Raw genomic sequence first — 265,205 nt, 5'->3', positions numbered from 1 at the left:
TGGTTGGCTCCATAGCTAGAGGAATAACAAGCAGGAAGAGGGAGATTGTGATCCCGCTGTATAGAGCGCTGGTGAGACCACATTTGGAATACTGTGTTCAGTTCTGGAGACCTCACTTACAAAAAGATATTGATAAAATTGAACGGGTCCAAAAATGGGCTACAAGAATGGTGGAAGGTCTTAAGCATAAAACTTATTGGAAAAGACTTAATGATCTCAATCTGTATAGTCTGGAGGACAGAAGGGAAATATGTTAAAGGGTTAAATAAGGTTCAGGAGGGAAGTATTTTTAATAGGAAAGTGAACACAAGAACAAGGGGGCACAATTTGAGGTTAGTTGAGGGAAAGATCAGAAGCAACATGAGAAAATATTATTTTACTGAAAGTGTAGTAGATGCTTGGAACAGACTTCCAGCAGATGTGGTTGGTAAATCCACAGTAACTGAATTTAAACCTGCCTGGGATAAACCTATATCCATCCTAAGATAAAATACAGGAAATAGTATAAGGGCAATCTTCTATGTTTCTATGTTTCTCAGATAATTTTCTGGATTTATTGGAAACAAGATTGGATCGTGACCTTTAGTTAGATCCATCATTTGAGTCAGCTCGATATTGTGTTGCTTGTTACATTAGTCCATAACAATAGATTTAAAATTCAATTTTCTTTTCTGCATTTCTGCCACAATTGATTTAAAAGAAACCCATTTATGGTAATAGCACCCATCTAACACACGCTACATTTCTTCACATAATGTTGAGAACAGCAGATTACAACTGATTATTTCGATAAAGAAAAAGGTAAGCACAGTGATGTTTTTTAAATCCCATCACTACTGGTTCATAGGCACGCTCATGTGCACTCATGTGACGCTTCTGCGCATGCGTAGAAGCATCCTGGGTGGATGGGCAGAGCCTCCAGCTTCCACTACTGCTGGTTTGTAGAACCATACTATATGGTATCAACCCACCAATGGGTGAGCACCAACTCTAAGATCCTTTTTGCTGACATTCTGTTATTTGTAATGGCTATGTGTAGAATGCTTAAGATAAAATAATGGGGAAAACACATGGTCTAGATGCCAGACAATTTAGAATAAGGCATCTTTTACATTCATATACTATTATTCTGTGATTTTTAAGAATGACACATTCCTTTTTTAGGACCTCAAATATGAAAAAGCTATAAACGTACTATGGCATATTGTCAATAATGTGTTGTTTATTTGAATAAAGAAAAGCTTTAAAATTAACCTCAAGGAAAAATTCTTATTGAGAATGCTTGTCTTTGGAATTCTGAATTGAAGCAGTAAATCCAGAACAAATTGCAAGAGTAGAAGAATATGGAAGCTTCTATACAAGTAGTCCTCATTTAAAGATATTCATGTTGAAACCATGTAATGATCTTTATTATTTTTACAAATAACTGAAGGTAGTGATCATATCCAACACATGTTTCTCCTCTTATTTTTCTCACAACACACTGTGAGATAATTTGGGCTGAGAGAATGACTGGCCAAAGATAACTCACATGGTTTTCATGACTAAGGCAAGACTTGAACTCATGATTGGCAGCTTTCTAGCCTACTTCCTTAAGAATTAGACCCAACATGGCATTTATAATGTTTGAGGTTATGACAAATGCACGGTCAGCCGAATTAATGGCAGGCCGAAAATTGCGTTGGGGCCAGGAGAACACGGCTTTGGTGCTTCTGCCGATCTGGGTATCGGCGATCTTGCAGGATATTACGAGATTGCCGTTTCTGTCTTCATGCCTCTACATGTAGCCTTTTGGGGCCATGCCTCAGGCATTCCTCTTTTTGCCCCTGGCTTCCGAAGAAGTGGACCCTCTCCATCTTACAGTGTGCCTTGAAGGGGTCGTCCATGGGGGCTGAATAGGAATTTTTTGCAGTTTCAACACTTTAGTTGTGACCGTTTTTTCGCCTATTCCACCCTGGGGAGTGAGGATGGACTGGTTAGGGTGTGTGTCACATTTAGTCACAATTTGATATTTAGCTTTCCTTTTAGTCACTCGGGTTGGTAGGTTAGGGGCAGAAATGGGCAGTGATAGCAACTGTGTGTTGTCTTTTAGGGCATCTTTTGAAAGATGGTGGGCAGCCTCTCACTAGGAGCTTAAGATATTGCACAACCTGGGCAATTAGAGAGGGGGTGCCCTTGGGACTCACCTAACCCAATAAGTAGAAGGGGATTGGAGGGTGAGCCTCCCCCCCACACACACACCAAGGCATGGTCAGGAACCAGGTGAAGGCATTGTACCTTCACCTTGCTCAGCAAGGAGCTATGCCCATAGTTGCCCAGGAAGTTTATTCGTGAATTATTTCCACCCCAAATTTTCTAGTTGCCTCTGCAGGTCCTGGTTATTGGTTGATAATTAGTTAAAGTTCATTTAACTTTAATAAAGTGACCCATTTAAACCCAGCTCTTGCTGTCCATGTTCTTATTCCGCATCCGTATTATTACCATGGTATCCTTGGTGGTCTCTTAGTTTTGTTGCTAGCACTGATGAAGTTACCTAATCAGGTAATGAAAGATTTGCAAGAAAACAACCAAGCTTAGACAACACCAAGGACCCTACAGCTCAGTGATGGGTTCTAAATAATTTTGCTACCGATTAGCGGTGCACTCATGTATGCTCACTACATTTCTGCACATGCGCAGAAGCATCCCAGGCAGGTAGTCAGAGCCTCCCGATGCCAATGCAACTGGTTTTAAAAACCAGTCCAAACCGGAAGCAACCCACAACTACTACAGTTAAGATACACATATTTTCTTCTAAATGTACTATTACCATATTCTATAGAGTTGAAGCTATAAATTCCAGGCATTTAAAATAGGCATTATATTACTCATATCATTACCTACTCTTGGGATATTTTCAATTGTTCAAGTTTTCCTTTGTCATTCAGTCAGCAGCTCATCTGTGTAATATTGTAGATTGATTGGTGTTATCTAAAAAGAGGTTCCTAATCTTGGTTAAATCTGTTTTCCCTTCCATAGAAGTAAAGCCTGATTTACTCCCTGAGAGCCTGAGCATTTAATTGTCTTTTCACTCCTACTATAGCATTTATTTTATCTCAACTTGTTGAAATTTTGTTCATCATTTTTGACAGCATTGATCTTTTGAGAGTTTTAATTCATGGCACAAGTTTGGGTATCAGTAAAGTTCAAAACAGACTTACATGATTGAAAATGGTCTTAGCTAATTGAATAGATACAGAGCCTAATTTGTGATGAGACCAGAATATACATTATTCCTGAAAGTTCAGTCAGGAGGTTGATGAGGACTTCAAAGCATTTTATCGTGGGTGGAGGATTTTGCTCTAAAATACCTTTATCAACTTTGTGTGTAGGATTACAACTGCAGTTATTCCAATCAGCATCATCTAATGCCTAATAATATCTTGAAAGCACCGAGATGAAGAATGCTGCTATGAGTTGACTCAGAGCTCTCTTTACAAATTTGTTATGCATAATGTAACCTGAGTAATATATAATGAATGTGATATTTATTTACACTCTTTGTGGATGAAAAATTGGTCAGTCAATTTAACAGGTCACCTCCAGAATTGCACTCCTCTATTATCTCTAGACTAACAGAGCCAGGGTGGCTCAGCAGGTAGAGTGCTGAACTGCAGGCCACTGAAGCTGACTGTAGATCTGTAGGTCAGCAGTTCAAATATCATCACCAGCTCAAGGTTGACTCAGCCTTCCATCCTTCCAAGGTGGGTAAAATGAGAACCTGGATTGTGGGGGCAATATGTTGGCTCTGTTAAAAAGTGCTATTGCTAACATGTTGTAAGCCGCCCTGAGTCTAAGGAGAAGGGCGGCATAAAAATTGAATGAATGAATGAATGAATAAATAAATAAATAAATTGCAGAGCCAGGTCTTTAGCTCTTATGGGAAGATAGGAAGTTGGTAGCAGATCTTACTCTTATTATTATTAGATTTGAACGGGACCTTACAGGTCATCAAGTCCAACCCCCTGCTTACGCAGGAAATCCTACAACACCCCAGCCAAATGGCAGTCCAATCTCCTCTTGGAGATGTCCAAAGTTGGAGAGTTCACAACCTCCGCTGGCAGGCCGTTCCACTGGTTGATCGCTCTCACCGTCAGGAAGTTCTTCCTTATCTCCAGGTTGAATCTTTCCTTGGTCAGCTTCCAACCGTTGTTCCTCGTCCGGCCCTCTGGTGCTCTGGAAAATAGTGTGACCCCCTCCTCTCTGTGGCAACCCCTTAAGTACCTGTATACAGTTATCATGCCCCCCCAGCCCTTCTTTTTACTAGACTATCCATGCCCAGTTCCAGCAACCTCTCATCGTATGGCCTGGTCTCTAATCCCCTTATCATTTTAGTTGCTCCTTTCTGCACCCTTTCCATAATCTCTATATCTCTGCAGTAAGCCTTCTCTTCCAGCCCAAGTAGGAGGAGCTAGTTCTAACGGGAAGTGATGATTCATTAGGTAACCTGGATTTATGCCATTAAGAGTTTTAAAAGTCATAACCAAAACTTTGAATTGCACTTAGAGGTAGACTGGTAACCAGTATAGTTTTTGGAACAGGAGCATAATATGAATCATCTCAAGAGTTCCAAAGATTGCTCTAGCTGCTGCACTATTCATGAATTACCTTAGCAATCCAGTAAAAACTCTCTCAGCAGTTACCCTTCATAGGAGTTGGGTTCCTCTCCCCATCTAAGAAATTTAATTTATTACAAGGAGGTATTTGTGGACTTCTGGCACCTGGTGGAATAGCAAGAAGAAGCTATAATGAAATGAGCTTTTGCCCAACTTCATCTCGATGTCCTATGACAATTGCTGACATCTGATCATAGACTACTGTCATGCACTAAACACACCTTTGTAGATAATCTATAAGATGAAGCTTGGGCCTATTGTGGGCTGAATCCAGCCTTTAGACCATGTGTTTGACATGTCTGTTATAGAGTATCTTACCTCCAAAGTACAGGGAACTTTGTCATTGTTCGCAAGTTAAAGACGTAGTGTTTCAATCAAGTATGGCCCATGGGTTGTTGTTGTTGTTGTTCTGAAAAACCATCAGTGTTAATTAAGTGCTATAGTATTGTTTATATTACTTTTAAAAAATTTGTTTTATTTTGAATGATAGCTTGCCATCCAGAATTGTATTGAGATGGCTTATGAATATTGTTAAATAAATCAATAAAGTATAATCTTCCTAAACAAGCAGAAACATCCACATCATCACAAAATCATGGCTGAATGCTAAACATGTTGAAGAATAATTGCCAAATGTAGTCTGAACCAGATAAGGTTGTACATGCTTTGACTGAGGGATTTAATGAGAAACAGTTTAACATTAAATGTAATAGCTGTGATTGGACTTTGGGGAACTATTTGCCAAAGGCTAGGATTTTGCAATAGCTTACTAGCTTTGGGCTCTGAATAGGAAGAACTAATGAGAAACAGCCTGGTAGAAAAGATAAGAGAAGTGTTCAGCAGTTCTGGATGAAGAACAAAAGCTCAAAATAATTCAAAATAGCTGGTAGAGCTTTGAATTATGACAGTTGAGAAAACAGGATCTGTGAGAGAAATATTCAGCAAATTAACAAACACAGCTACCCAGGTTTATGCTTCTAAATGGGAAAATGTCATACTCTACAAGTTGTTCCTTCACATGGCTGATGATAATGCAGTCAAGCTAATTATGTATGCATTATTGAACAGGATGCATAGTAAGAATTCTGAAACAGCAATCACTATACTAGTGTGAAAATCTTTTTAATGGATAACAGTCCCCCCTCCCCCCCAAAAAAAGCTTTCTCCAAGGTACAGGGTGTCAGAAATGTAATTTCCAGTTGTTTCAGATCTGCAAAATGTATTTATTCATGCTATAATGTATGGAGAAGATGCTTCAATATAACATTCAGAAAATCAACTGCTTTTCATTGAGTGTTCCAATAGATTAACCATCTGCAGAGTATTATTAGTGTTTAAGATATGACCTAGTTTTTACAGCTGACTTTGTTGCCCTTCTTAAATTTGTTTTTGACTTTCAGAAACCCACATTTTAAAATGTTTTTTTCCAATAAATGTATGACTTCTTGGTTTTAGAGAAAACAGATAGTTGGCCCAACTGCATACATGGATTTAAATTACTAATTTAATTTAAATTACTAATTTATTTATTTATTTTATTTATTTTTTGAATGTATATGTCACCCTTCTCCTAGTGTACTCAAAGCAGCTTACAGCAATAAAATAAAATAAAAAAATAAAGCAGCTTACAGCAATAAAATTTATATCAGTGGTTAATTCTCTAAATGTGATAAAGTATGGGTCCCTAAGAGCTATGGTAGTGCAGTGATTAGAATGCAGCGTTGCAGCTTAATTCTACTAATTGCCAGCAGTTCGAATCTCACCAGCTCAATGTTGACTGAGACTTTCATCCTTCTAAGGTTGGTAAATGGTGAGCCAGATTATTGGGGGCAATATGCTGATTCTGTAAACCACTAAGAGAAGGCTGTAAAGCATATGAAGCAGTATATTAGTCCAAATGCTATTACCATTGCTTGTCAATATACACTAAAAGGAACCTAAAATAATCATTCTGTTAAATATATGTCAAATACCTCCAATTGCAAGGAGAAGGACTCTAAGCATTGTCTATCTCTTGATTTTAATGGTAGAAATTTATTTATTTTTCAATGAAATCTGAAAATCCATCATTATCCAAAGGTGATTAATTTTAACAGGGATATCACTCTATTGGCAACTTTGGATTCAGTGGGATTTGAAAGTTTGCATTAGAAAGAAACTGGAGAGAAGATCTTTCAACAGAGGCTCCACTGATGCATTTACATAGTTTAATCTTTAAATTTCAGGAACCATCTCTTCCATTTAGAACAGTCCCCCCTTCTTTTTCTGTGAATACACAAGATGTATAGACATTGAACATTGTGCAGTGATGCCCTTGAGCTATGCTGCTCTTTGCCCATAATGGTAAAAAAGTATTTCTCAAAATCCATGTACTCTAAAGTGACAATTTAAAATGCAAGTATAGCCAAGCGAGCTACCTTTAAACATAATATGAGTGGATATTTCCGCATTCAAATTATAGTAATCCCTGGGGGCAGGGGAAAAGTGGGTAGCCTTTTCAGCAGCTGATGTAGAATCTCAGTCAAGTAATATTTCATTCTCCAGAACAGTAATTCCCAAATGTTGGTGCAGAGAGGAGGAGGGAAGGTTGTTGATTACATAGTGCCGGCTTCTTATTTCCACTTGTTAAACTGCATTAAAATAAATCACTAGATTATTTTTAAAAAGCTAGTGCAAGTTAATATTGCACTTACTGAATATTGTTAATGGCTTTACAAGATACATGCTATTGGATGACTAATACACAGAGCTGTGGAATAGATAAGTTATATATAGGCAGAGAAGAGTATAAAACATTGCTTCCCAAGAGATGACCAATGTGTGGACCACACATGCCCAGATACACATAAACAAAGAATGCATATCCACCTTTCCCAAGTAATAAGAATATCCCCTGATTCATGTATTTCAGTTTCAAGGATCCACGTTTTATAATATGGCCATTCTGCTGGAAAAACAAAGGACAGAGCTTGGGGTAGCCTTGAAAAGAAAATTACTCTGGCGAAGAAGCTATTAAAAGAGCACATTCTTCAGCCACTTGCAGGTTGAGTGCTGCTGTTCAAGAAACCCATTCAACATTTATAAAAACTGAAGAAGCATCTTGTGATGGGATATATATCTTACATTTTGTCCTCATAGATCTTACTGTATTGCGAATGTTCTTTTGCTCATATTGATATGTAATGCAGATAATAATTAAGCTTGCAGAAGGATTGTGAACATGAATTAATTGGCAAATACTCTGCACAGCTTTATACTATAAAATATATCATCTGTTTTCAAGTCCTGTGTGTGTGTGTGTGTGTGTGTGTGTGTGTCTACTTACATAAAGTAGTCCTTAACTTTCAATAGTTCATTTAGGCACTGAAAAAAAATGACATGACAATTTTTCACGGTTACAACCTTTGCAGCATCCCCATGATCATGTGATCAACATTTGGATGCTTGGCAACTGGTTCATAATTATGACAATTGCAGTGTCCCTAGATCATGTGATCCCCTTTTTGACTTCTGACAAGCAAAGTCAGATTCACTTAACAACTGTGGCAAGAAATGTCATAAATAGGACAAAGTCACTTAATGAATTGTCACTTTACAACATAAATGTTACCGTCAATTGTAGTCATAAGTCAAGGACTACCTGTATTACATGCAAGATATGTATATTTCTTCTTTTTCTGTTTTTAACTGCTTCTTCCCCAGAGTAATTTTCTTTTCTTTTCAAGGCTACTCCAAGCTTGACTCCTTTTGTTTTCTCATGCTTAACTAGAGTTCATGCTGTAGTGTTAGCTTCTTCGATGGAAGGGGTGATGATGCCAATCTTGCATCTAATAGTCTTTAATGATAATATAAAGTCCTTCATGGCATAGGACCAGATTATCTACGAGACCGCCTTCTGCTGCACGAATCCCAGCGACCGGTGAGGTCGCACCGAGTTGGCCTCCTTAGGATCCCGTCAAACAAACAATGTCAGCTGGTGGGACCTAAGGGAAGAGACTTCTCTGTGGGAGCCCTGACCCTCTGGAATCAACTCCCCCCAGAGATTCGCACTGCCCCCACCCTCCTTGCCTTCCGAAAGAGCTTAAAAACGCATCTTTGCTGCCAGGCTTGGGACTCTTAGATCTTCCCCCTGACCAATGAATGTTTCAAGTATGAGTGTTGAATGATTGGTTTGATAGGTTTTTACCTTCTTTTAATAGAATGTAATGGTTGTTTTTAATGTAGTATTAATTGGATTTATATTATTGTTCTGTTTTTTGTATATGCTGTGAGCCGCCCGGAGTCCTTGGAGAGGGGCGGCATAAAAATCCAAACAAACCAATCAATCAATCAATCAATCAATCAAAGCTATATTAGGAGCCCTGGCGATGCAGTGGTTAGAATGCAGTATTGTGAGATAATTCTGCCCACAGCTATGAATTCAATCCTTTCTGGAAGGTTATCCCTGCCTTCCATCCTTCCAAGGTTGGTAAAATGAGGACTCAAACTGTTGGTTGGAGGCAATATGTTGACATTTGTAAACTACTCAAAGGTGCTGTAAAGCACTATGGAGTGACATCTAATTCTGAGTGTTATTGCTATAATCATTGATCATTTTGGAACCTTGCCCTTTTGAGGAAGGTTGTGGAGAAGGTGATTGATCTGCAGCTGATGAGAAGTCTGGAGAAAATAGAAAATTAACTTGTTTCAATTAGGTTTCAAACTGGAACTTAGTACTGATATAACTGTAAGAGATGTCGGTTACGCACCCATCCTTGTGTTTCCTGATCTCTTGATACTTTCAACCATGGCCAATAAAGTTCATCAATAGATCCAGCATGTCTAGCAGAGTGACACTTTTCTAATTCAAGTCTTAGATGATGTGAGAGACCTGTGTAGTTTCTCTTCCCTGCCCAAGATAGGATGTTAAATGAAAAGGATCTACATAAGGTATTTCTTCCAAAATTGATACTGTATTGCTGCAATTGACAGGTAGTAACCAATTCATAGAAAATCAAACAAAGATAGAAGTATACTGATAGAAATGTCAACATCCTAGAAATTTAAAAAAATATTGTCATGTGTCAAGTATCTATAATACCAAAAAATGAAGTTATTCAGCTCTCAGGTTATTACAAGACTAATAATTACAGTGATACCTTGTCTTACAAACTTAATTGGTTCCGGGAGGAAGTTCGTAAGGTGAAAAGTTCGTAAGATGAAACAATGTCTCCCATAGGAATCAGTGGAAAACCGATTAATGTGTGCAAGCCGAAAATTTACCCCTTTTTCAAGCTAAAGCTCCCGTTTTTGCGCTGGTGGCATTCCCCTGAAGCTCCCCTCCATGGGAAACCACAGCTCTGGACTTCTGCGTTTTTGCGATGCTGTGGGGAAATCCCAGGAGGGGAATCCCAGGATCGCAAAAACGGGCACTCCACTGGCAACGGAAGTCTGGAGGTGGGGTTTCCCAGTGAGGGAAGCCTCAGCGAAATTGCACCATCGCAAAAACACAGAAGTCCGGAGATGCTGTTTCGAGGACTTCCATGTTTTTGCGATGGTGCGATTTCGCTGAGGCTTCCCTCGCTGGAAAACCCCACCTCTGGACTTCCGTTGCCAGCGGAGCACCCGTTTTTGTGATCCTGGGATTCCCTTGAGGCTCCCCTGCATGGGAAACCCCAGCTCCTGACTTCCATGTTTTTGCTGTAGGGAAATCCCAGAATCGCCAAAACGGGCACTCTGCTGGCAACGGACGTCCGGAGGTGGGGCATCCCAGCGGTGGCGGCGGGTTCATAAGGCGAAAAAAGTTTGTAAGAAGAGGCAAAAAAAAATCTGAACCCCGGCTTCGTATCTCAAAAAGTTCATATGACGAGGGGTTCATATGACAAGGTACCACTGTATTTGAAATGTGGCAATCAACAGAGGAAGAATCAGTAAAGGCTATGTCGGAAAATCTGGAGCATGACACAGATTGGTAAATCTGTATATTTACCAAAGAAGCTTTAAAAGTTTGTGCACGTTATTATACAATATCCTTAATTCCACATGCTACAAAGGAAAGAGAGATGCCAAATATTTTAGAATAGACTGTTCTCCCTTGATTATGGAAAAATTGTGATTGTGGCACCCATATCAAGTTATGGAATGCATTTAGGGAAAATAGAAACCCTACAATGTCTCATTGTCTTCATGCAAAACTGGTAAATAGTGACAAAGCAAAGAAACACGTTCACATAATTAACTGGTGTAACTGCAGTGACTGTTCCTGAGGTAATCAGATTTGACAAAAAAATCTATACATTAGTTGTATACTGTAATGTAACACACTGCATGAGGAACTGTCCTTGAAAAGAAGCCAGAAGAACAGAACAGAAGAACAGAAGATCTATTGTTGCTTCCCCCAACCCCAAAATCTTCAACCTTACATTATCTACAATTGACCTCTCAGACTAAGAGGTCTGTAAGGGGTGTGCATAAGTGCATTTATGTGCCTAATGTCCCTGTCCTACTGTCTTATTATCCTTTCTATTACTACATTCTACTTATGTTATCTTATGTTATGTTAATATGTACTATAATACTATACTTGTTTGACAAACAAACAAACAAACAAACAAACAAACAAACAAATAAATAAATAAATAAATAAATAATAATAAGGTGGCTGATCCAAAATTTGAAAATTACTGTGTTAAATGTTAGAAGCATCATAATATCATAGCTTTATTGAAAGTTCTATGCTGATTGCCAGTTCCTTACTGTGCACACTTTTAAGGCATTGGTGTAGAATTTAATGTTCTAAATAACTTAACAGTTTGAGGATCAAAGGAACTGTTTCTTCACACTCTGCACTGTTAAAACCTGGAGGACTGTCCATTTTGAGTAAAGTCACATTTTTCTAGTATAATATAGATTATGGAATTCACTCCTTTGGGAGTTGGATTTAGTCCATACTGTCTCAGTAAAAATCCATAATGATGTATATATTTTCTGGCTTTTAAATCCATAATTGGTTTTAGTATTAATTTTAGTTCATTCTTTCACATTCTCTCTTTAACAATGCAATTCACTTTGCTTATAATGAACCTACTGTAGATAGCCTGCTACAGTCATTTATGTTTGATCTCTCAATTAAAGTTCTCCAGAGGTAGGAAGAAGGCTTCACACAATCATTGTGTCCCAGGAGAATGCTATCTTTCACTGTTAAGCTCCTTAAAGGATCATTAATTAATGGGGTACATGTAGATAGAAACATTTATAATGACTTCTTTAAAGGCACTATGAAAAAACTCAACAGCTACTCCATTTATTAAGTCAGTTCTAAGATACCTTGGTCCCCACCCCATCCGACCCTCCCAAAATGGCTACCAGTATATATTTTACATTTATATATTTTTTACATTCTGAAAATTTATTTGAAATCTTTTATGAATCACATTTTTCTAGATGGTGTATCCTCAGCCTCCTTCTCTCCAATCTGGACTTGGATTACTTACATTTCTGAAAATAATTAGGGATGGATTTATCATTCTTAAATAGTGCAATACAAGAAAGTGATTGTGTTTATTGGGCCACTAGGGAACCAAGATTCAGGGTTATATCCCTTTAGGATATAATCCAGCATCACATTTCTTCCCAAAATCATGTTCTTTAGATTTTAGAATGTTTCCTGTATAAGTCAAGACAGCATGGAGAGAAAACTTACTTTCAAGTGTCAGAGACACAATACTGTTACTGTTGCTTGGTAATGTGGAAGTGCTATTATGGTGATAGTGTGCTCCTGGCCTTCCAGTGATCTTTCAGATCCAGCACAATGTCTTTTTCAGTCTGTGCCATATTCCTATGAGTTACCCACAGTTCCTTTGTGCTTGAATTGAATTGCCATATCTTGAATGAATTGTCTAATATGCATTTTACAGTAATTGCAACATCATTACAATCTTGCCTAATAAGTAGCAATTATAAAATAATAATAATAAATATTGATCTGTAATGCTTACTTGTGCATATGTGCAAATGCATTTTTAATCTCTTTAATTTCCAAGCTCTGTGCTGCTAAGCTAGAAAAGCATAGGGTTTATTGGAATGCCAAGTTCTGATTGTCAAATCAATCCAAGTGGGACAATTCAGGTAATTTTTACATTCTAGTTGAGAAAGATTAGAGTTCTTAAGCAACCCTTGAAGTAATGAGTTGAAAATCTTTTTGGAAATATAAAAATATGTGCGGTGTAATGATTTACTAGAAGAATAAATATTTAGGCATTCATTTGGAAAGACAATATCAGTATGGGATGCTGGATGTACCTTGTCTCTTGGCACCTGTCTCGTTGTAGTGCCATCATCTAATTAGTAGTAATGGTTGTGCTTGGTCTTTAATAAAACAACTTTGTTATACTTTGAGTGAGTGCAATATTAAATCACGTCCCCTGCTTCTCAGTGCCTTAGTTCTTCATGCCTTGATGAATTGATTCTGCTCTCTGAAGCTGCAGGGTTTCAGCCTCAGCAGACACTGCAAATGCTTAAGAAGCTAATGGCAGGTTTTTAGATACTTGCTTAGTTTTTGCCCCTTCCCTTTTACTAATAAACCTGGTAACTTGCTGACATAGAGAGGGAAAGACAGAGAGAGTGGGCCTAGAGAGTTAATATTTTATCTGGCCTGAAGGGAAGAAATGTCTTAGAGACATTCAGTGTCATTTAGTGGAATTTTTACCACAGAGCAGGAATTTATCCAGAGGGCATGAGAAACGGTATGCCTGTTCATGCAGTATTAATATAGACTGTTGACAACATAGAAACATTCTTCCAATAGTGGGGCAAAAACAACAGCAACAATGCATCCATTTGACAATCTAAGAGGAATCTGATATTTCAAGCTTCTTTCTATTTGAGTGATACAATTTGTATTGATCATAAATATAAGGTATGGAATGATTCAGTTGGTATGATTGGTCATGTTCATGTTGGGTGTGTTATTGGAAAATGATCAATAACTTCTGTACTTAGTTTAATATTCTCACATAGATTTAGAGGCAGTAGGTTTTCAAAATTTACTGTCCTAATGTCCCTGTCCTAATGTTTCCTTGTTATTCGTATGAGGTGCTGCAAAGTCCCTGAGGGCAACAAGGTCTTCAGAGGGACTTAGAGCAACCCAGCCGTGTGGGGTCACTCACGAACGCGAATCCTAGAAAGAAAACTTGGACACATTTCTCTCTGGGTGAAATGACACAGTATTGAGCTGTGCACCTCCTTTTATTGGGGGAATATGCAAATTGGGGATAATTATATGTACATGTCAAGTGATATACAAACATCCAATAACGTAACTCTAAGATATGACACAACTTCCGAGTCCTTCCTATCTACATATGGCACAGAACTAGTTTCTACTGAACAAATGTCTCTCATGGCCAATTTCCTGGGCCCCTTTGTTGTTAATACGGCTATCTCCTGTTTACCACAAAGCAAGGTCTTTTATCGCAGTTTTCGTCCTGTTTACCCCAGGGAATGTAAATTGCGTCTTTTGATCACACAGTTCTTTTCCTGTTGACACATTCTTGTTATTCAAGAAGAGCCACTGAATCGTTTTATGGCCAATCACTTCCTAAGCAGATTTCACCAGAAATGCAGACTCACTTTTGTGCAGTCCTGTTCCTGGCTAATGGAATTGGAGTGTATAAGGCATTTGTTGTTAGAAGTCCAGATATCAAATCCTATCCTAACATTATGCTATGGCAGCTACATTAGTATCCATCTCATGTATATAGACAACATTATATCTATGTATACTACCAATACATACTTGACAAATAAATAAAATAAATAAACTATGAATGATATAAACCTTTTAAAAAATTAAAGCTTTTGAAATGTGGAAAGGCAATATTGAAGTAGCTGAGCGCTTATCTGAAGCTTGTCAATGTTCTTTTTCTCTTTCTGCCTTTTCTTATTTGAGTTGATTAATTGGTTGACTTCATAGAAACTTGCAAAGGGTTTCTAAAAAAGACAAAGGACAACTGCAAGTTCCAAAACTCATTTTCTTTTCTTTTGCTGTTTCTTAAACTAAATGACTATAATGCATTTTAAATTTAGCACTTCTTTGACTTCTGTTAATGCAGTTTTCATTTGTGTAATGGTGACCCCACTAACTACTTTTGAGATGATGAATAACAGATAAAAATAATTGATTCTATCATCACATAAATATTTCAACCATTTTCTGTCTCAATGAAACATTTACAAGAAAACAACCAAACTCAGAGAGCACCAAAGACTCTTCATTTCAACCCTGAGCTACAAATATTCACCTTTATTAGTAATAGATATTGTCTGTCAAGTGTCAACTCTATGACAAACAGTTGATCTGTAAACAGATTGCACAGAAAATGAATAACAGTACTTCATGGAGTTCCGGGATCTTACAAATCTAGTTGGGTTTGACCTTCCCTCCTTCCTACACTCAGGTGGTCTGGAAGGAAGCCATCTTGAATATCTCCCTTACACTATTCCCTTTCCCAGAGCTTAAGAAAGGCTTCTGCTCTTGTTATTTCTGTAAGGACTTCTGAATGTCCAATTCAAGAGTATCTCCATTACTCTTCTCCTTTTAAAAAAGAATGGGGGAAAAGAAGGAGGAGAAAAGCAGGAAGGAGAAGAGATGAAGGGATGACCAGGTAGAGAATTTTTAAAATATGAAAGTAACCTATTTATATATTTCACAGAAGAATATATTCAGCAGGCAATTAGTCCCACTAAAAAGCAATCAATTGTGAGATAATTCTTTTTTATTTGTTTGTTTGTTTGTTTGTTTGTTTGTTTGTTTGTTTGTTTGTTTGTTGGTTGGTTGGTTGGTTGGTTGGTTGGTTGGTTGGTTGGTTGGTTGGTTGGTTCATTCATTCATTCATTCATTTCACTCATTCACTCATTTAATTTTTTTTATGCCGCCCTTCTCCTTAGACTCAGGGTAGCTTACAACATATCTACCATTGATACCAAAATGTCTGTAATCATGTACCTTTCCTATCCACTTCTAATCATTTCCTTTCATGGAGTTTGGGGGGGATAAAATCATTTTATTAGACTAGAATTCACTTACATATTTAGTATTTTACTAAATATGTCAGTTGCCAGTGATTACCTAAAGAAAAATTACAATTTATAATAACTTCCTTATAGTGACTCTTGCATCTTTTTTTTTAAATTGAAAGCAAAAATTGGAGCCCCTCTGTTCCTTGTAAATGTATTGCAGTTCTCATTGCCTTAATTCTTTTATTGCACACATGCACAAAATATATTGATGCTTAAAACCAGGTGATTAGAAATGCCTTTTTACTTAACAGCAATAAACTCTACACAGGCAGGATTCTCCAAGCCAATAGGTAAAGGGTGAAAGGGAGAAATTTATCTATTGTAGCAATCCATTAAGCAGACTTGTATGCCAGACCTGTGTACATAAGCTATTTTTGTAATTTCAACACATTCCATCCAAGCTTTTATTCCATTAACCTAATTTAACAAGAAAGAAATCCAATAACAATAGCTAACATTGAAGAATTATTTCCCCAGAGAACGTTAACGATACTTTAACATCAAATAAGAATGTGTAAAGAATGGATTATGCCTTTCTATAAAGGAAGCAAGGAGGAAAAAGTCATATGTCATATACAAGCAGTTCAAAACTTACTCTGTTTTATAACAAAAGATGGAGTGTTAGTGGTTCTTATGGTAGTCTGTGTAATGTGAATATTCATTATTTGTTAAGGTTAAACATTTAAGAACATTGATTTGGGGGTTTGAGGATTAGATTGGATTGGATTAGAGAAATATTTAGCCTTATAAATATAAGGTTATTCACAATGGACAATTTATTATATATATATTTTTTATTTACAACTTTATAATTTCTTGCTTCGAATGAGGTTGGGGATAATGGAATGGTGCTGACCCTTTACTAATCAGATGCCCTTCCTGATGCCTATATAGAGTTTTCAGCAGATATATTTTTCTTTGTGCCCTGATAAATATCTGTTATTGACTAGGATTGAACTCTGTCTTTCATTATCATTGCTACACAGCATGTAGAAAGATGCTACGGCAGTGATGGCTAACCTATGGCACGGGTGCCATAGGTGGCATGCGGAGTCATATCTGCTGGCACGCGAGCCATTGCCCTAGCTCAGCTCCAACGTGCATGTGTGTGCCGGCCAGCTTATTTTTGGCTCTCACAGAGGCTCTGAGAGGGCATTTTTGGCTTCCAGAGAGCCTTCTGGGGCATGGGGGAGGGCATTTTTACCCTCCCCTGCCTCCAGGGAAGCCTTTGGAGCCTGGGTAGGGTGAAACACAAGCCAAATGGGCCCACCAGAAGTTGGGAAACAGACTATTTCTGGCCTCCCAGGCTGCAAAGGCTTCCCTGGGTGGAAAAAGCTATTTTCACCCTTCCCAGGAATTGAATTATGGGTGTGGGCACTCGCTCATACACCATAGCATATGTGCATGCTATTTTGGCACCCGAGGGAAAAAAGGTTTGCCATTGCTGTGCTAGGATTTCTGTAAAGCCATTGATTCTGAAGGTGTGATCTCTAGAATTGTATTAGAATTTAAGATGGTAAGTCAATACTCATAAAAATCACACACACACACACGACATTTTATATTGTTGTTGTTTTTAATCATTTAATAAAGATTATTTATTTTAAAAAAATCACATCCTATTTAAGGTAATACAGTAGTACCCCTAGATACGAGCATAATTCGTTCCATAAGGGAGCTTGTATGTCGAGGCAACTCGTATCTGGAACAAATAACTTTTTTCCCCTCTGAGATAACCAAAAGCAAGGATTCTTGCGCCACCTAGTGGCCGCTCGGCTCGTATCCCGAATTTGAGCTCGGGACTAGAACAGAAATGTCTCTCCCCTCGTGGCTCGTATCTTGAAATACTCGCATGTAGAGCAGCTCGTATCTAGAGGTACTACTGTAAATGATTTATTGTTTACTATTAGGTTTTTAGTAATTCATTATTATACGTTACAACCTATACCAAATGGGTGTTTTTCAACTCCTTTAACCTATCATTTTTTAACTATAGTTGGTATTGCTTACTTTTATTTTTAATAATTTTTAAAAGTACAATAGTCAAGAAAAGACATTGCAATCACGTTTTGTTTATTCTTTGCCAACAAGATCATTTGGAAATTTTACCATTGGGGTTCAGAAGATACATAGTTTCTACTGAAAAACATCTATAGCTTATTGTTTTTCTACTTCTAGACCAGTGTGTGCTGAAAGCATTATACTGTACGTCTGTACCCATAATGAAATATGCACCCCCATGTATGGTGCCCCCCACATGTGTGCATGACCCCCAGTGCATGCACACACACAACCCCTCACTCCCCCACCCCCTCACAAATTTTTGGCTTTTAGGTTGTTGCAGTAGACCTTGCAGGCCATCCTGTTTTGGGCCTGGAAAGCCTCCTGTCCCAGCCTGGAAGCCAATATAGGTACCATGTGAGCCCCAAAATGCAATATGAGTGTCCCCTGTGCATGCTTCTCTCCCCTGCACATGAGCAGAGACATCCCCTACATGCATCCCTGCATAGATACGCAGCAGATACCCAAAGATCAGCTGGCCAGCAGGAGGTGCACACATATGTGTGGTGGAGCTGGCTAGGCATGCACGCAGCGGCTGGCATGCCTGTTGAGAGGGCTTTGCATGCCACTTGTGGCACACTTGCCATAGGTTTGCCATCATGGTTCTAGATAATGTGGTTCTCTGCTTCTATATTGGGACAACAATCTATGCTGTGAGGTCACAAGACATGGCAGTTTTTCCTTCCATAGTCTCAAATGCAGACAAAAATAATCTTTTATTTAGCATTTGTTCCTTCATGATTCACTTTGTCTTCTTGGGCAATTTTAGGAATTGATTTGTGAAATTTTTGATTCTGGTCATGTCTCTCTTTTGATGCATATGATGTCTTTTTTTGTCTTTTAAAATACTTTGGAAAACTAATATTCTATGATTTCTGTAATTTCTAAAACCGCATTACTCTTTCAATGTTTCTTGGTGACAAAATTAATAAATCGCTGCTTGACTCTCAAGTCAAATCAAGCAGAAAACATTTTAGATAAAGACTATAGTGAGAGCCAATTTCATGTCGCAGTTAAGGTAATGGGATTAGAAACCAGGAAACAGAATTACAGTCCTTCCAAGGGCATATAGCTAGTTGGGTGACCTTGTGCCTGTCACTTTGTCTCAGCCCTAGTAAGGAGATAGAGGAAAATCACTTCTGAAAATACTCTGCAATAAATCTTCAGAGATTTGTCCTGGCAGTCACCTGGAGTCAACACTGACTTGAAAGCATCACCATTACTACCATCAACAACAAATGTTACTATATTTAAAATTTAAGTACTATTTTGGAGTATAAGACGCACCCCAGTTTTGGGAGAGGAAATTAGGGGGGTGGGGAGAATCTACCTGCCAGATATTCATGTGGCTAGCATCCTTAGTCTGGTCAGCTTCAGCACAGTATTTTATCCCCAATAAAAACAATATTTTTCACAGGGGGTAGCAATGAAAACAAGTCTGCAAAGGGATGGAAAAAACTTCTATGGAGTAGCAATGAAAAATCTACAAGCCAGGAAGAGCCAGGAAGATTGTTAGCACCACATTAGGGCTGGGAAGAAAAGCTTTGAAAATGCTACCTTCAGAGTATTAGACTCACCAAAATTTTCAGCCATTTTTAGGGGGAGAAAAGTGCATCTTATACTCTGAAAAATATGGTAGCGTAGTATAATTTTCCTAATCTATATAATGAACATTCTAATAGATCAGTGATGGGCAACCTTTTGAGCTTGGTGTGTCAAAATTCGCCAAAAAACCGAACATAACTCGGGTGGTGTGTCACCTTGAGAAAAAAACCATAATTTTGTGATATTTCTAACACAGTCAAAGCTTCACTTATTTACTGAATAGTTTCCTACTTTCAAAACCCCAAACAAGTGATCCACCAGGACACACACATGATTTACTCTGTCTGGCACACAAAGTAATATAATAATTAAGGGAACATGGGCAGGAAGTCATATATCCTATGGATGCTTCTATCTTAATTTATTGCAAGTAATGTTGATATTGAACCTAGATCCAAAATAATTAGGGTGCGAAAGGAAAAGAAATTCGAAGTCACGGAAACTTTGTCAGCTTTTTCAAGTTTTTGTTGCCTTCTAAATGTATTAGACTACAACTCCTATGAACATATCATTTTGGGATTATAGGAAAAGTAGCCCGATATTTCAAGAGTCCTCCGGGAGTTGTGTGGCATATTAAATTAAATTAAATTTTAAAATACAAAAAAAAAACTTTAGAAAGAGATTATTGTTCTATGTATCATGTACAGTGGTACCTCAAGATATGAACCCCTCGTCTTACGAACAACTCATGATACGAACCCGGGGTTCAGAAAAATTTTGCCTCTTCTTACGAACTTTTTTCAAGTTACGAACCGGCGTTCGGGAGGCTGCTGGGAAGCCCCCCCGGCTGTTTTAAAAGGTGACAGCTGGGCGGCGGGGCTTCCCAGCAGCCTCCCGAATGCCGGTTCGTAACTCGAAAAAAGTTCGTTAGAAGAGGCAAAATTTTTCTGAACCCTAGGTTCGGTTCGGGAGGCTGCTGGGAAGCCCCCCAGCCCGGCTGCGACCTTTTAAAACAGCCGGGCGGCTTCCCAGCAGTCGCCGAACGCCAAACACGGAAGTTCGGGTTTGGCGTTCGGCTTCGGGAAGCTGCTGGGAAGCCGCCCGGCTGTTTTAAAAGGTCGCAGCCGGGCTGGGGGGCTTCCCAGCAACCTCCCGAACCCCGAACTTTTGCCGAACCTCCGGGTTCGGGGTTCGGGAGGTTGCTGGGAAGCCCCCCAGCCCAGCTGTCACCTTTTAAAACAGCCGGGGGGCTTCCCAGCAGTCTCCGAACGCCGAACGCGGTTCGGGTTTGGCATTCGGCTTTGGGAAGCTGCTGGGAAGCCGCTGTTTTAAAAGGTCGCAGCCGGGCTGGGGGGCTTCCCAGCAACCTCCCGAACCCCGAACCCGGAAGTTCGGCAAAAGTTCGGGGTTCGGGAGGTTGGGGGGGAGGGTGTCCTTGCAATCCCCCTGCTCTTCCACAAACCTGGCAAGGGAGACCGGACAGGAAAACTAACCCCACCGTGGGCTGGTGCCTCTCATCACCTTCCAAGGCAGAGCTGTCAGCCCCCAGCCGAGTAGGCGCCGGGGTGGAAGCCAAGGGATAGACCTGAGCATGGCGCCTTCCTTACCCCACTCCCCCCGCCTCACAATGACAAAAGACAGGAGGGAGGAAACCCCCCCGGGGGGGGCTGAGAGAAGAGAGGAAGGAGCCCCCCTTCCAGGCTTCGTCCCCTCAACGAGCCGAACTTACAATGGTCTCCGCCATAGTCTTGCCGCCGTTCCGACCCTTGTCCTGCCCTGGCTCCGGCAGCTCCACCCCTTATTACCCGCCCTCTTCGCTGCTCATGCGCCGCCAATACTGCCGAGTCACCGTTCCCGCCCGGTAGCGCAGGAGAAGCAACAAGGTTCTGGGTAGAAAAGGTTCCCGCCCTGAAGAAGACGCAGCTTTTGCCTGCCTCTCTCGCCTGTTCTCACTCCCGTTCTCTGGCTCCGTCTAGTCAGTTTCTCCAGTGGCCGCGTGTCACTGAAAATGGCTACGCGTGTCAGTGCTGACACGCGTGTCATAGGTTTGCCATCACTGTAATAGATACTACATTTATTAAAGTTTAATAAATCTATTAAAAAATTAAGAAGATCTGCATGAGAAGACCATGAAAAAGCATTAAGGTTTTGCAAAAGTTGCATTATGAGACAGTTACCAAATAACCTTTATAGTTTTATTTAAATGTGTTTGGGGGAAAATGTATAAAAATAAATCTTTGCAGCTACGGTGCCAGGTATAATGTGAAACCTAATATACAATAAAATATAATGTATCTGAATCCATAAATTATTATTTTTTGTTTCCTTTAAGGTTTTGGATATGTACCCACTACAGATGGGCTGTTTTTTATAAACTCTGCCAAGGGCGCCCAAAAAGCTTATTGTAAGAAGAAGTATAATATCGAACTTTCAATCAAAGGCACATGTGAAGCAAGAACTATGATATTACAGCAAGTCATACTGCTGGCATTATTCTGGGTATGCCTGCTTCACCCCTGCTTGGCAACAATGGTGTTTACTAGGACTACAGAACACCAAGCCCCAACTTTAAGAACTCCTGGAATTGGAAGTGATGGGAAAATTCTGCACCGTCAGAAACGAGGCTGGATGTGGAACCAGTTTTTCTTATTGGAGGAATATACTGGATCTGATAACCAATATGTAGGCAAGGTAGGTGTCATGCACTCTTTCTTCTATAACTCCAACATACTGCATTGAATGAAATGGCATGAAATTATCCTTGACACACTTTGTTTCGTTAAAAATAAAAAGCACCAGAGATTGGCAAATAGGAACAGCAGGTTGATAGAACAATGTTTTTCTGCGACCAATTAATAATGTCATTGCATGGCATACTGATGATATTAATTTTCTTTAGGATTTGAATTTAGAATGATGCTGTCCATTAACAGATTCAGAGCTCCATCTTTCAAATGAGACGCATCCTACCGATTTCTCTAAATGCAAATATTCCCCCCTTCCAATAGCACCTCTTTCTTTGAAAAGAAAGTAATTCTCACCAGCAAGCCTGATGTAAAAAATGATATATGAAGCAATACACGAACTAGTTATTAGGAAAAATGTTTTAAATTCTCTTAAAAAGTAGGTAAGATAGGACAAAATCTGTACGAATTTACCCCTGGCTTCAATATCTTGAATGTAGAAGTAAAATAAATTTTAAAACTTCATAGATGTTTAGCCTATATTTTATTTAATATAAAATCTGGCTGTAATAAGTAATGATTTATTGATTAATCACTTCCCCAGAAAATTTACATATGACCTAGCTTAAGTCAAGAGATTTTAAGAAAAGAGGCAATAATTTAATGCAACAAAGGCTACATTTGTGCCTTTGTCTGTTTTAAACCACCTTTCTGGATTCAAACTTTAAGCCTGAATAGCTATATTACACATATACAAACCTAGTTTGGTGATTACATTAGTTACAGCCATGGTAAAATAAATATGAACCATATCATAAAACAGCAAACCCAATATCCCTTAAATAGTAAGTGTACTCTCAGATTTGTCCACTAGACTGTAAAATATAGGATCACTATGCTGGAATTTTGGAATAATATTTAAGATAGTGTATCAAACATGCAGAAGTTTCTTGGAAGCAGGGGGGGGGGTGTTAATGAAAAGGATTTTTGGACAGCATAATATTTGATACCCATTACCTACATATTTTTAGCAAATATTATTTCCTGCCCCAGAAATTGTTGTCTCTTTCCTGTAGAATAATCCATAACTTCAAAAGATGCTTGAAAATATCCAGTACTGTATTAATCTGTGCATACATATTAGTGACTACCTATGAATATATTTATAACTTCCTGATTTGTATCAAATTATTTTATTACTTCATTGGGGAGAACTATAAAACAGAATTTCAAATATTATATTTGCATGTGCTATAAGTCATATTTGAAATCACAGTGATACATATGATCTCTTCGACTACTTTTTTATTGTGTGGTATTGTATAAATATATTGTTATAATCATGGGTAATGCATAGAACATGAAAGACACATAAATTTTCTGCAATTGTCTGAATTCGTTCTGTATTTGCAATAACAAACCAGAGTCTAGTGCTGCAGCCATATGCAGAGAATATTCACATTCTTATTATAAATATTCAGAGGCAACATTATCCATATTGCCAAAAAGTTATTTCACCATGTATGCATTTTTGCTTTTGTTAAAAAAGTAAATCTACCACATTTTTGCAATCCAAATCAGGCCTTTTTCCAGGGTTCCTATCTGAAGAAAATAAATGGTTAGTTTTTTAAAGGTATTATTTATGAAATGGAAGGTGTGTTCCATCATTATTCCTGCCACTCCTGATCTTAAACGAAAGGTTTACAAAAAACGGTAATTCTATTCAGCTGAAAAATTGCTGTACTTTCCTGTGACCTTTCAAGAAAGGACAGTTAGAAATGGAGGTAATAGATCCTGAAGTGTGATTGCTAGTCTCTCATCCTTTTCTTTAAAATCCCAAGAGATATTTTTTCTCATTTTAACGTATATATTTTTTTCCTGGAGACTAACCTTCCTTAAGGGGGATATCAGAATTAGATGCTCTAGTTACTATGGGTGCTTAATTAAACGTGAGTGAGGAGAAGTACTTATGTGGGGAAATATATTTGGAGAAAAGCTATAAATATATACGCTCTTTTGTACTGAACAAGTGCTAGTGTTCCACATACAGTAAATGCATGCAATGCTAACCAATTAAATTGTTAGCATTTAACTCAGTAGAAATGAATCATATAAATCAGCAAAAAATAATATCAATAATTTACGCTTGTCTGAGGTCCTTGGGAAGAACTCAGTAAGTGGATAAAATGCCATATCCAGTCTGAACATCTTGCTGACTAGGCATCCAGCCATAATAATATGTTACTTGTTGTGCTATTGCAAACCCAATGTCTAAATAAATAAATAATAATTTTAAAACCTACGTGCCGTCACAAACCCAATGTCTAATGGCAAATGTGCCATGCTGGGACAGTCATAGTTTCAGGAATAATCTCATCAAAAATTCCCGCTGCAGAATTTATTTATTTATTTTTTAATAAATGCATAAACTAGAATGGATGACTAGTACATATGCTTCAGTGCACATTACATATACCACACATTCTGAAAGCTTCCTTTGTGCAATTCCCATAATTTGCCATTGACACACAAAAAGTGTCAGTCAGGCATATTTTGTGGCTTATCACTTCAAGCAAGCAGCACAGAGTTCTCTCATAGGTAGCATAAATTGCTGTGAAATCATCTATGTCAGCAGACCTTAATTTATGATTGGAAGAGGAGACAAAGTTAGTCAAGCTGCTTATGTTGATTTCACTACCATAATCTATCCTTGTCTCTCATCTTTGTCTACCATTAGAATATATTGTTTCTTTAAATTAACTCTTCTCGTTTTACCCCACACACTTCTTAAATACCTCACTAATCAACGTTTTTCCTCTCTCCCAACTTGCATTTCCATATAACAAAGCACACTCTTGTACAAACCATTTATGCTTCTTTTAACAATCATTTCTTACAACAGAGAAATAGCCTACCAACTGACTTTATAACAAAATTTGTACATCTTTTTTTTTCTTTCCTAGAGTTTCTAATCTTTAGTAAACCAGTTTTAAGATTACTTGAGGCTAAAATATTCTATTTACGTTCTACATAGAACCCAGATAGGATATAATATGAAGGAAAAAATCGTATACATAAATTCTGCAAGATACATATTTTCAAATCTAAAGAATGGTTCCCCAATGCAGTACTTTGCTCAGGTTTGAGACAAATATGCTCAGAATAGAGTTAAGGGTAATGGAAGCTTCACATGTTGGTTAAAGATTACTTTGTGCCCAAAAGGCCTGCAACTATTAATTCTGACAAATGACTGTTCTTCATCATGTTACTGGCAGTTAATCAGGGCTGTCTAGATTTGCCATATACAGTATTTACTAACCCCCTTCCTAGGATAGCAAAACCTCTGGAGCTAAAAATATTTGGCAATCTGTAAGTTGCTCACACCAACCTTTCTCAGAGTGAAGAACTTCTCCAGGGCCTGAGATAATGTGCTATCATTGCCATTATTACAGGCCATATTTATCAAAATCCCACTAACAGAACCTGTCTGCCCATCTGTCTCTGGGGAAACAGAAATTGTCCAACACGTGTAGCTTCACTGCAATTTTAATAACGATCTGAACAAGGATTATATATTATCCTGGCTGCAGTGCCTCCCAGGAAGGAGAGTAGATTATTGTGCCAATTTTCTTTTCTCAGACTTCAGCCATGTTAGTTACAACACAGTAGCTAAATTTAGAGTGGCAGCAATTAGAACAAAAATGATATATTTTTTGGCTGGGGCCTACTTTATTAATTTTACCCTTTTATTCTCATTGGTGTTCCTGTTATGTGATTATAATAAAAATAAGATAATCTTTACTACGGTAAGTATTGTAAGGTGCACAATATTTTGGATTGCTCTATGGGTATGTACGTATGTGTGCCTATGTATGTATGTGTTTATTTATTTATTTGTTTAAATTGTTAACTTGATTTTCCTTCTCAGATCTTTATTCTTTAGTTTCATGCTCCTTATTATATCTCAAATATGTTTATCAATACCTATCAATATTTTGAATTTTCAGCCAACAATATGGTATCATTTGCAAATAATACTGCATACCAGGGGTGGGTTCCTCTCAATTTGGACCTGTTTGCCTGAGCCGGTAGTGACCCGCTGGTGACATGATGATGATCTGATTGACAGGGAAGGTTTTAGGCCACATAGTGTATTTTTCAACATTGTCTTCAGTAAAGTCTATTTGTGTTAAATCGTTGTGAGTATTTGTGGTTGTAATTAGGGAATTTTGGCATGAGCTGTTGCTGTTTACAAAGACTGAGCCAAAGAATGTGTTGAATATATATATGTTTAATGATGCCAATCTTTAAATATCTTTAGCTTGGCAAGATTTCTGGCTATAAATGTGAAATAATAAAGGAAACTCACATGTCTTTCTTAGGGTCTGAAGCTGATATCATTACATATTTAGTATTCATTCATAATGGCAAGGACAACAGTGGTCACTTTGGCTGATATGTTAAAGCATAGTAAAAGCCCATCTTTATTCCAAGGTTCTATAGAATTTAAGATTTGTAATAACTAAGAGGGACATATGTTGAACTAATAGCCATTCAAGATATATCATCATAAAATAGCTACCTGAAATCCCTTCTGTCTTCTGTTTTGATTTTCAATATCATATTGCTATTGGCTCCTTAGAAATCCTCACTGGAATAGCAGTGTTTGAATCAGCATTGCTAGCATAGAACCCTGGTAGTTTTCCTGAATTTCAGCAGAGGTACAGATGGGCAGGATATATAAAAAGAAAAATAAGAGAAGGAATTCAAAAGTGCTGTTGATTAGCTCTGACTCATTTTGAAAACTGAGATGGTATGCTACTTTTATAAGGAGAAAGAAGAATCAGTTTCTGCTTATATATTACTAATTAAGACACAAATTCCAGAAATCTACTTAATCAATTCAAATTTGGCATGCAGTGTTTTCTTGTCCCTACCAGTCATGGCAAAATATGCATTTTTTTTACAAAAGAAAGAATCCTACATTAAGTCTTTCATCCTAAGTATGTCACTATACTCTGTAAAAAGATTCCTTTTTTAATACTAGATAAAATCCTGAAGGTTAATATGGCATGGCAAATCAGTTTTGATTCAGTTTTGTAAAGAGTTTAGTGCAAGTCAACTTGATTTGAACCACTTGGATATTTGGGCCACTCTGATATTTGGTAAAAGAAATTATCCATTAGATAATGGGGGGCAGGTTAAAGGGTCTGCAGCTAGTGTGAGGTGGGGGAGGCACAGAGTGGAAAGGAAATAAAATTGATTGACATGACTAGTTGGAAAATGCAACCACCTCAAATTTCAGCCTACTAATTTTTTTAGTTTTGATAAGTGTGTGTGTGTGTGTTTGAGACCACTTGGAAGGCACCTTTGGTTGGATGCCAGGCTGGGCAATGCAAAATGATAAAATTTAGCCAGAGAAAGAATTTGGCATCAGAAAATGGAAGTGTGCATTCTTTATATAGCATAGTGAAGTTATGCATTGTATATTGTCTGCAACAATCTCAAAGAAACATAAAATGTGCATTGACTCTTTCTGCAAAGCTCTTTGCAGCTCCCTTATTTAATTTGTAGCATTAAAATGGTTCTGCTTTGATATGCAGTTTGGCTTGGTTGGGATGACTCATTCAAATCTTCACTTAATCAAAGCATCCTTTTGAAGTTTTGCATAGTTCTCATTTTGATAGCCTTTTCTTTAGTTCACCCTGTTAAAGTCTAGATTTTTCACAGCATAAGCAAAATCCAAGTCAGTAGTCAGTTCTCTTAATGGAATGTTGTGGTTTGATTCAGGGGTCTTTGAATTGATGAATGTTAATTTCAACATAAGAAGTAATGTTGTGAAATTGTTAAAAGGTATGCAATTTTTGTAAGAATATAAGAGAAAATGAACTGATACGGAAGGAAAGAGCAACTTTCTCATTCATTAACACCCAAGGAACATGACACAGGGTAGTGGTAAAATTGTCAAAGACTACAGTTGTTTATTTGTAAGTGAAATTCAGTGTTATAATCAACAATTTTGATCAACACTTTCAAGGTGAGAATTATAGTGACTCATTCTTGTCAACGTATCAATCTCAGCTTCTTCAAAATTTCTTTATGTTAATTTTTTACATGAAAATAGTGACAATGAGGAAAAACAGTTTTTTTAAAGTCTCAATTGCTTTGTTTGATAATATCTATCTTTTTTTCTTTTGTCAGAAATTTTTCACAACCGTCCTATTCACTGGGTTTTAACCTATTTCTTAAGTGGAACACTAAAGATACATACTTTGTTATTTTTTAAAAAAAAATCAATTCCAGTGTTGGTGAAAGCTACTATGCTTCCTCACTCAGTTACTTTTTTCAAATGTGATCTTCTGTTTCCATTTCTACTGTTGTAAGGAACATTCTTTTGGGTTCTGTTCCAGCCCTACATGGCATCGGACCAGAATACCTCCGAGACCATCTTCTGCCGCACGAATCCCAGTGGCCGATAAGGTCCCACAGAATCAGCCTTCTCTGGGTCCCGATGACTAAGCAATGTCATCTGGCAGGCCCCAGGGGAAGAGCCTTCTCTGTGGTGGCCCCGGCCCTCTGGAATCAACTCCCCCCAGAGATTAGAACTGCCCCCACCCTCATTGTCTTTCGTAAATTGCTTAAGACCCACCTATATCGCCAGGCATGGGGGAATTGAGACATCTCCCCCAGGCTTATATAGTTTTATGTATTGTATGCTTGTGTTGTATGTTTTTTAAATACAGTAGTACCTCTAGATACGAGCTGCTCCACATGTGAGTATTCCAAGTTACGAGCCGCGACACGAGCAAAATTTCTGTTCGACACCTGAGCTCAAATTCGGGATACGAGCCGAGCTTCTGCTAGGTGGCGCAAGAATCTCCTTGCTTCCAGTTATCTCGGCGCAAAAAACAAACTCTAAAGGCATTCGTTCGAGATGCGAGTTGATAGACTTACGAGCTCGGGTCTGGAACAAATTAAACTCATATGTCGAGGTACCACTGTAATGGGTTTTTAGATATTTTCTTTTAAATATTAGATTTGTTCATTGTACACTGTTTTATTATTGTTTTGAGCCGCCCTGAGTCTAAGGAGAGGAAATAAATAAGTGGGACACTGGATTCATGGAAGTTGCCTTGGAAAGAAGTTTTAATAGAGTACAGGAGCATATGGCGTGAGCTCCTAAATAGAAAAGATGGATCACATGCTTCCAGATGTTGGGTGAAGAGAAAAAAGGGCTGAGATGCTGAGAGTTCCTTGTTTTATGCCCTCTCTTAGGGCTCGCCTCACGGGCCTCCTGCTCCGATGCAAGAAATGCACTCTGATTGGCTGTCAGACTCCCATGAGACATGCAGGGGAAACTCTGTAGGCTGTGTTTTGAGTTCAATTTGGCAGAACCTTGCTGGGTGATGGTGTAATAAAAGCACTTTGGGTGATTCTTAATAGGCTGTCTAAAGGAGGTAGATCTTTGTTAAGTAGAATAGACTGGTCCAGGCTATTAACAAAGGTGGGGGGGGGGTGAGTGAGCTGGGCCATTCCTTGATGGCATATTGACAAAGGTGGGGGCTATTAAGAATGAATCTTTTTTCTGTCTAAAAAGCATGTTTCTGGGGATATTCTATATAATATTCTGCCTTTTAAATATTTTCTAATGCCATCCAGGAGAGGAGTGGGAGCTAACTTCTTTTACTACTTAAGATTTATTTACAAGTTTTAATGGTTGCAGACAATTATGAGAATATGTTCCACTTCTCAATATACATGTACAAAATTTTAATTGTAACAATCCATTAAAAAAGAACATGTATAAAGTAATACAGTTCCATAAAAATCTTTTTTTTTTGTGTTATCATGCATAAATTGAAGAAATTATAAGTTCATCCATCACTATATGCATATATATTTGTTTTATTTTTGAGGCCCATTAATTTTAATGTTAACATGCTCATCAGTAATTTGGAACAGACTTGCCTTTTAGGTTATTAGGCAAAAAGGAATCTTGATTATTTTTACAGATATTTTAATTAATGACTTTTACAATATATCAAAATATAAAAGTAATGTATTAAGCAATACAAAATGTGTAAGATTATAAGATAATTTTAAAATAGATAGTGCTGGAATTAATGTTAGGAATTATTTAAATTAAGCTTGATGGATGGCAAAAAAAATTAACTAACCTAGACAACCATAACAAAATGGAAGTGAAGCCTTCTATTGTTCCTTAGCTTATTATTATTTATTAGATTTGTATGCCGCCCCTCTCCGTAGATTCGGCGTGGCCTTTTAAGATTATATCTAAATAGCCATTTTTGTAAATTAATAAAAGAGGAAGAGAGGACAGAAAATATGTAACAAATCAGTGTGGAAACAGACTGTCCTGCACTTAACAGATACATTCAAGTATGTGCAAAATAACTTGAGCTGCCTTCTTGAACCTAGGCTTTATCCAGAAGATATGTCGTACAGATGGTTAATTAGCAATTCTGTAGAGTCTCCAGATAACCTTTTTCTGAAGTAAGCAGGTCATGTTTTATTTCCCTTTTCTGTCTTTTATCTCAATAGGAATAAACAGAGAAACCAGAAACACCACATGCTGAAACATGTGGGATGATTGCGTGGACTTAAGCTATTAGGTAAAGGTAAATGTTCCCCTGCACATGTGTGTTAGTTGTTTCCGGCTCTAGGGGGTGGTGCTCATCTCAGTTTCTAAGCCGAAGAGCCAACACTGTCCAAAAACATCTCCATAGTCATGTGGCCAGCATGACTAAACATCAAAGGCACACGGAACACTGTTACCTTCCCACCAAAGTGATCCCTATTTTTTCCTTGCATTTTTTACGTGCTTTTGAACTGCTAGGTTGGCAAAACAGCTGGGGAAAGTAACTGGAGCTCACTCTGTTATGCAGTACTAGGGATCTGTAGGGAAGGTTTGCCTATTTGCCAATGACTCTAAAGTTTGCAATGGGGTTGATATTCCTGGAGGCGTCTTTAATCTGGCAAATGATTTAGCTTTACTAGATAAGTGGTCAAAGCAATGGAAACTGCAGTTTAATATTTACAAATGTACAATAATGCACTTGGGAAAAAGGAATCCTCAATCTGAGTATTGTATTGGCAGCTCTGTGTTAGCAAAAACTTCAGAAGAGAAGGATTTAGGGGTAGTGATTTCCAACAGTCTCAAAATGGATGAACAGTGTGGTCAGGCAGTAGGGAAAGCAAGTAGAATGCTTGGCTCCATAGCTAGAGGTATAACAAGCAGGAAGAAGGAGATTATGATCCCGCTCTATAGAGTGCTGGTGAGACCACATTTGGAATATTGTGTTCAGTTCTGGAGACGTCACCTACAAAAAGATATTGATAAAATTGAACGGGTCCAAAGATGGGCTACAAAAATGGTGGAAGGTCTTAAGCATAAAACTTATCAGGAAAGATTCAATGAACTCAATCTGTATAGTCTGGAGGACAGAAGGGAAAGGGGGGGGACATGATAAAAACATTTAAATATGTTAAAGGGTTAAATAAGGTTCAAGAGAGAAGTATTTTAATAAGAAACTGAACCCAAGAACAGGGAAGCACAATCTGAGGTTAGTTGTGGGAAAGATCAGAAGCAACATGGGAAAATATGTTACTGAAAGAGTAGTAGATGCTTGGAACAAACTTCCAGCAGACATGGTTGGTAAATCCACAGTAACTGAATTTAAACATGCCTGGGATAGACATATATCCATCCTAAGATAAAATACAGGAAATAGTATAAGGGAAGACTAGATGGACCATGAGGTCTTTTTCTGCTGTCAGTCTTCTATGTTTCTAATAAGTTCCGCATCTTAGCTGAGCCACCACATCTCCCTTTAAGCTATTAGATTTTAGTAAATTGGCTTTTGTATTAGCAGTGCCATTTTCTCTCCTTGATTCATTCCCACCTACCATGGTTCCTTCTTGCTGTATATGAGCTGCATTGGTGCAATGGCTAGGGTGTAGTACTGCAGGCTACTTCTGCTGACTACCATCTGCCTCAGTGTAGTAGGTTCTAAAATCCTTTGCTACTGGTTTGCATGCATATGAGACACTTCTGCACATGTGCAGAAGCTTCCCGGGTGACTGGGCAGAGCCTCCTGCCACCAGTACTACTGGTATGCTCAAAAGGCCAAACTGCAAGCAATCCACCACTGATCTGCCTCCAATTTGACAGTTCAAATTTCACCAGGCTCAAAGTTGATTCAGCCTTCTGTCCTTCTGAAGTGAGTAAAATTGTTGGGAGCAGTATGCTTGCTTGCTTGTTTGTTTGTTTGTTTGTTTGTTGGATTTTTATGCTGTCCCTCTCTGAGCACTCTGTAAAACACTTATAGAGGACTGTAAAGCACTTTAAAGCAATATATAAGTCTGTGTGTTTTTGCTATTTGGTAGAATTTGGTAAGGCAAGGCAAGAAAAACACAGCACAGCATAATATTGTATGTGCAAGCCAGCTAAATCAGCTATAGATCCTCACAAATACTGCCAACTCTGGAAGAAAAAATGAGGGAGAAGAGAGAGTGAATTGAATAATTCATAGGAAAATAGATATCTGCTTCAGTTGCCTATCATCTAAATAGAGAGATAATGGGTTTTCCTACAGTAAAATATAGGACAATAATAGCATGAACGAACTTTCAAACATGGGGAAACCAATTCTTATCATCCCTCATTAAACATGATCAGTGATCAAAATGACTGCCAGATGTAAAAGCCCAGGTGTACATGTGAATGTTTAATTAAGCTGATTTATTTATTCATTTCTGGGATTTATCTGCCATCCAACTCCAATCGGATAATGTAATGTAGTAATGACAATAAATACCAACAATATAAAATAAGTAAGAGCAATAAATACGATAAAACAGTATAAAATACATTATAACCCCAAAAAGCCATACATATATTCTACTTTCTCCAACATTCTTTACTAAGTTTCATAACCTTAGACATTTGTGGCAGATTTGGTAGTACTAACATAATAAAAGAAAGCTGCAATTATGCTAATATCCCTATTCCCCCTTCTTGTTTCCTTCTTAAATATATATTTATGTAATAACCCCCCAGAAGGCATTTATATACCATCAAAATTGCATGGACCTTAAGCGGACTGCAGATGAGAATTTATGTACAACTTTCTTTCTTCTCTTTTTCAAAATCAGAAGGAAAAAAGGAGAGTGATTTGGGTTTGTTTACAGGTTCCAAAAAATAGTATGCAGAAGATGAACATAGACCATACCTTAATATCATGATATGAATTAATTTGTAAACAAATTATATTCATCTATGAAGAACCTTTTCTGATGCAAGAACAATATGTTCCCCACCACTCAGTGGTGAAATCCATTTTTTTTTTTACTGTGGGCATGGCTTGGTGGATGTGGTGTGGCTTGGTGAGTGTGGCAGGGGAAGGATACTGCAAAATCTCCATTTCGACCCCACACTGGGACCAGCCAGAATTGGTATTTGCCAGTTCTCAAAACTACTCAAAATTTCCACTATCATTTCTCCAAATTATACCAAATTTCTGCTACTAGTTCTCTAGAATCTGTCGGAAATTGCTGGATTACACCCTTGCCATCAATACTACCTTATTGAACAATGAATATTGCTACATAAGAGAGTCATACCATTAGCTCAAAAAAAATAAAGGGAACACTCATATAGCACATCGTAGATCAGAATGAATGAAATATTCTCATTGAATACTTTGTTCTGTACAAAGTTGAATGTGCACAACAGCATGTGAAATTGATTGTCAACCAGTGTTGCTTTCTAAGTGGACAGTTTGATTTCACAGAAGTTTGATTTACTTAGAGTTATATTGTGTTGTTTAAGAGTTCCCTTTATTTATTTTTTTAGCAGTGTATATTTGGATCTATGTATGGGGCATGATTGACCTTGAGGGGAAATGCCAGTGTCCTTATCATGCTTTTCTTTCTCTGAGACTCTCCCCGCCCCCCTTTTTCTCCCCACACAGCAGCCAGCAAGGGAAGGAACAGATTGCTTTTATCGGAAGTTTAAATTGCTGCTTGATAAATTGATTTTGCAATCAGATCAGGGGCTGCATGAAATTAGGCTGTGGGCTGCATCATACTGTAGGGATGCAGATTGAATGAGTGACAAGAGTACCACAGTCATCAGCAGGTTGTGAATGATCTGGACAGAAATAGAAAAACCTCATTGCAGCAGGCACTCTTGTTTTCCTGCATTTCAGTTTAGATTGTTGCACTTTTCCTGTATCAATGAAATACAAATATAACCCCAGCTAATTATGTCTGGACTCCAGTGATAGTCCTCAGGATACGACTCTTCATTTAACAATGGCCTGGAATTATGACAGCCTCAGAAAAAGTGTTCATAAACCACGTCTAATCACACAATTTTGAACTAACTCTCCACTGCACATGTGACCAGAATCTGGATGCTTGTAGACCTCTTTGTACTTACATCTGGTTGCCAAGCACCCTGTATTCAGGTAATCGCCATTTGGAATCTTCTTTGCCAGCTTCCCCAACAAGTCAATGGAGAAGCTGGCAGGGAAGGTGACAAGCTGCTGCCACTTGCCAAGAGGATTCTCTTTCATGTCTGGTAGTTGGCTAAAAGAGCTGCCTACCAATGGGACTGAATTACTTAACTGACGTGCTGGAACTTATTCCAAATCTTGAAGATTTAAGTTCTGTTGCTGAACCATGCTGGAGAAATTGCATCCCCTGAACAGATATGAGCTGAACTCCTCCAGTGGGGTGTAGAAACAAAGCTCAAATCCCAAAGAGTACCCTTCTTTGCCCAGTTGAAAGGTGGAAGAGAGAACCTAACTGCCAGAGACAAGAGGTACCCAAAATCCAAGCACAGGGACAGTGCAGTAAGGTAAAGATAGGGTACCTCATCCCAGTACAGGTCACCCAGGACTATCTCTTAACTCAGGGGTTGAAAACCCTACTGAGTAAAATCTTCCAGGATCCCCCACCATAGTTCCCTCTAAGCTGAGCAGTGAGCAATTGCTCACTTAAAAATAATCATCAACTCAGAGTTTTCCAAACCTGCCCAGAAGCTGAGAGGGAAAGAGTGAGAGGGAAGGAGAGAGAGAGAGAAACAGATAGAAAAAAGAGAGGAAGGAAAAGAGAAAGAAAAAGAATGGGAGTAAGGAAGAGAGAAAGAAAATCAAAATCTAGTTTGAAACTAGCTCAACTATTTAAGTGGCATTTTTATATTGATAGAGTTGCCCTATTATGAGCTCACTGTTATAAACAGGGTGGGTTTTTTATTTATTTGTTTGTTTGTTTACTTGCTTGCTTGCTTGCTTGCTTGCCTGTCTGTCTGTCTATCTATCTATCTATCTATCTATCTATCTATCTATCTATCTATCTATCTATCTATCTATCTATTTATTATTTCTGTGCCGCCCAGTCCCAAAGGGACTGCTGCTCAGACACTATACTTTTCCGCCCACCCCCTCAAAAAATTAGAGGGAACACTGTCCCCCACCCCAGGTACAGTGTTCATCACCTGGCACTTCATCTGCTCAACAACAAGTGAGACTGCTTAATGATCACAACCAGGAGTGAAGCCATTGTTAGAGATCATAAGACATCTCACTTAACAACTGCTTTACTCAGCGACCAAGATTCTGATCCAAAGGGGAGAGGGGCGGCATACAAATCTAAGTAATAAATAAATAAATAAATTGCGGCTGTAATTTAAGGACTACCTATACAGTAACTGAACTGACAGTTGGCTGATTTGTAAGATATCTCTTTGACTTGGTTGCTCAGGTTTTACTCCAGTTTTAGCAATACTGATTGATGCCTATTTTACTACTCAAAGGATCTCAGTCTTAATTTCTTTGCTTACGATGCAGAGTATGCAGGTTGTTACAGTTTGTAAGCTATATTGAGCTCTGCATGGCATGCTAAGAGCGCCAGTGAAAAAATTAAAGTTGCATTTGGGGTGGGTGTTTCCTTTTTCAGATGTGCTTTCAATTTTTATAAAGCTTCTTTAGACATTCTCCCACCTTTACCCCATTGTGAAATGTCTTCCTCCATCTATTCATAAAGAGTCTGTGAGCCACAAAACCATCACCAGCAGGTTTCACTCACTTGAAACAGTGCTGTTATGCAACCGACAGCTGTAATTTTGGTGTCACCATAAATGTGCATTCAAAAAAGTTGTACTGTATTGATAAATGCCTATTTCTGCATTTCAGCTTTCTAATAAAATATGCAAAGCATAAAACAAGAGGGGCGGCATACAAATCTAATTTAGTAGTAGTAGTAGTAGTAGTAGTAGTAGTAGTAGTAGTAGTAGTAGAAGAAGAAGAAGAGAAACTGGGCTTAGCAGCCACAGTTGGAACTAGCCACTCTCTTATTAAACACTGAGGTCACTACCAGACCATTATGATCTTTCCATGTTACTTCAGCTGCAGTCATTTAGTGAGACATCATATGACTGCAACTGATTATACTGCTACCTTCTCCATTGACTGCTTGTTGCAAGCCAGTTGTGAAGTACAGAAATGGTGTTCACACGACTGTGGTGATATTGCATGGTTTGTAAATATGAGGACTGGCAATACAGTTACTTCTTCAGTGCTGTCATAACTTTGAAGAATCAGAAATGATACATTCAGTAAGCAAGCAAGCACTAGTGTAGTAACAGTAATGGTCAAAGAAGAACAGAACCAGAAGGATGTAGCTGTTTTTAAGAGGTAGCTCTGGAAAATATGGTAGCCCCACTTAGCCAACAGATTTGGATACTCTGGGTCAGTTTTTCAGGAAAAAACCCCCAACCACTGGAATTTTCATAATTGAAATGTTATTTGCATCTTTGGGTTAAGATGCATTTTATTAACATTGAACTCTGTGCTTAATGAAGATGCCTACACATCTCTGCTGTAAGAACTGTTCCATTATGGCAACTTCTCACAACTTAGTGAGACAATTAGGCAGCTGAAGCCAGCAAAGAAATGGCATCCCTTTGGTTAGCTGCCAGGGAAATTGAGAGTAAGGGCAGTGGGCACCTTTCCCCCAAACATACAATTAAAGATTAATGAGTTGCCCTGAGCTACTTTTGGCCCGCGAGATTGTCTGAGTTTAATTTACAAATGATGCAAGGCTGTGGACGTAATTCTTTTTCTCGGCCTTTCAAGAAAACACAACTTGGGAAACAGGTTTTTCTTTTCAAGTTGACAATTCCCTATCACAAAAGCTCTCCGGCTGCATTAAAAAGCTGATTAAATTGGAATAATTGGTATTCATAGGAGCAGCCAATGAAGAAAATGAGAGAAAAGAAAGGGGGAGAAATCACTACATTACAGTGTAGTAAATTACTTGGAAATAAGAAAGACTCCGTATTACTGGTCTCTGCCTCTTTTTAAAGTTATAAATAAATATAATAACTTGAAAATCAGTTATTTTAACCACAATTTGAAATATGGTTGTTAGAGGTGATGTTGGCTCTTTCTGCTTAATCTACTTATTTGGCACTTGAGATAAGAGTAAGTGATTTGACTGGGAGTAGGCGAAAACAGTGGGTTTTTTGCACCTCTCTTATAAGCATTTTACTGCACTTGAAAAGTTAAAGAAAGACTTCTTAATCTCTATCTGCTTGACGTTTTGCCTTTATGCTTCATGTATTAAATTCTTCTCAGAATTTATTTGTTCTATTGTTGCATTTTTAAGGAAAAGATTAGGCCATAATTACAGTGGGATGTTCTATTTCTTTCAGAATTCATATTTTCTGTTAAGATTCAAAGTATAATTAAGGATTGACATTTTATCCTTTCTGGATAAACAACAGGGTTATTTCAGAATAAATAAGTATCCCTTGATTTTTTCCTGAGGTTTGCAACAATTCAGTTTAATATAAGGGTCAGGGTACTCAACCATATTTTGCTCCCTGAAGAGGGACATCTGGAATACCAGCTGAAATATAAACTTAAGGATAGAGATTGCAAAAAGGACATGGGATCCAGGGAAAATTTTCTAGCATGATATATAACACAGAAAATGGGGAAACTGGGAGCAGAAGTATTGAGTCTGGAGTAAACCAGATGGTCATCATGAGAAATTGATTGAATAGAATAGAATAGAATTCTTTATTGGCCAAATATGATTGGACACACAAGGCATTTGTCTTGGTGGATATGCTTGTAGTGTACATAAAAGAAAATATAGATTTGTCAAGATTGCTAATTGTTTATAATCAAAGGGCACAGAAATAGACATTGTTCAAATCTTAGGGCCATGATGGTAAACCTATGGCACACATGCCAGAAGTGGCACATAGTAGCTCTCTGAGCCATCACCCCAGTTCAGCTCTGCCGTGCATGTGCACACACATATCACTGGCCAGCTTGTCTTCAGGTCTTTGCCATGCATGCACAGGGGATGGGGCACATGTGGGGGGGCCTATGTATACAGGGGCCTGTGGGGCTTGCAGGGGGCACATTCATATGCGTACAAGTGGGGCGCATGTGGAGGGTATGCATGAATTAGGGTGGGGTGCATGAAGGGGGCTGCATGCACATTGCATTTTAGGGGGTTGGACGTGTGCACATTCATGCATGTACTTTGGGCACTTGGTCCAGAAAAGGTTAGGCATCACTGTCTTAGGGCATACATATCCATCAGTAGTGGGTTCTAACAGAAGAAGGTGGGGGCCTGACGACAGCCCCCAGCTTGGGAAGACCTGCTGAGGATGCGTGAGGCCTGGGAGGTGGAGGGAGGGCTATCTCCGAGGTGGGAGAGGGCTGGAGCATAACTGTTTTGACTGGGAGAAGCAGATATAGCTGGAGCCAGGAGGGTAGGCACTCACAGGGAACTAGAACTCACTGCTTAATTTAAAAGTGATTTCTTACTCCAGCCCTTCTGAGTCATCTAGCTCAACCTGTATAACTGGTAATAGGCGAAATCCAGACCTGGGTTCAGGCTGCTGCTGCTTAATGCCAGGTTGGTTGTAAATAAAGCTCCGCTGTCAGAGATTTACTCCTGGATGAGGCGGCTGACCTGACATGTGTGACTAAGAACTGGCTGGGTCCAGAAGGGGAGTGTTTCCCTCTCGGAGATGTGCCCAGACGAGATTCAGGTGCTGCATCAGCCATGCTCCCAGGGAAGGGGCGGAGGGGTGGCAGTCATAGTTTGGAAAACTCTTAGCCCATGCAGGCTCCCTGCATCTTAGATAGTCGGATGTGAGTCTCTCCTTTTGAGGTTGGACCTAGGGGTTCAGGTGGGCTTGTTGCTCCCAGTTGCATTGCAACAGCCCTGCCTGTGCTACTCGAGGCAGTAGCCGGGCTGGCGGTTGAGTTCCCCTGACTCATGGTCTTGGGGGACTTTAATGTACTGTCACTCGGTGAATCCTCAGTGCAGGAGTTCATGGCTTCCATGGCAACCAATCAATCTAACTCAGGTAATAGAGGGTCCTACTCACAAGGGGACACACACACTTGACTTGGTGTTTCTCTCAGGCCAGTGGAGTTATAATCTAATGTTAAGTATAGACATCTCACCCTTGTCATGGTCAGATCATTTCCTGCTATGACTTGACTTTATGGTGCCAATCCTCCACCGCGGGGAGGCAGAACCTATTAGGTGGTTCCACCCCAGATGCCTAATGGATCCAGAAGGGTTTCAGAGGGTGCTTAGGGAAATACCTAATCTGGTGGAGTCCCTGGTGGCAGCCTGGAATAGGGCTTCAAGGGGGGGGGGGCTTTGGACCAGATTGCACCTTTACGACCTCTCTGTGGCAGTAGATCCAGGAAGGCTCCTTGGTTTACTGAGGAGCTCTGGGAGATGAAATGCCAGAAGAGACATCTGGAGTAGCGTTGGAGTATACAAGTAAATCTGAATCTGACTGGACGCTGTTAAGATCCTTTAATATAGCTTATCCAGTGGCGATCAAGATGGCATCTTTCCAGCCTGATTGTATCCACGGAATCACACCCGGCCGCCCTGTTTAAGGTAAGCTGGTCCCTTCTTGATATGGGGGGAGTGGACGAGCCCTTACATAGTAGAGTTGAAGAGTTTAGTCAGTTTCTTGTGGATAAAGTCATTCAGATTCCGACAGGCATGAACTCCGATTGCGCAGTATTCACAGAGGTGATTGGGGCAAGTCTTAGTCTGGTTATGTGGGATGAGTTTGAACTGGCAACATCTGATGAAGTGGACAAGGCCATGGGAGCTGTGAGCTCCTCCACCTGTTTATTGGACCCATGTCCCTCCTGACACAAGGCTGGATCTAGACAGTGGCCAATGTTTCCTTGAGGGAGGGATCCTTTCTGCCCCCATTAAAGGGAGCGGTTGTGCGCCCTCTTCTCAAGAAGGCATCCCTGAATCCAGATATTTTGAAAAACTATCATCCCATCTCCAACCTTCCCTTTTTAGGGAAGGTTGTTGAGAATGTGGTGGTGCTCCAGCTCACGCAGTCCTTGGATGAAGCTGATTATCTAGACCCTTAGCAGTCTGGTTTCAGGCCCAGTTGCAGCACTAAAACTGCTATGGTTGCACTGATGGATGATCTCTGGCAGCCCCGGGATAGGGGATATTCCTCTATCCTGGTGCTTCTTGACCTCTCAGTGGCTTTCAATACCATTGACCATGGTATCCTTCTGGGCCAACTGGAGGAGCTGGTAGTGGAAGGCACCATTTTATGGTACTTCTCTTACCTCTCCGGTCAGTCACAGATCGTGTTTGGTGGGGAGACAGAGATTGGCTAATACGTCCCTCCTTTGTGGGGTGCCTCAGAGATTGGTTTTCTCCCCCCTATTGTTTAACCACTGGGTGAGATCATCCGACAACACAGCGTGAGTTTCCAGCAGTACACTGATGATACTCAGCTGTACATTTCCACCCTTGTCAATTCAGTGAAGCAATGGAAGTGATGTGCCAGTACCTGGAGGCTGTGAAGGTCTGGATGGGCATTAACAGGCTCAAGCTCAACCCTGACAAGATGGAGTGGCTGTGGGTTTTACCTCCCAAGGACTATTCCATCTGTCCATCCAATACTCTGGGAGGGAAAATTTTGACCCCCTCAGAGTGGGCCCACAATCTGGGAGTCCTCCTAGATCCACACCTGAGGCTAGAACAATATCTCTCAGCAGTGGCTGGGGAACTTTTGCACAGGTTCGCCTAGTGCACTGGTTGCGGCCCTATTTGGATAAGAAGTCTCTTCTCACAATCACTTATGCCCTCATCACCTCGAGGCTCGATTACTGCAATGTGTTCTACATGGGGCTACCCTTAAAGAATGTTCGGAGACTTCAGTTAGTCCAGAATGCAGCTATGTGAGCTGCTATAGGTGTACCAGATACTCCCATATACTGTAACTCCATCACTCCGCAAACTTCACTGGCTTCTGATCAGGCTCTGAATGCAATTTAAGGTGTTGGTTATTACCTAAAAAGCCCTACATGGCTTAGAACCAGATTATTTACATGACCGTCTTCTGCCTCACATGTCCCAGCAATCAATTAGATCCCACAGGGTTGGCCTTCTCTGGGTCCCATCAGCCAAACAATGCCAGCTGGCAGGACCATTGGGAAGGGCCTTCTCTGTGGCTGCTCCAGTCCTCTGGAACCAACTCCCCCTGGAGATTCGTACAGGTGGCTTATAAATCAAAGTAAATAAATACATCAATAAATAAAACACTTTACTACCGGTTTGCACGAGCACTTGCATGCTTGTGCAATGCTTTTGTGCATGTATGCCATAGCGATGGCAGTGGGAGGCTCTGCCTAACCATATGGGAGTGTAGGTGGGCAGAGCCTCCCACTGCCGGCACTAATGGTTCTTAGAACTGGGCTGAACCAGGAGCAATGTACTGCTGATATCCATAGAACCAGATTGTTAGCCTTTGTCAAAGATATTCTGCAGCATAATTAAGATGTCTGGCTTCGGAAATGAAATATTTTATTTAAGCATACCGGTTGCAAACAGTTTGTATTTTCCCAGCAATAAGAGTGTATGCAGCATTGTGTGCTTGCATGAGTTATTTGGTGTTTTCTGTAATAGTATTTGAATTGGAGTTGCAGTCATTTTGACCGCAGATTTAATGTATATATATTTTAATAATGTCTGGGGCACATTTTCCACCAAAAAGAGTGCTATTTGGTGATCCAAACTTCAAAGAAATTGTTCTAACATCGTATGAAGAAGCAGAAAGTGATCTGAGTAAAGTGGAATCAGATTGTTATGAAAATTGTGTAATGGATGAGGAGGAGCCTGCTGCTGCCACCAATTCTGACATTAATGATCATGAGCTTCCGATGAAATTAATGGCCAGGTACAATCTACCTTGTGCAATAATTTATATGGCAAGAACAAATTCAGATGATCTTTTGGAAGCAATAGATCCAGAACTACTAGTCACAATATCGTACTGCAATTACCTTTATAACCTCATATCTGTAATAACATAGCCAAAATAGTACATCTGTGGTTAAGGGTTAAATTACAAGACATGCTTGTTATTTTTTAAAAATGGGAACTTTATTTCTCTAAATCTATGTATTATTTTCTAGAACTTTGCTACATTAAATAAGAAGTTCTGTTAGAATAAATCAAGTTATGTATTAAACAGGGAATTATTTGCTTAAGACCTTCAGCCATTTTGCAGGTACCATATAATTTGGAAGATGCTTTTGTGTCTCTAGGGGGAAAAAGTACTGTACTATCAAAGGCTATTAGTTCCAGAGTGGCTTGTCTGTCATCCTGACCGTAATACTGGAAATAAATTGTAAAACATAAATAAATAGTGCATAGACAGAAAGGACAAAAAAGATGGGTGAAACATTGATCCCAGGGACAGTTTGAGTCAGTACTGCTATTGGAATTTACAGGCTTAGAATAAATTTTAGCAAATGGTCTTTACCAATTTTTGAAAAGAAACCTGACTCTCTTTGGTAGAAATGTTTTGAAAAGGAATAAGAAAATGCCATTTGTGAATTATAACGTAGATTTACAGCAATCAATTCATCTACATTTCAGTTATCTTCCTTTCTAAAATATGCAACTCCAGAGTCCAAGTAACTGATAGCAGCTCTTAAATATTTATTGCTTCCATTTCTCAACCCCATTTTTGCTTAAGCTTCTCTCCTTCGATTATCCTTCAGATTATCCACATTTCCATTTCTTTTCAGTTCCAAATCTCCCCTCCCCAATGTGTTCCAAAATGTTTTTAAAAACAGATTGCTAGTTTGTATTACTTCCCTCCCTTCTTCAGTAAGTAAATATTGTTTTAAAATCAATGTTTGGGAGTATACTCAAAGCACTGGTGATGAGTGTAATTCTGGCCCTGGGCTCAAGTTGTTGCTACTCAATGCCAGGTCGGTGGTAAATAAAGCTCTCCTCATCCAGGATCTGATCCTGGATGAGGAGGCCGACCTGGCTTGTGTGACCGAAACCTGGCTGGGCCCGGAGGGAGGAGTTCCTCTCTCTGAAATTTGCCCAGCTGGGTTTCGGGTATGGCACCAACCTCGACCCCAGGGAAGGGGGGGAGGAGTGGCTATTATAGCCAGGGAGAGTCTTGGCCTGTGTAGGCTCATTGCTCCAGAGGTTGCGGGTTGCGAGTCCCTCCTGGTGAAGTTGGACTTAGGGGTTCAGGTGGGCTTGTTACTCCCGTACCTGCCTCCCAGCTGCGTGTCAACAGCCCTGCCTGTGCTGCTCGAGGAGGTGGCCGGGCTGGCGGTGGAGTTCCCCGGACTTATCGTCCTGGGGGACTTCAATCTGCCGTCGCTCGGCGGTTCCTCTGGACTGGCACAGGAGTTCATGGCCACCATGACAGCCATGGACCTGACTCAAGTAGTTCAGGGTCCGACTCACGAGGGTGGGCACGCACCCGATATGATATTCCTCTCTGAGCAACTGAGTAATGATCTGAGATTAAGGGGCTTAGAAGTGCTGCCTTTGTCGTGGTCAGATCATTTCCTACTGCGGCTTAACTTCCTGGCTCCAATCCTTCCCTGCAGGGAGGCGGAACCAATTAGGAGGTTCCGCCCCAGACGCCTGATGGATCCAGAAGGCTTCCAGATGGCGCTTGGGGTTATTCCAGATACACTTGTCCACAGTTCGGCAGAGTCTCTTGCTGAGGCCTGGAACAAGGCTGCAGGGGAGGCTCTTGACCGGATTGCGCCGTTGCGACCTCTCCGCGGCACTAGACCCCGTAGAGCTCCATGGTTCAACGAGGAGCTCCGGGTGTTGAAGCGCCAGAAGAGACGTCTGGAGAAGCGATGGAGGAAGAGTAAGTCCGAATCCGATCGAACACTTGTAAGAGCTCATATTAAGACTTACAAAGTGGCGCTCAAGGCGGCAAGATGCGCGTATCATGCCGCCTTGATTGCATCAGCGTAATCCCGCCCGGCCGCTCTGTTTAGGGTAACCCGCTCCCTTCTTAATCAGAGGGGAGTTGGGGAGCCCTTGCAGAGTAGTGCCGAGGATTTTAACACGTTTTTCGCTGATAAAATCGCCCGGATCCAAGCAGACCTCGACTCCAATTGTGAAACAGAGTCGACTGACAATGAGTCAGTCGAGGTGACTGGGGCTAAACGTCTTTGTCCATCTGTCTGGGAGGAGTTTGACTTGGTGACACCTGATGAAGTGGACAAGGCCATTGGAGCTGTGAGTTCCGCCACCTGTTTACTGGATCCGTGTCCCTCTTGGCTGGTTTCGGCCAGTCGAGGGGTGACACGGAGCTGGGTCCAGGAGATTGTCAACGCCTCCTTGGGGAGGGGGTCCTTTCCGCCACTTTATAAGGAGGCGGTTGTGCGCCCCCTCCTCAAGAAGCCTTCCCTGGACCCAGCCGTGCTTAATAACTACCGTCCAGTCTCCAACCTTCCCTTCATGGGGAAGGTTGTCGAGAAGGTGGTGGCACTTCAACTCCAGCGGTCCTTGGATGAAGCCGATTATCTAGGTCCTCAGCAGTCTGGATTCAGGCCCGGCTACAGCACGGAAACTGCTTTGGTCGCGTTGATGGATGATCTCTGGCGGGCCTGGGACAGGGGCTTGTCCTCTGTCCTGGTGCTCCTTGACCTCTCAGTGGCTTTCGATACCATCGACCATGGTATCCTTCTGCGCCGGCTGGAGGGGTTGGGAGTGGGAGGCACTGTTCTTCAGTGGTTCTCCTCCTACCTCTCTGGTCGGTCGCAGTCGGTGTTAGTGGGGGGTCAGAGGTCGACCCCGAGGTTTCTCCCTTGTGGGGTGCCTCAGGGGTCGGTCCTCTCCCCCCTGCTATTTAATATCTACATGAAACCGCTGGGTGAGATCATCCAAGGGCATGGGGTGAGGTATCATCAATATGCCGATGATACCCAGTTGTACATCTCCACCCCATGTCCAGTCAACGAAGCAGTGGAAGTGATGTGCCGGTGCCTGGAGGCTGTTGGGGCCTGGATGGGTGTCAACAAACTCAAACTCAACCCAGACAAGACGGAGTGGCTGTGGGTCTTGCCTCCCAAGGACAATTCTATCTGTCCGTCCATTACCCTGGGGGGGGAATTATTGACCCCCTCAGAGAGGGTCCGCAACTTGGGCGTCCTCCTCGATCCACAGCTCACATTAGAAAAACACCTTTCAGCTGTGGCGAGGGGGGCGTTTGCCCAGGTTCGCCTGGTGCGCCAGTTGCGGCCCTATTTGGACCGGGAGTCATTGCTCACAGTCACTCATGCCCTCATCACCTCGAGGCTCGACTACTGTAACGCTCTCTACATGGGGCTACCTTTGAAAAGTGTTCGGAAACTTCAGATCGTGCAGAATGCAGCTGCGAGAGCAATTATGGGCTTCTCCAAGTATGCCCATATCACTCCAAAACTCCGCAGTCTGCATTGGCTGCCGATCAGTTTCCGGTCACAATTCAAAGTGTTGGTTATGACCTATAAAGCCCTTCATGGCACCGGACCAGAATATCTTCGGGACCGCCTCCTGCTGCACGAATCCCAGCGACCGGTTAGGTCCCACAGAGTTGGCCTTCTCCGGGTCCCGTCGACTAAACAATGTCGTCTGGCGGGACCCAGGGGAAGAGCCTTCTCTGTGGGGGCCCCGACCCTCTGGAACCAGCTCCCCCCTGAGATTAGGATTGCCCCCACCCTCCCTGCCTTTCGTAAACTCCTTAAGACCCACCTTTGCCGTCAGGCATGGGGGAACTAAAACACCTCCCCCTTGCCCATGTTGTTTTGTTGATTGATTGACTGTGTGCCTGTTTTTTATATATACTGTTTTTTTATGAGATTATTAATTTCAATTGGAATCTGGATGGGTGGGCATTGGATTTGGTATTGTGTACTGTACTGTTTTTTATTATTGTTGTGAGCCGCCCCGAGTTTGCGGAGAGGGGTGGCATATAAATCCAATAAACCTAAACCTAAACCTAAACCATATTGCTCTATCAACCAACCCTTTTGAGCAACTTATCCCATATTGGCCAAAGTGATGTGATGGTTATTTCAGGCACTGCCATTTCACCTTCTATAAAATAAAGAGGCAACACTCCTACTTAGAGATGGTGGTGATGGTGTTCAGTTATTGATAGTGCTATTATAAGACACCCCCTCTTTAACTGTGATTTTGCTGAAGAGATCTGATTGATTTGTTGCCTTAGGATAGGTGTTGTGAATTGTGCCTCTTCTGGGTATTAGTCATTGCTGAAACAGAAGACTAATAAGTATTTCTTTTTTGTTCAGCACAAAACACCTTCCACCCCACACTAACACTTGTAGGCAGAGGACTAACAGAGGTGTGATAGATTCTGACATAAAACTGCAAACACATTCCTGTTGCTGCTTGCTTGTACTCATCCCAAATTTCTACAGAGGAAACCTGGTCTTATCCCATTGCTGGATGGAGATTGCAGTGTGTCCCCACCCCACCACCCAAATTTAGCATTATGATAAGAGTTTACAGGACACTGGCTTCAAATTCATTTGCTTCAGTCTAAAAAGTTAAAGATGTGCCAGATATTTTTTTTAAAAACACCTCATAATAATGATTGTTTGTTCTCCAATACATTTACTTTCTATTTTAAAAGTATCATTGGTTGTATACTGGAAATATGCTGAAGTAGGAAGAGAAATTGCTATTTATTCAGACAAATTGCAAACTAAAGATCACATTATCCCCCATTTGTTCCATGTTCTTTCAGTTGGCTTATCTTTTTCATCAGCCTAGGATTACTTAAATATTAATGCCTATAAGAAAAGGTAAAGATGTACAGTGAACCCTCGATCATCGCGAGGGTTCCGTTCCAGGACCCCAAGCGATGATCGATTTTTCGCGAAGTAGCGGTGTGGAAGTAAAAACACCATCTGCGCATGTGCAGATGGTGTTTTTACTTCCACCGCCGCCCGCAGCGCGTTGCTGGGGAGCGCGCGCGCGTTGCTGGGGCTGCTCCCCAGCTGGGGAGCGGATCTGGGGTTTCCCCAAGCGCGCGCGAGTTGCTGGGGCCGCTTCCCAGCTGGGGAGCGGAGCCGGGGTTTCCCCAAGCGCGCGCGCGTTGCTGGGGCTGCTCCCCAGCTGGGGAGCGGATCTGGGGTTTCCCCAAGCGCGCGCGCGTTGCTGGGGCCGCTTCCCAGCTGGGGAGCGGCCCCAGCAACGCGCGCGCGCTTGGGGAAACCCCAGATCCGCTCCCCAGCTGGGGAGCGGCCCCAGCAACGCGCGCGCGCTTGGAGAAACCCCGGCTCCGCTCCCCAGCTGGGAAGCGGCCCCAGCAACGCGCGCGCGCTTGGGGAAACCCCAGATCCGCTCCCCAGCTGGGGAGCGGCCCCAGCAACGCGCGCGCGCTTGGAGAAACCCCGGCTCCGCTCCCCAGCTGGGGAGCGGCCCCAGCAACGCGCGCGCGCTTGGGGAAACCCCAGCTCCGCTCCCCAGCTGGGCAGCGGAGCTGGGGTGTCCCCGCGCGTGCCGCCCGCCCGCCCACGCCGTTGCTCGCGCCGCCGCTGGGGTCTTACGGGGCAAGAGGGGAAAGACCCAGGGAAGCCGCCCAGCTTCCCAGCTGGGGAACTCCACCATCTACGCACACATGCGCAGATGGTGGAGTTTACTTCCGGGTTTAAAACTCGCGAAATAGCCCTTTCGCGATGCTTGAGGACGCGAAACTCGAGGGTTCACTGTATAGGAAAGAATCATGTCTCACTGTTGCATGGTGAAGAGATATATTCAATGATCCTTCGTGACACTGATACTAGTTGTCTTGTTTACATAAATTGAGTACTATTTTCTGCTTTTTAGCATCATACATTCTGTACCCTAGATAATCTGAAATTTGCTGTTTCAAAGTGGTATTCAGACTATAAATCCTTTAAGAATGTGAACTAAAATAAACATTTTAAGAGAGCTGGATTACCTTTTCCAGATTTTTTCACGTTCTTTTGGAAATATCAGCTTTTGTTTCTTTTATTAATAAATTCAGCCTAACAACGCCACTCATGTTAGCTATTTTTTTTGTCTACTTAATACATACAAGAGCCGTGATGCTGCAGTGGTTAAAGTGTAGTATTGCCAGCCAACTCTGCCCTCACCTAGAGTTCAATTCTAATGGGAATTAAGGTTGACTTAGCCTTCCACCCTTTGGAGGCTAGTTAAATGAGTACCCAGATTGCTAGGGGCAATAAGACAAATATGCTTCAACATTGTAAGTGACCCAGAAAGTGCTGTAAATTGCTAAGAGGCTGTATATAAGCTTAAATGCTGTTGCTGTTGCCACATTTCTTCTTTAACAGTATATTATTGTTGTTTTTGTGAGACACAATGGAACATCATTTTGTCAAGATTGTCTGTCAAAAACTGTTTGAGTTTTCACTAATGCACTTCAGCATGTCCAAAGCCAGGCAAATATATGTTTAAAAATATTAGTAATTTTCTGTAGTTCCACAATTCAGAAGCATATTTTTTTTCTTTGTTCAGCCCTTTTGGTAGTCGAGTTGAGATAATCTTCAATAAATAGTGTTAATAAGGACTAGGAATTCTATGTCTGAGTAACATGGCCATAAAGTTCAACATCACATGATAGTATTGACTTACACTGGCAGTTCTGACATTCCAGTAGCAGTTTGAAGAATCCTGCACAGTTGTTATGTGTGACATCATGTGGTCGCTATTGGCTACATCCTCCTGGCATCCCCTTTGAGTTTGCTTGACAGAAGCTAAGTGTGAAAGTCACAAATGGTGATCATACAACCACAAGATGTTGCAATTGTTGTAATTGTGAACTAGTTACCAAGCATCCAAATTGCAATCATGTGATCACATGAGTACTACGACAGCTGCAACATAATAAAATGAAAAATATATTAAAAATAAAAAGGAGAAAATAATTTTAAAACTCTTGTCTCAGACTATGAAGAATTGAAATGTGATTCATTGATTAAATACTTGCTTAGTTTCAACAATTGTACACCTGCCACTGACAAGAATCAGTTTACAGAGAGTTAGAAAAAGTTATTGACAATAATAATAATAAAAATATTAGTGAATGATAAAATTTACATTCTAAGCATGTAAGCAGTGAAGGGCTACCAAAATTTTTACTACAACACTGTGGGCGTGGCTTATGCTTTTTCTTTCAACATCTTTCAGTGCAAATTGGGTGCTCCGGGGTGGAGTTCCATTTTTGCTACCCCACTGAATTCCCCCCACCCCATCCAGGCAGTAGTCTACCCCTGATTATCTACTATATAAACTGTATGTACACACATGCACACACAGCTCTTCTAAAATTATACACATTTAGCCTCATTTACTGTGATAGGAAAAACATACCCAGAGCCCAGAAGGGGAAAAAAGAAAAAAGAAAATCAAAATTTTGCTAACGGTACTGTGTACCTGACCAAAAGTTTGCTACCTGTACTGCGTACCTTGTCATAGGAGCCCACCAAGCATGGGTGACTAATGGGATAGTCTTTTGAGCATGAAAATTATTCTATTCTTTTAAGAAGAGATAAAGATAATATGTAGCAGCAATTTCCACAAAGCCCATTTAAGTTCCATTGGGTACAGTGAGAAGTAGATAGTGTTCCTTTCTACATGCAAAAAAATAAATTTCAATTTAAGACATGATTTTGTATCCAGATAAAGGATTGTGGAAATTACCTGGGCTTACTGATTCAAATTTCATGTTTCAACTTTTCAGCTATGATATTTGGCATAAGCAAATAGATTCTAGTCTTGCTAGTTTAATGAATGCTAAAGAGAGAAAGAGAATATAAGCAATGACACTGAATGTCAACATTTGACAGAAAGAATGTGAAATAATCACCAGACTCATCCTTCAGCCCCAAATCCTCTATAAGGCGCTGATCTGAAAACATGACAAAGCATCTAGTGATTTTCAATTTGACTGTAGTGCATGTATTCCCAAAGGAAAGAAAACGGGCTAGCCAACCAGATAGTATTGAATATTTTTTTTAATTTCCAAAATTATATATAACAAGATAGTGTAGATATAGCCAGTTAAGGGAAATGTTTTTAGTACCTGCCAAGAATAAGAAATAGAAATAAAACTACTTTAATATATAAAAACAAGCAAGTTATACTTTGTATCCTGCATGAATGATTACGGTAAATGGATATTGCTAGATATTAAACCAGAACTCTGCAAAAGATATTGATAGTGTATAACTCATAGAATTCTCTCAAGCATTGCCAAAATACATTGTATTAGATTAAACTATTTGCTGCCTGGATAGAAAAATAAAACAATCAAATGTTCTTGTATAAGAAAAATCCATTACTGTGTTAGCTAATGAACTTTTCTCATAATATCTGCTGGTAATGTTTGTGATATTTTGATTGCTTTATTACTGAGGGGTTAAAATAATCTAGAAATATAGAAGACGAAACAAAAAGTTGAGAAACCATCAAGCATACATTTTCTCGTTTCCTTTATAAAAAGAGAAGCATATTGAGAAAGTTCTTCTAAAAGTTGTGAATTAAAGTATATACTATTTATAAATTGGTAGAATGTGTGTGTGATGCAATCTGTAACAGTGAAATATATAAAAGCACCATACATTTTCCTTTTCCATATCTTTATTTTTTTTAAAAAACATTTTTTTATATAAAATCATTTCTCGGTGTCCTGATTTTCAGATGTAGTATGGCTGTCCACTTAGCAATAGAAATAGAACTTGGATTTATATACTGCACCATAATGCTTTACAGCATTTTCTAAATGGTTTACAGAGTCAATGTATTGATTCCAACAATCTTGGTCCTTAATTTACTGATCTTGGAAGGATGGAAGGATAAGTCAACCTTGAGCTGGTCAGGATCAAACTCCTGGCAGTGAGCAGTAAATTAGCCTGCAATACTACGCTCTAACCATTGCACCAGTACTTAGTTGAAGCCATTAGATCTTAATTGTGAAGTGAGTTTAGTTGGATGTTTTATGCATTTTCTAAGCTTTTTTCCATCAATCAAACTACTGTACTGTATATTGTAGATAGTCAGAGCTGCTCACTTGTTGTATTTTATAAAAGACTTTATAATTAAGGTTCTTTAAATATAGATCTAAAATACCTGAATATGGAAAACAGGATGCTGAACATACATAAAGTCATTACAGTTTTCTTATTCTCAGCTATGATATATTTTAATGTTTGTATTATTTTAATTGTTTTTTTTATTTTGTTGGCTATACAGACTCACTTGGTAAGATGAGTAGACATACAAAATAAAGAATAGAACAGAATAGAATAGAATAGAATAGAATAGAATAAGATAATTAAAAACATTAATGTTTGTTTGTACATAATATATGAAATATCAGATTTTCAAAATAAATTCCTTTTATAACAAATCAAAAAGTAAGCCTTAAAAGATAAAGCGTATATAGATCATAAAATGCATTAATAAATATACAATTTTAATTGTGGACTAAAATATGTATCAATAGCATGCAATACCAGAAATATAAATTTATACAGTGTCCACCTTACGTTTGGATCACAATAAGATTCTAAAAACACCTTTTTATACCTGTTTAATTCTTCGCTGTCTGATACTGATCTGTTTTATATGAGATTCACTCATATAAAACCTGTCCTACCACTTTCGGTTACCTATTTGACTACTTATTATCTTATCATCTTCAATATTGAATAAAAAACAATTTCAATTACCACAATAATGAGTGAAAATGTTATCAATTAAAGGTGAGGTTTTAAATGTCTCATTGAAATGCAGTGTAAAATTCTTCATCACAAGAGACTTAACTTTTAACACTGCTTTCAAAGTAATTTGGAAGATGTGACTTTTATTACATATGAGTGTGAGTTGACACTAAGCTGACTTATATTACAGCCTAGATATCTTACAAGAGATAAAAGATATCAAAAGATCCTCAAACAACAAGAAGAAAACAATGATGAAAAGGTGATATCTTTTTTGATATGTCATTGCAAATAATGAAACTGTATGAATCATGCCTACCATGGGACTGCTGCAAACCTTCTAGATGCATATTTAATGCTAGTACAACCTTGACTAAGCATATATTAACCTGTAAAATAATCTTCATGTACACATTAGAAATATAAATGAGAAGAATCTTTTCAATAGAAAGTCATGGCCATAAAATATCCAATCAGTGCATTTGAGGTTGTTGGAGGTTTTTTTAAAAAAAATGTAAACCAGATAGAAAGAGATTAAGAGTGACCCTGATCAGGGCTTCCAAGTCCAGAAAAAGGACATAATTTTCACACAAAATGGATTTGTGCAAATCACTTCCTTCTCACCGTAGTTGCCACCTCCTCCTCCTCCTTAAATAATGATTAGAATAACCTCTGGATAAAATTCCCAACTTCCTATATGAATATAATATATTCACATAGTATATATACAGTGTTCCCTTGAATTTCGCGGGGGATGCTTTCCGAGACCGCCCGTGAAAGTTGAATTTCCGCGAAGTAGAGAGGCAGAAGTAAATACACTATTTTTGGCTATGAACAGTATCACAAGCCTTCCCTTAACACTTTAAACCCCTAAACCATGGTATAGACTTTTCACGAAGTTCGAACCCACGAAAATCGAGGGAACACTGTATAGGGTTGGCTCCATAGCTAGAGGTATATCAAGCAGGAAGAGGGAGATTGTGATCCCACTGTATAGAGCGCTGGTGAGACCACATTTGGCATACTGTGTTCAGTTCTGGAGACCTCACCTACAAAAAGATATTGATAAAATTGAACAGGTCCAAAAATGGGCTAGAAAAATGGTGGAAGGTCTTAAGCATAAAACTTATCAGGAAAGATTTAATGAACTCAATCTGTATAGTCTGGAGGACAGAAGGCAAAGGGGAAACATGATTGAAACATTTAAATATGTTGGAGGGTTAAATAAGGTTCAGGAGGGAAGTGTTTTTAATAGGAAAGTGAACACAAGAACAAGGGGGCATAATCTGAGGTTAGTAGGGGGGAAAGATCAAAAGCAACATAAGAAAATATTATTTTACTGAAAGAGTAGTAGATCCTTGGAACAAACTTCCAGCAGACATGGTTGGTAAATCCACAGTAACTGAATTTAAACATGTCTGGGATAAACATATCCATCCTAAGATAAAATTCAGGAAATGGTATAAGGGCAGACTAGATGGACCATGAGGTCTTTTTCTGCCGTCAATCTTGTATGTTTCTATGTTTTAATATTTTTCTAGTAGCATCATTGGAGGCAATGGGACAAACCCTGTGTTTCACAGAAATTTTATTGAAAAATTGTTGAGATATTAAATGCAAATCAGCAAGGCCAGAACCTCTTATAGTATTTGCCTATAAAAGGAAGAGCACTTACCCAATATTCAATTCAACATTTCAAAAATTTCTCTTTGAAGCAGCTATTCAGTTTGGCTACTAACTTGTGCATAGCTTCAACAGCTATGTACTTTCAGTGGGTGTGATTAATGAGTTTCTTACACTTTACTAACTGCCCCAGGAGAATGTAGACTAACATTTAATTTGCATGACATGGAATCTGAAATAAATTATTTGTTTTGTAATCAAAGAAGTTTTGTGTTCCCAGTGATGTTAAGCAGCGGATAGAACCTTTAGAATGAAGAGAGAAAAAGTGGGGAAAGAAAAAACATCTTCCTTGAGCACTTTTGTCTCTCTTTCCCATTCATTAAAGAATTTGGAAGTGGCCCAGATCATACAGACCATCCATCTAAAACGGAATCAAGGCAGCTGTTTGCTTTAATAGGTCACCAGGGAAGTTGACTTGAATGTAAGGAGAAAAACACTGAAATTATTTCTTAGGTGATATGTGATATTTAAATATCAGCTGGACCTTAGTACTTCTATCTCATGGCTCTATTTTGTTTTTGAAGTTAGATATTCTAGAGCTTTACAGGTTTTACTAGATAATAATAATAGTAATAAAGAATGTCATCGCTGCCAATGGAAGAATATAATTTGATAGCTAAAGTAAACTATATCGTCTATAAATTGCAGTCTAAGATAGGAATAATGTCTAATGAGCACTGAGAGAATACATGTATGCATACATGTATGCATACATATTGGAATACACACATGCATTATTATACATACTATTGTAATAGAACTTGATGAATCGTAACATTTACTATTACAGATACGTTTCTGCTTGATGCTTCATAACACCAACCAATATCTTGTAAAAAAGGGGTTTGTATGACTGAAGGAAGATCCTCATGAAATCTATCTTAAACTCTTGGATTGTAGGCTATAAATACAAGAAATGAAAAACTGGCATGCAGAGAAAAGCATTACAGGATAAAGCCATGATAAATTGTAGAAATAATACATATTCATTCAGATACAAAACAGGAAGGTATGGTTAGTGACTATTCCGAAGTGAAATGCTACTGATGGGAAGAGAATAAATGAACTCATTGAAGTAACAGTTTGCAAAATATCAGAGGCAAGATATAAAAACAAAACCACATCTTTACAGCTGATCATTTGGAGAGAGAAAATTGCTCAGTTAAACAGATGTCTTTTCCTTTCTCAGCTTGGCTGACATAAATCACAGATGTCCATTAGCCAAAAGAAGTGTCTGAACATTTTATGCTTATGACAGAAAATAAGAATCACACTGTTACGCTTCAGATTTTTATGTCTGTTGTCATTTTTCCACAAAGAAAAAGACTTCCTTTAAAATAATCTAGAATACTTTCTGAAAGTTTAGTCTATTTCAACAGTTTTACGGCAAATCATCCTCATCCTCCCACCCTCCTTATCCTCCTCAATAATTGGCTTCTACTTTTGCCATGATATATACATTTTATTATTATTTTCTGATCAAGAAGATTTCCCATTGAGATGCCTTTGACAGCTCCACTGAATTGTTAAATTTGATATGACTTGATGTGACTTCTAAAAACAAAATATGTGGCTAGGAAAGAATAGGAACTCCAATATAAACTGTGTAAATATTTTCCATTCAGAAAGAGAAGCAAAATTATCCAATCAAACTCAAGTCCCGAAATAATTAACCACATATTGTACTCAAGTGACCAAAAGTACAGAATATTGTTTTTATCCATCACTTGTAGAGCAGTCTTGGATTAGTTAATGGAATGGAACAGAATGGAATGTAGTGCCATTGCATTTGGCCAAGTGTGATTATTTGGCCAAGTGTGATTAGACATATAAAGAATTTGTCTCCAGTGCAGAAGCTCTTAGTGCAGAAACTCTTAGAACAACAGGGTAATAAAAATAATGATATTAGTAAGAGTAGGTAATATATAAGTTGAGCAGGATAATAATAATAATAATAATAATAATAATAATAATAATAATAATAATAATAATAATACAGAAGTACTGCATAAATAAATATACTTAGACATAAGACACCTGGGAGTTAGGGGGGGAAACAAACTACGGTATAACTGTATCTAATTGTTTTGATATGCAAAACCCTGTAGCAGCAACCCAAGAGGAGGAGTTGAAATAATTTATGTCCAGGATGTGAAGGGTCTGTAAATATTTTCTCAACCCTCCTTCTGACCTTTGCAAAATACAGTTTGTTTGTTTGTTTGTTTGTTTGTTTGTTTGTTTGTTTGTTTGTTTGTTTGTTTGTTTGTTTGTTTGTTTGTTTGCTATATTTGTCAAACAAGCATAGAATTATAGTTTGTATTAACATAACAAAGTATAAAGAAGTGATAAAAAGGATAGTAGGACTGAAGGACTGGGATGGTAGGCAGAATAGTGTGCTTATGCACGTCCCTTCTATGAAAGGGCATGCATAAGTTTCAAGTTCCTCTATGAAAGATGGGCTCATTGTAGTTTTTTTTTTTCCTGTAGTCCTATATATGTCCTATTTGGTTGCTGTACCAAACCAGACAATAATAGAAGTACAAATGACAGGCTCAGTAATTTTTCTGTAGAACTGTATCAACAGGTCCAGGGTCAATCTGAACTTTCTGAGTTGACCTAGGAAGAACATTCTTTCTTTTTAATGATGGCATGACATTATATACAATAATGATTTAATGATATTAGGCCTGTACTAATGTTTTTATCATATTTTTATTAGAAAATTTTAAATTAAAAATAAAAGATAAACAAAATTATATGAAATAGTATTAAGAAAAAGAAAAAAAGATAGAGTGTGGTAGATACAAGAAAAAGGAAAACATATTTAATTTCCAAACTTCCTTATAATTGTTAGAATCATACTTATTTTCACTCACCCCCATGAAGACCTAGACCAGTTTCAAGTTTAACATTGCCAGTGAAATAGCAAATTTCTGGCTCAAAAACCAGAGTTGGCTTTGGAACCAGACAAACCATAGCCAGAGTGAGATTGTTGCTTTTGGTGGCAGATGGTTCTAGCCCTGGCAAAACCAGTGAAGTATTAGAAGATAAATCTATGTATTATGCAATCTGTCCTGCAAATATCTGTTCAGTTTGGTCCAGACGTGAAGACACTAGACTAGAAACCAGGAGACTGAGTCTGGTCCCACTATAGGCTAGAAAGCCAACTGCCCAACCCATCTCCCAGTGGTTTTGTTGTGGGGAAATAGGAGGAGGAATAAGTAAATAAGTACATTACCTTGAATCATTTATAAGAAAAAATAGATAGATAGATAGATAGATAGATAGATAGATAGATGGATGGATGGATGGATGGATGGATGGATGGATGGATGGATGGATGGATGGATGGATGGATGGATGGATGGATGGGTAGGTGGATAGATTGATAGTTGAAGAAAGAAAGAGTATTTCATAATTACATTAGCTTTACTGGAAACTCTTTTCCCTGAATGTGGTTGAAATAAGATTTTTTTTTTGTGCTTTTCATTCAAAATTTCAAAAGGTGAAAAGAAACAAAACTACTTTTGCAGGAAGGGAAGTGAGATAAACCTTTTCCCCCCTAAAAGAGGCTGAAAATGTGGCTGTGTCTTATATTCTGAATGTAGCTTTTTCTAAGCTTTTTCCCCCAGCCCTAACGAGGTGCTAATGGTCTTCCTGGCTCTTACCTTGCAGGCTTTTTCATTGTTACTCTTTCCAAAGATTGTCTTTCCAGCTCTAAGTCTTTGCAGGCTTTTTTTCATTGCTCTACTTGCTCAGAATAAGTTTCTTTCCAGCCCTAATGAGGTGCTAACAATCTTTCCAGCTCTTACTGGCTTGCTGGCTCTTTGTTTGTTACTCTATCCGAAGAATGATTTTTCAGACATAAGTTTTGCAGGCTTTTTTCATTACTCTACTTGCTTTGAATAAGTTTCTTTCCAGCCCTGACAAAGTGCTAATGGTCTTCCCAGCTTGCTGGCTCTTTCATTATTACTCTTTCCAAATAAGATTTCTATAAGCCCTTAACCAGGGGATAAAATAATGTGCTGAAGCTGACCAGATTAAGGATGCTAGCCAGAGGAATACCTGGTAGGCAGATTTTTTGTTTTTTGCTATTTTCCTCCCCAAAAACTAAGATGTGGCTTATACTCTGAAAAACATGGTAATCATTTTGTATTTCCCTTTTCAAAAACAATACCAATTCCAAATAAAAATTAAAATGGAGAATTTTGAGAACCATATCAAACCTTAGCAATGTTTCTGAATAAAATGTTACATATGCATAGCAGTCATTTTTGGTAAACTGAAGTTTATAGAAATGGAATACAGAGATTCCAAAATGGCACATCTTTTTAATTATTTTGTACTGGACTTTCCATTCATTGTTCCATAAATATTATTATGTTCTTCTTTCTCCATTTTTTAATAAACGTAAAAACAAATGGTAAGTAGAATCTGTTACTCAATTTTTTTTACCCTGTAATCTGTTGTATCTGGTGGAGTCAGGGCTGTTGAATGAACTTGAGTGTTTTCTGGCAGGATATCCTTCCTGATGCCTATGCAAAGCTCACAGTAGATATTTTCTTTGCGCACAGAAAGAGAAATATCTGCTGCTACCTAGGATTGAACTCCACAGCCTCCTGATTGTGAAGTGTGGCCAGGGATGGGCTACTGCCCGGATAAGGGGGGGGGACTCAGTGGGGTAGCAAAAACGGAGCTCCACCCCAGAGCACCCAATTTGCATTGAAAGATGTTTAAAGAAAATGCATAAGCCACGCTTCACTGGGTGTGGCCCACTTCTAGGCCACATCACAGTTCCTCCTATTCAATGAATATTAAGCAAAAATATTTCTTTTGATATTAAGTAGTGCATCAAAATAGTTCATCAGTTTTCTTCTGCTTGCATGTTGTTACCATGACAATTTGATATGATAAAGTTATAATGTCACCTGATTGCCATTTAAGTAAAACAATTAGGTAAGAAAGAGACATTTTTAAAAACACCAATGAACTATTTCTGACTTCCAGATGTTCAATTTTTCTAATATCACTTGACTGCCATTTGAGCAAAATTAGGTAAGAGAAAGACATATTTTAAAACATGTTTGAGCTAATTTTGACTTCCAGATGTTCAATTTTAACTTTAGCTAATTATCCCTGGTAAGAAGTAATGTGAGTTACATTCTAAGGGAACTGATTTGCATTTCTAAACTATTGGTTTTTAAAAAATAAAATTGGATGAGAATGAGTTGGGGTTTTTTTGTTTGCCTCTTAAAAATCCATGTGTGTGTTTGTAACACATATTTTTGCTGATGATGAAAAGGAAGAGAGATTAGTACAGATCTATTTCAAGCTATTTTTCTCTCATCAGCTAGCCATACGCTTACTGGGATTTGAACCTGGAGAGTCTGCTTGTAAGGCAGTCACTTTAACCTCTAGACCACAGATTCTACTCCTCTCAGCTTATTTTTTTTCCATCCAAACACCCTGGTATACTCAAATATGGGAGACAGCATGCTGCTTCTTTTTTGCCTCTTGTCCCAACACAAACTATATTCTATATACAGTATGTAACATATTTTTGCTGATAATAAACATGAAGGTATAGATCTATTTCAAGCTATTTTGCTCTCATCTGCTAGCTGTACCTTCACCGGGATTTGAACCTGGGGAGTCTTCCTGTAAAGCTTTAATCTCTAGATAGATTATTTATTATATATGTTTGTATACATGTATGTGTGTGTGTGTGTGTGTGTGTACGCACACACACACAAACATGTTTTCATAGATTTTCATGGGTACAGGTATGAAGGTCTTGGCATTTTCAGGTTTCTTTCCATGTAAGTTTCAAAGATTCCTGGCGACATTTCGATGAGGTCCCACTCATCATCTTCAGGTTGGTGCTTTCAGTTTTGTGCTAGGGCAAACAAAGCTTTGTTTTCCATATATACATATATCCTTTTACATATACATATACGAAAACCACTCATGCTGTAATCAGAACCATAAAGCCTTTCTGATAGAACAATCAGCCAATGGAACAGCTTGCCTTCAGAAGTTGTGGGAGCTTCATCACTTGAGAACTACTCTCCCAAAAGATCTAGACTCTGTTTCTGACTGGTTTAACAAATGGCAACACCAAATCTCAACCAGCAAATGCTCTGTCCTACACATCGGTAAAAAGAATCAGAACCACAAATACAAATTATCACAGATAACCCCCAATTGGTTAAAGACCTCGGAGCACTAATAACAAAAGACTTAAGCACCAAAGCCTACTGCAACAACATCGGCAAGAAAGCTTCAAGAGTTGTTAATCTAATCCTACGTAGCTTCTGCTCTGGCAATCTCACACTACTTACCAGAGCTTACAAAACTTTCGCCAGACCCATCCTAGAATACAGCTCATCTGTTTGGAACCCATGCTGCATCTCGGACATTAACACCCTCAAAAATGTCCAAAGATACTTCATCAGAAGAGCCCTTTACGCCTCTACCCGAAACAGAATACCCTACGAAACTAGACTCACTATCTTGGCTCTAGAAAGCTTACAACTACGACGCCTTAAACAAGATCATATGCTGCAACGTCCTGACTATCAATGACTACTTCAGCTTCAACCACAACAACACAAGAGCACACAACAGATACAAGCTTAATATTAACCGCTCAAAATTGGACTGTAAAAAATATGACTTTAGTAATCGAGTTGTCGAAGCATGGAACTCATTACTGGACTCCATAGTATCTTCCCCTAACCCACAACATTTTACCCTCAGACTATCCACAGTTGACCTCTCCAGATTCCTAAGAGGTCAGTAAGCAGCGTGCATAAGTGCACTACCGTGCCTCCTGTCCGCTGTCCTATTGCCTCTCCTATATCTCTTATATCATATCTACTATTCTTCTATTCTATTCTTCTTATACTACTCTCATAATATCCTTCTATTCTCTAATTGATATATTCTATTCCTAAATTTTCACTTCTACTCTTTCTCTAATATATTTTACTTGAGTATAACCTCTATAACCTTCATTGTGTATTGTTGTGCATTGGACAAAATAAATAAATAAAATAAATAAATATATAAGACTTTCAGGAAGAGATTAGATTGTCATTTGTCAGAAACTGTGTAGGATCTCCTGGTTGAATGGGGGGGGGTTGGACTAGATGACCCACAAGGTCCCTTCCAACTCTGTTAATTTGTTAAAGACCTGCAAACTTGAAATTTGCCACATATGTTCTTCTTGGGTTCTAGGGGTCCTCATCCCTCTGATGCTAAGGAGTTCTCTCCCTACCCATCGGAAAAGAAATCTATTCCAAATGCAAAAAATAAGCAAATGAGATGCGTTTCAGATTTAGTTTTACTTTCACAGGAGCAAGCAGAGGGTAGGATAGGGGAGCCTTCTGTGGGGGAAATGTGAGGGAGAGAAGGGGGTAGGATAAGGGAGGCAAGGCTGAGGGAGAGAAGAATGGAGGAGAGGATTCTGAGGCAAGGCTGAGAGAGAGAAGAGTATAGGATAGGGGAGGCTTCTCGGGCATGAGAGAGAGAAGGGGATAGGAGAAGCTTCTGTGGGGCAAGGCTGAGACAGAGAAGGTGATAGAGGAGGCTTCTGTGGGCAAGCCTGAGGGAGAAAAAAGCAGAGGAGAGGAATCTATGGGGCAAGCCTGAGGAGAGAACAGGGCAAGAGCGACTGATCGTAACTACTCATTAATTTTCAAGCTGTGTTGGTTTATCAAGCCCGATACAGTTCTATAGCCGAGGATGGTTATTTTATACATATATACAGTGCATATATGCATACAAACATACATACATATGTATATATATGATTTTATCCCCTCTGAAAATACCTCCAGTCAATAAAGGTAGTCCTCAACTTATAATATTTCATTTAGTGACCTTTTACAACAGCACTGAAAAAATGTCTTATGACCGTTTTTCACACTTACATTTATTGCTGCATACTCATGGTCATGTGATGAAAATTCAGATGCTTGGCAATTGACTCATATTTAAGTCCCATGGTCATGTGATCAACTTTTGTGACCTTCTGACAAAGTCAATGAGGAAGCCAGATTCATTTAACAGCCATGTTACTAAGTTAAAAATTTAAATAATCCACTTAATGTTGGCAAGAATGGTGGTAAAATGTGGCAAAATTCACTTAACAAATATCTCACTTAGCAACAGAGATATTGGGCTCAATTGTGGTTGTAAGTCTAGGACTATCTGTATTGCGTGGCAAGCAAAGATAATTTGCAAATATTCAGTAGATAGAAAGACTTCAGTGATTACAGATCAAAGTCTAAAATAGGATTGCCTTGTTCCTAGTCATATGTTTTTGTTCAATGACTGTTTACCATTTAATTCTGCAATGGTAACAAACTCTATTCACCAGTCAATTTGGCTGGATATTTCAAGAAATATTTTTGAATATACAAAAAAGCCCTTTGTTTTGGCACTAAAAATTACTTTCAGCTGTTTAAGAAAGAGTCTTCTTTCCCCAGCGTGATTTTGGTCTATGTCAAAATTTCACTTGCCTTCTTTTTAAAAGAGAAGAAGCTGGGTGTTTTCACAAAAGCAGGGACTGTGCTATCAGTACCAAACAGCTGTGACAGGCCACATTGGAGAACATGAAAGAAATGGCAGCTAAAATATACAGCATCCAAGACAGGGTTTATATGCTACTTGGATGGAAAAGACATATGAGTCCAGGTAATGCAGTAGTAAATAAATAATTGTTGGCCAAAGAAAGAAACATGTCTTTTGTTCCAGAATGCTTGGGGGTTCCCCCCTCCCCCCATAATACATAGAGTTGGAAGAAAACCGATAGGCTGCTAACTCCAAATCCCTGCTATGTGCAGAATCCCAATTCCAATTAAACAATCACTGACAGAAGGGTGGATATGCATGAATATATCCAATAAAAGGAAGCCTATTTAGCAATTGATTCCATTGTTAAGCCTCTCTTACTTTTAGAAAAAAATGTCCTCAATGCAAGTATAGCAGGTATTGCTAATAAATTGTTTCTATTTTTATCCAAAAAATGGAGTCAATTCAGGACATTCCTGTGATCCCTTCTCTTGCTACAGCCTACTGTGTTGTCTTTTAATATTTTGCAAAAGCCTTACCATCATGATGAACAAACCACCATTTCTTAAAATTGGTTTTTCATTATTTTCCAAGCATGATACAGGCATATTGTTCTTTAAACACAAGCATTTCCTACTCCCCTCACTGGAGAAATGCCATCCAAGGCTTTTTAGCTGCTCATAGCTTTCTTAGTAATCATGGTGAAGCTAATAATAACAATAAAAAAACAAAACAAAAAAAATTATAAATAAATAAATAAATAATAACAACAACAAAATCCAGCATATCAATCTTGCTTGCTGTGTATTACTGTTTTTGTGAAAACAACAACAACAACAATGATAATAATAATAATAATAATAATAATAATAATAATAATAATAATAATAATGTTTTATTTATTAGACTTGTATGCCACCCCTCTCCAGAGACCCAGGGCGGCTCACAACAACAATATAAACTATATAAGTACAAATCTAATAATTATAACTATGATTAAAAACTCATCATCTTAAAAAACAATCAATAACTATTACTACTACTACTACTACTACTACTACTACTACTACTACTACAAATAGTTGATGTGCATAAAAGCAGGCCTTGGCCATAATCTGTTGAAGAAATTCTATTGAAAAATGGGGCAAACTGAAACTCTGGATACTAAAAAGATATAAAATTTTGAGAAAAGCTTCTCCATACAATAGTGGTTTTCATTAATCTGTTTATATATAAGACTATCCTTTCGACTTGGGGTCCCCAACCCCCAGGCCTCAGTGCAACTGAGCCATACAAGTGGCATGCAAGCTGTCGTGCTCGGTACTGCATTTGTGCAAGTGGCTTGCATGTGCACCCACGACTTGCATCAAAGGATCAATGAGCACACACATATGCTGGTTAAGTGAAACTATTATTATTATTATTATTATTATTATTATTATTATTATTATTATTATTATTATTATTATTATTTATTAGACTTGTATGCCGCCCCTCTCCGTAGCCGACCAGGAAGGACGTCTTCGTGATGTCAAAGCTCTGCCGATGGAATTCCCTATTGGGATTCCCCACCTTCGTTTCAGCCTCCAGATCGGCTGAAAACGCTGCTGCCGATTGCAAAAATGGCGCTCTGCTGGGCAGCGCCGCCCGGCTGTAACCTTCTGAAACAGCCGGGCGCTTCTCGGCAGCCTCCGGAACCCGAACCTGAACCCAAACTTTTGATGAATTTCTGGGTTCGGCATTCGGGAGAATGCCGAGAAGCCCCCCGGCTGTTTCAGAAGGTGACAGGCGGGCGGCGGCGCTTCTTGCCGGCCACCCGAACCCAAAAAGTTCGGCAAAAGTTCGGGTTCGGGAGAACGCCGAGAAGCCCCCCGGCTGTTTTAAAAGGTGACAACCGGGTGTCGTCGTCCAGTGTAGCACCATTTTGCGATTTCTTCCCCCCTTGCACGCATTAATTGCTTTTACATTGTTTCCTATGGGAAACATTGTTTCGTGTTACGAACTTTTCGCCTTACAAACCTCCTTCCGGAACCAATTAGGTTCGTAAGACGAGGTATTACTGTATTGTGATTGGTTAAGGCCCTGTAGGCCCAGAGTATTAATTAGAGGGAATTGCCTGCAGTTCCTCAGTTCCAGTTCCTATAATCACAGTGGTGTCCATGATTAGATGAGATATTTATATAACTTTATTATTCTACTATATATCCAATTATCATTGACGTTACATTAAAATAACCACTGGAGGTGTTACAAGTTTTAGCATGATTGTAAAATGCCAGAGAAATAATGAGAGATACAAATATCAATAAAAGGGCACAACAAAACGATATGTTTGCATTAAGGCTAAACTAGTAATAGATGGTCATTGATAGAGGTAGTGGGAAGAAAATGTAATGAACAGTTGTAATTTGAGTAGTGATTGCTAAATAAATCTCTTCCTTTTTCATTAAGTCATTCTTCACTGTTTGGGAGCAATGAACTTAACAATGATTTATGCTGGGACATGCTTGGATTTAGAAGAAAGAAGCAAAAATATGAAGATAAATGATACTAAAGCACCTTAAGCGGACCAAAAGTATAAGCATTGAGCCAAATTTGCTGCTTAAAATCTCAAATCAGCTATTACTCTTGACGCAGACGTACTTAATAAAGGCTACAGTTTTACCAGTTTCAATACATTTTCTGCAATTTGGTGACAATACAATTAGGCAACATTAGAGAATCTGTTAGAAAAGTTGTGGAGGTCAGTGAAAATAAAGGAATATTTTATTTTTCTGTTTAACAAGATGGTAATTGGGAGAAATTTCAGGAATATGATTGATGATAGTTAAAAAGAAGCAATAATATCAGCGAGAGCTATGATGGGAATCTGGAGGTGGACCGCTTGTGGGGAAAGAGGATTGATGTTTAAAACTGGTTCTGTCTTTCAGTATTAAACCCCAGTGTCAGGTCATTTGCTCTTGGCCTCCTAAATGCCAATCAGTCTGTAACAGTTTTTTTTTCCCCTGAACCACAAACATACCTTGGATAAAGCATTTGACACGCCATGTATAAATGAGACCAGGGTAGACCCATAGGGTGGGTTGATTCTCTTGATATGCCCACTTAGGTTGGTTGGTTGGTTGGTTGGTTGGTTGGTTGGTTCGTTCGTTCATTCAACCTGAAGGCTACCTAACTCCACAATAACTCTGGGTAACTTACAGTTAAAATTAATAAATATATAAAAGAAACTATTATGATATCTGTGTTCCAGAGGTTGCCACAAAGAAGAGGTAGTCAAGTTATTCTCCAAAGCACCTCAGGGCAGAAAAAGCAATGGATGGAAACTAAACTAGAACAGAAGCAACCTAGAACTAAGAAGCGGGAGAATTGTAAAACTGTCAGCCCAGACTTGGGCAGGAAAAAAGAGTATAAATATAGAGAAACCGCGCTTTAGTCCAGTTTGCGCCTGGATACAATGGCTGGAAGATAGTAGTGGCTGGAAGATAGTATTACTGCTGAAGAGAAGCAAATAAACCAGTTGCAATTTTACCTTTCTGGGGTCATTTATTTAACTGGCGACGAAGGAGGTCAACCCATGCCTGCCTATTAACATGGAGAAATCTTCAGTAGCCAGACTGCCCGAACTTTTCGATCCCAAGAAAACTACTTGGGATGAGTATATGGGCAAATTTGATGTGTTTCTAGAGGCAGCCGGCATGAAAGATGCCGACTGTAGACCAAAGAGAGCCATATTCTTAAACTATTGTGGATCTCAGATTTATGATTTGGCTCAAACACTTACTGATTCGCTTCCTGCAAACTCGGTATGCTGGGCAACATTGATGGCCAAACTCGCGGCTCATTTTAAGCCCACCAAGCCATTGATCATATATAGACCCTGATTCTCCCATATGTCTGAAGCTGAGGGAGAATCCATCAATCAGTTCACCACCCGTTTGTGGGCTGTTTTGTCCAAGTGCAAATCCGACAATCCTGAAGCCAGATTGATTGATGCCTTAATATTCAGCATGCAGAATGTAGCAATTTGCAACTTTCCGAAGAAGACTCTTCATTGCAGGACGTAATCAAGGCTGCCCAGACTGTATAAGTATCAGAAGCCGTAGCTGCTGAACTTAAAAAGAATGACAAAAAGTCCACTATTTGTAAAATAGACAGCACTGCATCCATAGAGGAAGCCGGAAACCAACTGCCACAGCCATCGGAAGGAGAGGACACCTCAGACCAGACCGCAGAGACCTACTCACCATCTCCTCACCTGTTCCACTTGCAGAGGAAACCACCCTCACTCCAGATGCCCTGTCCATGACTCCATCTGCCGCCGCTGCGACCGCAGAGGACACATCACCAAAGCATGCAGAGCTGTTTTCTCCGATGACCTTCCGCCGGCCCAAAGAAGCCTTCGTCAACAGCCCAACATCTGGCAACCAAGGGAGTATCGACCCCCTCACTCCTACACGAGAGGATATACCAGAAACCTGGGAGGCACAAACTCCGATTACTGTGGTGGCCAGGCCTAGACACTGATATACAGCAGTGGGTAGCCACATGCTCACCCTGCTATGAGTCCAGACCTAACTCTCAAAGAACCACCCCAGTGGAGTGGGAAACCCCAAAAGGACCCTTGTCCAAAATTCATATTGACTATGGAGGTCCAGTAGAATCACATTCATTCCTGGTAATAGTGGATGCATATTCCAAATGGGTAGAAATTGTTCTAATGGGAACACCCACAGCCTGTGCCACCATCAAGGCACTCCGCCAACTTTTTGCAACCTATGGGTTCTCAGATGTGTTGTTATCTGATAATGGACCACAGTTCACCTCCACACAAATGGAGCTCTTCCTGGCACAATTAGGTATAAGACATGCCTTAATATCACCTTACTCCCCTTGGGCAAATGGGCAAGTAGAACATTTAGTGAGAGTGGCTAAGGAAGCACTTAAAAGGTCAGAACCAGGAGAAATTCAGGAACGCCTGTATCAAATTCTACTCACACAGCACATCACCCCCAGCTCTGTGACCAATAAAAGTCTAGCTGAATTGCTGATGGAAAGGAAACTGAGGTCCCCCCTAGATCGATTACTCCCCTCATACTCGGAATCCCAAAGAAACATGCATACCTCCTCTGAAAGGTCTTTATCTGTGGGACAAACAGTATTTGCTAAAATTTTTGATGGGGGGGCTAAACTGGGTTAAAGGGACAATTGTAGAAAAAACAGCTCCAAAAACATATTCTGTCCTTTTGGAGGATGGCTGGACTTGGAAAAGACATATCGACCATTTACAGAGGTGCCTGGAATCAGCCAGCCTCCTCAAAGGACAAAAACAAAACTATAACTTGGACTCTGACACTTCATTTCCTACAGGGAGCACGATGTGACCACAAAATCGACAAAGTCGTTCCACAATGGATAATATAGAGATTAACTTGTATTTACCAGACTCCTGGTGATGTTCCAGCATTACGGGAGCTACTCCTGAGGAAGCCGGCAGTGTTTCCGTGGACTCAACGCATGGAGGTACCCCACTGGCAAGGCCAGGAGCACTCCGCAAAGCCGCAGATGAGCCAACCTCCTCCTCCGAAATACAAGATTCGACTGATCTGCGCAAGTCAGAGAGGGAGGTGCGCAGAACAAGTTGATTGGACGATTTTGTCACATGGCTTTCCGAATGACCTGCAACTAAACTAAGAGGGGAGGGGTGTTGAATATGTAAATAGTTAAATGTAAATAGTTCAAATTTAAATGTATCCTTCTGATTGGTTACTCCGTTTGAGTGGGAGAACTGTAAAACTGTCAGCCCAGACTTGAGCCAGAAAAAAAGAGTATAAATATAGGGAAACCCTGCTTTAGTCCAGTTTGTGCCTGGATACAATAGTAGCAGCTGGAAGATAGTATTACTGCTGAACAGAAGCAAATAAACCAGTTGCAATTTTACCCGTCTGGGGTCATTTATTTCACATAACCAAGGAATGAGCAACTGCCTGAGATTTGATGTCAAAACTCTGATTCAGATTCCACCAATGAAGTAATTTTTGGTTAATAGACTGGGTACTTTGGGTATAGAAAGCTTTCTCATCTCCAAACAATTATTTTTATGTACGTGGTGTACATCTCTCTGTTATTTCTTCAATAATTAAAAGAATACTTCAGGTATATCTTGTTAGGAAATAAGGGCTGGGATTCTTGATCTCGTTTTTCTGATCAGAATTGAGTTAGGTGAAGAAAAAAGAGAACAAGGAAAAAGAGAGTCAGAACGGTGTAAACTTATATAAAATCACTTAGGATAATTTGTAGAAAAGATGAATTGATAAAAGAGCTTTTCAATCTACCAACTTGATACATGGTATAATACTGTATGTCTCAGTATAATCTTTTTATATTCTTATTTTGCATTCAGCCCTTTATAAAATGCACATTACTTGTGGTAGAGTAAGGAGGCCATATCACAAAAAAGATTTTTAGGGCTGATCTTAGAAGCATTCTAAGTATCTGATAGATAACTTTGTTCAGCTTTACTTAGACATAGACTCTGACTAGGCAGATCTGGCTGAGTTGGCCTGTTCTGTTAGCTGGAAAATATTTAATCGTATAATAACCAAAGAAGTGGAAATATTCCTTTGGGTTGTTAACCATCCACCTGTCCTTTCAATCCATTTCCCTCCTGTCTGGTGAAGACCTTCCAGTTGGTGGAACATGATCAGTGGAAGTGATGTGCCGGTGCCTGGAGGCTGGTGGGTCTGGATGGGTGTCAACAAGCTCAAACTCAACCCCGACAAGATGGAGTGGCTGTGGGTTTGCCTCCCAAGGACAATTCCATCTGTCCATCCATTACCCTGGGGAGGGGAATTATTGCCCCCTGCAACTTGGGCATCCTCCTCGATCCACAGCTAACATTGGAACATCATGTTTTGGCTGTGGTGAGGAGGGCATTCACACAGGTTTGCCTGGTGCACCAGTTGGAAAGGGTCATTGCTCACAGTCGTTCATGCCCTCATCACCTCGAGGTTTGACTACTGCAACACTCTTTACATGGGGCTACCTTTGAAAAGAGTTCGGAAACTTCAGATCATGCAGAATACGGCCGTGAGAGCTATTGTGGGGTTACATAGGTTCACCCACGTCTCTCCAACACTCCATGGCCTGCACTGGCTGCCGATCAGTTTCCGGTCACAATTCAAAGTGTTGGTAATGACCTATAAAGCCCTACATGGCATTGGACCAGAATACCTCTGAGACTGTCTTCTGCCACACGAATCCCAGCGGCCGATAAGATCCCACAGAGTTGGCCTTCTCCGGATCACATCAACTAAACAATGTCGTCTGGAGGGCCCCAGGAGAAGAGCCTTCTCTGTGGTGGCCCTGGGCCTCTGGAATCAACTCCCCCCAGAGATCAGAACTGCTCCCACCCTCCTTGTCTTTCATAAATTGCTTAAGACCCACCTATATTGCCAGGCATGGGGGAATTGAGACATCTCCCCCAGGCTTATATAGTTTTATGTATGGTATGCTTGTGTTGTATGTTTTTAAAATAATGGGTTTTTAGATATTTTCTTTTAAATATTAGATTTGTTCATTGTACACTGTTTTATTATTGTTGTGAGCCGCTCCGAGTCTGCGGAGAGGGGCAGCATACAAACCTAATAAATTATATTATTATTATTATTATTATTATTATTATTATTATTATTATTATTATTATTATTACTATTATTACTATTACTATTATTATTATTATTATTATTATTATTATTATTATTATTATTATTATTATTAGGTTCAAGCTATAGCAAATTCATCTTTGAATGAAGTTATGGTTCTGTCTGCCCTGAAGGCAGTAATGTATTCAAGAAGCAATGGCTATATTGATCAACATTTGCTGCAAGAGGATTCAGGTTTAAAGTACAGAGTGCCATGGAGAAAGCTGATTATCCAGATGCTTTTCATTCTGCTTTCATGCCAGGCTATCGTGCAGAGAAGTCATTGATTGTATTTGCTAAAGATCTCTGATTGGATCAGTGGTGTGATCATCTGGCCTCTTGGAGCACAAAAAACAAAGAAATGTACTACCTTAGTGGAATTTGTGAACAAAAACATAAAACAAATAAAGGCAAACATGGGGCTAAAGAGAAACACTGAACCTTTGATAGATGTCCTAAAACAAATGTCCATGACAATAAAATATGTGTAAAAAAATAATTGTTTCAATTTAGAAGGACTGAACCTTGGAAAAATAGTCAGTGACAAATTTAAACTGCACTAACAAAAACAATAATAAAAACAAATGGAATAAACATAATATCTAGTTTGTTTCAGCCAACATTCTCAATCCTTAGTACTTAGGTCAATCTTTCACTGTTAAAAGAAAAATTGACTATGACGTGATTATTCAGCACCCATCTTTCATACTGTCAGTTATAATGAATTTTGTTCTAAAGGTGATCCATGAAGTACATGTACACTGTTAATATAATGCATTTAATGTAATGCCAGGGGCAACATAATATACCCTGCTGTTCTGTTTCGGGTCTATTTGACCTGAAGCCAAGTTTGAGTCCCTGTAAAAAATTTTCCCTGCATATCTGAAACTTGAAATTTCATGACTGTTCATCATTTCAGGGGTTCTCTCTATGAGAATTTTTTTTTTTTTTTGGGGGGGGGGGGGGGCTTAGTTTTTGCTGGGCAAAAAAAGTTACAAATCTTCGGTTCCCGGGTCACCCTGACCCGGACCGAAAACTCTTCATTTGCAGTGCTTATGTTTAGTCTTTTTTAAAGCTTTTTTCACTTGGAAAGTAGTCTGAACATTTCTGCACACAATGATATGAAAATTGAAATGAAAAAAGTAATTCTTATTGGTTTATTTTGCTGATATAATGCACGCCCCCCCCCGTTTTTGTGAAAGTTTTTTAAATTTATGGATAGTTTTGCTTGCAAAATGCATTCTATTTTACTGAAGTTGGTGTGGGATTGGTAGCTTGAACATTTCTGAATATAAGAAAAATATAAAGGAACTGAAAAAATGATTCTTACTGGTTAACATCAGAAATAAGGCCTCCCCCCCTCAGCTGCTTGCAACCATTTTCACTTTTTATTTTTTTATGCTCCAAATCCGAAATATTCTTTAAAATCTTAGGCATTCATTTACTCAATTTAACAATGCTGATCATCAAAAAATATTTTTGGGGTGGTGGCTAATTGTTTTCTGGGCAAAAAAAAATCATCACTTCGAGTCTGTTTCTGTTCGTATGTGACCGGACCAAAAATAATTTTTTTAGGTACTTGAATTTGATCTTTTTGAAAACTTTTTCAACTGGAAAACTAGTTTGAACATTTATGAACATAATGATATGAAAATTGAACTGGAAAAATTGAGACTTATATTTTTATTTTGATCAAGAAGCCCCTCCCCCCATCCTTTCTGAATTTCGTGTCAATTTCTATTTTTTAAGGCTACAAATCCCTAAGGAATTTTCCCCCAAAAGATTTGATATACTAAATTGAACATTTATGAATATAAGAAAAATATAAATGAACTGGAAAAATGGTTATTATTGGTTTATTTTTGCCACAAAAGCCCCCCCCCATCGGCCTTGCTCTGTGTCATTATTGTCACTTTTTATACATATTTGGCTAGAAATATTTGGAATATCCTTTTGAAAATCAACCACATTGTAGCCAGAGAACTAATTTTATGAAACAAATCCATTTTACTAAAAAAAGTATGTAAGTTTGAAATTAACAGCATAATTTTTATATAAATTGAAATAATTGAACACAGGGGGAGGCATACATTTATGTGCAAAATAAACCAATATGCATCAATTTTTACAGTTCAATTTCCATATCATTATGTTCAGAAATGTTCAAGCTACCAATCCCACACCAACTTTAGTAAAATAGAATGTATTTTGCTAGCAAAACTATCCATAAAGTGAAGACTATTTTTTAAAAATGGGGGGCGTGCATTTCATCAACAAAATAAACCAATATGCATCAATTTTTCCAGTTCAATTTTCATATCATTATGTTCAGAAATGTTCAAGCTACCAATCCCACACCAACTTTAGTAAAATAGAATGCATTTTGCAGGCATAATTATCAATAAACCTAAACAAAATTCACAAAAACGGGGGGGAGGCATATTTATGTGCAAAATAAACCAATAAGGATTAATTTCTTCAGTTCAATTTTCATATCATTGTGTGCAGAAATGTTCAGACTACTTTCCAAGTGAAAAAAGTATTCAAATTGACCAAACATAAGCACTGCAAATGAAGAGTTTTCGGTCCGGGTCAGGGTGACCCGGGAACAGAAGATTTGTAACTTTTTTTAAACAGAACAGCATACTATCTTTGCTGGATTGGAAAATTGGGAAATATTTTATTCTTCCTATCTCGATCCCACCCCCTTTTTCAAAGAATTCATTCAAAAGTGAAAAAAATATTTTGGCAATTTATTTTTCCCAACTCTGAATAAAGCATGACTGATGTACTGATCTGGCTGTAATTGTGCATATATATAATACAGTATGTATTGTGTGTGTGTGGGGGGGGGGAGAATATAAATAAAGAACAAAAATGTCTCCAAAATGAAACTACACAGCAGAAGAATACCCTGAGAGAATAAAATGATATCTGCCTAAGCTTAAACTAGGGTTTTCCATGGAACATTTGTTCCTATATGGTTTCTGTTGCAAACCAATGTGACCCATACCCATAAAGTCCAAAAATTGACCATTAGATTAAATTAGATTAATACTAGTTAGATTTACTTCTTCAGGAAGCAGAACTGTTAGATATCAACAAATCAAGGTCTCTAATCCTTAGATAAAAAAATGTGTCATGTCTAAAGTTCTTTCATTCTATATCTAATACATTTTAGGAGATTGAACTTTACCAACAAATTTCTGAGGATCCTCTATATAATTTTTTTCTTTAGCACATATGAAGCTTTGAGATTTTTTTTAAGTGCACCACCAGCTCAAGAACATATAATATTCTTAATTAATATGTGTCCTGTCATGTCCTTTATCTGCTTAGAAAATTTACAACCAACACAGCAGGTTGTGAATGTTTAATAGATTCATTTTCAAGAAAGGAAAGGTCAGCATTAACATAAAATTCTTGTAAGATTTGTGACACAAATGTTCTGCTCTGCAGAACAGGTGTTGCTAGAAAAACTAAAATCTGCCACCAAAGCTAAACTATCAAGATTATTTTCAGAATTAAGATCATTCCGATAATGAGAAGTACTATATCTGCTTTTGCTACGGATGCTATACCGAAACACATTACACACTCTGTGAGATGGAATATATATTGTCAGTTCATATTTTCTACAGCCATGTGGAATTTAATATATCCTAATTAACTGGATTACAGTGTTCCCTCGATTTTTGCGGGGGATGCGTTCCGAGACTGCCCACAAAAGTCGAATTTCCGTGAAGTAGAGATGTGGAAATAAATACACTATTTTTGGCTATGAATAGTATCATAAGCCTCCCCTTAACACTTTAAACCCCTAAAGTGCAATTTCCCATTCCCTTAGCAACCATTTAGATCATTACTCACCATGTTTATTTATTAAAGTTTATTTTTAAAAAATTATTAAAGTCGGATGAAAGTTTGGCGATGACATATGACGTCATCGGGCGGGAAAAACTGGTATAGGGGGGGGAAAGTATTTTTTAATTAATATTTTTGAAAAACCATGGTATAGACTTTTCGCGAAGTTCGAACCCGCGGAAATCGAGGGAACACTGTATTAATATTATTGTTATTATGTTTACACAGTTTTGTTTCTTTCTTCTTGCTTATCCTCCCCCTTTTTTTTCTGCTCTAGCTTCACTCTGACCAGGACAAAGGAGATGGATCTCTCAAGTACATCTTGTCAGGAGATGGGGCTGGCACTCTTTTTGTTATTGATGAAAGAACAGGAGATATTCATGCCACAAGAAGAATTGATAGAGAAGAGAAAGCTTACTACACCCTCCGTGCCCAGGCCATTAACCGAAGAACACTCCAGCCAGTGGAACCTGAATCCGAGTTTGTCATCAAAATCCATGACATCAATGACAATGAGCCAACATTTGCAGAAGAAATTTATATAGCAAGTGTTCCTGAAATGTCAGTGGTTGGTAAGTATACCCTTCAGAAATTGTAAAATTGATGGATCTTACTGTAAATTTAGGTAGTTGGACTATAGATTTGTTTACATTAAGAAGATTGTTTAAACTGAGCAGGGCCAGCAGGTTCTTCAAAGGTTATTTTGTGTGGAGGTAAAATTATGTAATTTAATAAATAACATGAATGAATAACATAAACAGGTGCCAGAAGCCAAATCTCATGTGAGGGCACACACAAGAGCAAAATTTCAGTGATTTTCACCAATATTTTTACCTCTGTGCATGCGCGGATGCAAAGAAACACCAAAAATGGGCGAAATCTCATGCACAAGTGTGTCCTTGTGTGATATTTCACTTCTGGCACATGTGCAGAAGCCAGATCTTGCATGGGCACATATGTGTACGAGCCAGGGGCATAGAGATTCCTGCACATCTTCATTTCTGCTACTGGAACCTTGATCCCAGCTGTACCGGGTGCAACCCACTACTGCCAAATTCTCAGGAGCCATTAGGATGAATCCATAAGTATCTGGGCCTTTTACAGTTGAATTAAAAAGAAAACATGGACAAGTTAAAAATTTGATTAGTGAAAAATATATATCCAAAGAGTGAAAAAAGTGTTAACGACACCATCAAACCCATCAATAACTGGGTCATATCTTTGGTTTGCTATAAAACTGGACAAAACAAAAGAACTCATACTATTCAGTATGCATGACATCGCTGTAGCGAAATTTAGATTATTCTTGATTCACAAAAAGTGGAGGCAGAAGTTTACTTCAGATCAAATAAACTGTTAAAGAAAAGCATGCATTGTCTGATCATATAAAAGATAGCCAAAACCAAGCATTGGTTTACAAATTGGATGTTAATAATGGTACAGGAAACAAAAAGTGAATATCAAAATAATGAACTAAAACCCCAAACTGAATCTGGCAAGAGAAAAAGCATTATGTGGTCAATTTCTACAAAATATCAGGGAAAGTGGGTAAAGATAAAATCTGGCTGAAAAAGAAAAAGAAATTGAACTCTTGGTTTTTGCTTCATAAAAGCAAGCTATTCAAACTAGTGTAATCAAGAACAATTTAAAAAAAAAATTAAACGTTTCAAAGTGTAAATTGTACAAAGGAGAAACAATAGATCATATATTCAGCTTGTGCATGAAGATTGCACAAACTGATTATAAACAATGACATAACATACCTGGCAAACGTAACTTTTAATTGGAATATGTGTAAAAATGTTCACATGCCAGTAAAGAAAAAATTGTCACAATGTAGAGTTGAAAAAAAATAGTAGAAAATGGACAGGGTAAAATGTATTTATTTATTATGAAATGTATTTGCCAACCATTTCATATCCAATAACTCTGGGTGGCTGGAAGCATGAAAAATACTGTGAAATTTCCAAATATAGACTGATAAAGTCTTGGCTCATAAGACACCAGATTTTTGGTGTGGTTGAAAAGAGAAAAACATAGATAATTGATGTGGCAATTACTTATGCAGTGCTAATACATACAACATCCTAGGTTCTTAGGAAGAACTCAATAAATATAAAGGCCAACACCAACCAAAGACCCGGCAGCAGTATTGGGCTGCAGCCAGAACGGTCAGATGCGTAGTTCCGATTGGAAAAATGGAGCTGCACGTGCAGCTGCAGCTGACCACTGGGTGGGCAGGTGTGTCAGCGTGAGATTTGGCTTCTGCACATGTGCAGGAAGTCAAATCTCATGTGATGACACTTGCGCATGTGATATTTCACTGATTTTTGCCAAAAATTGGGGAAATCTCACACATGCGAGCATCCTCACACAAAATTTGGCTTCTGTGCTTGCTCAAGAAGCCAAATCTTGCACCAGCGATGCCGCTCATTCATGCTGGATGCACACCTACCTGCCCCAAACACCCGGAGCCATGGGCAACCCTTCCCTGACTGGCAGCTGTGACTGATCTACACCAGAGGAAAGCTAGATTAAAAATTTGGCTCCACATGATTCTTAAATATTATTATTATCTATTATCTGGCAGAAACCTTTCTGATTGCCAAGGTTAGCAGTACAGTGATACCTCTACTTAAGAACTTAATTCGTTCTGTGAGCAGGTTTTTAAGTAGAAAAGTTTGGAAGTAGAAGCAATTTTTCCCATAAGAATCAATGTAAAAGCAAATAATGCGTGCAAACCCATTAGGAAAGAAATAAAAGCTCAGAATTTGGGTGGGAGGAGGAGGAAGAAGAAGAGGAGGACAGTCACTGCCGAAGGAAGGTGAGTTGAGGGGAATCAAAAAAAAAAAGGACTCTGAGGAGGCGAGGAGAAGCACGTGCCTCCCATACACCCAGCGCGAGTCTGCCTCCCATACACTGTGCCAGAGAGAGAAACCCAGGCAGGCGAGAAGGGGAAACCTCCCACTCCTTTGATTGAACGGTGGCTGCTGCTACCTGCTTCCTCTTCCTTCCCATGCTGAAGGGCTCCCCTCTCCTCTCGCTCGCTCGCTTTGTTGCCGGCACCATTCCTTCACTGTGGTGACTCCTCAGTCTGGCTGAAGCTGAGTTGATCCGGCCAGGGCAAAGCACCCTCTTTTGCCTTTCCACGCCCAGATGGTCCAGGAGGCAACCTCACGCCGGGTGTATGGGAGACAGTGTGAGGGAGTCACCACAGCGAAGTGGTTTATTCTCTCTCCAAGTGCCCAGAGAAAGGAAAATGTGTCGTTTGCTCTGGGCTGCCAAAGCCTCTTTAAGTGCCACTGAAAGGCTCCTTTGACAACCCAGAAAAACCCAAGATGGCCGGGATTAAAGGGGGAACTGCAGGAAACTGGCCAGGCCTTCGTGCCACTCTCAAATTTCCTGGGAAATTTTTCCAGGCTTGGGTTCTTAAGTAGAAAATGGTTCTGAAGAAGAGGCAAAAAAAACTTGAACACCTGGTTCTTATCTAGAAAAGTTCTTAAGTAGAGGCGTTCTTAGGTAGAGGTACCACTGTATATGCATGAAAAATATTTTGAGATCCAATGATCTCTGTCAACCTTAAAATAGCTGTTCACAGATTTTGGTTTTTTCCCCCAACCCATATTAGGTTGTTCTGAATTTAAAATGACTCCACAACTAGTTCAAAAGCCAAACAGTCCATTTTGAACATAGACTATCTCATCTCAAGTTCAGAGCATATGTTTCAGGCTATAAAAAGGCCCTTTTGAGTTTAAGAGATTTCAAATGTTTTACATTGTTTAGCCAAGATAAGTTTATATTTACTCAGAATGTAGTCCTACTCTTCAACTTTAATTAGAAGGAACATCATCAACCCTGACATTATTTTATTACTTGTCTTCAACATCTTCAATTATCTTCTCATCCTCAAGAAATACCATTAATTATCATTTACTCTCATTGAAATCCTTTTATTAAAAATGATAATGAGTAATTAATTAAACTTTAACCCTATTCTGAAAGTAATTTAGTATTGAGCAATTAAGATTTGCGAGTCCTTGGGTGACCTTGTCTGGGATCAGAAGCTAAGAAGGTTCATATCTGGTTATGGATGGGAGATTTCCGAAGCTGTGACTAAGAAGTCAAAAGTATCATCTATAAAGTGTGTGACATATCACTTTTATATTCTTGCCAAGAAAATTGCATTAAGTCACAGAAAGTCAAGCTCAATTTGAAGGATATTCTGCTGTAATTAAGATTTAATTACTGTCGCTATGTTACTATTGAACAGAAAGTAATTAAGCAGGTAGAAGTCACTAAGAGAAATATCTGACATAAAACATACTGAAAAAACCGTATAAGCTCTGTTTAGTTTCTAAATAGCAATATTATAAGTTCACACATATAATGCTATAAATATGTATGGCAGGGATATACCGTATATTTCAGAACTGAAAAATGACAAAACTATTGAATATAATACAATGAAACAGAATTGGGGGGGAAGGGTGGATTTTATTTTATTTATTTTGTCAAAAAGAAAATTACCTAAGAAGAGTAATTCCAGACTAAGAAATTGATGTGAAAATAGCCGTGATTATAGAATGAATCACACACATACACATAATATTCAGATTAAACCAAATAATAAAACACTGCTTTATAGCTATTCCTCATCATTCAGACAGAAGGTAAAAATGAATCAGAAAAGCTAGTAAAGGAGAGGGAAAGAGCCTATGAGGATACTGGATTCATGCACAATGCAATATGTAACTAATAACCTCATCCCCTATCAAAAATAATGTAGTTATTCCAACCTTTATTATGTGGTCTCCACTCTACTGTGGCTCAGGAAGAGATGCTTGTAACAATAATTTGTATTTTGTGTTTAGTTATAAAGTTGGACAGTGTTCTGAAATCTAATATTTCAAATAAGGACTGGAGTATTTTAATACGGTCATATGACACCATGTGTAACCTCAAAGAAGAAGTTGCAAAATAAGAAAACTAGAACGCAGTCTTCAGAATGTCAATTCAAGTCATTGAATTTTCTTTGAAGGAAACATATATAAATACTGTGAGATAAAATTGTTATTTATGCCCAAAAGGTAAACATTGTTCTTTCTGTTTATAAAAGTTGTACTTAATTATACACAGTAATACCTCGTCTTGCTAACTTAATTGGTTCTGGAAGGAGGTTCGTAAGGTTAAAAGTTTGTAAGACGAAACAATGTTTCCCATAGGAAACAATGTAAAAGCGATTAATGTATGCAAGGGGGACAAAATTTGCAAAATGGCGCTCTGCTGGGTGCCGCCGCCCGGCTGTCACCTTTTAAAACAGCCGGGGGGCTTCTCGGTGTTCTCCCAAACCTGAACCTGAACTTTTGCCGAACTTTTCAGGTTCGGGAGGCTGCCGAGAACCGCTGCCGCCCGCCTGTCACCTTCTGAAACAGCCGGGTGGCTTCTCAGCGTTCTCCTGAACGCCGAACCCGGACGTTCAGCAAAAGTTTGGGTTCGGGTTCCGGTTCTGGAGGCCACCAAGAAGCGCCCCGCTGTTTCAGAAGGTTACTGCTGGGTGGTGCAGCCCAGCGGAGCGCCGTTTTTGCAATCGGCAGTGGCGTTTTCGGCTGATCTGGAGGCTGAAACGGAGGTGGGGAATCCCAATAGCGAATTCCATGGGTGGAGCTTTGATGTCACGAAGACATCCTTCCTGGAGGCCACATTTCAGCCGATCAGGAAGGACGTCTTCATGATGTCAAAGCTCCGCCCATGGAATTCCCTATTGGGATTCCTCATCTCTGTTTCAGCCTCCAGATCGGCCGAAAACGCCACTGCCGATTACAAAAACGGTGCTCCGCTGGGTGGCGCCGCCCGGCTGTAACCTTCTGAAACAGCTGGGTGCTTCTCAGCGGCCTCCGGAACCTGAACCCGAAAAGTTCGGCAAAAGTTCAGGTTTGGGTTCGAGAGAATGCCGAGAAGCCCCCCAGCTGTTTCAAAAGATGACATGCGGGCGGCGGCGCTTCTCAGCGGCCTCCCAAACCTGAACCCGAAAAGTTCAAAAGTTCGGGTTCAGGTTCGGGAGAACGCCGAGAAGCCCCCCAGCTGTTTCAAAAGGCGACAGCCGGGCGGCAGCGCCCAGCGGAGCGCCATTTTGCGATCTGCGGTGGGTTCATAAGGCGAAAAAAGTTTGTAAGAAGAGGCAAAAAAATTCCGAACCCCAGGTTCATATCTCGAAATGTTCGTATCACGAGGGGTTCGTATCACTATTACTAACTATAAAATAATGAGGTATGTATGTATGTAAATACATACATGCATGCATGCATGCGTACTGAACATACATACATACATACATACGTACATACGTGCATAGGTGCATACGTACATACGTACATACATATATACATAAATTTTGCTCCATTTCATAAACTTTCTTGCCACAATTCTTGAGTGAATTACCACAGGAGATAAGTTAGTAACGTAGTTGTTAAATGAATCTGGCTTCTCCATTGACTTTACTTGTCCGAAGGTCGCTAAGGGGAGATCACATGACCTTACTGCAACAATCATAAATATGATTCAGTTGCGAGGCATCCAGATTTTAATCATGTGACTGTAGGAATGCTGCAATGGTCCTAAGTGTGAAAAAGAGTCACAATTTACTTTTTCTGTTCTGTTGTAACTTCAATTTCACTAAATGAATTATTGTAAATCAAGGATTATTATCCAAACTATTCAACATGTCTACTATCAGTTCTCCAGAACTGGTCAGAACCTGCTGAATCCCATCTCTGATTGGGACTGAAATCTTAGGGGGAAATAATCCCTAGTTCAATACATCAAAATTACCTTGCAATCAGACTTTGAATTAAGATTGTAGAGGGATTCAGACATTTTGTATTTATGAGATGCTTTCTCTCTGTGTATATTATTTCTACTTTTATTATTTCTGTATAAACTTTCAGTTTGTAAACTTTCACATAATTCTTTTGACTAGATATACTCATGATGTAAATTGTTACAGAAGAGAAAGAAAGGAATTTGCCAAATATATCCACAGTGCTTTATTGTAGATTAGTAATTTGAAACTGCTTATCTCTACACCTAAATCCATCACTTACTCTATGCTTGAAAATATCCTTTGATATCTCTGAAGTGCAAGCTTCCTTCCAAGTTCCTCTAATTCTTTAATCTCAGCTTTGATGATAAATAGCCAAATCTTGCTATTAATAAATTTCTACTTTATTCTATGTCCATATTTCCGTTTGAAGTGGTACATCATTAATAATAGAGGTTTGGCTACTTCCTGACCTGTTTATTGGAAAAGATGAGGGTAGATCTGGGTGGATTCCTCCTACTTTGGAACAGTTCACCCAAACTAGTAGCTACCTGCTGGTGATATCATGATGACATCACTGAATCAGATTGTTTGGTGCTGGTCCATGGGTGCCACTATCTTTGTAATTTTTATTTTATTTTTTAAAAAATGTTTTTACATTTTTTTCCCCTTCTGAACATGCACAGAAGCTGAATTCCGGCTCTGTGCATGCAATCACAGGAGGGTAAGGCAGCGAGGTAAGTTTGGAACCCACCCCTGGGGTAGATGTCTGTGCCTGTGTTTTCTTTTCTTTTTCCGCACCAATTAAATAAAAGATGTATTATTTTCTCACTATTGTCCCCATTTTATTAGATTGCATAAAGAACTGGCAATGCTGTTAGAGGCAAACATGTTCAGTCCCTCTTCAAAAATGCATATTTTTCTTTCATGCTTTATCAGTAATCAGAATGATTTTTTAAAAAGGGAGATAGGATTTTGTTGGTGGGTTAGAAAGAAAATGGGGAAAAATAAGCTGTACCCACTATAACTATAAAGCTGAAAAGTACTGAAATTTATAAGGAAAAATGTTATTGAATGAACGGATAAGTGGAGAGATGGATAGCTAGATAGATCAATCAATCAGAATAGAGCTAGAAGGGGCCTTGGAGCTCTTCTAGCCTAACCTCTTGCTCAAGCAGGAGACCCTATTATCAGGATTCTGACGGATGCCCTTATTAATTGATGAGTCTTGGGCCAAGTTTTGAAAGAAATCCAGTTATTTACTAGAAGTAACATGTCTACAAATACAGTAATACCCCTAGATGTGAGTATAATTCGTTCCAGAAGGGAGCTTGTATGTCGAACAACTCATATCTGGAACAAATGGCTTTAGACTTTGTTTTTCCCCTCTGAGATAACCAAAAGCAAGGATTCTTGCGCCACCTAGTGGACGCTCGGCTTGTATCCCGAATTTGAGCTTGGGTCTGGAGCAGAAATTTCTCTCCCCTCGTGGCTCGTATCTTGGAATACTCACATGTGGAGCAGCTCGTATCTAGAGGTACTACTGTACTCAAATGGAATCAATTCTGCCCCATGTAATTTTTGTCCCAACTATGACCCTGTTTCTCTCCTGCTCTTGTGTGTCATAAATCACCTTATCCAACAAAGCACTTTTGCAGGCTATACAGAACATGCCCCTCCGACTGGCTGTGGTAACCTAGGCTGCGGCCTTGAGGAAGATATGGGTGGAATGTGCTTCTGGTTGCTGCCATGTTGTTCTGTCAGCTTTCCCCCCTCCTGCCTATCACAACTTAAGAGCAGGCCAGGAATGCTTTGCGAGTTGACACCTATACTATTTCAAACAAGTGACTGTCTTAGGAGAGCACAAAAATATGGCAAATCATTTGTAAAATGGAACGCTGTTCTGAAATTGTGTTGCTTTCTTGCATAGTTGAATTCACCTTGGATTTAAGGAGAAGTTGCTGCCCACAAGGAAGAACTAGATAACAAGAAAAACACAAGAAAAACTATGTCAATAGATTTGGTTACCCTTCCCACAAATAACCAGCCACATTGTTTCAAGCAGCCTGGAATTGCTTTTTCATTCACTAGGAGTCACTGTGACTGGTAACACAAATCAAAATGTATCAATGATATAGCATCCTAATGCTATATTTGGAGGGCAAAAGGCCTGTTAAAAAGATTCATGTTGATTTTATATAAGAAAAGAAGATACAGATTTTTTTGTTGTTTAGGTATATTCTAAAGGGATTTCACAAGAATCATAAGATCCTACAGCACCAGCTGTTTAACTTTCCCTCACTCCCTCATTACTCCCTAAATATATTCGTCCTAAATATAAATCCGCTGTGTACGAAACAATCAGTGATTATCCCAGAAGTCGTTAGCAGATTAAAAGATCTAGAAGCTCTGGTTTAATCCTTAGTTTTCAGAGACCCCTCCTCAATAACATTTTTTTCTCCTGCAGCATTAATTGTCACTGTTTGTGCATGCACTGTTTGTGTGTGCACATATACACATATCTTTTTCTGAGTCTGGGTTAGGATTTTTTTTCACCCATTTTAATAAGACTAAGGCAGATTTCCTAGATCTGCAATTGCTATTCTATCCATAGTTGCTACTTCATAGTATCCATTCCATTTCTGCCTCCAAGCCTTCTTGTTCTATGGCTTTATCTACCAAACTTTTACAACCTTGGATTTTCAGGATTTAATAGCTCATTGTTAGAATTACTTCAGCTAGGATTTTCTTTGTATTGCTGATTGCTGACATCCTTCCTTATTCAGCTTTCAGATTTTAATATTTTCTACCTCCTGTCTCAGAAATATCATGGCAATATTCGCTTAGGTATGATCTCTCTCTGGGTACACAGGCAGTCTACAGAAGTTACCCTATTGACATTTGGAGCCAGGTCCCTTTTGTCTTTATCTTCAAAAGTAAAGCATGATATTTTAGCAGCTTTCATTTCCTTTCTCACTAGGACTTCTGATTGATTCCATCATTAGTATAGTGTGCCAGCTTTTTCATCGCGATTCACTGCTATATTCTTGAGAAAGCATCATTTGTTGGAGTGGTCTTATTGCATATTACTGTGAATATAGTTTCTTCACCATGCAATGTGTGTGTGTCTATATACTATAGATATTACTGCATGAAGTTTAAATCATCAAAAATCTTTGGGTATGGGAAGAATGAAATTGAGAGAGCATCCCAGAATGGCAAAACTATACATAATCATAAAGTAGTTCATGTTGCTTTTATTGTTTCAAAGGTGCTTTTTCAAAAAGCAACTGGACTTCTTTTTTTTTTCCTCCTTGAGGAAGACATTTTGCTTCTCATCCAAGAAGCTTCTTCAGAACTAAACAAACTGCTTGGATGAGAAGCAAAACTTCTTCAAAAACAAAACCTTTTGAAAATTGGCTTTTGAAAATATACTTTTGAGACAAAATTGACCTAGAAGACTGAGAATCATTTTTCTAGTTATAAAACAATTCTAGAAAGGTATTTGACATTTAATAATATTTTATTAATATTTTATTCATTTCTTAAAATTATATCTTAATTTCCCCCACTCCCCCCCCCCCCAGAATTTAAGGTGAAATAACCATCCTCACAACCACCGACTTTAGAGGTAGCTTCTTCTAAGTGACAGGATAACCTAAATCATTCATTAAGTTTCATTCATTAAGTGTAGATTCAAACATGGATCTTCTTGGCCCTAGTTCATAATATAACCACTGTTTCTATGATGGAATGTGTTCCACATTTCCAGGAGGGAGTGGATTTCAGAGGAATAAGGCAGCAAAGTTCAGAGAGACTTAGTTAGGAGGAACAAGGAAAATCAGATCCTTCTTAGAAGTTCTTAGGATACATTTTACGGTAATAATGCGAGTAGTTTCCTTTAGGAAACTTAGGACCCACTTAGGACTGTATGACTGTAACTTGTTGCTTGTATCTTAAGATTTTTTATTAATATTGTTTCTTCATTGCTTATTCGACCCCTATGACAATCATTAAGTGTTGTACCACATGTTTTCTTTTATGTACACTGAGAGCATATTCACCAAGACAAATTCCTTGTGTGTCCAATCACACTTGGCCAATAAAGAATTCTATTCTATTCTAGTTGGGCAAGATTCTGTCTATTCTAACTATAGATGAGGAACAATAAATTTGGTTCCTCATAACAATAAAGGAACAATAAAATTGGTTTTTGGAGCCTGTTATTTTCACAATGACCACATTAACTCACTAAATCCTGTCCATCTCTACTATAATGTTCCTTGCCACTCTCAAAAGTTAATTTACATTATACAGTATTAAAAAAATATGCATCTTTGACTTAAATAAGTCAAAGCACTTATTTAACAATGCCACACATGGATTCCAACTTCAAATGACTCAACTAAGGAAAACAAATTGTGTACTTTAGAGCTTAGTAGGACTAGAACAGTGGAAGATATTTTTTCTCACATTGAAGGGCCACAAAAGTTTGAAGAGAGATAATGTAAATGACTCTCACACCAAGGGTTTTCTAAATTTCAAGAAAGAAGGAAAGGGAAACCTATTGAATCTTACTTCAGTTGCTCAATCAATCAATTAGAATAGAGCTGGAAGGGACCTTAGAGGTCTTCTAGTCCAACCCCTTGCTCAAGCAGGAGACACTATATTATACCATTTCAGACAGGTGGTTGTCTAGTCTTTTCTTAAAAACTCCAGTGATGAAGCACTTACAGATTCTGAAGAAAAGCTGTTCCACTGGTTAATAATTCTTAACAGTGGAAACAATTAACCAATGGAACTTAATATTATATATAATATTATACAGAAGAATGATAGTTTCTTAAAAGATGGTTCCTTGATGAGTTTAGATGAAGCTTCTCAGATGAAAAAAAAAGCAATGGAAAATAGTACTACACAGTTTGGAAATTTCTTTTGAAATTCTTGAATGCTTTGCATAGGGACTTAGAGCTTTACAACGCAATGCACATGAGCATGCCACTGACAAGGATAAAAGCATGGCTGGCAGGCAAAAATGAAATAATTCTCTAGAAAGGTAAGTATAATATGCAGAAATATAACAAGCAAGGTATTGCTGGAAGGCTGAGTCAGGAGTTTCACTTAAATTTAATGCAGAGGTCTTTGAAGGCTATGCAGTTTCTAAAATGGCTAAAGATAGAGATGAAATAGAAAGAAAAGCTCTTAATGTATTCAAATTGATCAGCATGGATTAGTCTTCCAAGTGATTACCATGGGGAAATGGAAGGCAAGAAAACTACAGGAGAGAATTCACTGTGCCTTTAAAACTGATCAAATTATTCCTTACAATTTTATTAAACTGTTGAAACCCATCTCTTTCTTTAATTATCAGACATTTATCTCTGATGGATTAAATTGTGCCTTCCTAGTGTGACTTTATCAATGTGTCGATGGGTGTTGAAGATTTTCCAGAAGTTTTTTTTTTCCCATTGTGGCTAAATTGCCAGAGTTTAAGAAATGAATAGGCAAGGTGGCACAAGATTCAATGATGGCAACAAGCTCTGGCTGGTTTTTGACTTTCAAAAACATGTATGCCAGTGTAGGAAAAGGTTTCCAATTCTTGCTTAATTTCCTTCTAGGATTGCTAGCAAGTTTCTTCTATGCATTTAAACTGATTTGACTTCTTTACAAGATAATTCAGGAGAAATAACTCCTAACCTTCCGTGCTTCAGGAATGGACGGCATACAAATCTAAACAAACAACAAACCATATGTAAGCCTCAAACACCTTCAATTCACTACCACTGCACTGCTTGCAAGAGTCACCTCCTTGAATAACTTTCCAAAGCAATTATCTTCACTATTATTACATATCTTTTAAAACAGAGGTCGTCAACAATTCAGTAGTAAGTAAGGTAGAATGTAGAATTAGAAGCTTTTAAGACCTTTCTCCAGTAGTGACTTATGGCATGTTGATATCATCTCCTAGACATCTTTGAAATGATATACCCTCGGCTCTCATGTCTGTTGTCGGGCGAGTCCTCTGCAGGGAGAGAAGAGGGAGGGTGAAAGAGGGAAAAGAGAGAGAGAGAAGTGGAGAGAAAGAAAGAAAAGGGAAAGAGAATGGAAAGAGAGGGAGAGAAAGAGAAGTAGAGAGGAAGCAGGGAGAGAGAAAGAGAGTGATAAGAGGAGGGAGAGAGAGAAAGAAATGGGGGAAGAAATAGAGGGAGAGAGAAAGGGAGGGAGGGAAGGAGGGAGAGAGAAAGAGTGATAAGGGGATGGAAGGAGTGAGAGAGAGAGAGAAAGAGGGAGGAAGGGAGAGAGGAAGAGAAAAAAGAGAGAGAAAGGAAAAGAAAGAAAGAGAGGAAGGAAGAGAGAGAGAAAGGGGGAAAGAGATGAAGGAAGGAAGAGAAATATAAAGGGAGGGAGGGAGGAACAGAGAAAGAAAGAGAGTGAGAGGGAGGGAAGGAGGGAAGAGAGAGGGAGAAAGAGAGAGAGGGAAGAAGGAAGAGAGAGAGAGAAAGAGAAAAAAGTGGAAGGAAGAGAGAAGGAAAGAAAGGGAGGAAGGAAGAGAAAAAAGAGAAAAAAGAGGAAGAGAGAGAGAAAGAGGGAGGGAAAGAGAAAGAGAGAGGGAGGAAGGGAGAGGGGGGGAGAGAAAGAAAATATAAATCTAGTTTGAAATTAACTCAACTATTTAAGTGGCGTTTTGATAGCAGAATTGCCGCATTCCGAGGTCACTGTTATAGACACACAGTACAGTCATACCTCGTCTTACGAACCTAATGGGTTCCAGGGGGAGGCTCGTAAGACGAAAGGTTCGTAAGACGAAACATTGTTTCCCATAGGAAACAATGTAAAGTCAATTAATCCATCCCACCAAAAAAAAACCCGCAAAAAACCTGCTGCCGCATGGCTGTCACCTTTTAAAACAGCCTGGGGGCTTCTCAGCGACCTCCCGAACGCCGAATGCCAAACCCGAACTTCCGGGTTCGGCGTTCGGGAGGCCGCCGAGAAGCTGTTTTAAAAGGTGACAGCCGGGCGGCGGGGCTTCCCAGCAACCTCCCGAACCCCGAACCCGGACGTTTGGCAAAAGTTCGGGGTTCGGAAGGCTGCTGGGAAGCCCCCCAGCCCAGCTGTGACCTTTTAAAACAGCCGGGCGGCTTCCCAGCCGTCTCCCGAAGCCGAACGCTAAACCTGAACTTCCGCGTGCGGCGTTAGGAGGCTGCTGGGAAGCCCCCCAGCCCGACTGTCACCTTTTAAAACAGCCGCGCGGCTTCCCAGCAGCCTCTGAACGGTTCAGAAAAAATTTGCCTCTTCTTACGAACTTTTTTCATGTTACGAACGCCAAACCCAAACTTCCGGGTTCGGCGTTTGGAGGCTGCTGGGAAGCCCCGCCGCCCGGCTGTCACCTTTTAAAACAGCCGGGGGGCTTCCCAGCAGCCTCCCGAACGCCGAACCCGGAAGTTCGGGTTTGGCGTTCGTAACACGAAAAAAGTTCGTAAGAAGAGGCAAATTTTTTCTGAACCCTGGGTTCGTATCTCGAGTTGTTCGTAAGATGAGGGGTTCGTATCTTGAGGTACCACTGTATTTTATTTTGAAATTCTCTGAGGCAAAATATGGTGGGTTTTTTAAAAACCAAAATATCTTTACTGCAGATTAAGATCAGCAAAACAATATCAATCATCCAATTTCTTAATATACTTTAATTTTCATGTCTCTCAGCTGCGTAAAACCTTTGTTAGCTTATAATTAAAAAGAAAAATAACAAATATCAAAAGGAAAGCGCAGGCTACTGAAAAACAACAGGGTTTCTTCCCTTTGGAAAGAGTGGTGGAAATTTGAGGAGGGATGATTGATTATTAAATACTGATTGATTATGGAATGATGGTAAAATATATATTTAGATGTTGTTTAATATTAGGATGTATTAATTTGTAAAATTGGATTAGAATTTTAGAACTAAATAGAATTACATAGGTAAAAGTAATGGAAGATACATAGGATAAATGAAGGGTTTATGATATGTACTGTATGATTTTATCACTTTGCATTATGAATTTAAAATATACCTGAAAATGTAGAAGATTGATGAAAGATAATAATAGTAAATGCCAAGTGCCTGAAAATTAATTGAGCTTGGAAATATTGAATGAAATTATAGAAAAGTAAATATGGAAATATATTGATGCATTGGTGTTCAGATAGATTTTCATAATATTATTAGATTACTATAATACTATGATAAATATTTAAGAAATGAAGATTTTAAAGCATGGATATATTAATAGTTGTGTTTTTGGTTTTGCTGATTTTTTTTAAATAGTAATCAATTTCTTTTAATCAAAATTTAATTTCTTTTAATCAAAAAGAAGAGATTTTCTTTTCCTATTAATTAGGAAAAGGTTGTATAAAGGTTTTTAGTTTCTTTTAAGAAGAATGTATAAGAAGGAGGAGTAGGCATGACTGCCTATCTGGATTTGTAAGAGGATAATGATATTAATTGAAATATAAAATAACAGAATAACATAGTGGGAAGGGACCTTATTCTGCCCTAGCACCGAGCCCCAAATAATTACACAACAAGTTGTCTTGGATGACATCTGTGCTCAGGCATGAAAATGTGCCACTCAGACACTATACTTTTCTACCCACAGCGAAAAAAAATTAGAGGGAACATTGACACCAGAGTATAAGTTTTGGGAGAGGAAAATAAGGAAAAAAAGACCTCTGCCTCCCAGCAATTTACCCAACAGCAAACAGCACAGATATGGGGGGGGGGTTGCATTCGGTGTATAAAAGGCACCCAAGTTGTCACCCTCTTTTGGGGGTACAAATGTGCATCTTATAATCTGAGAAATATGGTATGTGCCTGTGCTATGTTATTATATACTTATTATATATTATATATGTATATAATTATATATGTATATATAATAGATATTATATATATCTATATATCTATATATATCTATATATCTATATATATGTAGATTGTTCTGAGTTCGGGTTTTGCCCTGTGTAATGTTTTGCATGTCTATGCGACGTTTCGGCGAAATCACATTCACCATCTTCAGGCTGTAGTTCCAATCTTTGTGTTGTTTTAAATGGAATGTTTGCAACTGACATTTCTTCCTAGTATGTAGTGTGGGGGTGGAGATTTGCTTTGAATGTAGCAAATAGATTGGGTGACCACGTTTCAGTGATCTGATTGGTTGGTGTAATCATAGTTATTAGAAGGAATGATATGGAGATTTTTTTTGAGGTGTTTTGTTTAAGGCTGATTTCCAAATATAAAATTCTAAAATCATAATTATTAGAAGGATTGACATGCTGATTATTATGAAGTGTTTATTTTGTTTAAGGCTGGTTTCCAAATCTCTGGCAGGCGGGAGGTATCATCTCTTTTATTTAGACAAAGGGGTCTTCTCTCAATTTCGATAGCTTCTAGAGAAATTCTTCTATATAAATTCTCTGTTTTGTGGAGTAATTTAGTTTTTTCAAAGTCAATTTCGTGCCCTGTTTTTTTAATGTGCTGGACAAGGGAGGAGGTCTTTTCTTGTTTTTTGACTGCATTCACATGTTCTGCTATGCGTTGGCTCACTCTTCGGTTAGTTTGTCCAATGTATGTGGCTGCACATGTTTTGCAAGGGATTTCATAGATTCCTTGGTATTCCAATTGGATTTTATCTTTGGGGCTCCTTAGGATATTAGATATTTTTTGGTTAGTGCAAAATGAGGTTTTGATGTTATGTTTGTGCAGAATTTTACTAATTTTATCCGTGGTGCCTTTGATGTAAGGAAGGATGGTGGTGCCATTGTCCTGTTCTTGATCTTGTTTTTTGGGGGGTGTCTCTTTATTGATTAGGTTTGTTATTGTTTTCTCTTTGAATCCATTAGAAATTAGTACATCTTTGAGTTTGTTCAATTCAGTTTTTAAGTGCTCATGGTCAGCTAAGCGTTTGGTTCTGGTGATGAGAGTTTTGGCCACTGAGGTGATTTGTGCGGGGTGGTGGTGTGAGTGTGCATTTAGATAACGGTTGGTATGGGTTTTCTTTTGGTAGATAGTATGTCCTAGGCTGCCATTGGGTTTTTTATAGACCAGTACATCTAGAAAGGGAAGTTGATCATTGATTTCTGTTTCCATAGTAAACTGTATTTTGGGGTGTAGGCTGTTGAGATGTGTGAGGAAATTGTCTAGTTTTTCTTTACCATGTGGCCAAATTACAAAGGTATCATCAACATATCTCAGCCAAAGTTTGGGTTTGTATTTGGCTTGCTCTAAAGCATTATTTTCGAAATATTCCATATAGAGGTTGGCTATGACAGGTGATAGAGGTGATCCCATGGGGGCTCCCTCTATCTGTTTATATCTTTGTTCATTATAGATGAAGTATGTATTGGTCAGGCAGTGGTTGGTAAGGTCTAGGATATATTTGGGGGGTTTGTGTTTGTCCTGGATAGCTGTCAAGGCTTCTTTAATAGGTATTTGTGTGAACAGGGACACGACATCGAAACTTACAAGTAGGTCATCGGGTTGTAGGTTTTGTTTTTTAATTATTTGTATAAAGTGGAATGAATTTTGAACATATGAGGTAATAGTTTCTGTATATGGTTGAAGGTATTTGGCTAAAAATTTGGCAAGGTTTTGTAGAGGGGAGCCTATAGAACTGACTATTGGCCTGAGAGGTATTCCTTCTTTGTGTATTTTTGGAAGGCCATAGAGTTTTGGACATATGGAAGATTTTTCTCTGGGGATGATTTTTTGCTGGATTTCTTCGCTGATGGGAGAGGCCTTGATTTTAGATTTGGTGGTTTTTTCTAGGTAGGTGGTAGGATCTGTGCTTAGGAGTTTGTGGGCCGGGTTTTGTAGTAGATTTGTCATTTTTTCTTTGTAGTCTGCTACAAAGACAATATCAATATGTCTATTCATCGGCATACCAGGCTTTAAGGCACCAGCAACGACTTAAAGGGGATAGGTCATTAGAATTGGATAAAGCCCCTAACAGAATTCCCCAGGCCGGGCATAGAAACCAGCTAAATGAGGGTAGAGCAACCCCCAACGGGAATCAAGGGAACATACTGGAGCAAAATGGAGGTAGAGGGGGAGGGGCACAATGCAGTTCCAACACAGGGGACAAGGGGGGATTAGAACAGTGCAGACCTAAGACGAGGGCATGGGCAAAAAAATTGCAAGAGCAGATATGTACCACTATAGAAAGTAACAACGATAATGGGGGGGAAAAAGTAATATCAAACACCTCCGAAGTATTGCCTCATAACTCCACCTCCTCCCTTGGGGAGGGAAAGAGGCAACAGACACGAGTAAAAGCGGTAGATCCCCCTTTAGCCAGCATGAGCAAGCCCACAATTGGGCTTGCCGCAGAGGGGAGGGAAGGGTGTGGCCCTATGACGCGGGCAATGAGCAGACTGAATAATGCTTTATAAAGGTGGTTGTCTCCCATGGCATTTTAATACTCTGACGAAGTTAGCAGCACGCTAACGAAAGCTAAGTGGTTTTATTAAAGTTTCTATGTTCCGGTGATCGAGATGGCTGCTGCCTCATCATTCACACACGTACCTGGAACTCGTATTTTTAGGACTATTCTTTATATATATATATATATATATATATATATATATATATATATATATATATATTTGTTTTCATAGATTTTCACGGTATATGTATGTAGATTGTTCTGAGTTCGGGTTTTGCCCCGTGTAATAGTTTGAGTGTCTATGCGACGTTTCAGTGAAATCACATTCACCACCATCAGGCTGAAGTTGTAAGCTTCGTGCTGCTGTAGATATAGTATAGGTATATAGTATATCTATATCTACAGCAGCACGAAGCTTACAACTTCAGCCTGATGATGGTGAATGTGATTTCACCGAAATGTCGCATAGACACTCAAAATATTACACAGGGCAAAACCCGAACTCAGAACAATATATAGTGGTGGGTTTTAAAATAATTTCACCACTGGTTCACTGCAAATGTCAGCATGTGTATAAGCAGCTTCCGTGCATGTGCGCTCAGGCAGTTTCCACACATACACATTCAGCTGTCATGCATGCAAGCACTAATTGCTTCCGCCATGTGGTGAGGCTTGACCAATCAGCCTTTCAGGGCCTGCTTCCCACCATCTCTGCTGTCCAGGATAGCAGCTGCTTCTCTCTGCACTGCTGGCAGAGCGTCTTATGCAATTTAGCAGCTGTGAGTCACCCCTTTCCTCTAAGTCCCATTCAGAAAGCGCTGCAGCTGAGAGAAACAGCATTCAACATTGCTGCTGCTTCTGTGCTGCAGCACTTTCTGGATAGGACTTAGAGAAAAGCAGCAGCTTACAGATACTAAATTGCACAAGATGCTCTCCCCAAAAGAGCGGGAGAAGAGAGAAGCATCTGCTGACACAGAAAGAACATGGAGCGTCTCCACGAGCGAACTAGGCTTGGTAAGGGATGGAAAAAGTGGCTGCAAGATCTCCAATGCAGCGCTTACTAGATGGGACTTCTTACAGGTAAAAACTGTCTGGTCCATTCCCAAACCACTTTGAGCCTCCTGTGCCCCTGCCCCCCGCCCCATGGCCCTTCGGCCTAGCATGGCAGGCCACAGGCCAAATAAATTTTTAAGACCCAGGGAGCTGCCTTTGAGACCAGAGGAGGTGTGGTATGTGGGCAGAGGTCCAGGGCAAGGTTGGAGCGGGGGAATGGCACATTCCCTGACCCAGTCGAGGTGAACCACGAGCAGGCGGAGGCTCCTGGACATGGCCAGAGCTGGGAAATGGTGTGTTTCCTGACCCAGCCAAGATGGCTGGAGTCTCCAGGGCAAGGCTGGCGTGAGGGAATGGTGTGTTCCCTGACCCAGCTGGGGCAAATGGTGAGTAGGCAGAGGCTCTGTGGCAAGACTGGACCAAGGAAATGGCTCATTCCCCAAGCAGCCAAGGCAAATGGTGAAACAAAGCAGGGAAGCTCTGGGGACAGTTTGGGGGGCATTTAGCTAGGCCACAGTGCTGCATGGGATGCAGCCATGGTGGCAAAGCAAGGCAGGCAAGCTGGAGGTTGGGGACAGTGGTGGAGCAGCTAGCTAGGCCGCAACGCACAGGCTTTCTTTTCCAGGTAGGCATATCAGGGCCACTCAGTTGGGCCACAGGCACTGTGTGAGAAGGCAAGCAAGCCGGGGAGACTGTGTGGTCAACGCAAGCAAGGAACCACACAGTTTGCTATGTCGGGGAGGTGAGATGTGGAGTGATGGAGCATGGTGGGGCAGGGTGGGTGGGGTGGGCTGAGCGGGTAGGTGGGGTGAGTGGCAAACGGATGAGTGAGCAGGGGTTAGGGGGTGGGTAGTGGTGGGAAAGTCAGAGGTGATATTTGCTGGTTTTCTAAACTATTCAAATGTTCCACTACCAGACCAAACCGGCTGAATACTACCTCTGATCAAGAACCAATAATAAATGATGATGTAATATTGTAATTATAATATATATTATTCTACATAATCTATGGAGAAAACCTCCTTGCCTCAAGAAGCAACATTTATATTCCTGGTGAAACATGGCCAAAGTTTCTTGTCAACTAAATATTAATAAAGTCCTAGATTTGCCAGAAAAGCAATAGCATTTCCTTTTTCCTTGCAACATTCTCACCCTGCCAGTTGATAATTTGTCAAAAAAAACATGTGGTGTGAATATGCTAAAGATATTCTCAGAGTTTTGAGACTTAAATATTGGAAACAACACAGACATGTCATGCTGAAATAATGGTGAATTTTATTTTAAAGCAAATATGACCTATCATTAAAATGGTGCCTCAGCTATCAAAGTTCTGAAAAAGGGATACCTTTATTTAATTATTTTTCTTCAAAGGACTAACCAAAGGAAAAACAAGAGAGAGGAGAGAGGGAGGGAGGGAGGGAGAGACTTTCAGTGAAATGTACATAGTTTTGAACCTGCCAGGTTATGATTTGGGAAATAATGAAGAAATATTAAAAAGGGGGGAGGACTTCAGCTTTTAGTAAGCAGCAGGAATTTCACAAATATCTGATGCTGAGGTTTTTTATATTCTTATTGCAGTAAAAATAATATAATTATCTTTCTAGTCAAAATATAATGTTGATAAATGTTTTCATGAATAGAGCAAGGGAAAAAAGGGGGCATTTGTTTTGACTTAATGTCTAATTAATTAATTTCCATTTAATTTTTCCAGGTACTTCTGTTATTCAAGTCACAGCCTCTGATGCTGATGACCCTTCATATGGAAATAGTGCCAGAATTATCTACAGCATACTCCAGGGCCAGCCATATTTCTCGGTGGAGCCAGAAACAGGTGTTGTTGTAGTTATTGTTCTTAATTAAGGATTTCTGCCTTGTCAGAAAATGTTACTCACATTATTTTTCAGCTGTGAGCCTTATTCAAAATAGCTTAAATTCTCTTAAAGTATATGGGAAACTGTTACTTAATTACTATAATGAAATTCAGATACAAGCAGTGAAGGGCTTCCAAAAATTTTACTACCACACTGTGGACGTGGCTTGTGCAGGACGCCCTGCATTTTTTTCAACATCTTTCAGTGCTAAATGGGTGCTCTGGGGTGTAGCTCCATTTTTACTGCCCCACTGCATCCCCCCCCCCACATCCAGGCAGTAGCCCACCCCTGGATACAAGTACTAATCGGGTAAAATTTTGTTAAATTTTGATCTGGATTTAGCTAAGAAATTGTTTCCTATTCTGAAGCTAGGGAAAAAGAGCTAAACAAAAGATTCACATTGTCATCAATGTTATTAAGGAGTGGGGTTTGCTTTCTGTTTATGTTCTAGTGATTTGCCCTATCAGTGTTGATGGAGGTGATCATAGAGGTTCTTTGGCTGGGCTATTTACTGTTAAGTTTGCTTGGTAGTTTCAACCCCACAAACACAGACAGGCAAGCTACTAGAACAGTGGTTCGACTATCAAAAAGGGGGAAAGTACGGGAAGGTCATGCATGCATGTGCCCACACCAGTAATGGGCAGCGAAAATGTTTACCGCCACACTGTGGGTGTGGCTTATTTTTTGGGTGTGGCTTAATGGTCATCTGACTGGGTAGGAGTGGCTTGCCGGCCATGTGATCAGGTGGGAGTGGCTTTAATGATTATCATCATTCAAGTGAACTGTTAAGTCCTCGACTTACAACCTTCCCAGTGTTGCTCGCTGGGGTGACAATTTGCTTTGCGTTTCCTGCGCTCTCCTTCCTGGGTTGCCCCCCCACCTCAGGCTGAGTAGCTAGGCGGACAGGTGCTGCCAGAAGCATAAATGCTACCAGCGCCACCTCCATCCACGCCTTCTGTTTGCACCTCAGGCGGGAGGTGGCTGTGTGACGCTGGAGGGGAGCCGAGCAGGAGAGAGGGAAGCTTGTCTGAGGCCAGGAAGGAGAAAAGAGGAAAAAAGCAAGGCGCACAGATGCAGCAGCAGGGAAAAAAGGAGAGCTGAGCTGAGACCAGTAATCCAGGAAGTAACAGCTGCCGATCAGCTGGACTGGACATGCAACTTCATTTCCATTGGTGGAACTCTGTTCCACCCTGTCCTGCCTGCTGCCCACCTCTGGCCCACACCCATAATTCCATGTGACCTCCATACATGTGCATGTGTGTGTGACACCCCCTGCTCCCAGCATTTCTAGGAGCCTGGAAATAGTGAGAATGGCCTTCCCCAGCCCCTTGGAGACCCTCCAAAGGCAGAAAATTATCTGTTTGTCAACTTCGGGTTGGACTGGAAATCACAAATGCACACACACACCTTTTTCTTTTGCTCTTCCCATGCTTTAGAGGGCAAAGATTCCTGGCGAGGAGCAGGGAAGGCCATTTTTGCCCTCCCTAGGCTTTTAGAAAGGCTCTGGAGCTTGGGGAAAGTAAAAAATGGGCCTTCCCCACCCTCTCTGAAGTGTGTGTGTGTGTGTGTGTGTGTGTGTGTGTGTGTGTGTGTGTGTATATATATATATATATATATATATATATATATATATATATATATATATATATATAGTCAAAATTACCGGTGTCACGTCACATGATATTTAATGGCATTTTTCCCATTCACAGAGCTGGGGTGGGCATGGCCTGCACATGATGCATCCAGATTGTGGGCTGCCAGTTTGACATTCCTGGTCAAAATGATATAGACTAACTTTAACAGATCCAGGGGCAAAGCAGCATAACAAATGTTTAAAATATGGTCTATCACAGGAGTGTCAAACTCAAGGCCAGGTCTGGCCTGCGGGATCCTTAGATCTGGCTCGTGGGGCTGCCCTGGAAACAGTGAAGAATCAGCCTGTGGTACCTCTACCAATGAAAATGGAGATCATGATGGCCGTAGGTGCCCCTCCCGAGTTCTGTTTTCACTGACAGAGGGTTGCAGGAGGCCGTTGCAGGTGAAAAGGGAGCTCAGGAGTAATTTTCACTGGCAGAGCACTCAGGCCACCACAGGCACCCCTTAATGTGAGTGATACTATACTGGCCATGCCCAGCCTGGCCATGCCCACCTCAGACCCCAAGGTCAAACACAACCCTGATTCAGCCCCCAATGAGTTCAACACCCCTGTATTATCAAAGGAAAACCCACAATTCAATTCTATAGAAAACTTCAAAATGTGTTGAAACTTAGTAACAGTGATATATAAGATGCATGGAATAAGTACTGTGAGTATCCAGTTTCAGAAAATCAGTGGAATTTAGTTTGAAAAATAGTTAAACTCTTTTGTAGTACCTGTGTTGAAGAAAGATTTCCAAAACTATTGCCTCACTGGTTTGTTATCAGTGGTATGCAAATTTTAAGCTATGCATATCTTAAATAAGTTAGGAATGTGGCCAACAGACTCTAAAATATTGGGAACTCAGCAGGCTAAGTTCAGAGCAAGTTATTTTATATAGTATAATCACTGTCTGATCGTATACCATTTCACAGAGAAATATTCCTGAGGTCTAAAACATAATCTTTTTGTGACTTAAAAGCAGTTTGAGACTCTATTTGTAGAATATTTTATGGGGAAAGATAACAGAATCCTGAACTGTCAGAAGGCAGGTTTTTTTCTCATAATGCAATTATATTCTTAAATCCTTTTTGTAGATTTGATATAGTCCCAATAGTGCTTAACCAATTCAATCCCCTCACACAACATGGAGGGAGAAAAGGTATATTTTGGCTCCAGCAGTGTTCAAATTTTATATGAATGATTTAGAAGCTTCTTTGGAATTGGAAGATTTTCTAAAATGGCTGAAGTATGTGAGCCACAACCATGTATATATTGATATAACCATTGCAAAAAAAAACCCCAAACCATTGTAGTTACAAATGCAAATGTAATACTGAGTTATATTTCAAAAATATGGAATTTGATGCTTGCAGACAATTCTGATCTTGTCAAGCCACGGATTCATCTAAGATGGACTGAAAACAATACTCCAGATATAAAAGAATGGATTCAGGAGATGTATTCTAAATCAAATCAAATCTTTATTGTCAATGCACAACATGTGTACAATGAAATTAAATTCTTGTCCCTCCTTAAAAAATCTTTATAATCTAAAAATGAGAAGAGCAGTCAAAGACAAAGATTAATAATAGTATCTTAAAAAAAGAATATGTAGGAGAGAAATTGGGTACAAAATGAAGTTACAGTGGAATTTCAGATAGTGAATGAATTATATTTTCCCTTTTTTCTCAAAAGTTCCCTGCATTTACCAAAATAAACACATGAGGGAGTATGTTATGCAAAAATTATCTTCCTTTTCTCTTTAAATAGATTACTACTTTAGAGAGGTGATTGCTGTTGTTCTTAATATGCAGAGCATTCAAAAATATTCCCTTAGTGTCTGAACTTGCAGACTCAGAATCACTGTTTAATGCATAAACTGCTACTTAATATATAATTGGCACTATCACCTACTTGTAATTTCTGTGTTCAATGTATTCATTAAACTGTACTTGACATTTTAAAAATTATTTTCTAAATAATAGACATATTGTTCCATACGGAGTGATGACAATTTTTGTTTGTTTCTTTTCCAGGCATTATTAGAACAGCTCTGCCAAATATGAACAGAGAAAACAGAGAGCAATATCAGGTTGTTATCCAGGCAAAGGATATGGGGGGCCAGATGGGCGGATTATCAGGAACAACCATGGTGAACATCACCCTGACTGATGTCAATGACAATCCACCTCGATTCCCACAGAGTAAGCTTCCTTTAATTGTCCTTCTGTGCTGCAAAAATATCAGAATAAAAGAATTAGCCAACTACCAACTATAAAAAACATAAAATGACATGTTAGATTGACAACTTTGTTAGAGAAAAATACAATTGCAAAGAACAATTGCTTAATATTGGATAATTCTTAGCATAGCGGCAGGGAATGATACTCTTTTGCCCTCCCTCCTCAACAAAAGGAATAGAAGAAATAACATTAGTATGTAAGGGCTGGAAGTGACCTTGAAAATTATTTAGTTCAGCTAACTACACAATATAGGAATCTACTGCTTCAGCATCTGTACCAGATGGCTATCCAGTTTATACTTCCTACAAAAAAGGGTCTGCCACCTCCCAAGCAGTCTTCCCTATTGTTAATCAACTCTTACTGTTAGGAAATTTTTTCTGATGTCCAATTGAATTTGTAATTAAACCTATTGTTTTTTGCTTCCTTTTCTGGAACAATTCTGTCCCATCTTTTACATGATAACCAACCAGATAATTAAAGACAACTATTGTTCTTCTTGCTCTTTTCTTTTGTCAAGGTTAAACATATCCAAAACTTTCAGCTGTTTCATATAAACTTGTGCTCTCCCCCCCCCTTTATAGGTACCTTAAATTAATTGTTTAATTTATTATTCTCTTCTGAACATACTGTATTTTGATAGTTCCTTTCCTAAACTGTTCTCTGAAATTAATGTTCTTGGTCAGGGCTGTCAAAATGGTGGCCCACTGGTGGGCTGAATGCATCATGCATTGACCACACCCACACCTGGTTTAACAAAGGGAGGGAAAGTTCCAATACAATTGTGACAAATGATGCCAATGTGACAAGGTGAATTTGACACCCCTGGTCTAGGTACAGTCTGATCAAAGCAGGTTATAGAAGAATGGTTTCTTCTGAGCTTAACTATAATTAAAGTTTCAAGAGAATATCTTTCTTTATCAATGTGTGGAAGTTAATATATTAATTTAAACAATATAAATAGTGATGGGTGAACCGAACCCGCACAATTCGGGTCCGTACCGAATTTTGCAGTGTTCGGTATGCCGAACACAAACACGAAATTTTTTGAAACTTTGGGCAAAGTTCGGGGTCGCATTCAGTGTTCGTAGCTTTGACGTCACCAGCAGGTTGCTAAGGACGCCAAGGTCATCACTTCCTGGATTCCATGTTTATTTTTACATGAAAGGACCGCCTTTTGCTTGCAGCGCTGCTGCGGCATCCTTTTTCGTAAACATAACAATGTTTATTTTTACGTGAAGACCTCCCTTTGAAGGAGCTGGGGAATCCCTTCCACAAAGAGATTCCATGGGCGGAGCCTTGACGTCACCAGCAGGTTGCTAAGGACACCAAGGTGATCACTTCCTGGATTCCATGGAATCCAGGAAGTGATCACCTTGGCGTCCTTAGCAACCTGCTGGTATACGTGACATCAAAGTTCCGCCCCTGGAATCTCTTGGTGGGATTCCTCGTTCGGGTTCAGGTTTGGGTTCGGTTCGGGTTCAGCCGAATTTTGCATAAAGTTCGTCCGAACTTGCCGAACCCGAACACCATTGGGTTCGCCTATCACTAAATATAAACCAACATATGAATGCTTTTTGTAGCAAAATAATGGTTCTGAACGATGACTACAATTCAGTGTTACATATTGAAACAGGATGCTTCCATTCATCAGCTATTTAAAGAAATCATCAGAAATCCATAAGCACAAGGCCTAATGTTGGTAGTTAATATATTTTAAGGTAGTAGAGAGGCTGTTATGCATTTCAATTTTCCAAAACAAAATTACTGAAAAATTTTGGAAAGAGCTAATCTTCATCTACTCTGTCTATTTTTCTTCTTTATTCAGTTTGTAAAATCGAGCAGCAGGCAGAAGGATTCAGGAAGATATTTGGAAATATATTTCCAATGTTTCTGAAAAGTAATTTTTGAACAAATAACAACAGCTTCTTTACCAAAGAAGACTCTTTTTTTGCAGCTGCTAATGCATTGTTATATCACATTTCAAAAACAAATAGAGATAAATAGGAGAGTGTGTTTTTAACAACATTTAAAAAAATAAATAAAACCATAGACTTGGAAAATGGCATTTGGACCATCAGATCCAATCCACATTCAAGTTATTAATTCAAGCATCCATAGATGTATTTCATAGGTTTCTCAGGAGAGTGGGTGAAGCAATCAATGTTCTATCTTAAATGCTGTAATTTGTGATCTCAGGATGCTGCTGGAAGTTAGGACTGCATATATACAGTATCTCTTCAATTTATATGTGAATTCCCTCCTTTATCTTTACTACAATGTACAGTGGTGGGTTGCTACTCGTTCACCCTGGATCAGGCAAACCAGTAGCAGTGGTGGCAGGAGGCTCAGTCCACCTGCCCAGACATCTCTACACATGCGCAGAAGTGCTGTTTGTGCGCTCCCAATAGTGAACTGGTAGCGAAGATAATTGAAACCCACTACTGACAATGTATCAGTATATGATATACCCAATCTATATTCAGTCTGAGCTTAGTAACTAAACTGGACTGGGTCTGGTTAGTGCAGGGAACAATGAGACTGTAAACTGGGAAATGGAAAAATATTATTGAAAAGGGCAGTGGCGAATCTCTCCTCTAATGTTGCAAAGTAAACTTGTGTCAGATCAGGCTCAATTTGAGGCCATATTTACTTTTATCTTATACAGTAGAACCCCGACTTACGAGACTAATTGGTTCCGGAAGGAGGCTCGTAAGTCGGAACGCTCGTATGACGAAACATTGTTTCCCATAGGAAACAATGTAAAGTCAATTAATCCGTGCAACAACAAAAAAAACCGCTGCCACCGAACGCGGAAGTTAGCGTTCGGCTTCAGGAGACAGCTGCGAAGCGGCGCGGGTGTTTTAAAACGTCGCAGCCAGTCTGGGGGGTTCGGGGGCTTCCCCCCGAGCCCCCCAGGCCGGCTGCCACGTTTTAAAACACGCGCGCCGCTTTGCAGCTGTCTCCTGAAGCCGAACGCGGAAGTTAGCGTTCGGCTTCAGGAGACAGCTCCTTGGCGCTCGTATCCCGAATGTGAGCTCGGGAGGCGAACAAAAATGTCGCTCCCCTCCCAGCTCTTATCTTGAGTAGCTCGTAAGTAGAGCTGCTCGTATGTCGAGGTTCCACTGTAGTTATATATAAACTTTGTAAGATAAACTCACTTTTTGCTATAAGACATTTTTCTAAAATTAAATATTCTTCCTCCCCAGTTCCCCTGACAGTCTCTTTATTAATGAAGCTTTTATCATGTTAAAAGAAAGTGAATGAATGGGCTTGTGAAAGGAGTTGATTCATGTAAGTGCTAAAGGCCTTATTGATTCCTTCTTAAAAGAGAATCAATAACATTCATGTCAAATGTGAAACTGTACACTTAACGGATCTTATCTCTTGTCTGATTTGCTGATTTGATTATGGATTAAGAAGACTTCTGAAATTGGAAGACCTTACCCAGTTTATTATGAGACTAGGGTTGTACTAGTATTAATGTATTAATGACAAAGAACCAATCACACTTATAGGCACCTTTCTGAACATACTAGATCAAGGACAAGGTTAACACATTAGATCAATGACAAGTTCTGATTCAAAAGCAAGTCATTTTTTTTTTTGCTGGAGACATTTCCAGCACTAAAAATGTAAATTTAATTTTTTACATATCCATTCTCCCTTTCTTTTATTTTTACCCTCACAATAACCCCATGAGATATGCCAGAAAAACAAAATTTCATGGAAAATCTATTGTCTCCTTAGTTGTAGATAGATTTAGTTAAGTGCTCTAATATCTGCATAACTTTTTTTTGTTTACTGCAGAATTCTAGTAACCATAGTATCAGAAGTGTTTAGGTTGAACAGCCCCTCCCTTCCCAAGCATTTTGATATTAGTTTGATAATTCTTTTGCAATTTGATATCTTCTATTAGCACTGGATACCAATCTTTATCATTCCTAATCAAGATAGATCTAGTAAAAGAAAGATGTTTTAGAGTGTATTCTTAATTTACAGAGAATAATGGGATAGCCCCTGCATGATATAAGTTCTATGTATGGTTCTATATAAAATGCCTCTGCTTTCATAGCTCCATTCTCCTTCTGCAAAGTGTAGTGAAGAATATTTTTAATATTTTCCTACAGAATTAAAAATATTCCCAGAATTGTCAGGAGTAGGAGGGAGCTTCCTGAAGGGCAACTTAACTTGACTCTAACTGGAATTGGCAGCCCATAAGGTTTCCCAGTGGGAGTATCATCTTCCCACCTTATAGTGCTGTTTGAATGATTTAATATGCTATTACCAGCATAAGGAATCATTATACTGTATATGAAAAGGGTTTCTTACTGGTTGCCAGCTGTGATTCTCTGCCTATTTTTGACAGCAGAGGAATTAAATTTCAGGAAGAAGATTCTTGCTGAATAAAGCATAGCTTTATTCAATACATCCATGATTCTCCCATCCATGATTCATCTCTGAGATTTGAAGTTCTTTTCCCACTGAAAATATTTATAGTGATCTTTCTGTGTGTGTGTGTGTGTGTGTGTGTGTGTGTGTGTCCCCACATACACACAAAATCCAATTTCTTCTCATGTGGGGGAAAAACAACAACTGTAAGTTTGTTGTCAGCAGTATTCCAAACCAGTTCAAGAGCATTGTGAAATTGTTGCATGGTAAGTCATGCATTGCATGTTCCTTAAGAGACATTAGGAAAACCACTGAAATGGAAATTACTATTACATAATATTTACCTGAATTTTAAATTTACCCATTTTGAAAATGGATACTAGAGAGTGAAGTCATATTTCTCTGAAATAGAATCGTTTTGAAAAGGGAACATTTAGGGAAAGGGAACATTGGACAGGTCAATTTATTTTAGAAGAAATCTAAAGCCTAAAGTTCCCTTGCACTTTTTTACCAAGTTTCATGTCATTGTTCGTAAAGTACTGAATAAAAAGCATAGGTTTTCAAATATAAAGTACTGTGAAGGTTGGAATATTGGTCCTTCAAGGCTCAGTTGCTCTTCATATCTACTCATCATACATTATTTCAGTTTTTTTCAGATAAGAGAAGTCTTTTCTGTTTTAAACTGTGTGTCCTCTCTATGATAAAAAAATTCTTAGAAAGTTCAGTATAGTTTTAGAAGCCACCATTTCGTTTCTGATACCGGTAATCTTTTTAAAAAAAATCTATAGCAATCTAAATTTTGGTTTTGTAATTTGTTAAGTTTGTAGTTTGTCAAAAATGATTCATATTATTTCTACCTGTGATTTTTATTTCAACTGCTAAAAACTAACTTTGCATAGGTTTGAGCAGAGCAGAGACATTTGAACAAATGCAAGAAATATTATCTTATATTACAGGTATATTTAGACATAGTGGCTATAACCAGCAAATGAAATTGAAATGTAGAATTTTGTATGAAATGAAAAGTATGTCATTAACTATGACACCTATACTGCAATTTATTTATTTATTTATTTATTCATTCATTCATTCATTCATTCATTCATTCATTCATTCATTCATTCATTCCCCTCTCCGTAGACTCGGATATCAGGAATAAAACAGATTTCCTTACAGTTTTAAGCTACTGTAATTAATATTTTCTATGTCTGAAATAAATGAATCTTAACTCATGAAAATAGGGATGTGAATCTATAAAACAAGATTGCATAGCATTTTTCAGCAAAGAAAGTTTCAAAGAAATGTATTTAATGTATGTATACAAACATACACACACAATACTTTTTTCTAACACTAGGAGCTTTCACAGGAAAAAAGCAGCAAGAGTAGGTATTTAAATTATGCAGAATAGTAAGTAATTTACAGGAAAAAATATTTACAGAATCTTTATATATAGCTGTACATAGCAAATACAGTAAGTGATGCTGGAGTAGGGCCTGCATCCTCTTCACTACCTCTGTTCCTTGTTACCTTTTTGTTGTGGTTAGCTCTGGCCCAGCTCCTGCCCCAAGGAATGTGCAGGTGGATGTGGGGGAGACATCCAAATGCCGCAGGCCTGTTTTGCTCCCGATGGAATCTGCTGATGAAGCCTCCTCTGACCAAGGAAGCATGAGTGACAGGGAAGAGGGGAGTTTGGCAGACAGACCGGGAGGATATCAATCATCTGAATCATCCTTGGATTCTGAACAAGAATTAATGACACATCCACGCATGTGTAGAGTGGTGCATAGGAGACAACAGCTGAAGGATTATTACAAGAGAAAATGAGGCCACCTGTGGTTGGGTGGGGCTCCAGTAATTAGGGCTACTGCTATAAATAGCAGCATGTGGGTTTGGCCATTGTGAAAGAGTATCTGATCGCAGTTCTTCAGGAATCGTGTGTTGCTGTTTTCTGGACTTTGTTTGTTGATTTTTCACGCCTTTGAAACCAAAGCAGAGCAACGTGTGTGTGTGTGTGTGTGTGTGTGTCTCACTTCATTGGAAGAAGAAGGAGTGTGAAGTTTCTTCACAGCTGCTAGCTAAGTACTTAATGACTGCTTAAGGGCAAATGTACAGACTACCCGGTTGTTTTGGGACAAGTGCTCTTTGCAATACAAAAAGAGTGCTTAGTTTATTTTGAATTTTGTGATAAAGAACATAGTTTTGAATTTTCAAATGTGTGTGTGTCTGAAATTTGTACCCTTGAATTTTCGGGAGGCTCCTACCAGAGAGCCCGGCAGAACATTTTTGGGAAGATAATTCATGGGGTCTGAAGAAGAACATCTAGATTCAGTCACAGTTTTGTTCCATATAGTATCAGTCTTGTAAACTCTCAAGTTTCTAGTGTTCTTGTTTGTGTCAAATGGAGGCAAGTCAAATCTGCTTGAAATGAGCCCTTGAATTTAATTACACCTTTTCTTATCCCTGCTACAATTCCTGACCTTTCCAATGGGAAAAATATAAATTCAATCCAAAGAGATTTCTTACGTGACAAGAACTAATAAAACACCCTTTTTTTCCTTATGAGAGAGTCATGGATTGGTGCATAAGCCTCTTAGTTATGGCACAGGAAATCAAAATTCTTTTATAACTTTGATTGCATTCTTTTTTCTCAAAGTAGAAGCAAGGATGGGTAGTTTCCTTGGCATTTCATCAGGGGATTATGGTGGTTCCATTGACTTTGTGTGAGAGAGGTTAAGATAAAAGCTGGCGGAAAGCTAGCTTTGCTAACTTTCAAACATTGCCAGCTTCAACCCTCACAAATTACAAATACTTTTGAAAACCAGCAGGAGCCATTTCCTCTTCTCTATTCTGGATTTCTTTTGAAAGTCACAAAATGAAGCCTATTCACTTCAAGTGAGTTGAGAAGAGCTATGCAATTTGGCAGCACTGTAGAAACTGCTAGACTTATAAAAATGATTGATTGTGATTTTATATTACTTCCAGACTTCCAGAGCTTTTCAGCGACTGGAGGCAAAGTGCAAATAAAGAATAATAATGGTAATTTATAACTTACCTCAAAAATCTAGGTGCCCTGCTTGTTTATGGTCTAATGAGGCACAAAAAAGGAAGAGGGAAATAAAATACAAAGAAAGGTGTTAGAAATTTTCTCTCTTACATACTAGTTCTCTCTCAGTATTTTTCTTCTGACCTAGCCTCAGTGTCTTACAAATTTCTTTTAAGAAGCTGAACTATTTTTTAAAACAAAGTAACAACAAAATCCTTTGTTGTTCATGTCTTGCCTGGAAACAAAACATTACCAGAGTACATAGATTTTCGGCAAATTGGCTTCTACTAGAAGAAGGGGTTTTCCTTTTTCGAAATAAACATATTCAGTAGATTTACACTCACTTAAGGCTATTGCAGCAAGAAATACAGGTGGATATTTATTTTCTTTGTTTGTTTCTTTGTTTCTCAAAACATGTACAAGATAATAGGTATAGTATTAACATAAACAAAAACAAGTAGGCATAAGTAAATTTGGATATTAGGACAGTATGACAGGGACAGTAGGCACAATGGTGCGCTTATGTACAACCCTTACAGACCTCTTAGGAATGGGGTGAGGTCGACAGTAGACAGTCTAAGGTTAAAGGTTTTGGGGTTTGGAGAAGAAACCACAGAGTCAGGTAGTGCATTCCATGCATTGATTGCTCTGTTGCTGAAGTTGCATTTTCTGTAGTTGAGTTTTGAGCAGTTTGTTTGTTTGTTTGTTTGACCTCTATGCAGCCCTTCTCGAAGCAACTCAGGGCGGCCATTTACATTGAATTTGGATCTATTTTGTGTGCATGTTTCATTGCACTTGAAGCTGAAGTATTAATTGACTGGTAAGACATGGTGGTAGATGATTTTATTTTATGAACTACATTTATATCAGATCGAAGATAATGTAGCTCCAGGTTTTCTAAGCCCATGATTTCAAATCTGTGGAATAAGGTATTCTGTTCCGAGCAGAGGAGTGGAGGACTCTTCTTGTAAAATATTTCTGAACTCTCTCAATTGTATTAATGTCCAATATGCAGTGCGGGTTCCAGACAAGTGAGCTGTATTCAATGATTGGTCTGGCAAATATTTTGTATGCTCTGGTTAGTAGTTAAATATTGCCAGAGAAGAAGCTATGCAAGATTAGGTTAACAACTCTTAGTGCCTTTTTGGCAATGTTGTTACAATGGGCTCTGGCCCTTAGGTCATTAGATATGAGTACTCTAAGGTCCTTAACAAAGTGAGGGTCGTCTACAAGGTTGTGTCCTCCAAGTTTGTATTTTTGTCCCTGATTCTTTTTGCCAATATGTAAGACAGAGCATTTATTTGTTCAGATTTGAAGCTGCCAGTTATCAGACCATTGTGATACATAGTCTAGGTCTTTTTGAAGGATAGAAGTATTGTCGATGGTATTGAATAGTTTAACATAGTAAGCAAAGAGAATGCAGTTACTTATAATATGATCACTAAGGTCATTTATGTAAAGAATGAATAGTGTTGGTTCCAGAACACTGCCTTGAGGGACACCACTGTTGACAGGTGCAGGATTTGATAGGGCACTGCCTATTTTAACCATTTGTTGTCTGTTTGACAAGAACACAGTTATCAAAACATGAAGGGGACCAGATATGCCATAAGATTTTATGATCTATCTAAGATCTATGTAAATTGCATGTATTGATTTACCTTCATCAAGTTGTAAAGTCCATATGTTTTTGCAGTGTAGGAGTTGCAGGCTAGTGGGTAATTTTTTTCTGAAACAAAATTGTTTGTTAGAGAGTAGTTTGTTAGTTTCTAGGTGAAGGGTGAGGGATTGATTTATGATTGATTCCATGACTTTGCAAGTGACGCAACATAAAAAGATTGGTCTATAATTTTCAACTTTTTTTGAAGATAGGGATGACTGTGGCTAGTGACCATAGTCCTGATTTTTTTTTCAAAAATTAAGCTTAGAGATTCCGCTATGGTTGTGGAGAGCTTTTTAAAGAACTACGCATAGACTGTCAGGTCAGATTTAGGTTGCACAATGCTTTCCCAACATTATCTTCTGTAAAATCAATTTGTGTTAATTCTTTGCAATTGTTTAGAGTGGGACTAGGAAATATTGGGCATTAGCCATTGCTGTTTACAAAGATGGACCAAAGATTGTGTTAAAGAGGTTGGCTTTAAAAACTTCATCATTATATTCTTTACCATTTGGTCCTTTGAGGGATGGGCTGGATCTCGAATCTTTGAGTTTGTTGTTTACAAAGTTGTAGAAGGCACATGTGGAATTTGTGCACAGAAGGTTTTCTTCTTGATTGATGTGATAATTGATACATTCAGTCTTTAATTGATGGAATAGATTTTTGTAGTGGCTTTTAATGTTAGCAACATAGCCAATTTTGTTTTTCTGCCAAAAGGATCTTTTTTTGGATTGGGGCTTCCTTATTTTTATGGGTAGGGTTTTTGTTTTTGTTTTTGCTTTGGTGATAATTAATGGTACATATAATTAATGACTCTTTGCATTTCAAGCAAAAATATATTGTAGTAGTCTTCAGCCATATTAAGCCATAGAATAATGTTTGACAATCACGAAATGAGAGGTTGGCATCTATGATATCATAGTTGGCTTTTTAAAAAATTGTAATTGGTTACACATTTATTGTGGTCATTTTTGTAAGGACATATATTGAGACAAAAGTCAATCATGCTATGGTCACTGCTGGAAAATGAGAAAGAAAAATGAGAGGGTGTGGGTAGGAGGCTGCCCACATTAGTAGTGAGGTTAGCTTGTATGCATGTGTGATGTCATAATCAGGGGCTCTGTAGCATAGTAGGAAGTGAAGTGTGGTTTTTAAGATCAGTTCACAGATGATGGTTTCTGGAAGATCGAGTTCATGTCAACTTGGATATTTTTAAGGTTTAGTGATTTTTTTTTTGTAGAAGATGGCAACTTCATCTCCTCTACAGGTTCCACGATCAGACTGATAAACATGATAGTCTCTTACTGTAATCATGGAGTCAGGGATGGAAGTATTCAGCCATGTTTTGCAGACAAATATAATGTGGAATTTTGCAGTTTTTTGTAGGAGGAGAAATTGTGGTATTTTGCTTACAATGCTTCTTGCATTAATTAGTTTGCATTTAAAATCAGCAGTGGGTGATATTGAGGAAATAAGGATGTGCATACCTAGTTTTAGGTGATGAGGGATTGGTTTTGGATGATGAGAGATTGGTTTTGGGTGATGGGGGATTGGATAGTGGATGTGGATTGCGGGACTTAGTTTTCATGGAGTTAGTGTGGGGAAAATAGGAGGAGGAAGATCTGTTGGATATATTCACTGCCTTGAGTTATTTGTAAAATAATAAAGGCAGGATACAAATAAATAAATGAAAAGTTATGTAATAATGCTATTCATTTTATAAACTAATGAGCTGCTCTTTGTCAGGAGCAGCCTTTCCAAGCATGGTCTCCTTCAAGAGGTATTAGACTACAACTGCCTTAAATTCTAGCCTGCACAGGTGATTTTGTAATCATATGTGGGAATGACCTTGGGAGACAGGGCAAAGCGACACAATCCAATAAAATGAATGAATGGTCTCTTTGAAGAACTGAATCAAAAATATTTTGTTGCAGATTGGCGATTGTTTATTGACTCAAGTTTAAAAACAATGTTGCTTCACAATGGAAACCATCACTCCCTATTGCTTACTCATGTCATCTAAAGGAAATTTATGAAAATCTGTCAGTTGTTTTGGATGCTATACAATATAAGCATCATTAGTGGAATATCAGTGAAGATTTGAAAGTGATTGGTGTGTTAATGGGAATACAAAATATTCACAAAGAGAATTCACAAAATATTGTTGCTTCTTGTGTTTATAAGACAGTATAATTACAGTAGAGCATTATGTTCAGCGTGATTGGGGACAGAGAATCATCTATGCTCCAGGTAGACAAAATGTACAGCATACATCTTTAGTTGCTCCAACAAAAATCTTTCTTCCTCCACTACATATAAAGTTGGGATTGATTAAAAACTTTGTGAAAGCCATGGCAAAGACAAATTCACAAGGGTTCCAATACATTTCATATAAATTCTCCAGCATTTCACCAGCAAAACTGAAGGCAGGTGTATTTGTTGGACTTCACATCAGAGAGCTTATAAGATATGATGTGTTTGTAGGAACTCTAAATGATAAGGAATTCAGAGCTCAATAAAACTTCAAGTGGATCTGTACAAACTTCTTAGGAAAAAATAAATCACCAGAATATGTTGAAGATGTTGAGGAGCTGCTAAATGCGTATCAGTATCTTCGATGTCACATGTCTCTGAAAAAGCACTTTTTGCATTCACACTTAGATTTCTTCCCTCCAAATCTTGTGGATGTAAGCGATGAAAAAGGCGAGTGGTTTCACCAGGATATAAAAGTAATGGAACACCACTACCAGGATTTTTTGAATGATTCAATGATGGCAGATTACTGTTGGATAGGGACAACCCTGAAAAATTGTATCAACAGTCTAATGTCAAGCACTTTTAATTTTTGCTCATATTTTGGTTTCTATTTTGCATGTGGTTTCTATTTTGGTTCAATAAAAACTGTTTTGTAAGATCAAGCATTTCTTTCTGATAAGTAGATTACTGTTTTCTTAATGTCACCAGTATACTTTCTATACTTATAATAATGATGCTGCTCTGTGGAAGAAAAACCATACAGGGGGTCCTCGGGTTATGTCAGTCCCAAGTTATGATGTTTTGTGGTTATGACACATCTCCTGGCAGAGCAGCTCTGCGCTTCTATTACCTCTATTGCAGAGTTTCACGAAGGTCCGCAGCTCAGTTAACTTTGCGGGTCCATAGCCGGCTCCCCTCCTCTTCCCACACCGTGCTCACTTGGCTCGCTCTCACCACAGGAGGAAGAGCCAGGACCCCCGAACCTGTTCCCCTCTCCTCAAAGCAGGCCTCGCAAGTCACGCACTATGCCACGCATTGGCTTCCCCATGCTCATGGGACTCTCACTCTAGCTGCACTACTTACTTCCCCTCCCCCTCTTCTAGAAATGAAAGTGGCGCTGCCCTTGACAATGCCTCATTCTGTTGCCTTTGGACTTGCGGTTTTCTCCTTCTGTTTAGGCCGTGAGAGGACGCCGGTGAAAAGCCTGTAGCAATGCATTAGTTGGTTCCGGTGCTTTCTAAAGCATGGGGGTGGGAAGAAGGCACGAATGAAGCACTTTAGCAAGCAGGCATTTCTTTAGTCACTCGCTGGGATGCAAATGTGAAGTAGTTGGTTACACATGGTGGTGACGTCATGATGTGGCAACCCGGGGGAAGCAAGGCCCTTCAAACATGCGAAGTGGAGGAAGATCAGGAATGTTCCAACTTACACCGAAACTCAGCTTACGACGCGACATAGGAACGGATCAACGTCGTAAGTTGGGGACCCCCTGTATATATTTTTGAAATGATTCAGAAAAGTACAAGATCAACTGTGATGATTACAAAAAATATTTTTGTAGACCTGTGTTATTAGTATTCACTTGGATCTATGCCAGTGAAGGGCTTCCAAAAGTTTTACTACCACACTGTGGGCATGGCTTGTGCAGGATGCCCTGCATTTTCTTTCATCTTTCAGTGCAAATTGGTTGCTCTGGGGTGGAGTTCCATTTTCACTAATCCACTGCGTTCCACCCTGTCTGGGCAGCAGCCCCCTGGTCTATACTTAAAATAACCTTTAATGAAATTGCACATAGCATTATTGTAAAGACCTACTTTATTTCTTCACTTTTTTTTTCTTTGACCTGTCAAGCAGTGTTGTATCATGGCTGGTTAGGTATTTTATAAAAATCTAATGGTATGAGAAAATATGTTATTTAGTTTCTTTCACCTAAAATACATTTCTCATGTGATTTTTGGAAGGTTAATCTTATTATTGCAAAGTACTCAAATATGCTGTGCTTTTGTTACTTTTTATTTTTGTTCTTACACATCTCCCCAATCATATTACAACCTCCCTGTGTTTCTGGAACCAAAAAAGGTTCTCTTGGAGTAAGGAGAAAATTTGTTTCCACTTTTTAACTTTTCAAAAGAAGGATATGGCTCTATCTGGAAGGCTCAGTTTTTATGGATCAGTAGATAGAAACATAGAAACATAGAAGACTGACGGCAGAAAAAGACCCCATGGTCCATCTAGTCTGCCCTTTTACTATTTCCTGTATTTTATCTTACAATGGATATATGTTTATCCCAGGCATGTTTAAATTCGGTTACTGTGGATTTACCAACCACGTCTGCTGGAAGTTTGTTCCAAGGATCTACTACTCTTTCAGTAAAATAATACTTTCTCATGTTGCCTTTGATCTTTCCCCCAACTAACTTCAGATTGTGTCCCCTTGTTCTTGTGTTCACTTTCCTGTTAAAAACATTTCCCTCCTGAACCCTATTTAACCCTTTAACATATTTAAATGTTTCGATCATGTCCCCCCTTTTCCTTCTGTCTTCCAGACTATACAGATTGAGTTCATTAAGTCTTTCCTGATACGTTTTATACTTCAGACCTTCCACCATTCTTGTAGCCCGTCTTTGGACCCGTTCAATTTTGTCAATATCTTTTTGTAGGTGAGGTCTCCAGAACTGAACACAGTACTCCAAATGTGGTCTCACCAGCGCTCTATATAAGGGGATCACAATCTCCCTCTTCCTACTTGTTATACCTCTAGCTATGCAGCCAAGCATCCTACTTGCCTTTCCTACTGCCCGACCACACTGCTCATCCATTTTGAGACTGTCAGAAATCACTACCCCTAAATCCTTCTCTTCTGAAGTTTTTGCTAACACAGAACTGCCAATGCAATACTCAGATTTAGGATTCCTTTTCCCCAAGTGCATTATTTTACATTTGGAAACATTAAACTGCAGTTTCCATTGCTTTGACCATTTATCTAGTAACGCTAAATCATTTACCATATTACAGACCCCTCCAGGAATATCAACCCTATTGCACACTTTAGAGTCATCGGCAAATAGGCAAACCTTCCCTACCAAACCTTCCCCTATGTCACTCACAAACATATTAAAAAGAATAGGACCCAGAACAGACCCTTGTGGCACACCGCTTGTAACCTGTCTCTGCTCAGAATACTCGCCATTAACAATAACTCTCTGATGTCTATGCTTCAGCCAGCTTGAAATCCACTGAACTATCCAGGGATTAAGTCCAATCTTCTCTAATTTATCTATCAGCTCTTTATGTGGAACCGTATCAAAGGCTTTGCTGAAGATTTCTGATGTTTTCTTTCAAGTTGCAGTAACCTCTCATTTTTTGTCTCACTAGTTATTTGCCAATTGTATGGATGCATAGTACTCTCCAGGTATACTAGCAGGAAAGCATAGACCAGGCTTTCATGAGCTTCTGATCAATTAGACAGAAAAACATTGGGAAAGACAGGATAGTGTTTCTTCATCACTGCATAAGTAAGGTGGGCATTAAGAGTCTTTCAGTCAGCTCCAGAGGTCTTTCTTAGAAATTTCCTTTTCTTTTTAAGTATGTTGAACAATGCAATGATTAGTGATGGTGGGGAAATGGATCTATGGAATAATGTTTCAACATAACACAATTTGAAATGCTGGGAAAACAGGTTCTTAGTCTTTCCAGTAGGCTCATCAAACTATATTTAGCTAGCCAAGTGCAAGTTTGCTTTTGAAAGAGTCCATTTGAAAGCAGTGACTCTGTAGTTAAGTGGAAACCTGATGCTCTTGGGTTTAAATCTAAAACCTTTCTTTGCCTCATTCATTTAAAAAAACAATTCATATGTTTCTTGGTCAAATCTATCATACCAGGATCTTTGATTGCTTATTTAATATCTTATGATTATCACTGTTATATCTTATGATTCTTGATGAATGTATTTTTATGTACATTGAGAGCTTATCCACTGAAGACAAATTCCTTGTGTGTCCAATCACACTTGGCCAATGAAGAATTCTATTCTATTACTCTTTTTATATACATATTTCTGATTCTTCCTCTTTGCAGGTTCAGTCCACCTACGCATTCCAGAATCCTCTCCAGTTGGCACTGCCATTGGAAGCATTAAAGCCTCTGATGCTGACATTGGGAGAAATGCAGAACTTGAATACCGAATTATTGATGGTGATGGAAGAGATATGTTTGAAGTTGTAACACAAAAGGACACACAGGAAGGCATTATAACAGTACGAAAGGTGCATATTTTTCAATATGATGTACTGTGTGTTTGGAGTTACTAGCCATTCAGTCCACACACACACACCAAAATATCCCAAAACTAACCAACCAACCAAAGAAAACCATGAAAATACCCATACTTTGGTTTTGTTATAATTCACACTCCTATTTATATATAACAACTTGGTGTATGTATTGTTAACATTGTATGTTAACAATATTGTGAATAAAAAGCAACAACTATGACTTTTTCTATTAGTTAGTTAGTTAGATATATTTATTTTTGTATAGTGTCATTGATTAGGAAGCAAGGAAGAATTATGATTTGTTTGTTAAAATTGGATATTTTCTAAAAACTACAATAATATATTGGGATAGTTCTTAGAAATCTTCCTGCAAGTATATGATTTCATCAGAATTATCAATGGTGCAATAACATGAAAAAATATTTTACAAAAAAATAAGATCTTGTTTTTGAAACAGCAGTAACTTTGGATGAAATTCTATCAATATACAGTATTTGTTATAAAAAGCTATAGAGCATTGACATTATATGCCTCTCAGCTATAATAGTTTAATTTAATTTTTCAATTCAAATTAATTTGGAATCCATAAAAAACAAAGAGAATTAAAATGCACAAAAATAGGCAGCCTGGAGTAAAACAATTAAAATAAATAGTGCAAAGAATATAACATACAATACAACAGACTCATCTAATATATCACACTTACATTAACCCCAGGTTTGTGAACAAAGCCTAATTTTCAAGCCTTTCCAGAATCTCAGAAGAATGGACAGCCTTGAAATATTTGGGAGAGTGCTGTTCCAGATAGTGGGGGTTATTAAAGAAAAGGCACACTTCTTGATTCCTGTAAGATGCAGCATTCAATTGAAAGAAATTGGAGCTCTGTCACTCACCAAAACCTACCTGGTAGTCCAAAACAATTTGAGATAGATTTGAATTACACCTGGAAACTGCTTGACAACCAGTGCAGCCCAAGTAACAGCAGGGGATGCTCATTATTGCTTGACCCACTGCATTTTGTGCTAGCTGTAGCTTGTGGGTGATCTTCAAGGGCAGCTTCATGTAGAGGCATTGCAGCAGTCCATTCATGAGGTAGCCATGGCATGAATGATCACAAGAAGGGATCCAACATTTTCTAAATATTTATCCATTCCCATCCCAGATTGATCCCTACAGAAGTATTTTTTTAAAATGTGGTCTGCTTCTCCCTATCCAAAAAAATGTTGATGCAAGTATGCTTTTAATCTGGCAATGATGTATCGACCAAATAGCGGTGATAACACCAAATGTTGTTCAGAAGAACTTGATATTTGTATCTTCTATTAAGTCTTCAGTGAAGGACATTAAATTAATTACTAGTTAAGCAGCAGACTTTAGAATCTTAGCTTAGTAGCCAGATGTAACATCAAATGCAAAACACTTAGGGAAATCATCAGACTTCTTAAAAGACATATGCCCGTTGTTTGTTCAAAGGCAAGCATTTACAGAAGTATTTGAAACAGGTCAACTGAAATTATATTGGATGACTTATTTTTTTAGCATTCAATCAGATGGTTTCTTTGATAGCTTACCTTCAATGTCTGGAACTCACGTTATTTCTCTGCAGTGTGTAAACCTACACAATTCTAAAACCTACATTTATTTAATTACATTTCAGGATAAAAGTGTCCTAGAAAATTATGTTAAAATGGCAAGGAGGAGAGTCTCCTCCTTCATAAGATAATATGGGGAAGCAATATTTATTTCCGATATAATATAACTTTTGAGGAAATAAGAAGATTTAAGCACAAGGTTGCCTAGTTTGTGTGTTTTATTTATGTTTATATTGGCTCAGAGGTTCAAAGAGGTTCTTTTACATCACTTTTTCACTCCTTAAAAATCAAAACGAAATAATAAAGTAGGGTTTTTCTACTCAAACACATAGAGATATCCATTTACACACATAGACTATCATACAGCACATAAATTTTAACCCGAAGCTTTATTATCTTTTCATTTTATAAAAAAGTGATTAATTGGGCAGGTATTTTTTAAAAGCTATAACAGATATGAAATCTGTTAAGTAAGGGATCTCAAACCTAAAGTCAGTCTGAATTTGTTTATTTAGAGGCATTCTTTATTTAGAGGCACATTCATTGTACTTTGGAGAATGAAATCAATTTTAGTATAATTTGAAATTATGTAACTATATATATTGGTACTTCTTTTCTGCAAATTCATTATTCCTTCCTGTCATTAGAAAATTTTCATTAGTTCCATTATTAAAAGTATTGGTTTGCAGGCTGCATAATATAACTTGGAATACAAAATGTCTACTTTATAAAAAAGTATAATAAGAAAATATAAGAAATTACAATAGCTTCTGTTTTATCTATGCAACACAATTGGCCTTAAATGAATGTAAACAGTGGTTGATATACTTTTCATATTTTTTAAAAACCATGTGTCATTTTGATATCTGAAATACTTCTGGGTCATTGTGTTAATAACTGTATTTATTCACTCATTCATTCATTCATTTACTTTTAATACAGCCTTTGGATTATGAGACTCGAAGACTATATACTTTGAAAATAGAAGCAGAGAATCTGTACGTCGACCCTCGCTTTTATTACCTTGGACCTTTTAAAGATACAACTACTGTGAAAATATCTGTGGAAGATGTGGATGAACCTCCTATATTTAGCAGATCTTCCTATCTTTTTGAAATACATGAAGATATTGAGGTGGGCACTATCATAGGCACAGTCATGGCACGAGATCCAGATTCTGCTGCAGGCCCAATAAGGTAAATGCCAAAATCTAAAACATTACAGTCTATAGGAAGATGAATTCATTATATCACTAGTTAAAATTCTTACTTTTTTGTGAGTGACAAAATGTACAGAAAATTAGTAGAAAATGGAGCACCAGATCATCTATTTGATTTGAGCCATGTGAGGTAATCTTGTACAAATATATTGCAGCCTTACTTAAGTACCGTATATACTCGAGTATAAGCCGACCCGAGTATAAGCCGAGGCACCAATTTTTGCCACAAAAACTGGGAAAACGTATTGACCCGAGTATAAGCCGAGGTTAGAAAATGCAGTGGCTACTGGTAACTTATAAAAATGGAAAACAATAAAATTACATTAATTGAGACATGTTTTAGAATATTTATTTTAAAGAAAACCAGTAAACTAGCTCTGTAAATTTAAAAGAGGGTAAACAAATTAACAATATTAACAATAAATTAAAAAGTAAAAAAAGTAGCTCGATCAGGAACAAAGCTAAAACCTAACAGTTAAAATCCTTCAAAACTGGATTCCTTCTCATCATTAATTGGATTTACATTATTGTTCTGTTTTTATATATGCTGTGAGCCACCCTGAGTCCTTGGAGAGGGATTGCATACAAATCCAATTAAATAAATAAACAAACAAACAAACAAATAAATAAGTGTATCCAAAGAAGAGCTTCAGCATTAGCTGCTGTGAGGTTATCAGCATAGAAAACCAAATAGATAGTTAGATAGATAGATAGATAGATAGATAGATAGATAGATAGATAGATAGATAGATAGATAGATATAGACAGACAGACAGACAGACAGACAGACAGACAGAAAAATAGATAGATAGATAGATAGATAGATAGATAGATAGATAGATAGATAGAAATAGATACAGATAGATAGATAGATAGATAGATATAGATAGATAGAAAGATAGATAGACAGATAGACAGACACACAGACAGATAGAAAAATAGATAGATAGATAGATAGAAATAGATACAGATAGATAGATAGATAGATAGATAGATAGATAGATAGATAGATAGAAAGAAAAATAGATAGATAGAAAAATAGATAGATAGAAATATAGAAAAATAGATAGATAGAAATAGATACAGATAGATAGATAGATAGATAGATAGATAGATAGATAGATAGATAGAAAAATAGATAGATAGAAAAATAGATAGATAGAAAGATAGACAGATAGAAAAAGAATTCCTGTCTAGCTCTGCCTCATAACACATTATTAGATCCTATCCAAGCAAGGACAGCAACTACCACAAAATACCATTTTTAAACAGTTTAAATCCTTTCAAAGGAGTGGGAGGAGAATCTGACAGCAGGGGGCCTTTTTAATCCGACTAAGGACAATGCAGAGAGAGCAAAGAATAGTTACTCACCATTGCTTTTCCCCCCTCTCGGTTGGAGCAAATGGCTGCCTCATTTGCTTGAGGCAGGGAGAGGAACTACGGCATGCCAGAGGGGACAAAAGCTGGTGCCTCCTCGCTCTGGCTCAAGCAATGGCGCCCTCGTGTGGTGACTTTGTCAATGACCCGAGTATAAGCCGAGGCTGTGTTTTTCAGCCCATTTTTTGGGCTGAAAAACTCGGCTTATACTCGAGTATATACGGTAAGTGGTATCCGGACAATACCGACAGTTCCCCATATCCCCAAACAACATAGATAATGAAGAAAAAGAAATAATTTTGTTTCATTTGGAATTCTCAGATCAGACATCACATGAGTTTTCGGAGAGGGGCGGCATACAAATCCAAATAATAAATAAAATAATAAATATCTGCAGAATATCAGTTTGAGAAAGTCTGATAAACAGAGCATAACTTTAATGCCAAATAGTGTGATCATAAATTAGTTTTCCCTACTTGCTTTCTTTTAATAGAGGTTCATTAATACCACTGAAAAAAGCATTAATAAAGGGCAGAAAATTACTAGAAAGTCACATTTGAAATATAACCTTTAATTTTGATGTGAAACTTGCCATTGTCTACCTGAAATTTCATTGGTTTAATTGATTTGCATCTCAATTAGCCAATATCAAATATGAAAGTAAGTTGTTGACAAATAGTACCATTGTCTGAAATCTCATACTAAATATTATATTTTATATAGTAGTACAATGATATTTAAATATAATCAATAACAGTACCTGATATTTAAATATAATCAATAATAGTACCTGATATTTAAATATAATCAATAATATAATCAATTACTAAATATAATTCTATAGTACTAAAATATGAGAAATGTTATTTAATCTATTATATCAAATAGCACAGCTCTAATCTTAAGTTTAAATATAAAATCCTCAATTAATAGTTACATAATAATTTCACATCAGCTCCATGTCCTGAATTTCTTCAAAGTACATTTGATGAGATTGTTTAACACAACAGTTTTATTGTTATCTTACTTGACAATATAGTAAAACTTCAATTTAATTGAAGAAAAGATATCTGGAGATTATCTTTTTTTTGGTTTTCCAGAGAATTTCTGGAGAAAAAAGTATCCATACAACCAGAATGCCCAAATATACACAATTGACCTAATTTATGTCAAGTGTATAATTATAATCACATTAGTGAATGTTATCAATTGTCTGGAGAGAGACTTTAGAATTAATGAATTTGTCCATTATTTTCAACAGTGAAGTATGACATAAATGTTTATGCAAAGTCTTTAAATAGAGTTCCTTTAAATCAAAATTTCATTGACATAATCCAACAACTGTGACTTAGTAATGAAAGCTGATTGGTTCTGCCAAAACTTGAACTCTCTAAAGATGTTCTTTGCTTGTATAATGTCAATAACTGTCCAGACATTTTGTATAGTTGTAGAATAATGAAGGGTAGTTCAGCATCAGTTAACAAAATAAATGGATAAATTAAAGAAAAGCTGGATAAATCATTGTATGCAAAACTGGAAAAGACTGAGTTTATATCATTCCAAAGGCATCTTAGGATAAACGCATGTCCTTAAAACAAAATGCCAAGTCAAGTACTATTCATAAATCCATGCTAATGTAATTTTTGTTAATTTGGAACATATAAATGTTCTCAATCCTCATTGTTGTAGAATTGACGAGACATAAGCCAGCTCTTCAACAAAGGAAATGTTTATTTGCGCAGGTTCAAAGCACAAAACAACAGAGTAAATGGCCTGAACCCCGAAGGAGTATCAGACACTTCCTTATATACCATCTGGTTATACATTATCTCAGAACAACATGTTTATCCATATATGGTTACATAGTTTGGGGAAATAACAACTATCGTTATATATCATGTGCTGGACAGCCAAACATCCTGTGTCTATTGCAATAATCATGCTTAAGCATATTTTGGGTATACACAGACTTCCTGCTGACACTGCAACAATTCCCTTTTCCCTTATATTGTGCCAGCTATGCATTTCTTTACTAAGACCAAGGTCATGCTGACCTAGGCCCCAGGCTTTGGGGCCTACAGTGGTGATGCTGGCCACTTTATTCCCCTCTTTGTGACTCTTCTTCATCAGCAAGGAGAGTCACATAATCAGTTTCAGTTTGTAAAGTGGCATATTCTGATTCATTAGCTGCAGCAAATTCCCACATAGCCATTACTTGCGCAGTAGCCTTTCGTTCTGCTAGCAATGATAAGCTATTTGACATAGTCCTAATGAAAATAGGTAGAATACATGGAATAAGTACACATCCAGCAGCAATCAACCCAATTAATGCCACTATTGCTTGTAGCCCTGGTAACTTGGGAAACCAGGTACCAAACATATCTTTCATGTTAAACCCTTTCCATACCTGATCAGGATTGTGGGTAAGTTGCCGCATCTCCTTGGTCAACTGCTTAATGACTTTCCCAGTTTCATCTATTTGTAGGCAGCAGTTTGAGAGATTAAACTTACCACAAACCCCTCCTTCTCGAGCGAGAAGGTAGTCCAGGGCCAATCTGTTTTGATACACTGCAGTTCGGATCTTGTCAGTCGTTTCCGAGAGGAAATTAAGTGCACCGTCTATTCTTTGTCCAGCCAGATCAAGAACTGCCTGTAATCTAATAATCCTGTTTAACATGTATATGGGTGTTCGGTATCCATATGTTCCATCCTCTGCCCATGTGGCTTTGCCATATGTACATACAATTCTTTCAGAGCTCCAAACATCACTTTTTTCATATTCTGCAAGTTCCTTACACGGGAAGTTGGAAAACGAGGTTTCTACATTGCGTCTCTTTCTTCTATTATACTGTTGTCCTATTGGTTCATATAACGGAACTCCTAACACTTGACGGGCTTTGATAGGTAACAAGAAAAAGGAAGGCTTTATCCATCCTAACACACATGATCCTGACCAATTTCCGGGTAGGGTTTCATAGGCTAACTTTCCACATATCCAATACATGTCATTTGGAGCAACCCACTCAGCATTGGGTGTGGGGGAGACCAAATAGCCCATATATGCAGTGTCAAATTTTGGGGGTTGAGTGACATTTCCGGGAGAGTTCCACTTTTGATATGCAGTGTCCCAAAAGCCCAAACATATTAAGTCCCCTACATTTACACTGCCTGTCCTCATAAAACAGTTCCTGCCTACCAGATTTGTAGACAGAGTCCACATCATTCCAGATAGCCGTTTCCTTTCAGTTATATTTCCAGTACGAGAGAGATTATTGAATACATAGGGCTCTACTTCCATGGCTTCCCAAGGCCACTGTTCGCCCATGTTGGTCCCTCCGCATACAAAGCAATTCTTTACTGTGAGAGCTTTGGCTACCTCTTCCGGCATTTCAATGAATAGGTTGTTTGCCTTAATGCTAATTGGTAGGGGCTTTTCAAGCTTTCTTAGGGAATCATACACTGACCATCCTAAAGACTTAACCTCTCCCTCGACCACTCTTTCCACTTGAATAGTAAGATATGTCATGGGATCTTTCCCTTTTCCATCTATCCCAAAGGCATACGTTATCATGGATGGGATAGACCGATCCACCTCCATCATAATAGTATTTCCCTGGCCCCTCCGAAAAGACTTCACATATTTACACCCCTTGTACCCTCCACCTGTATAATCACACACATATTGCCATCCACTGCACTCTATAGATCCTGCACATGGCAACCAAACATTTGGGTTGCCACTCCTCCCAGTAGGATCTACTTCACACAAATACTTGTGATTTGATTTGTATTCGTCAATCCATGTATTATCTCCACAGGTGGTGGACCATCCTTTACTCACAGCCTTACAGGCATCAAAGGTTAGAATAATAGGCGACATACTCTGCTGCAAGTGGAGGGTGTAATTCACAAAATACAATTTGCCATCTCCCTCTGGATCCTTCCGCCACCCTATTTTGGGTAACCCTGTCCATAATGTAACGTTCAAACGTATGGGTGTGCTAGGATCATAACATATTTGTTTACCCTGTAGGTTGCATAAGCTATACATTGTCCGATCGTGGATACAATTGAGCCTCAATGACTTACAGTCCTTGGGCATGTGAGTATGGTAGACTAGAGTATTGATGGTTCATGCACCTACCTTAGCCTGTGTGATACAGGTAGCACAATCATCCTGTGAGGGAGGTTTGGTAGGTTGGATAACTGAACGTTGGGGTCTTACAGACCGCACCGACTGAGGTATGACTGGGGTTAGGGATGCCGTAGGTGTTTCTGGCACATGAACTATAGGTGAGTCCACCCTGTAGCACAGAACCCCCTGAGTACCATTACATCTATTATACACCTTTAGTCTCCTCCCATAGGTGCAAGGGGTTAAGTCGAATTGGCTGCATGATGGAGTTATGCCAATCGTTGATAACATGGCTCCATCTGCGGTGAGGCATTGTATGCACTGTTGCATTCCTATTTCACGGGCAATTCTTCTCCTATTTTTATCTTTGTGTCTCCTCCCTGAGTATTGGTCCCCATGTGTACTGGACGCTACTGGGGGAAAACGTATAATACATGTGCCCTTCCATCCCGGTTTCAATTGCTTTACGGTGTCAATCCGTTCCCATCCCCAAAACATCGGTGGACCACAATCCAGAGCCAGAAAATCACCTATACCCTGATTCTCCTGTCGTGTAAAGGAACACATACCATTATTGGTGATGGGCAAACAACCATTACTGGAGATTGGCAAAATAACTGTCCATCTAGTTTGTTAGATCTTCTTTTGAAAAAAGTGCATTTTTTCTGTGTAATCTCAGAAGCAGTTCTTAAAACTGTGGTAAAATTTAAACTTTTACAAAATACTCTGTAAGTGAAGAATGAACTAGAAACATTGAAAGGCAAAGCTCCCTATGCATTTTAGGCAATTTGCACTGATAATAGGTGTGTGTCAGAGTAGGAGCCATAGGGTTTCATTAGATATTTCTAATTATTATATTTTTTAACCAACAAAGGTAATAGGGCTAATAAAGGTAAATTACTGTATTTATCAGAGGGGAGCAAAAGTTGCTATTTGCCAATTAAATTACAATAAGTGATTATTATGCTTCCTGCCAAAACTGTCTTTTTAGTGGAACAGAACAGCACTTGTTGCAACCAAACTGTTCTTATAAAAAGGAGAGATTAAATATAAGCTCTCTGGAACAATGATTATATATATTTAGCTTAGCACCACGTATCTTTTCAACATTAGCAAATCATATAGAAATTACCTTTTATGCTGATATGCTTCATTGCTACCTTGCGTTTCACAGTTAAAAGGCATTGAAAAGGCTGCCTGCACGCTGTTGCTGATATGAATATTCTCTAGGTGTTACTGGAAATGTATTAAAGAAATGTATAAAAGAGAAAATTCTCAGTAGAAAAGGCACATGGACTATAGCACTTCAGGTCATACAGAATCAACTTTTAAGTTTTGTTCAATCTGCCCGCATCACGGCTACTTTAACGCATTGCATCCAGCTCTGATTACCTTTGACAATACTGTCTATAAAATGGAGCAATGGAAAATCCATAATATTGTGACAATCTATTGAATGTCATTAATCATAAGCAGACATCAGGATGCTTTTTGGTGTGGTGCAAACATATCCTTGCTGTCACATCTAGTTCCATCCACTGCAGCTTCAACATTATGGATATTAGATTGGATACAAACATCTTCATATTCAGTCTGATTGATCAAACTGTTGGTTCTAAATATGTTTAAGTCTGGAAGTGTCATTTATCATCACAAACTCTAATATTGTCGCTGTTCTAATTATTGCATCTTGAATTAAACAACTTCATGACTGTTGCTTTCTTAAGATTTCAGTATTTGACAGGAAGGTAACATATGCAGGGGTCTCGGGGAGCAGGTGTTGAAATCATCAAAATGGTCAACATTGTGCCATCATGCAAGCATATTGAATATCCATATAAAGGGTGCAAGATTTGCATCTCAATACTATCTAAAATACTTTAAAAATACTTTCTAAAAGCTGCTGACAACTATATCACTACTCTCTATTAGAATAACTTTTAGATAAGAGTCGGGATGGCATAGTGGTTAGAATGCAACACTGCAGGCTACTTCAGCTAACTGCTAGCTGTAGTTCAGCAGTTCAAATCTTACCACAGGCTCAAGTTGACTCAGCCTTCCATCCTTCCAAGGTGGGTAAAATGAGGACCCAGATTGTTGGGGGCAATATGCTGATTCTGTAACCCTCTTAAAGAGATCTGTGAAAGCACTATGAAGTGGTATATGAGTCTAAATGCTAATGCTAACTTGTAATCACCAAGATTATATATGGTATATATGTACATCTCAACACGAAGCTCTTTTTCTTTTTCTTTCTATCAATCGTTAGGTTTTCTTTGGATCGTCACACTGATCTTGATAGAATTTTCAACATACATTCAGGAAATGGATCTATCTATACTTCTAAGATGCTTGACCGAGAAATATCACAGTGGCACAACCTTAGTGTAATAGCAGCAGAAATCAGTAAGTTCATTACTATCAGTCTAGATATTTTATTCCTTGTGTCTGGTTAAATGTATCTTAGTTATGTAATACAGATAGTCCTTCGGTTTGCCCATTGTGCTGTTTTTTGAACTCCAGAGGGTTCAGGGAATCTTCCCGAAGCCCTGGAGTGCAAAAAAACAGCCAATGGGCAAACCTGGAAGTTCAGAAAATGACCTTCTGGTTTTCCTGTTGGGCGATTTTTTGCACTCTGGGGCTTCAAGGAAACTTCCCCGAAGTGTCGGGGGTGGGGGGGGAGACAGCCTTCCCCAAGGCTGAAAATAAGCTGGAGCTGTCATAGGACAATGTCTTGTGTGCCCTCCAATACAGCTCTGTGTGCCACCTATTTGTTTAGTACAGTGATGGCGTTTCGGAAAAAAACTGTTCTTGTGTCTACTTGTCTTGGTGTGCAGTGCTCTGTAGCGACGTTTTGAGGGTAGGAGTTGAAACAATTTGTGTCCAGGATGTGAGGGGTCAGTAAATATTTTCCCCGCCCTCTTTTTGACTCGTGAATTAAATTAAATTAAATGTTTGCAAAGCATGCACACACCCATGAGGCGCGGTCACATGGCAGGGGAGGAGGCGAACTGGCAGGCAGGTAAGTTAGAACCCATCCATGATTTTTGCGCTATCCATTCATTTGAGATCAATACCACTATTTTCACATTCTCTTTGGCGCTCAGAGTTCGGGGGAAAAAACACCTACTCTCTGGTCACTAAACTGTTGTCCACCACTACTTTACTTTTGTTATTAGTTTGAAAGGGCGTAGAACATAAGCAGTAATTTTGGTGCCTTCTGTCCATAACAGAACACAAGAGATTGTAAGAAATGTCTTCAGATTGAAAATTTGTTTATCCTTTACAGGAATATTTAAACTAATATGCAGTATATTTGTGGACATCCTACTTCAGGCCTGCAAATCAATGTTTAAACAAAATTTTCTCTTTCCCCTCCTTTGACAGACAATCCCAAAGAGACGACCCGTGTTTCTGTGTATGTACGAATATTGGATGTGAATGATAATGCACCACAATTTGCTGTATTCTATGACACATTTGTGTGTGAAAATGCAAGAGCAGGACAAGTAAGTCGGTTATGCACATGTGTCAAACTTTCTTGTTTTGTTTTAGGAACAGGAAAAATGAAAGATTTCATCTAACAGTAATTTGGAAATACAACATTAAAGTGGAAAACTGGCTGTCAACAGATAAGAATTCACTTTTCTAGCAATGCCAACACCACCTTTTTGTATCCTCACCAAACATTTTGTGTTCTTCAATTTTTTTTCCTCCTCAATGAGGTGCTGCAAAGTCCCTGAGGGGAACAAGGTCTTCAGAGGGACTTAGAGCAACCCAGCCATGTGGGGTCACTCACGAACGCGAATCCTAGAAAGAAAACTTGGACACATTTCTCTCTAGGTGAAATGACACAGTATTGAGCTGTGCACCTCCTTTTATTGGGGGGCATATGCAAATGGGAGTGATTACATGTACATGTCAAGTAATATACAAACATCCAATAACATAACTCTGAAATATGACAATACTTCCGAGTCCTTCCTATCTACATATGGCACGTAACTAGTTTCTACTGAAGAAATGTCTCTCATGGCCAATTTCCTGGGCCCCTTTGTTGTTAATAAGGCTATCTCCTGTTTACCACAAAGCAAGGTCTTTTATCGCAGTCTGCGTCCTGTTTACCAAAGGGAATGTAAATTGCGTCTTTTGATCACACAGTTCTTTTCCTGTTGACATATTCTTGTTATTCAAGGAGAGTTGCTTTGAACCATTTTATGGCCAGTTACTTCCTAAGCAGATTTTACCAGAAATGCAGACTCACTTTGTGACCTACGTGCAGTCCTGTTCCTGGCTAATGGAATCGGAGTGGCATTTGTTGTTAGAAGTCCAGATATCAAATCCTATCCTAACATTATGCTATGGCAGCTACACCTCAACTCCTTTTTGTTTGGTTCTTTTCTTTAGAAATACAATAATTTTGAATGGTATCTTTGTGGAAGAAAAGTATGCTATGAACTATTCCATGTATTCAGTTTGTGTGTATGTCTGTGTGTGTGTGTATGATTCTCTTTCATTACACAGCTCAGTCTTTCAGTTGATATGTATCAAAACATCACTGACAGCATTTCCTTCTGCAAATGCTATTTTTATCTCAGTCAGCTTGTTGTTGACAAGTGTCACAAAAAAATTGTTAGTTTTTTTTAAAAAAAGAATGTTTGCCTTTACCCACAGAAGGATGTAGAATACAGAACACCAATCAAGTATATAATATTTCCTTCTGCAAATGCTATTTTTATCTCAGTCAGCTTGTTGTTGACAAGTGTCACAAAAGAATTTTTAGTTTTTTTAAAAAAAGAATGTTTGCCTTTGCCCACAGAAGGATGTAGAATACAGAACAGCAATAAAGTATATAATATAATTGAAGAAAGCAAAGCACTAAGTATTAAAGCTCAGTGAAAATCACAATCCTTTTAGAAATTTCCTTTTGAGACAAAGGTAAAACAGTTGTTTTAATAATTAAAAAATGCCCCTTTACCCTTAATTCTAATGTGTGGGTGAAGTTCTGATAAATCTAATAAATAAAAAAATAAAAAATAAAAAATAAATAAACAAGCAAACAAATAATTTACCATCTTAGATAGAGAAATGTGTTATTTGCTTCATGAAGTAAATGCAGCAGTGTGTTAAACTAAATTTAAAGTCTTTTTATATGGTTTTCCCGCCACCCATCCTTTTTAACTTGTAAAATAAAATTGTGTCTTGTTAAACACAGAAAAATATACGTTTTGCCATACTGAGCAATTTAAAAATCAGTACACTTAACTCTTCAGAGAAAGTTGACAAAGTATATTAAATAAAACTCATGGAGATGTGTAGCAAACGATGGAATGTATGGCTAAAATATAGAGAGACAGATTTTGTTTTTAAAAAAGTGGGGAGGGGAATAAAGAGCAATCACTCACAGCCCAATTTCTTTGAAAGACTTGCTGCTCAAATATTGGGAGAAATGTAAAAGGCAGCATTTGCATTTAAATGCTAATGGTATATTACAAATTAATAGAAGAAATCATGTGGGTTTTTGAAAAAAAAAAATTTTAATCTCTGAACGTTCATGGTTTTCAAAGCATTTACAAACCATCTGGATTTTGCAAATATAGAAAGTAGAGAGATATAAACAAATTCTATACTGGATATCTTTCAGAATAAACAAAAGTGCAACAATAAAATAAAGTGCAACAACAGCAATTTAAAAAAAACCCAACTGCAAGTGCATTAGTAGGCATAAGTAACTCCTTTGCATATTGATTTCTCACCTATTGCCTTGTTCCTTGTACCTTTGTCTTCCCCAGAGGTAACCCAGGCATGAGAAATAGCTGGGGTTTGGAATTATACCTTGTAACCCAAGGAAATTGATTATGAGTCAAGGTTTCCTGACAGAACAATTAGTCAATGCAACAGTTTGCCTTGAGAGGTAGTGTGAGCTCCATCCCTAGAGTTTTTAAAGAAGAGACTGGACAGCCATTTATCCGAAATGGTACAGAATCTCCTGCTTGAGGAGGGGATTAGGCTAGAAGATCTCCAAGGTCCCTTCCAGCTCTGTTACTTTGATATTTTATTGTAATTTGGAACAGGATTAACAAATAAGATGAATTTAACTGTTTCCCTTTTCTTCTTTCATGCCTTTGATGCCTGTGTTTTGTGTTACGACTAGTGTTGAGTGAACCCAATGAAGTTCGTGTTCGGCGAACTCACCTGAACTTTGCCGTAAAGTTCGGGTGAGTTCACCGAACCCGAACCCGAACAGCAGCAAGCCACTGTGGCATCCTTTTCTGTAAAAATAAACAAGAAGGTGGGGAATTCCTCACCTCCTTTTGCTTCCTTTTATTTCTACAGAAAAGGATGCCGCAATGGCGCTGCAAGCAAAAATAGGTGGGGAATCCTATGATGTGATTCCAGGGGCGGGGCTTTGACATCACGGAGACTACTTCCTGGCCGGCCAAAATGGGGAGGAAGGAGTCTCTGCGATGTCAAAGCCCCGCCCCTGGAATCCCATCGTGGGATTTCCCACCTCCTTTTGCTTGCAGCGCCACAAGTAAATGGAGGTGGGGAATCCCAAGGAGGGATTCCCCACTCTCCTCCTGGGCAGTGGCGTTTCGCAGTGTTCGAGCAAATGCTGAACCTGAACTTTACCCAAACTTTTTTAAAAGTTCGGGTTTGGCTTCGGCATGCCAAACACTTCAAATTTCGGCACGAACCCGAACTTTGCAAGTTCGGTTCGCCCAACAGTAGTTATGACAGTCTAAAATTAAAACAGGAAGTGTAACCCAAATTCCGTTTTGCTGAGTTTTTGCTCAGTTTATGATAGGATGAAAACAGAAAGTTGTGATTTTTTATGTGCAGGGATTTTAAAGGATGAACGGGGAATAGGAGGTTTGTAATGTTTTGCCATAGTTTAATGTTGGGTATCCCAATATAATGTGAGCAAATATAGTTGTGCCCACTTGCATTGTTGTACTAGGTGTGACTGACAATGCCCCTACTGCAACGATTGTGTAATTTATCCAAGGTATCATCCATGCAATCACCACCCAAAAATATTAAGGAACCTAGTTTACAGTAAATTAAATTGGACCACTGGTAGAATCTTTGGTAGCCATGATCCTTTGTGTATCTTCCGATTTCTTAAGTATCTTACTTGGCAACAAGGAATCAAAACAATATAATTTATATTTGTTGAGATCTGCATAAAGTTATTTTGTTGTTCACGCAAAAGAGAGGGAGGAAATGGATGGATGGAATTAAACTACCGGTATATTGTACTAAATTAACATTATAGTGTAAAATCATCATTAAATTTGTATATGGAACAGATAATTAAACAAGAAAAAAAAAGGGAAATCCTGAAAAATTATAAGAGTGAATGACTAAAGAAAACAAATACACCCTGTGTTGCATAAATGCTACTTTTCTTCTGTCTGTTCATCTATATGTGTTCTAAGGAGAAGAGAGAAATGAAAGCACTGCAGGCTTATCTCTCCATTTGGATTTAGAGTTTCGCACCAAAGGGCCTAATGCTGAGATCAGTTTCTTTTAAAGATTAGAAACCCAACTGAAAACTGTAGAAAGCCAGGTCTCCTGTTGCCTATCCCAACTTAAGAAAACTAGACAATGTGCCTAATATATAACTGATTCTGTGTGCCACATTCCGTGCCATTATTGTTAGTAGCATATTACAAGACAGTTGGGTTTGCAATATATAAACAAGCTAACAATGAATGCTTGTTCATATTGAATTACTATAGCTTTAAGAGGTAGTGTTGCAAATAAGAAGCAAGAAGCACGACTCTGTGTGTGTATGTGCTCTCTCTGTTCTTTCTGCTGATTCACTGTGACTGATATAGTAAGCTCTGTGTATTCAATGATAGTTTAATGTATTTGTAAGCTATAATGTATGTCTGATATGTAAGACATTGACAGGCTTGTAATTTTATTATTGTATTGACAGATATTGACTCATTTGAATGTGTATGACCGGACTGTTTAACTTGGCTGTGCTATTTCTAAAAGTAAAACACTATTTTATACACTTTAATTTATCGGTTTTGTATCTCCTGGATATCCTCTGCAAATGTCCTTGATAACTCAAGGGTTCTGCACACTCCTTAACAATTATACCAATACACTTTTATTTTATTAAATTATTTCAATAAAATTATTAAATTAATAATAACATATTTTATTCATATATTTTGTGACTTTTTTATTTTTAAAACTATAAGTCATGTATGTTGCAAACTGCACTTTCTTTTTCGTTGTTCTCCCCTGCAGCTAATACAGACCATTAGTGCTGTTGATAAAGATGACCCCCTTGGAGGACAAAAGTTTTTCTTCAGTTTAGCTGCTGTTAATCCAAATTTCACAGTCCAAGACAATGAAGGTACAATGCATATACAACAAGAATGATTAATTCTCGTACACATTTCTAAAGTGTTTCCTTTTATTGTGCTTAGCAGTTAGATGTTTTCTGACTGAGGAAATTAGGATAGATTAAAAAAATCATTGATGAAATAAAAAAATAGAAGAAATTATGAAATACTACACAGTCCCCATGAGTCTCCGTGACATACAAATCTAATAAATTAATAATAATAATAATAATAATAATAATAATAATAATAATAATAATAATAATAATTAGAAAGCAATATACAACATTAAATAAGTAACTTTGAAAAAACTAAACTAACTAGAAAGGCTTTATATCTTTAAAGTGTTAATATATACAAGTGATCCCTCGATTTTCGCGATCTTGATCTTCGCGAAACGCTATATCGCAATTTTTCCCACCCGATGACGTCACTCTCTTCCTTTCTCATCTTTCTTTCTCTCTCTCTTTCTCTATCTTGCTTCTTCCTCTCTCACACTCTCTTCCTTCCTCTCTCATCTCTTTCTTTCCTTCTCTCTCTTTCTCTATCTCTCCCCCTCTTGCTCTCGAGCGGTGGGCGGCGGGCGGGCGGGCGAGCGGCGGGCGGGCAGCAGCGAGGAGCCGAAGATCGGGGTTTCCCCTTTGCGTGGGTGGCGGGGAAGACCCAGGGAAGGTTTCTTCAGCCGCCCAGCAGCTGATCTGCTCGGCAGCGCGGCAGCAGCGAGGAGCCGAAGATCGGGGTTTCCCCTTTGCGTGGGCGGCGGGGAAACCCCGATCTTCGGCTCCTCGCTGCTGCTGCGCTGCCGAGCAGATCAGCTGCTGGGCGGCCGAAGAAACCTTCCCTGGGTCTTCCCCGCCGCCCACGCAAACTCCACCATCTGCGCATGCGCGCCCATGGAAAAAGGCCGCGCATGCGCAGATGGTGTTTTTACTTCCGCACCACTATATCGCGAAAAATCGAGTACAGTGATCCCTCGATCATCGCGAGGGTTCTGTTCCAGGACCCCTCGCGATGATCGATTTGTCGCGAAGTAGCGGTGCGGAAGTAAAAACACCATCTGCGCATGCGCAGATGGTGTTTTTATTTCCACAGCAGCAGCGAGGAGCCGAAGATTGGGTTTCCCCGCCGCCTTGCTGCTGCTGCTTGTCCGCGCGCGTGCCGCCCGCCCCCGCGCTGTTGCTGGGGCCGCTTCTCAGCTGAGAAGCGGCCCTGGGGTTTCCCCCGCGCGCGCGCGTGCTGCCCGCCCCCCGCGCTGTTGCTGGGGCCGCTTCTCAGCTGAGAAGCGGCCCTGGGGTTTCCCCCGCGCGCGCGCGTGCTGCCCGCCCCCCGCGCTGTTGCTGGGGCTGCTTCTCAGCTGAGAAGCGGCCCTGGGGTTTCCCCCGCGCGCGCGCGTGCTGCCCGCCCCCCGCGCTGTTGCTGGGGCCGCTTCTCAGCTGAGAAGCGGCCCTGGGGTTTCCTCCGCGCGCGCGCGTGCTGCCCGCCCCCCGCGCTGTTGCTGGGGCCGCTTCTCAGCTGAGAAGCGGCCCTGGGGTTTCCTCCGCGCGCGCGTGTGCTGCCCGCCCCCCGCGCTGTTGCTGGGGCCGCTTCTCAGCTGAGAAGCGGCCCTGGGGTTTCCTCCGCGCGCGCGCGTGCTGCCCACCCCCCGCGCTGTTGCTGGGGCCGCTTCTCAGCTGAGAAGCGGCCCTGGGGTTTCCCCGCGCGTGTGCCGCCCACCCGCCCACGCCGTTGCTCGCGCCTTACCGGGGCAAGAGGGGGAAGACCCAGGGAAGCCTCTGCCCGGCGGGGAAACTCCACCATCTACGCATGCGTGGAAGGGCACGCATGCGCAGATGGTGGAGTTTACTTCCGGGTTGAAAACTCGCGATATAGCGTTTAGCGAACATCGAGATCGCGAAACTCGAGGGATCACTGTATCGCGAGGGGTCTTGGAACGTAACCCTCGCGATACTCGAGGGATCACTGTACTACCTTAGACATATTATTAAACCTAATTATTGACCAATCTGTTCTGCCATCTTCTCAGCTCGGTATAATATTTTATTTTAATACAGTAATATTTAAATCCTAAATTAATAAATTAATATTTATATCATAAATTCTTAATATGCTATTATTTAGGTCCTTAATTGGATATAGCGAAGAGAAAAAAGTTTAATATCAATATTAATTACAATTTTGCATATGAATGTTGAAAGCATATAATTATTTGACTTTTTCTTCAAAATTAAATTTAACTTTGGAAATGAAATCAAAAGATGAAGAGAATACATCAGAGTATTTGATTTCTAATCAAAGTTTTACTCTTAAGGTAAATTACTTGATATTAAAGATTATGTTGTATTATTACTCAGGAGTATATGATTGTGAATATGTGTTTTTAATACACATTGATAAAGGAAGAATAGGCAAACAAATCAAGTTTAGCAAGTTTGAAATGCCAAAAAAATGAAAGTGAAAAGAATGATGATGATGATGATGATGATGATGATGATGATGATGATAATTTGATAAACCTTTTCAATTACTGTTTAGTGATCACCTAATATTTTGAATGTTTTTTTCAGAATTTACATATAACTGCTTATTATCAAGCCAAAAGCATTTTTTTGTAGAAACAAGCCACTTAGATTTACTAGATCTGTAGGATGGGGGGAATGGAATATAATTGTTTTCCATGCAGAAGCCCCCAAATTCAAAAGCTTTTGTATAAAGAAGTTCTACTTAATTAGCAAACAGTAGGACAATGGATGGGTTTAAATATATATTTCCACATGGATGAGCTGTAGTAACGCAGTGCAGTACTGCAGGATACTTCTGTTGCCTGCCGGCTGCCTACAATTTGGAAATTCAAATCTCACCAGGTTCAAGGTTGACTCAGCCTTCAATGCTTGTGAGGTGGGTAAAATGACTCAGATTGTTGGAGGCAATATGTTGACTCTTTAAACCACTTAGAGAGGGCTGTAAAGCACTGTATAGCAGTATATAAATGCTATTGCTATTTCAGATCAGAACCTGTGGGGCTGTTACATTGCAAATTAAAAAAAGAGATCTAGCTTACCTGCAGGGGTCCAGGAAATTGCCCTATAGAGTCTATAGGGCAATTTCCTGGACCATTGCAGGGGTGGGTTCCAACTTACCTCACTGCTGCTTCACTTTCTCCTGTGCTGCATGGCTGTACTTCATGTGCGCGCGCATGTGCAGTACACCCCCCCCCAAAAAAACCCCTAAAAAGCAAAAACAAAGACAAAATGGTGATGCATGCACAGTGCCATGCTGAATATTACCAGCCTCAGAGACATTTAGTAATTAAAGAGTTAACTTGTATGCCTTTATTAAAGATCCTCCTACTTTTGATGTAATATCCTGCCACATCATTTCCTTTTTTATGCTGTGTCTCTAGATCCTATTGTTCTTCTCTGTTTTAGCTTCCATGATGTGAAGACGTATATTTTGATTTGTCCATTGAGACATCTTTATTTTTACTTTTGTAATAAAGGAACTCTTGTTTTAAACAAATGATTGGGGCTCTTATCCATTGCCTCTGCGGTATTAAGGTTCTAACGGATTTTAATTACCGTGCAGAACAAAATAAAAATAAATCTTTAAAAAAAGATGGTAGGACCCACGGACTAGTGTCAACTGATCCGGTTTGGTGACATCATCGTGACATCACCAGCAAGTCGCTAGTGGTTCGGGTGAACATGTCTTAACTGGGAGGAACCCTCCGAGAATTCAATTAAAGAGGTTTTCCTTCCTAGTGTTCTGCCTTCTATCATATTACCTTACAATTTAATTCTCAAACAAAAGTTGCAAATGTTTCCATTTATCATTGAGAAGCCAAGCATATACATTCAGTGAAAGGGGTGGGGGTAGAACACCTTTGGAGGAGAGAGGTAGCATTATTAATTAGTGCCATATTAAAAATGAATTTATTATAAAGTTTGTTTCAATATGTGGAAAATGTCAGTGAAGCTGTAAGTGTGGCTGTACTACACTAGAAGTGTGGATTATATTCCTTGATGGGATTAATTGCAATGCATTGTTTGTGTCTTCCTGGTTCAGATAACACAGCCCGGATTTTGACAAGAAGGAATGGCTTTAGCCGACATGAAAAAAGCACATACCTCCTTCCAGTGGTGATATCAGATAATGACTACCCTATCCAGAGTAGCACAGGCACACTAACAATCCGGGTATGTGCTTGTGACAGTCGGGGAAACATGCAGTCCTGCAATGCTGAAGCTTTGCTTCTCCCAGCGGGCCTTAGTACAGGTGCACTCATTGCCATTCTGCTCTGTATCATTATTCTCCTGGGTAAGTTTTGAGAAAATTATCACAGGCTATATGTAATACTACCAAATGTTAGATACTACCAAGCTGTATTGGATATATCCCTTGCAAAGACAACATTGTTGACGCTCCTTTAAACCAGTTAGAAATTAAGTCCTTTGTATCTACTGTAATTTGAGAGCCAGCCTTGATTTTAAAGGAGTTGGAGAACAAATCATACAGAGGCAGTTAGTGTAAGCCCAGTTCAAATTGTAAAATACTGCATTAAAATCCATTACAAACCACAGAGAGATTACCACTAGGTATGCCCAAAATGGGAACAAATTAAATTTGAAATGTTTCCTTGGAAAAAGGACCAGGTGGAGTTGGCTGCATTGTTATAGAACAAAATTCTGAACAGTTTGAGTGTTTTGCCTTTCACTAAAACAAAACTTGAAACATAGTCAATGTTCTTTCCATAGAAAATGTTTTAAAAATAGATATGAGCCCTTTGCTCCCTTCTATAGCCTATCAAAAGTAAATGGCATAGCCCTATAAAATGGCTGTTACTTGCCATCAAAATTGTAGGAAAATATTAAAGAAAACTCTTGAATAACAGGTCAAACTAATCCCCTTTCAATCAACACCAGGGAAGCAGGAGATTACAAGACCACCAAGGTACCTTACATCTCTGTTTAGAATACACACAGTTCCCAAAATTGCCCTATTTCTTCATGGCTATTTCATTCATTGTAATGGCATCTTGCTCTGTTTAAGACCAGGTGCCTTATATCTAGGCTACTTGTTGCCATAGTGGAAAAGATACCTGTTGATTGCCTAAGAAGATCTTTAAGAATTCTTGACACCAAAAGATGTTTATTGTATTCATCCTGCTGGCCCATTTTTCCCCCTAACAAATAACAGGAAGCATAGGATGGATTTTCAAGATTAATCTTGTGGTGGATTTATCACCAATACACATTAAACCTAATTAAATAAATTGTGTCTCCCAAATGATAGCCAGACCTGATTTTCATTGATCAGGCAGGAAACACACACCTAGTCCAGGTTAAAATCAAAGGCATGACCACCCTTTTCTCTATCTCTACCTCTTTTAAAAAATATTGTAAAGCTGGACAGAAGAAATAACACAGCTTAACTGCCATGAGAATATGGGAATGTACTGTATTTCCAAAGCAGACAGCCATATATCCACCAGTTTTAGGACAAACAGCAGTAGTAGCAATATAGAGAGTCCCAGAATCCAGTAATAAGTGCTTTGTTGCAATCCAGATTTTCCTTTCCAACAACATCCATACTAGCTCTTCATTATGTCATCTGCTTATATGCCTATTGTTTTATTCCAACATTCAATTCCAGATTATTCAGCCTGGGCTAAGAGAAACATACTGGCTCAAGCAGCACAATGTTCCCTTTTGCTAGAAAGGGCATCTTAACACAGTCTCCTTTCATACTTTGAAGACAGCACTCAAAACAAAATTGCCTGGTTTCAAATAACGAACACTCAAGTCATTTTGCACATCGCTAGTTATATTATCACGATAACTCAAAATGTGTATACAGTGTTCCCTCGATTTTCGCGGGGGATGCGTTCCGAGACCGCCCGCGAAAGTTGAATTTCCGCGAAGTAGAGATGCGGAAGTAAATACACTATTTTTGGCTATGAATAGTATCACAAGCCTTCCCTTAACACTTTAAACCACTAAATTGCAATTTCCCATTCCCTTAGCAACCATTTAGATTAGTTGTTTCTTTATTAAAGTTTATTAAAAAAATATTTATTAAAGGTGGACAAAGGTTTGGTGATGACATATGACGTCATCGGGCAAGAAAAACTGTGGTATAGGGGGAAAAACCGCAAAGTATTTTTTAATTAATATTTTTGAAAAAACCATGGTATAGACTTCGCGAAGTTCGAACCCGCGAAAATCGAGGGAACACTGTATTGCTATCAGCTACATGACAGTTCAGAACCCTTCATTAGTAGTTTTTAAGCCACTGTGGTCTCAGGATTTCGGTTCAAACATATCCAAGCTTTCACAAACAATGCACAAACAATGTTTTGCTTAAAACATAAACCGTCATTCATTGAAATGTCATCCACACATATAATTTATCAAGTAGGCTATATTAAAATTTTCATGATTGTTTAGACAGTTATTTCTGAGGTGTTAAAGTTCTCACTTGATGGGTTTAGTACCTCATTTTTAAAAAATGAATGTGTAGAATGTGAATAGTTTTCCAAACTTTCATATTAAATGTATGAATCAACATTTTCTTGTTAAGATTAAGCTGAGATAATAAGCAGGAATATAACCATTCCACCTATACTGCATCTCATTTATTGGCATCTCGTTTATTTTAAACCTTAGTTCTTTATCTTTATCTTTTATCAAAGGCATGACCACCCACAGTTTATAACAAATCTAAATTTCTACTAAAAACATTTTAAAAAACCCAGTTCTCAATACATCACTCGTAAACATTTTTAAAGATATTCTCAATCTAATTTAATTGAAAGCAATTCGTTTTTATCAATATCTATGTCATCTATATCTATATTCATCCATCCATCCATCATTGTCCATCCATCCAATGATGGGCTCCTACGGGAATAGCCAGGAACGCAGTTCCAGTAGCAAAATTTGGAGCTCCACCCCAGAGCACCCAATTTGCACTGAAAGACGTTGAAACAAAATGCATAAGCCACGCCCACAGTGTGGTAGTAAAAATTTTGGTAGCCCATCACTGCATCCATGCATCCATCCATCCTGCCATCCATCCATCCATCCATCCATCCATCCATCCATCTATCTATCATCTATCTTCCATTAAATGTATATTAATGTATATTGACTACAAATACATACTTTTGTTAGTAATTTGTTCCTCAAAAGAAACAGCTCTCTTTTCATTTTGCAAATCTGAATGAAACTGTATAGGAAAACAGATAAAATCTGATCAAAACTTGACACAATATGTATTGCAAAACAAGAAAACATTAATACTGTGTTCTGTTGCACTTTATTTTAAAATAAGAATTTCTGGATGACTTATTTTAATATTTGCATAGAATATCCTGAAGTGGTATAAGATAGAGACACATAAAGAATAAAGAGCTTGATAAGTATACAAAAAGGAGGGAGAAAACTGCAGGTCTTAACTATAGTCTATTTATAGTAGCTTAAAAACAGGAAAAATGGGAAAGGGTATTTGGTTTTCAATTTGTACATAATTGATTCCTTTAATGGCTGTTTGTGTTTTTTAAAAAACCAAGATTAGTTAAGCTGATGGTTGATAGATTAATCAGCAGCTGTTTGGCAATGAATCTGTCCTTTCATATTCAGGTGCACGAATATATAATTATTGCTTGAAACAAGGATAGAAGATGACAATTAACTTCCTATTCTTTTGATGTGTTTCTGTAGCAGCCTCCTCAATCTAATGCCCTCTAATTATACAGAAATCACAACTCCCCAAATTACCAACTCTACAAAACAAAATGCTAAAGCAAAGCAGAACGGTGGGTCTGCTTAAGCTGAGATTTTTATATTTCTTCCTCAGTTCATTCCACAATTCAAAGATCAGAATAACTAGATTTAGAGAATATAGCAAACCAGTCTTATATTAAACTTTTCAGTTAGGGAGGCCATAGGCAAATAGGCCATAACTTATGTCATATACAAAGTTAGTAAAATAACAATGCAATATAAAGAAGTGGGGGCTCATCAGCTTAATGATGCTGGAGATGATCTCTGCTCCAGCAGTTAGAGTCTTAGTACTGTGGAGCGATGCGAGCACCATCACTTGCCTCAGCTTCTGTCCACCTAGCAGCTTGAAAGCATGTTCTATACAAGTACATACATAGGTACCACTTCAGTCGGAAACTGGTGGTCCATGAAGGCAGGCAGATTCCTGCTGGCTTTGACTCTTCCCGGTTGCAATGCCTGTTTTTGCAAAGTGGCTCTGAGGCAGGAAGGGGGTCCTTGGTTGCTGCTGCAGGAACAGTCACTCATGTTTCTTCCATTTCTTCTTTCTCTTATGGTGCTCCATGGGAAGCATGCAAGCATGTACCTGATAGCGCTGGTAAACAGGCAGCTAAACTACTATTCTGCAATTGCATTATAATCTCCTGGCTAATGTAACATTGTCATATGCTGATAATAAATGATAATAAACCAAGTTGTATATTTGTGTTTATATAGAAAAAGTTTGATAAAATGTGTTTTTTTAGTTAATTCATTTTTTTCTTTCTTCCAAGTTATAGTGGTGTTGTTTGCTGCTCTAAAGAGGCAGCGCAAAAAGGAGCCTCTGATCCTGTCTAAGGAAGACATCAGAGACAATATCGTGAGCTATAATGATGAAGGGGGTGGAGAGGAAGATACCCAGGCTTTTGATATAGGTACATTGAGAAATCCTGCAGCTATTGAAGATAAGAAACTCCGCCGAGATATTATTCCAGAAACATTATTTATACCACGGAGGACTCCTTCTGCTCCAGATAACACAGATGTCCGTGATTTCATTAACCAAAGGTTGAAGGAGCATGATCATGACCCCTCTGCTCCACCTTATGACTCCCTGGCAACTTATGCCTATGAAGGAAATGATTCTATAGCTGAATCCTTGAGTTCTTTAGAGTCTGGCACCACTGAGGGGGACCAAAACTATGATTACCTCAAGGAATGGGGCCCTCGGTTTAATAAGCTTGCTGAGATGTATGGTGGAAGCGAAAGTGATAAAGACACTTCCTAACCTACGGTAGGATATATAGCTCAATTGAGAGGAAGTAACTTTACAGATACCTTTTCCACGTGACAATATTTGATGTTCAGGAGCATTCTCCTACCACTCAGCACAATATTTCTTTTTCTTCTTTTTCCTTCCTGTTGGTTTTTGAATTGCTCATTAATGTCCTTTATTCTTTCTTGTAAAATGTCACATGGAATATATTCAGCATTTTATTTTACCCTGTTCTGAAAGCCAAAGCAATTGAAATTTGGTGTCATCTATGTTATGAAATAAAGGATACACTGTTTAAGTAGGTATATAATCTCTCAAACAGTTATATGACATTTGCTTCTTTTAGGTACATATTCTCCACTCACAAGGACGGCTTTGAAAAGGACCCAGACTGAGATCTACAAAAGGATCATGCATGCACATTCCACATACACATTCACATTTTCCTTGGAAATGTGTTTCTTTTTCAGAAACTATGCACAGAAGACCCCCATAAACCTTATTAAGCATTTTCATTCAGAGAGTGTCCTCTCTCCCAAATCTACACACATAATAAACAAACTGGGGTTTTTGATTTTTACTTTTTGGAGAAAAATAGCTCCTCTGGAAAATAATTTAGTGCTATATACCCTGAGAGTTTTTGATAGACACGTTCAAATTTCATTGTTTAAGAACAACAATTATAATTGGGGGGGTTTTGCTTGTGCAGCTTCCGGAAAATGAACTGGGGGGGGGGGATAAAATTGTATGCACAGAGTGTCTGTGCATTTCCTTTTGGACCATAACCCAAAAGAAGTAGAAAGAAAACAGTTGCCCCTATTCTGTACATTTTAAAAAAAAATGACCCCTGAAAATGTACACATGGTGTTAATGTGATATGCAGCTGGTTTAAAAAGAAAAAAAATTGTGCAACTTCATTTCATCAGATTCTATCTGCCAATGTTTTATATTTATATTTTTGTATTTATTTTTAAGAAATAAACCAGTTTTATAACGATTCTGTTCCCTGAATGTTCTGTAAAAGGAAATAACATATTTCATTAACTAAGGCTCACTGAACATGTAACCAAATGTTGGTTTATGTGTAAGTGAGGTTTATGTACACATTGGGAGTTGTAGACATTTTAAAGGTTTCAAACAATGATTTTTGTAAATGTACTTAAGATTAACAGTGCAATCCTACTTAACAAAATTATAACAGAGTTGGAAGGGACATTGGAGGGCTTCTAACTTCTTGCTCAAGCAAGAAATTCTATACTTTTTCAGACAAATGGTTGTCTACTATCCTCTTTAAAATCTCCAGTTATGGAATACCCACAAACAAGTGAGTAATTGTTCGAAAGATGCTTTTTCAGGAGGCAACTGGACATTCTTGGGGTTTTTTTCTTTTAAAGACATTTCATTTCTAAAGAGAACTAAATAAGCATCCAAGAAGCTTCGTAAGCTCTGACAGGATAGTGGGGAATGGAAGGCTTTATAGGCAGCTGGTCATTTGCATCCTTTTAGAGGGTCATTGAAGCATTTACCTGTGTTCTCAGGGTTACCTGAGTCGTGCTCTTGGTTCCTTTAGCCTGAAAATTTTCCTCTGGGATAGGAATGGATTTCCAGAGGAAAAAACACCTTTCGGACAACCATGACCTGGATGACTGAGAATCTCTACAGATTTCAAGTGTTCTAACTGTGAGGAAATATCTCCTTAGTTCCAGATTGGTTCTCTCTTTGATTACAGACATACCTATGTCACGTTTTCCTGGCAGTTTATCATGAAATGCAATAGAACATACATACTTACTTCAGATAACCAGATAAGATGATCTTATAAATTGTTGGTCAGACTTTGAGTTATATTGCATATAGAGATGTCTGGTGTGTGCACATGCAGCCGTTAGCCTGTATGCAACATAAACTAAGCTATAGGCCTTGATTAAAATACAGCACACAGGCGATAAATGGTTTTAACTGAGTTTTCTGCCATGGGAACACAGCCAAATATTCTGGTGTTCAAAAATATAGGGGTTTTGCAGCAAAACAGTGAAAAGACCGAGGACACTGTGAAGACTAATACACTTATTTTGACACAAGGTTTCATAGTTTACAATCCACTTCATTAAATTCATAGAATTTTATAAAGAGAGAAATGAAATGTTGAAGAATTGTTATTTTCCTCTTTAAGAGGTAACAGTGTTTCCACTCATGGCTTTTCACTGAACTGCTTTTCATTTCATTTCATTCATTCATTCATTTATTGGATTTATATGCCGCCCCTCTCCGAAAACTCGGGGCGGCTAACAACAGTCATGAACAATGTACAGTAAAAATCCAATACTAAAAACTAACTTAAAACCCCTTAATATATAAAACCAGCATACGTACAAACATACCATACATACAGTTGTATCAGCCTAGGGGGAGAAGAAGTCTTAATTCCCCCATGCCTGGCGGCAGAGGTGGGTTTTGAGTAACTTACGAAAGGCAAGGAGGGTAGGGGCAGTTCTAATCTCTCGGGGGAGTTGGTTCCAGAGGGCCGGGGCCGCCACAGAGAAGGCTCTTCTCCTGGGTCCCGCCAAGTGGCATTGTTTCGTTGACGGGACCCGGAGAAGACCCACTCTGTGGGACCTAACTGGCCGCTGGGATTCGTGCGGCAGAAGGCGGTTCCTGAGATAATCTGGTCCGGTGCCATGAAGGGCTTTATAGGTCATAACCAACACTTTGAATTGTGACCGGAAACTGATCGGCAACCAATGCAGACTGCGGAGTGTTGGTGTGACATGGGCATATTTGGGAAAGCCCATGATTGCTCTCGCAGCTGCATTCTGCACGATCTGAAGTTTCCGAACACTTTTCAAAGGTAGCCCCATGTAGAGAGCGTTACAGTAGTCGAGCCTCGAGGTGATGAGGGCATGAGTGACTGTGAGCAGTGACTCCCGGTCCAAATAGGGTCGCAACTGATGCACCAGGCGAACCTGGGCAAACGCCCCCCTCGCCACAGCTGAAAGATGTTTCTCTAATGTGAGCTGTGGATCGAGGAGGACGCCCAAGTTGCGAACCCTCTCTGAGGGGGTCAATGTTTCTCCCCCCAGGGTAATGGACGGACAGATGGAATTGTCCTTGGGAGGCAAGACCCACAGCCACTCCGTCTTGTCTGGATTGAGTTTGAGTTTGTTGACACCCATCCAGGCCCCAACAGCCTCCAGGCACCGGCACATTAAACAAAACATGCAAATACTGGAAGAGAAACATTTCTCTAACACTTTTCATTAAATGGTCTTTTCTAATTTTCTCCTCCTGCAACATTATCCTTGCCTATTCTGGGAAGTCTTTATTAAAGTTTGTTGCAAGAAACAAAACCAGAAGCACATACAGATGAATGATTCAGCTGGATTTATAAACTTCTTTTAAAACATTATATATATATGTATAAAATGGTGAGACCACATTTGGAATACTGTGTTCAGTTCTGGAGACCTCATCTACAAAAAGATATTGACAAAATTGAACGGGTCCAAAGACGGGCTACAAGAATGGTGGAAGGTCTTAAGCATAAAACGTATCAGGAAAGCATAAAACGTATCAGGAAAGACTTAATGAACTCAATCTGTATAGTCTGGAGGACAGAAGGAAAAGGGGGGACATGATCGAAACATTTAAATATATTAAAGGGTTAAATAAGGTCCAGGAGGGAAGTGTTTTTAATAGGAAAGTGAACACAAGAACAAGGGGACACAATCTGAAGTTAGTTGGGGGTAAGATCAAAAGCAACATGAGAAAATATTATTTTACTGAAAGAGTAGTAGATCCTTGGAACAAACTTCCAGCAGACGTGGTAGATAAATCCACAGTAACTGAATTTAAACATGCCTGGGATAAACATATATCCATCCTAAGATAAAATACAGAAAATAGTATAAGGGCAGACTAGATGGACCATGAGGTCTTTTTCTGCCGTCAGACTTCTATGTTTCTATGTTTCTATGTAACCCTGGTCCAAAGCTGGAGGGATTAGATACTGTAGCCTAGAGGTTTATTTATTTATTTATTTATTACTTAGATTTGTATGCCGCCCCTCTCCGAAGACTCAGGGCAGCTCACAACACGTGGAAACAAATCATAAATAATCTGACAATTTAAAATATTAAAGATTTAAAAAAGACCCCATATACTAACAGACATACACACAAGCATACCATACATAAATTAGACATGCCCAGGGGAAGATGTTTCAGTTCCCCCATGCCTGACGGCAAAGGTGGGTTTTAAGGAGGTTACGGAAGGCAGGAAGAGTAGGGGCAGTTCTAATCTCCGGGGGGAGTTGGTTCCAGAGGGCCGGTGCCGCCACAGAGAAGGCTCTTCCCCTGGGGCCCGCCAACCGACATTGTTTAGTTGACGGGACCCGGAGAAGGCCCACTCTGTGGGACCTAATCGGTCGCTGGGATTCGTGCGGCAGGAGGCGGTCTCAGAGATATTCTGGTCCAATGCCATGAAGGGCTTTAAAGGTCATAACCAACACTTTGAATTGTGACCGGAAACTGATCGGCAGCCAATGCAGACTGCGGAGTGATGGTGAAACATGGGCATACCTAGGTAAGCCCATGACTGCTCTCGCAGCTGCATTCTGCACGATCTGGTTTCCGAACACTTTTCAAAGGTAGCCCCATGTAGAGAGCATTACAGTAGTCGAACCTCGAGGTGATGAGGGCATGAGTGACTGTGAGCAATGAGTCCCGGTCCAGATAGGGCCGCAACTGGGCAAACGCCCCCCTCGCCACAGCTGAGAGATGTTTTTCTAATGTGAGCTGTGGATCGAGGAGGACGCCCAAGTTGCGGACCCTCTCTGAGGGGGTCAATAATTTCCCCCCCCCAGGGTGATGGACGGACAGATGGAGTTGTCCTTGGGAGGCAAAACCCACAGCCACTCCGTTAATTCTCTGTCTTACAAGGCAAAGGCTGCAAGTTCAAATCCCACTGAGAGGGTATGGCTAGCTGATGAGGCCAGAACAAGGTCGAAATAGATCTAGTCTCCCTTAATTTTCAAATTCAGCAAAAACATGTCACACACACACACACACAAATACACGCACACATGCACGCACACACATACAATACTACAAGTAGAATTGTTCAATCAGTTACAGACAGCAGTTAATTTCATTTCAGCAGCAGACAACTAACTTTATTTCTTAACAAATGAATGGCTGCAATTTTTTTTACTGTAGACGTGGCTTATTTTGTGGGTGTGGCTTCCCAGCCATGTGACCAGGTGGGAGTGGTTTGATGATCATGTGACTGGGGTGGCTTAAAGGTCATGTGACTAGCTTAAAGGTGGCCAACTTGATGTGCCTGGCCTGTACATACATATTACACATAGGCACACAAAACAATATACATTATCTACTATATAAACAGTATGTGTGTACACACAGACACGCACAGCTCTTCTTAAATTATACACATTCAACTTCATTTACTGTGATAGGAAAAACATATCTATAGCCCAGAAGAGAAAAAATAGGGGAAAAAATTCTACCGGTTCTGCATACCTGACTGTACCTATAGGAACTCATCACTGTTCCTAACCTCAAAGTGGGTAAATATTAGCTTCTACCTGCTGCCTCTAAAATGAATTTTGCTGAAACAGCCTTTATAATCAGATCCCTTTTAATGTTTTTCATCAATAATATTTATATTGGAATAATGGAAGAAAGGAAATTTGAAGAAGAAATGGAGGAAAAGTTCCCCTATATTTTGATCCTTTAACTATTTTAAATATTTGGAAATATCAAGCCGGGTCTCTTCAGAATATAGGTAGAAATGTTTCTCCATCTCAATGCTTTGCCATGTTAAAAATTGCACATGCGCAAACTGGCCAGTTTATTTTTGGCCTTGGGAAAGGCAGTGTCATCCTCTGAACTTTCAGGGAGGATTCCCTGAAGCCCCAGTGGCAAAGGAAATCCCCCAATGGACAAACTGGATGTTTGGAAAAACACTTCTGGTTTGCTTCCTGAAGCCGCGGAGTGCAAAAACAGCACAATGGGCAACTGGAAGTGTGTTTTTTAAACTTCCGATTTGCCCATTGTGCTGGGTTTTTTTCCAATCTGGAGCTTCAGGAAACCTTCCTGAACCCTTCGGAGTGGGAAAAACAACACAATAGCAAACCGGAAATGCGTTTCCTCGACCTTCCAGTTTTCACCTACCAGGATTCAGAAAGGCTTGTGAATATATGCAGGAGGCAGCGCAGGGGGGTACGCATGCATGGGTGGGAGGGAAGGGGTATGGGTAGATGTACACAATGCTAGCAGACACACACACACTTCCTTTTGGCATGCAAACAAAAAAGTTTTGCCATCACTGCTCTAGAGGAACTCTGGTCATCATAACAAATTTGATAAATATGTAAATACATAACTCTGAAATTGTCATGCTAGATTTCCACAGATCAAGAAATGTGAAATGTGAACCATTCACCACAGTGTCACTGAAAATAAAGATATGCCATCCTGCAATAATATATAGTGGCTGGTAGGGTTTTTAAATTATTATTTTGTGACACACTTCAGAGAAATGTCGGAATAAAATGTTACAATTCTCCTCTCTCAAATTCCATAAATTTTTAGTAAAGAAGAAATTTCAAATAAAACTATGCAACAAATCCAAGATATTATGACTGTTATGGAAAACTTTTCTTTTTAACAAAGCAAAATAAAAGCAATAACAACAGGAAGATCTAATAGAACAACAAATTTGAAAGGTTCGTTGAAAGTCTTCTAGTCTAGCTACCTACTCAAGCAGGAGGCCCAATGCCATTTGGGACTATCCAATCTGTCCTTGAACACCTATAGGCACGGAGCACCCACAGCTTCTGAAGACAAGCTGTTCTATGGTTTATTGTTCTCACTGAAAGAAAAATTCTCTTTATTTCTAGATTGGTTCTCTGCTTGATTGGTTTCCATTCATTGTTTCTTGTCATGCGTTCTGGTGCTTGGAAAATAGCTTGACTCCTCCTTCTTTGTGGAAGCCTCTCAAATATTGGAACAGTGCTATCATATCATCCTCTAGTCCTTCTTTAAATTAAACTAGACTTACACAATTCCTGCAAGCGTTCTTCATATGTTATAGCAGCCAGTCATCTTTCTTGCTCTTCTCTGCAGTTTTTTTTAGAATCTCAACATATTTTTACATCATAAAATGCAGTATTTCAAGTGTGGTCTTACAAAGGAATTTGTTTGTTTGTTTGTTTGTTTGTGTGCGTGTGTTTAATTTGATTTATAGGCTGCCTTTCTTCTTGTGAACTTAGGGTGGCTCACAATAGTAAAAATAAACACATTGCATAATAATACAATATAAAACATTTCGAAATGTATAAAACCAGTGATGGGCACCAGCCAGAACTGTCATTCTGCAGGGGAAAATTGAGCACATAGGCTCTCTCCAGTTGCCGTCAGGTGTGCACGCGCTATGCATGCACAACCTGAGTGATTCCAGTAAAGAATTACCTTTTTTCCCCTTCTGTGCATGTGCGGAAGCAAAGAAACCGGCAATTTTTGCTGCCGGAAGGACGTCTGTGTGCGAGATTCCAACACCTAGAGTGGCATCTGGCAAAATCACCCTGCCTGAGCTCTGGCCATGTGCCTGCTCTCTTGCACCGCAGGAGAGAGATGCCTGTGGCACAGGAGAGCACAGAGCAGGCCGTGTGGCCAGAGCTTGGGGCCACCCAGTCTGCATGCTCTTGGTGCCCCTGTAGGAGGTCACCAAAGTAAGTTAAGGGTCAGGCAGGATGCTCACAGGCGCGTAGGGTTGGCAGTGGCAAGCGGGGGGGCTCGTGGTGTGACAGGGGCTCATGGCGCAGTGGAGCGGCAAACTGATAGAGCTGCTACTCATGGCAGAGCAGGCAGGCTGCTCGTGGCAGCGGTGGGGCCTCGTGGCACAATGAGGGCTTGTGGCACGGTGGATTCAGCTGTCGGCTCGCCCCTCCACCATGCCGTGCAGGCGAGTGGATGGGAGCAGACAGGCAGTCCTTACCTTGTTTTGCCAGTCATGACCGGCAGCTCTTCTGTCCATTTGCCAGGTCATTTTGCATGCACAGAAGCAAACACCCCCCCCCCCCAGAAATCATGCACACATTTTTGTGTGAGATTTGGCTTTTGCGCGCACTCCTAGCCCATTCTGGTAGGGCCTGGAATGTTAACCCACCCCTGTATAAAACCCGCTATAAAACAATCAATCATATCTCTTACATACAATTAGTCGGAGCGAAGCTCACGATCCCCAGGCCTGCTGGCATAGATATGTTTTTAATGCATTTCGAAAGGCAAGATGAGTGGGGGCAGTGTGAATCTCTGGGGGGAGTTGGTTCCAAAAGCTAAAGGCCACAACAGAAAAGGCTCACCCACAAGGACCTGTCAGATGACATTGTTTGGCCAACAGGGCATGGAGGAGGCAGACTCTGTGTGACCTAACCGGTCGCTGGGATGTAGGAGCCAGAAGATGGTACTAACTTCTCATGTGGTCTTGATTCTAGCTCTATGCTACAAGACCAAACATTTTCTGAAATATGGTTACTACATGCAGTATATAACAGTATCTAAAAACATATATAATCAATGGGAATCAAATAATTGCAGGGAGAGGACAACTATTAACAATTTGTAATTATTTTAATTATAAAATAGTAATTTGAAGTACAAAAGAAACTTGAAGTAGAAAGTCAAAAGAAAATTAATGTTTGGTGGTTTGTTGGTTTTTTTCTTTTGCTGTCTGACATCCCCAAAAATCCTGGAAGTAAAATTAATGTGAGAAGTACAAAACAAAGGGGGGGGGATTAGGAAGGGTTTGAGAAGAGTGGAGAAAGAGTATAAAAAGGAGCATTTGGGGGGGGAAAGAAATGGTCTGAAAGCAGGGATATCCACAGCAATAACAGGAGGTACATATGTGAAAAGGATTGTGTGCCCTTTCTCTCATCTTGAAGTTTTTGTAGATAACCCTGGAGGTGACTATGTCAATGAAGACTCAATCATCCAGGTCAAAAGTGTCTACAGGTTGACTCATGGCAACTGGATCAAACTTTATTAATCAGAGACATTTGGTTGTTCATCCAAACAACTTCATCAGTCGGAGCAGAATTAATTAGGCAGAGTTAAAGAGCTGTTGGAATGTACCATTTCGTGCCAAACCAACTTCAGGAAGAAGTAAAATTGCAGAAAAGGAAAGGAACAAGTAAAATAATGATATGGAAAGGGGAAAACATGTTTTAAAAGGATCTTCATTGCACAGACTTTTCTGACTGAAAAGCAAGTAGGATGCTTGGCTGCATAGCTAGAGGTATAACAAGCAGAAAGAGGGAGATTGTGATCCCGCTATATACAGCGCTGGTGAGACCACATTTGGAATACTGTGTTCAGTTCTGGAGACCTCACCTACAAAAAAATATTGACAAAAGTGAATGGGTCCAAAGACGGGCTACAAAAATGGAGGAAGGTCTTAAGCATAAAACATATCAGGAAAGACTTAATGAACTCAATCTGTATAGTCTGGAGGACAGAAGGAAAAGGGGGGACATGATCGAAACATTTAAATATGTCAAAGGGTTAAATAAGGTTCAGGAGGGAAGTGTTTTTAATAGGAAAGTGAACACAAGAACAAGGGGACACAATCTGAAGTTATTTGGGGGAAGGATCAAAAGCAACATAAGAAAATATTATTTTACTGAAAGAGTAGTAGATCCTTGGAACAAACTTCCAGCAGATATGGTTGTTAAATCCACAGTAACTGAATTTAAACATGCCTGAGATAAACATATATCCATCCTAATATAAAATACAAAAAAATTGTATAAGGGCAGACTAGATGGACCATGAGGTTTTTTTTCTACTGTCAGTCTTCTGTGTTTCTATATCTTTTCTTCTATCCTTTTCTTTATATATAATACTTCATGTCTATTCTCTTCAATATGTATTGTGTATTGGACAAAATAAATAAATAAAATAAATAATCATTGGTTTCTTCACTATCTCCTCTTTCAGTTTGTAACTTATTAAGAACTTATAAATTTTCCAATCAGTTTTTCCTCAGTATCCAGTAGTATCCTATCAAAGTTGCTATAGCCCTTCTGGAATCCATTCTGGAATCCATGTGTCTTATTGTCTTCTTGGAATTTCGCTTGGATTTGGGAGTATGTATGTGGCAGAATGCCACATTCTGACAATTCCTCTCTGCTCTTCAGTATTCCTTGTTTATTTACTAATTCTTTGCCTTATCAGAAGTCATTCGATTCTGATGTTTTATTGCTTCTGCTGGGGAAATCCAGATCAGTGTTTTTAGAGAATGTTGACTTAATATTTTACAAATTTGAAGGAGTAAGTATCTTAATAAATGTTTTTTAAAGTATGTATGTGATTTATATTTATCAACCCAGATAAATGCATGCCATCCTAATAGGAGTTTATGTCCTTCAATAATCAAAATTCTACTATTTTTGAATTGTATCCACTCTCTTAGCCACATTAAATGTGTGGAGGAGGAGTAACATATATATGTTTCCAGCTCTTAGCAGCTTCCAAGCTCTTTCATTATTACTCTCTGTAAAGAATGTTTTCCAAGCCCTAAGTCTGTGCAGGGTTATTTTCATTGCTAACCAGGGGATAAAATAATGTGCTGAATCTGACCAGATTAAAGATGCTAGCCAGATGAATATCTGGTAGACAGATTTTTCCCCCTATTTTCCTCCCCCAAAACTAAGATGTGTCTAATACTCCAGTGCATCTTATACTTCGAAATATACGGTATTTCAACAAGTAGCCCATCTGGTCCTGGGGTTTTATTGTTTTTCTGTTTTTTTAGTAATAATTTGAAATTCTGTCTTTGTAATGGGTCTGTTCAATAATTGTCTTTGGTCTTCAGTAATTTGTTTGACATATGCTGAGTCTAAATATGCCTTAATTTCTTCCTCGCTAAACTCTTCTTGGGAATAGAGTTTTTTATAGAATTTTCATACTATATTTGTTTTGCCTCTCTATTGTAGTGTATCTCCCCCTCATCATCTAGCAGTTAATCTATTATTTTTGCTTCTTTTTGTTTTCTTAATCTGTTAGCAAGCCATCTGCTTGGGTTATTTGCATTCTCAAAATAATTTTGCTTAGCCATTCTTTTATTTATAGCTAGCTCTTCTTGGATATTTAAATTTATTCTATGTTTTATCGTATCTCGTTGTTCTTTTATGTATTTGTTTTGTGGGTCTTTCTGTAATTCTAGTTCTTTTGTTTTCAGTTCTTGATAGAGGGAATTCAAATGGGCATGTTTTTCTTTTTTCTTTTTTGCTGTGTATGCTGTTATTAGGCCTTGAGTATATGCTTTTGTTGTATCCCGAAGAATTTGGGGCAAGATTTATTCAGATTTGTTTATTTTAAAAAATATTTCTCTTTCTCAAGCATTTCTCTAAATTCCTTGTCTTTGGTTAGGGACTGGTTCATTGTCCATCTTGATTTCTTTTTCCTTCCTCTACCTTTTATAGTTATGGGATTGTGATCCGCCCAAATATTGGGTTCAATTTCCACTTCCTCAATTTCATTAGTCAATTCCAGGGATGCCCAGGCCATATCAATCTTCAATCAAGATTGGTGTGGATTGTTGTTCTAATTTGAGATTTCCCCTCCAGAATTCATTGCTCATCTCCCAGAAAGATTACAGGAGTGTGGTTTTTTTATTCTGCTTTTTACCTTTATACTCTAGTTTGCCTTTTGTGATATCGTTGAAATCCCCAATAATATAGATGTTGTCTACTCCCAATTCTATGATTTTCTTGTGTAGTTTTGTATAGAATACAAATTGGTTGTCATTTGGTGAATACAGTTTTATCAGTGTAATGGGTTTCTGTCCTATTTCTAATTTGATCATAAGCACTCAGACTTCCTGGTCATTATATATCAGACTTCAGTTTATTGTATTTTTGACATATACCATATACCACTATTCACCACCCCCCTTTTCTGCTAATGCTTAATAATCTGCTAATTTTAGATTGTCAAGTAATTTTGGGTTTTCTTTTTTTATGTGGACCTTCTGTAAAGATATCATGTTAAAACCAAGTGGTAGTGTTTGTTTGTTTGTTTTTAATTTAGCAAATGTTTGGGATCTTTTGGGGGGGTTATTTAATCCATTTATGTTTATTGATATTATTTTGGCTTCTTCTGCCATTACTGTCTTTAGTATCTCTTAGTATTTCTTATCTCAGTGTTCTGCCTTTTGCACCTTCTTACTGTTTCTCTCTCTTTTTTACCTCCTTTTGTTCACTCTCTTCCATTGTAGCACTTCTTCTTGGCTCCTGCTTTCAAGCTCCTCTCTACTTTCTCTACTGGTTTGTTCTTCCCCTGACTCACAATACTGATCAAAGAATTCTTGTGTTTCTTTGTTTGAAGCAATTTTATGTTTTTTACCCTGCCAGGTTATTAATAGACCCTCAGGCATCAGGCATCGAAACATAATTTTGCTTTTCATTAACCGGCTTGCTAAGAATTGATATGGTTTTTGATAAATTCTTATTTTGCATGGGATCAGTTTTAAAATTATAATTTGTTTACCGTTGTATAGAATAGCCTCATTCTTAGTCAATTTAAGTATGTCATCTCAGACTGCTCCCCTTGCAAATTTAATATGTATTTATTTTGGAAGGTGGTATTTATATGTATTTATTTTGGAAGGTGGTATTTTCTTGCATAGTTGGTATGCACTCTGTAGATTTCATCAATTTTTTTTAATCATTGCTTGTGGATCTATTTGCAGGATTTCTGCTAAAATTTCTGCTACATTTTCCCCTAGATTTTCTCCTTTACCTTCCAGAATTTGCTGGAACCTACGACAATATGAAGCACAATCAAGTTCAAGATGGGCAAAGGCATCTTCCAAGTTTCTAATGGTTAGAACATATTTCTCCTCCATATTGTCTACTTTTTGCTCCACCAATTCTGCCTTACTCACTAATGTTTTTACTGCTAATTATTGCTGAATATTTGCGACCTCATCATCCACACTATTACTTACACTACACTCATTTATGTTTTAATTTATTCATGTTGTTGCCTTATCTCTTCCACATTAGTCTCAATTGCCAATTGCATTTTTATCATTGATTTTTGCATCATTATAAGAATGTCTTTAATAGATTGTAGACTGGTAGTGTAGGCTGATTTTTCTTTTGCTAACATAGTTTTGATTGGTCTTGATTGTGTGGTGTGGTGGCCCTGGTGCTAGTGGAGTTGATTTGTAAATGAGTCACAAATATTTTTTCCACAGAACATATACACAATCCTCCCTTTGTATTGGGTTATATCTATGATCTAGAGAAGTATTCAATAACTTTTCTAAGCTAGCATAAAATCTTTTTTATTTTTTTATTTTTTTATTTATTCATTCATTCATTCATTTATTTATTTACTTACTTACTTACTTACTTACTTACTTATTTATTGTTATCCCTCAAGCTACAAACACATAGTAAATAGCAGTTTAATTTCAATATATTTGTCTGTGCAGATATACTTAATGTATTGATATTAACTATTGTAACTGGTAAATTAGTAAATTAATAATTTCATCCTAGAGAGAGGGGTAATGTTGGTAGAATTACTATGGTAACTTATATTAAATACTACTATAAATGCAGTGAGTATATTAGAAAAGAAAGCTAGTTTACTTATAAATTTAACAGTAGTTAGGAATAGTTAATCAATATAAAGAATAAATCAATTAATCAGTGCAGCACTAAATAGTAATATTTGTCAATCTTACCAATCTGTAGTTCATCTACAGAACAATTAAACTATAATTAATCAAGTAGACAGTAGAATAGAATCTTCTAAACATTTCGTACAGTTTTTTAATGTAAATTCAATACTTTCCTTCTATGATTCAGCCAGTTATTGGGGTAAAAGCCATGTAAAAAGTTCTGTTCTTGTTTCTAATCTTTGCTGTCTCCTTAAGAGCTCATTCCTTCAGAGTGTCTTAGTAATGGCTAGTCTGAGTCCGCAAGTGTCAGAAGTATCTTCGTATTTTAATTCTCCACTGCAGAAACAGAATCCAAATCCCTAAAGCAAAATTCAAATCTTTTAGGTCTTTAATATGATAGAGTCTCATTATCGTTAGCTTCAAAGCTTGATGATCGTTCTATGTATTCTATGGAGTTTCCAATCTTTTCGATAGCGAATTTCTTTTTAGATTTTTTTTTTTGCCTTGTCATTCTCACCATGACTCCAGTTTTTCTGCATTTGTTTCAGCACCTCGTTTTAATTTGCAGCTCCCTTCCCTGCTGTTCAAGTTCTGGCTTACTCCCTCCACTCCTCCAATCTTAAAGTAATCCTCCAAAAGTCTGATTTAGCTTATTGTTGCCTTTTTGTCTCCCTTATATGTGGTCGCCTCTGCTATGGCTGGCCAACAAATGCCAGTTCTTCTTTTCTCAGTCAGAGTTGAGGAGTTTAGCCTCATCCTACAAGGCAATAGCAGGTTTTCCCTTAGACTCAAGTAATTCCCCTCTCCACCAATCAATCTCTTTGGGTCTGATCGCACCGTAACTGGTCACTTGACAGGAAAATAGAAGCGTTGGGAGCAGAACCTTGTTCTTCTGCTCTTTAGAGCAGGAACAGCATCACTAGAAGTCTAATTGATTTTTTTAATGTACTTAATGTTCTGCCCTCCTCCTTCTCCCACAACTTTCAGTGAAACATCAAAGAAACAGAGGAAAAGTTTGGCCTGCTTATAGATTTTGTCTTGGCTGTGCAGCAGACGTTTTTGTTCAACTCTTGATAATCAAAGATTGACACAACACATCTCCCCCAAATCTTGCAAAAAAGAAGATAGAAGGTTCTCTCGAGGTCTGTAAAAGTTCAAACAGTACCCTGAAAGGCACCTAACCTTTTAGATCAGAGAGTTATGTAGGTAAGAATGAAATTGGAAGAATGTTTATCATTCTGGGAGAAGTTCTTGACCTTCTTGGACCACTCCATCACTTGAGAAACTCATTGTTGATTCTTTGGCGGATTTAGCATCTGAAGGGAAAATTATTTAAAAAGCCACTTCAATTCTGGTATATTTTTGGATGACCTGTTACTCTTGGCATATTTAATGTGACATGCACATTGCTCCTAGGTTTATAGCTTTTCTGCTGGAAATACTTTTTTAAAAAGTCCATTTAATCATGACACTTCATATCTTGCTTTTTTTTATGATACACATCTTGTGGTCTCACTAAAGGAAAAATTGTAGTATACTTGAAGGTAGTATATAAAAAGCCAAGGGTAGACCATAATCTAACTTCAGAAATATAAAAATCACAATATTTTTTTCATGATGGTGAATCTATGGCACACATGCCACAGGGGGCATGTAGAGCCATATCTGCTGGCATGCAAGCCATTGCCCTAGCCTAATTCCAACTGATTTTCAGCTTCTGTGGAGGCTCTGTGAGGGCATTTTTGGCCTCCACAGGGCCTCCGGGTGTGCAATGGAGGCCATTTTCATCCTCCCCAGGCTCTGAGGAAGCCTCTAGAGCCTGGGGAGTTCAAAAAGAAGGCCCACTGGAAGTCAGGAAATGTGTGTGTGTGGGGGTCATGCGCATGTATGGGGCAGGGAAGTGTGGAGTGGGGGCCACATGTACAGGGGGTGTGGTGCAGGGAAGATTGAATTATGGGTGTGGGAACATACACATATGCAATAGCATGTGCACGCCTTCAGCACTGGAGGGAAAAATAGTTTGCCATCACTGTTCTATATGAATCATGGGATCATGATACTTAATAAGGGAGGAGACATGTCAAATGTTTGTTCAGGCTACTTCTAATCAACTCCAAGCAACATTCTTCAGGACTTTTGAATTCTCAAGATATGACTGCATTGCATGATGAATAAAGCAAACAGATTCATACAGAAGCAGTTTCAGCAACTCCTTTTAAAATCACAGTTGTTCAGATCTGTAATTATTATTATTTGTTTATATTTGTCATGTCTTTCAGTTTAACTGCCCACAAAATTCCTAAGCTAATCAGATGATCAATAAAAGCAATAAAACCTTGACACAGTTTCACCACTCATATGTCACCACTTTTTCTTTATTTTATTTTCTTTCATGTGTAATTTCTCCTTCTTGACTCCAATTTGCAACAATGAGAGCATTTTCGTTGCCACCTGGCAATGTTAACAATTATATTGCTGCAGTTGGATTCTTGATACGCTGATTGCAAGCACTCTGTCATGTTTACTTCATACTTTATTAAATATTCCAATGCAACACAATTATTTTTGCCATTTAATTAACAAAAAGGAAAAAAAAGAAACCTGTTTTACCATGTAAAATGTCAGTTCCATTCCAAAGATTTGCAGATGAAGCAACAGCAAAGGAAGAGACATAGTTCAGTCATATGTGCAGCAGAATGCTTTTGAAATGTCATAGTAACCTTTGAAAGTGACAGTTGCCATGAAGGAAGCTTGTTTTCTTACCCTTAATTATGGATAATGAAGGGAAGTGTCTTGAAAGAACATATTTTACTTCTTAAAAGACTCATTTGGACCTTGTATTTGTGACTACTGATGTTGCCAATTATCCTGGTAATGATTTCATCGTGTTAGGACCTTCTCTTCCTCTCCTGAACATTGTTCTTTTCATGTTATTATTTCATGGAACTGGGATAAAAATGTGTTTATCAATTAAAACAGGAGAACTGTGTAGTGAAAAGCTACAACCTCCTATTTTGAATTTAGAGAGGATAATGGGCTTATTGAAGTGCTCTATGCAGATGTGTATTTAAAAAAACAGAGGGTCATTCTCTATTCTTGTTTACTTGCATATTGACTCAGCAGAACTGAGTTAACCTTTCAAAGATTCTGATTTGAATCATTGTTAAAGTTTTATCTACATTCATACAAATTATGAAAGGGAGTATTGGTTGATTGGCAAACACTATCTTTGAAACAGTATACTTTGATGAAGCCAGTGCCAACTGCTTGTCATATGTGTTTAAGTATGCTATCAGATATAGCTTTTAAGAATGCTAACTGATAATAAGATATTTTGCAAGATTTTTATGTGAAACACAAGAATTCAGTATCAATATAAGAAAAAGTGATAACACTTCAATACGGCAAGACCAATCAAAATTGTAGCTCAAGAACATTATATTATTTCATCTAAAGGTTTGGATGGGTGTCAACAACCTCAAGCTTAACCCTAAATTTTGCCTCGCAAGGACAATCCCACCTGTCCATTTATCACTCTGCAGGGATAATTTCTGACCCCCTCAGAGAAGATCCCCAACTCGGGAGTTCTCCTAGATCCACAGCTGGGGCTAGAGCAACATCTCTCAGCTGTGGCTGGAGGGACTTTCACACAGGTTTGCCTGATGCACCATTTGCAGGCCTATTTGGACAGGGAATCTCTTCTCACAGTCACTCACGCCCTCATAACCTCTAGGCTTGATTACTGCAATGCGCTCTACTTAGGGCCACCCTTGAAGAACCTCTGGAGACTGCAACTAGTCCAGCATGAAGCCACAACAGCTGTGTTGGGCGTACCCAGGTTCTCCCACATCAGCCCAGCATTCCATGAGCAGCCTTGGCTGCCGATTGGTCTCTGAATACAATTCAAGATGTTGATTTTCACATATAAAGCCCTACACAATTATTATGTGCAAAATAAACAAATAAGCATCAATGTTTTCAGTTCAATTTTCATTTCATTATGTTCAGAAATGTTCAAACTGGTAATTTAATGCCAAAGTTATTGAAAATATTTGGAATTAGGGGCCTAGAAAAATTTATAAAGTGACATGCTTGAAAAAACGGGGGGATGGCCCTTTTATGAGCAAAATAAACAAATAAGCATCATTTATTTCAGTTCAATTTTCATATCATTATGTTCAGAAATGTTCAAACTAGTAATTACACACCAAATTTAGTAAAATTGTATGTTGTTTGCAGGCAAAACTATCTATAAATTGAAAAGAAATTCACAAAAAGGGGGGGTGCGGGCTTTTATGAGAAAAATAAACCAATAAGCATTATTTTTTATTTCAATTTTCATTTCATTGTGTGCAGAAATGTTCAACCTAGTTTCCAAGGGAAATAAGTTTTCAAATTGACCAAATATAAGCACTTAAAATAAAGAATTTTTGGTGAGAGTCACACAGACTCCTAAACAGTACAAATGTATAGTGGTTTTGAACAGAGCAGTAGGGTTAAAGTATATTGCCGAATGGGAAAACTGGAACTCTCAGATTATCAAAGAGGGATATCTTCTGGCTGGAATTGTTATAATTGCTACAATTGTGGAAGAGTTTTGAGGCTATCTGAACAGCTGCTGACCTTCAATTGAGAATTGTTTTGGAACTACTGAGAAAACATGTGGGAATTGTTTTGGAAGTGTCTGAGAATTCCCACAGCCGACTTACCGGCCGGTGGGGTTTGCGGCGATCGGCGGGGATGGAGGCCGCCATGTTGGGGGGCGGAGTCACGGCACCCACGTTGGGGTGCCGTGACCACGTGGTGCGGTGCGTGGGCACCGATTGGCCGGGCGAGTGAGGCAGCCCTATAAAAGGGGGCTGCCTTGTGGCGCAGCAGTCTCGCCCGGAGCATCGTGAGGCGAGGCTGCTGCTGCTGCTGCCGGCTCGGGCTGCGTCATTCCGACCTGCGTCACAGGCCCGAAGACCGGTGAAGCAGCCGATCGTCGAGGGACACTCGGCGGGGCACTTCTGAGGCCTGAAGAGCCGCGATCGGCGGCTGGAGGCGCAGTTCGCTTCGGCGACACCCCGTCAGGGTTTGGAGGCGCATTTTTGAGCGGTGTTGATGGCGGGGGGAGGAAAAAGCCGTACGGGGGCCCGGCGGCGGGCTGCAGGGGGGCAGGCCGGAGGGTTAGGCACCCCCCCATCGAGCCCCGCCGCACCGGTAGAAGGAGGGCGCCCAAGTGGGCATGGAGTGAGGCCCCAGGGGCAAGGCCTGCCGGGAGGCAGGCTAGTGAGGGCAGCCCCAGGGGGGTGGCGAGCCCCCGGGGGCGCACAAGGGGCCGAAGGGGAGCTTCAGTGGGGGCGAGGGGTCCCCGCCAGGGCCGGGCCCCGCCCGTGGATCCACTGGGGGCTCCAGGGGTGTTTTCTGGCGCAGAGGAGGGGCCTCTCAGCGGTATGGAATCGGATCTATCGGAGGCAGAGGCCTCTGCTGCAAGGCCTGCCAGGAGGGGGCAGGGTGCTAGGGATTCACTTTCTGTTTCCTCACGTATACTGTCTTCATTGCTCGAGAAACTGGATGAGAGGCCAAAGAAGCGGGGCAGGTCTCGGCGGGGCCGGGCCACGCAAGTGGCCAGCGCAGAGGGGTCTCGGAGCTCATCAGAGTCGGCTGGGAGCCCACAGAGATCCCACGAGGACCGGCATGCACAGTCAAAGACCAAGCGGAGGAAGGCCAGCAGGATGGTGTCCGGCTCTGAGGAGGCAGACGACGACTCCTCTCACTGGGGTGAGTGCCCTGTGCCTAGGCACCGGTGGTCCCTCCCAAGAGGGCCTCGTGGCAGGCTACGGGCTACAAAACGCACGACACAGGGGGGTCAGAGGACCTGGCGCTCCCGCACAGCTGCTCAAGTTTGGAGGAGGGGGCGTAGAAGGGCAGTGGCTAGGAGGCACAAACGGAAGAGGGATACCTCGAGGGACAGCTCAGGGTCAACCACCTCGGGGTCCACCAGTACCTCTTTTGACAGCGATAATCCTTTCGCGCCGGGCCTACCAGACACTCCGCTTAGTATGCACATGTCCCAGTCCCTCAAGCGTAAAATTTGGCGGGGCGCTTATGTGGACATGTTTCAGATTTTGCTACCGGCAAAGTCTAAGAAGGAGAAGGATAAAGAAGGCAAGAAGGGGTCGGATGACCCAAAAGGCACCAAAATGGACAAGGGGATTCTGTCGTGGGCGTATGCATTTTTGGCCTACCACTCTGTGGTGGTAGAAGATGATGTCCATAAGACACATGAGCTCATCTTGTACATGAACATGATTCTGAGAGCGTATCAGGAGTTTGGGGGGGAGGCTTGGAAGCGCTATGACGAGGACTTTTGCAGGTTCGCCGCCCACAATAGACACTGGCCGTGGGATATGCGGCATAACGATTTGTGGCTTCAGGCCACGCAGCAAGCGTCAACTCCGGCCAGTGGGCGAACACCCACAGGTCATCTGCTCTTAACAACGGGCAAGGAGGCTACTCTTCCCCGCCCGGCGGTGGGGACGGGGACCCCGGCCTCCGGCCAGCGCAGCACGGCTGGGTCGTCCTTTCGAGGCCAGCCGTACTGTTACGAGTACGGCGCCAGAGGGGCCTGTTCCAGGGCATATTGTCGTTTTCGCCACGCCTGCGCCTTGTGTAGTGGCAGACACCCAACCTCTGCTTGTTACAGGGGACGGGGAGGGGACGGCTCCAAGGACGCCGGGACCCCCGCCAAACCCCAACCTGGGGGAGCTCAAGGTAAGGGGCCCAACCCCCGTTAGATTGGACAGGTTGCAGCATTGGCTCACCGGCTACCGCCCCAAGAAGGGTGCTGATTTCCTGCTCGCGGGGTTCACCGCGGGCTTCAGGATCCCGTACGGGGGGCCGCGCAGGGCCTGCATGGCGGACAATTTGAGGTCGGTGGCAGGTATGGGCCACGTAGTGCGGGACAAAATTATGAAGGAGGTGCGCGAGGACCGGGTTTTGGGCCCCTTTGCGGGGCCCCCCCTGCCCTTCCTGCAGGTGTCCCCACTCGGTGTGGTGCCCAAGAGGGCCGCGGGAGAGTTCAGACTTATACATCACCTGTCGTTCCCCCCTGGTGAATCGGTGAACGATCACATTCCCGAGGAGCTCTGCTCGGTGCGCTACACACCATTCGAGACGGCTGTCGCGATGGTCCGGGCGTGCGGAGTGGGGGCACTGATGGGGAAGTGTGATATCAAATCGGCCTTTCGGCTTTTGCCCATTCACCCGGGGGATTTCGACTTGTTGGGTTTTCAGTTCGAGGGCGGGTTCTTTGTTGATAGAGCCTTGCCAATGGGTTGTTCTATATCCTGCTCGCTGTTTGAGAAGTTCAGTTCATTTTTGGAGTGGGCACATGTTAAAAGTACGGGCTTTGCGTCTGTCGTACATTATTTGGATGATTTTCTCTTCGCGGGGCCGGCGGGCGCCGTCGATTGTCAGCAGGGAATGATGGGTTTCCAGGCTTTATGCGCGGATTTAGGCGTACCTTTGGCTCACGAAAAGACCGAGGGGCCTTCGACCAGACTGACATTTTTAGGCATCGAGGTGGACTCCGTTGCACAAACGTGTAGGCTACCCGATGACAAACTGACTAGACTCAAGGAAGCGGTGAGGGTTGCCCGAGCCGCAAAGAAGGTGACTCTGAGACAGGTTCAGGAGCTGGCTGGCCTGTTGAATTTTGCTTGTCGTGTGATTGCGCCAGGAAGGGCCTTTATGTTTAGACTGTACAGGGCAACGGTTGGTGTGACAAAACCGCACCACAGGATCAGGTTATCGAAGAGTGTTAGGGAGGACCTCGTGGTGTGGCAAGGGTTTCTGGACGGGTACAACGGTGTGTCATTGTGGAGACAGGATATGCTGCTGAAAGCGGACTTTCAAGTGAAGTCCGATGCGGCGGGCACGACCGGTTTTGGTGTGGTGTGGCAGAGCAAATGGTTTCGGGCTGACTGGCCGCAGGAGTGGCGCGGAGAGGCCATCTGTAGGGATTTGACATTTTTGGAGCTATTCCCAATAGTCGTGGCCATTGAGCTGTGGGCATCCAGTTTTGCCGGTAGGACAGTCCACTTTTGGTGTGACAATATGGCGGTAGTACACGTAGTGAATACACTCTCCTCTAGGAACGAACGGGTTATGGGTTTGGTCCGGCATATGGTTACGAGATGCCTTGCCAACAATATGCTTTTCCGGGCACATCATGTTCCAGGGGTAAGAAACGGGGTGGCTGACGCTCTGTCACGGGGGCAGTTGGCTAGGTTCCGGCTGCTTGCCCCACAGGCCGAGGAGTACCCGGAAGCAGCCCCACAGCATCTGTGGCTGATTGGAGGGCCGACGTAAGCAAGGCCATGGATTTGTCCATAGCTCCCAGCACCAGGAGAGCATACCAGCGGGCAGGTAGGGAATTTTGGGCTTTTCGTCAGGATAGGAGATACGATCAGCTTTGGCCGGCCCCGGTCGAACACCTGCTCGAATTTTGCGCGCTTAACCGCCGCCGTGGGTTGTCTGCCCGGACGATTAGGGGCAAGTTGGCAGGCCTGGCCTTCGTAGCCAAGTCTCGGGGTTTTGCGGACACCACAGGGGATTTCAGGATTAGAAAGACATTGGAGGGGTGGATCAGGGAGAAAGGTCAGGCCCAGGGTGACAGCAGGCGTCCCCTAAAGCTCACCCACTTGATGGGGCTTTACGAGCTGTGGGGTCGGCTCTGCCGCTCTGAGTATGAGGCATCACTGTACCACGCTGTGGCGGTGACCTTGTTTTTCGGGGCTTTTCGGGTTAGCGAGGTTCTAGCAGCTTCCCGAGCCGATAGCTCCGGCCAGGCGTTCACCACAAGGGATATCAAGTTAGGTCGTAGCTCGGTGTCCTTGAGGTTGCGACGGTCCAAGACCGACCAGAGGGGTAGAGGTGTGACTGTCCAACTTTCCTGGGCTAACAACCGGCGGGTGTGCTCGGTGGCAGCGCTGGTGGCGTATTGGGCCCACAGGGGTGTAGAGCCGGGTTTTTTGTTTTGTCATGTGTCCGGTGAACCCCTGACCAGGTACCAGTTCTGGGCTGTCACGTCCAAGGCGCTGGCAAGGCTGGGCTTGGACCCCAGACGTTACGGGACTCACTCATTCAGAATAGGTGCAGCGTCGTTGGCAGCAGTCGAAGGTTTCAGCAGGCTGGATATAAAGACAGTGGGCCGCTGGAGATCTGGGGCCTTCCGGACGTACATCCGCCCCTAGGTGAGTGGGGCGGGGCGGGGGGGTTGTGCTGGGCCGCCAGTCTGATGCTGCTCTGCTTCCTCCCTTTCTCTAGCCCGACGACTTGACTGGCGCCGCAGAATCCTGATATGTGGCCACAGCATGGTGTACTGGGCCGAGCGGAGGGCCCGTGAGACGACGCCCGGCACGAATTTGGAGATTGATCGAGCGGTGGTTCAGTGGCTGGGCCGGCGAGGCCTACGTTGGCGTGAAGTTCTTCCCCTGTTGTTCAACAGTGGGAGGGTGCGAGGGGTGCCGGGCTGTTTGGTTTTGCACGTTGGTGGGAACGATCTGGGAGCGATGACAGGTGTAGAGCTGCTGTGGCACATTTGGGAGAGTTTGCAGGTGATCTGGGAGCGGTGGCCAGATACGTGTGTGTGGTGGTCCAACATCCTGCCCAGGAGGAGTTGGCGGCAGGCTAGAAGCCCTAGCGCAGTGGATAAGGCTAGGAAGAGGGTAAACAGAGCGGTTAAGAAGTGGGTGAGTCAGGCTGGGGGTGGAGTGATAGACCATCCAGACATCAGGGCATCCCTCATAGACTTGTACAGACAGGACGGTGTACACTTGACCGATAGTGGGAACGATAAATTTATAGCCAACCTGCAGAGGTGCCTGCACATATCTGTGCAGGGGGGGGAGCAGGGGGAATAAATTAAAATTTCACCCCCTGCTGTGGCCGATAGGGGGCGGAAAATAAAATAAATAGCAACTGGTGAGCTCCTTTTGGGGCACCTCTACTGAGGTGAGGGGCGAGCTCCTTCTCAGATTACAGGGCTCGACCGGCCTGGGTTCGGGGAGTGAGTCGCTCCTGTGGCTCGCTGGCTGGAGTTTAACGTAGACCAGTAGCGAGCCATCCCACACGCCAGGTGTGGCGTAGTAAGGGTGCAGGGGGTAGGTGTAGTTTAACATGACCCGCACCCAGTTTCAAGGAGTTTTCGCCCCAGGGTTGCTCTGTCTGAATTGGGCACGTTATTCCGCCCCCATTTGATTTTGCACCCTGCAGGTCATGTGGGGTTAATGGTTTAAATAAGTTAATAAGTTAAGAAGTTAAGTTGTTTGAATAAAAGTGACCCCGTTATACCCACACCTTGTGTCCGACTATTACTCCGCCTGCGCCGCAAAATATAAAATAGTGGATGATTTGTTTTTGCTTTTAAAGAAAAAAAATGTCTCAATTTGTTGGGAGTGTAATTAATCCAGTATGAATTTGGAAGGATTAAAGGCTCAAAATATATATTACACTTACAGCAAGATGTGAGTAATTATAACAGGCTGCAAAATAGAAATCTGTTGACATCTGGACTGATTGAAAATAATTGTGAACTGTGGCTTTGTGATTATAACAACATGGAGGTAGGGGACTTTAAAGACTTAGTACTGATGCAAGGATTTACAAAGATGTTGCGTGAAGTTTGCAGATGGAGTGATAAAAGAAATAGAGAAAGTATTAAAAGACAATAAAGATTTTGGAATTACACCAGAAAGGAATGGAACTGGAACTGGAATGAGTGTGGAACAAGAGACCAGCAGACAAGAGAAAGAAGCAGAAGAAGCAGTCCACGTGAAAAATTACGAGTTTCATAATGAGACAAAATAAGATATTGGAAATGGACAGATAATGTATGATAATTATGATGATCACACTGATTTTAACAGTGATAAAAAGAGAAGATGGCAAGGATATAAACAGTGGATAACTCAATCTAAAAATGAAGAGGGAAAGAGGGAGAAAGAATTAAAAGGAACTGAAAAAAAAGTGATATTAATAATAGAAAGAGGAGAAAAGGAGAGAGAGTAAGAAGCAGGGAGTCTAAAGGAAAAGGAAAGAAAAAAAGAACAAGAAAAAAAGAGAGAGGGAAAGAAGCTGGAGATACAAGGCTACAAGGAGAAAAAGGAGGTGGAATTAAGACTAAGAAAATGGAATTTTAAAGAAAATGGTTGATTGTTATTCAACTATTTGATTACTATCTGATTATTATATAATGCCATTATTTTTTTAACATACGATAGAATATACTTATGGAATGGAACATATTGGATGTCTATATTGAATATTTTTGATTTGATGGATTAATTTAAAAATTGTTAAATATATATACAGTATTGGCATTTTCAGAGGGAAAGAGTCACAATTAGTAATGGATGAAATGCTTTAATTTTTGATATTTGGGATTTTGAATGATTAATAGTTGATGAGAATTAATATTGACACTGATATTGACTAATTTAACGTAATTATTTAAAAGTAACCAATGATATAATGAAACAATAACTTGGGATATGATTATATTATAGTTTGGTATAGATTGGATTTGTTGAAATAAATTTAAAGTGATATATTTGAAACATGAGAAACACTATAATGGATAATATTTAAGTTTTGAAGAATATCTGCCTCATCTTGAACTTTAAATGATATTAATTATATATAAGATATAAAATATTTACTATGGATTGACATTTCACTATTGAAAATACAAAATTGTGGAATTTTTAATGGCATTAAAAATTAAATGAAATGAAATTAATGAAACACATTGGCTTTAATTTATTAAGCAAGAGAAAACAATTAGCAGAGGAAGTAAATAATAGCATTAAAATTCAACTGAAGAAGGAAACAATCTGTGTAAATTAGGTGATGAAATTAGACAAAGGAGGTAGCATGAAATTAATGACATATACTGAGAGTAATGGATATGAAATTAAATAGTATTAATGATATTTATTAGTTGATATAGGTTTACTAAGTTGTATTGTTGTAATATGGTGTATGTTTTTTTCTAGTGGGGAGAAAAAACAATAAGCACATTTTTTGGGTAATTAGAATCATCCACTCAGGGAAGGATTTAGAGGGCGTAAGAGGAAGTAGAGAGAAGGAGAGAAAGGAGAGAGAGTAGAAAGAGAGGTAGAGAAAGAGGAAGCTAAAGGGAGGAAGGAGAGTAAGTAGAAGGAATGGTAGAGAAATAAGAAGGAAGAAGGATGAGATGGTAGTAAGAAAGGGGAGAGAAAGCAGTGATGGGCTCCTAAGGGGACCGTCAGGTATGCAGAACCAGTAGAAAAAAGTTGATTTTTTTTCTTTTTCTCCCTTCTGGTCCCTGGGTATGTTTTTCCCATCGCAGTAAATGAAGTTGATTGTGTATAATCTTAGAAGAACTGTGTGTGTGTGTGTGTGTGTGTGTACTTGGGCGTCCTCCTCGATCCACAGCTGACATTGGAACATCATCTTTCGGCTGTGTCGAGGAGGGTGTTTGCCCAGGTTCGCCTGGTGCACCAGTTGTGGCCCTATTTGGACAGGGAGTCATTGCTCACAGTCACTCATGCCCTTATCACCTTGAGGTTCGACTACTGCAACGCTCTCTACATGGGGCTACCTTTGAAAAGTGTTCGGAAACTCCAGATCGTGCAGAACGCTGCCGCGAGAGCCATCGTGGGGCTTCCCAGATTTGCCCACGTATCTACAACACTCCGTGGCCTGCATTGGCTGCCGATAAGTTTCCGGTCACAATTCAAAGTGTTGGTCATGACCTTTAAAGCCCTACATGGCATTGGACCAGAGTACCTCCAGAACCGCCTGCTACCGCACGAATCCCAGTGGCTGATAAGATCCCACAGACTTGGCCTTCTCCGGGTCCCGTTGACTAAACAATGTCGTCTGGCGGGGCCCAGGGGAAGAGCCTTCTCTGTGGCGGCCCCAGCCCTCTGGAATCAACTCCCCCCCGGAGATTAGAACTGCTCCCACCCTCCTTGTCTTCCGTAAACTATTTAAGACCCACCTATACTGCCAGGCATGGGGGATTTGAGACACCTTTCCCCCAGGCTTATTATAATTTATGTTTGGTATGTATGTGCTGTTTGGTTTTTAATTATGATAGGGTTTTTAGGGTTGGTTTAATATTAAATTTGTGCCAGTATAATATTGTTTTTATCGTTGTTGTGAGCCGCGCCGAGTCTTCGGAAAGGGGCGGCATACAAATCTAATAAATTATTATTATTATTATTATTATTATTATTATTATTATTATTATTATTATGTAGATAATGTAAATTTTTGTGTGCCTGTGTGTAGTAATATATATATACACTTATGGCATATATACATAGAATTAAAAAGTATATTTTGGATATTCAGTGATAGTAAATAGGGGAATTGTATCTCTTTGAGGCGAGGAGAGGCCAGGTACCCTAACCCTAATCCAAAACCTTGACATGAGTGATGTCAAGTTGGCCACCTTTAAGCCAGTCACATGACCTTTAAGCCACCCCCTGTCACTTGATCGTCAAACCATTCCTACCTGGAAACATAGCTGGCAAGCCACATCTACAAAAAAAAAAAACCCATGCCCACAGTGTGGTAGTAAAAATTTTTGCAGCCCTTCACTGGAGAGAAGGTGTAAGAAAGTAGGTATTAGAGGTGGAATAGCCACCTGAGATAGAAAGAGGGGAGTGGAGAGAGGTAAGGGTGAGATGGTTCAAATAATAAAATTAAAATTGGAATGTAGCTTAGGTTATTATGCTATTTTCTTCAAGCAATAAAATATGTATATTAATTTCTATTGAAGGTACATGTGATGTATGTTATGTATGTTGTTGATATGGTGGGGAAAAAAACTTTTACTGAAAAAATAAGTTGTGTGTGCTTGCCTTCAGAAGTTGTGTGTGCTTGCCTTCAGAAGTTGGCAGTTTTTAAGAGGAGATTGGACAACCATTTTTCTGGAATGGGATAGGGTCTCCTGTTTAAGCAAGGGCTTGCAGTAGAAGACCAACAAGGTCCCTCCAGCTCTGTTATTCCATGTTCTTTATTTTCCTCTTTTTTTCCAAATAAATTCTAATCAGGGCATATAGTTTGCTCTTACTAGCATTTTTGTTCAGTTCTCCAAATTTTATAGAAATACCTTTGTTACTTGTGGAGGATTAGATTTCCATTTCCAGTCTTTGTGAAAGTTGAGTCAAATTGCACTAAAGAACTCTGCTGTACAACTGCCAGGACTTGATTCTTGTGCTTCTTAGTTTCTCATAGGAACTTTTATCATTACTCATTTGGCAGTTTCTTTTGCTTCTTGATAGATTTGAATCTGATTACTTGCAACTTTGTCTGTAGAAGTAGTAGTATTAACCTACATTAGTACATTTAAGTGTTTCAGTAACAGCAGTCATGCCATTTATTAAAAGCAAGCGGAAATCACAGATTCTGTAGCTGTTTATTAGATCCTGCTCAGGCACGTTTGTTCTGACAAGATAGTACTTTCATTAAATGAAATATAAGCTCTATTTTGACACTTCCAGGCACTGACCCAAGTATTACTGCATTTTCCTGGCATCCAACCAAAGCTCAGAGTGACGGGGGTCTTTCCCAGAAAAGGCGAAGCTTGCCAAATGTTGGTGCCAACCATCTTGGCATTCCTGAAAACCCAAAGATCAGAGGGAGCTAAGCTCACCATCCCCCAAGGGTAAGCCTGAGACCATCCAAAAGCTGAGCTTTTTCAACTGTTTTGGAACAATTTACTTTGAAGTTGGAGCATTACATTTTCTATATTGGTTCACTACAATTTTATCCTAAGACTATTTGCTGGAATAGATTGTCATTCTGTCCCCACCTCTAAAATCTCTCTCTCTCTCTCTCTTTTTATTTCTCTCTCCCCCTCATCTCTTTTTCTTTGAAGATCCAGGGAAATATTTTAAAAATAGGCTAGCATGAAATTGCTAACTTAAGAGGGCATTAAATTTAATGCCCTCTTAAGTGTATACCATCCCTGTTATTTTAATATTTCTCCTCAAAACGCAGTAATTGCAAATCTTTGATGTTTCCTTGTTATACAGTCTGTGAACTCTTTTTTTTTTCAAAATTGCATCTCCAAGCATCTCACATCAAGCTGATGCCCTTGCTTCTCACATCTGAAAATTAAATCATGCATATTCAAACCTCAGAGCTACAGCCTGAATTGAACCACAAAGAAACTATTCTGTATATGCAGGTAGTCTTTTTTAGGCATTATTTGCTCTTCCTCTTATATTTGCTCTTCCTCTTATAATTTTACATTCTTTCTACCTGAAAATCTTCCATTTACTTACAGAATCATTTCATGCTGTACTGTTTAGGGTGGGCTTTCTAAAACATTTGATATCTCACTTTCCATAGTGTAATCATAAAAAGTACATAATTCCCATGAAAAATCCAAACATTAAAATTAATACACATGAACTATGAAAACATTACAATGAAAGTTTGGGAAGGTTTGTTCTATTTATTATGACAATGTCACTAAGAGGTTCTTCATATCTCTAGGTATACCCTGTGTTGCTCTTCTGGTCAATAGAAATGCCACTGGATATAGAACTCCAGTAGAATTTATTGAAGGAAGAAGTTTTCAATTAAAAAATAAATAAATAACTATTGAAGGAAGAAGAAAATTAGGGAAGAAATTTATTATTATTATCTTACATTGGGCAATAAGAAGAAAATAATCTGGACAGATGGTTAGGCTGGTGCAAAGCAGCATCTGATTTTCAGCAGAGTAATTTAAGAAAGAAAAGGGAAAGCAGAATAGAGGATGACTGTCTGGAAAAGAAAAGCTGATAAGACATGAAACTGTTGAATGATGGAGGTAAGAGAAAACTGGATTTGGGACAACTTCATATAGAACCAGAGGGTTGGAATTTATAAATTGGTGAAGAGTGGGGCAGAAGATGGGAAACTGAAATCTGAAAGGCAATGGTAGCCAGGAAATTGAAGCAATTCTTTTTACTCCAGGTATTTAGCACATAAACATTTTAGAAATATGTACCCTTCTAGCTTTTTGCTTCTGCTTGTTGACTGCATGAATATTAATTGTGCATCACTTGTCAGTAGCTATTTTCTCTAGCTTCTACTGGCTATGCTTAAATGGTGGAAGCAATTTTATTTATTTATTTTTATTTTATTTATTTGTCAAACAGTACAAGGTAACAAGTATAAGTATGAGCATAAACATGAACAAAGGAAGTAAATACAGAATATGATATGACACAGAGAAATGTGAAAGAAATACCAACTCAACTCAGAACTAAAAGCAGAAAGATTTGTCCTAGTTATTCTGCTCTGGCAATGCTAAGTTAGCTTGCAGTTATTATAAAATAAAGGAACCCCGGTTGAAGGTGCAACTAGCAATCATAATAATTACTTTTCTCTCTCTAGAAAGTCTATTCCCCAGTTAATATATTGACATCTATCTCCTATTGTCTATGTGTAGCGTACTTATTGTATAAAAATACTGAAAGGATGGGGGGCAGTCTACATTAAACATGAAGATGATAATGGAAGGTCTTTGCATTAGTGGTAGATGACTTTTTAATTGCATTTTTCTGTTACTGATGGGTCAACTTGAGATACTTCAGAGGGCATTGTGATAAGCACTCCAAAGTGTAGCTGATTAAATTTGCAGCTTAGCTAAACCCATTCATGGTTTAATCCTGCAGTTTTCCACAAACTATTTTTCTTTGCTTGAAGGAATCAGTGAAAGTATAGTGCCAGACTGGTTTAAAAAAAAGAATCCAGAAACCAGCTTCCAATATCTAGGGCTACCAGAAGCTCTCTACTTTTTAGTCATGTCCATATTTTTAAGCTCAAATCAAGTAAGTAGCATGTCTATCAGATGTCAATCACTATTCTTTTTTTGATTATGTCTCATCATTGGCCATTGCATTAAAAATGCACTTAAGGCCCAATTTCTTGTATAGATAGACGGCAGAAAGAAAGAGAGAAAGGAGGAAGGGAGGGAGGGAGGAAGGAAGGATAAACAAACACACAAGGAAGCTTCACCAGCCAGAATTACCTCAAGAGAAGCAAGCAACTGTCACACACCTGCAGAACAATATGGTACTGCTTTGCAGTCTACTGCTATCCTCTGTATGTATGCTGTGGGTGTGTTTATAAGAAGATACATTTGTGGACTAGCTTTATCTTTAAGAAAAAAAGTGAAAGAACAAAGATTTAAGTTGGAATTCTGTGTACATTTACCCCCAAAAAAGTTTTGAATTAAACTAGCCTTTTTTCTCACTAGGAAGAGAAGCAAAATATATTTTTGTTAAGTTGCAGCCATTTGCACATTTTTAAAAGAAATATTGTCTGGAACTATTTTCTTCCTGGTTTTTAATTTATTTATTTACTTAATACCTGCCCATTTACTTAAAAGAGTCTCTATGTCACTTGGGTTGATACGCATATTAATTAAATTAAAAATTTAGTTTGGTTTTGGTGGAGTATAAGGTGGCTAGATCTGAACTACAAAACTATCTTTGCTGATGCTAGATGTTGGCAAAGGGATTGTGGGTTTTTAAAAAAATATTTATATATGTCTATGCTATTGTTGGGTGATCACATCAATTGTTGTAGACCCTAGTATAATCTAGACATTAATTTTCTAAATCCTTGATCATGTTCTGTTGGCTGAGTGAGAATAGCAAAACCAGCTTCTTCTGATTTATTCAAAATATCATGCCAAAGCAAACTATGATTATGCAGAAAACCTCTAATGTCTTCATTTGTGCTGAACTATAACTCCCTACATTTCTGTTATTTGATAAGGAAGGAGCTTTTGGGAATTGAAGTTACCATGCTGCCAGCTAGCTTCCTTCAGCCGCGTGGATATGCACAGTGCAAAAAACCCTGATTTTTTTTAAAGCCAAAAACAACATGGCAGTGCATGTGCAGTGCTGGAAATTCAGCTTTTGCACATGAACTATCTGGTTCAGTGACATCATTGTGATGTCATTAACGGGTTGCTACCTGTTCAGGCAAACCGGTTCAAACCAGGAGGAATCCACCTCTAAAACAAGCAAAGAAACAAACAAACACTGTTTAGTTTTCCCGAAGTGTGTGTGTGTGTGTCTGTGTGCACGCGTGTGATGATGGCTACTTATCAAATACAAAAAGTTGGTTTTGTAAGTAATTACACTGACTGCATAATATTTGAACTTCTGAAAATCGAAAGGAGTTCAGAGGGAAGATAAACAATTTGAATAAATAGCATCCAGGCAAATGTGAAATGGAAAAAAATCTTAGATTTATCAGGCACTTGCAATCTGCATGCATCCATCCCTTAGCTTTTCTCTCTCTCTCTCCATTCATGCTCAATTATTATTATTTTATCATGGACATTATCTGAAAAGCCATCTGACATTTCACTTAAAGGATGCTAAATTGAGAATTCACCCGCAGAGTTAATAACTAAATTTTGTGATTGAAATTTGATACCTGAAACGGAAAATGTTAATTTGTTCAACATGAATGGTTATATTACTAGAACAGATATTACATTTTTCCAGTGCCTTTAGCCTTTTGTTGAACAATATCACAGCTCTAATGTCAGGCAATTGAGACATGTGTCGCATTTTGGCCTTTACAAAAAGAAAAATAATCATAATTCTGATTCATGTTTGAATGGAAATATATTTTCCCAAATCTGTTCCATAAGAAATAAACTGCTAAGGGCAGACATCAAAGAAAATATTTGCTATTATCATCTTCACAACATTATGCAAACTTATAGGATTCTATTTTTATACAAATAATCTTACTTAAATATTGTATTAATAGAATCAGACAAGTCATTAAAAAGTCTATTAATAACTTTGAGTGGGGGATAAAGACAAAGAAAAATAGATAGAAAAAGGATATAGGGCATGGCTAACATCCCAGTGCTATATATGTCTTCCATGCTCCATGGGGAACCCTGAATCCCAGGTTTTTGGAGACCTGGAACCTTGATTGGAACCAGGTAAGATATGCCCTGGAGGGGCATTGAAGAAGAGAAGCACCAGTTGGTGGCCTGGGGGAGGGTTTGCAACCCCCTCAGGGAGCCAGCACAAGCCTTTCAGCAGGCAGCTGTGAAAGACAGCTCTGTCATCATTAGCTGGGGCGACCAATATCAGACTGATTGAAATGGAGAGATTGTGTATTGCCTGGGTGATAAGATCTAAGTATTTGTACTGGAAAGAGGTGAAAAATTGCTGAAGCTGGATGAATTATTGGCTGATTTAATGACAAAAGAAAGAAATTTAACATTAAAAGGAGACAAAAGAGATTTTAAAATGGAGTGAGTGGCTATCTAGCAATTGGAATTACCATAGAGAAAATTAAAGGAACAAATTTAAAAGCCCAAATTTGAGGATGTGTTTATAATTGGACAGTGGAAGTTAAAGAGACTGAAAAATTAAAAAAAATAATGTGAAGAAAATATTTTATAAGTGCTAAATGGATTTAAAACACTTCTGAGACTTTTGTAACAGAGTCTTTTGTTATATTGAGAAATCAGCAACGCCATTTGCTGGTTAAAAGAAAATATTGCAACAGACTCTGGAAAGCTTGAATTTGCTAAATAGTTCGAGACTGACCTTGTACATAAAAAGGTAATGAGAAGCTTGAAAGGACTTGAAAGCAGTGAGTGTTGTGCTATTGTGTTTGATGGTGCACTGTTTTAGTGATAGAAGATAAGAGGATTTTGAATTGATTTGGACTAAATACAAAGAGATTAATTTGTGAATTGTGAACTTGACATGATGGAGGCCTGTTTCTATGAAGAATTGACAAGGATGTTAAAATACATTCATGAAAACATAAAGAATTATCTTTTGGAGGTGAAAATAAAACAGAAATGAAGCTGGATCATAAAGAATACTTAGAATTCACAATGGTGGAAAAAGAAAATGAAGAAAATGAAGAACAAGTACATTACACAGCTGAAAAAGGGACAAAATAATAAACCAGATTAATGATAAACTGAGATTTACAGTGATAAGGAAAGGGTAAGAAAAAACAAGTAAAAATAAAGGGGGTAATAGGGAGAAGAGATTAGGAGAAATTTATTAAGAGTAGGCTTATACAAATAATAGTCTTAAAAGGAGGGAAATAAATTTGAGAAAAAAGAAGTTACTGCATAAAAATAAAAAGGAAAGAAAAAGAAAAATTAAGAGAAGAGATTGGAAGGGAAAAAAACACATATAAAATGTGGAATTTTTGAAAGACCAAAATGGAATGAATGAAAAGGGGAAGGTCAATGGCAAGGGAAAATAAATAGAATTATTATTTTTCATGTTAACAATATTAGTAGTATATAAGTGTGTCTAATTAATTAGAATAATTATCTTGTTAAAAGGGTATTTGTATTAAATTTTGATGATGCAAAAGAAGGAATAAAGAAAGGAAGGGAAATAAATTAAATCATGGCAGTTCAATTGTTGGAAGTTTATAAAATTTGAATAAGCACTAATTTTCTTCATAAGATTTGTTTTTATATAAGATTTGTATAATTTATAAAATTGATTTAATGTTGAAAAGGATTTAAATAATTACTGAAATTGTTGGAATATTATAAGAGCTGTATAATTAGTATTTTAAAGGTCTCCATATAAGATTATAAACTTATTTTTTTAAGAATTATTTTACATTTAATTGTGTTTGTTCTGTCTGGGTCCCCCCCAGACGCCAACACCAACCAAAAAGAGTAGTCAGACACACTGGTAAAAAGCAAAGGCAGTTTATATCATTCAAAGCAAACACAGGTAACAAAAACTGTTCTTACAGACAGGAACACTATGAAGCTTCACAGAGGTTTCACGAAGGCCAGGCAATAAAACAGGATTCTTGCTGGCAAAAACAACGCTGGAGATAATAAAACCCATGCCTCCCCCAAGTCTTCCAGACTTCTAGGCCACAAGCCAAGATCAGAGACGCCGAGAATCGAAGCAAGGTCACAGGACTCCTAGTTGATAACTCTCCACAAGACTGTAAGGGCGGGCCTGCCTTTTCAACCCTTCTGAGGAGAACCACACCCAAACCCAGCTGTTGCCAATTCAGGGATGGAAATACCTTTCTAATTGGCCCCGTCTTTGAGCTGCACGTTGCTGCCTCATGTCTATTATAGCCTGTGCGTCTTCATCCAATGAATCCAGGCTACTAGCTGGGGAGAGCCCCCCCCCGGGGGGGTCTCAGGCTGCTCTCCCTCCTCCTCTTCCTGACATTCCTCTCCCCCGTCTGCCTGGTCCTCCCCCTCCTGTTCACTGTCCTCCTCCTCTGGGCATGGATCCGGCAGAAATCCAGCCGGTCCCTGAGGAGCCTCAGGCTGAATCACAACAGTGTTAATGCTATTAGATGTGTATAAATGTGTGTAATTAATCAGTATAATTATCTTGCTAAAAAATTTTTTTATAATTTAATAATTCTATATAAGGAATATTATAATAGAAAAGGATTTAGATAATTACTGAAATTGTTAGAATGTTAACTATCATTTTAAAATATCCTTATATAAGATTATATAATTTATAAATTGGATTTTTTGCTGCAGAGGTTTTAGATAATTGGGGCTTTTTTTTCTTTCTGTTTTTATTGTACATTGGGAAGTTGGTAATGTTATTGACCAATGGATGGAAGTGTAGTTAAGAGCTGAGAATTTGTTTAAATATGGAAAATGAGATAACCAAATAAATGAGAAATAAAATTGAAAGGGAGATATGATATGAGAAAGGAGATCAGAAATTTAGGGCATTTAGAATAAAAAATAATAATGAGTGAAGATATAAATTGAGGTAAGAGAGGAGTACAACCTAAAATTAAGAGGTACAAGAGATAATAAATATGTCTGGAAGATAAGCTATAGTGATTGATTTGGAAGAAAATTGAAAATTAACAGTGGTAGACACAGGCAACAAAAATAGGAGGTAGCATTAGAATAACAGTAGATATGTCTAGAAGTGTGAGTATGTGTGTATGTGCAGTGTTCTCTCTAAATTTTTTTGGGGGTGGGCGGAAAAGTATAGTGTCTGAGCGGCAGTCCCTTTGGGACTGGGCGACACAGAAATAATAATAAAATTTCCCTCTCGGCTTCTGGGCAGGTTTGGAAAACTCTGAGTTGATGATGATTTTTAAGTGAGCGATTGCTCACCTGCTCAGCTTAGAGGGAACTATGTGTATGTGTGTAACATATTTTTGCTGATAATGAAAAGGAAGGCAGACTAGGTATAGATCTATTTTGAGTTTATTATACTGTCATCAGCTAGCCATACCCTTACCAGGATTTGAACTTGCAGAGTCTGCCTTGTAAGGCAGTAGCTTTAATCTCTAGACTACATGCTCTCCTCCTCTCAGCTTGCACCAGAGAAGAGTTATACGGTGGTTTTTTAAATCAAATGGGTATACCAGGGTGATTCAACGAAAAAACCACCACAGATAAAATCAGTAAAATTCTCCAGAAACAAATATCATGAATGAATGAATGAATGAATGAATGAATGAGAGAAAGAGTATGAAAAGCTGCTTAGGCAAAGGGCACAAAATAAATTATTTTTGCAGTACATTTTTCAGGATGCTTTATTTGCAGTAAAAAGTTGATTAATAAACTCAATATTCACTCATTCACACTGAGGTCCTTCCTAAAAACCAGAATGTTATAATGTATTGCATTATTATATGTGTGTGAATCTGAGCAGTGTGTCCTTCTTAGACAGAAAGGGAAAGAAGCTGTTATGATGGTTTTTACCTGCAGCTTTAACTTGAACATATTTGGTAGCTCTCTGACCATACAGTATACCACAAAAGACAATAGGTGTAAACCTTTTAAATTATGATTTTTTTTTACTATGAATATTTTATAACTTTGTTATTCTGAATATTTCCAGTTCTTTCTGAACTAAGGTTTTAATATTCTTAAAATGTAACCTTCTTTTATTTATGTGATAAATAAATATTGTTCTCTATGTCTTTTACTTATTTTGGCATATTAAATATGAATGTTGCTATTCAGGCAGACAATAATAATAATTTATATGTAGACGTCACATACTGACCACAATTAGGATGCTGTAGCCATTTAGTACAGCTTGGAGTACTAAATGAAACATCCACATAGCACAATTTATTTTTCCTTCATTTTCTTTCTATGGTAGGGACAAACTGATTTCTGAGAGTTGCAAACTTTTCTATATATGCTCAAAAACATATACAGGTAGCCCTTCCTTACCAGCAATTTAAAGTTACAGTGGCATTGAAATAAAAGGATTTACAACTTGAAGTTGCAGCCATTACAGGATCCTCATTGTTGTGTGATTGCTATTCAGGCACTCGACAACCAGTGCACATTTAAGATGCTTGCAGTATCTCATGCTTACATGATTGGCATTTCTCTGCTGTTTTCCAACAAGCAAATTCAATGGGAAAATAAACAGGAAGTTGCATGTGGTTATGGTCATGTGACATTGTGCTCAATGAACATTGCATTTGATGCCTGCAGAATTATTTGAAACTAACTGTAAATTATTAAATTATTAAGATAAAATATCTGCTGTGTTATGTTTGATTGACAAAGTGTTCTGAAAAATTCAGAGAAGTGTATAATTGAAATTGGATAAGTGTTCATTCAGGTGAGAATTAAATAATTTCTCCTCCGTCTTTACTGACATAGTTTCTAGAACTATCCTTCAAAAGAAATATCAGGAAAATATGTTTTACTTGCTGTTGAGATGTTCATTTTTCTGCAGACCTGTGCATGCTTTTCCAGTTTAATTTACTTTCCATGTTTTTAAGATTGGTACTATTCATTTATTTTCTTTTATAGAATTACGTTGAATAGGATTTTTATAATAATTATTTTTAGGCAGATTGTTAACTGAACCCATAATATAGATATATCCTAAAATGCTTCTATTGCTTAAATAGAAATGTTTTGGAAATGAGTTGCTTCAGTATCTAATATTGATATTATTCCTCAGGGACATCATTTCATGTAAAACTAGCATCTCTTCATAGAGTGAATTGGATTGTTGAACACTTTTAGGAAATCTGAATTGTTGTTCCTCCAGAAACAAGTTGCCTTAACAAAATTATTGTACTGTGTACTGGATTTATACTAGTTATCTTGTAACTTTTAGACCTTTCAGCAAATAACATATTGCAAAGATGTTGCTTCACTAAACAGGCACTTTGTGACCAATTACATACAGATTCAAACTTTGGGGACCAGTAAAAGTGTAGCTTATTGTGCAATTTTGTTAGCTTGTTGTAAAGAAATTCATATTGGTTACACTTCGTTTTTCCTCTCTACTTATTTCATTTGCTATGTGTAGTTGACCCTTGGTAACAACAGTAGGGTTGCTTTCTTAACTGTTCTTGGCTCTGTTCAGTTGCGTATGAGATGAAAATGGTGCTGTTGTTTAACTTAATCTAAAAACTCAGAGGAACTGCAGAGATGTTGCTTTGGCTATTGAACTCCTGGCAGATGCCTTCTTATGGATTTCTGAAAATTTGTCATTAAATTGTACCCTTTATTTTTACAGAAAGGGGGGGAAAAATAACTACCGGTAAATGTGCAAGAAATAATCATGACAACTATACTTACTTATGACAAAATTAGTTTTGGGCCACATTCTTTTTGGTAGTTTATTGATTTATTGACTGGTTTGAGATCTTATCAATAAAATAAAATACAGTACCTAGTCTAATTTCAGAAGAAGATAAAAAGGAGAAATTAAACTGATAAAATACAAGTGTGTTAATGCAGAGACAGTAATGAGATAAATGAATCTCCCTTGCAGGGGACTCCAATTTGTTCGATGTATTGGGTTCATAGGATGACTGCCTCAATAGTAAACTTAATAATTCTATGTACAATTTGTAATTTGAGCCCAGGAGGAAACATAAGAACCTGTGGTTCAGATCCCAGGGTGGCTGTTATTTCCAAAAAGGTTAATAAATATTTAAGCCTGATGGGAACATACCCATTTTAGCATAACAGTGTTTTCAGATTGTGGGTAGAATCGAAACCTATTTAAATGAAGACTTGAAATATCAGCCAGTCTAATTAAATCTGTCATGGAAAGCATGCTGTGAGTATTATTTGCAATGCAGTTACATTTGATGAGGCTCAAGAAACAGTCTTCCCTGCCATGGAGCACATCTGATGGAATATTTTTCTCTTCCCCCAGTAAGGTTAGCTCTATCCCTATAAAGGTTATGGAAGTCATTCAAGGCCTGATTACATTACCAGAGTTGAGGGTCCAATGTAACCAGTGATATTCGAAGAAAAAGTGACCAAACGTCCCACTTTCAGCGGGGCAGTCATGCTTTTCGATCATTTGTCCCACGTCCTGCTCTGTTTGAAAAATGTCCCGCTTTTTTTCCTCCCAACCAGGTCCCTTGGGAAGAGGCTGGAGGGAGGGGATTCCGGGCTCTCCGCTGCTGCCTCGCCCTCCCTGCCCCTAACCCAGCTTGGCTGGAGGTCTCTGTGGGGAGGAAGAAACAGCGAGAGGACCCACCAAGGCAAAGGGGTGCTGCAGTGGGGCTGGGTGGGGCATGCACTTGCTGAGGGCAAAGCTTCAGTTGCCTCGGTGCTTCTGGAGGCAGCGGCCAGCCCAAGGGTGATGAACAGGCACTTCTCTCCAGGCTGCGTGCAGTCCATCCGGGTGGCTCAGGATCCGCCATGGCAGAAGCGCAGCGTTACTTTCCCTCACCTTGGAGCTGGCAGAGCCTACCTGAGTGCGCTTGGGGGCATCCCGAGGCAGGAATCCTCCCCTCGCCCCCCCATTTGCCCCCTGCTCTTGGAGCCTCAGTTTGGCTGAAGGAGCAGGTGGGTAGAAGCCGGGAGTGCCCGGGAGGAAGGAGACTCCCACTGAAAGGCCTGGCCCCAAGGGGGGGAAGTGGGGGGGGGAGGCCGGACCAGGCTGCCTTTGCATCTCTCTTCCAGGAGTTGGAGCGCCTGGGGAGGGGGCTGTGTTCCTGGGGGGGAGGCCCTTATGGAGAAAGAGGAGGGAGGGGAGAAGAGGAAGGAAGAGCGAGGAAGAAAGAGTGAGTGTGAGGGAAGGAGGGAGAGAGAGAGAAAGAAAGAGAAATAGAGAGGGAGAAAGAGAAAAGAGGGAGAAGGAGAGAAAGAAAGAGAGAAAGAAAGAAAGAAAGAAAGAGAGAGAGAGTGGAGGAGAGAGGGAAATAGAGGGAAAAGTAGGGAGAAAGAGAGAAAAGGAGAGATAGAAAAGAGGAAGGAAGAGAGAAAGAGAAAGAAAGAAAGGAAGGAAGGGAGGGAGGGAGAGAGAAAGATAGAGTGAGTGAGGAAGAAAGAGAGAGAATGAGGGAGGGCAGGAAAGGGAGAGAGAAAGAGAGAGAAATAGAGGGAGGAAGAGAGAGAGAAAAAAGAAAGAAAATCATTTTTTGCAATTATTTTTCCCAAGCCCCCCCCCCCCCCCCATGGTGTCCCTTTTTACCAATGCCAAAATCTGGTCACTTTATTCTAAGATGGCTCCCCTATTATGGTTGTTATTCTCATTCTCTCTTTGCTTTGAGCGTTCTGTATTTTAATTTTTAATCATTTTGTTTATATATTTTTTGTAATTGTTGTTTTTATATTGTTGTTTGACTTGACTATTGCATGCTGCCCAGAGTCATGTTTTGTGAGAACAGATAGTGATATAAATTTGATGATTTTTGTTAACATACAGTATGTATGTATGCATGTATGCAGTAATGGGCATCCAAACTTTTTACTGCCACACTGTGGGTGTGGCTTATTTTGTGGGTGTGGCTAGCCGGCCATGTGACCAGGTTGGAGTGGCTTGAATGATCATTATCGTTCAAGTGAACTGTTAAGTCCTTGACTTACAACCTTACCAGTGTCGCTCGCTGGGGTGACAATTTGCTTCGCGTTTCCTGTGCTCTCCTTCCTGGGTCACCCGCCCCACCTCAGGCTGGGTAGCTAGGTGAATGGGTGCTGCCAAAAGCATAAATGCTGCCTGTGCCGCTTCCACCCACACCTTCTGCTTGCACCTCAGGCAGGAGGTGACCACATTAGGCTGGAGGGGAGTTGGACAGGAGAGCTTGTCCAAGGCCAGGAAGGAGGAAAGAGGACAAAAGCAAGGAACGCAGATGCAGCAACAGGGAAAAAAAGGAGAGCCAATCTGAGCCCGGTAATCCAGGAAGTGATAGCTGTCGATCAGCTGGAGCTGCACCTGCATCTTCATTTGAGCTGGTAGAACTGCATTCCACCCCATCCTGCCTGCTGCCCACCATGTATGTATGTGTGTGTGTGTGTGTGTGTGTGTTTGTTTGTTTGTTTGTTTGTTTATTTATTAGATTTTTATGCCGCCCTTCTCCTTAGACTTAGGGCAGCTTACAACATGTTAGCAATAGCACTTTTTAACAGAGACAGTATATTGCCCCCACAATCCGAGTCCTCAAGTATGTTGTTTGTAAACAACTGGCTCTGTGAGCAAGTTTCTAAAGCTTATAAAAATTCTCTTGTATGCTTTATTAAATTAGCAATGAGAATTGCCCAACTGCTGTGTGGATCTTATTAAAATCAGGATCACCGTTAGAAGGTTAATCTATATATCTCAAGAATACAGCAATAACCATTAAGATATTTTAATAGTAATAAAAGAGAATGTCAGCTTAATATACAGTGCTAATGGGTTTTGCATATATGGTGATTTCTATTTTACTATTATAATAAAAGAGAAAATATTGTTCAGTAAAAATAGCAAGATTTCATAGACACTCTGAAAGCAGTAAAAAAATTCCAAGGAAAAATAGAATATGTACAACAATACTCATTTTCTTGTAATAAAAACTATATATATTCTAAGGTATTGTAGGCATAATTACAATTAATTGCAGAGTCATTAGAGACTCACATTATTTTATGGACATTACCTGCAAGAATTGTCTGTATTAAAATATTATTCTATAATGACTCTGGATCATGTACTATAAAACCATGCAAAAGTTTTAAAAATCCTGTTCTGCTTCCTGCCCAGTTATTTCCTATCACCTCTTAAAGAAGGCACCATTATGCCAGATCTTGTCACATTATTATTCCTATGGCCTTGGGTTTAGAACTTGCAGTCTGGAAGAACTTAAAATATTAATGTGTGATAAAGGTAATCCACAAATCACTTGTATGCACCCCATATAATGCTTGCATTGTAAATTGCATGGCAGCTTGTGATGTTTGCAGTCCTAGGGACTAGGGTGTGTGGGGGGATAGGGAATGATGTTCTGTATTTTAGGAGCATCTAAATCACTCAACATGGTTTTATGTTATACATTTCTATAATGGGGTGATTTTTGTCATAGATTTAGAAGCATACCATTTTCTGCCTGCAGGAAGGTCACAGAATTCTCAAGTGAAAAACCTAAGTGCCAACATCTTAAATAAAAATCTGATGCTAAATTTGGTGGATGAGAAAAAAATGTAGGTAAAATGTGAGCTAACATATTGTCATTTCTCTCCCCCCTCCCTTTCGTTACTGCAGCTGTGGCTATAAATTTGTGCTTGATGGTTAAGGTATTGGCCTAGAAACCAGGAACTGTGAGTTGTAGTCTTGCCATGGGCATGAAAAATCAGCTGAGTGGTTTTTCATAGGCCAGTCATTGTTCATCAACCCATCTCACAGGGTTATTGTTGTGGGGGAAAAGGGAGGAGGAAGGAGTATTAGGTATGTTTGCTGCCTTGGCTTATTTAAAAATAATAATAAAATTAGGGTAAAAGTCCAATAAATAAATACAAAAATAAATTAGTTATCTGGCATTGTTGCTACATTATAAATTTTGGAGAACTTTTGTCTACTTTTATACTCCATTCCAAGGAAACAAACAAACAAAAAATCTCCCTATCCATTTGACTGAGAATGATCTATTGATTCCACCATTTTTCATGAAGAATTTTTAAAAATAATTTAAATAAACATGATTATGAATACATAGATGGATATGGATAAAAGGAAATATTAAGACAGGGACAGTAAGGATGCTGGTGCACTTATGCACACCCCTTATTAACTTCTTAGGAATGGGGTGAGGTCTATAGTAGACAGTGTGCAGTTAAAGATTTGTGGGTTTGGGGAATATACCACAGAGTCAGGCAGTGCATTCCAGGCATGGACAACTCTCTTACTGAAGTCATATTTTCTGCAATCAAATTTGAAGCGATTCTGTACTCTTGAATTGTTTTGGTTGAAGCTGAAGTATTCCTTGACAGGACATAGTGGCAGATGATTTTATGCACTATGCTTAGGTTGGACCAAAGATGGTGACGTTCTAAGTTGTCTAGGTCCAAAATTTCAGATCTGGTGGCATAAGGTTTTCTATTGCGAGCACAGGAGTGGAGGACTTTTTTCATGAAATATCTCTGGATTCATTTGATGGTATTAATGTTCAATATGTAGTTTGGGTTCCAGACAGATGTGCTGTATTCAATAATTAGTCTAGCTAAAGTTTTGTATGTTTTAGGTAGCAGTTCAATATTACTGGAGAAGAAGCTGTAATAACCGAGAAACACGGTCTCCAATTTAAATCCTTTATTTCTCATAGGCTCGTAGCGAGCGGCAGAAACACTTTCACTCCAGGCGCGAGTGAAGCAGAAGGTGCGTAAGACCAGTAGCGCGCCTATTTAAAGACTTTCACCCAGCAACAACCGGCGGCTGACAGCTCTTCCATTTTGGCGCCTGCTACAGCGACCAATAGGAAGCAGGTAAACAATTCCAAGGGGTTATTACATTTTCTGCTTAACAACACTGTTTAACAAGTTAACCTAGATATAGAACATTACAGAACTTACAGGATTTAACACCCCTCCCCCTTCTGGATGGTTTTACAGGTATTTACTCGGACAAATAAGTGACGAAGTCTTCCAAATGAGGAGGTCTTCGCGAGGTCCGATCCGATCGCCTGGGGTCACTCATGACTTGTGTGTCCACCGATGAAGATGGTTCCTCTCGTCCAACAGACACATTGCTTCCATGCCCAGGAGATGGCAGAGCAGAGGCAGCGCTGGAATGGCTATTTCCCCCAGGTAAGTCCCAATCAACTGGTTCCGGGTTCCTGTTAGACCTTGCGAAATTCCCTGTGGGGAGTGGATGAGTGTTAGCCTTATGTCCTTCGCTTTCGGCTTTTTCCACTCTTCCCCTAATGTGGTCTATGTGCCTCTTCCAGAGGCGGCCATCTAGTAATTTGACCATATATGTTTTGGGACCCGTCTGATCTTGCACTATGCCACTTTCCCAATGTTTACCCGTATCAAAATTCTTAACATATACTTTTTGTCCTACAGCCACTGCACGCTCAGGCATTAACAGGTTGTCCGGTTTTAATTTGATATAGGAGGGGTGCAGCCTATCAAGGGAGGATCTCAACCTTCTCCCCATAAGCAGCTCAGCAGGACTTTTCCCGGTAGTCAGACTAGGTGTTATGTGTTGGGTCAGCAGGAATGTATCTAATCTTTCCTGGATGTCACCTGGAGCTGACCTCTTAATGGCCTCTTTGGCCACGCGAACATACCGTTCTGCTGCTCCATTAGACCACGCTGTGTGGGGCGATGTGAGTGCATGCCGGACTCCTAGAGCAGCTAAGAACACCTCAAACTGTTTAGACGTAAATTGGGGCCCATTGTCCGAGACTAATATGTCTGGGCACCCATGCGTTGTGAATAATTTCCTTAACACGTTTATCACAGCTGAGGATGTGGTAGATGTTAACAGCACTATTTCAAGCCATCTTGAGTATGCATCAATCACAATTAAGAACATATTGTTCCCCACTGGCCCTGCTAAATCAATGTGCACTCTAGACCATGGCCCTTGGGGGCTGTCCCATTGTGCAGGGGTGGTTTTAGGCAGGTCTGGCCGTGTTTCTTGGCACTGGCCACATGTTGCCACCCAATTCTCTATTTCTCTATCCAAGCCAGGCCACCATAAATATCCCCTAGCCAATGCTTTCATCCTCACCACCCCTGGGTGTCCCTCAAGCAGCATTTTCATTACCCGAGGCCTCAGGGCAGCTGAGATGACTACTCTCCCCCCCCATAATATGCAATCATGCATAACCGATAGCTCCAGCCGCTTTGTCTTGAATTCTCCTACTGAGGGGTCGTCTCCATTCGATGGCCAGCCTTTTAAAATGTAATTAAAAATTCTGCTCAAAACCTTGTCCCGCCTGGTTTCCAATGCCACCTCCCTGGTAGTGACCACAGGAGTTCTATCTAATTCAATGAGGAGCACCTCTGATGCTGGAGCTGGGTCTTCTACTCTCTGTCCCAATGGACAGCGACTAAGGCCGTCTGCATGATTAATAGCAGATCCCCCTTTATGAATGAGCTTGTAATCATAGGCAGCTAAAAAGATAGCCCACCGGGACATACGGGGAGACATGAAAGGGGGGGTTGGCCGTCCTGTGGCCAACAGACCCAAGAGAGGCTTGTGGTCTGTCACTAATTGGAAAGGTCTCCCTAACAAATAATGGTGAATTTTTTTCACCCCGGCCACCAATGCTAAAGCTTCCTTGTCTATCTGCGCGTAATTGCGCTCAGCCCCAGATAACATTCTCGAAAAATAGGCAATTGGGGCTTGACCATTAGGAAAGATATGGGCTAATACTCCGCCCACCCCGTACGGAGAAGCATCGCATGTGAGCCTCAAGGGAAGTGTTGAGCTGTATTGCACCACTAAACTATGGGACGACAAAAGATCTTTGACAGTATTAAACGCCCGTTGTTCCTTTTCACCCCACTCCCAATCTGTCCCTTTGTGAAGGAGCCGATGGAGTGGCTCAGCTGCGGAGGCTTTCTGTTTTAGAAAAACAGCATAAAAATTTAATAGCCCCAAAAAGGCTTGCAGCTCTGCCTTACAAGTTGGGGCAGGGGCTTCTTTGATTGCTCTCACCTTTTCTTCTGTGGGGTGAATGCCTGCAGCATCTATACGAAACCCTAAGAATTCTACTGAGGGAGTTCCCCACACACATTTTTCTGGTTTTAGTCGCAAACCCTTGTCCCTCAATCTCGTGAGTACTTGTCTAATTCTATTATGCAGCTGGGCAGAGTTGTCACCACAAATCAATATATCGTCAAAATAAGGGACCACCCCATCAAGGCCCCCCAACAAGCGCTCCATTAACCTTTGGAATATACCAGGAGCAACACTAACCCAAAATTGTAGGCGAGTACATTTGAAAGCACCTCTGTGTGTTACAATAGTTTGAGATAAAGCAGTGGCTTCGTCAACTGTTAACTGCTGGTATGCCTGAGCAAGGTCCAGCCTCGCAAAGATTTTACCAGAACCTAATGTGTGCAACAGCTGCTGCACTACTGGAATGGGGTACGAGTTGTGCTGTAGTGCCTTATTAATGGTTGACTTATAATCTGCACAAACTCGAAGCGAACCATCTGGCTTAAGTGGGGTTACAATCGGGGTTTCCCAGGGGGCATGTTCAACTGGTACCAGTATGCCTTGTGCTTGCAGTTTAGTTAATTGCTCATCCAACTTACTGAGTAAGGGCAAGGGTACCCTGCGTGGTTTTAATCTAACGGGAGGAACAGCAGGATCTAAAGAAAAAGATATAGGAGGCCCTTTAAAGGTACCCAGGCCATCACGGAAAACCTCAGGAAATTCAGTCACAAAATTAGGAATAGAAGAATAAGTCAATTTGTTAAGGCCGGTGACTGCTAATCCCAAAGGTGCCATCCAGTCCAAACCTAGAAGGGAGTGATTAGCACCCTCCACAACTAAAATAGGCAGAACATGGTGAACGTTTCGAAAGGTTATAGGTACCCTGGTTTTACCCAAAACCCTAATAGGGTGACCCTGGAAGTCATTGATTGAAATGTCCAAAGGCTGTAAAGCGTCCCGTGCCAAACCCGGTACATATAAATGCAATTTATGCCATGGCATTAGTGTATATTTGGAGCCTGTGTCCAACTCCATATGGCATGGCTGATGGTTTAAGAAAAGGGGGACAATAATTTTATTAGGGGCAGGAGGGTAAATTCCAGAGTCACTGAAAACGCGGTTACCTCTGGCATTCCAAGGTTGGCGGTACCCCCGTCCTTGTGGCCGGAAAGGACGGTAGGATCGTTGAGAAGAAAAGGCAGGCTGTTGACTTTGTGTGGCAGGGATGTCATCTGGCATGGCAGCTCTGCAAGCGGCGGCGATGTGGCCTCTCTTCTCACATCTGTAGCAAAAGGCGTCCTTAAAGGGGCAGCGAGACCTCTGATGTTGACCTCTGCAACCGGCGCAGGCAGGAAAGGTTGATCGGGCTTGTCTGTCCGGCGGTCCTCGTAGGTAACAGCAGTGTTCATTGTAGTCATCGTAGTCGGAGAGCTGACCTTCCGTCTGGCGGCGAGCAGAGGCACGCTGAGTGTCTAAGATCTTAAAAACAGTCTGCAGCTTGTCATTAGATTTTAAATCAGCTGCTGCAGCCTCAGCTACCTCAGCTGTCTGAGCAGCCTTAATCACGTCCTGTAAGGACGAGTCTTCAGTTGCTAAAAGTTTGTTCCTTATCGTGACGTTCCGCATTCCAAAAATAAGGGCGTCTGTCAATCTCGCTTCAGGATTGTCAAATTGACATTTCGCCAAAATAGTGCGCAAACGGGTTGCGAATTGGTTAATCGATTCCCCATCTGACTGAGACATACGCGAGAATTGGTGCCTGTAAACTATCGGTGGCTTAGTAGGTTTAAAATGAGCAGCCAATTTTGTTTGCAAAGTAGTCCATGGCACAGAATTAGGAGGCTCAGGATCTGTCAAAGTCCCTGCTAACTCAAATATATGTGTGCCACAATAGTTCAAAAATAAGGCACGTTTCCTGCTGTCCTCAGCTGTATGCAGACTGGCAGCTTCTAAGAATATTTCAAATTTAGCCATGTAAGCTGACCAAGTTGACCTCTCTGGGTCAAACAGCTCCGGAGGCTGAATAAGTGAAGGGGTCGACATATTGATTTTTTCTTAAAAAAAAAAATCACCTCTAAGACCCTCGTCGCCAATGTAATAACCGAGAAACACGGTCTCCAATTTAAATCCTTTATTTCTCTTAGGCTCGTAGCGAGCGGCAGAAACACTTTCACTCCAGGCGCGAGTGAAGCAGAAGGCGCGTAAGACCAGTAGTGCGCCTATTTAAAGACTTTCACCCAGCAACAACCGGCGGCTGACAGCTCTTCCATTTTGGCGCCTTCTACAGCGACCAATAGGAAGCAGGTAAACAATTCCAAGGGGTTATTACATTTTCTGCTTAACAACACTGTTTAACAAGTTAACCTAGATATAGAACATTACAGAACTTACAGGATTTAACAGAAGCTATGCAAAATTAGGTTAACAACACTTAATGCTTTTTTGGCAATGTTGTTATAGTGAACTTTGGCATTAGATCATTTGAGATGAATACTGCAGTGTGGAGTGATGGTCGTCTACTAGTTCTTATCTGCCCATCTTGTGTTTTGTGTTCCAATTTTTTTTTCCCAATGTGTAAGACAGAACATTTGTTGTTTGAGATTTGGAGTTGCCAATTGTTTAACCATTCTGACACATAATAAAGGTCTTTTTGTAGGGTAGCAGCATTTTTAGTGGTGTTAAATAGTGATGTAAACACAGTTGCTTATAATATGATTGCAAGGGTCATTTATGTAAAGTATAGAATGTGGGTCCCAAAATGCTACTTAGGGAGACACTGTTGTTAGTAGGTGCAGGGTTTGATAAGTTATTCCCTATTTTGATGCTTGTTGCCTGTTTAATAGGTACATAGCTAGTCACTTATGCAGGAATCCGGAAATGCCATAAGATTTTAGTTTTAGAAGTACAGTTGTACTTCTACCTAAGAACGCCTCTACTTAGGAAATTTTCTAGATAAGAAATGGGGGTTCACATTTTTTTGCCACTTCTGTAGAACCATTTTCTACTTACAAACCTGAGCCTCCGAAACTGTACCCAGAAAAGGGAGGCAGAAGCCTCTGTGGTGCCTCTTTAGGAATCTCCTGGGAGGAAACAGGGCATCCACCCTCCCCAATCACACACATTATTTGCTTTTTATTGATTCCTATGGGAAAAATTGCCAAACTTTCTACGTAAGAACCTGGTCACGGAACAAATTAAGTTTGTAAGTAGAAGTACCACTGTAGTTAGTTGTGTACCACTAAATCAAAGGTTCTAAAGAAGTGTATATACATTGCATCTATTGCTTTACCCTGGTCAAGTTTTGAAGTCCATATATTTTTACAGTGTAAGAGTTGCATATTGCAGGACAATTTTTTTAAACCAAATTTCTTGTCATAGAGTAGGTTGTTAGTCTTTAAGTAGACAGTGGTGAATCGGTTTATGACTTTGCAGATGATGCAACTTAATAAAATTGTTTTGTAATTTTCAACTAAACTGGGGTCACCCTTTTTGAAGATAGAGATGACCGTGGTTAGTGACTATAAGTTACATAAGAAGCTGGTTCTGAAAGATATTCCATAGATTATGTTAAGTGGTTTTGCTATGATGGTTGAGAGCTTTTTTTAGGAAGTAGGTACATAATCCATCAGGTTATTCAATATATTTGTTTTAGGTTGCATAATGTCTTTTCAACAGCATCTTCTGAAGTTTACATGTAGTAGATTGTTGTGATTAGTTGTGGTACAATTGGGAAATGAGGGACATGAGCAGGGGTGGGCTGTTGCCTGGATGGGGGGGACACAATGTGGTAGCAAAATGGAGCTCCACCCCAGAGCACCCAATTTGCACTGAAAGATGTTGAAAGAAAATGCATGGCGTCCTGCATAAGCCACACCCACAGTGTGGTACTAAAAAATTTGGTTGCCCTTAACTGGGCATGAGACATTGCTGTTTACAAAGACTGAACCGAATACAGTGGAACCCCGACATAAGAGCTGCTCTACTTAAGAGCAACTCGAGATAAGAGCTGGGAGGGGAGAGATATTTTTGTTCTACTTACAAGCCCAAATTCGAGATACAAGCGCCAAGGAGCTGTCTCCTGAAGCCAAACGCTAACTTCCGCGTTCGGCTTCAGGAGACAGCTGCGAAGCAGCGCGCGTGTTTTAAAAGGTTGCAGCCGGCCTGGGGGGCTCGGGGGGGTGCTTGCAGCTTTCTTTCTTGCTCTTTTTCTTTCTCTCTTTTACCTTCCCTTCCTCTATTTCTTCTTTTCTTTCTCCTTCCCACCTTCTTCCCTCCCTCCCTCCTTTCACTCATTCCTCTCTTACTCTCCCCTTTCATAAGTTTCCTTGCTTCCTTCCTCTGTTCCTGTCCCTTCCCCCTTTCTTTCTTTCTTTCTTTCTTTCTTTCTTGCTCTTTTTCTTTCTCTCTTTTACGTTCCCTTCCTCTATTTCTTCTTTTCTTTCTCCTTCCCACCTTCTTCCCTCCCTCCCTCCCTTCACTCATTCCTCTCTTACTCTCCCCTTTCATAAGTTTCCTTGCTTCCTTCCTCTGTTCCTGTCCCTTCCCTCTTTCCTTCCTTCCTTCCCACCCTCCATCCATTCATTCACCCATTCCTCTCTTGATCGCTTAAAGCCGGTCCCTGGTGCAAAAAGGGTTGGGGACCTCTGTCCTACAGGATTGGGTGGCAGAGAAGTTGAACATATGTAAATTTAAAAGTTTAAGAAAGTTTACAAGTTAAGTGAAAGAAACTTCATTATTCATTTATATGTACATGTACATTTCTTCATTAAAAACATGTCTTTCTGCATAATTTAGACTAACTTTGTGAGTTTTTTGAGGGCTGGAACCAATTAAAATTATTTACATTAATTCCTATGGGGAAAAGTCGTTCGAGATAAGAGCTGCTCGACTTAAGAGCCCAGGTCCGGAACGAATTAAACTCGTATCTCGAGGTACCACTGTAATGTGTTTAAGAGGTTGGCCTTAATGATTTCATCATTACAGTCTTTCCCATTTGGTCCCTTTAGTTGTGGGATGGATCTTCAGTCTTTGAGTTTGTTGTTTACAAAATTGTAGAAGGCCCAGGTAGAATTAGTTTTGCTTATTGCTGCCTTGGTTAAAGCAATGACAGTGAAAGATTGATATCTAGGGTTTCAGTCTAATTTGGATTATTACATTTTTTCAGGTCTCCAAGGTTCCTAACAATATTTTACCATCCATTCATACTCTTCACTGTAGCTGCCAGCCTTATTATCCTGAAAATACTTTTTCTGAATTCTTCCAGATAACATTTAGTGATTTAGACCCAGGTCACTAGCTTTTCAGTCTCCCTGTTAAGACAATGACATGTGTCACTTCAATTTCTTCTTATCCATTTCCTAGTCTAATAGCCCATATAAGAGCTATCCATATAAGGTGGACCCAATTGATAGCAGTAGCTGTCTTATTTTCCACTGCATGTATGAATTTACTCCTGAGTTGAAAGATTGGCAATGCTGCCCCTGACTTGCCACTGCCTTTCTCTTGATAGTTCAAATTACCCTTTTTAATTAACCTGTCTGAAATAGTGTAGCTATCCTACCAGCTATGTATGTACAGCTGAGAAACAAAACTCTGATCGATTCCTAAGCTTGTATCTACAAAGCTTTTATATTAGACTTGCCTTTGTGATTAGTGCCTAGATGTCGACCCTACACTTGAGCATGCAATCAACATGACTGATGAGAATAAAACTTCTTTCTGCATATAAATAGCTTGACTAAAGGCACTGTGATTTCAATAGGAGTCTCCTGCCTAAACTAATACCTTGCAAAGCAATCTGTTATATCTAGCTTGGTGAGTTTATGCAATGATTGAAAGAAATCCATTGCCACTATTAAGATGAGGCCTCTGTCAGAGGCTCAGGAATCACTGAGAAATTCTCTTGATTCATGTTTCTGTTTGGCCATTCCAAATAAGCATTTGAGCAAAATTCATTCCATAAGCTGACAAATGAAACCAATGCATCTTATTGCCTGTCTTGGTTGATACCCAAGGTTTTATTATTATTATTATTTTCTCTTATTACCCACAGACCTAGGGAATTTGTAATGTTTCATTTCTTGTAATAGTCAACACCACACATTTCTCTCTCTTAAATAATATGCATTGAGCTTCTTTCTCATTCCTCATCAATAAACCATCCTTTTAAAAAATATTATTCATTACTAAAGAGGGGCGGCATACAAATCTAATAAATTATTATTATTATTATTATTATTATTATTATTATTATTATTATTATTAAATTTATATCTCATCTTTCTGCTTATATCTGTACTCAAGATTGATTAAAAATAACTCCTGGTAATTTACTCTCCTTTATTTCCCAATTTTAATCTTATTTGAGCCATAGTTATGCTAAATGTCTTTTAAGGTAAAATATTCTATCAGTATGGCTAAATTCCAATCATATGTTGATTCCTAGGCACAAAATTTTCAGATTTCTGGAGCCTCCAATTCTGAGACAAGGAAGAATACACCAAAGGGACAGAAATTTGATTTACAGAAGCAGCCCCAAAGAGTGTGCCAGCTGCCTCAAGTGGCATATGTTGGTGGGTGGGGAGGGATTGGAAGAAACAGTTGCAGTGGGGAAAAATTGTGCAAGTTCTTCCGCTTAAAAAGATGAGAGAGGCCTTTAATTGACATCATAGGTAGACCTCAACTAGGAGAGACAACATGAGAAAACACATTCAGAAAATCACATTGTCTAATTTTTAATGAATTTATTTGCAAATTATGATGGAAAATAAGTTTTTGGTCACCTACAAACAAACAAGATTTCTGGGTCTCACAGCCCTGTAACTTCTTCTTTAAGAGGCTTCTCTGCCCTCTACTTATTACCTGTAGTAAAGGCACCTGTTTGAACTTGTTATCAGTATAAAAGGCACCTGTCCACAACCTCAAACAGTCACACTCCAAACTCCACTATGAGAGGGCTCAAAGATGGCTCAGGCCAGGCCTTGGCTTCATCTCTGGAAATTAGCTAAGTCTTTTATGCATTTTAAAAAACAAATTAATGCGATTTAACAGATTATTTTAAATGATTTTTAGATAATTCTTGATCAACATTTTGATCAAAATTATGATCTAGATTTTCACTCTTCTGAATCACCAAGGATGGGACTGGCAGGAAAGAGTTAACATTTTTAGTGCTTAAATATTCACTTTCTTAAAGAGGACAGCCAAGAGGAAGTAATGTAACTGTGAGAGAAGTTAGCAGAGATTTCTCTCCTTTAGATGGAAAAGATACTCGTAGCCTCAGAGAATTTATGCATTTTCTCACCTGGAATAAAGGGTTTAAACTTTAAACTAAAATGTAATGTTACTGCATCCATGTGGTTACTATACACACTACTAAGTCAACATTTTCCCTCCTTCGATTGAAATTTGATTGAAATTTACTTTCAAGGTTAGCAATATTATTTCTCTCAAGCACATTCCTGTCAATAAGTGAAAGCAAACATACTGCCTTTCCATGTTGTTTTTTTAATTATTTAAACCAATGTTTCCCAAACTTGTTGGTTTTGGGTCCCCTTAGATTCTTAAATAGAGGACCCCAAAGATCTTTTATTTATGTATTATATTGATCAATATTTACTGTATTAGAAATTAAAATTGAGAATTAAAAAATCATTTTATTTAACTTTGTGAATCCCGTGAAAGGATCTCAGGGATTCCAAAGGATTTCCAGACCACTCTTTGAGAACTGCAACTCCAAACCAGTTGTAAGAAAAGAGATTCTATTAATCAACAACTCCCATCAGGAAAGGATCCAAAAGCATCTAAAAGGCCATATCTCTCTGTCCCTAATTTAATCCTCTTTTATTCTGGATATGGATATATGCTCAGAAAAATGAACAAACTAAATTACAGGTAGCCCTTGAGTCATTCCGTGTCAAGTGGACCAATTTTAAAGATCATCACCACCTTACCATCTCAGATTTTGATAAAATTTGGCACATAGTTTATGATATAAAACTATGCTGTGCAAAATTTTAGTTCAAAAGACTAAAAATTGGGAGTTTTAGGAAGCCTCAAGTAAAGGGTTGAAAATGCTGAGTCCGCAAAAATGACATTTTGGGCCAACTTCCAGAAGCTGTAAACGCGGCAATATGCTGACTCTGTAAACCACTTACAGAGGGCTGTAAACAGGGATGGACCAGGCCCCTAAATGCTGGGAATGCTGTTCCAGTGATGGAAATGGAGCACATAGCCTAGCTCCATTGCCGCTGGGCATCCACGCCATGCATGTACAAGCAGCACGATTCTGTTAAAAATTACCAGGGTTTTTGCTTCTGCGCAGAAGCAAAGAAACCAGAATTTTTTGCCCAAATCTCACTGCCAGAAGGACACCCACATGAGATCTCGGCTGCTGCACATGTGCGGCACCTAGTGTGGCAGCTGGGGCCAGCAGAAACAACAGCCTGCCCAAGCTCCAACCACATGGCCTACTTTCTGTTCTCCCACACCACAGGCATCTCTTGGTGCAGTAATGGTACTCTGACCAAGGCCACAACTCATTTGGGGTGCCATCACCACACTGAGAGATGTCTGTGGTGCAGGAGATAGTAGAATAGGCCATGTGGCTGGAGCTCAGGGCCGCCAGGCCTCCTCCCCATTTTCCTGCACGCCATCTTTGGCACCAGAGGGCTGCAGAGAAATGTAAGGCAGGTGGCAGGCAGGGGAGCACTTGAACTGCTTGCAGTGGAGCCATCACTCACAGCAGGGCATGTGATGGGTGGGCAAACAGGCACGTGGTGGGGGTAACTTACCTGATTTTGCTGTTTTCTGCTTTTTTGCTTCTGCGCATTCACGGAAGCAAAAAAACCTGGAAATCGTGTGTCCCCGTGATTGCATGCGCAGAAGCTGAATCCTGTACCGTGTGTGCGCATGCTCCCAACACCATTCTGGTGGTGTCAAGAATGGTGGCCCATCACTGGCTGTAAAGCACTTTAAAGAGATATGTAAGTCTGAGTGCTATTGGTTTTTACATCCTTGTCTAAATGGTTTACAAAGGCCCCCATTAATCTGGGTCCTCATTTTATCCACCTCAGAAAGATGGAGGACTGAGTCAACCATGAACCAGTGAGGATCAAACTAATGGCGGTCAGCTGGCAGTCAGCAGAATTAGTCCGCAATACTGGATTCTAATCACTGTACCACCATGGTTCTTATCAAGCATGCATAATATTTGGCCCACCTTGTAATAACAACACTGGTGGGTGAGAGGAACAGATATACTGGTCTATAGCCACTCAACCAGTTGTAGCAACCTCTGCAATACACTGACTCTTGCTTTTTACCAACATGTTTTAAATACAAGTTCTGTATTTAAAAATAACACAATACATGGGGGGGGGGGAGACACAGAATGCACATACAGTATTTGTGTATTCATTTTAGCATTTCCCATTATACAACATTTCTGCTTCTTTCCTAGGCATTTCTCCAAACTGATGGCAAGCACATTAAAAAAATTCCACACATACACACACACACTTTCTTGAAAGTTTAGAATTATGCTGGGATTACATAGTGCACTGTGCCATATGTTCTAATATCAATCTTTTTCAGCTTTAAATGACCTTCAGTGTTGACACAGTTGGGGGTGAGATTATAGTTGGATGGAGTCAGAGGGAGGGCTTCCATTATTGTTATGAAATATGCTTCTGAGAAATAGTTGGCTCTAATAAATATGGGATGTTTCTCAGTCATCGATATGAAATCAAGGTTGATTTCTGTCCCTCCATATTTCTCAGCTTGCCAAATTTAAGTGACATGAAACCTTTCTGCTTTTCAACTGTAAAATAGAGCAGAAATGTCAAATGGAAAGCAGGACTTCTGTAGTTTCCACCATCTGCTACTTGATGTCTTCCCACTTCTTTTCTGAACTTCCCATTTTTTCCCAAACTCTCATCCATCATGGAAATGGATTTTTGAAGCTTATCCAAAAGTTAAAATTGTAACGGAGATGGTAGGAACACATTTCCCTGAGCATCTCATGGGGAAAAACAAACTCTATTCAAGGCCATGCATTTGAATGCTAGCAGTCATTTCTGTTTTCCCCATGCTGTCCTCATTACACCCGCTTGACTTTTAGTGGTACAAAAACCAGTGGAGAAAAAAATAATAATAATTTGACATAGCAAGAAGAACACAGAAGGAATTGCCTAAATGAACTTTGTGTCCTGGGCTTCTCAAATTCTTAAGAAGAGCTTAATTGTAGCCCTTGTGTACATTTAACCTTCCCATACAAATGAGCAATTATTGACTGATAAAATGCAAAATAATTACAGCATCACACCTTCCATAAAACCCCCCATTATTGTTGTGATTAAAATAAATTAAATATGCTCTAAAACACATTCTCGAATTAACACAAAACATATAATAACCATGTATAATGGTATTAAACACATTTAATCTTTACATTTATCACTAAATCTAGATCACATAGAAACATATTGCATTATCTGCCCATTTTTAGAATACAAAGACTATACAAACACATATCCTGAACCTAATCTTTAAAATCAGGAGAGGGGTCCCCCCCCTAATTATATACAATTATTTTATTTGCCATGCCCAGGGCTTAATAGAGCTAAAGATCTTCATGAGAAGACAAACTCCATATTTTCAGAATATATTTTAACATTACATTTCACCTCAAAATTGTTTTGGCATATATAGTGATTGGAAACCAAAACAAAGCTGTACAAGAGCAGAATATATGAGTTCTGTCAAATATCTTGCAACACCAACATTAACAAATTGAAAATCATCCCCTTTTGAAACATTCTGGAAGGGTCCAGTAAACACAAAATGACATTTTTGATAAATTTATTTCATTTTTAAATTTATAATTAGTATATTTTACATTTTTTATCCTCTGAACCTTTTGATTCGCAACCAAAATCAAATCAAATCTTTATTCTGCAATTTAAATATATAACTAATATCACTAACTTCCATGTTATTCTTTAATTCTTTATTAAACTGAATTGTTGATTTCCATTCAGATGCTGCTTCTTTTGGGAAAGGAAATGAACGATTAAAAGAACTATATAAATCACTTGAGCCATTTTATTTTTCAAGATCAGAGCCTCTTCTGATCATTGCCCTTAAAAATTGACAGGAATATTTTTCACTATTTGGAGGGGGCAATGAAATATAATGACAGCATAAGTTAATTGAGGAGATAAGGAAAGGGGAGAACTTTCTGTCCATAATAGAAGGATAAAATAGAGAGCTTCATTTGTTCAGCATATCATGTATGGATGGTCAAACAGAAGTTCATTTGGATTTTTGCAGCCCTGAACTCAAAGACTTGACATAAGCACAAAATTTGACACAAGCAGAGAATGAGTGTGAAACCCATAAATATAAAATTAACACTAGGTCTCTAGAAGTACAAGGTAATTCACATCAATATTTTGTGGCTATATACCAAATTCTAGCAGAAGACTGATGTTGTTTTTCTTTTGAGTCAAACATGGATGAATATAAAATGAAGACTACCAGTACTTCATTTTTCTCAGCACTGTTGATTTCTTTAATCACATTTTTGGGTGTTTGTCAAGATTTAGTTTAGTGTTAATGTCAAAGCTAATCCAAAATTTTTGGAGTTTATTTATTTATTTATTAGATTTGTATGCCGCCCCTCTCCGTAGACTTACCGCCACAGAGAAGCTCTTCCCCTGGGCCCCGCCGAACTACATTGTTTAGTTGACGGGACCCGGAGAAGGCCCACTCTGTGGGACCTAACTGGTTGCTGGGATTCGTGCGGCAGAAAGCAGTCCCGGAGATATTCTGGTCCGATGCCATGACCAGGTCATAACCAACACTTTGAATTGTGATCGGAAACTGATCGGCAACCAATGCAGACTGCGGAGTGTTGGTGTTAACATGGGCATATTTAGGAAAGCCCATGATGGCTCTCACAGCTGATCCTTCTCCACTAACGCCTCAATGCCTCACGCCCCAAACTAAAATTAAGAACCTCAGGTGGTAGAGGCTCTCCGCCAAGTTCGTCTCAAGCCTCACCCAGTAACACAGTCATGGAACAGTTATCATTACATATAGAAGAACTAAAAAAAAAAGACACTGGCTTAGTTCACTGTTCATTCATTTTCAACTGAAACAAATGCATTAACTTGGCATTTTTGTTCAAGTTAAATTAGCAACATCCCAAAACCTTGACTGGCAATAGAAATATCTGAGGCTTATATTAACAATTTGGCATAAATCTTCATAAACGACTAGTCTAACCCATAAAAACAAAACAAAACAAAACAAAACACAAAACAAGAGCCAGTTTGGTAGTTAAGGTACTGGGGTAGAAAGCAGGAGTTCTAGTTACATCTTAGACATGAAACTGGTGATTTTGGCCTAGTCATTCTCTTTCAGACCAATCTACCTCACATGGAAAACATAGGAGGAGGGAAGAATGTTATTCATGTTTTTCACCTAAAGTTACTTATAAAGTAATAAAAGGAAAATAAAAAACTAATAAATAATAAATTAAATGACTGTTAGTCTTTCAAATTCTGTGAGATCATTGGCTTTCTTGGCTAGTTTGTGTTTTATCACATACCTCCTTTGTTACTTTCATCTTCTTCTCAACAACACAATCTATAGTTTGATGGTGGCATATGGTAGGGTTAATTAGTTAGGATAGGGAGTTTTATTATTAACACCCTACAATGCTGGTATCTGTAAAATTATATCTACTTGAGTGTGTGAAAATGTACTTGTGCGAACACTTCAGAACAAAGCAAATGAAGCCTAGCCAGACTCAGTCTACAAAATATTTGTTTTATTTTATTTTATTATTTTGTCGAACAGGTATAGGATTGTAGTTTGTATAAGCATAACATAAGTATTAAATAATGATAAAAAAATGATAGGACAGTAAGACAAGGACAGTAGGCACAATGGTGCACTTATGCATGTCCCTTATTGGTGGTATGCAATTAAAAATAAAGCATACCTTGCAAAATGTAAAACATTACTTCTGCCTTTTGTTAAAAATCTAATCAGATATGAAATAAGTTGTTGTTGTTGTTGTTATTATTATTATTATTATTATTATTATTATTATTTAGATTTGTATGCCGCCCCTCTCCGTAGACTCGGGGCAGCTCACAACAGTGATAAAAACAATACATAGTACCAAATCTAATACTTAAAATCTAAAATAACAGTTTTACATTAAAAAGTGTAAAAAGAAAAAAAACAATAGATAAAAATTATACACACAGTCATATCATGCACAAAACTACATAGGCAAGGGGGGGGATGTCTCAGTTCCTCCAAGCCTGATGACAGAGGTGGGTTTTAAGGAGTTTACGAAAGGCAAGGAGAGTGGGGGCAGTCCTAATATCTGGGGGGAGTTGATTCCAGAGGGTCGGAGCCACCACAGAGAAGGCTCTTCCCCTGGGTCCAGTCAGATGACATTGTTTAATTGACGGGAACCAGAGAAGACCAACTCTGTGGGACCTAACTCGCCGCTGGGATTTGTGCGGCAGAAGGCGGTCTCATAGATATCCTGGTCCAGTGCCATGAAGGGCTTTATAGGTCATAACCAACACAGACAAGCCCTCAAAATTAATTTTCAGACTAAATAGATTTCAATTCTTGTTTTTAATATAATCTACTAATTAAACACATTATTTCTCTCAGAATGATCAATCCTGCTTAGTAATGAAAGTCACTCAACATGAGTGACTTTAATTGTCTTCTCACTTCTCACTTTCTTATTTCTTATTGCACACACATAGGCTCACTTCCCCTCCCCTATTTTTAAGTGCCAGCCTATTTGAGCACTTTGTTATTAGAAAATGTGCTTTCAAAAGGTGGGCAAACCGAATTTATGGGAAAATATATTGATTTTAAATGAAATATGAATTAAAAAATAGTAGGCAATAGGCTGATTTATGGAAATATATTGACTTAGAAATGATGGAGGAGGAAGGTGCTTATGGAAAAGTTCTTGGCATCAATTTGAATTCAAAAGTTTATTTTTAAAAAATATAGCTAGTTATTTACATTTTTGTTAGCTACAAGACCCAGTCTTGAGTCTTGACTACATTTCTGCACATAGAGGCATTTTTAGACACTTCAGTGGAGACCAATGAAAAGAATTAAGAAGTCCTTTCTATTATAGAATATTTGAACATGAAGATAATAGAAACAGATAGTATAATTGGGCTGTTTCTCATGCTCTGTGTACACACCTCCCTGAGTTGCATGTAAAGTGGGTAACTCAGAAGAAATAAATGTATAAATCATCAATTCGTGAACATCCAATAAATATAAATATCAAGGACAAGAACGTGTATTTTTCTAGTCATCCCCTAAATTGTTTTTCTAATGTGAACAGCTGTTGCTATATTCCTCACAGACCATTAAACAATGACAGTGTTGAATCATTACACACAAAAGCACTCGACATAGATGCCCTTTAGATGTGATTGCACTGCCATGGGAGCCAATTAGCTGTGAGTTCATCCCACACTGCTGCTATGATATGCTCAAAGGTCCTTCCTGACTAAACATCACAACTGAACCTAACCAAGTGCTAATTATGTAAGGTATATCTCCTCCTCCTCCTCCTCCTGACTAGCTTACTGATATTCATGATAAATCAGATCTGAAATTATCACATGACAATCTGTTTAAAGAACAGAAAATAAGATTAAAAATAAAAGCTCCTTTGAATTAAACTGAAACCCTGTCAAAGTGTTGTACCAAGAGAAGAGAACTGAGGTTCCACTTTAGCTTCAGCCCTGATATTCTCCAGTACCTCCCATTTAAGTACAAACCCATCTGTTCCACATCATCTCCACTTGCTTCTGAGATTAGACAAGGACAGCCTTGTGCTGCCATCTGTGGGTCAGAAAGAAAAGAGGTTAAATAATTTAGGAAGCATATATATATTTCACATTCACCCAAAAGGACCTGTCATTGAGAAGTTTAGTTATGCAACTTCTAAACTCTTTAAGTTTGGTTGCACAACCACTACTAGTGCTCCAGTCCATGATCCCAAGTCTGAAGGAAGTATCATCAGAAAGAAGAAAGGATTTTTTAAAAAAATATTAAGTCTATGTACAGGATGCAGATCTGGGAGGACAAAGGTGGGTAGATTTTACTCTACTAATTTACATGCATAAAAAAAGGAAAAAGAGGAACCTTTCCTACACTAGAATTCTTCTTCTAAGACACCCCAATTCTTCCTTCTATACAACAGAATCTGGCTACTCTGAATTGAATTGCTCACACATTTTTACAATTGCTCCTTGTATGCTTGATTCAAGAATGCTGAATCAACACTGCAATTTTTTATATAGTATAATGAGCTTCATCTGGAGAAAGGTATTCAAAACCTTTTCGTGCCTGAGAGGTGAGTTTAATGTAATGTGATGATAATGAAAGAAGAACCTATGGTATCTTAATTTATGACCTGCTTTTGTTTATAATTCAACTTAAACCCTTGTTAAGCCCTAAAGCTCAGTAGGTGTGTGTGTGTGTGTGTATGTGTGTGTGTGTGTGTGTGTGTATGTATGTATGTATGTATGTATGTATATATATATATATATATATATATATATATATATATATATATATATATATATATATATCTCAGATCACCCTGGTATATTGAAGGAACGTCACAGCTTAATTTTAAAATTCCAGCTAAAAACATTTGATACATATATATACATATACATATACATATACATATACATCGCCTTAGAACAAGGACAGAAACACCAGCCTGAAGATGATGAGTGGGACCTCATCGAAACGTCACCAGAAAGATGTTGAAAGAAAATGCAGGGTGTCCTACATAAGGCACGCCCACAGTGTGCTTGTAAAAATTTTGGTAGCCCTTCACTGTGTGTGTATGTATATGTATGTATATGTACATGCACATGCACATGCATATGTATATATGTATGAATGTATGAATGTATGAATGTATGAATGTGTGTGTATAGCTTTGAACTCAAGCTATTGGGAAGAATTAAAATATGCTGTACTGAGTTTTTCTGAAGCAGTGCTATTCTATTTATCACCCAAAACAGAAAAATCCTGGAACCAATTGGTCCCACAACCAAAAGCCACTTAGTCTTGTCAGGGTTCTCCTGAAGCCTGTTGCTTCCAATCCATTTTACAGACTAAAACTTATTTTAAAAGGTCTTAGCACTCATATTATCATACTACTTTTTTAAAAAAAATCTTGAGTCTTACATATTTGTCTATGTACATCTATCAATCTTGATTAATGAACTTGGAATGTTCTCCCCAGATGTTAACATAATGCTACTTTCTACACAAATCATTTGAACTGAATTTGGAAGCCTGCTCTGCTAGAAATTTCTCCATCCCCAGTCCATCATTTAAGAACCTTATCAGTTTGCCATTTATGTGCAGAGCATATGGTTTTAGAGTTTTACACAATTTTTGCTGAACTGATGGTTCAAAAGCCCAGTCCCAAAGAACCATTTGCTTTCAATCGTATCATAAATTGAGACACTTACTATTTGATTGGCTGGCTGGCTGGCAATGGAAACATAACAATTGGTAGTAATTCCATGTGGCAAGACATATTCTGATTGCATGCTGATGACATCTGGAGCCCAACTAAACATAATTAATGAATAGCTCAATTACAGTTGCAGATCATCATGGCCACTCAATAAGGATGTCTTTAAGTGAAAACTCCCTGTACAATTCCTTTCTTATATTCAGTCTGATGCTCATTTAATGTCTGCACATTTCTCTATGTTAATTGGAAAACAAGGCAGTTGATGAGACACTGTACAGTGATCCCCCGATCATTGCGAGGGTTCCGTTCCAGGACCCCCCGCAACGAGCGGGTTTTCACGAAGTAGCGCTGCGGAAGTAAAAACACCATCTGCGCATGTGCAGATGGTGTTTTTACTTCCGCAGCGCTAGCGAGGAGCCGAAGATTGGGGGCGGCGCGGCTGTTTTAAAACGTCGCCGCCGACATGGGGGGCTCGCTAGCACCCCCCTAACCCGGGTTGGGGGTTCGGGGGGGTGCTAGCGAGCCCCCCATGTCGGCGGCGACGTTTTAAAACACCCGCGCGGCTTTCCAATGAGTTCTGAAGACAAACGTCAAACTTCCGTGTTTGTCTTCGGGACTCATTGGAAAGCCGCGCGGGTGTTTTAAAACATCGCCGCCAACATGGGGGGCTCGCTAGCACCCCCCCGAACCCCCAACCCGGGTTTGGGGGGGTGCTAGCGAGCCCCCCATGTCGGCGGCGACGTTTTAAAACACCCGCGCGGCTTTCCAATGAGTTCTGAAGACAAACGTCAAACTTCCGCGTTTGTCTTCGGGACTCATTGGAAAGCCGCGCGGGTGTTTTAAAACATCGCCGCCGACATGGGGGGCTCGCTAGCACCCCCCCGAACCCCCAACCCGGGTTTGTGGGGGTGCTAGCGAGCCCCCCATGTCGGCGGCGACGTTTTAAAACACCCGCGCGCCTTCCCAACTGAGCTCTCAAGCCAAGCGCCAAAGGCGAACTTCTGCGCTTGGCTTGAGGGCTCAGTTGGGAAGGCGCGCGGGTGTTTTAAAACGTCGCCGCCGACATGGGGGGCTCGCTAGCACCCCCCCGAACCCCCAACCCGGGTTTTGGGGGGTGCTAGCAAGCCCCCCATGTCGGCGGCAACGTTTTAAAACACCCGTGCGCCTTCCCAACTGAGCCCTCAAGCCAAACGAACCCGGGTGGCTGGGCGAGCAGTGAGCGAACGGCGGGTGGCCAGGCGAAGGGCGGGCGAAGGGCGAACGGTGGGCGAGCGGGTGCTGGGGAAGGCTTCTCGCTCTCCCACCAGCAAGAGGAGGAGCGAACGGCGTGGGCAGGCTGTGGACAAGCCATTCGCTCGGGCCGCTTCCCAGCTGAGTACTCAGCTGGGAAGCGGCCCGAGCAAACGGCGTGGGCAGGAGAAGGACGCGCGAGCCGCGGGCGCGTGGGCAGGCAGGCTGCGGACAAGCCGTTTGCTCGGGCCGCTTCCAGCTGAGTACTCAGCTGGGAAGCGGCCCGAGCGAACGGCGTGGGTGGGAGAAGGGCGCGCGAGCCGCGGGCGCGTGGGCAGGCAGGCTGCGGACAAGCCGTTCGCTCGGGCCGCTTCCCAGCTGAGTACTCAGCTGGGAAGCGGCCCGAGCGAACGGCGTGGGCGGGAGAAGGGCGCGCAAGCCGCAGGCGCACGGGCAGGCAGGCTGCGGACAAGCCGTTCGCTCGGGCCGCTTCCCAGCTGAGTACTCAGCTGGGAAGCGGCCTGAGCAAAGCGGCAGCAGCGAGGAGTTTGCGTGGGCGGTGGGGAAACTCCTCGCTGATGCCCGCCAAGAGGGGGAAGACCTAGGGAAGCCGCCCAGCAGCTGATCTGCCCGGCGCCATCTACGCATGCGTGCCCATAGGAAAAAAAGGGCACGCATGCGCAGATGGTGTTCTGACTTCCGGGTTCAAAAATCGCAAATTAGCCTGTTCGCAATGGTCGGGGACGCAATAACCGGGGATCACTGTATATGTTTAGTGTCAGCACATATTGCGTGGAAAAATATTTCTAGAACTGCTTTTGAAATCATATTATTTCACTAAAACCAAGTGAAATCCAGACCCAGATTCTCCCCACCCTTCTCTTCATACACACATGGGTAGTATAAATTCTCTTATAAATTCTGGGCTCTTATAGATTCCACTTTACAAAAAAAGAATAAAAGTTGGATTTATCTTTGTCTCCTCCTATTCTTGGTTTTAGGATTTATGTCAAGCTCTGTCCCAGGTTTCATATGACAATGGTTATATTGATTTCAAGAGTTTGCTACAGGTAGTCTTTGAGATGATGTTGCTTGTTCTGTCGGGCTCTCTGGTAGACTTCTCCCAAAAATTCACAGGTACAAAATTCAGACACACACACATTTGAAAATTCAAAACAATGTTCTTTATAATGAAAAGTCACTTAAACTAAGCCGTCTTTTGGTATAGTAAAGAGCACTTGTCTCCAAACAAACTGGTAATTTGTACAAGTCCCTTATCAGTTCTGTGATACTTAGCTTGCAGCTGTGAGACAATTCACAGTCCTTCTTCTTTAACAAAGTGAAACACACTTTGCTCTGGTTTAGTTTCAAAGCGGGGAAAAATCAGCACACAAAAGGTCAAAGTCAGTAAAGCCATCACAAAACACAACGATCAGATAATCCTCCACAATGGCCAAACCCACAGGCTGCTATTTATATCAGCCTCACTAATTACCACAGCCCCACCCAACCACAGGTGGCCTCATTTTCTTTGATAATAATCTCTGTTGTTGTTGCCTATGCATCGCTCTCCGCATGCGTGGCTGTATCATTAACTCTTGTTCTGAATCCAAGGAGGAGCTAGATAATTGATCTCCTTCTGAGCTGTCTGCCACACTCTCCTCCTCCCTGTCACTCATGTCTTCTTGGTCAGAGGAGCCTTCATCATCAGATTCCACCGGGGGCAAAACAGGCCTGCAGCATGTGGATGTCTCCCTCACATCCACAGTCCTTGGGGCAGGAGCTGGGCCAGAGCTAACCACAACATTGCTAAGTGAAACATTTAAGTGAGTTTGCCCCATTTTGTGATTCATCTTGCCACATGTATTAAGTGAATCATTGCATTTGTTAAATTAGTAACATGGTTGTTAAATGAATTTGGATTCTCTTTGCAGGTCAGAAGGTCACACATGACATGTTGCCAAGCATCTTAATTTTGAGGATGTGATTATGGGGAGGCTGCGATGGATGTAAGTATGAAAAACAGTTATAAGTCACTTTTTTTCAGTGCCGTTGTAACTTTGAATAGTCACTAAATGAACTGTTGTAAGTTGAGAACTACCTGTATATTATTTACAGCAGCAGTCCTCCAACTTTTCTGGCTTTGTGGACCAGCAGTAACAAGGGGGAGGGGAAAAGATGGTTTCACACAAGTTTGCATGGCCCAGTTCTGAATGCACCACAGCCCAATAGCAGGCCACAGCCTAGGAGTTGAGGATCCCTGATTTACCTGACATACAATTGTTCACCTGAAAAAGGTTAGAGGTATTATATTTTGTGAGCCGCCCCGAGTTCTTGGAGAAGGGCGGCATACAAGTCTAATTAATAACAATGACAATGACAAACAATAACAATAACAATGTTCAGTGACATTCAGGGATTGTTTTCTCTGCAGAATCATTCTTACAAACAGGGTCAGTAGATTCTGACCAGTTCTGGATATTTTTTTGCAGAAATTAGTATCAGAAATTTTGAGTAGTTAGAGAATTGATAAATACCACCTCTGACTGGCCCCACCCCCATCTGTTATCTGCTTCCCAAGTTCCAGCTGATTGGGAAGAAATGGGGATTTTGCAGTAACCTTCCCCTGGAGTGGGGTAGGAATGGAGATTTTCCAGTATCCTTCCCTTGCCACACTCACCTAGCCATGTCCCTCAAGCCAAGCTATGTCCACCAAGCCACACTTACAGAACCGATAGTAATTTTTTTTAAATCCCAACACTGAACAAGGGTCTTTAATGCAACAAAATTCTAGCTTCTAATTTGCTAAGCACTGTTGGTAGGCAACCATCTTTTTTTTAAAAAAGTCTTGCACCATAAATTGAATTATGATAGTGATATGACAATCAATTTCCCTAGAGCAGCTCTCTATATTTTAGTCAGAATATTCCTTGGCTATTTAATGACAATGACCTCTGCATCAAAAGTACTTTAGAGATGTAAATGTTCAAGTTGTAGCTATTCCTCTGTTGGTCTTATGTTTTATAGCAGTCCCTAAAAATCTTTGTCCTTGAAGCCTGATATTATCTAAGGTTAATATATGATGCTATATAATATTCTATTAAATGCCTTTTCCTTTTGACTTCAGAAGACAGATTAATTAAAGAAAGCATCTCTTCCGGAATCTCTACTTCTCAACATTATCTAAATGTTCTGCCTTGTCAAAACCAGAAGGAGAAAGGTTTTTGCCTGATACAGGTTGTAAATCCATCTCTCCCAATGCAAATTCTTTAAAGGAGGTATTTGCAAAGTGAAACATTTGACATTTATTCAGTAATAAAGGCATAATCTCTCTGTTATATGTCACATTCTTGACATATAAGTAATTTTAACATACAAGGTCAGGGAAATATTTGTCAGTGTTTCAAAGATAAAGATGAAGTAATAGTAGTAGTAGTAGTAGTAGTAGTAGTAGTAGTAGTAGTAGTAGGTAGTCATACCAATATCAGTTTTACATTCTGTCTAGTCTGGGGAAACATAATATTATGTGTCATTAAAACAAATCACTTTTCTTCAAAGAGATCAATATCAAATCATGGCTCCTTCTATAGTGTCATATGTTTACTGCCAAAAAAAAAGTGTGTTTCTGAGATTATACCATCTTCTATATATGACCAGTTCTACAAACTGAGTACCCCTATCTCAGCAGGGAAGAGGCTGAACAAATTGTCAGCATGATTTACATACAATTTGTCAACAGCATCTGGAATCCTGTGTAGAAGAGTGATAGTCAACAGCTGTTCTAGGAGACATTGCCATCTGCCTTCACGACAAATGCATCCCCCACAAAACAGTATATTTGAATGGCTATTACAGAGGCATTATTTTCCTTTTTGCAGAGACCTTAAGCTCTCTTCTACTTAAAATATTACTGTAGACCATACATATTAAAAAATAATGAAGGTGCAGTGCAGAATGGGCAAGTTGTTAAAAGTGAAATTTCTTGAAGCTGGTAACTAACCTCTAGATATATTAGAGTTCAGTACACAGATTTCACAACTAGCTTCGAATGCTGGGAACTTAAGTTCTAAAGGATGCTACATGTTAGATGTTGATTTAATGCAATTATTTGCTAACTTTAGGAGAGATAGTTTCATAATAAAGTTTAGACCAGAGATGAATATTTTCCACTCTTTTCTGTAAAGGGGGCATATTTTCAAAAGAGTATTCTGTGGGAAACATTATCTAACTAGAGAGGATACATCTGAAACAAGTGATAAACTAAGGTACAGTCAAGTACGAATAGAACTACAACTACAACTACAGCTACAACTGCAAACAGAACACAACAGAATAGAATTTTTTATTGGCCAAGTGTGATTGGACAGAAAAGCTATTTGACCTTGATGCATATGCTCTCAGTGTATACAAAAAGTCAAGAAACATTCATCAAGAATCATAAGATACAACACTTAATGATTGTCATAGGGTGACATAAGTTTACAACTATAATGTATATTTACGTTCCTTCATCCACCTCCCCCATCACTCTTTTTCCCCCTTCTGTCTTCCATTGCTCATGGCAGAGTGTTAGAAAAGTGAGAAAATAGTTTCCCCCAAAGTCTGGTTGGTTCCAGCATCCCTATACCTGAAGCGCTGAATAAAGCAGGGATCACCAATTGTTCCATTTTTCATCTCTATTAAGTTGGAATTTTGTATGTAAAAGAAATCAAACCAGATAATCAAAGGACACCCCCTTTGGGACTGTCCATACTAATTAACCAAGGTATTATTTCCTATAACTCTGGAAAATTCTGTGTCTTTTCATAAAGAGAGATACAGAAAAAAAATGCAAATTGTAGCCTGTTCTTCACGTGTTTTTCTCTTGTTTGCATTCGCTTGGGTTTAGGCCAGTTTTGACACTTTTTTTGTTTGCCAATGTTTAATGAATAAACAGCAAGCTATAATTTTGTTGATTATAGAATTAAGGAGTATGTGTGTGTCTGCTTCAATTTGTATTAAGGGAATGATTGTGAATATGCTGGGTGAAACTATACTGGGAATTACCCACAATAATGTCTGCATTGTTTAATTTAGATTAAATTAATTAAGTGTTAGACTGGGGACTGCATGAAATTAAAAGCTGTGCCCTAGGTTGTTCATTCTTTGATCTACATGAAACATCATGCTAGGTTCATCCTAAAATCTGGTTTCCCAGTAAAATTGGAAAAAATATGACATCAGTGTTGATGATTCTTCCATTTAGATTAGTCCAGAACCAGTTGCAAAACATTAATTGAATGCAAAACACTTGTTAGATATTTTATCTTACCAATATTTATAAGATTACATTTCAGGTATTCAGAAAGCGGGATGGGTGAGCTATAGAAAGTGCCCAAGCGGTAATAGTTTTAGGCTGGAAGGATGCAACAAAATGGACAATACAAAACTGGTATCGGTACATGGTAGAATACATTCAATTTGAAATTATGGAAATTAATATGAATATGATAGATGAAAATAAAGTGGAAAAACTGATGGGAAGAAGGGATAGGGTTAGAGGTTTTATGGCTAGTAGAATTTGAGACCGAGCCATAAAGAACAAATTGGAATCACTCTACATTTTGTAAATATGTTGATGTTCCCGGTTTTAAAATATAAATTAGCACACCCTCATTTTGTGGAGGGATTGAATGATTGATGTTGGGTGGTGGAGATATCACTGCACACTGTTTTGTGTTGTGTGATTTGTTTATATTATAAAAATCAATAAAATTTATTTAAAAAGAAAGAAAGCGGGATGGGTAGAGAACATACAAATGAGTTGGACAAGGTTTTGGTTCACAATAAGTCCACCCATGTTTGAAGGAAGAATCTTCCCACTATCTCGGAGATAGAAAGGGCAGTAATGCTGATAGATCATTGGTAAAAGAATAAATAGAAAGAGAAAAAATTGTTAAGGTAACTTACTTACTTTGGCTAAAGCTCTGTCAGGATATAGCCCAAGATTATAACAACCCCATTTGAGTAATGGGAAGCCATATTTTCAGCTTGATACGTTCTGGCATGTCATTCATCAATCCAAAGTAACTTTCAAGCAGAGAAAAAATGTGGATATGAATACAGACATATCAGAAGATAGAAATGTGTCTGTGTATTTGTATGTGTGTGTCTGCAAGTGGATCAAAAACCAGAGAAAGGAAGAAAGGAAATAAAAGTTAAAATGAAACTTTTATTTTGATGTTTTTTCTCCTTTTCTGTGTGAGATTAATTGTTTGTATTCAGTGTGTTTAAATAAAGTTTACTTTTATAATTTTTTAAAAAAAAGAAAGGAAGAAAGGAAGATGGAAGAAGGAGGAATGAAGAAAGAGGGAGGGGAGGGAGGAAAGAAAGAAGGAAAGAAAATTCTGAAGCCTTATCACAGCAATAGCACTTAGACTTATATACCACTTCACAGTGCTTTACAGCCCTCTCTAAGCGATTTACAGAGTCAGCATATTGCCCCCAACAATCTGGGTCCTCATTTTACCCACCTTGGAAAGATGGACTCTAACCACTGCACCATCATGGCTCACCCTTTTCTTTTTCTGATTAACTTTAATAGTAAAATGTTGCTTTTTGGGAGCTTTTTAGACTTCAACTAACTCTTTCCTCCGCTTCTTTGAGAAAAGAGGGGAAATCACATTTAGAAATTCTAAATTTGTTCAATTGAATCCAGCTCTAACCCTAATGTTTTCAGAGATGTCATTTCCTCAATTCCACAAATCCCCTGTGCAGAATATGAATTAAAGAAAGGATATTAAATGATTAAAGATAACTTTTACCGAGACTTGAATTGTATAACATGCCAGCTCACTGTTACTTGTTGTCACTATTGTTTAACTTAGCATATTTAGAAACATGCAAATAGAGATCACCAGCACCATTATTGCTATTGTATTAGGAAAAGATCAAAGGACAGGCAATATGTTGAAGAGAGGCAATTGCTACTGATTGGTGTTGACTGATAAACAGACAAGTCTTCATTTTAAAACATATGATTCAAAGATGCTGCAGATGCTCTTGAAAGTCAGAAGAAGATTTGATCTAATATGCCAAGCTCTGCTTCAAAGACAATTTCCTCTCCTCCTGGCAACACAAACAGGAGGTTTCACAAGGATCCATCTGCCTCAGCAGAATGTAGGAATTAGGCTAATTAGCCCCTTTTTTTCACCTCCTAGGGGGACAAGATTGTGTGTGTGTATACCCATCTTGCTTGCTTGCTTGCTTGCTTACTTGAGCCAGAACTAAATGGAAGGGAAAGAATTCTGGTTGGGGGAAATGAATAAAAATCAGAGCCCATTTTGGTAAGAAAAAATAGAAACCAATAAGAAGCTGGTAAAGTCAAAAGTAAATGGGCATGATCCAAAGCCGGAGCTAATTATAAATAAAAGCTGTAAAAAACCCAGCTCAAAAGTCATCAATAAACAGCTGCCCCCTTCCACACAGTCAGGCAAGACACCAGAATATAAACGGACAGAAAACAGCACTCCTTACTAGCATTGATGATGTTACCTAATTAGGGTAATGAAATGTCTGGAAGGAAACAAACATTCAGACAGCATCAAGGACCCTCAGATCCATAAGTATGTGCACAGTCCTGTTGCTTTCATCAAAAGGAAAAAAAATGGGATTGTGTCTCATAAATTCTTCCTTTGGAAATATGAGTGTGATGACATGAGCCTTATACAAAAGGACTGAATGTTTGCTGCTTTTGTCACCTGATTGGTTTGATATAAAAGTGATAGATACAAATCATAGGAGAGGAAGGATAAAAATGGCCACCTCAACAATGAAACCGTGTTAGCAAGTCTCCAGTTACTTGGGAGCCCCAGATCTGACAACATAGCCAAATATTCAGGACCTTTTAGAAACTCAAAAGGGATGGAGCTAATCTAATTTTTGGGGGCAGGGGGGTAAGATATCCCATAGGGTCAGAGAAGAGCAGACAACCCCTCTCGGATACTTCAAATGAAGGTCCTTAGCTAATGGTAGTGCAAGTTGAATTGGGTCTGGAAGCAAATTGGCAACCAATGCAGTTTGTGCAGCACAAATATGCGGTTCTAGGAGTGTACATAACTACCTGCACAGCTGCATAAAATACCAGCTGAAACTTGTTACTTAATTTCTTAATTAATTAATAACTATGTTTCATTTTGCCCTGCTGGTATGGAAGTTATTTCATTCATTTTATTTTGTTGCAATAGGATGTTGATGATTACAGTATGATAGCCTGTAAATTTAAAAGCTATATTAATAAATAGTACAAACCTACCTTATATATAATCAGTGTTATCGGAATGGCAATTTTAATAATGGAGAAAAAGGGATGATTTGTCTTCACTGTCATCTATATAAAAAGATGCTTTCTAATCTAATCTTCTAATAATCTCAGCGATACTTAAAGATCAGATAATCTTTAAGGCTGGAGCATATCCTTGTCCTTATAGCCCTGCACTAACATGCAATCACATGAACAAAATGTGGACTCTTTGCAACCAGCATGGATTTATGAAGAGTAGTATTCTGGGTTTTCCTTAATGATTGTGTGCTTTGCTTAACAACCACAATGATTCACTTAACAACCATGGCAGAAAAAGATTAAAGCAGTCTCATAATTTAGCAACAGCAATTTTAGCAAACATAGCAATTTTGGTCAAACATAGCAATTTTGGTCTCTCTGTATCAAATTCCTATAATGTTCTTGCGAATTTAAATAGTAAGGATGTTGGAGATATTAGCAAGGTCCCTCAGGCAGAGAATGAGGGGATGTTCAAAGGGGAAGTTGTCGTAAATGTCACCAAACCATCAAGTGCAGTTAGTAGAAATAAAAAGAGGACACATTTTCTTGTGGGTGATTCGACGGTTAGAGGTGTTGATTTGGGACAGAGCAAGGATGTGGTGAAGGTGCTGAGGTGTCTCCCAGGGGCCACTGCCAGCAGGGACAGGAGGCAGATTACAAACATTGTCAAGGCTGTGAGTAAAGGTAATAACGTTGATGTGGTGGTGCATCTTGGCACAAATGATTTGTCCCAGAGAAATGTTAATGTAGTAAAAAGAGATTTTCAATGTGTTAGTGTGGAGCTGGGTAAAATAACTGATTCAGTGACTTTCTCAGAGGTGTTACCGGCTTGTGGCCAAGAGGATAAAACAATGTGTATCAGAGAGTTTAATGTGTGGTTAAGGCAGTGGTGTAAAGCTGAAGGTTTTGGCTATGTAAGTCATGATGTCAGTAGGTGGTCTAATAGGGAGTTGTTTAAGAGGGATGGTTTGCATCCATCATACAGAGGTACCCAGGTACTCGGTGAGGAATTCAGAACTTTTTTGGACAGGCATTTAAACTAGGTAAAGGGGACAGAGATGTAACTGATGTGGGTGATTTCTGTCCCCGACCAATGAGGATAAAGCAGTTTTTGGAAGCTTATGAAAAGGGAGCTACAAATAAAATAGATGTAGTTGTTGATGATAAGGGGCAAACTAATAATGAAAATAATGTTCTTCGGGTAATGTGCACGAATGCTCGAAGCTTGAGCAACAAGCTCTGTGAATTAATGGCCATAATATCTAGAGATAATTTGGACTTGGTTGCCATAACTGAGACATGGTTTAAGGATTCTAATGAATGGGAAATATCCATACTAGGATATACACTGAATAGGAAGGATAGAATAGAGAGAAGGGGAGGTGGAGTAGCCATTTATATTAAAGAAAGTCTAAAAACAACACTAATTCAAAATACATGTCAAGATCTAGAGACTCTCTGGATTTGCATGCAAAATAAAGTAGGTTCTGTCATTAGAATTGGGGTGATCTATAGGCCTCCAGGCAGTGTTCTCTCTAAATTTTTTGGGGGGTGAGCGGAAAAGTATAGTGTCTGAGCGACATTCCCTTCGGGACTGGGCGGCACAGAAATAATAATAAAATTTCCCTCTCGGCTTCTGGGCAGGTTTGGAAAACTCTGAGTTGATGATGATTTTTAAGTGAGCGATTGCTCACTGCTCAGCTTAGAGGGAACTATGCCTCCAGGGCAATCCGAGGAATATGACAACAAGATGGTGGATGAAATTACCCAAATGGCAGTAAAGGGAGATATTGTGGTTATGGGTGATTTCAACATGCCTGATGTTAACTGGAATATTCCCAGTGCCCTTACATGCAAAAGTAAGACTATAGTAGAGACCTTTACAGGAGCAGCTCTGGCACAGCTGGAGGGGAGAATATTCTAGATTTAGTTTTTACGAATGGGAATTGGGTTTCAGATGTCAAGGTGGGAGAAAATTTAGGTTGCAATGACCATCTATGTTTGTGGTTTGATGTAAAAACTCATTGTGAGCAATCCTGTAATGCAACCAAAGTATTGGATTTCAGAAAAACAAATTTTAATGCAATGGGGGAATATTTAGATAATGAATTAAAGGGGAGGGATAAAATGGCAGGAGCGAGCACCTAGTGGACTGTATTAAAAAAGGCCATCTTAAAAGTCACTGGACTGTATGTAAGACAAATAACTAAAGGTAAAAGGAAGAAGAAACCGCTATGGTTTAGCAATGATGTAAGGGCTATAGTCAATGAAAAAAAGGCTGCCTATAGGAGGTATAAAGAGTCTGGAAGTATAGCTGATAGGGAGATGTATAAAATGAGACAGAAGGAGGCGAAACAGATAATATATGCTGCTAAAGCCTCAACAGAGGAAGAAATTGCCAAATCTGTAAAGAAGGGGGATAAAACCTTCTTCAGATATATTAGTGATAAGAAGAAGAAAAACTGCAGCATCACGAAGCTTAGTACCGGGAATAATACATGCATTAATGGGAATAAGGAGATCGCTGACCATTTCAATAACTACTTCTGTAACTAGGATGCTTGGCTGCATAGCTAGAGTTATAACAAGCAGGAAGAGGGAGATTATGATCCCGCTATATAGAATGCTGGTGAGACCACATTTGGAATACTGTGTTCAGTTCTGGAGACCTCTCCTACAAAAAGATATTGACAAAATTGAACGGGTCCAAAGACTGGCTACAAGAATGGTGGAAGGTCTTAAGCATAAAACATATAAGGAAAGACTTAATGAACTCAATCTGTATAGTCTGGAGGACAGAAGGAAAAGGGACATGATCGAAACATTTACATATGTTAAAGGGTTAAATAAGGTTCAAGAGGGAAGTGTTTTTAATAGGAAAGTGAACACAAGAACAAGAGGACACAATCTGAAGTTAGTTGGGGGAAAGATCAAAAGCAACGTTAGAAAATATTATTTCACTGAAAGAGTAGTAGATCCTTGGAATAAACTTCCAGCAGACGTGGTAGATAAATCCACAGTAACTGAATTTAAACATGCCTGGGATAAACAAATATCCATCCTAAGATAAAATACAGAAAATAGTATAAGGGCAGACTAGATGGACCATGAGGTCTTTTTCTGCCGTCAGACTTCTATGTTTCTATGTTTCTATGTTTCTAGTCCCAATTATGACCATAAATCAAGGGGTACTTACAAGCAGATAAATGTTACTATGATGCACTATTTTTTGGTAATAAACTAGAAAGACAATTGTCAAATGGTTACTTGATGGAAGTATGGAGGAACATAACACTTTGAAACTTGATATTTTAAGACTGACCCTTAAAAGGAGTTTAAGTTGAAAAAATAGAAAGGAAGAATATTCAGCATTGTGAATCAACTTATGAAAAATGGCAACAAAGTTGGGAAATTTGGAAAGTTATAAAAATCATGGGTTACTTATTCAAGAAAAAAAGAAACACTGAGGATATCCAGAATTCTGAAAATCCTTCACTGATGGAAAACTAGGTTTTGACACAATACAGTATACAGCGAATAAATTCAACCACAAAAGCATAGTTCATTGGTTAAGTATCACTTGAGGACTGCATCATGTGCTTGCATGCAAATCTAAGGATTAATACAGCATTGCTGTTTTAATACAATTTATCTGGAAAAAATATTCCATTTCTTTAAAGTTTTTTCTTTGTGTGCTTAATTTTCTTTCCTCGGTGTTTATTGTTAAGAAGCTAAATTATATTGAAACGAGTACAAGGACTGAAGGAATAGCTGCTGATGTCATAAGACATTTCTTTTCCTTAAAATAGAAAAAAATATTTTCTCTAAGCTTCTCTAACAGGACAAAATTGTACAGAAGAAGAATCTCTCCTAAATGCATGTGGGATATTCCCTTCAAAAAGTACATACCGTTCTTGTCTTTCATTTCCAGAAAAAAATATCAGCAGCCAGAAATGGATGCAAACAAGCATACAGATATGTTGAACATTGTTATATATGATTTTGAACTACCATTAGTCTCTCAATTACCTTATCAACTTAAACAACTTGATGCAGCAGGACATTCAGTAACAACAGATAGAAGATCACAAATGATCAAGTATGAATGGAGCTAGTTTTCTATTTAAACTGAAATCAATTAGCCAGGCTAATAGCATCGATGAACGTTTCTCATTTAATGGTTAGACTCTTCATTTCATTTATTTCATAATTCATTCCTGGGGGGAAAAATAACAACCTCAGTTCAATTAAAAGGAAATAACCTAGATAGAAATGAAAGCAACTCTCTGCTGGAGCTATTTAGATATTTTAATGAAATTTTCCAGTCTATTATAATATCAGTTTCAATGTCCCATCTAACTAAATTGGAGATTAAAAAAATACAAGTGGAACCCTGCATATTATAGATGCAGAAGTTAGATTTGTAATAAGTCTTCAAAATGTAAAATATGTACACACTGAAATAAGGAATGTTTAAATGTGAATCTGCTTCTGAACTTGAAAACTGAAGGCAAGTAGCTTCATTTACATTTCAATCTGTAGAGCCTGGCAGGGAAGAAAACAGGATTAAATTCCCCTCCCCATCCCATCTTTCAAGCAGGATGCTACTGCCTGTGTCAGTATCTACAAACTGGGTAAACATGGCAGTCATAAAATAAAAGGTCAGACAAAGGGGGAAATAGAATAGGGAGGAAAATTTACTGAACTCCCAACCAGCCTTTAAACAAAGAATTGCCATGGACTAAACAAAAACATTACTACTGCATCGGAGCATAAATTTATTTTTAAAATGGGTCTTGCCAAACAAATCAAAGTAAATATCAATCCAAAAAGAAACGGGTCCAGTCTTACCAGATGAAACTAGAATTCTTGTTATGTGGGTTTTAATAATAGCCCACATCTCTGAACAGTCATAAAACAGACATGAAGGTAACAAGGCCCTATTACTTGTTCCAGGAAATGGTCATTTGTAAAGTAACTATTCTTAGCTTAGGCTTCAGGGACTTTTCAGAAAACAAACTGATAAATATTAAATTCATAATCAGTTCTATAATTCTCCAGAAATCCATGAACAAGGATCCAAGGGAAACAAAATTAGTTTCTCACTCTCTAAACCGCTCATCTTTTGCAAGTTAAAGGGTAAGACGAAAATCATCTGCAGACTTAACTGTAGATAAATGCCACTGAAGTTAATATGGCTTTCTTCTGAATCCATTTATAGGGAATTGTACAGTAAGTAGCTTATACAATCTGTACTGACGCAATTGGTTTGCAACTGGAGGATAATGTATAGAAATATGTCAGATCCAGGGATCAGAGGCTTTGGTTCATTTTTAGAAAACTTGCAAATTTCTTATAAAGAGGATAAAGAAGAATATGGTGGAAATATGGCATGAAATCATTGAATTAAGGATTGAAAAATAACTTAGAAATATGGTAGTTCAACCCCACCCCACACACCCTGGCCCAGGTCAGGAATCCCTCAATAAAGTCATTCCTATAAGTAGATATCTATACTCTATAAAAACGATGAGAATTGTTTAATTAAAATGAAAGAATGATAAACTCCTATGGTAAGGTGACCAGATTTTCACATTAGTAAAGCAGGACACCATTGACGGGGAAGGAGGGGTGTTGGGTTCCTTGACTGAAAATTTGGTCCATGAAATAAATAAATAAATAAATAAATAAATAAATAAATAAATAAATAAATAAATAAATAAATAAATAAATAAATAAATAAATAAATAACCTAAATTATCTGAGATGAGTCAAGCTATTCTCCAAAGCACCTGAGGGTAAGACAAGAAGCAATGTGTGGAAACTAAACAAGGAGAGAAGCAACTTAGAGCTAAGGAGACAATTCCTGACAGTTAGAACAATGAATGAATCTGTGGAATAGCCTGCCACCAGAAGCTGTGAATGCTCCAACACTGGAAGGTTTTAAAAAGATGTTGGATGCCCATTTGTCTGAACTAGTGTAGGGTTTCCTGCCTAAGCAGGGGGTTGGACTAGAAGACCTCCAAGGTCCCTCCCAACTCTGTTTTTATTATTATACAAGGCAGTTAGAAAATGTTTCACATTTTAACCCTGCTGTTCTGTTCGAAAAAACTCCCTAATGTTATGTTCCCGGGTCTATTTGACCCGGACTGCAAATTGATCATTTTAGGTACTTATATTTGGTCTTTTTAAAAGCTTTTTTCACCTGGAAACAAGTTTGAACATTTCTGCACACAATGGAATGAAAATTGAACTGAAAAAATTAATCCTTATTTGTTTATTTTGCACATAAATGTGCCTCCCCCCCATTTTTGTGAATTTTTTTTAGGTTTATTGATAATTTTGCCTGCAAAATGCATTCTATTTTACTAAAGTTGGTGTGGGATTGGTAGCTTGAACATTTCTGAACATAATGATATGAAAATTGAACTGAAAAAAATGATCCTTATTGGTTTATTTTGCTCATAAATGCCCCCCCATGCTTATACTCAAATAGGCTTATACTCGAGTAGGCTTATACTCGAGTATAAGACAATATGGTTTATATTCAAAAATAAACCAATAAGAATCATTTTTTTCAGTTCATTTCTATTTTTCTTATGTTTAGGATTGTTCAATTTAGTATATCAAAACTTTTGGGGGAATATTCCTTAGAGATTTGTAGCCTAAAAAAATATAAATTGACAAAAAATTCAGAAAGCATGGGGGGAGGGGCTTTTTGATCAAAATAAAAATATAACCCTCAATGTTTTCAGTTCAAGTTTCATATCATTATGTTCATAAATGTTCAAACTAGTTCTCCAGTGGAAAAAGTTTTCAAAAAGACCAAATTCAAGTACCTAAAAAAAATCATTTTGGTCCGGGTCTATATGACCCGAAACAGAGTCAACGTGATTTTTTTTTTGCCCAGAAATTTTTTTTCCCCACCCCCACAAATATTTTTATGATGATCAGGCATGTTAAACTGAGTAAATGAATGCCTAAGATATTAAAAATATTTCAGATTTGAAGCCTGCATAAATATAAAGTGAAAATGTTTGCAAGCAGCCAAGGGGGGGGAGGGCTTATTTATGATTGTAAACAACCAATAAGAAACATTTATTTCAGTTCATTTATATTTTTCTTATATTCAGAAATGTTCAAACTACCAATCCCACACCAACTTTAGTAAAATTGAACACATTTTACAAGCAAAACTATCCATAAATTGAAAAATATTTCACAAAAACGGGGGGGCATGCATTCTATCAGCAAAATAAACCAATAAGAATTACTTTTTTCATTTCAATTTTCATATCATTGTGTGCAGAAATGTTCAGACTACTTTCCAAGTGAAAAAAGTATTCAAATTGACCAAACATAAGCACTTCAAATGAAGAGTTTTCGGTCCGGGTCAGGGTGACCCGGGAACATAACAAGTGTGACTTTTTTGTTTTCAGCAAGAAAGAAACCCCCCACCCCCAAAAAAAAATTATCATAGAGAGAACCCCTAAAATGATGAAGTCATGAAATTTCAAGTTTCAGATATGCAGGGAAAATTTTTTACAGGGACTCAAACTTGGCTTCGGGTCACATACGACCCGAACAGAACAGCAGGGTTTTAAACTATCTATACAAGCCACCAGAGACATCTCTTTAGAGGAACATCTTCCCACCTTGTAGACAGTACTTCCAGAAACCCAGAATAACTATAAACAACTTCTACATCTAGTATCCACATGCTCCAGTTCAGGAAATCGACTTGAACTATACTGTTTAGTTCCAACACAGATTTGTTTGACATGCCTTGATTGCTAATGACTTATCTACTTTCGGTCTCTCTAGGAGTTTCAGCTAACTTGCACCTTAAGAAGGTTGTTTTGATTTTTTTGTTTTGTTTTTTGCAAAAGCAAAAGCAACATCATTTAGCAACAATTAAAGCACCTTCAATGAGACTTTTAAAAAATACAATATCCAATTAGGTGACATACATGGCCTTGTAAATCCTCCACAAAAAGCCTGAATAGCAGATAATCAGATGACAACTCTGCTAAGTATCAAAATGCCACTTAAATAGTTGAGCTAGTTTCAAACTGGATTTTGCTCTCTCTCTTCCTCCCTCCCTCCCTCTTTCTTTCTCTCTTCCTCACTCCATCCCTTTCTCTCTCTCTTTCTCTCTTCCTTTCTTCCTCTCTCCTTTTCTCTCTCTTTCTCTCTTCCTTCCCCCCTCTTTTTCTTTCTTTCTCTCTTCCTTCCTTCCTCTTTTCTCTCTCTTCCGCTCTCCCTCTCTCCCTTTCTCTCTCTCTCCCCCTCCCTCTCTTTCTTTCTTTTTTCTCTCCCTCCCTCTTTCTTTCTTTCTCTCTCTCTTCCTTCCTTCCTGTTTTTTCTCTTTCTCTCTCTCTCCCTTCATCTTTCTCTCTTTCTTTCTCTCTTCCTTCATCTTTTTTTCTCTCTCTTACTCCCTCCCTCTTTCTTTCTTTATTTCTCTTTCCCTCCTTCCCTCCATCTTGCTCTGTTTCTCACTTTTTTCTTCCCTCCCTCTGTTGCACCCTTCCTTCCTTCCTTCCTTTCTCTCTCTCTCTCCCTTCCTTCCTCTCTCTTTTTTCTCTCTGCCAGTTAGAGCACAACAGCTGGCCAAGCACCTGAATGGGCTTCCTCACTGGCGGACTGCAAGAATGGCTGGTTGTGGGTCTCTGTGCCTCTTCTTTCCTGCACCATGTGGGGGCTGCGGCTCCAGAGGATGTGATGCCCCCACCAAGGAGAGAGAGCAGCTACAGGGGGAGCCTCTCCTGGCACCTCCCCACCACAGACTCTGCAAGGCGGGTGAGCGCTGTGATGGGGAAGCTGGTCTTGGGAGGGGTGGATCAGGCATCACAGGTTGCAGCTGTTGGGCAGGGAGAAACAGCGCCCAGCTCCACTTCTAGGGCAGAAGAGGCGAGAACCAGCAGCGGCTGTGAAGTTGGAGACTTTTACATGGGGGTGGGATGGAAGAGAACCTTTTTCTGGCCATGAGTGTGTGTGTGTGTGTGTGTGTGTGTGTGTGTGTGAGAGAGAGAGAGAGAGAGAATCCCCAGTTTGTTTAACAGTGTCTCTTTCAAAGCCCTATCAGCTGCCTCCACGTGAGTTTTGCCTTTGTTTGCTCAGAAGAAAGATGTAGTCCCTAGAATAAGGTGACCCAATCTTTCAAAAAATCAGGACATTTTTGAAATGCCATGGGACACAGGACAAATTATTAAAAAGTGGGACTATCCTGCCAAAAGCAGGATGTCTGGTCACCTTATCCTAAGGTCTTATGTTGTATTGCTGGACAATTATGTTAGAAAAAATGTTTCTGATGCCCATCTAAAATGTACTTCTTTATAATATCAACTAATAGTTTCCTTTCCTTCTCTCCTCCCTCCCTCCTTCCCTATCATCTTGGTAGCTTTCTTCTGGCTCTATTTTTGTTTATTACAGCATTTTCTAAGATATGAGGACTGTATCAGACTCAGTATCCTATGTACAATATCCTATCTGGAATAAAGAAAAGCAATCCCTTCTCTTGAGTTTTAAATTATGCTTCTGTTGTTACAGCCTAATATCACATTTTTATTTCCCCCATGAAGCTGCATATAGGTCCGCTCATATTTAATAGTTTGAGACATCTAGATCCTTTTCCTCTGGACCATTGTCTATAGGTCCTCTGTATGCATTATTCATGTCTCTTAATTTTTCTACCAGCCTACCATACTTTTTAGAATTGTGCTGACACTTAGTTTTTCCACTCAGAAGCAATGAGGATAGCAGTTTTGGCATGCCAGATTTTGTGTGTGTGTGTTGAAGGGCAGAAGGAGGATTTTTGCTAAGAAAAACAAAACAAAGCAATGGTCTTTTTCTTCCAGACTGCTAAAACAACTTGGAGAGATAATGGTCCACATCTCTGTGTATATCTGTTTTGGTAGACACTCATTCTCACAGCCAAGCTGTTCCAAATATATGGAATAAGAAACATTTATCTTCTTGCTAACCAATCATTAGAGGTAGTCCTGAATTTACAATAGTATTTGAGATAAGAATTTCCATTGCACTGATCATAATCACCATTCAGCACCATCTAAGTCCTCGGAGAGGGGCAGCATATAAATCCAAATAAATAAACAAACAAAAAAATAAATAAACAAACAAACAAACAAACAAATACATAAATGTCAGATTATTTTTTTTGTAATACAAAATTTATGCTTGTTTGTTTGTGTGTGTGTGTCCCCATATCCATATCCATCTGATTGTCTGTCTGTCTGTCTGTCTGTCTGTCTGTCTGTCTGTCTGTCTGTCTGTCTGTCTGTCTATCCATCCATCCATCCATCCATCTTGCTTTACAAGGACAGAAAGTTCAGATAAAATCAATAGAAAACATATATGTGGAATAAAATTTCTACTTACCCACTTTACAACAATTTAATCATGGTTTTCTTCAAAATGTATGTGTTTGTTCTGAATTGCAGACACAAACACCTTCTAACGGATTATAAGCCCTTAAATCCTGAGAGCACAATTCTAAATAGAAAAGGCTTATGTGATCAGATCCAATCATCTGTATGCTAGACGGAAAATAAGACAGTGGAGTGAAAATAATTGTATTAGCCAGGATTAAAATGGATTAAGGAACAGTATCTGTTCTCTTGGGATTTCTTTAGAGGTATGTTGGGTAATTGGAAAATTCAATTGCACCTGGTTACACATAAGTTAAATGATGACATTTATGTCTAGTACAATGTATTGAAAGTGAAAGAGGTGTGCTAAATGATTAAGTACAATATTCTCATTTTGTAGGGGAAAAGAGTCAAAATCAAGAAGATGGTGGACAAAGTATCATGATACAAGGCTCCCACTTGAAATGTGTATGCAGCATCAACATATGTGCAAAAATATGAGGATTGTATTCCAATGCTTTCCCCAGTTTTTGATTTTTTTTTCTTTCTATGATCCCTTTATATTGGGATTAGGTGGGGCAACCGAATGGATATGGGCATTTACTGACAGGATGCCCTTCCTGACATATATGCAGAGTTCACAGCAAATACTTATTCTTTGTGCCCTGATAGAGAAACATCTGCCACTACCGAGGATTGAATGTTCAGTCTGCCAAATGTGAAGCAAGCATCTTCAACTTTAAGCCACTGCACGACTCACTTTTTGATAGTTTCAACCCCCTGAAAAATTTATTGATTAAGGATACCTGACTGCACTTGCTTTCCAAGAGGAAAATGCTGATAAATCTTGGCCACATTAAAGTTATAGTGCCTATAAAGAGCAGATTGTCCAAAATAAGAAAGACAGATAAATTCATAACCGGCCACAAATATCAGGTTCATCCATAGGTATAAGGATCACTTCATCCTGTCTTTGATTTTGAAGAATAAACATGAGTTCCAGGCAAGCCTGGATCCATCTTAATAGTATTCTACTATAATTAAAAAATAACTATTTGTCTAACCTAATGGAGCAACCCTGATCTACATTGAATAAATACAATTAAGTAGTTTTGTATTAATTGCTGCGTATTGAATGTGCTATAACAGTGATGGTGAACCTTTCCATGATCGCAGTGCCAAAAGTGTGTGTGTGCACATGCTATAGCATATGAGCGTGCCAGCACCAACAATGCAATGCACGCCCCAACTGCACATGCATGCGCAGCCCCGTCATGTGCCCCCGTGCATGCACCCTGTATTGCACATGCGCCATTCCCACATGCCCACTGACCCATTTTGGACTGAGAAAGCTGCCTGTACCAAACTTTGCCAGCACAAATGATCTGCCATCGGCACCACTCCTCGACCTGCCAGCCTCACACTCAAGGCAGGAAAACCCCAGCCCTCTGTTCCTGCTGCCCTCACCCCCTCGCATGTGGCAGTGGCTGTTCTGACACTGCTGTTTCCGCAGCGGCTGCAGGAAAAGCAGGCTGGGATTTCCCTCCCTCCTCGCCAAAGGTTTGGGGCCACAGTAGAAGCCATATTGTGAAGGAGAAGAAGAAGCCTCTGGCAGTTTGATGGACTCCCCCCACCTTTTGCTGCTGGAGCAAAGCACTTGGATCCTTATGCAAACACACAACACAGAGAGAATGAAGGGAAGTGAAACAAAATGAAATTCAGGGACTTTTGAGGGACAGGAGGATTGGGAATGGGCCTTCTTTTGCAGGAGAGCACTTTTGAACCTTTGAGAAGCCAGAGAGTCTACATTGCAGGGGGCAACAAAACTGGAAGTTCCCCATCTGCCCCTGGCTTCCCTCTGCAGCAGCCCACATGGATCCCAGGTAGAGCAGTTTCCCTCATGGCACCAAGGCAGGGGAGTGGGTGCAGGGGAGCGACTGGTGTCAGTGCTCTTGGCTGGCAAGTGGATGGATGTTCCAGGGCATGCATGTGCACTGGCCAGCTAGTCTTCTGGTTACTGGCATTAATGCGCGTGTGATGATCAGCTGACCGCTGAGCTTCCAGTTTCTGGCACTGCCCCACATGTGAAGGACAGTTGATAGTTGTGCATGCATATACACCAGTAACCTGGAGAATAGTTTGCCAGTGCACATGCATATACTGGAAACCCGGAATAGGAATGGGCAACACTGTGCATGCCAGGCGACATGGCTCCATGTGCCACTTTAGGCACACGCGCCATAGGTTTGCCATCATAGTGCTATAATTTAGCAAAAATTAAAACAAATACAAATTAATTTGTGAATCTTCAATCTAATGTTGTGGGTTTTTTTATGTGTGTTCAACTAAAATTTTTAAAAGCCTTTTGCTAATCTAATTGGCCTTTGAAGGGCAATTGCATGTTAACTGCTCATTCTCTAATGAACTATATTTCTATTTTAATGTAATCAGAGTTCAACAGTTTTTAACTTTAGTGAAATGAAAACTGAGCTTTGTAATCAGGAAGAAATATTGCTACATATAAAGAACTGAACACAGAACCTGAAATGAAAAAGGGTGTCATCAGAACATGTTGAATCTTAATTATCTTTTTATATCACAATACTTGTCTTCAGATAACGTATTGTGTTTAGAGTATTTCTTTTTAGATTATATTGTTTTTTATTTTAAAATATTAATTCTTAATACTTAGGCACCATGTAGCATTGGATTAAAGTATTACACATTAATATTTAATTTAAGAAACTGAATAGGTGGCTTCCTTGCTCTCTTCTTGCAAATGTGTGGAGTTAATTTATTATTTCATAATTATCAACCAGGATTTCACAAGCATGAATAAATTAATTAATGCAAAAATGACTAAAAAGCTCTCAAAAGTTATTTGGGTATTAGCCACGAGAATATTCTTCCTATAGCAACTATAGGAAATTGGTTCATATCATGCAGTATTTTGCCAGTCCAGAAATTACTGCTTAGTGAAGAGAGAGAGAGAGAGAAAAAAAAAATACGGGAGGTGATGATAAGTGATATAAAATCCCTCTTGGTGGAGTTTGACTTGTGATGACCATTTCTCAAATGCCAATCATGCTTGAGGGAATTGTCATTTAGTAAGGAAAAATGAATATAGGAGTCTACTCTGGATTGTGCTGGGTTTGCTTCCAAAGTATGTAATGTGATTCAGGTTGAATAGATTTCCATATGTTTTAATATGAAATCAGATGTATTAGTTTTGGGGGTATAATCTCTAGTATCACCTGTTTTATACTCCCCCCCCCCTTTGCCAGATTATTACACGGCCTAATTAGGGAGTGAAAAAAACTGACAAAATAATTTTAATACATTATTTCAGCAGAGAAACAAATACTACCAGTCTGTTGCCCAGGAAAAATAGCTTAACCTGAAATGGAAAAATGTCTCTATGACCAGAACAAAAGAATTTAAAATTAATTAAGTAAAAAAGCAGCAACAAGATGAGTGATCTCTTCTCTTCTCTTCTGTCCCACAAGAAATAAAAATATAATAGCACTTAGACTCTTATACCATTCCATAGTGCTTTGCAGCACACCATGAGCAATTTATAATATCAGCACACTGCCCCTAACAATTTGGATTCCTATTTTATCAATCTCAGAAAGATGGAAGCCGAATCCACCTTGAGTCCTATCAGGATCAAAATAAGGTTGTGGGGAAAATTAGCCTACAATACTGCATGAAGTTCCCTTGTTTTCTAAAGGGTATGCTCTTAGGAATTTGGAAAAGACATTACTCCAAGCAAATACTTTTCCTTATGACACACATAATCACCGCAGTTAGAATATCACTGGCACAAATGTGGAAAAATGAACAGACCCCATCGGAAAGCTTAATTATTGATAAAATATATAGATGTGTAGAGATGGACGAAATGACTAACTCAATCAAGGGAATAAAATATAAAGAATCTAAAGAATTATGGCACAAATGGCACAAATGGATTCAAAACAAAAACTGAAAAGTAACAATAAAAAGTACTGTATCAGTATATATAGAAATAAAAAAAATACTTCATAATATTAATAGAAATGAAATAAAAACATGGGATGAAGGATTACTCTATTATAGAAACTGAAAAAAATGTATACTTATTAATATCTCTTTTACTTTTTTTCCTCCTCTAATATTATGCTTTACTTATGATATCTATATTTGAATGTACATAATTTAACAGAAAATATAGAGAAATGAATGTTATATTTAAAATGTAATAGAAACGGATTAAGATCTGTAAAAATAGAACAAAACATATGAGAAATATTCTTTTTAAAATCAATAAAGAAACTTTTAAAAAAAGTTCCCTTGTTTTCCTATCTGGCAGGACCTGGGATATGGGCTCATTCACTTTCCCGAGCGCCGGCTCCGCTTCTGCCGCCATGGAAAGGCAACTGCAGGGGACAGGCTTATTTTCCCTTTTGCTGCCTTTCATGGCAGGTGCCGCAGTGGCGGTGTTCTGAAGCCTGAATGAGCCTGTCCCCCCTGCCAGACACCCCTTCAGCTGCCTTTCATGGCAGGAGGGGCAGGTCCTGGGGAACAGGCTCATTCAGGCTCCAGAGCAGGCTCCCACTTATCCCTGGGGCCGAGCCTCAGGCTTCCCGCCGGGTGCTGCCAGGTGGCCTCGGCAAGATTCGGTGTATAAGACGCACCCAATTTTTAAAGCACCTTTTTGAGGTAAAAAGGTGTGTCTTATACACTGAAAAATATGGGAATTCAAATTAGACGTTAGTAAACTGAAATTAGAAATGTTCAGTGAGGTGACACTAAACTATTTGGATTTGGGGGAAGGGAATAATGAAAAATATCAAGGAAAATCTTCAAAGTAGATATTTAAATAGCAAATGCAATTCAGTACAGAAAATGGTTGCAGGAACTTCATTTTAGTTTTTACTGAATTTTGGGATAGCAAGCAAGTTGGCAAAAGTGATAGTTAAATAGGCAGGTGGCATTTTAAAAGAAAATTACTGGGAATGAAATAATTGGATTTGCAGCTGGGTACACATCATCTACTGATGCATTAAACTAGAAGAAATCCATCAAGATCTAATCAACCAGGGACCAGAAGACTTGCAGACAGAGATTTAAAAATAATGTTAACAGTTACAGTGGTACCTTGGTACTTAACAGCTTTGAAACTCATTTAAGTTGATATTAGATGCATTTTGACACAAAAATTTTGTCCTGGTACTCAGTGTTTGTTTGGTACTTGACACAAGCTAGAACTTGTCAGTGTTGGTTACTTCATGACTAATACATTATTTCATATAGGAAAAAATTGTTTGCACATATCATTTTGTTACTTGTCACACCTCCCCTGAGGTACAACAAACTGACAGGAAGGAGGGACTTCTAGTTGACATCAGAGCAACATCAGACACCAGAAGCAGGTCTCTGCACTCTCATGCCAAATTCCCCCTGTTGAGAGGAGCCAAAATCTTCTGTATGGAAGGCGAAGCAAAAAGGGATGCTCTGTGAGGTCACGGAGAGTCAAAACTCTCATGACTGACCTAGGGTTTTTTGTTCCCTCACAGCCATGACCATGGATGGGTTGCTACTGGTGCAATAGGCGACTGCGCACCAGTAGCAACTGCCAGTCTGTAATTTGTGTTTTCTTTTTTCTTTAATTTTTTGTACCTTTTGCTTCATGCTCATGTGAGGGGATGCGTGAGAGAGATAGCTTTTGGCAATTTTTTGCTTCCGCACATGCACCTAGCTCCAATAAGATTGGCTAAAATATATCCAAAGATAAATGCAGCTTGTTGGAAATGTAAAAAAAGACATAGGTACCTTCTTTCAGATGTGGCGGTTGTGCTCTGAAGCAAAAGGTTATTGAGGAAAAATATACAAGTGGATACAACAAATTACGGAAAGAACACTAGAATATACCCCAGGATTTTTCCTATTAGGAATAATAAGAAAGTAGCATCCTAAAAACATACAATATCTAATGCTGCACATTATAACAGGTGCAAGAATTGCATATGACCAATACAGGAAAGACAACAAAATTCCACCAGAAAATATTTTGATGGACAAAATATATAGGTGTGCTGAGATGGATACGTTGACGATTGAACTTAAAGGACAAAATAACTCAGAATATTATGAAATATTATGGACTAAATTGTACAATTAGACTAAGAAAAAAAGGAAGACTGAGACAAGACTATGTAAATACAAGAAACACTGTGTATTATCAAATAATAACAATGTATGAAATTGAAATCTGTACTAAAATGGTATGGTGTTTAAAGATTAAAAAAACTATATGTGTTTCTATATAAATTGAAAATAAATAATAATTAGATGGAAAGATGAGAACTTGAAAGATGTTATTACTATGTATGTTCAAGAAGATTATTGACATTAGAATGCAACACTGAGATATTGAATAACTACTTTATAATCAAGTAATTTATATTGGGATTATATCAGTTTAAATAATGTAACAATTGGCTGTTATTTCATTAACATGAACCATGTATTGATGTTGTTATATGTTTAAAAATAGAAACCTAATAAACTTTGGGTGGTGGGGGGAGGACTAACAGGAAGGGAATGTGCAATAGACATTGTTGACAAAGGATAAAAGAACAAATTGTATAGAACTTTCTTTGAAGGCTCCATTTTCCAAACCTTACACCTGTGCCATGAAATTCTCATTTCCAGCCCTCACACTCAAGAACAGGAACTGTGTAAGTTGTTATAAATTAGTGAAGGTGTGTTTGTTTGTTTTTGTTTTCAAACTTTGAAATCAATAAAACTTCATTGTTGCTGAATCTCAGCATACTGTATAATGTTTCTCTCAGCATAGGTTTAGGTTATGATTCTGAAGATGTCTCAACATCAGAGAGAATTCTATGATGTCAATGGACTGCTCAGGGTGATATTTCTTTGTAACAATTAGTCAATGGGAATAAAGGCTAAATGGATTGAACAAAAATGATAACTTCAAATATATGATGATAAGAGTTTTACCTGGTGAACATTGTTCGGAAAAGATTTTTGAGATGACCATGGAGAGTTTGAAAGGGCTAAAGCTATCTCAAGAAAAAAAGTTTTAAAAGAAAACAAAAAAATGGTCAAAATTATAATCTATTTTTGGTACTGTGTATAAATCTGATTAATGCTCTTCAAAAAGTCTAGTATAAACCCCCAAGAGACTAAGAAAAGACTAAGATGGTGAAAGACTTATAGCAAGTCAGCTAAAAGAAAAGGATATAATACCAGAAACCTTATAATGGTATAGAAAGAAAAAAAAGACATGCTAGAGATTCCAAAATGTTTATTTAAAACATTTTAAATATTTATGGTTGTTGTTTTTGTTGTTGTTTTATTAACAAAAATAAGTAATACACAGCAAATGAGATTGATGTGCTGGATTTCGTAACACAATGTCACAAGTCGAACACTTCTCAAGTGTCTAGGACTGTGTGATGTATTTTCGTATGATTCACACAGATCCAAGTATGGTGGCCTTTTGCAACTGACAGATTGTGATTTTGTCAATGTTTATTGTTTTCAAATGCTGGCTGAGGTCTTTAGACACAATGCACTGATATGGAACCACCTGTACTGGTTTATGCCAGAGCCGTTGTAGTTTGATTTTAAGATCATGATAATCGGCTAAGTTTTTTAAAAAATTATTATTATTATTATTATTATTATTATTATTATTATTATCATCATCATCATCATCATCAATTTTATTTTATTTATTCAAACAATTTACATGAACACTCATATTATGAACCTGGGCGGTTCACAAAATGATAAAAACATAAACAAAAGAACCAAACTAAAACAATCACAGTAAAAATGAATGACACACATTTTGTTTTAGGAATGTATTTTTTTATGATATTTGTAATATACAGCAGAGGCCACTAAAGTGGATGACTTTGCAATGGCATTAAACCAAGTACAAATTAATTAAGTTCTATTGAACTATTCAGCTTGTTGTACATAGAAAAAAGTGTCCTATTTTAATGTCAACTTGAAACTCTTCCAAGGACATTACATGAATCCCTTTGATGTCATCTACCCACCATATCCACTGTCTTCCTTTTCTATTTATCTCAATCTTGCCAAACATAATCATTTTTCTCCTAGTCCAGCATCTGTTAACATCATATGTTCAGAATAAATGGCATTCTGCTTGCTAATAATTACTCAAGAGAGCAATCAGCCTTTATTTCATTCAAGATTGATTGTTTCTTCTTGTAGTACTCCCAAAATACTTTTGAAATCCATCAAGGTGTTTATCTTCCAAAAGGTAGATCTTTTATTTCTTGCTCTTTGTGGCTATCAAACTTTATAGGATTATGTTATGAATGTCTGGAAAGACAGCTGCTTTACCTATTCTGATCCTTGTTCTCATTCAAACATTTTCACGATATGTTTCTCATCCCCCACCCTTCTGTTATTAATATCCTCCCTATTTCTTCAGTACATGGATTGTCTTCATATATCATTGAGCTTCAAACGAATAAAATTTAAAATAAAATAAAATAAAATAAAGCTAACTTCAGTGTGATGATTCACTACTCTGCATATTTATTTGTAATTTGATTTGGGCATATACACCAATCTTGTTATCTCCTTAGGTCCCTAATTATTTTCTACATTTGCTGCAATAGGGTTGTAAGTGGTGCCACCTTTCCTGCAGTCTTTCTTTCTTTCTTTCTTTCTTTCTTTCTTTCTTTCTTTCTTTCTTTCTTTCTTTCTTTCTTTCGCTAAATATATATTTTTCCTCCATCAGTAGCATATGTAATAAGTCATGATGATATCAAAAAAGAACACATAACAACAACAACAACAACAACAATAATAATAATAATAATAGTTTATTAGATTTGTATGCCGCCCCTCTCCGTAGACTCCGTACATATCATGATGTAATTATGAAAATAATTCAATCATGCAATGATGGGTGACACAAGTATGCAACCTTCATTATTTGCCTGTAGAAGTTGTGCTTCATATGCCATCATATCTCCTCATCTTCCCTCACCCTCTGGATAATCTTGGGCTCAAATATTTCTACCATTCTGTTTTTTGAAGGGCTTCCATTCCCCTTTTCTATCCTGTTTGAATTATTTATATTAAGCAGAGATTTTCCGTAATTACCTTTTAATAGACTGAAATTTGCTATAAATTTTCCTGTGGTTTCTCTAATCTTAAAAATCTTTCTCTTTTCTATTTTGTTTCTTCTGTCTAAATGCAGGATAAACAATGTCTTAAACGAAACACCAGCTTTGATTTAGCACTGCTAAATTCTCAGCAGGTATGCAATTCAACCAGTTTAAATGTTTATGACATTTAATTTAAAACCAGGCTCATGATGAATCCCTACCTGTCTAGAGCAGGCCATGTGCAATGTTAGATTGTAGACTTATGAGACAAAACCTTACAAAAAATTCAGCCTATCATTCAATCGATTAGTCTTCTGTTCAATTCTTGATATAATTTTGTTTCAATGTAAACAATTTCTGAAAACCAAGAAACTCTTGTTTGGTTCCTTAGTTAGAAACAGAATATTACTGTTGAATCAATCTTACTAAGTTAATTGGTTCAATTGTAATATTCTGTTTCCATCTAGCAGAGACAAAACAACAATTACTTGTTTTTCTCTGATGAAGGACAATAGTTAATTTATTTCAAAAATAACAATTTTGTGTGAATCCCCACATAAACAGAGAAAGGTTCACAACATTCAATATATCACAATCAATACAATGGATGAAACATATTAAAACAATTAAAATGCAGCAGAATCAAAACCAAGATTAAAGTCAAAACCATTTATCCTCACAGGCAGCGATGGGCTATGAGCCAGAATGCTAAATTGCGCTTGTGGGTGTGGCTTGGTGGGTGTGGCTTGATGGGTGTTTAAAATATCCATTCCCTCCTCACTCCAGGGGAAGGTTACTGAAAGATCCCCCTTTCCTCCCAATAAGCTAGGACTTGAGCAGAGAATAGATGGGGGTGGGGCCAGTCAGAGGTGTTGTTTGCTGATTCTCTGAACTACTCAAAATCTCTGCTACCAGTTCTTCAGAACTGGTCAGAACTTGCTAAAACCCACCTCTGTGCCACAGACTAGACTAGATTAGACTAGAATTCTTTATTGGCCAATTCCTTGGGCACACAAGAAATTTGTCATTGGTGCATATGCTCTCAGTGTACATAAAAGAAAATATACATTTTTCAAGAATCATGAGGTTCAATATTTAATGATTGTCATAGGGTACAAATAAGCAATCAGAAAAATCAATACTAATATAAATCATGAGGATACAAGCAACAAGTTGCATTCATACAGTCATAAGTGGGAGGAGATGGATGATAGGATGAATAGTAATAATGTAATACAGCCTTAGTGAATAGTTTGACAGTGGTGAGGGAATTATTTGTTTAACTGAGTGATGATGTTCAGGAAAAAAACTGTTCTTGTGCCTAGCCGTCTTGGATGTAAGTTGTTCCATGTAAAACTGCTTTTGGCAATTGACTGATCGTGACTTGTAGATGGGAGGTGCTGCAGTTATTTTGGGGTTGCATGCAAAGTGCCTATTACTATTGGTATTATCTTGGCTTACTTTTGTCATAGTGGTTCTACTTCTATTTGCAGGTATTTGTATTTTGTGAAACACTCCCTTCCCCCAGTTTTTTCTCTTCTATTTGTTGTTTTTACTAAATGCCATCACTCTGCTAAACAAATAATTCCCCCAACACTGTCAAACTATTTATTAAGTCTGCACTACTATTAATCTTATCATCATTACCATTCCCATCACCCATCTCCTTCCACAAATGACTGTATGACTATAACTTTGTTGCTTGTATCCTTACAATATATATTGAATGGTTCCTAATATGATTGCATTGCTTATTTGTACCTGGTCTATCATTAGGTGTTGTACCTAATGATTCTTTATGAACCTATCTTTTCTTTTATGTATACTGAGGGCATATGCACCAAGACAAATTCCTTGTGTGTCCAATCACACTTGGCCAATAAAAAATCTGTTCTGTTCTGTTCTACTCTGAAATAAATGAGCCGTGGGCACTTGAATGGTTAACGTTTCATTTCCCTAAGTTCGGAAATAATATTGTATCTCCAGCTGCTACTAAATATCTGGCGCAAACAGTAAGCGGCACTTGGGTTACAATATTTATACCTTTTGTTCCCGCCAAAATGCAAATGATGGTCAAACAAATATCCCACTCAAACGGAGCAACCAATCAATTCAAAGCATTCAAATTCAAACTATTTACACTCAGCTATTGAATATTCAACATACTCTACTCTACACTACTCTACTCTATTCTAGAATAATGGTTCATATTAGTGACAGATTCTGACACTCTAAAGTAGGTGTAGATCTTTTTTCTTTTTTTCCCCTGGCAGATATGTTTCTTTAGGCCAGTGTTTTTCAACCAGTGTGCCGCAGCACACTAGTGTGCCGTGAGACATGGTCAGGTGTGCCGTGGGGAAATTAAACACGGGTCCCCAAACTAAGGCCCATGGGCTGGATACAGCCCATGGAGGCCATTTATCTGGCCTACTGCCAGCCGGCTCCATCTGAACATAAACATTCTCCTCACAATCCATCCAGCTATCAGTGACAGGAAGAGTGGAGGCACAGGGAACGCTCACTGGCCAATCACCTTCTGACCACTAGCGATGAACCAATAGCAGGCCACCTCTCATCCACACCCAGGAAGGTCCCCGCTCGGGCTGCCGCGCACTTATCATTGTGTGGACGTGGTGAGTAGTTGAAGCTGCTACTTCTCCCTGTGGTCCCGATTTCTAATCCTGGTCAGGACTGGAGGTAAATGTTGCCACCACTAGATGAAGCCTCAGCTTCAGCTGGTTATGTCTATCCTGATGGTTTATATAGATATTTGACCTTTTTCTTTTTATAAGAGGCTCCCACAAAGGGTGATATACTATATTATTAACTTTATGGTGGTGTGCCCCAGGATTTTGTAAATGTAAAAGATGTGCCATGGCTCAAAAAAAGGTTGAAAATCACTGCTTTAGGCCATCTATTGAGAAGCCATTTTTAAACTTTTTTTTAAGTGGACAGAATTAATGTAATAAAATATTTGATTTTCTAGACATCTGTCCAGATCATAATGTAGGTGTTATATGCAACTTTTACTTCTATTACAGTTAAAACTGCAATTGGCATTTAAGATATAGTACTTACTCTTTTGTTTATATTTATTAAGAGAGGTTTCTTCTTTCTTAACGCTTTAACCCTGCTGTTCTGTTTAGAAAAAATCCCTAATCTTATGTTCCCGGGTCTATTTGACCCGGACTGCAAATTAATCATTTTAGGTACTTATATTTGGTCTTTTTGAAAGCTTTTTTCACCTGGAAACAAGTTTGAACATTTCTGCACACAATGGAATGAAAATTGAACTGAAAAAAATTAATCCTTATTGGTTTATTTTGCACATAAATGTGCCTCCCCCCCGTTTTTGTGAAATGTTTTTCAATTTATGGATAGTTTTGCTTGCAAAATGCATTCTATTTTACTGAAGTTGGTGTGAGATTGGTAGCTTGAACATTTCTGAATATAAGAAAAATATAAAGGAACTGAAAAAAATGATTCTTACTGGTTTTTTAACATCAGAAATAAGCCCCCCCCTCAGCTGCTTGCAAGCAAAACTATCCATAAATTGAAAAACATTTCACAAAAACGGGGGGAGACACATTTATGTGCAAAATAAACCAATAAGGATTAATTTTTTCAGTTCAATTTTCATTCCATTGTGTGCAGAAATGTTCAAACTTGTTTCCAGGTGAAAAAAGCTTTCAAAAAGACCAAACATAAGCACTGCAAATGAAGAGTTTTCGGTCTGGGTCAGGGTGACCCGGGAACAGAAGATTTGTAACTTTTTTTGCCCAGCAAAAACTAAGTCCCCCACCCCCCAAAAAAAATTCTCATAGAGAGAACCCCTGAAATGATGAACAGTCATGAAATTTCAAGTTTCAGATATGCAGGGAAAATTTTTTACAGGGACTCAAACTTGGCTTCGGGTCACATACGACCCGAACAGAACAGCAGTATTTTGCCTCCCTTATAATTTGGGATTACAATAAAATATGTAATAATTTTGTCTATTTATTGAGATTCTTGACTAATACCTTTTTCAGCAATATTAATAAAAATCTTAGGATATAAGCAACAAGTTACAGTCATACAGTCAACATGGGAGGAAATGGGTGATAGGAATGATGAGAAAAACTAGTAGAATAGAAGTGCAGATTTAGTAGAAAGTCTGACAGTGTTGAGGGAATTATTTGTTTAGTAGAGTGATGCCGTTCGGAAAAAAACTGTTCTTGTGTCTAGTTGTCTTGGTGTGCAGTGCTCTGTAGCAACGTTTTGAGGGTAGGAGTTGAAACAATTTGTGTCCAGGATGTGAGGGGTCAGTAAATACAAAGTAACTCCAGTAAATATTTTATACTTACAGTTGATAGAAAAGAGCATAGTTCTTTAGTACATTTGTACGTCCTTTTATTTCTAAATGGTCATGCAATTCCACTCATATTTCCAATATTTCCATTTCTTATAAAATTATAATGTTTACATCTGCCTTAAAGTTCAGTTTGTTATTCTCAAGGATGTTTGTTCATCTTTGATAACAATTTTTTTCCAAGTAATAAGGTAAAAACCTGCAGTACTTTACTTGTTCTGAGATCAAAGGTTTCTTTTCAAGTAACCATCATGAGCTTTAGTAATCCACCATGCAAGTCTTGTTTTGCACAGTTTTTTTCCACACCTTGGGATCTTTCTAATTAGTTTCAAAAGGCTTCTTTAAATCAGCTTCACAAAGGTTTAACATTTAAACTTTTTAGGAACTATTGTAAAATCACTCCTTTGTTGTGTATTACAAAAAGTTACAAAAAAAAATCAATTAAAGTTTGTTGCAAAAATCAAAACCAGAAGCACACACAGATAACAGATTCAGCTGGATTCATTAACTTCTTTATAAACATAGTAACAGATGAATTTACAATACCATTAGCAGAGTTCTTCAACACAGCTAAAAGTCAACAAGCAGGAGAGTTAGTTTCATTTTAGCAGAGCGGACAAGCACAGAGAGTACAGAGAATGCAGAGTGGGCTGAGCCACACTCAGTTTTAAGCTTAAATTCCAGTTTCAATTCTCTGCACAGACTCAGAAGTGGTTGGCTCCCATTGACTAACTTAGTTGCTATGCCTATTCATTGGCTGACCTTGTTACCATTGACTCTCCCTGTTCATGAACATTTTAACAAAATCTTACAATATTGAAAAGATAGAATTTCCTTTAAATGGATTTAAAAGAATTTACCCAGCAACCTGTAGGCGTGTAGTTACAATGGTTTTGGTTTTTTTAATCATAAAGTGGCAATACAACAAAATAAGCTCCAAAGCAATTAAAAAAGATGAGATTTGGACAAGGCTTGATCCCATTAAGGCTACATTTACAGCTCAGAACATGGAAATCCCAATCCTAGATTATTGCAAGCAGATGCAAAAATGATGGTTTCTGCTTCAGGCTCATTAAAATCAGCTAACAGAAGTACATGAGGGCAATAACCAGATTTCTCTTTTCTTCCAGGGTGAATTTTGATAATCTGAATTTTATACACAGCTGCCTTTTTGCTTGAAATGACCCTTTAATCCCCATGCAAAGAAGCAAATGTGAGGATAAACTTGCCTCACATCACAGGAAGTCTTGCTTGAGAAAGATGGTGGCAATAAAAATTATTTTCATAAAACACAAATGTCCACTTTAGTATTTAATTTCATTTCCATTTTCACAATTTCATTTTTTTCCTTTACATTTCACTTTCCAATTGTGTGGGGGTCTGAAAATAAGTAACTTCTGTTTCAATCCTGGTATAGTCAATGGTCAGACTTCTCTGGGGGTTTCACCCAGCTCTGCTTGATCTGGTTTTAATAGGAATGGTTTGAGGATGGAACAAATTACCATGGAAATAGTGATAATCACTTTCTTCTTTGTTTGAATGTTCAAGTGAAGGTGAAATATGTTGGGATACTTCAAACTAAATTCCTACACTGAACAGAGAGTTTGACTTGATTTCCTGAGTAGCTATTTCACTAGAATTTTATGATGGTTAATTTTTATGATTATTTCATTTTCAGTAGGCTTCTGAACATCTGTTGCTAGGTAACACACAAGGAGGATAATATTGTATAGATGTCTTGTTTACTGGAACTAAATACTGGCCTGCATAGGCTTTTGATCTAACACAACACATCTCTTTGAATGCTTTACAAAAGAGAGGGGAGGGGACATTTAATCTAACAGAAATGAGAAAGGTGAACCCTAAAGTAAATTTTATTTATTTGATGAGCTATATATTGAACCATGGAACACAACAGCCTTACACATGTGAATGTGTTTAACATGTTAAACGTTGAATAAACCATGCCATCAGCTTTTATCCATTTCCACAAGCAGCAAGCACATATGAATCCACAGAATTAGAAAATTTTGGATCTGTATACAAGGTTTAGCCCCAACATACAAATCCAAGAGTATTGAAATATCATATTGCAAGTGCAAATGTGCCTTCGAAAACACAATTAGTAGTCAAAACTATTAGTAGCATTTTAAGTTGTGACAAGCCTTTTCATTATCAACACTTAAAAAAAAATCACTTCCTTGTTTGCACCCATAATCTTTTGACAACCCAAGCTAAGCTCAAATTAAAATTGCAGTCTCAAAACAGTTACTGTTTAACTATGCAGTGATAGCAATAACTTTTCACAAGTTTGAAAATACAGTTATATTTTATATGGATAAGCACTATTTCTCAACATAAATGCAATAGCTGTTGAGTTTAACTGGGACAAGTCTGTTGATTAAAAAAAGAAGTTCCAAATGAAGATACTTTTAACACAAATATAGGCAAAATGACATTGAAGATTGATGGTGGTCTGTGAAAGCAAGGAATAGGTAATTTCTTACATGCATTTCCTTCAATGTGTTCAACTCTTTCATGAGTCATAGGATATGCTATTGTATTTGTTGGTATGTATGACATTTAAAGAATGTACTTTGTATCTCCTAAAAAGACCCCATTTCATGGGGATGAAATTTTTTTTTCACACACATGAAATCTGTGTTTATCTTCCAAACCTGAAGTTAGAATGAGGCTAAATATTCTCCAGATTTTGGAAAGGTTTACCTTAATTTTAAAAATGTTCAATCTAGGTCCAGTCTGATATTCCTAGCATTTTATTGCCCCCCCCCCAATATTTACTATCCATTTATTAAAGATATATAAACTTTACATCACTAAATAGTTGTAGTATTTGGAGGAGGAGGTGAACAAAATTCATTGCAAGAGAAACCCAGCATGTTATATGATAGGTTAATGTTTTCACAACCCCAGGAGTTCTCACTGAAATGCTGGAAATAGAGGAGTGAATTATGCATGCAGGCATGTGTGTTTTCTTAAAAATTTAAGCTGATATTTTATGCCCATTTACCTAATCATTACTGTAAATGACCATAGCAAATTTAATTTTTCAATGAATAAAAATAGGATTATTCTGATATTTATCAAAAAAGAATATCTAGTGTTACAGAACAAGCCTTCAGTGGATGCCTTTTATGAGTTTATTGTGGTCAAAGTATTGGATCAGCACCAAAGAAACCCAGTTTTTAGTCTACTTTCAACCATGGAGGCTTATTGGGTGGTTGGACTAGATTATTCTCATTAAGATTAACTTACTTTACAGATTTCTTCTTTGGAGGAAAACTGAGAGGTCATGCATTATGTATACCCCCTGAGTTCATTCAATCAATATCTGGGAATTCTGACAGTTGTAGCACTTTTGCTACAGAATGGAATGATGAAATTAGATGTCATGTGTATGAAACGATTACCAGGTGTTCTTCGTTAGTATATAATGCAGATATGAACTAATTCTAGACACAATTCAAAGTGTTGGTCATGACCTTGAAAGCCCTACATGGCATTGGACCAGAGTACCTCCGGAACCGCCTGCTACCGCACAAATCCCAGCGACCGATTAGGTCCCACAGAGTTGGCCTTCTCCGGGTCCCGTCGACTAAACAATGTCGTCTGGCGGGCCCCAGGGGAAGAGCCTTCTCTGTGGCAGCCCCGGCCCTCTGGAATCAACTCCCCCCGGAGATTAGAACTGCTCCCACCCTCCTTGTCTTCCGTAAACTACTTAAGACCCACCTATACCACCGGGCATGGGGGATTTGAGACACCTTTCCCCCAGGTTTATTATAATTTATGTTTGGTATGTATGTGCTGTTTGGTTTTTAATTATGATAGGGTTTTTAGTTTTTTTAAAATATTAGATTTGTGCCAGTATAATATTGTTTTTATCGTTGTTGTGAGCCACCCTGAGTCTTCGGAGAGGGGCGGCATACAAATCTAATAAATTATTATTATTATTATTATTATTATTATTATTATTATTATTATTTCAATCCAAATGATTAAGATCGGTTAATGGTAACCCTTTGTTGATCTTGCTTAACTTCAGAAAAGCTATGTGGGGTCAGAGGTCATCCAGGCTGTTACTGGATGAGAATGCTTCATAAAAACTGTAAGCTAGACTAAAAAAAAAAGTATTCCAGCAAAGGACCATGATAAACCACTTTTGAACAAAGCATTCTGTGCAAACACAGAGGGTAAAAGAACCCAAATGGCAGTGTCCATGTGGGTGGGCAGAGCCTTGTGCTGCCATTATTACTATTATTATTATTATTATTATTATTATTATTATTATTATTATTATTATTATTATTTATTGGATTTATATGCCGCCCCTCTCCGAAAACTTGGGGCGGCTTTGTGATCAGCTCTCCAACTATTGACAGGCACAAGCAAACTAGAAGCATTTTCCCCCTGTATTACATGTCAAACAACCAAGCTATGTTCATTTAATCACATCATTCTCATTTCAAGGTAGACTTTTCATGAACAAAATAAGTCAAAGGAGAGCAGGATGTCCCTGCAGCAGCATATATTAATACACGGAAAAAAAAGTATAGCAAGCTGACTGGATCAAAACTGTAATGAACTTAGTTCTATCAGCCTGATTTGTGTGAACATTACACCATCAGGAGAGAACAACTGCAGTTAAATTATCTTAAAAGATTTACTGGAGGAAAGAAAGATCATCATCTTGAATTCCTAAGGCATTGCTTAAGTTTCCCATAGTTGCCTCTTACTCAATCATTATTGATAAGTTTGGAAGGAACAAAATGCTTCTTCAACAAAGTTCTTTCCTCTGTCTGTCTGAATATTTATGGTTCTGATTAAAAATAGTGACTGCTTCTAAAAACCCAGTGGGAATGTTATTAGAAGCTTGCCTAACAGTCTAAAAACTCAGTTATTGATTGAAAAACTAAAGTCTACAGATGTTTTCCAATCTGTTATTTTACACAGGAGAATAGTTAAGCCTAAAGAGAAACATTTGGATTCTAATCTCAGTGGGTTGTTCTTTTTTCAAGAATTCTTCCTCTCCCTCAGTCATTTCACCTTCATTTTCCTTCTGCATTGCAATTAATATTTACTTGAAAAAGATGGAATTCAACATTGCAATGAGCTGACATTTTGTCAATGTTATTTCTTTCCAGCAATTTTTATCAGAGGCTAAGAGGAACATGTTTTGAATATATTAATATTTAACTAAATATGATATGAATCTTTTAACAATTGAGTCATTCTTCATTGTGCTGGTGGGAGCATAGTAAGTAACATAGTGCTAATGATACAGAATAGCAAACCAGGAAATTTGGGTTTTTAAATCTCACCTCTACCCATGACCTTTTCTAGGCAAGCCACTTTCTTTTACTTCAATGATAACTTCCCCTCTAGCTACAGATTCCTAAAAGAAAAAAAATATGAAAAGTACTCAGGGAAATTTTGAATGTGGCCTTCAGCTATTCTACAACTAAGTAGATCAAGCTTTTGGGCCAAGTTTGCTTGTCACTGGAAACCTAACACTGGAATTAAAATAAGCCAACATATTGTAAAAGTGAAGAAACCAATATTGCTGAGCTCATCTTCAGCAAGAAAGTATGTTGTGATATTTACAACACATTAAACACAAATCATATTTCACAGAACTATCATTTTTGGTTTGCTTTACAAACATACACTTTTTACAACCATGCACACCTTTTACAAACTTCAAACTTGACAGCTTTAATACTAGTGGATTTCATCTCTCAGAATTCCTCCTCCAGCCATGCTAGATGGGGTAATTAGAAAGCAAAAGTAACCCCATTATTGGGGGGGAAAAGAGGCAATTTTTCACTTTTTTTTTTTTTTTTTGCAAAAATTGGCTGCGCAAAGGGTCTGGGAAGCCTGCAGGGAGCTCCTGGGTTCTGGGGATGGCAAAAATGTCCCAATTTTTGTGAAAAATGGGTTATTTTCCACCTTTTTTCACAACAATGGAGGCATTTTTTGCTTTACCACAGTCTCTAGGAGCTCTCTGCAGGCTCCCCAGACCCTTTGCCCATCCAATTTTTGTAAACAAAATGGGCAAAAACTGGCCTGTTTTTTTACAAAAAATAGGGGCATCTTTGCCATCCCCCAACACCCAGGAGCTCTCTGCAGGCGTGGGGGGGGGGCTTCAGGAGGTGGGAATTCAGGACAGCAAAAATGGCTGCATTTGTTATATAAGACGCACTGACATTTCCACCCTCTTTTAGGGAGGGGAAAGGTGCATCTTATACTCTGAAAAATATGGTAGTTGCAAAACAACTACAACAACAACTGATTGTTGCTACTCTTAAACGCTTGAAGTCAACAACCCTTCCTGATTGGTCAGTTTCCTTAACTGTGATAGCACTGTTACATTTGCAAATGTCTATAAATATTTTATTAGGTAAAATGTATTTATTCAGTAAGTGTGCTTAGTCACTAAGCAGTAGGAAAAATGACTATAAAGATTATAAGCAAGCACACATAAGAATTTATATGTTAAGAGTTATGGTAATATGATTCCGATATTTTCAAAATAATGCAGCACGTGTAAAATAGAATGGGATGGAAAATAAATATGGAAAAATTACAAATGAAATGAATGAAAACCCAATAAATTACATGAATAAAACCACAAGAAAGAAAGAAAGTTAAATATCAGTTAGTTAAAAACAATAATTTAAAATAAATGTCAATGTCTTCACAACAAGGCTTATATTTTTCATGTTAGTGGTGGGGATGGAATTTTTAAAGAGCACATAAAATTTTCTTAATTCTCCAATTCCCAAAATATTACTAATGTTATAGTAAAATGTAAACTGAAAAGTACATAGCCTTTGTTGTGGCTGGATCACAGCCAGCTCCTTTACTCACAGACTCTGAAGAGGAGGAACCCGGTCCCGTCTGTGCATCATAGGCCCGTGTGGCTGTCAGAGGAGTCAGATAGTAAGGGTGAGGAAGGGATGGAGATTGAGGGTCCTGCACTGAATATAGAACACCCAGCTAGGGCCTTGTCTGGGTCTGATAGGAAGGGGGAGATTGTGGATGCTATTTTAGAGGCATGGGTGAGAAGAATGCGTGGGAGACAAGAGCAGTTAAGCAGACATAGACTGAGGCCTTGAATACTGCTGTGTGCAGTGTGTAATCACAGAGTGTTTAAAAGGGGAGGAGACTGGGAGGTTTCCTTTTTAGGAAATCAACGTTTATAACTACAAGAGGGAAACAGCAAGTTCAGAGTTTCTCCCCCTCTCAAATATTGCTGCAGTCTTGAAAGAATATAGTTTTGAGAAATTTGTGAGTATTTCTGCTTCAGCCAAGCTAAAGACTTTAAGCTACAACTCTGTTTTGGGAACATCCCTTATCAGTTTTGCCGATCGCTTTGAATTTTGGCAGTCGAAGGACATTCTTTGCATTAATTTGTGGTGTTCAACAAGTTTGCTTGTACAGTAATACTACCATGTTTCCCCGAAAGTAAGACAGTGTCTTACTTTCTTTTTATCCCCAAAAGCCCCACTATGTCTTACTTTCAGGGTATGTCTTATATTGGAAACAAATTGTCGAATTTTTTGTTTTAACCATAAAATTAACATTTAGACACAGTGACGTATGGAGGGGGCGGCGCGGAAGTGGGCAGGAGGCGGCGCTCATTAAAATCAGAGGGAGGTGGCAGACACGGCGACATATGGAGAGGGGGACGGTGCAGGCGTGGGTAGGAGGCGGCACTCATTTGGATCAGACGGAGGCGGCAGACGCGGTGACGTATGGAGGGGGCGGCGCGGAAGTGGGCAGGAGGCGGCGCTCATTAAGATCAGAGGGAGGTGGCAGACGCGGCGACGTATGAAGAGGGGGACGGTGCGGACGTGGGCAGGAGGCGGCGCGCAGCTAGATGAGAGGGAGGCGGCAATACCCCCCGTGTTTCCCCGAAAGTAAGACATATGTCTTACTTTCGGGGTACGGCTTATATTAGCCGACCCCCCTGAAACCCCCGATATGTCTTACAATCGGGGGTGTCTTACTATCGGGGAAACAGGGTATTATACCTTCCAACTCTGTATCTGAGGATTAATTGGGATCTAATTGTTGGCTGATCATTGAGTCAGACAGAACAGTCTTAAAGGAGAATACAAAAAAATATTATTTATTAGATTTGTATGCCGCCCCTTTCCGTGACATGGGAAATGGATTGAATACAGATGCATATGCTGTGTGTATTTATAGATTTATCCATCAATAATGGTCATAGCATAAAAAGGAGATGAAAATTTCAGAGAAAATTTAAGGTAACAAATGGACCTGGAAAAGTGGTGGAATGCCGCTGGCGACTTACCGCCGGCGAGGGTTGCGGCGTGGGCCGGGGAAGGAGGCCACCATGTTGGGGCGGAGCCTGCGGCCCCCACGTCATCCCCGGGGGCCGCAGCTTGGCGTTTCGGTGCGTTGGTCACCCACTTGACCGGGCAGGAGGGAGGCAGCCCTATAAAAGGGGCTGCCTCGTGGCGCAGTGCCTCCTGCCCGCCGGCGTGGGACACTTGACCGGGCAGGAGGGAGGCAGCCCTATAAAAGGGGCTGCCTCGTGGCACAGTGCCTCCTGCCCGCCGGCGCGGGACATCTCTTGCCCCCGATCTCGCCGCAGGACGGACCGGTGAGGGGGGACCAGCGAGCCTTTTCTCCCCGACGGGAGGAAGGAGGAAGCGGAGGACGGTGCCCTTGTGACGCCCCTGGGATCGATGGCGATCACCGGGGGAAGCTCGGGTTTGCGGGGGGCGGCGGCATCCAGCACCCGGGAACATGCTATTCGCCGGGCACCCATCAGGATGGCTGCGTCGCCTCTCCTTCTTCGTTGCCGGCAGCGCGCAGGACGGCGCCGGCGGGGACTTGGGGGATTCGCTGTTTTTTGCCTGCTGGGTTTGCTTGCTTGGGAAGGGGGGAGGGGGTCGGATGGCTGCCGCGGGCCGGCGCCCCCCCAACTTTGTGTGTATGGCGGCAGGACACGCGTGGGCTGTGACAGCTTGCCGGATGGGTTGTTGTTTTCCGGGCCTCTGTGCCACCCGGGCAGGTGAGCCGGGGCTCTCGTGGCCCTGCGGGCTAAGCGCCTGGAGCGTTTCGGTGCGGGGAGGCCGGGGCGAACGCTAGGGAGTGGGCGACAGCAGCAGAGAGGCCGTTCGCCCTTCCTCCACGTGGCTGGACTTGCGCGGCGTGGGGGGGGTTTCTTGCCTCCCGCCGGCCCCTCCCCCATTAGCTCCAGACAGGCTGACGCTGATTGGGGCCCCGTTTCCCCTGGTGGAGAGGTTTACATGGTTGTTGCCTCTTGCCAGCATACATTAGTACACAGCGTTTGCGGTGAGCCACCCCGAGTCTTCGGAGAGGGGCGGCATACGAATTTAATAAATTATTATTATCATCATCATTATTATTATTATTATTATTATTATTATTATTATGTATAAAGCTGTTTTTAATGGTAGTGATTGGTAAGGCGAATAGTTCCAGCTGTGGGCAGAAGTTGTTTGGTTCGCTGAAACCCACAGGATTAATTTGGTAGAGACACAGCAGCCTGGATTGGGGGCGGGGGATTTATTAATTGGTCATAAAATTATAATTGGTTTGTCCCCCCTCCCCCTCATTTCGGGACAAAGGAGTAATTTATCGATTATAATGCCAATATTGAACTATTTATTCCCGATTAATTTTGCATATATATAATATGGCACCCAGTTATGGGATAAGATGCATTTCATTCTTGACTGATTTATTGAACAATGAATTATAAAAACAAATAATTAAAGTACTAATTATTATTAATCCACTAGAATCAGGAGGAACTTACACTGGTGATATGGATTAATACAGTGGTTGATGGATCTAATTCCTCCCCTTTTAGGAAGCTTCAGCTGATGAAGTGGTTGGATTAATTGAACCACTGGGTTCAGTTTTATTTAATATACTATTAATTCATTTTATTAGTTTAATACTAACGGTGGGTTTAGGGTATACCGAATGGGAGAAACAAGGCTCCTGCCTGCAAGCTAATGGTCTGGTATAGGCCAAAGGTTGGGTTTCTCGACTGGCTGGATGCATAAAGAGTCAATCAACGCTACAATGATATATATATTGTCGGTAGAGGGGGGTGACATGGAAAATTAATGAATTGTTATTATGATTATTATTACTATTATTATTAAAGATATATTTTATTTTAATTTTATGGGATTTATGAGCTAGACACCAGTAATTTGGCTGGACAGCAGCATTACTATGCCCTCATTGCAAGGAGGGGGATTGCCCATATGGCAGTTCCCACCTTTCCCCAGTTTAGGGCAAAGCCTAGAACACACACATACACACCCTGGCAGTAAGCAGCCTGGGCACAGTCGCTCACTGTAAAGGCTTACGTCTCTAGCAGAGTGGAGTGTATCTGTGAGCGCTGTCCGATTGGGTGCCTCGTGTGTTATCGTTGTCATTGTCATTCATTATTTTACGGTTTTATTGAAAGAGTGGTTGATCCTTGGGGACGAACGTACAGCAGACAGGGGCAGGGGATCTGCAGTGGCTGAAGTTGAACGTGCCTGGGATGAACATATCCATTGCGGGATGGTGTACGGGTAGTAGTGTGGGGCAGACTGGATGGACTTTGGGGTCTTTTTTACTGCCATCAATCTTCTATGTTTCTATCATTGGCCAATTTGGCCGGGGCACGTGGTCCATACGAGGTACTTGTTGGCCTTATTACATAGGGAGGTAGTAAAATTGGCGATGGCCATTTAGGCAACGGGGGCCAATAATTCGGGATTCCTTGAACCTGTTGTATGCTATGGCAGTTCCATTCAGGACAAGAACCATAAGGAGAACCAGGTATTGGTAAGGGAGACATTATGCCAGGGAAGCATTTTCTTCCCTTATACGATGTTTTAAGGGTAAGGCATTAATACTGCCCTCGACAATGGGGGGTAGATCTTCACCACTATAGGCATGACTGTTGGTGGCTCCTCCCTACTAATGTTCTGAATTTGGCCACATTTCCAAATGTCAGTTTGTACTGAGGGCCATAACAGTACGGGTGCAGTTGGTAGCAGGCCTTTTTCTGTACCAACTAAACTGGGAGATTATGGAAGCTCGCAGCTGGCAACTGACTGCGGGTTACTCACGAATCCAATGTGAGAGAAAAAACCTCGGACAAGAAACTTGACTCTTTGGTGAGGCAACCTGGATTTTCTCTCTGGTGAAGCAACCTAGATTAAATCCAGGATGACCCTTTTATTGAAAGCAAACAAAGAAAGGCAGGCTTCTGTGATGCTACATTTCACATGGGTCTGTTACACCAATTCAAACTTATAACGTATTAAGCGTACAAAATATAACCAATAAAAATCACATAACTTGTGCTACATTTCAAGGTGCTGATTCATGAGAAAAATAAAGCAAGAGCGAGAGAAGGGCCCCATCAGCCCACCTCATGATATATAATGTTGCACTTTCCTTAGGCTAGCAGCAAGGAAAGCAAGATAAGAGTGCAGGGAAGGAGAATGTTGCTAGAGAAACTGGGTCATCATACGTGTCATGCTCAAGGTCTATGCTTTTCGCACGCACATTCCAAGACACTAGTTCCCGCGTTCCCACATCTCCCCTGTTTTTATTTTTTAAAAGATAGACTCTTTCTCCTCGCTGGGCAAAGAGAAAGGTTGCTTCTTTGATATAGCTTCCAGCTGATGCAAATGGGCCTCTAAGTCCAGAAGGGGTTTAATTTCCCGAGTGAGAATGACCTTCCTATTAGAGGGCAGAAGACTTTTAAAGATTTGTAGTAATGATGGAATGCATTGAATACAGCAGCAAAGTGTTACAAGAACTATTACCACAACAATCACAGCAGTTAGGATAATACGTAGCCAAGAGCCATCCGGAAGCCAGGACCAAAGGGCATCCCACCAGGCAGGTAACACATCCTCTCGAATGTGAGATGCAAGGTCCTTTAAGTTGTCCAATTGCTTTTTTATCAAATGTGAGTTGTCTGAGATGTTAAAGCAACACATGTTTTTTACAGACTCACATCCTAGATGATGTAACAATAACAAAAAGTCTATAGCAGCTCTATTCTCCAAAATTGCATGTCGGAGCTCTATTTGTTCTTGTGTTAAGGCAGCAATGGCTATTGATGTAGCATTAATGGTTTTTGCTAAAGAACAGGCAATGCGATGCGCTGTTCGTTGGTTGCCTGCGGCCAAACCAGGTACCCCCACTAGGGATACCGAAAGTGAAACATACTCAGCTTTGCTCAAAAGTTTTATCTCATCATTGCATGAAGCGTCAAGGGGTAGCAAAATAGCAAAACTAACAAACAATTCAATAAGCACACAAGGATAAAAAAAAAGTGATGATTAGGTGTTTTTTGATGAAGCAATTAATATCCCCTGGGAGATTCTTCACGTTCTTCGTAAGGCAGTGGTTGTGGGTGCCCCTGCCCAGTCTCCAGGTCAGGCAGGGGGTCAGCCAGTTGTTGGAGTGCTGTCATCTCTGGAGGTTCCCCCAGGAAGGGGAGGTGTGTGTGAATGTCCATGTCCCCCTTTTGTGTCTGCATGTTTAGGAAGATATGGTCTTACGTGTCTTCCTGGTACCCACAGCACCCGATCGTCAAGCTGTACTGCAGCGTAGCCTCGTCCCCAGGTGATAAGATCTGCTGGGCCTCTCCAAGTGAGATCCGGTAGCTGACGATAATAGACCAAAGGCCTGGGGGAGGAAACTGGAACTGTGAAAAAATGACGAGTCGCAGCAGAGGATGAAGGAGTGCCAGTTAGATTAAGAAAGTTTAAAGTATATAAACAAAGATTAAGAGTGTTTTGCACCGCTGGGAGGTTAGGGGCGGTTTTCCCCTTCATCTGATCGTATCTGTCCAGGGCACGCTTTAGCGTTAAATGAGCCCTCTCTGCGAGAGATTGGCCCTGGCTGTTGTAAGGAATCCCGAATTTATGCACAATGTCCCACTGGTTACAGAAGGCAGCAAAGGCCGCACTCGTGTAAGCAGGTGCATTATCAGTTTTCAGTTCTTTTGGACGTCCCAACGATGCAAAGGTGCGAATACAGTGATTTATAACATATCTTGTGGCTTCACCTCTTTGTGGAGTAGCCATAATGTAGCCTGAGTATGTATCAATGGAAACATGAAGATATTTCCAAGAAGCAAAGGGAGGATATTGTGTTACATCCATTTGCCAAATCTGGCAGCATTCCGTACCTCTAGGGTTGACCCCCATAGGTATGGAGTTCGCTTGTTGGCTACAGGTGGGACATTGCTGAATAATAGCAGATGCTTCATTTGCTGTTATGCCAAATTGTTTCATGAGTGCCTTTTTATTCTGGTGAAAATAAGAATGACTTTCCCAAGGAGTCGGGGCTGAAACAACAGCCATGAGGGAGACGGAGGCAGTTGCTGCTGAAGCTGCAGCGTCTGCTACATTGTTTCCTTCTTGCAAAAATCCAGGAAAGGGTTGATGACTCCTAATATGGGAAACAAAAAATAAACACTTTCGTGCCATGATTAATTTTTGCAAGGACAAAAACAAAGACAAAAGGTTTGCATCCAATGATGGTGACAGATAGGAATCAAAAATGGAAGAAACAATTTGAGTGACATACAAACTGTCAAAAATCAAATTAAAAGGTTCCTTAGAAAAAATTGTAAATGCCAAAATAGATGCAGCCAATTCAGCCCTCTGAGCAGAGGTCTGAGGGGGAGTAATTTTTGTTGACCACTTACCCTCGTGCAGCCAGGCACATGCCCCATAAGTCTTGCTACCATCTGCAAATACAGTGACAGCGTCAGAAATGGGAGCAGGGGACAGTGGGGAGCGCCATTGAAAAGGGACTGTCCTTACAAGTGACAGTCTTGGGTCAGGGGGCGCATGACAAGAAACCTCCCCAGGCCAATCAGCCAGTGCGAACTGAAGATGATCAGAGTTCACAAACAAAGGATCCCATACTGATAAAGAAAAGGGTATATACAACACAGAAGGTTCAATTCCAGCCAACAATTTTGCTCTGTGCCGGCATTTGACAATGAGTGTAGCAAAAAGATGAAGCTTCTGAGAGACAGTGGTGCGTTGGGTATGAGAAAGATGAATCCATTCCAGAATTAATAATTTTGAGGACTTTTGTGCAAGAACTGCAGTGGGGAGACCCACAGTGTTTAATAAAATCATGACAAGAGGAAGATTGGCTTCCATCCTGTCCACCCACATGTGCTGTAGAGCAGCATTGACTTGTTGCAAGGCTTCTAAATGAATGGCAGTTAATTGAATGAGATCATGGGGTGCTGAACCCAAAGTAAGTGCAGAAAATAAAGGAGCCAATTGAGAGGTGGTAAGTCCCACATAGGGACGCGCCCAATTTATGGATCCCAAATATTGTTGCAATTTAACCAAAGTAGTGGGTGAAGTTAATTTCAAACAAGGTAACTCAGAAGAAGCATGAGAAGCAAGCAATTTGTGACCCAAATAAGAAAAAGGTTCAGATTTTTGTATTTTTTCTGGAGCTATGTGCAAACCATGTTGATGTAATATGGCTGTTAATTCTTTTAAGGTTTGCTGTACTAGGACAGTCAACAAACACAAATAACAAAAATGCCTTTTTAAATGCAGGATTAGTGCAAAATCTCACCCCCACATGTTAACATGCAAAGGCAAAACAACAGGTTTAATGTAAACAAGTAATAGCAAAGCAGGAGGGAAAAAAACAGCTTCTACAATCTTGCTAGCTACAAACAGAACAGAGACCAAAGAAGGCTCATATGACATAACAAATACAATCTTTGGAGCGGGGCTGGCTGCGTGCCCCCCCTCCTCTAGTTTCCCAAATGAGGAGAAGGATTCACACGACACTGATTAGCCCAATGAAAACCCTTTTTGCACCGGGGACATACAGTTTTTGGCTTGCTCATTTTTAAAGTGCCTTTAGCAGCACCTCCCCCCGGGGGCTCTGCATTGAGATTTCCCCACATTTTGCAGTGCCAATGCAAGTGTTTCCATATTATAAACAATAGTTCCAACTATATGACACACTTAAATATAATCAGCCAAACCCACATCACATTAAGCAAAGGTTAAATTATGCATTTGCAACAGTTTCAATAAGACCTGAGACATAATGATTAGTGATTCCACACAAAACATATTGGACAAAATGAATAAAATAAATAAACAAAATAAAACTACTGCTTACTTAAAATCTCTACTTAGTTTCATAGGAAACGGCTCAATGTTAGTAATTCTCTAAAACACAGAAAAACAATAACTATATTCATCCACCAGCAGCTCCCCCCTTTCTTTTGCCTGTTGGAAACCTTGTCTCACTTGTTTTTCCCTTCGGAACAGAGGCTATCAGGGAGCTTTCAGCAACAGGGGGCAATTTAGAATCAGATTTATAGTCAGATTGATAAGGTGGCAGAGTGTCCGAAACCCTGTTCAGTGCACTGTCGTGAGACTGAAGACAGTCCATGACCACCCTCCAAGTCAACAATACCTCATGAAGGTATGTTCCCAATTTAGCCCAAACAAGAGATTTAAGAGAGCCTTTCTCAGGATAAGCAGGACAGTTTTTATAAATATATTTGAGAAGGCTTTTGAGGTCAGTTTTAGAGGGACTATACGAATTTTTCCCATTAGGTTTTAAAATTATTGAAGCCTTGACTAGTTGTCTAAGTATCTGAAGGTGCGCGACCTGGGGCTCAGAAAACTCTGCCCCCATACTCACATAAGGGTACTTCGTGCTCTGACGACCGGCCCTGGTTCGAGGAGCTTTCCTGCTCTGATGAGTACGGAGGTGTCAAGGAACGCAGTCAGTTGGGGTAGACCACAATGCAATTAATCACGTCGTAGGTCACCAGTTATGGAAGCTCGCAGCTGGCAACTGACTGCGGGTTACTCACGAATCCAATGTGAGAGAAAAAACCTCGGACAAGAAACTTGACTCTTTGGTGAGGCAACCTGGATTTTCTCTCTGGTGAAGCAACCTAGATTAAATCCAGGATGACCCTTTTATTGAAATCAAACAAAGAAAGGCAGGCTTCTGTGATGCTACATTTCACATGGGTCTGTTACACCAATTCAAACTTATAACGTATTAAGCGTACAAAATATAACCAATAAAAATCACATAACTTGTGCTACATTTCAAGGTGCTGATTCATGAGAAAAATAAAGCAAGAGCGAGAGAAGGGCCCCATCAGCCCACCTCATGATATATAATGTTGCACTTTTCTTAGGCTAGCAGCAAGGAAAGCAAGATAAGAGTGCAGGGAAGGAGAATGTTGCTAGAGAAACTGGGTCATCATACGTGTCATGCTCAAGGTCTATGCTTTTCGCACGCACATTCCAAGACACTAGTTCCCGCGTTCCCACAGGAGATACTATTAATGTCATGACTACAGCCTGCGGACCCCCGGGTCATTACCATGCTGAAGTTTGGAAATCTCCTACTCTCTGGTTAATCCACTCAGGAGTACGCAATGAGGAACCAGTTTGTGGGGGCAATAGCCTGGCTCTGCGTGAAAAGTGCTGTGGCCGACATGTTGTGACCCGCCATGGGTCTAGGGAAAAGGGCGGCATGACAATTGCATAAATGAATAAATAAATATATTAGTCAGTTTATCGCAGCCCCTTTCGTTGTTCAGAGAACTGGTGTAGTCATTTCCTGGAATGGGGGGCTTGCACGAACGCTAGGTTTTGCGGTCATCTGAATCAAATTCACGCTTGAGTTGATGTTACCTTGAGATGAGTTATTAAGCATTATACTAATTGTTTCAGGGACGGGTAGTTTATAAAGGGCTATTATTGTAAGCTATATCGACGTTGGGGGTGTCAGGATGTTACCATTAAGATTATGGTTATATTGATCTAAGTCATGTTGGTCAAGCTAATTCATGCGATAACGGTAAAGAAGGCATTTGCATGGGCCTTTGCTTATCTGCATAAATTTCTCGCAACTATTCTACTCCCTGGGCGAGCGAGCAGGGCCACGGAGCATATTGGCTCATCTCCCAGGCATCTTAAGGCTGGAAGGGGAGTATTGTGACTTCCTGAGAGGAATACAGGAGCATGGGTCTGCGACTGAGGCACAGCTGGTCCAGTGGCGGGGAAGCGAGACAGCAACAGGAGGCCCAGTCTGTTACCAGGGAGTATAGGCGCATGGGTAGGTGGTCGGCAGCCACATGGCATAGGCTGGGGCGCAGGGTATCCAGAATGGTGGGCGGCGCCATCGCTCAAGCAAAGGAGTGCAGTTGGGACCACACGGTTACATGCCATCGGATAGGGGCAACTGGGGGGGCTTAGCTCTCCTAACAAAATACCCCGGGGGCTAACTATTTGAGGACAGGGGGAATGATCTGGGGATGGTCCAAGGAAAGGCCGCAGATGGGGGGGAGAAATCAGTACGCCGCTGTACCTTACCCAGTCTCAGGGGCAGCGGGCATTGGATGGGACCCAGATTCTCCCCCAACGAGGCGAGGCCGTTTCATACGACAGCCAAAAAATGGCCTTTGGGACATGTTAGGTATGCAAGGTGCTGTCATGGTCGCATAGTAGTGGATCATGTACAGTTCACTGGGCCAGCAAACCGAGGTTAATTTGGGGGTTGCGGCAGCTGCGTTGGTTGCGCTCGGAGTCCCCAGTAGCGCAGATGGTTGATTGATCACCGGCCAGGCGCATCAAACAGGACATAGGCCTGGGTGTGATGGACTGAGTCCCGGTAAAGCGAGGAACCCAGGGAAGGGTGCCCTTTGTAGCATATGACGGGCCTCCACTGAGCAAATGACAGCTAGGGACTGTTACCGGAGGATTAGCAGGATATCGGGTGGTATTCCCTCAGCAATACTGATTGCGGTTTCCAACAAGTTCTCAGCAAAGTAACGAATTCGGTGGCAGATTGAAGTCAGTGGGTTTTCATGGCGTAGATTCGAGCACCTGCGTACAAGCGTTTTTGGGAGCGGGTGGCTAACTCTGTCTTGTTATTCTTATCGTTTCTCTAGGTCCTGGCCCTGCTCCACTTTATTACGTGCAAAGTGCGAAGGAGCTGCCCCTTCTGTTGCCCACAGTAGCGAACTGCGGCCACAGCGTGGCATGTCGGCTGGATGTACAGCTGCAACATTATCTTCAGGAATGTGGAGGTTGCTGAGTCACTGGGGCTTCAGTGGAAGGGATTGAGCTCGGAGGTCTCCGTTTGAGACGGGCCTCTTCCGTTGGGAAAGTGGGGAGCGGTGAGGGGCTGGACCCAGATTGTTTTGTGTGGCACACTGGTGGCAACCACCTGTTGCCGGTGAAGTGGGAAAGGTGGCCTGACACACGCGTGTTGTGGTACCATATTTTACCATGGAGGTGCTGGAGGTATGCCAAGAACCCAGGGCGGTGGAGGATGCCAGGTAGAGAGTTAACAGAGTAGCGAAGGAATGGGTACTCCAGACGGAGGGTGGAGGGATAGATCACCCCAACATTAGAGCATCCCAGTTAGCTTTATTCAGAGGGGAGGGGGTACATTTGACAGACGAGGGGAAGGACAAATTCATAGCGGACCTGCAGAGGTGCCTGCACATTCATGTGGAGGGGGGGGAGCAGGGGGAATAAATTTATAATTTCACCCCCTGCTGTGGCCGATAGGGGGCGGAAATGGGCGTAAGCAGCAACTGTGTGATCTCCTTTAGGGGCACCTCTACTGAGGTGAGGGGCGATCTCCTTCTCGGATTACAGGGCTCGACCGGCTTGGGTTCGGGGAGGGGGTCGCTCCTGTGGCTCGCTGCCTGGAGCATATCAGAGACCAGTGGCGAGCCATCCCACACGCCGTGGGGGCGTGGCATTGGGCAGGGGGCAGGTGTAATTTTACCTGACCCTGCACCCAGGCAAGGAGCTTTCGCCCTAGAGTTGCTCAGTTGAGCTTGTTGGAAAGTTAACTCCACCCCCATTTTATTTATGCACCTTTGCAGGTCACGTGGTTTAATTGGTTAAATAGTTAATTTGAGTTTGGTTTAATAAAAGTGACCCTATTTATACCCACTCCTTTGTGTCCGACTGTTACTCCGCCTGCGCCGCAATGCCGCTGGCGACTTACCGCCGGCGAGGGTTGCAGCATGGGCCGGGGAAGGAGGCCGCCATGTTGGGGCGGAGCCTGCGGCCCCCACGTCATCCCCGGGGGCCGCAGCATGGCGTTTGGGTGCGTTGGTCACCCACTTGACCAGGCAGGAGGGAGGCAGCCCTATAAAAGGGGCTGCCTCGTGGCGCAGTGCCTCCTGCCCGCCGGCGCGGGACACCCGCCCACCCTCCCTCTGTTACAGGGTGCATATGATGGGTCGCCCTCGGTGGGGCCGAGTAGGAATTTTTTGCAACCACAGTAAATTGGCCGAGCTGTGGTTGTTTTTTCACCTGCTCCACTCTGTGCGTGGGAGTGTGGTTAGGGGGTGGTCTCACCAACTAGTGCCCCCCCTCAAGGTCACTGGGGGGGGGGACGGCCGATAGGGGGCGGAAATGGATGTAAGCAGCAACTGTGTGATCTCCTTTAGGGGCACCTCTACTGAGGTGAGGGGCGATCTCCTTCTCGGATTACAGGGCTCGACCGGCTTGGGTTCAGGGAGGGGGGTCGCTCCTGTGGCTCGCTGCCTGGAGCGTATCAGAGACCAGTGGCGAGCCATCCCACACGCCGTGGGGGCGTGGCATTGGGCAGGGGGCAGGTGTAATTTTACCTGACCCTGCACCCAGGCAAGGAGCTTTCGCCCTAGAGTTGCTCAGTTGAGCTTGTTGGAAAGTTAACTCCGCCCCCATTTGATTTATGCACCTTTGCAGGTCACGTGGTTTAATTGGTTAAATAGTTAAATTGAGTTTGGTTTAATAAAAGTGACCCTATTTATACCCACTCCTTTGTGTCCGACTGTTACTCCGCCTGCGCCGCAATAGATATTAAAATGATTTTTATCAAAAATAATATTGTCCATTTCTTCTTCATCAATATCCCATACTCAATCCTACTCAATTTTAAAGATTTATATAATCTGAAAGAACACTTTTTCTCACCAACTTCAGCTTAAAAGTGTTACTTTTAAGAGAAAACACAACCAATAATTCAACCAGTCATTTATTGTTATAAGTTGTGCCAAGGATATCACACTAGTTCTGCAACTAGAGTACTTCATCAAATTTAGAGAACTGAAATTTTGGAAGGACATCAATAAACCAGATTATGGCTAGAGGACATCAGCCATAAAAACCTTAAAACAAAATAATGATAATATTTGGAAAACTGCTAGAGGGCATTGGTAATGTTTAGTTGAGAAAAATACAGACAATTATGGTAGCTATGTTCAAGTATTTGAAGAACATGGGTCAGAGTTGTTCATAGTTATTCCAGTTGCTATTGTTAGGATATCAGAAACATATGTTCATTATAAGAATGGTTCTAAATAGAACAGATTATCTTGGGACAATATGGACTCTCTTTTATTGGACATATTTAAATACAGGGCATTAGTCATGACTGAATAAGTGGATGTTTCTGTGTGGACTAAATAATCACTAATCTTCCAAATCATATATTACATGATTCTATTATTCTATTTGGGTATGCCTTTTTTGTACTTTAATTCTATATATTAAATCCACATAATCTTTTTATTTGGGGTGTGTGTTAATCTTTCATTTTAATTTCTCGGAAAGAAGAAAACAGAAGGTATTAAAGCCATTAATTGTGACTTTGACTGTGATTTCCAATAGATGGCTATGTGAGAAGTGCTTGCCTATTCAAAAACCTTCTTTGTATCAATTCCCAGCACACATTTTGAAATGTTACTATCCTCAACATATAGTCAATGCCTTCCAAGTAACTAATATATCAGGTACAAGCTTTCTTCAATCAATATGGTCTAGTCAAATTTTTAAAATAAAATAAAAACAATCTCTCCAATCAGGTGAAAATGTATCTTATCATAGTAAGTACATACAAAATTAACCACAGTCCATACCTTCCTATCAAATGCATTTGAAATGTTGAGATAAAATTGGCTATCTATGTTTTTGCATATATGCCTATGTTAGAATAGAATTCTTTATTGACCAAGTGTGATTGGACACACAGGGAAATTGTCTGGGTGCATATGCTCTCAGAGTACATAAAAGAAAATATACATTTGTCAAGAATCATGAGGTTCAACACTTAATGATTGTCATAGGGGTCAAATAAGCAATGAAGAAACAATCAATGTTAATAAAAATCTTAATGATACAAGCAACAAGTTATAGTCATACAGTCATAAGTGGGAGGAAATAGTGATAGGAATAATGAGAAAAAACTAGTAGTAATAGTAGTGCAGACAGTGTTGAGGGAATTATTTGTTTAGCAGAGTGATGGTGTTTGGAAAAAAAACTTGTTTTTGTTTCTAGTGTTTAGGAATATGAAATGAATTATCCAATTATTTTATATTTATTTATTTATTTATTTATTCAATTTTTTTTAAAATGCCGCCCTTCTCCTTAGACTCAGGGAGGCTTACAACATGTTAGCAATAGCACTTTTTAACAGAGGCAGCATATTGCCCCCACAATCCGGGTCCTCATTTTACTCGGAAGGATGGAAGGCTCAGTCAACCTTGAGCTGGTGATGAGATTTGAACTGCTGGCTTACAGTTCTACAGTCAGCTTTAGTGGCCTGCAGTACTGCACTCTATCTGCTGCACTACCTCGGCTCTATATGCTATATATTTTGAATCCTGTATATATTTTGAATTTTGAAATAAAATATTCTACTTTATTCATTGTCTGGCCCTGTGATTTTACCATCACATCACTCTATAACACTCTTTAAAAGTTTGTTAGCAATTTGTCTTATATTTAAAAATCATTCTCAGCTATTTATCAATGACTCTAGTAATGGCATATCACACTATTCAATTTCCATGATATAAATTTGGTATAATATACATGCTTCCCACCAATTGTTTTTGTCCAACAGCTATATATATTACAAAACAGTTCCCAAACAACTGATATGATTTTTTTTTAGGAATATAAAAGGAATTAATGCATTATGAGCAGATATCAAAAAAGTCAATTATGGTTGAAGGGAGAAGTTATTACTAGCTGAAAAGTAAGTTTTGATTGACTAGTATGCCAAGACTCACTCCCAAAAAAATATGTGGTGTATAAAAAGAATGAGTAAGATCAAACTAAGAAGGCTCCACCTTTTCACCTTTTCTCTTTAGAACAGGCCAGCTAGCAATATAATATCGCAAATGACTTAACAAACTTTCTGGAGCTTCACTAAATCTCTTCTTTTTAAAATATCCTGTCAGCATGTTATAAATTTTGAGCTGCTGTTTTATCCCTTACCTAATCCATGCAGTCACAATTATAAAAACAACCAAATTGTGAACGATTGCATCCTCTTACATGGTAGTTGATATCAGTGTCCTCTGTTTGACTAGGTACCAACATTGTCCAATAGTTGATAATGTTATTCATAGATTGTGATTGTCCAAGCAGCTCAGAGAGTTGGATGCTGAACGAAGGCAACAAAAAAAAAAAGGGGGGGGGCAATGAACAGAAACAAGAACCTAAGTTAGGATTTACTTTATGGTGATAAGGTTAGTGAGCCATAATTACTGCTCTGTCATTTTTGCATCTGCTGTAGCTAATCAGTGGCCCTATTTTGGATAACCTCTGGGTCAGGTGACTCCGTGCAGAGTTGCTGTGGCATATTCTTGATATCTGTCAGATGAATCATTCAAAGCTGGATTCTGGCTGGGCAGAACCTTTGGGGATGATGAAGATATATCTGAACCTTGTTATCTAGGAAGGTTTATGTTAGTTCCTGTTAAGCAGCGGGCAAAGGCCTTGGGCCTTTGGGCTCAACTTCTAGCATTCTGAATGGTGCTTTTCCTGATTGGTTGAAGCCTTCTATGAGGTGGCGTGTTGTTGGGTCCAAGTGGTGATTAATACTTCTGAACTTCTTACTCTGGAAGAGGTTATAGTACACAGCCTTCTCAAGAGGAATTCTTGAATCCAACAGTGTTAGACAACTTTTACCCAGTCTTTAACTGTCATGACCTTCTAGTTAGGCTTCAAGAACCAGGCTCCAAAAATCCCTTAATCCCTGAAAAGCAGAGCTCATGAATAAGTGGTAAGATGCTGACTCTGCAAGCAAGCTCAGTTGCCTCCTTATTAGCAGACAAACCATAGATGTTCATTGGAGGTTGACTATGCAGAGGTAGTATTCCATTGCCAGAAGTAATTTTTTTCTGCAACTGGTTTTGTGCATCATGAAATCCTCTTGTCATCACTTCCTCTTTTATTTTTTCCTCAGTGTGTTCCTGACCAGGTCTCTTTTTCTTCTCTTGGTAAATTATACTGTGGTACTGAATTATGAACAGTCTTCTCAGATTATGCCTTCTTCTCAGCTTCTAGAAAGTCATCATGGTCAAACATACTCTTTTCTCCTGCTTTCACAACTCTTCTGTTGCCTCCTACTACCTATCTGTTGCTATCTCTTCAGAAAAGATCAGCGGTGGGCTATGAACCAGAACACTAAATGGCGCTCGCTACCGCAGCTCATAAATTCTTGCAGGGCCAGTGTGATTTTGCTGCTGCATCTGTGGAGGTAGCAAAATCATGTACAGAGCCCCAGCCATTACAGTAATTTATTTATTTCTAACAATGATTTAAACTGAAACATATATTTTATATACACTATTCTAGGAAGCAAATCCCAATATTATGAGTCATTGTGGCATTTGTTTCCAAGTAAAGAGTAAGCTTTGAAAGAAACCAAGATTGAACACAAAGTATTAGAAGACAACCTGTTATTTCATCAGTTCATAAGGGTGACTTTTTAATCCAATGTTCAAAGGTCAATTCTATTGTCTTTGATATAGAGGGTTGATATAGAAGTTACATTTTGCTGGGCAGCAACCTGAAATCCATTCCTTCTGATAAATGTCAATACCTTTTTATGCTTCAACCTTCCTCAAAAAAAGAAAGGGGGGAAAAAAGTAAAGAAAAATCTGCTTTTAAAGGAAAATCCACTTAAAATGCTCCTACGAATCATCCACTTGTACACTAGTGCTTCTGGGATGGAAAAAAAAGTAAATTGTAATCTTAGATATAATGCCCTGTTTTCATTAACTGAGCTAACCCAGTGAAAAATGTAATTCAAAGCAATCCAGTAAACTAATGGCTGCGGTGAAGAAAGAGAAACCATTTGGAATCTCCACATTACTGCTAGTTCAAACACCCATTATTTTCATTCTTGTAGCTATGATTATCAATACATTAGAGTAACTTTCTGAAGCAAAAGAAAGCTATCACAATACAGTATATCCAAAGCAGAAAGAAAATGATATGTCTGTGTGTCCATGTGTGTGTTGTGTATGCGTGTGTGTATGTGTATAATGGATTTTTTCTTTCTACTGATATCTTTCTTTCAAAAGTTTGGATGGAATCAGGGGTAAGGCCTATCTATCCCCCAAATAAGTATTCAATCTAATAACTGAATATGGGAGGTTTTCTTTCATCCATGGATATTTTCTGAATAATTTTTATAGCAATTTTAACAAAGAGTAAAAACTAATAGAAACTTAAAACACATACAAGAATAAAAAGAGTAGAAGATGCAAAAAGGGGAAAAATGAAAAGAAAGAGAAATAAAGAAAAATAAGAATATAGCAAGGGGGAAAAAAGAAAGTAACTCCCACTTCATCCCAAATTTAAATAATTTTAGTAATGTATCATATTCTCTCTCTCTTTTAAAAAAGAGATATCTTCTTCCTATGTCTCATCTATTATCACAAAAGAAATCCATACATATTGTCATTTCAGTCCAGGTATCATCAAATAAAATAATTCCCTTCATTTACTTCCAACAAACCTAATACTTAATCCCTACAAATAATGTTGTAGAATTTGTTGCTTTTTTCATTTTTTTCTTTGTCCCTCCTCAGAAGTTGCTTCAAAATTTTTACAACTTTATTTTTTTTTAAATACAACATAGAAAAACTATACAGGTCACTGTCTTGGTTTATTACTTGAATATCACTTGTAATTATTAAGATATCAGCCATTTTCATTTTGCATGTTCAGTTTAACATCTTTTCAATGTACTAATTCCTATAGCCTCTCGTTTACACTTTCAACTTTCTCTCAATCTTGTCACATAAAACGTGTTTATATTCCATAACATTATTTAGATATAGCTGTTTCACATAGGCAGATGTCTTTATTGATATTTTTAAAATTAACATTTAGGTCCGTTATTTTTTTTAAAAAAATCCTCTAATTTGTCCTGTGTTAGAATATTTGAGTTTAATCATTCTTATTTAATTATAATCTTTAGTTTGCTCTAGTTCTCTCTGGTGTTCATTTTTTAAAATGTATGTATGTATGTATGTATGTACGTACGTATGTACGTATGCACGCACGCACGCACACACACACACACACACACACACATAATTTACAACACAAGCATTTTTCCATGAGACAGAAAGTCTGTCATTTCCTAAAATTAAAATTTTAATCACCATTTTGCTGAATAGATGGATAGATAGATAGATAGATAGATAGATAGATAGATAGATAGATAGATAAAAATGTATAGTAAAACCTTCTTTTAGAAACATAGAAGACTGACGGCAGAAAAAAACCTCATGGTCCATCTAGTCTGCCCTTATACTATTTCATGTATTTAATCTCAGGATGGATATATGTTTAACTCAGGCATGTTTAAATTCAGTTACTGTGGATTTATCAACGATGTCTGCTGGAAGTTTGTTCCAAGGATCTATTACTCTTTCAGTAAAATAATATTTTCTCATGTTGCTTTTGATCTTTCCCCCAACCAACTTCAGATTGTGTCCCCTTGTTCTTATGTTGATTTTCCTATTAAAATAATAGGAATCCTTTTATTAAGGATTTGGAGAAATCCTAATGGCTGAACAGTATTAGAAAAACCCTGGAAAATGTATTGATTGATAAAATATACAGGTGTGCAGAAATGGACAAATTAACAATAGAATTGAAAGGACAAAATGAGTCGGACTATTATAAGGTTTGGATGAAATGGTATAACTGGATGGGAAAAATAAGAGAAAAACAATGTAACAGTGTGGAAAAGACTAAGAAACGGGACAATGGAAAGATATGATATATTGTAAATAGATATCTGAATTGCAAAGTATGAAATTTGGATGTGGATTTGTGAAAAAAATGGGTCCAAAGATGGGCTACAAGAATGGTGGAAGGTCTTAAGCATAAAACATATCAGGAAAGACTTAATGAACTCAATCTGTATAGTCTGGAGGACAGAAGGAAAAGGGGGGACATGATAGAAACATTTAAATATGTTAAAGGGTTAAATAAGGTTCAGGAGGGAAGTGTTTTTAATAGGAAAGTGAACACAAGAACAAGGGGACAATCTGAAGTTAGTTGGGGGAAAGATCAAAAGCAACGTGAGGAAATATTATTTCACTGAAAGAGTAGTAGATCCTTCTTGGAACAAACTTCCAGCAGACGTGGTTGGTAAATCCACAGTAACTGAATTTAAACATGCCTGGGATAAACATATATCCATCCTAAGATAAAACACAGGAAATAGTATAAAAGCAGACTAGATGGACCATGAGGTCTTTTTCTGCTGTCAGTCTTCTATGTTTCTATGTTTCTAATGTTATGATGTTTAAAGAAAAAAACCCTTGTGCAAATTTAGTATCATTTCAAAGGTACTGACCATGGTTTGAGCAACATGGCCATTCCCTCATCTTCTACAACTGCCAGAAATTCTATCTTGCTCAAACCACTCGTCATTAGCAACAGCTGTCTGGAGAACTTGTGGGTGATCTCATCTCTTCTCTTTGTGCAAAGAGGAATTATTGAAAAGCAGATCTCCTCATGGCTCTTCATTCCACTGTAGTCATTTATTCCACTTTTGACACTAGTCTTCAGTCTCCATTTCTTCCTTGAAAAGCTCAGACACTTTCTGATTCTGCTGGCAGAGTGAGGAATAAATTATTATTGCCAATTCCTTATTTCCCGAGTAGCATGATTGGAAGCTATAAGGGAATGGAGAAATTGGTCTAAACTGATTTCTCAACTTTTCAACATTACTTGGTCAGAAATAATTCTCATTATGGAGATCATTCCTGTGTCTAGGACATTGCTTTTACACAATCAAAACTTTAAAAATGCATGGAGGCAATTTACAAAAAAAAGTTTTAACTAATTTGTCCCAATTAAGGGGAAAACAATATTGGAAGAAAAAGGCAAAAAGTTATGTGCAGATGGAGTCTTTAAAAATATTTTTAACTATATCATTGGCATCAGTATACTGAAATGTAATTTCATTTCCAACTGGCTCAGGTACTGAAAAGTTATGACATATCTACGAACATTTCAGCTGTCTTAAAAATAGAAAACTTGCAATCGTTAACATTAGGAAGATCATATAATTGCTGTCAGGAAGCAATACAAGAAAATACTATGTGTGTAGAACCTTATGCAGGAAAGAGCCAGTTTGATGTATTGGTTAAGGTGACAGGTTAAGAACCGGAAGACCATGTGTTCTTTTACCACTTTAGGCACAAAACCATTATTTGCCACAAGGTTCTGTCTGTCAATAACTACTTCAGCTTCAGCCATTACAATACAGGAGCACACAATAGAATCAAGCTTAATGTAAAATACTGCAAACTTGATCGCAAAAAATACAACTTCAGCAACAGAGTGATCAATGGTATATTCCTCAACCACCTTAGATTTAACCTTAGACTATCTATTGTTGACCTCACCCCATTCCCAAGAGGTCTGTAAGAGGCATGCATAAGTGCACCAGAGTGCCTACTGTCCTGTCCTACTGCCCTATTGTCCTCATTTATCTGTATTTACTTTTTTATGTTTATGTTTATACCTCTACCCAGAGGTGGGCTACTGCCCGGACAGGAGGGAATGCAATGGGGTAGCGAAAATGGAGCTCCACTCCAGAGCACCCAATTTGCACTGAAATATGTTGAAAGAAAATGCAGGGCATCCTGCTTAAGTCACGCCCACAATGTAGTAGTAAAAATTTTGGTAGCCCTTCACTGCCCATACCTGCTATCTTGGACATGTTTGACAAACAAACAAACAAACAAACACTTGTGCAACCAACAAATATAAATAATTATCATTTCTTCCTTCTTTTTAGAAGAACTTACTTTTAAGTATCTTTTAAAAAAAACCCTTTAGATTAAATATTTTGCATTTAACAAGCATACAGTGGAACCCCGACATAAGAGCTGTTCTACTTAAGAGCAACTCGAGATAAGAGCTGGGAGGGGAGAGATATTTTTGTTCTACTTACAAGCCCAAATTCGAGATACAAGCGCCAAGGAGCTGTCTCCTGAAGCCAAACGCTAACTTCCGCGTTCGGCTTCAGGAGATAGCTGCGAAGCGGCGCGCGTGTTTTAAAAGGTTGCAGCCGGCCTGGGGGGCTCGGGGGGGGTGCTTGCAGCTTTCTTTCTTGCTCTTTTTCTTTCTCTCTTTTACCTTCCCTTCCTCTATTTCTTCTTTTCTTTCTCCTTCCCACCTTCTTCCCTCCCTCCCTCCCTTCACTCATTCCTCTCTTACTCTCCCCTTTCATAAGTTTCCTTGCTTCCTTCCTCTGTTCCTGTCCCTTCCCTCTTTCCTTCCTTCCTTCCCACCCTCCGTCCATTCATTCACCCATTCCTCTCTTGATCGCTTAAAGCCGGTCCCTGGTGCAAAAAGGGTTGGGGACCTCTGTCCTACAGGATTGGGTGGCAGAGAAGTTGAACATATGTAAATTTAAAAGTTTAAGAAAGTTTACAAGTTAAGTGAAAGAAACTTCATTATTCATTTATATGTATATAGGTTTAGGTTTAGGTTTATTGGATTTATATGCCGCCCCTCTCCGCAAACTCGGGGCGGCTCACAACAATAATAAAAAACAGTACAGTACACAATACCAAATCCAATGCCCACCCATCCAGATTCCAATTGAAATTAATAATATCATAAAAAACAGTATATATAAAAAACAGGCACACAGTCAATCAATCAACAAAACAACATGGGCAAGGGGGAGGTGTTTTAGTTCCCCCATGCCTGACGGCAAAGGTGGGTCTTAAGGAGTTTACGAAAGGCAGGGAGGGTGGGGGCAATCCTAATCTCAGGGGGGAGCTGGTTCCAGAGGGTCGGGGCC

General features: G+C 39.4%; 1 protein-coding gene across 1 annotated transcript; it reads left to right on the top strand.

The window, feature by feature from the left end:
• Nucleotides 1-21,779: 21,779 nt before the first annotated feature.
• On the top strand, nucleotides 21,780-141,321 carry CDH10 (cadherin 10). The gene is made up of 11 exons (XM_070747116.1): nucleotides 21,780-22,010; nucleotides 74,212-74,506; nucleotides 94,933-95,052; nucleotides 98,768-98,935; nucleotides 114,403-114,590; nucleotides 117,134-117,387; nucleotides 125,192-125,328; nucleotides 126,310-126,431; nucleotides 131,194-131,302; nucleotides 135,354-135,605; nucleotides 139,843-141,321. The coding sequence occupies exons 1-11, from the start codon at nucleotides 21,780-21,782 to the stop codon at nucleotides 140,334-140,336; spliced, it is 2,370 nt and encodes a 789-aa protein (XP_070603217.1). The 3' UTR covers nucleotides 140,337-141,321.
• The last annotated feature ends 123,884 nt before the right edge of the window (nucleotides 141,322-265,205 follow it).

This window comes from Erythrolamprus reginae, chromosome 3, assembly GCF_031021105.1.
Source record: "Erythrolamprus reginae isolate rEryReg1 chromosome 3, rEryReg1.hap1, whole genome shotgun sequence".
NCBI classification, from domain to species: domain Eukaryota; kingdom Metazoa; phylum Chordata; class Lepidosauria; order Squamata; family Dipsadidae; genus Erythrolamprus; species Erythrolamprus reginae.
The sequence above is the reverse complement of the archived record's forward strand: the minus strand, read 5'-3'. Positions and strand labels throughout refer to the sequence as shown.

What these genes read in the sequence shown, in the direction of transcription:
- CDH10 (XM_070747116.1), top strand. Translation starts at nt 21,780, where the DNA reads ATGATATTACAGCAAGTCATACTGCTGGCATTATTCTGGGTATGCCTG. An exon ending in TCCACCTCGATTCCCACAGA is followed by an intron (nt 98,936 to 114,402) that starts GTAAGCTTCCTT and finishes TCCTCTTTGCAG; the next exon opens with GTTCAGTCCACCTACGCATT. An exon ending in AAAATGCAAGAGCAGGACAA is followed by an intron (nt 126,432 to 131,193) that starts GTAAGTCGGTTA and finishes TCTCCCCTGCAG; the next exon opens with CTAATACAGACCATTAGTGC.